A 288,358-nucleotide genomic window follows, 5' to 3' on the forward strand; every position below is an offset into this window, starting at 1 on the left:
GAAAATCTCGTTGTGGAGGCTGTAGTGTGACACAGTGAGTCACACAGTATATCCTTTTAGTCCATACATCTTTTTTTCTTTTCTTTTCTTTTCTTTTCTTTTCTTTTCTTTTCTTTTCTTTTCTGAGAATTAGATAGGAGCAACCAGGATGTTGTCAGGTCCTGGTTACACGGAAATGCTAATCAGCATATCATGCAAGCTCCGGATCATCATTTTCTATCTGCCATCTGAGAGGAGGAACAGGTAAGAATTAACCTCCTGATGATAGTTCATACATCTTTACTTGCAAGTGTTCATTGCAAAGAGTCTTTGGTCTGGTTCGAGGGTTCTGGTTTCTGCTTCACTATCAATACTGAGCCTTCATTGGGACTCCTCTTGGATATCCTGTTGTCCTGTGTCATGGAGATCCTGCAGCTTTGGATCTGCTGGACTGGCCCCTTCACATGCTCCAGCAGATCATAGATGGGGTGGATGTTGGGGTGGGTCAACTCATAGCCCTGGTTCTGTGCCTGGGTGGTTGTTGGGTTGGTCATCCCACCAGCTCTCCCTCATCCTCCTCACCAGGGTGGGCTCTCCAGCACTGCCCCTGCAGCTAGCTCACACTATGTAGCAAGTAACAAGGGGGCAGGGCTGGTTCTCCTGCTCCCATGCCCTCAGGGCTGGCTCACCCACACCCCAGCCAATAGGGTCAGCTCTACTGTGCTGCCTAGGTGGGGTACAGGGCCTCCTTTCCCTAAGTGCTGCAGTTAGTAAGGGGCAGGGTCAGTTCTCCAGCCTGCCACTGGTGATGAGGGGTGAGGAGGGCAGGGGTGAGGGGTGAGGTGAACACTACATGGTTGATGAGGGGGATAGGGCCAGCTCTCCCACTCTTACCCACACCCCTGCCAACAAGGTCAGCCCCATTGTGCTTAGCAGGTATTTTATCCCAGCAATACAAAGAGTACCTAAGATACTGGGAATTTATCAGATGGAACACTCAATATTGCTTTGTTATAGGAAGAATTTGTTGTGCTTTGGAATGCATCTGGAGTGTATCTTGGGTATTGGTTACTTTTTTGTTCCTGTGATTAAAAACTAAATGCATCCATACAGCTAAGGAAACCATAAATTAAATGAAGAAATCTACAGAGTGGGTAAGGATCTTATCCAGATATACATTTGACAGAGGATTAATATTCAGAATATATAAAGAACTCCTAAAACAAAAAGAAAAGAAAATGAACAAACGAACACCACCACCACCACCACCAACAAAACAAGCAACAAATGACCCAAATAAAAAAATGGGTCAGGGTCATAAAAACAGACATGTTGATCAACGGTATTGAACTGAAGACCAGTCATAAGTTCACATGCTTATAGACAACTGATTTTTGACAAAGAAGCCAAAAATACACACCAGAAAAAAGACAGCATCTTCAACAAACAGTGCTGCTCAAACTGGATGGCTGAAGAATCCAGGCAGATCCATACCTATCACCCTGTACAAAACTCAGTTCCAAATGGATCAAAAATTTAACGCAAAACCAGATACCCTGAATATGATGGGAGAAGAAGTGGGGAATAGTCTTGAATTCATTGGCAGAAGAAAAGATTTTCTGAACAGAAAACCCACAGCACAGGCACTAAGATCAACAACTAATAAATGGGACCTCATGAAACGAAAAAGCTGCCATATGGAAAAGGATACCATAATTTGCACCAAGTGGAAGGCTGCAGACTGGGAAAAGATTATTATTTTTTTTTTACTAACTACACATCCAATAGAGGACCACTATCTAAAAAGTAAGTGAAGAACTAAAAAAGCTGGATATCAAGAATATAAACATCACAATTAAAAAATGGGGTACAGAACTAAACAGAGAATTCTCAGAAGATGAAACACAAATGGTTGAGAAACACTTAAAGAAATGTCCAACAAACACTAAGGGCCATTTGAGGGGTCATATGGGAATGTACTAGAGTAGAAGCTTCTTAAAATATGTAAAAATGAAGGAAATCTAAATGGAGTCATCAAATAAGAGAGACAATGCTCCAACCAGACCAGCTACCTTATGCTCCTTCTACCAAGTGAAACCTCCAGTGCCAGAAATGGGTTATATTTCATTGAGTTATTGGCCAAAAGGAATCCTATGGAAACCCCCAAACCATCCAGGCTATTGCCAAGGCTACTGGTTGCTCTCTACAAACTAATGGTAAGCCCCTATTGCTGAAGGCAGCACTTAGACAACTCACGAACATAGAGAAGTTGAGCTGGTGCCTAACAAGAACGTTCCCCCCTACTGACAAGTGTTCATGGTACCGGGAGATGCTCTGCATTCTACCAGAGGAGAAAGGTAAGCACTAAGGTAGCTACAACTTTTCGGTCTATAATGGTGACCTGTTTGTGTGATATGCTGGTGCATAAAAGTTGTGGGAGTAACCAACCATCACCTGATAGGAATCAAGACCCACTGCACGAGAAGAAAATCCCATGCTTGATGCCGCTTAGGTGGCCAAGAACCTGTGTGACTATATAGACCACGGGCCTAGAGGAAAACCAAGTACTAATGTTCTACTAAAGGAACATAGCAATAAAATGACATCTAACGACATTCTGCTCTACCAGTGTCTTGCTCAGCCACTGCCAGGAGATGGGAACCAACACAGAGACCCACAACTGGACAATTTGCTGAGAGTGAGAGACCTTGGAACACTCAGTTCTAAGTGGGATGTCTTCATCAAGTCCCTGCCCTCAGGTCTCAGGAGTGTGAGGGCCAGTGGGGAGAGAAGACACTAAGGAAAAAGTGTCTTCCTGACACAACAGGACTGACATACACACGAACTCACAGAGACAGTGGCAGCGTGCACAGGGCCCGCACAGGTCCTCCCAGTGCTGGGAGGAGGAGGTAGACGCGAGCCCCCATCCCGAACCCAGGAGCTATCTGCAGCTGACAACTGCTTGCAAGTGAAAACTGAATTTTCTCCAATGCAGTAATCAATAGCAGTCTAACGGGACACGAGGCCCACTCACTAGGAGGGGATCATGCCTGGGACTAGAAGCCAACTCCCTTAGGTTAGTGAAGTCACAGGTCTTAGAAGAGAGTCTGTGATCACCATTCTACTAGACGGGAACACTTCCTAACTGCATTTTAAAACTTATCCTTACACCTGCAGATGCATGCAGCTCTCAGCCTTCCTCAAAGAAGCCTCTCTTTCCAGCAAATGGAGAGCACTACAGAAAACCACAATAGGTCACAATGCACAGTGGATTAGAGGGAGCTCATCCTCAATGGATATACCTACAAACAACTCCTGAACTTAAGGCTTAGAGAACACCATGAAATGGGTGTGTGTGTGTGTGTGTGTGTGTGTGTGTGTGTGTGTGTGTGTGTGTATGTGTGTGTAAAGATCGTAAAAGCCAAAGGACCGGGATGTCTGCTGTGAGAATTGTGTCACTTGGAAATGACAAGGGAGCTATACCCATGATACCTCAACAATATGGCTACACAAAACAAGACCTGAACAGTAGTAATACCAGTAGATAGGCTAATATGGAAGGGGGTTCCACTCTTAGACAAAGAACTACAGGCAACTAGTGATACTTAGTGAGGGAAACTTAGCCTCTCCCAGAGATGAGCCCTCTGATTAGTTATCTAATACAAAGTGGTCAGCTCTGAAATCATATATATATATATATATATATATATATATATATATATATGTCACACTGAATGAAGAAGACTCAGCAGATTGTATTTATGTATTTAGACATATACATGTATATATAATATATATTATATTACAATAATCAAAGAAAAAGAGTGTATAAATTTGACAGGGAGTGAGGTGGAGATATGGTAAGGGTTGGAGGGAGAACAGAGAAGGGAGGAAGTGATATAAAATTATATTCCAATTAAAGTGTAAAATATGGTACAGATACATGATGGAATATTGCTCAACTATAAAGAAAATAAAATAAGGAAATTTGCAGGTAAGTGAACCAGAAAGAAGACTTGTACTGAGTGGTGTAACTCAGGCACAGACAGACAAACTCTGTTTTCTTCCATTTATAAATCATAGCTTCAAATCTTTGCTTTTGTGGAGCACAACTGGAAGCCAGAACGGGGCATTTGGTGAAGAGAAGGGGCAAATAGATTGTGGGTAAAAGCAAACCAGAGAGGGGGTGGAACTCTGAGGACGGAAAGTCTTCGGTTATGAAAGGCGCTGGAGTATGGGCAAACCGAGGGGTTGTGGGGGGGGGGTTAACTCGAAGGAAGGGTTGAGAAAGCCCAGGTTAAGCCTACTGTCTCCCAACTCAACTGAACAACATAACTGGGGGGATAGGAGAATACATGGGCTGTGAAAGAAGAGATGGGCATACCACTGCTTAAAGGATTAAGCTGAGATCGGTGTGGGGCGTGGGGGAGAAAAGGGATCAGAGGTGAGTTAGTCAAGACAAAGGATGTATGAAAGATCCTTATGGAGGTCATTAGTAAGCTTATTTTAAAATATAGCTTTTTAAAAGAATTCCAACTGAATTATCCACATGAGTGGGCAATGTCACTCGTAGAAGACGAGGGTTATTAAGTAAAAATTGTACCATTAGGAATGGGATATGTTGGGGAATATTATTTTAAGGTGAATTACTTTAGTTTATGCTGCATTTGTTTAATACTGTGAAGCTGTGTTACTTGGCCTGTCTAAAACACCTGATGGTCTAATAAAGAACTGAATGGCCAATGGCAAGGCAGGAGAAAGGATAGGTGGGGTTGGCAGGCAAAGAGAATATATAGAAGGAGAAATCTGGGAGGAAGAGAGGGGGGAACGGCGAGCCAGAGAAGGAGGAGGACTCCAGGGGCCAGCCACCCAGCTACACAGCAAGCCATGGAGTAAGAGTAAGATTTACAGAAGTAAGAGAACGGGAAAAGCCCAGAGGCAAAAGGTAGATGGGATAACTTAAGTTAAGAAAAGCTGGCTAGAAACAAGTCAAGCTCAGGCAGGGCATTTATAATTAAGAATAAGTCTCTGTGTGTGATTTATTTGGGAGCTGGGTGGTGCTCCCCCCCCAAAAAAGAGCAAAACCAACCAACAGCAGGGATATCTTTCAGTGAGTGTGATCAGGGAGACCACAGAGGTCTCCAAAAAAACAAAAGCAATTGTTGTTGAAGATACCACACACTTTGGATATAGAACATAAGAGACATGAGAAGCCTTTCTTCTCAAACCCTTTCTTCTGGCTAGTTCTCACAGTTCCAGAAGGTCCTGTGTGGACTGTAGGGGGAAGAAAAAAGTTTTCAACAGTTTGGTACAGTGGAGGCTCCTGCATGCAACAATCCTTACCTTATAGGCAAAATGTGCCCATTGGTGCAATAGGGGCGTAACTTTTATGGGGGAGCTAACTACTTCCTGATTGGAATTAAGATCTGCTCCACAGGAGGAAATTATCTGCCTGGTACTTTAGTACTGGTCAAAAGCCCATGGCTGAAAATGTCATAGGGCCTCTGTTAGAACTTGCTAATTTCCTAAATGATCATGCTGTCACACTGCCTTTAAACATTTACATTTATATCCATAAACCTGGGCTATTTTCAAAAGCAACTGCATTAGAAGCCCACCTGAGATAAGGTAAGGGTTGCAGATGTAAACACTTGCAGGACGGGCAGAGACGGATACAACTAGACACTGTACAAGTGGCAAGAATAGATTTCAATCAGTAGTGTGGTAGGACTTAAAGGATGCCAGGACTATATAGGGAAGAGAGTCCAGCATGAACTGCTGGTGACATGGATTATACAGAAGTGACCAGGGATTTTATAGTAAGAGTTAGAAGGAATTAAAGTCAGTGGGTGTGGCCCGAGATGAGTTGGAAAAGTGAAGAATTTCAAGATGCATCTTTGGAAGTTGGTTCACATAAATCCACCTGGGATTACTGCCTGACTCCATGACACATACCCAGAGTGGGACTCCTTCTCCCAACAGAAGCTGGGAGGCAGAAAGGCTGGGACAAACAGTAATTCTTTGGACAACCTTGAGCTTTCTCAAACAGGCCCTTTAAAGGGGATTTGTGTCACCTTAGGAATGCGGCTACGTGACTTTCAGAGCTATAGAAGGATTTTGCACAAGTCATTGCCTGCCGAGGTTGAGGTCTAGGTGAGATGAGGGGGAGGGGGCTCTGAGAAGCTTAGTTACTCTGTGGATTCTTAGAGACTCTCATCAGAGGCTAAGACTATCCTAGGATGAAGCCTTGGCATGTGCAGGGGCACATGCATTTGTGGAGGGCAAGGGAGGGGAAGAGAGAGAACCCCTTCCATAGAAAGCAGCTGATTCTTCTGGACAGCCCTTTGTACTGTGAGGAAATGTGTTGCTGGGTCACCTCTGTCAACACAAACCTGAACTTTGACTTTATGTGATTCCTCCCAGTTTTTAATTTTGAGCAATTAAGTATTTGCATCCCCACAAAATATCCCTGCTGGCCACATTAGGCTGTGAGCATCAAAGGTACTGCTTGGGGAGAAGATTCTGGTTAACTTGTAAACCTTAGACATATCTTTTTTTTTCAGCTCCGTATGGCTTAGTATTATATAACAAATAAATGGAGATAGGAGCAAGGTCTTGGTGTCTAGTGTGAATGCTGTGTCCACCTAAGGATGAAGTGTAAGGAGCTACAGGGACTGAAAGCTGCTGTGTACCACAGACTGACAGGTGACTAAGCATGCTGCACTGACCTCTGGGAAGACAAGCCTTAAGTAAGAACTCAGTCTGGATTTGGGATGGCCACTGCTGGGTATTTTTTAAAAAATGGTTTTTAGAGACAGGGTTTCTCTGTGTAGCTTTGGAGCCTGTCCTAGAACTCACTCTGTAGACCAGGCTGGCCTTGAACTCACAGAGATCCGTCTGCCTCTGCCTCCCAAGTGCTGGGATCAAAGGTGTGCACCACCATGCTCGGCCTGCCACTGCTGGTTCTTAAATCCAGGGTCTCACACAAATTGTGAGCATGGTCTACCAACAGAGATCCGTCTGCCTCTGCCTCCCAAGTGCTGGGATCAAAGGCGTGCGCCACCATGCTCGGCCCGCCACTGCTGGGTCTTAAATCCAGGGTCTCACACAAATTGTGAGCATGGTCTACCATGGAGCCACATCTCAGTGCTGTGAAAAGTGGTTCTCTGAAACATCACATTATAATGGCATCAGGAGACTCAGAGTCAGTTTTCCTGCTGGAAAAGTAAGTGCATGGAAAGAAAGACAGCAGCGTTCTCGAGTATTGGAGACCTGAGCACAAACACAAACGGACAAGGAAAGCGGTGTTGTAGCTCACTCAGGGTACCTTAGGAAGTGGAGTGTGATTAGGGACTTCAAAGGAGGCATCATGTATGATTGGGAAACAAAAAATTCTTTTTTTAGCCTCAAAGCCAGGCTTTTCCTGTCACCTAGTGGCTGCTGCTTACAATGACAATAAATTTAATTAGGTGTAGTATAAAGAATACTACTACAAACATTGATTTCCATATGTTGCAGTCTTAAAAATATTTTTCTTTATTGGATGACTTCATACATGCATTTGATCAAATTCACCCCTTCCTCCCTCTAACTACTGGACTCTCCCCCAACAACCTTCACCTTAGCTACTATTGCTGTGAAGAGATACCACCCAAGGCAACTCTTATAAATGAAAACACTTAATTGTGGGTCTCCTTACAGTTTCAGAGGGCTAATCCATGGTCATCATGGCAGGAATTGGGCAGGCATGGTTCTGGAGTAGTACCTGAGAGCTTTGCATCCTGATCCACAGGTAGCAGACAGAGTGAGACGGCCTGCCACTGGCTTTGGAAACCTCCAAAGTCCACTCCCAGGGACACACTTCTTCCAACAAGGCCACGCCTCCTAATCTTTTCAAAACAGTTCCACTAACTGGGCACTGACTATTCATACGTATGAGCCTATGGGGCCACTGTCATTCAAACCATCACACTCCCCTCCCAACTTCGTGTTCTTTCCCCCTGTCTTGGGGTTTCTATTGCTTCGATGAAACACCATGACCAAAAAGCAAGTTGGGAAGGAAAGGGTTTATTTGGCTTACACTTCCACATTGCTGTTCATTACTGAAAAAAGTCAGGACAGAAACTCAAACAGGGTAGGATCCTGGAGCCAGGAGATGATACAGAGGCCATGGAGGAGTGTTGTTTACTAGCTTGTTCAACATGATGTGCTCAGCCTGCTTTCTTAAAGAACTCAGGAACTACCAGCCCAGGGATGGCCCCGTCCACAATGGGCTGGGCCTTCCCCCATCAGTCACTAATCAAGAAAATGTGCTACAGGCTTTTCTACAGCTGAGTGTTATGTAGTTATTTTCTTAATTGAGGTTCCCTCCTCTCAGATGACTTTAGCTGGGATCAAGTTGATATAAAACTGTCCAGCACAATATATCCCCACAAATTGACAAACACGCATAGCTGCTGAGCCATGACCTTCCCTTTCTCATTCATCTTAAGATTTCACATTTAAAAACATAAACATCTTTCAAAGTCCCACAGTCTTTGCAAATTCAAACACGTTAAAATTTCAGTCTCTTTAAAATATACAATCTCTTTAAAAATCTAAAATCTTTTAAAAGTTAAAAAAAATCTATCAGCTGTTGGATCAAATTGAAATTAAGTTAAATACTTTCTTCAAGAGGGAAGAATAAGAGCACAACCATAATCTGAAAAAAAAAAAAAGCAAAACCAAACTCTAACAGTGTAAATAACTCAGTGTCCAATCATCTGGGATTCACTCATGGTCTTCTGGGCTCCTCCAAGGGGCTTAGGTCACTTCTTCAGCTCTAGCCTCTGTGGCACACAGTTTGTCTTCTAGGCTCAGGTTAGCATTTCTCCACTGCTGCTACTGTTCTTGGTGGTCATCCCATGGTACTGGCACCTCCAAAACACTGGGGTCTTCCACTATAACTGGGCTGTACTTTCACCAATGGCCTCTCATTAGGCTCTCTTCACGGTGCCAAGCCTCAACTTCTCTGTGTGACAACCCCTTCAATCTTGGACCTTCAACTGTCACTGAGGCTGCACCTTCACCCATGGCCTCTCCTGACCTCTCACAGTGCCAAGCCTTAGCTGCTCTTCATGACCTCTTCATGCCTTCAAAACCAGTACCTCCTGGGTGACTCTTACACTACCAAGTTTAGCTTCCAGCACAAAGGTACAACTTTGACCACCTCTGGAACACAATTTCTGGGTGCTGACTCTGGAGAAATACTTCCCAAAAGATTTCACCTCAGTGATGCTGGTCTCTTCTTAATCATTGTTAATTTCTCATTTCCAGCCAGTCAGAACTGAACATCCCAGCAAAGCAAAGATTTCACTTTAGTAGTTGTGATATCTTGTTAATCACAGCTGATTCTGCAGCCCCAGCTAACTAGAACCACAGAATCTTAATTCAAAGTAACAAATGTCTTAAACCTATACACCCTTGCACCAATATCTCCCTCTGTTTCTGAGATACTTCAATAATTACAGTTACAAGCAATAATTCACAATTTTCTACATAGGTATAACTCTCTTAGCCATACTGGCATAGTTTTGCATGTTTTCAAATTCTGGTCTATTACAGTGTCTTGTGGGATACCTTTTGCCTCTGAGGTGCTCGAGAGGGAACACATGGCCTTGAGCACGCAATGCAAGTGCTCTGTCACTGAACTACATCTTCAGCTGTAGCTGGAGAATTTCTCTCCAGCTCCCGCCAAGTCCCACCAGTCCCGGAACTCATTTATAAAACACACAGATGCTTACAGTATTTAAACTGCTTGGCCATTAGCTCAGGCCTATCATTGTCTAGCTCTCACTCTTATATTTAGCCCATTTTTATTAATCTTTATTTTGTCACGTGGCTCATGGCTTACCGGTACTTTACATCTTCCTTGTCCTGGCGGTGGCTCCAGGCAGTCTCTCTCTCACCCAGCTTCCTGTTCTCTCCATTCTCCTCTCTCTTAGTCCCGCCTATACTTTCTGCCTGGCCACTGACCAATCAGTGATTTATTCATTGACCAATCAGCAACACATTTGACATACAGACCATCCCACAGCATTCAGCCCTTGTAGGTTTCCTGGAAAACAGTTTTATGTGACTCACCCACGTTAACCAGTACAACCACTTTCTCCATTGTTTAAAATTTCAATGACCGAAAACACCATAACTTACTTGTCCAGATTTCTTTTTGTGAGCATTCACACAGTTCCAACTTTGACTAATTAAAGCACTGCTTCCATGTATTCCAAAATGTGTCCATGTGTAACTGTGGAGTTTGCTAGTTGTTGGACAGCAACAACACATTTATATTGTGTCATAATGTTGACACATCTCCAGTCTTTGTTGTCATTGCCAAATGATGCATCCAATGTCATGATCTATGCTTTGCCAGCAATATGTATTTGTAAATAAGGTATCCTCAACTTTGTAGGGACAAGACTTCCTATGAGACTTGGCTATTTGAGGTCTTAGTCAAAGACCAAACACTGAGATGTAGAGGGAGACAGAAATAAGAATAAAGAGGGAGTTGAAGTTGAACCGTAACAAGTCCAAGACTGGTTCCTAGGTGACCAACCGCCCAAGTCTTAAGGGACTGTTCCTACAGAGCAGCAGAGCCTTGGATGCAGGCGCTCACACTGAGGACTATAATAGCTGCGCCTGAGAACTCCCAGACATGGCTCCAGGCAGTGATAGCCTGGAATGTCATAGCAGATGGCAGACAAAGGACTTACTTTGCATAGTTTGTCCCTGCAGCAGGGCCTGAGCTGGCCCATCTGGGTCTGACCAGGTGTGAGAGGCACAGCCATGATCTTGAGTGGCAGCATGTCCAAGGTGTCTTTCCTTCCTGTACAAACTCCAAGAGTCCTCTACACCTGGGTCCCATCTCACTCATCAGTTGGGTGAGTAGGTACCTGGCTCCATCTTGCACCATTGCCTCCTGCCATTAAGATGGAGGTTTTTATGGGCTCGGTTTGTTCTAAGTAACAAAATGATGCTCAAATCCCAGCTGGCTTTATCTCCCTCACATGTACAGTATAAAAAATAAGATCTAGCAGGATCTTAGTGGAATGGTTGTTGCCAGAGCCTGAAAGAGGTTTGCAGCCTCTTTAGATCTCTCAGCTCTTACCTATTCTAGAAGGAGAGGAATGATTAGTAATATACTATTTTCCCCATGTTCACAGAACTGGTATGCTACATATAGGACCTTTGCAGAAGCACTGTACAGTGTGCACTGTACATGAGACCTTTGCAGAAGTACTGTACAGTGCGCACTATACATAAGACATTTGATGTATACTGTGAGCTATTCACTTTTTATGAATTTTCAAAGTCAATCATTGTTTTCTTTTCTTTAAAGTGAGATCATAGTGTTTATGTGTCTTTATTTTTTAGACCTCTCAGGATCTTTCAGCATCTTTGGATGCTGAAAGTGGCCAGGTACTTTTTGTATTTTAGCATAAGCACCAAGTTTATCTAAGAATTCTGGGTAAATACTAGTCTCAGATACACAATGCCTTTTCAGCTCCATACCTAGATATGTGCCAAAACATGTGCTTTATAGCACAACTAATGTTCCCCAAACAGAGTAATAGTGAATGTGCCAACTGGTGAAGAGTCTAGTGTCTTAGGCTCATTGTGTTGCTCTGATACTATGCCCTGCAAAAGGCAACCAAGGAAGTGAGGAGTTATCTTGGCTCACAGTTTCAGGATGTAATCCATCACAATGTAGCTGGCCACTCACATCCAGAGTCAGGAAGTAGAGACCGTTAATGCTATTGCTCAGGTAGCTATACCCTTTTCTGTCTCCCAGGGCCCTATCCTAGGGAATAGTGCCATCCTCCTTTAGGGTAGGAATTCCCATCTCAGTGAACATCATCATGACTATGCCTGGGTGTGCCTGGAGGCTTTTCTTCTAGGTGGTTTTAGACCTGTCAAGTTGACAATATTTAACATCACAGCTACTTACTATGGTCTGGTTGAGACACACTGTATATCTGGTTAAAAAAATACCTCACCAGGTTTAAATATCACACATACACATGCACAGTTTTTACACATCAGGGTTTTAAAGCTCCACAAAGATGAAATAATAGGATGAAACTTTAAAGAAACCACACAATCATTGTTCTTCACATATTACAGTAGAGGAAAAGAAAAGAGTCGGAATTAATCTCAAGACTTCTTAAACACAACATCCAGAAAAGTGAGAAAACAAGCCCTTCAATGTGTTTTCTTTGATTAGCTTTTAGTCATCTAATATGATCTTAGCTTTAGTCTAGTAAATTTACTTTCTCCAAGTATTCATATTAAGTCCAGACTAAGGATTATGTACAATTTTAATTTCAGATCCAATATCATTTGATTAAATTTGCTACAAGCTCTCTCGATGCCTTGCAGAATGCAAATTGGGTTTCTGTAAGAGTTCTTGGGATGTGGCTCAGGGCTCCAGGAGATAAAACAGCCTGAACTTTCCATCCTTCCAATTTGTCTAGTGTTATATTAACATGACCTTAAGCTTCAAGGCCTTGATATAATTTGATTTCACAGTAGCTTGAAAGCGACCATTACCCTGCTTCTAGTTCCCTGGCATTTAAAACGCCTCTTCACACAGAAGATGTAGTCATGATAGGCTACCCACCAAAGTCAGGCAGTGTAAACACAGGCTTGGCTTGGTGGATTTCTTCACCTAGGATGCCAGATTTTGTCTAAATTATTCTAACTTTGTTTTGTCTTCACCTTTTCAGCCTCACTGTCTTAGAACCCATTGCTGTCTCCTTGATCTTAGGTAATAGATTAATCTCTCAAACACCTGTACCATTGCTAGAGAAATAAGTTTCAGAATGATGACCCAGTGCCTTTAAGATGTTTTCCTTTCATTTGAATCATGTCGGGCATGGAGTTTCCAAACCCTAGTTTCAAATTCTGAAGGTGAACTCAGTAGTCAGTTGGGTATCACTCTTGATGAAATATCTGAGGCACCCTAAATATATAAAAAGCAGATTTATTTTCTTTTTGTGTGGAGGACTCAATGGTAATGAATGACATTGTCTAAGCTCTGGCAAAGACTCTCAGAGGCATGGGGTCTCACATCTGTACTCATGCATGTGAGTAAGAAATCACATGGCCAAAAGGAAGACTGGAGAGACTGGGGGCCACCGTCCCTTCTGAAGACAGGTCCCCAGTAGCCTCAAGCTCTGTCTCCTCTGTGTGTGAGAGAGCAGGTTGGCACTATCTCACTGGGGTCAAGTACCTACAGGAGCCCTCCAGGGCAATGCCAGCCATCTTCGTTCCCTGCCTACTTCCTAAAGTACTGGTAAGCCACAAGCCACGTGGCAAGGTATAGATTAATAGAAATGGATTAATTTAAGCTGTAAGAACAGTTAGCAAAAAGCCTGCCACGGCCATACAATTTGTAACCAATATAAGTCTCTGTGTTTACTTGGTCGGGTCTCAGCGGCTGTGGGACTGTGGGTGACAAAGATTTGTCCTGACTGTGGGCCAGGCAGGAAAACTCAAGCTACAAATGGCGTCCAACGTGGTGGCAAGAGTTTCCACCTAAAACCTGAGAAAAAAGATTCTAAAATGGAGCTAAAAACAGTTCCTAGTTGTCTCTTTCAAGTTAGCGGCAGTCTGCCGGTTTGAGCTACTGGCGGGTTCCTAGCGTGCGTGCATGCTTGACCTGCAGTATGGTGGGAATGAGGCCTCTGCAAGTGGCACATTAAGCTGTGTGGTTGATTTAGCCTTTGCTAATACAAAACAGAAAAAAAAGAGGTTTCTGGGCTACACGCTGCTTTGATAGAAGCATAGACCCACTATTTCTGAGAGTTGATGGCTCCCAGAGCTGGCGGAAAATGTATCACCGCCATGTTGGGAAGCTGAAGTGGGCGGAGCCAGCAGCGCCAGCACCGTTTCAGGCTTAGAAGGCTGCAGTTCAAAGCAATAGGCTCAAGCTAATATAAAAAAATAAGCCACATAAAGATGGCTACCACACAAAGAATCTGGATTATGTTCTCTTTGATATTTGTAACTAAAGAAAAACATTTGATTACAAAAGCTGTTGAGTTATGCCAAAATGTATATTTTAAAGGTACCTTGACTTCAAAATTTGGATGTAAGGATATGTTGCTTTGGAAAGGAGGCTCTGCTTTTGTTTCCACAGAAAGCCAGAGGCTATGGATTTGTTCCAGATTAAGACACATCAGGTTTGACCAGCCAAGACCACCTGAAAGGTCTCCGATGACACCATGGCCCAGATGATCCAACATCCAGAACCGTTTCAAGGCAACTGGCTCAAACGATACACCCTCATGGACTACTCCATAACCCTAAAATATTCTTTGTGTCCCCATAAGATACAGCGCCCCCCTCCAGCAGGAAGTAGTAAGAGAAACTACGCCCAAATTCCCAAATATACCAAGCTGACTTTGGAGATGTGTAAAGGTTAAAACCTTCCTTTTTAAGAAAAGAAAAGGGAAGTGCTGTGGGATGGTCTGTATGTCAAATGTGTTGCTGATTGGTCAATGAATAAATCACTGATTGGTCAGTGGCCAGGCAAGAAGTATAGGCAGGACTAAGAGAGAGGAGAATTGAGAGAACAGGAAGCTGGGCAGAAAAGACACTGCCAGCCGCCATGAGGACAAGGAAGATGTAAAGTACTGGTAAGCCACAAGCCACGTGGCAAGGTATAGATTAATAGAAATGGATTAATTTAAGCTGTAAGAACAGTTAGCAAAAAGCCTGCCACGGCCATACAGTTTGTAACCAATATAAGTCTCTGTGTTTACTTGGTCAGGTCTCAGCGGCTGTGGGACTGTGGGTGACAAAGATTTGTCCTGACTGTGGGCCAGGCAGGAAAACTCAAGCTACAACTTCCTGCTCTTAGGGTGTGTGTTTGTAATGTTTTAATTTGCACTTTTTGCACCTGATGATTTTCTTCCTTGGGAAGGCCGTCAAGGCAAAAGAAAACTTTATTTGAGGCAGGGAATATTGCACTTTAATCGAGTTTTCAGGGTTCTGTCCTCAAAGCTTCCTGCGACTTCTACTATTTCAAATGGGAAACAACACAATGTGGCTTGCTTTATGCAGATTTTGTAAACTTACAGTCCCCCTGTGGAGAGCTACACTGTTATCTCCTGAGTGACCTTATTAAGAATAACAATTTGTCTCATTCCTCAGATCCAAGTACCTTCATCAACCACCTCCTAAGGACTTAACTCCCTGAAAGCCCAGCGCCTGTCCTGCACTTGCAGCAGAATGAGCAGCTCCATTGTCAAGTGCATAACTGACAAGCTGACTTCCTGCAGAGGAAGTGGTGCCTGAGACAGGAGTGCCAGTCTGGGATGTAAGAGGGTGTTTGCTATGCCCTCGATAGAGCTATGTGCCTTGAAGGTGGAGGCAGTGGACAGGCCTGGAATGTCCTCACGAGGCTGCATGTTAAAGGCATTAAGGTTTCACAGTGGAAAAACACACAGAACACAGAACAGCACAGTGATGGAGACACAGAGGAGCAAACAGGGTGAAGACATAGAGAAGACCCAAAGTGAAAAAGACCAACATGAATCCAAGTGTATCAATGGCCGCACTGAGTGTGGATGACACAAATAATCCAGCTGGAGGAAGATGTGGAGGAACTAGATTTAAAACCTGAATTCACCTATGTGCTCTCTACAGGAGATACATCTGTAGAGAGGATACCCCTGTAGATGTATGACAGGTTTGCTTTAGTAGAAAGCTTTTAGAAATACAAAGCATATTGGACTGTCTATAGTAATTTCAACATTAAAGTTAAAAGTGATGATAAACATAAGTAAACATTTAAAAGCTATGAAGCCGCTCGAGCACCAGGGACGTATCGCAGCTATAAGCATGTATGTACCAAATGCCAGAGCCTCACAAACTGAAAAGTGAACACAGTAAACAGAGTAGAAGCAACAGAAACAGCTTAAGAGGTCAATGCCTCATCTTCAGCAACATCTGGAACAACAGGGCAGAAAGGCAAAGATTCCCCCAGAACAGAACAATAAATCAGCCAGATTCTGCAGGTGTCCATAGGACATTTTAGGCCTAAGAAGTAGAACACACTTCTTCCAAGAGTGGCTGGAACACGCTCCAGGTTAGACCATGTCAGAGACTAGGAAAGGGATGGGATAGATTTGATGGGGTGGACGTTGTACTAATCTGTACTCTCTGACCACAATTGAAACAAAATTTGAAATCACTAACAGAAGATGGAAACTTCATACAAGTGTGGAAATTAAACACACATTCTTGTACAACTGATGAGGCAAAGAAAAAAATGACAGGGGAAATAAAAATACTTTGTAGTAAAACACAGTCGTGACTTATGAAGTCTTATGGATGCTGTGAAAGCCACTCAGAGGGAATGTGCAGCTGTAGCACACAGATTGGAAAACGGGTCTCAAACTAAGAACTTACTCCTCTACTTCAGAACATGGGAAACCCCAAACGGGCAGAGAAATGAAATGAAACAAGATTAGAGTAGAGATGGTTACAAAACAGAGCTAAAATCCAAAGGGGAAACTGTGAAGCCAAAAGCTGGTGTTTTGAAAACATCAAATCCAAACTGACAAACATTTAACTGGATTGACAATGAATAAAAGGAAAAAGTAAGAAAATAGAGAAAAGAATGAGACTATCTAAACCAGGAATGCAAGAGGACGGGAGTCTGTGCTGCTCTTACAGAAGTGAGAGCGATTGGGAAGGAATATTCAGACATATGCTTGTTAAAGTTAGATAAATCATATGAAGTGGAAATTTCCTAGACAGATTGAATCACCCCATAGGAAGTAAAGAGATGGGGTAGTGTGGCTTTTATTTACCTCTAGCTTCTCAGGAGGCTGAGGCAGGGGGAAGCTTGAGCCCAAGTGTCTGAGGTCATGCTGAGCAACATGCAAAACCCCATCTTTAGGACAGAATAAAACAGCAGCCATGGAGGGAGAGGATGAAGGAAGGTGGCAGAGAGACTGAAATTAAAATTTCTAATACATGAAAGAGCAGGATCAGATAGCTCGGCAATCACTTAAAAATTACAAACCAAATCATTTACAGATGAAAACCCTAAAAAAATTAGCAAGTAGAAGTACCAAAGTTTCCTGTTTATGTTATCATAAGATCTCAGTATGTAACTCAGTTTTATCCTAAATTTGAGAATGACCTGCCTCAGTTCCTGGGTACTACAAGTCGTGCCATGTTAGTTAGGGTTTCTTTGCCGTGACAAAACACAGTGACCAAAATGCAACTTAGGAGAAAATGTTTTATTTTATCTTACAGCTTGTAGTCCATCATCCAGGGAAGTCAGGGCAGAGACCCAAGGCAAGAACTGGAGCACAGGCCATGGAGGAGTGCTGCTTACTGGCTTGCTAGCCATGGCTTGCTCATGTTGCTTTCTTATACACCCCAGGACCAGGCACACAGTGGGCTGTGCTCTCCTTACCACATTAATAATTAATCAAGAAAATGGACTAAAATTATCGTCAGTTGTATCCACATTTATTCAGACATTTTCTCAATTAGAATTCATCTTTCCACATCACTCTACCTTCTGTCAAGTTCATGAAGAACCAACAATAGCAATAAGGACATACCTTTATGCATGGAGTACTCTGTGAGCATTTCCAAACTACTACATTCTATGAGAAAATAAGACTTCTCTCCCAAGCCTAGATTTAAAACTAGGCAATGTAGGGGAGAAAGGCAGACAGAAGACAGGCAGGCAGAGAGAGAGTGAGTGAGAGTGAGTGAGAGAGAGAGAGAGAGAGAGAGAGAGAGAGAGAGAGAGAGAGAGAGAATGCATGTATGTATGTGCACATCTCCAGGTTCCATCCATTTTGTTTTTGAGTGAGGGTCTTGCTGGCCTTGGCCTATACCTTGTTTACTGGTGAGGCTGATTGACTCTGTTCACCACTGGTTGTGGCACAGTTTTTCTGTAAATGATGGATTTCCTGCTTTCCCCTGTCTGGAAATGATTACTCTGCTTTTGCTCATGAAGGACAGTTTTGCTGGGAATAGAACTCTAGGTGGGTGGGCTCTCTTACTGCTTTTGTCCTTCCAAGGCACTGCATCATTTTCTCCCTTCTGTCCTCTACCTACATAGCCATCCTCATCTCATACCTAGTCCTCTCCAGCTGTCATGGGATCGAGGGTATAGCTTTGGCCTTAGGAAGGTAGCCATGCTTGTCAATGGGCAGAGAAGCCTGAGGCACTGAGAACAGACTCTTGGGAACAAGGCCACATTTTGCACTACTTTGGGATTAGACCTGGTGCAGTTAGGACCCTATGATTAAAATTCTCTTCAGTTGTACGCACACTCTAGTGAGACCTTAACATTGAATCCCTGTGCATTATTAGGTTTTTCTTCCTCCCCCTCAAAAAACAGAGGACCAGTGAGGCACTGTGATACCTCCAGGAAGGCAAGTTGGGAGAGTTCTGGACTTAAGCTTTGATTTGACTGTGGATAGATAGTGGATGCTTTTTGTCATATAGAGTCTTTATTGCTTGTTAAATTTTTTTTTTTTTTTGTCTTAGCAAAGCCTCAATTTTTGTGAATGTTCAGTGGGTGCTTGTTGTCACTTGTCACTACACCAAGAACACCATACAATTTAGCCCAGTGCTTCCTGGGCTGTTTCATAGGAAACACAGAACCCACACAGCAACTTCATCTCTCTCTCAGTTTTGTTTAGGATATACAAATTTGCAGAGACACATCTGTCCCAGAAATGTCCAAGTCTATAATATCACAAAGCCATGCTGGGAATGAGCCATGTGTAATCCTTCTTCCAGCTCTCTGGAAAAGGATTCTCCTCAGGTGGACAGAGCTGGCCCTGGGCATCAGGAACAGCCAAGGAGCTTTAAAAATGCAGTTGCCTGAGTCAGACCCCAGATCTGCAGGAGCAGCATGTCTGAGGACAGGACTCTAAACCCAATTGCCACCTTCCTTGGAGGAAACAGAGGAGAAAGGGGCAGGGGCACAGACAAAGTCCTGTATCTACAGATGCAGAGATCTGAATTAGGAAGCTGTAAGCCAAGGCAAGCCTGGGGTCATCAAGAGACTAGGGATAGTTCTCTGTAGGAGCCTACAGGAGAGCCTAGGTTTGCCAACACCTGCATTTTGTTTGTGCTTTTATCCTCAGAGCTGTGAAAGGATAACATTCAGTGCTATTAGCCCACTCAATTTGTGGTGATTTATTATAGTGCCCTAGGAAGTCTACAGGACTCATTTCCAATCACAAAGCTGGGGCTCCTGCCTTGGAATACATTTTATTTCACCAAGTTCTGGGTTCCAGGGCAATGGTTACCAGAGCTGAAATTGTTTCTGCATCAGGAGATTTTCAGTTGGAGCACATTCATTTCCCCCAGATAATTGTTCTATAAAGTACAAAGTCAAGAGACTGGAAGAGAGGTCTAGAATTCCCAGGATCATGTTTTGAGAATCATTTTTACCAGGGTATGTCCTTTACTGGATGTTGCTGAGTGGGGCCATGGCAGGGCTAACAAACATACCCAAAGCTGGGTGTGGCTCAGTGGGAGAGTGTTCCCTAGACTTCCATCCCCAGTCATGCAAGGAGAAAACCACAGACTCTGCTGTGCTTGTACCCACTGTTCTCTCAGAGTTAGGAGTCCACCTGTCTTGGACCAGACACACCTAAGTGGGGTTTCTTGCCTGGCATTGGGTGTAGGATCCAGCTCCATTTTCTCATCAGCTCTGATTTCCCCAGCTCTGTGCACAGGAGAGGATCCAAGGGGAAGGAAAATGGAAGTGGTGCTGACCATGACCCAGTTCAGAAAGGACTCTAAAGCGCATTCCATTCATTAAGTATTCATGGGTCTAAAAGCCTTTCCAGGGGCTTGCAAGTATTTGCCTAGATCCGGATGGATCCAGGTTGGAATTCTAGCTCAGCCACTTACCAGTTATGATGGAGTTTCGGGAAAGTTATTTGACTTCCTGGACTGTTACTGTCCTCACTTCCAAAATGCCATCTTGCCTTACAATGTGGCTGGGACATTAACAGGAAGAACTGAAAGGCCTACTCTAATGGCTGGTCCCCAGGAAGTGCTCAGTGGTAATGAAGATTATCATCATTTACCTTTCTCACTGCTCTGATGGCTCTTTGCTTTATCCCACCACGTTCCTGAGGCTCATCCCTTTTCCTAATGTTTAGAGGACGGTACATGGACGTGATAGGGAGAATTTGAGATCCTTCTAGGATTAGCAATTAGCAGTTTAATGTTTCTTCTGTGAATGCAAATACCACTATTTTCATTACTTGATCTATTGATGTATTTTCTTGCCTGCAAGGGAGCTGCCAAGATGGTGGAGGTGAACTATTGCAGAGGAACACTGAAGTCAAAGTAAGAAGATATTTAAAATCATATGATCTGTTATGCATTGTGTTCTCATGTAGCGGATTCACAGATTATACATATTTAAAGTCCCTTTTCATGTGCATTTCTTATAGATGGATTGTTTTCTTGTTCTGAATTTAAGTCGAATTGACAGTTGGAGAGAGGCCTGCAGAATGTTCATTCATGCATTTTCTGTGTCAAAAGAACCCCTCAAACTTCAAAAAAAGGCACACACCCAATCTTATATAACCATGTCAAAAGTGCTCCCTAATTTTTAGGGCAGATGGAGGTAATGCATTTTGCAAGCAAGAAAAGAGAATATTACAATAATTTTTATAAGAAAAGTTTCATCTTAACAAATATAACTTTCTAATCCAGATTGACATTCCCTATTTGTGTTCGTGTTTATAAATTTAAAAAAAGCAAAAAAATTCACAAGTTTTATTATAATCCAATTTCCTAACGTATTAGCTGTAAGAATGTGTTCTATTTTATGGCCCTTTCTCCTTCGTTGCCTCCCTGGGGATGGAACCTAGGGCCTTGCACTTACTAGCACTCATTTTAACATTGGCTACATCCTCAGTCCTTGTCCCAGACTCTTTGGGTATCCCTGGCTAGCTTCAAATTAAAGATGCTCCTTCCTCAGCCTCCTGAGCGCTGAGGTTGCAAGTGTGCATCACAATTCCCAGCTAAGTTGTTGTATCTATTTATTTTATGTGCTTTTTATTTAGGGAGGCAGGGCTTCATTTACCTTCATCCAAGGCTTGACTGAAGTTCGTTGTGCTGCTAAGGATGACCTTGAACTTTTGATTGTCCTGCTTCCACCACACGATTTCTGGGATTACCGGTCAGTTTATACAGCGCTGCAGATTGTACCCAGAAACTTTTGCAAGATGGGCAAGTGCTTTCCCAATGACACCCTTGGCATTTAGAGTTTCTTTTAAAAGGAATGATGGAAAGTGACCGAGGACAATGTCTTCAGAAGTGTATGAAACCAGCTCTGGCTACCCTGCCTCCAGACTTGGCATTTCATGTTCCTGTGGCTCCCAGGGAATTATGCACCTGATTCTGTTTTCTTTTCACCCGTGTAGGAAGAAGTCTAACCACAAACCCAAGTTCCTTGCTCCCACTTGAAAAGGTCAGTGACCCAAGGACAAACTGCTGAAGTGAAGAACAGCTTTTGGTAAGCCAGTCCAGCATGCATCGTTGTGAAAGTGTTAAGAAGGAACAGGGAAGGTGAAGAGAGGGAGGAGGTAGAGAAAGGAAGGGAAGCCTCCTTGTATCATTGTTAACCAGCCTTTCCTGTCCAGAGCTGCGCTTCTCTCCTGACTGTGTCAATCACATGATGAAGAAGAGCTGATTCCTAAAATATAAATATGAAGGAATAGTCTGCCATCATAGGGGAAATGTGCAATTCTTTTTAAGAATTATTCTATTAGTTTTGCTTCACCACTCCCCCCCCCCCAGTGTGTGTGTGTGTGTGTGTGTGTGTGTGTGTGTGTGTGTGTGTGTGAGAGAGAGAGAGAGAGAGAGAGAGAGAGAGAGAGAGAGAGAGGTATGTATAGATATTGGAGAGGCAAAGTGGTCATAAGCACCCATCTGTAACCCAGAAGCTATCTCCAATTGATAACTGCTTGCAAAGGCAAAAAAATTAGTTTTCTCCAGTGGATTCCCACTGGGTATACAAACCATACTCCAGGGCAGGCCCCATGCCCAGCAGAAGATGGGCAACACAAAAGGAACTCAGTGGCAGTTTTGGAGGTTCTTTGTCTCATAATACTCAGTCGGAGTTTCTTTTTCCTTGTAGGTCCTTGCTGTATATATTATGATGTCCAGTTTTGTGTTTCTATGGGTTTTCTCGGTGTGTGAATTTGCGTGTCTCTGCATCTGTATGTGTTTCCTGTGCTTTTTCTTTGGTTTGTTTGCTTTTGTCTTATTCTTGTTTGTTTTATTTTATTATTATTATTTTTGTTAGATGCCTGTTTGTATTCTAGTGAAAGAGAGACAGAAAGGGTGTGGATTTGGGTGGGTGAGGAAGTGGGAAGGATCTGGAAGAGTTGAGGGAAGGGAAACTGTCATCAGAATATGGTATCTGATTAAAAAAAACTATTTTCAATAAAAAATAAATGCACTTTTTGTTTCTCAAAAACCAACCCCCTCCCCAAATCATGGACCTTGTACCTACATCAGAGCGGAACCCAGAGAGCTTTCAAAGAGGAGAAGTGCATTTGAAGGACAAAGGAAGAAATGTAGCTAGGATACAGACTGCCTGTAAAATAGTTGAAGTCCCAGAAGAGAGAAAAAATGGTCACACCATCAGTACTGGAAGACGTAACTGAGAATCTTCAAAAAATGATGAGAACGACCAACCAACCAGCCAACCAACCAGCCAACCAACCAACCAACCAACCAACCAACCAACCAATCAGCCAACCAACCAACCAACCAACCAACCAACCAACCAACCAACCAACCAAACAAGCCTAGAGTCTCAGGGAGATTTCTGAATCCCAACACAAATAATGACTAGAAATTCAAGCCCACACACGACACAGGAAAATGTTAAATAATACACAAAGCAGGCATCCCTCTAAGAAGGCTGCTCTTTTAGGAAAAATAATTCAAAAGAAGTTTTAACAACAAGAAGAGAACCAGGAAGGAATGTAACCACACCTTCCTAATTTTGAAGGAATAGCTTCCAGCTTTCAACTCTTTCGATGAAACTATCTTCCAAGAATGAAGGAGTCTGGACTTCATTAAATTCCAGCTTGGTAGCTGGCAGGTGCACGTTAAAGGGAAACATATAGGTGCTGCTTTTTGGCAATAATGAGAATAGTGATGGGAAGCGAGAGCCGAGATCCAAGAGGAGACAGGTTGAAACAGGGTTCAATCAGCAGGCAAATTTAATGGAAATGGGCAAAACACCTTGACTTTATTTTCCAACAAAGCCAGCACAAAATGCTTCCCAGCTCTGCAGAGCAGGTGGATGCCAGTTGCCACCAGTGAATGCTGTATTACCCCAGCAGCTGTCACACAGAATTCCACTTAACTGATGTGACTTCCAACCTCAAGAAGAAGCCTGGTTGGGAGAGGGCCGGTGCACCTGGGATACAGTAGGTAGGGCAGAGAAGTGTGGGGAGTAACAGGTGTTTCCTGTCCCAGGTAACAGGGGTCCAGTGTCTGTTCTTCAGGACTGAATGGTAAATGTCAGTACTGTGAGCTCACACGATTCTCTGGCCGTGAACAGAGGTAGCACTGGGTAGCAGAGAGTTCTGGGATTTGGAGTAGCTCGTTTGTCCTTGGCCATCTCTGTGCTCTCCTTAGCGCAGGATGGCCACCGAATTTCAAAATGAAAGAAGTTGTTGAAAACATTTGGTTTCTGCTCCTGAATTACATCAAAATTGACAGGCCCTATGGGATGCTTAGTTAAGAGTCTTTATTGTAGGCCTTAAGGAAGTAGTTGTACTGAAGTGTGTGTGTGTGTGTGTGTGTGTGTGTGTGTGTGTGTGTGTGTGTGAGAGAGAGAGAGAGAGAGAGAGAGAGAGAGAGAGAGAGAGAGAGAGAGAGAGAGAGAGAACGCCCTGAAACGGGTCTAGAGATCATCCTGCTTTGAAAGCTAGCCTCTCTTGGAAGGTGTTCTCAACTTTGATATTCTTCTTCATATCTTTCATCCTTCCTATCCCTTGGCATGGGTCTGGGTGAGGAAACGCTTACCCTCTTCTTCCTTTCCTGGCCACAGGGGCTCCCTTGGCCCTGCACTGTGGTCCCTGGAGTTCCTGGAGGCTTGGGCCCTAGTGGGAATGAACACAATATGGGCAGAGATCAACTGAATAGGAGGCAGAGGCAGTCGGGACTCTTGGGGCGACCTGGAGAAGAAGGACTAGACAAGATAAGAGATAAAATAGATAAAATAATGGTGGAGTAAGGATGTACCTTCCAGGAGTTAAGTCTGAAGAGTTCAGGATGTGGAGTTGTTGCTAGTGGCTGCTTCCGGGAAGCCTAGCGACTGCTGGAGGAGGAGGGAGGTGAGCCAGGGAGGAGAATAGAGGAAGAGGGGAAGAGAAAGGAGGAAGACTATGGCTATGAAGACTCCAACAATGATGATGAGAAAGGGAGGGAGGGGGTGCAGGGTCGTGAGGCTCTGCCAGTGCCTGGGATGCTGGTACCTGGAGAGCCGCTAACGCCCCATTTTAATCCGTAACATGTAAGTTTTCAAAAGCAAGGGTTCTAAATCGCACCTTAGAATGCCAAATAATCCTTCATTTGTTGCAGATGTGTAGGGGAAATGCAAATCAAGAAAACATGAAGTAAGGAGGATCAGAGGGTGGAGACAGAAGGATGCATGGATGCATTTTCACTTCATTTGAACGGGGTCTACTGGTTTCCTCTCAAAAGTTTTCATTTGATGATGAACCATCTCTGAAATCATGAAGTCACCCTCATGTCCTAGTTAGCTTTCTGTCAACTTGACACAAACCTAGATGTCCCTGGGAAGAGGGAATCTCAGCTAAAGAACTTCCTCTGTCAGACTGGTCTGTGGGGGGCACTTAGCACTTCCTGGATAGCTGATTGATGTGGGAGGGTCCAGACCACTGTGGATGGTGTGTTCCCTAGGTAGGTGGGCCTAGGCAGTGTGAGAAAGGAAGCTGAGCAAGCTGGAGGAAGCAATCCAGTGGGCAGTATCCCACTGTGGTCTCTGACTCAGTTCTTGCCTTGGCTTCTCTCGATGATGAGCTATAACCCATAAGACAAATAAATCTTGTCTGTCCCATGTTCCTTTAGCCAGTGTTTTTAATCATAGCAGCAGAGGCAAGCTAAGACACTGCAACTGGCAGATTATAGAGGTTGGCAGAGTCCAGTTAAAAGATAAGGAGAGTTGATCAACTGAGGGATAAAGAGATGCAGATCATGTTTAGAGAAAAAAAAATATATATATACACACACATATATGTATATATATATATGTATATATACATATAGTGTGGCAACTATGTCTTCGCCATCCTTATGTTGCCCCCTGCTTTCAACCAAATATTTGCAAAGATTGCTTTCCTGCTGGTACAAGTCTGAAATGACGTGAACACTCATCCAACCTCTATTGACCTTTAGACAGTGGGTTTGCTTCCCGGCAGGGCCTTGCGCATGCCTACTCAGCACCTTTACCATTGGCTCAGAGATGCCACCCGTGTCAAGAGTTGCGCTCTTGCTCACTTGTACAAACTAGCACGTGCACATTGTGTTTAGACGTGTTGCTTGGCAACCGTGCTTCTGCCAACTGTACAGGGCCCTGGATGGCAGACGTTTAAGCCCCGCGTTCCTCTGTGCAAATGTCGCTGGAGAGTCTTGGATTTTACTAAGACCTAATATTGGGCTGGGGGACAGAAAAGATGAGAAGTTGGGAAGGAACCTGACGCCAATGGCTTCTGCCGTGAGGAAGATCTTTGGGGTTAAGGAAAAGACACCCTTCGGTTTCTGTGATGGCCCACAAATGACTGTCTCTGAGTTTTTCTTTGGTGAATATCCCAACTATCCAAAATACCATACGACATACCAACCGGTGGGGCAGATCCACCGGGTTGCAGCTGAGGGCGATGCAGGCCAGTTGGAAGTTCTCATCACGCTTGGAAAGTGCAGCGTGTACGACAGAGACTACAAGAACAGGTAATAGGGGGAGGGCGGGCGGGCGGGCAACTGTCTATCTCGTGGGCAGGTCAGCGTGGGAAAAGGGCTATTTTCCCTCCCTGGCTTCCCCAAGAGCTCGGGTGGGCAGTGAGGGAACGGGATCTGCCTGTGCTTCTTGGGGCTCTGCACCTGCATACCCAGGAGGAGTCTTGAGCTGCCAGACAGGAACTTTTAACTGCTTCCCAGTCTCCTTCCGATTAGTCCAACAGAGCTGGCAACCAGAGTTCTCTGCCCATGTGTCTGCTGTCATCAAACGCCAAAGTACCGAGGTCGCTGTGGCTGGAGAGTCGTGGTTTTCACAGAGACCTAGTATTGGATGGGGTCTGGGGGGTGAAGAGAAGCGCGTGTTCTAGTCACAGCATACACACAGATCTTTGGTGCTGTGTTAAGAAAAGGGCCACGTGTTGAAGTGGTGGCACACGTAGAGATCTTCCCACTTCTTTCTTCCCTCTTCTCTTCCTTCTCTGTCCTCCCCTTTTCCGTTCCCTCCTCCCCCTCCCCTTCCTGTCCCTCCTCTACCCTCTTGCCGGTTCCTCCTCCTTCCCATCTCCTCTCAGGGGACTTCTCACAACAGTGTCCTATGCCCTGTCATCTGTTTGTGAAGCAGAGCTGGAGTTCATTAGAAAGTTAAACAGATGTAATTAATAGGAATTAATAGAGGACACTACATACCCCAAATAGGGAGGGTCAGTCAAGGGCTGGGTGCAAGATTCCTAAGAGAGTTCCCTAGATACCCTTTGTGTTTCTAATGTTATGGAGCAGGAAACTGAGGAAGGCTGAGAGGTACCTAGTCAGTGACTTAGATCAGAGTAGGATCACACCCAAGGGGAATTTAGTTCACAGGCGATGCTTTTCTTTTTCTTTTTTGAAAAAAAAAAAAGTAAAAAAACCCCGAAAAAACAACCCACCCAAACCCCAAGAAACACACAAAAAGAGCCCCATTAAAAACACAAAAATGGAAACCAAAATATACAAGCAGAACACCAATAATACAACTATTTTTTTGTTGTTGTTTTTGGAAAGCAAAGGAAAATGAGACAAAAGTTTACAAAAAAAACCACCGAGTTCATTTTGTCTCCAGCCACGCTTTTTTTCTATTCAAATAAGCTGCTCTGGGCTGGTTCAAATGAGCCACTCAATGGCAGAATGCTTCTCTAGGGGTAAGGAGGTCACATGATCTATCCCTGGCTCACCTAGAGAAAGGACTTCAAATAGATTACCCTTTCTTTAAAAAGAGGGAATCTTATCCTTTTCTAAGAACAGTGAAGATTTGTTTATAAAAACGACAGGGTATTTAATGTTATAATTACACGAGTAATTGTGGATTTTCAGACAGGGCTCTATAACGCCGCAAAAACTCTTCTTACTTCCACAGGACAGCTTTGCATTTTGCCTGTGTCTATGGCCGGCTACCAGTGGTGAATGTTCTGGTGAATAATAATTGTGAGATTGATGCCTTCGACAAGAACCACATCACACCTCTGATGAAGGTAGGTAGCAGCCATGAATTTCAGCATGAGCTAGACGTGTGGGATGTTTATCTTGAATTCCTGGAGCTGACAATCTGCTTTTTGTTGTGAACTGCAGTCTGTCCAATGCTGGAAACAGAAATGTGCGGCTATCCTGCTGGAGCATGGTGCTGATCCGAACATCAGGGACAACAGTGGTAACAGCGCCTTGCACTATGCTGTGTACAACGGGCACGAAGAGATGGCAGCACTCCTGCTCGACTACCATGCTGATATCGAGCAAAAAACCAAAGTACAGTTCACCGCATTTCAATTTCAAAGTCTCTGAAATACATGTTTAAATAGTGACAAAGGTCAGCATTTCATGTTTAGAAACCTAAGCATTTCCTGAGTGAAAACAGTTGGACAGGACTTAACTGTAGAAGCTGTGAGTCCAACACACGTACTTCAAAAGAAACATTTGTTGGTCTTTTATAAAAAAAAAAAATTATTTATTATGTATATACAGTTCTGCCTGTATATATGCCTGTCTGCCAGAAGAGGGCGCCAGATCTCACTGCAGATGGTTGTGAGCCACCCTGTGGGTGCTGGGAATTGAACTCAGGAAGAGCAGCCAGTGCTCTTAACCACTGAGCCAACTCTCCAGCTCCCTGAAAGAAACCTGATGTGCAACTTTCTTTTACACATTTAGTGTGAAATATTTGAGGAGCCACTGAATTTGTTAAAGGTGAAACTTCCTCATCTGTGTCTTTCCTCACCATTTCCCCTGACCTGTGTAAAAAGCCACCTGAGTAGAGGGCAAAATTTACTTTGGAAATGGCTTCATCTTAAAACTCAAAGACAACCAGAGCACTTATGTCAATTGGAAATTGTGATGCTCTTGGCAAGTAATTATCAAGTGACTTAAGAACGAAGAAAAAGTGCAGAGGGAAGTGAATCAGACATGTACAACTGGAAACTAGGTACCTGAGGGAATAAAGCGAGAGGCATTAAAAAAGCCAGTTAATGTGTGCTGATACAGTCTTTCCATGTTGAAGGTAGTAATTCATAGTTTGAGCAAGAAAAGTATTTAATTACAAACATGTCTAGAGATCAGTCTAAGGAGGATTCTGGAGAAATGAGACTGGTAGTGACTAGGGGATAATTATGTAGAAAACTAGAGGGATGCTCAAACAGTTCACTAGTATATGTTCTGCAAGAGATACCCACTTAGGTAAAAACTAAGCCCTGTTCTCATGTCTACAGTCGCTTGCTGGGTGAGGGGATATTTAATTTGCTTTTTTGTATATTGAAATTTTGTTGCATTCTGAGTAGCACATTGCCTGTTTTTAGTGGTTGAGTCCTTATTAGTCAAATAACTGGATGATGAAGAGAATTATCCATGTCCGTACAGATGAGACTGAAGTTCTGTTTGTGTGACTCTAATTCTCCGCTGCAGATGTGTGGAGTTTGATTCAGTATGTCTAATAAGTAATGGGCATGCATCTCTGAAAATATTTCCTTGAGAATCAGAACAACTCCTAATTTGGAAAAGAAACCCTAAATAGATAACTGAAATATAGGTATTCCTGGGTTCTAAAATCCTGACATCTCTAGAGGAACTGGAATTTGATTAGATAATACTTCCTGCCAATGTGTCTTTTCCAGTAATTTTACCCTAGCTTTCCTTTTACTTTTGTGTTGAGAAGCTAAATGGAGTATTATCAAGTGATTTCATTTCCATGACTGTGATAAAATACCTGACAGAAAAGCAACTTAGGGGAGAAAGGATTTATTTTAGTTCACAATTCTAGGTCCATCATTTCTGGGAAGGTACCACATCAGAAACTTGAGTCAGCTGGTCTCATACCACCTATAATCAACAGCAGAGAGAAATGAATGCATGAATACTCGCTTGCTTGTGCAAAGCTTGAACTTTTTACTCTTATACAGTTCTGGAGCCTCTGTCTAGGGAATGGTGCCATCCACAGTAGGCCAGGTCTTTCCTCATTAATTAATACAATCTACTATAGATGTGCACACAGGCCAACTCAGTGTAGAACTCCCTCATTGAGAGCCTCTTCCTGGGTGATTCTAAGTTGTGTCAAGTTGACAATGAAAGCTAACCATCACAATCAGCAATGACTACTGGCTTACAGAATAAACCACTTTTCTTCTAGCCATCAATAATAATTCACTATTTTAGAAGGTCTTCAAAAATTTGGTAAGTAGAGACTGTCTATTTAAAGGTTTCATGCCACTACATTATCCAGTTATCCCCAAACGTGAATTAAATTATAAGCAGGGTTTCCTCTATTAGAAGATTGGAAAACATGAATCTTCTTGTCACTGGAAGAACAGTTGTCTGTTTGGCAGCCAATCTCAGTGAAGGTGTTCAGTTGATGGAGCCCTAACATCATCAGTCTGGCAGTTGTAAACACACACACACACACACACACACACACACACACACACACACACACACACACACATTACAAAGTCCACAGGAATTATTTGGTTTCAGCTTCCATGTGACTAGTAATTATTCTGTGAACACTGGGAGAATTGAATACAAGTGAAGTACAAATAGTCAAGGTCAGGAAGAACTAAGTATTATGAGTTTTTTTTTAAAAATTACATTTTGGGAGGCTGATCTTTCTAAAACAAACTTGCTTTGTATACACCCACTGGAAAACACACCCCCAGCAACATTGAAAGCACAGGGGATATGGGCTCAAAGTGGTTTTGGCTACACTGAGTTTTCTTCCATGACTTGAGCCCACTGTTAAGCTTCAGGAGATTTCTGCAAAAACCTGAACTTCACATTGCTCATAAGGAATTAAGCCTTCAATGCATTTATCTAATTATTCTTTATCAATAAAAAAATCAGGAGTCAGATATCAGGGTAAGAACCCGAATGATCAGAGAAGCAGTGGCGAAGCTACCAGAGACCTCCTATCTCTTCCATTCCTCCATCCAAAAGAGCTGAGATCCTCTCTAAGCCCTGCCCCACTACTTACAGTCTATCTGTCCTCAGTCCTCCAAAACCTCTATGATTAATTTTGGTTAGCTAGTAGTTAGCTCTGCTCTCTGATTCACAGCAAACTTTATTGTCAGAATGAGATCAAAATATCAGACAACAAGTCCTGTCTCCCCTGAACTTGGTACCGTTGGGTGGCCATGCAGAAGGTGATCTGAGACCCAAGTATACTTACTTTACAATCCTGATGTAGAAATGAAAATTTGGTCATTGATTCGCTAGCTTGTGAACATCCTTTGCCACTGTGTGATGGGGTTTGCTTTGTTGATGTAAAGTGTAGCAATAATGCCTGCGCTACCACTACCTGTTCACCATGTCCGAGCGAGGGGCTGTGGATCAAAAAAACAGAGACAAGAGACAGCGGGTCATTCATCTCAGCAGAATGCTGAATGCCGTTTATTGAAAGAGGGAGGAAACCTTAAATACAGGCTTATAGCACAATGGGAGAACCCCAGAGGGCAGAAGTTTGCTACTGCTATTTACAATCTTTCATCTAAGCTGTTAATGCCCAATACGAAGGATACACAAACAAGGAACTTCCCTTAAGCATTCAGGAAGGTGGAAACTGGCAGGGAATTAGCATAGGGAGGACATCAAGGTCAAGGTCAGCAAGCAAGGCAACAGCTACCCAAACTGGGGGCCAGGGCCCTACAGTAAAGAAGATGTAGCCCTTACCCCCAAGAAGCTTTTAGTATATATGAGAGCAAACACTTGGCTTCAAATAATGAATGCTGTAATAGAAACAAATACTTGAGGCGACAGTGTAGGTTTGAAATGGGCACTGGAGAGGCTTAGGTTCGTGTGACTACTCCTAGGCAGGAGAGGAACATTTCCAAGAAAGGGAGCAAAGCAAGCGGAAGGTAACATTGTTAAAACGAAGGATCGTTTACCCACTGGGATTTTATGCTTTTATCATGTATTTCTATTTGTACAGTCCTTTATAAGATTTTTAGGTAAGCTGAGAACATGCCACTTTTTAAATTACAAATTGGTTTTGCTGTTTTGCAGGATGGCTTCACACCACTTTTGCTGGCACTCAGGGAAAAGAGGGTAGAGGTGGCAGAATTTTTAGTAAAAAAAGGAGCAGATATACATGTTGTAGATGCCATGCAAAGGTAAAGTCATTTGAATTAAAAAGAAATAGAACATTAGTGGTATTCTGGACTGGTAACAACCACTCAACTTAGAAACATGGCTGGTTGGAGGACTAACTTACAAGGATACAGTGAAAACATACATAGATGTAAGCATCAGTTTAGTCTGTTAGAGAAAAAAAGCAATTGTTTGAAGTGAGCGGTGCAAACGATATATATATATATATATATGTATCCATCTATCTGTCTGTCTATCTATCTGTCTATCTATCTATCTATCTATCTATCTATCTATCACATTGCCTTATAGCACTGATTGAAGATTGTTATTTGTAATCTGACTTTGTTGGTCCTTTGATCTTAGGAGTTTATGAGCTAAACAAGTTTTTAAAATGTATGAACTTTTAGTCAAGAGTTTTGGATTCACAGTAAGATTGTTAATCATCTGATATTTCCTTTTTATTTTTAGATTTACTTTTTACTTATTTATTTTATTTAAAATATTTTAGTAAGTCTTTGAGAACTTAAAGTGATGTATTTTGATCATGTGCACTCCAGCAGTTCCCCTTAGCTCTTGTCTGTTATTCCCTCATCTTCCTACCACAACTTGGTATCCTTTTTGTTTAAAAAAAAAATAATGTATCCACTCCAGTTTGTGCTGTTTATATACTTCTGGATGTGGTGCCTCCCACCGGAGCTTGGTGGACATATCAGGAGCCATACCCTTAAAGATATCTGACTCTCCCTCCCATAGAAGCCATCAACAGTCAATAGTTTGTTAGCTAGGAGTAGGGGCTCTTGAGCCCCTCCCCAACCCATGCAAAAGGTTGACACTGATTGGATATTGTGTAGGCAACCACAGCTTCTGTGAGTCCATGTGCATGGCAGTCCTGCCATGTCCAAAAGACACTGTTTTGCTCCACTCCTCCCCAACCTCTGGCTCTCACACCCTTCCTACATCCTCTTCCCGATGGTCCCCGAGTCTTGAGGAAGGGATGTGATATAGATATCCCATTTGTGGCTGAGGCCTCCCCAGTCACTTCCTCTCTGCACTTTGACCAGTTGTGAGTTTCTGCATTAACCATCGTTCACTACACAAGAAAACTTCTCTAATGAGGTCTCAGAGATCTTATAGTATTTCGCATTTCCTTCTTGCAAACTTTTAAGATACTATATTCAGCCAAACAGGAGTTGAAAATTATAGTATTTGGAATGACTCTTTAAACTGTTATTTTTTTTTTTGTAAAATATTGATGTCAGGTTATCTTAAGTGACGATTCATTGTTATTACTAAATGTTCATTTTGTCCCCCTTTACTCTCCATGATTTGTTTTTATCCATTTATATTTACTTGGCATTGGAAGGAAGATGAAAGTGTTAACTGGATAAAATTTAATGAAGATGAGTCATAAGTAAATAATTAAAAAAGGAGGCTTTAGGTTCATTCAAGACTGGATTTAATTCTTTGTTTCGCTAGTTGCTAGGTATGTTATCTTAAGCATGATGCTCACAGCCAAATATATCCCCTGATATGAAACAGTCGATAACACCCTTGATAGGAGGTTATAGGATTATTTACATAGCCCTTAGTTTAGTGTACAGTACACGGTCATCAACATCATTAGCTGAAAGCACTATGAATTTTATTATTACTATTTTCATATTAATACTATTCAAATCATGCACATAGCTTTGAATTATTTCATCTTTAGTTGATTAAGAACTGTAATATATTCCATTAGGCTAGGGAAATGTGAACTCTTCCTTAACTATTTCCGATGCAAGACCTTAGCATAGCTATTTTTTTTAAAAGGTCATGAGGTCATGAATTCTATTCCAAAGTAGATCAATGGGGAAAGATACTTTCTTCATTATCCTGGGAGATAACCACACAAAGAGGAACAGTTGTAGGTTCATGATGCTATGTCTGCTAGAAAATTGTCAAGTCTACACAGACAGGCAAGATACTAAGTTGGTAAGACAGATCTACATAGATATAACTAATTTCATTCATTTCATAATCGTGAATCTATCCCTCTGCTACTTTAGAAATACCTTGATATATGCTATACGATGTGGATCAAAAGATATAGCTACATTACTCCTTCAGAAAGGCATTGATTTCTTCTGCAAGGATGTCTTTGGATGGACGGCATTACGCTACGCTATTGAAGGCCACTGTACTTTGTAAGTATTTCCACAACATGTTAATTAAAAATTATATTGATGTTCAAAAACAAATACAACTATTGCATCATCTACTTGAGGTGTCATTGAACTTGTGTGGGTAGTTTTAGAATTGTAGTGACTTAGTCCTGGATGGCTATCCAGGAATCAAGCAAAATAGGAGCAGCATTGGGAATGGAATATTTAAGCTCAGGACTCCTTTTGGTAAATGCTGAACATTGGACCCAGCACCTCATATGTGCTAGGTGAGTCTTCTCTCATTTTACTGTATCTCCAGCTAAGAGATTTAAAGACCTTTAACCTTAGGAAGCTCAACATTTTCCATGTTATCCCCAAATATAACCCCTACAAATGAGATACAGAGAGTATCTAGCATATTTTTGATCTTTTCAAGTAGCCACTTGGATCTTGAAATGCCCAGTTTAGTAGATAGTCATGTTGCTTTCTTGTGGGAGCTGTCTTCTGTACCCTACTCCTTGACTTTCCAGTAGCTGAAGGGATTTATTTTAGGTCCAAGGAAGCCAATTCTCTTAGAAAAATCAGATGGAGAAGAAGGAACAGGATAGCCTATCAGTCTTTATTTCTGTTTATTTCTTTATTCCATCACTATTAAAACATAACCTGAAATTTTATAGCAGTTAGTCTTAACTACCATGTTGTCTACACTGAGACAGACCTCTAAGTCTTTGTGATAACACATGTTCAGAACTGAAAGTTACAATATCTCAAGTTCACATGTACTTATGTTGTTAAACTCAGCTATTGCTCTCCAATCACACTCTTCTGGCAATGAGACTTTCTAGCTTCTGCTACATGCATTGTTAACAATCTAACCCTTCCCACCCGTTCAGAATCTCATATAGAACCCACATGTTAGCTTAGACCTCTGTGGTCAATTCACTTTGAGAAATTTGTGTGTCCCTTTTTTGCTGACAAATATGAACTGTATAAAAGTTCAAATCATGTTGCAGAAAAAAATAGAGGTCCTTCTATTGATTAATACCAGACCCCATCATATGCTGATCCAGAGGCACCATCATCTTGGGCAGGCACTGTTTCTCTCTCTCTTTGTCTATCATGATAACAATTTCCCAAGTTATTTCAGTCCTGGTCTCATCTTTACAGAGATTTTTTAATTCTTTCCCACAAAGAAGCAACTAAGCATGTTTCTGGATCCAAAGAACAGTTGGGCTTAAGAGAAGAAGATCACATCAAGTTTTATTAGTATCTCCATGTAAAAGAGGATTTTGTTTTGTGAGTCATTTGGAGGTGAATATGATGATTTAAAATAGGCAGGGGAGGATGAAGTGGAGAGCAAAGCCAGGTCTTGGAATGGATTCCCTTTCTGCCCTTAGAGTGACTGATTATCTTTTAGTAATAATGAGCAGTCATTTAATTAAGGAGGTAATATATCATAAAGTACTTAGCTCCAAATTGTTAAACAGCTCATTTTCTCCGAATTATAAGCCACAAAACAGAATAGCTAATAACCATAATGAGGGCTTGACATTCTCCAGACGGTTGTACTATTTGAATTTTTTAGACACTGCAAATTTAAAAAGAGCTCAGCATCAGGAAATCCTTTGTTGCTTTGTTATTTCCCTGCACATATTTTAATACTATCAAATAAAATCTTAAAAGAAACCTACTGAACTCAAAGAGTCCAATCCTTATTCTTTTTTAGAGTAACACTTAACATCTATGGGAAACAACTTGTGTGGCAGCTGACAGCTGTTAGTTGTGGAGCAGGAATATCTTCTGACATCAGGATGCGTCACTGCTTGTTGCGCTAATCCAGTCTATGCCCCAAGCTTTATTTCTCTCATGCCATGCCCTTTTTACTTCAGTTTTTCTTCTTTCATTATAGGCTTAATTATAAGATTTAGAGCCCATACATTTCAAATACACAGGAAAAACTTCTAGTAGTGCCTCTACTATTTTCAGTGATAGGCTCTATTTAGAGACAGGGTCTCATGTGCCCCATGTGGCTTTGGGTTTGCTGTGTGTCTGAGGATGACTTTGGACCTCTTGATCTTCCTGCCTCTGTCTCCCAAATACTGTGATTACAGGTATGTGCCCACTATGTCTGGTAGATGTGATGCTAGAGACGGAACCCAAGGCTTAGTACATGCTTGACAAACACTCTGTCAATGGAGCTACACCCCTAACCCCTGGAATGTTCTTAAGAATTAAGCATGCTAAAATATTTTTTAAAAAGTATTAAAATAGTAATTGTATTTATTATTTTTCACATGACAGTAGACAGGTGCTCATGGATTTTGAAGAAAACATGCATAATAACAAAAAAGATAATGAACCAGGTAAGACCTATAATGAGTTGCTCTTTGAAGACCTACCATACACAACAATGTCAAACTAAAAGTTTTCATTTCATTCAAAAAGAGTGGAAAATTGCATTTATATTTACTTAACTTCTTTCTGAATAGTCTACAGATCAGAATGATCTCAGATATTAATTACATGAAAGTTACAATTGGAAGTGTGACCTTGTCTCAAAAAATAAGGTGCAGAGTCATTGAGGAAGACACACACACACACACACACACACACACACACACACACACACACACACACAGACAGAGGCAGAAAGACAGAGAGAGAGAGAGAGAGAGAGAGAGAGAGCGAGAGCGTGAGAGAGAGAGCGAGAGCGTGAGAGAGAGAGAGAGAGAGAGAGCGAGAGAGCGAGCAAACACTCCATTTTAGGTAAGTGCTATATAGTTAGCTTTACCTCCAGCTTTTTTTCCCCTCAATCACCAGAAGTTATGATAACAAATAATTTACATATAATAAAGCCATATGTATTTATTAATCATGTTTGTTTTAATAAGATTCTTGTTGAAGAGGTCACACTGTTACATAAGTTACATTTTTTTCAGCTCCAGGACTAGGTAAGGACAGAGCAGTCTGGTATTCATAAACATGAAAGTTGATGGCTTTGGGTTTAGGACCATTTCTTCATGATGTTGATACAACCCAGCTGGTATGCAACGTATCTCTGCTTACTTGGAAGTGATGGCCACCTTGGTGGCCTCAAAAACCTGGACCCTGTGCCCTGAGGCGTGGCTGTACACCTGCTCCGTTGTCGCATAGGGCATGCTCAACCAGTAGTCGTTCTGGGCCTCCACCTCCAGGTGAAGGATCAGGGCTGCCCTTCCTTCCTGATCCACTACCTCCCAGGAATGTGGCCATGGATGAGGACAGCAGTGAGGAATGTGGTGCCTCTTAGGGCGCTCTCACCTCAGAGTCCCTCAGATACTTTATTTATATATTTTTTAAAAATTAAAACAGCATGACTTTTATGTTGTGAAAACATGCCATGGGCATGCACATGAACTGGATGGAGATGCATGATGTGAAAGACACAAAGAATAAATAAAAAAGGAAGTTAAATAAAAGGGGTTAGCTAGAGCAAGCAGCACACAGGCAACTCTTGAACTTTTCATTAGCATGTGGAAAGTCTTTGCTAAGGCCTTGCACCTGGTCCGCTTTTGTGTTTTTAACCCTTTCCTTGCAGGGTGCACTGTCCATAGGTAAGTGTCATTGGGATAGTATATTCATCCCAAACTGAAAAACTCAACTGGTTACTTGGAAAATCTCTATTCTGTTAGAACAAGCTAAACCTATTCTCTTATTAGATGAGATTGGGAGTGTTCAGGGTGGTACGATCATAGACTACATTTCCTTATTATTCTTCCTTATGGTGTGAGTCCAGATACATCAGGCAGTTTGCTTGACACTATCAATTTGTAATATGATGACAACATTTCAAGTTAGCCTCATAGTAGTTTATTGGGGTTATGGTCATTGTACACAACATTGTGCTTTTCATAAATTTCATACATATTTTTACTTCCTCTTTGTGTCCCCTAAATACAAACAACAGAAAGGGTCTTAATGCATTGATTGATCCATCAGCAATATAATTCATATCTACTGTAGAAGATTCCCATGGTATGTTTCCAAATGGATGTTTTCTAGCAAAGCTTCCGAGTCACAGATTTTTAATATTTGATACTTTTCTTCCATCTGTTTAAAATGAATTTTATATTTTTCTTGAATAGAACAAATGGATTCTGGAAATGACTCATTAGCCGGGTAAGTTTTACATGTTGATAAAATCTCCATGTTATCTAAGTACTGGAATGGACAGATGAGAAACAAATATTTGTTCAGAAGTCTACTCTGGGAGACACCGTGCTTTATATTTAAAATACTGTTGTTTATTATAATTCTCACAATAGACATTCAAAGTATGTGCTATTGTAACTTTTCTTCACTAAGTAGGCAGTTATAGCTGAGAGTCCCACATCCATGACGTGACTGCCATCTTGCTTGGCTTCTCCATTCATTCTCTAGCTTATCCACAGGTTGGCAAGGACCTGTGTAGCCCTGAGATATAAATAAGATCTACATCAATAAACAGCAAAAGTCAAATTTATATATATGAACTCCTTTAGGATTTTCTTGAGAAGTGCAGGTATACCACAACAATTTACCTAAAATTTTGATAATCGCAATGTCAGCCAGTAGTACCCTGTCTTGAGTAGCAACAGTTGTCTGGCATACCTTGCTTGCATGTACTTTGGGCCACAGGAACATGCCAGGAGAGGATTTGCTTTTCTGAAATGAAGAATATCTGTATTCAGAGCATGTGATACAAATTATATTTAATCCCCTTTTAGAGGATAATTGGAAATTAATTTTCCTACTTACTGATTTTTCATTTTTGTTTCTCCTTTAAGCTTCTATACATACTTAGTCCAATGACATTTTTATTTTACCTACTCTTGTTCTTTTTTTTTTTTTGGTGATACTAACTTTTCTCTGTAAATCAACTTTTCTGTTTTCCTTCTTGTTCCTTTGCTTCTGTTTATAAAATTTCTGTCAACTAAATATTCTGTTTTTCTGCAGAGAAGATTAAAGAATAAGAAATTTCAGGATTTTAAGGAATCAAAGAGCTAATCAAAATATACTCTTGTACTTCATCCAGATAGAGAACTTAAAACTCAAAAGATATTAATGTGACTTTTCTGGATGGAAAAAATGGTGCAGATGACATTTAGACTCATGTGCCTTAATATTAAGGCCAACAGTCATCCTTATGTTTGATTCAGTAGATGGGTATTTTAATAAAAGAACTGGAAACTGAGCCCGGTAATTCCACGGGCACAGGATAAGAATAAAAGAAAGTTGGTGGAGGACAAGAATAGTGTTAATGATAGACAACACATATAGAGAAAAGGACACTGGGTTCAGTAGGATTCAGGTTTTAGAGAAAAGACTAGAATACAGGCATTTTTGACAAATTTGATAATAAGACAGAGCTTAAGGAGACAGGATATTGAAAGTTTATATAGAGGCACATTGAAACTGGAATTTATGACAGTCTTGATAAAGAAGCTGCATGTTTCTTGAATTGTAGGAACTGAAAAACATCAACATTTCTGTTGAAAATCATTAAGATAATTTGAGCTGTTGGGGAGAGTCTCTACAGCAGCTAGGAATATGATGCTATTCACATCACCTCAATTTACAAGAGGTGCCTTAAAGCCTGTCAAGCACCAGGGGATAGAATTGAGGAACAAAGTGTCCCTGTGGCTGGGGCAGGTATCTACCTCCAACTTTGCTGAACAGACTGACATCCTTCCTACCTGCATGATGGGTAATGAAATTTTAGGATTCCCCTGGCACTGTAATCAGATAGTAAAATGGTTGTGTGAATAATTGAAGCTCTATTTAGCTTGGTATTTTGAACACATCTTTACTTAAGATTTTCCTGTGCTGGATATCTTAATTTTGGAGATCATCACTCTGCTCTGCAGAAGTGGAGATGGTGGTCACCAGAAGGAAATATTTCTAGATCACTTGGAGGGACAGGTGTACTTAACAGGAGACTAGTTTTACACAAGTCTTTATCCTTGAATGTCTGGGCACTTTTGAGAGTTTTTAAGTGCTCGATAGTTTGTGTAAACCTGAAAAAATGCAAGAGGAGAGGAAAGTATCTTGGGGGTATTTCTAACCAACAAAGCAGAAGAATTGTATGATAAAAACTTCAAGTCTTTGAAGAAAGAAATCAAAGAAGGTATCAGAGGGAAGGTCTCCCATGCTCATGGATCAGTAGGATCAACACAGTAAAAATGACCATCCTAACAAAAGCAATCTACAGATTCAATGCAAGCCTATCAAAATCCCAACACAATTCTTTACAGACTTTGAAAGAACAACCCTCAAGTTCATATGGAAAAAAAACCAAAACAGGATAACTAAACCAATCCTGAATAATAAAAGTACTTCTGGAGGTGTCACCATACCTAATTTCAAGCTGTACTACAGAGCTATAGTAATAAAAAACTGCATGGCATTAGAATGTAAACAAACAAAGGAATGGAATTGAAGACCAAGACATAAATCCACAGACCTATAGACACCTGATTTTCAATTAAGGAGCCAGAAATACACAATGGAAGAAAAAAGAAAGCATCTTCAACAAATGGTGCTGGTCTAACTGGATATCTACGTGTAGAAGAATGCAAATAGACCCCTATTTATTACCCTGCACAAAACTCAAGTTCAAGTATCAAAGACCTCAACAATAACTGAAATTTAAAATTTTAAAATCTTTAATGTTTTTGGGAAGGTCATTTCACTAACCACACACACTTAATTTTTTGTTTGACTCTTGTATATCTTTAAAAGACTTAAAATGTTTCAAGAGGCTCTCTTTGATGTTTTGAGCTGAAGAGGATGAATGGCTTCTTTGAAGTGGTTGTTTTCCAAGCTGAGAAACCATGCCTGCCACCTTTTACAGAGCTTGGTCTTAGTGTTCTTCAACCCAGGGGAAGACATGGAGAAGGGTGATGCCTCTTCTCTCCTATTAAGGCTAACAGGTTCATTTCAGCTATTCTAGCACCAAAGGATGATCCATTAGTTAATTTTTCAGTTCCACATTCATTAAAGGCAATTTGTGAAGATACCCTTTTCTCAGGCCATTACTATTTTATATGGAGTATAGGGTCAGTCTTCACTGGGTAATTCATAAGTTGGAAGAGACAAGTCAAGGTAAGTGAAAGCTTTGCTAAAGTAAGGTCAAATCATATTTACCCAAACTAAGAAGCCTCATTTCATATGCAAACAGCTGGATATGTACAAGATTTTTCCAGAATTGTGCTCACCCATCTTTACTGCATACTTTGCTCTGTAGAATTTCCAGCTGTCCTAGTCCTGGAAGCCCCTTGCCTGCCATGAAGGACGATGAATGCAACTGTGATACCAAGGTAGAATGTTCTTCTGTGGAGTTAACTTCCTTGCCCTAGGTTTGCTTTCGTTTTACTCTTAAGGTTTAGTAGTGTGGTCTGGATGCCATTTCAACACATGGAAAGTTAGTAAGCAGAAACAAGATTATGAGTAGCTGAAAACAATTGTCAATTGGTAAACAACAAAAGGACTAGTAACTATTTTGAGGTTGTGGGGAAGTGAGGTAATAATACAGAGCCCAAGAGAAATTGTACTAGCAGTAGGCTTTCAATAATAGAGGATATTTGAAATTTGGTCAATGATTATTTGGATAAATGTAACTTACTGTGACTTTTAAATTATACTTACATGATGTATAATACCCAAGTAAATCTTTAATAGACTCAACTTGTCATTATAGTAATCAATTTCCATGGTGCCTTTAGATTCAACAGCATAGGACATCTAGAAGTTTATTTTCTTGGATACTTTTTTCATTACATTTTAAATTTATCTTTTAAAATTTTTATGTTTCTTGTCTTTTTGTTTTTTTCTTTCTTTCTTCCTTTTTTTTGATACTTTGAATTTTGGTATCCTATAAGCTTTTAGGAGAGGCTATCCTCTATTTTATCTTTGATTCTGTATTTAAACTGAAATAGTATTAGAAATCTGGAAATATAGAATTTAAAAACCTGTTTCTCAAAATTTGTGTTAAGGGGAATATTGATTGTTTTCTAAGGTGTTTTATGAGGAGGGTAAGGAAAGCTGCTTATGTGGTCAAAGATGGCATGTGTTGCTTCAAACAAAATCCAGTTCTAAAAGCAGAAACTCATAATAACCACATAGCAATTGTTTAATTTCATATTTTAAAAAATACTTTTTTTAGGTTATAAATACATCATTTCCCCCTTCCCTTTCCTCCTTCCAAACCCTCCATGTCCTTCCTTCCTTCTCTTTTTCAAATTCATAGCCTCTTTAAAAAATTGTTACACAGTGTGTGTGTGTGTGTGTGTCTAAATATATAATATAATTTGCTCAGTCTGTATAGTGTTGCTTATATGTATATGTTTTCAAGGATGATCATTCAATATTGGATAACCAATTGGTCTGCTCTTCCTTGGGGAAGACTGTTTCCCCCACACAACATTCCTTGGTTGCCTGGAGTTCTTTGTGTTGGGTTGTGACCCTGTGAGCCTTCCTTTGTCTACATGACTATGTTTATAAGTATCACTATCGTTCAGCTCATGTAAGGCAGTCATATTGGTGAGACTTCATGGGTGTAGCTTCTGACATTCCTAGGAGACACTCTCGCACAGAAAACTCCCTGTTCCTTTGAATCTTACAATCTTTCTGCCCTCTTTTCTACAGTGATCCCTGAGCTAGGTTCAAAAGTTGTGATGTAGATGTATTAGTTGGGACCAGACTCCACAACTGTGTATTTTGGTTATGGTTTTTTGCAATGCTCTATGTCTGTTGCAAAAAAAAAAAGTTTCCTTGATTAGGGGTGAGAACTACACCTATCTTCTCTCTGGGTATAAGGACAAATATTTAGAGTGTAGTTAGGGATTATGTTGGTTTAGTAAAGTGGTGGCTGTAGAGTCTCCTCCAAGATCTATATCTATAATAGCCCTGTGTAGTTGGTTGGTTTTCCAGTACCAAGCATTAAAATGCTCTCCAATTTCAAGTTTTAGATACTTTGGACCTATTTACTTATTTGCTTAAAGCTCACAATGGAAGTTAGACAACCTGTTTGTGTATACCCTGGTACATCCTGAATCACATTTTACATATTAGATGATTTTGATTATATTTGAACATTAATAATTGAATAGATACATGGATTTCTATCATGCAATGTTGTCCGTAATGCTATATGTGTGATGCATCTAGAAATTAATTCTTGTTTTAGTCTTCAGGTTATGGGTGGTTAGGAGAGCTACCCAGAGGGACCGTGTCATTAGAGGGGAAATCAGAGATGGCATAAACAGGAAAGAAGGGCTACAAGTTTTCCAGTTATAGGCTTAGATAAGGTTTCTAGATGAGACTTAAAAAATCAGCCACTTAAAAATATCCTTCTAGGCCGGGCGGTGGTGGCGCACGCCTTTAATCCCAGCACTCGGGAGGCAGAGCCAGGCGGATCTCTGTGAGTTCAAGGCCAGCCTGGGCTACCAAGTGAGTTCCAGGAAAAAGGTGCAAAGCTACACAGAGAAACCCTGTCTCGAAAAACCAAAAAAAAAAAAATATCCTTCTAAAGCCATCTTAGAATTATGATCATCAATTATTTCTCCAAGTGGAAAATTGAGAGATAGTTTAATTTACTGTACTTCTTTTAGCTTGTTTTTCAGTTAGTGGTAAATAGTTGTATACCTATTAGATACTTTATTTTACAGTGATAAAATATTTATTATATGATACTCACAAAAGGCAACACCAGTGTTATAGACAACAGCATGCCTGGACACATACACCCCTTACAAAATCTTCTGTTGTATTTCTGCTTGGAATACTTTCTTTTCTTCAGTGTTGGAGCTCAAACGCAGCATCTTACACACAGTGGGCAGATGTTTTCCCACTGAGAAACACATCCAGACCTCAACAATATTCTTAATATGTGCATATTAATAAAATTAGATTATTAACTGTGGCATTCTTTTAAAAGTATAGAAATTGCTTGCTTCTGGAGTGTGATTGGCATGTCTTTTCCTAGTAATGTCTGCTTGTATTGAAAATAGAAGTATGGGCTGGAAAGATAGATCATTGTTCAGATCTGATGAGCTGAGTTTGATTCCTGGATGCCACAAGGTGACAGGAAAGGACTGACTCTATTGAACTTGACCCTATTTGAGTCTATGGAGAGGTGCTGCTTACTAGCTTGCTTCCCATGGCTGGCTCAGCTTTGCTTTCTTATAGAACCCAGGACTACTAGTCCAGGAATGGCCCCACCCACAATGGGATGGGTCCTCTTCCATAAATCACTAATTAAGAATATGCCCTACAGCTTGATCTTATGGAGACATTTTTTTTTTCTAAGATTTATTTAGTATACAATGTTCTGCCTGCATGTATGTCTGTCTGCAGGCCAGAAGAGGGCACCAGATCTCATTACAGATGGTTGTGAGCTACCATGTGGTTGCTGGGAATTGAACTCAGGACCTCCGGAAGAGTAGTCACTGCTCTTAACCTCTGAGCCATCTCTCCAGCCCTGGAGACATTTTCTTAATTGAGTTTCCCTCCTTTGATGACTCTAGCTGTGTCAGGTTGACATAAAACTAGCTTGTACAATTGTTGTTAGGGATTATGTGGGTTTAATAAATTAGTGAATGTAAACTCTCCTCCAATAACCATGACTTCACTAGCACTAGGTAGGTTTCCAGCACTAGGATTGGCATCCCTCTGGTTGAGTGTCCCTCTGGTCTCATGTCCATTTAAAGAGCTGTTGACTGTAACCAGGGTACGTGTGCCACTACTGCACACTTAAGGTTATCATGCCACGTTGGTTGTTGATGTGGTTTATAGGTATCATAACTGGATAGGATTCTTGGTTTCTTTCTTTCTTTGGAAACTTGCATGGCCACTTCTGGTACCTTGAAAGCTAGTCTTCAGAGAGGAGGCTTTCAGGTCAGTTCCAGCTCAGGGGTCTCTGGTCCCTGTTTCTGAAGTGCATGGTGTTTTTAGGATAGGGACTTACTTTCTATTTCTTGGGGTAAACAAGGGCAATAACAGTAGACTATATGTTTTGAGAGTCTTTTGGAAAGTCCTGGCCAACAACTCAAAAAAGGGCATCTTATGTCTGACATTGGGGTATTGTTAGTTGGTCTTTGGATCTTGGAGGGGACACTGTTAGCCCAGGTGAGACAGGTTTAAAAGTTTCATTGGTCCTATACTTTCTTGGTTAGGTTTTTTCCTAGACATTTTATTTTCTTTGAGGCTAATGCAACTGTGTCCATTTATCTCTTTCTCTGTATACTTGTTGTTGTTGTACAGAAAAGTTATTAATGTGTGCAAATTGCTTATGTATTCTGCCACATTGCTGAATTTGTTTATTGTTTCTGAATGTTTTCTGGTAGAAATTTTGGGATCTCTAAATGTGTAATATTGTGTTATCTACAACTAGACATAGTTTGACTTTTTTAAAAAAACCTATTTGTGTAGCAGGGTCCTGTGCTGTTGTTGTTCCCTTTGGGGGAGTGGGTCAAGTAGGTGCAGAGTCAATGACACAGGCTCTGGGAGAATGTCGGAACAACAAGCTCAGTTTATTCAGGAAGTGGCAAGCCTTATATACCTTCCACCCCCCCCCCCCGCCACCATGGGAGTGGGGAGGTCTGATGAATATGCATCTGCTCGTATGACATGGCTGCCTCTCATTGATCCAGGTCATCTCTAGATCATGTTTCAGCTGCTGTTGCTAAGGCTCTTAGGCAGACCCAGGTTGACTCTCAGAAAGTATCTTTTTTACTTGTTTGGACTAACTGGCCTTCAGGTCTGTTAGGGATGAGCCATTCCACATATTTGTATCCTTTTAATGTCCTTCTTTTGCCTTAATGCTCTCACTAGTGTTTTGAACACAATATTGGGAAAGAGTTGGGATAGTGGGCTGTCTTGTTCATGACTTTAGTGGGATTGTTTCAAGCTTTTCTCCATTTAATCTGGTGTTGACTGTGGGTTCCTTATATAGAGCTTTTATGATGTAAAGGTTTGGTCCCTATATTATCAAAGGGTTTTCCTGCATTTATTGAGATGATCTTGTAATGTTTGTCTTTAAGTCCTTTTTATGTGGTTTTTACACTTGTTGATTTGTTCATGTTGAACCATCCCCATATTTTAGGTATAAAGCCAACTTGGTCATGGTGGAAATGTTTTTGATGTATGTCTGTATTCTGTTTACAAGTATTTTATCGAAGATTTTGAGTCTATGTTCATTGGGGATATCGCTCTGTAATTTTCTTTTTTATTGTGTCTTTATCTGGATTCATAGAAGGAGTTGGGAGTACTTTTTCTCTATTTTTTGAATTGTTTAAAAAGGATTGGCTATAGATAGTCTAAAACTTCTCAGCTCTGGGATGCATTCAGATGAAGAATCAGGTCTACAAGTGAAAGGAGATGGGTTCAGAGGGCAGGTGGAGGGCAATGTTACCAGTGGGACTCAAACACCTGGCCAGGATAGGTCACTGGATAGCCTAATATTTTACACATTTCAGAATTATTTTTAGAAATGTATCTGCTTGTGATACTTAGAGTTCTTGTTTTAGAAGTACAATATTTTTAAAATTAAAACTGCATGTTTGTAATATATCTAAAGAAGAAGAAAAATGTAGTTTGTGAAATTATTATTACATCTGGATTGCCAGGTATATGCTTTCATAGATGGATCAGGGAAAGGAAAAGCATGAAATGTTATAAATTTGGAGACTAGAAATTCAGTTTTATTTTTGATGGTCAACTAAGGAGAAATCAACTGAAGAGTTTAATGTGTTGAGTACTTTTATGGTATACATTCTTGTAGTAATAAACACAAATAATGAAAACATAGCTGCCACTAAAGAAAGAGCTGAAAAAGACCTGACATTTTATGTTTTAAAATTTATATCTTTATTTATTTTTATTGTATGAATGTTTTCTGTTCACCACGTATGTGCGTGATCCCTGTGGAGGTCAGAAGAGGGCATCAGATCACCCAGAGTAGGAGTTACAGGTGACTGTGAGGCACTGTATGGATGCTGGGAATTCGAACCCAGGTCATCTGCAAGAGCAGCCAGGACTCTTAACCCCTGAGCCATCTCTCTAGTCCTGGGCCTGATGTTTTAAATGTAAGAAGAGTTGTTCAGTGATGTGGGTGCAGTAAGGTAAAGGTAGAGGGCCCATTAGAACCCTGGTCCTGTCATTTAGTATCTTGGGAAAACCTAATGCAGGAAAACATGCGGCATTATCAAGAACATTACCATGACTTTAAGACAGTAGAAAATACGCAACGTTTTCATGTATCTCATGAATACACATAGGAAATGGAGAAACCTTTTATAAACTATAAAGTATGCTACTACACAAGAAAACAACCCTGTTCTCATTCCAGACCTAAGTACTGAAGACATTTCCTTTTACCTGAGGACAAATAAATGGTGGTAGCATCAAGATTATACTAGATTTCAGTTACAAGAGGCACATGATTATAGCAAACCTCAGTAACTCATTTATGAATATATCCTATAGGAAGATGCCATCTTGGCACTTGGAGCCTTTCTGATGGATTTTTAAATATTCTGACCTTCAGTCATTTTTGTGGGTAGGTGTCCAGCACGTGCTGTTGCAGATGAGGGGTTATGCCATGGTTTTAGGATAGAAAAACAAGCAACAACACTTCTAAGTCACTGTGGGTGCTTTGTACTAATAAAATTGTTTAGGAAACCTTTGCTCAAATGACCCGGTTTCTAAATTCCTCTGTTTTTATACTAACTAATACACACAGAAATAGCTTTTCGAGCCAGATGCCTTCTAATTGTATTTATTTATTATTGTTTGTGACGTGTGTGTGTATGTGTGTGTGTGTGTGTGTGTGTGTGTGTGTGTGTGTGTGTATGCATGCAGATGTGCATGTATCCAGTGAGTATGTGGAGGTCGAAGGTCAACTTTGTGGAGTCATATCCCTCTTTCTACCATGTGTGGGTTCTTGGGCTCAAACTCAGGTGTCAGCCTTCCTAACAGATACCTCTGCCCGCCGAACCATCTCACAGGTCCCAAGCCAAGTACATTAACACCGAAATAATTTCAGTCATCTGAAATACTTCAATGTCGACTGCTTTAATATCTCGACCATATTTTTAAGAATGTGTTTACAAATGCACACCTTTAAAATGCCCCTTTGTTTCTGATGTGGACTCTAAGAGTTAGATGCTATAATTGTAGTTCTTCTTTGCAAATATGCACACCTGTAAGTATCTTACCCATGAATATTTTTCCTATAAATTGCCATGTTTGGTTTGCAGAGTTAATATCCCTATAAAGGCTGTCACAAAAAGCCACAAAGATGGGCTTGGTCTAGAGAGGCCTGTGTAAGGTTTGGTACTGAAACACTGAGATTTTAAACATATTTTTCTTTTTTCTTGTAAAATTGCTTAAAAAAACAATCAATTCACATATCTTAAAGTGACTAAGGACATTTTATGCGACTAATTTTAACAGAGTACCTCTGAGAGTCCTCCTCTGAACTGTGCTGACAATTCATCTGTGGCTACAGCCAAAATATTTGAACATATGGCCAAAAGAAAAGTGGAAGGTATGCTCTCTCCTTTGCCAAAGTGTCATCTTGGAGGATGTCGTTTCTAGCATGAACATTGGTAATCTAATAATCAAATACATTTTCCTCCTAATGGGCAGTAACAACAGAACTGCCAATAAGCTGTGCTTCATCCCAACTTTCTGAAGTACATTAAACTGAGAACACCACTTAAAGACACCACACTAAATTAGGATAACCATTTCCAGAAGGGAATGAATACAGGGAGCGAAGAATAAAAAGTCAGGAAGAGCAAATGTGCAATTGGACTGCAAGGAAAAGAAAGCGATTCTTTAGAAAAGAAGGACAGGGTATCAGAAATGTGAGAAAAGTTGATAAAATGGGTTTCTAGTAACAGAACTGGTTTGGGAAATACTCTGTCTCTATCCTTCCCTGTTGGAAAGACATCAATAATCTATGTACCCAACCATGAGGAGGTAGGCCTGATGCACATGGATGAATATAAGACTATGTGAGCAGTCATATGTATATAGAATACAATGTTATGGGAAACGTTACTGTTTTACTAGATAGTATTGCATAGGACAAAATTAAAGTTGGGAAGGGATGTGAGGGCCCAGTTACAAGAAGCTCGGCCAAGCCATTACCAGGCATGGTAGGGAGGAACTGCAGGCTGTGTTAAAATGTACCAGTTAATGTAAAGGGATGTGGAAACTGACTTCATGGAAGCGAGGGTTTCCTGCACTTTACGGAAACACATGGCAGCTGTTAAACATAAGTGATTCAGGGCATCAGGGACTGCAATTGCAGCTAGTTCTTAGTCACCATGGGTCAGTTACCCTCTCAATTGCAGTATCGTACCACTTTGTAGCAAAACACAGACAAAAGGCTATTTGGTAATGAACAGTGATGCAATGAAGTCAAGACAGAGAATGAATGTGCTTTCGTTTCTAGTTGTGTTTATAGAAAATGTAGAAGAAAGATAGGAAGAGACAGAAATCATAATCCTAAAATGACACTGTTAAATAGGAAATTCATGGTAAGAATAATCCACAGAAAGAATGAAAAATGGAAAATATGAAGACCGGAGATGTGGCTGTTCCTTTTTAAAGAAGAGGGAGGCACTTGGGCACTTGAAGTAATGATGTATGGACTAAAGGGTTTACTGTGTGACTCACTGTGTCACACTACAGTTTCCACAATGAGATTTCTCTTTTCTTTTTTTCCCCCTATTTCTTATAAATTTTTGTTTTATCCTGGTGGTGGGAGGTTGCAAGGGTAGAGGGCAGATGGGGAGGGATAGGGAGATGAGCAGGATCGAGATGCGTGGTGTGAAATCCACAAAGAATCAATAAAAAGTTAAAAAAAAGAAAAGAAGAGGGAGGACTGGGGATGTGGTTCAGTCAGCAGAGGGCTTGCCTGATATGCAGTATCCCCAGCACCTCCTAAACTGGGCACAGGCCTCTTATTAGAGCACATACATGGAGGCAGGAGGACCAGAAGTTTAAGGTTATTCTCTGCTACATAGTGAGGTCAAAGCCAGCTTGGGATACATGAAGCCCCTTCTCAGATACACACACACACACCAAAAAAAAAAAAAAAAAAAAAAAAGGAGCGAAAGAGCAAGAATTCCAGACATCAGATGACTTCAATACATGTGTATTCAAACCAAAGATGAGGTCATTGCTGCGCCTGAGAAAAGTGTTGGCTTGAAGGAATGCCAAAATGTAGTAAACCGCACTCACTCATTCACCTCTCAATAATAATACATAATTGAATATAGAAGAATATGTTAGTCAAAATTTAAAATTATTTTTATTCTTACTTATTTAATTTTTAAAGATTTAGTATACTATTTGTTTATGTGTATGTGTGCATATGTGTGAGTAAAAGTACCAGTGGGGGCCAGAAAAGGGCATTGAGTTCTCTGGAACTGGAGTTATAGATGGTTTTAAGATACCACGTGGGTGCTGGGAATTGAACTCAGGTCCCCTGCATGAGCAGCCAGTGCTCTCAACCACAGAACTATCTCTAGCCCCTATAATTATTTTAATTCAGAGGTAAAAGAATTTATTTAATCATGGCATTTTCATAATACATTTTTACTCTGTTCACATTTTTCTCCATTAAAGTCTCTTGTCCTGCCCCACCCCTTTTCTTGGTGTTCTTCTCTAAGAATAATACTTTTATGCCATATATATACATATATATATGTATATATATATGTAAGTCTAGATGCTACACAGGAGATAAAACATGTGACATTTGCCTTTCTGAATGTGTCTTATTTAATGTACATTAACTGTCCTTCAAAAAGTTAACACACACTATCACACCATTCTAATATGAGAAATGATAAACATTATAGGTTCATTTGTGTCATACCGAAATTGCTATTTTTATTACATTTTGCACAGATTATTCCTGAGTATATTTTACTTTTAAATTTTTGTTCACATCTGTATGTCTGTGTGAATGTCTGCCATGTGTGTAAGGGTGCCAGCAGGGGCCAGAAGACAGCATTTGATCCCCTGAAGCTGAAGACACAGGCAATTGTGAATTACCCAATGTGGGTGCTAGGATCTGCACATGGGTCCTCTGGAAGAGTAGGGAGTGCGTTTACCACTGAGCCGCCTCTTGACCCTCGTGGGTATATGCTTTGTTTAGCAGATTTCAGTGTTGCTGCTCAGATCTGTAAAAATCCTCCAAACATTCAAAATGTAGAGTAATACTTGGAAAACTAAGAATGAGAATTTAGTTCTGCCCTAATTCTTCATGATCATATGATTGGTGTTGTATCAGCATAGAAATGATCATATTTCCCTTTGCTTTTTAGCATGGGTTGAGAAAGATTTGTCCTTAAAGGTAATAAGCTTTTTATTCTTATCATGAATTATTAAATATATCTTACATGACATATCTAACATTTAAATATTCTGCTTTAAAACCTATTTAGTCTGCCGCTGAAGTGAGAGAAACTGTTCCAAATGAAGTGGTAGAAATAACAGAGCTGCTACCATCCACATCAGGTACAGCTTGTAAAGTGAATCATTTTGGATAGAAAGAGAGTGTATGAAATGCTTGCAGACTTCGCCATCCTAATTCTGTTTTCCCCCCAAGTTGATGGTATGATATGTTATAAATGCAAATGTTATATTAGCCCCCATGTTTTTAAAAGAGCATTTGTGAGTGCAAGATGAAATCTTTTAAATGTAAGTTCAGTGAGGTGCTTCCAATTTTGTATTTCAATGTCCCAAACTTCCAGTGTGGGATCTCTGTCATAAGGGGATTTCTCCACAGTTTAAAAAATGCTGCTTGGAAAACTGGGTTCTATGCTGCATGCCTGTAATCTCAGGTACTTGAGGATGTTTTGAACTAGGATGTGCACAAAGCAGCATATTGTCACCTAAAAATCAAGAAAAGCAAATTTATTTCTACTAGGGGGATGCAGTCCATTTGCTGTCTGGATCTAAAGTGTTTTTTCATATCTATGATATTAGTTCAGTTATTCAGTCACATATCCTATCTGTTACCACAAATCACTAATTACAATGTTACACAATTGACTTTAGGTTTCAAAGCCAAAGATACTTATAAAAGTGTCCAGGTTGCACTTACTTTTATTCCCCCCTCCCCGAAAAGTCCTATATCTGTCCCACTCCACCTCTTAATAGTCAAACCACCCATTAACTCTAAAAAAAATCCAGCCCTAACGTTTTATTTTCATTCTCCAAAACCTCATGCCATTTACTATCAGGATGCAAAAACAGTTGAGTCAAATCTAGAAAAACTGACTCTACACGGGTGTTGGAAAAGATTGACAGCTCTAGTGCAGGGGTGGGAGGGAGAGACACGGGAAGAATGATTGACAGTTGTGGTGAAAGTCACCGAAGTACTGAAGCAGGCAAAGGAAAGCTATAATCAGGGAAGACGCCATGCGTTAGTCTGAGCCTTGGAGAAGAAGCTTGTCTGATAGTTGGTGGAAACATTTTCACATGTTGGAAACCATGTGATCATAGACAAAAATGTATGACTTAGCTATTTTTTTGTGAGCAAAATGCTTAGCAGATGGTTTAAGATACAACATTATAAGATAAAAATTAATGCACATTATGAATTTATTCATTGCTAGGGTCTTTGGAAATTTGTTTCTGGAGGCTTTATTCATGGATGAATTTATGTGCAAATTTCTATGATGTACAACACCCTCGGATGCTTATGAGTAAATATCTTTTGTGCAGGATATCGGATATGTGACCCCCATGTTGAGAACCACTGCTTTAGACAACTAGAAATATCCAGCTCAATATATACTTAATTGAAATTCTTACTTGGGAAGTAACAATATAATGTTATTTTTAAGTCATTAAAACAGTCCTTTTATCATACAGACTATTGCTTTATTTGAATTCTATGCAATTTAATTAGATAAATGTATTTGCCAACAGAACCAGAGTTGGAATTGATGTCAGTGGAAGAAGATATGTCCAACGAAAGTGAAAATAATCAGCCACGGGTATGAAAATATTTCATTTAAAATATCACATAATATTGTTTTCTTTTGTTTAGTAGTATGGCATTAGCCCCATGAAGTCCTATGTTTAGATTACTTAATAGAATCAATAGATCATAACTAAATATTTAATGTTTAAAACATTTTCCCTTGTTATAAAATTTAACACAGCAAGTTCCAGGACAGCTAGGCCTATACAGAGAAACCCTCGAAACAAAAACAAAACAAAATTTTAAAATGTTTTAAAACTCCATACTAACTTATAGCTAAACTTGAAAAAAATTTATTTGTTGTTTGAGGATTTTGCACAATGTGCTTTGATTATATTCTTCCAACCCCTTCCAGATCCACCTCAATTCCCTACCCACCTAACTTTATGTGACCCTTCACCCCCCTTAACCATGGGTTAATTACATTCAGTAGAGAAGGAAGAAGAACTGAAAGCCAGATTCACAAATAGTTCGGAGCAGTTGCATAGGCACAAATAGGTGGGTATGTGTTACAAAGCATCTTATATTTACATCACTGTAGAAATGACATTTTTCAGTCACTAGTAAACCACTGTCCCATAGCAGCCATGTGTACATTGAGGTTTTCTGGAAACACACAAGAGTTTTAAGCTATGTTCAAGCTAGAAAACCATCTATTAATTTTTTTTTTTTTAACAAATTCAGATTATGTTGGCCATTTTTTTTGAAACTTTTTTTTTCCTGAAGAAAATACAGTTGCAGTTTCTTCATGCCAAGATAACTTGTAGGGAGCTAGAGAAAAGGACTGGAGACTCTCCTCCCCAGGCCAAACAAATAAGTCTGATTACCTCTCAGTTGTCAGTAACTGTAGAAAAGCAAGAAAAGTTTCGTTATTTTGACTCCTCTATTCTCAAATTCTCTTAATAACTGCGCAGTATAAAACTTACCTCCAGTACTTAGGAACTGATGCATCTTCATTTTAAATAGGAGCCTTTACCTTGAGAAGTACACAGCCATCTGTTACCCCCTCCCCCAGCCCAGTTTCTCTGCACACTTTCTAGACCTCCAAGAAATCATCTTTATCTGAGCTTTCACAACTATATTATATAGATATTCCTTAAAAAATACCCATCAAATACAGTGTGCTACCCAGATATTCTTGGATGTGTAGTCATCCTTTGGGTTGTGGTAGACTTTCCAGGAGCTACACTTGAAGAAAACAGACCTTTCCTCTCCCAGCATCTAACAACTGCTTTATAGCTCCATGGCTAGGGGTGGGGTTCTGTGCTCAATTTCTCTCTCCATGCTGGGATTATGTTTGGATTAGGCTTACACAGCCTTTTAGGGGCTAGAGTATATAAGTGCAGCTGCCCCACGGTGCCCAGAAGACATTCTTTCCTTCTAGTCAGCCACCACTTCTGTAGTGATCATTGAGCCTTGGAAGGAGTGGCATGGTATGCATACTCTATTTATGGATGAGCATTCTGCAGTGTCTGGAATTCGGTCCATTGTAAATCTCTGTGTTAATCATCATTTACCATAAATAGAAGCATCTTGAATGAGGGTTAAGAGATGCATTGCTCTATTAGTATGTCAACAAGTCATTAGAAGTCAGTTTAATTACTATGTCCATTTAGCAGCATAGTAATAGTAGACTCTTTCTAGGACCTGTAGTTTGTCTAGCCATGGGTTCTTCACCTGATAATAGTTCCAGGTATGGTTTCATTGTTGTGAGCAGGACTTAAATTCAAGCAGGAAGTGGTTGATTACTTTTATAATGTTTGTGCCATAATTATATTAGTGGGCATGCATTGGCAGGCCAGCCATTATTGTAGCTTGTAGGGTTCATAGTTGGGTAATTGATAATTTTTTTCTCCATTAGCATGCATAGCATCTTCCAGAGCAATGAAAACTAGCTAGTATGGATCAAGTTTCTGGTTCAGCACGAGCTTAATTTCTTTATATTTTATCACTCAAGTATATGGTGTCTTCAGTACTAGGGTCTTATTTCAAGTTTTGGAAGGTAATCAAGAGCATGCCTGTATTGTTCAGCATCTATGTGGCCTTACTGTCCAACAACTACAAAAGAAATAACCAATTTCTTTCATTGGGCTTTTTTTTTAGTTTATCTATGGAATGTAGTAGGGGTATTGTTGCCTTGTTACAGGCTTCTATCTATCTTTTATCTATCTGTGTTGTGGGATATTTGTATACTGTGTGAAGATGTACTGCTGTGATTGATGTAATAAAAAGCTGAACAGCCAATAGCTAGGCAGGAGATACAGGTGGGACTTCCAGGCAGAGAGAGAAAGGAGGAAGAGGAGGAAACCAGATGAGTGAGAGGGACACGAGACATGGAGGAAGCAGGATGGCAGTACGTGACAGAATGTAGATGAATAGAAATGAGTTAAGTTATAAGAGTTAGTTAAAAGTAAACCTAAGCTAAGGACAAGCTTTCATAATTAATATAAGTCTCCATGTCATTATTTGCGAGCTGGTGGCCCAAAGAAAAATCTGACTATCTATCTGTCTGTCTATCTATCTATCTATCTATCTATCTATCTATCTATCTATCTATCTATCTATCATCTATCTACCTACCTATCTTCTATCTATTATCTATCTATCAATATCTATATCTATCTATCTATCTATCATCTTTTTATAATCATTATCTATTTATCAATAATCAAATCTATCCATACATCTGGTAGCTTTTACACTACAAGGCTTCCATATGGCCTTTTTCAGGATATCAGGTCTTATTTTGAAGTTTGTGTTTGTGCAGGATGAGAGATAAAGGTTGAGTTTCATTCTTCTACATGTGTTCATTCAGTTTAACCAGCAGCATTTGCTGAGAATGTTGCCTTTTCTCCAATAGTATTGTTGAGCTCTTTGATAAAATCACGTGATTGTAGGAGTATGAGCTTGTGTGTTGGTCCTCAGTTCTAGTCCATTGGTGAATGAGTCAGTTTTTATTCCAGTATCATGTTGTTTTTATTATTATAGTTTTGAGATAGAGCTTATAATCTGGGACGATGCTACCTTCCACTATTTGTTGTTCAAGATGTTTCGTCTATCCTGACTCTTTTGTATTTCCATATGAAATTTAAGATTACTTTTTCAATCTTTCTGAATAATTGTATGGAATACACACAGGGCTGTGTTCAATCTGTAGATTGCTTTTGGTAAGACAGTCGTTTTCACAACGTTAATCCTACCAATCCATGAGCATGGAAGGTCTTTCCATCTTTTGATATTTTCCTCAATTTATTTTTCAGTAATTTGAAGTTTTCTTTGTTAAATCTTTTACTTCATCAGTTAAACTGATTCACACACACACACACACACACACACACACACACACACACACACACACACACACACACGCTGTTGTAAATGGCATAATTTTCCGGATTTTTGAAATTATTATTATACAACCCCCCTTCCCTTTCCTTCCTCCGAGCTCTTTTTCAAGTTTATATCATTTTCTTTATATCTTTCTCAGTTTGTCATGTACAGGAAGAGTGTTGGTTTTTATATACTTTAATTTTATATTCTGTGTCTTTGCAGAATGTATTTATCAGCTGTAGGAGTTTTCTTAAGGAGCCTTTGGGTTCTTTTAGGCACAAAATCACATCATCTGCAAGTAAAGAAATGTTCCTTTTTAAACTTAAATTTCAAATTGTTGTTAGAACGTCTTACATGAATTTATAACATTTATATCATTTCCACCTCTCCTTCTACCCCATTCTGTTCTTCTTGTGCCCCCTCATACTTCCTCTCATATTCCTGCCTCTTCTTTAAATTTTGTTGTCATATTTACACATATGTAATTACATGTATATGGACATACAAACACACACAGGCTTATGATCCTGTTCTTACTAAGGCTTGCTATGCTTTTTGGAATTTCTTCATTATGAAAGAGTTGCATATTATATCTAATATTTTCATACTATTATTTAAATACAGCATAAACAGAAATTTTCTAACTTACCATTCATTTAAGCATTTTTTTAATCAGCAAATGTTTTATATAAAAATCATGTATGATTTAAATGTTTACCCATACCAAGCAACTTCTTCAATGTTTTGTTGATACCCAACATGACAAGCTAGGAATTCTTTTTATGGAAAAGATCTTCTTCTGCCTCTAAGACAATTTCTATCATTGGAGAAGTATTCTAAATGTTAAATGTTGTACGACAGCAAGTGTTTTTATTTTTCATATTTGTCTAAATGTGTCTTTTTGAGAATTCTCCTTTTTGTGGGTATACAAACTAGAGCCAGGTATTTAGACGTTAATCCTTATTAAAATATGCAGACCAGCCATTATTGTGTACATGCATTTTTCTCTTCTGGCCTTCCCTGATCTGTTTACATAGTCAGCAAACCATATGACAGAAAAGTATTAAATTGATATAAACAACATATACAACATCCTCGTCAAGTGTTTTATTGCCTGTACAACTTACTCTTAATTTTCTAGTTTAATTGCTTTTGAAGATGGAAAATCAGATATCTTCTTAGAAGGTTGCTAGGAGATATTTATGTAACTTACTAACACTTATTTTAACAGAGTATCTTGGAGGATCTTCCACAGATGAATGCTGGCCATTTATCTGGTGCAGGATATCAAATGGGAAAAATTAATATGAATGGACAAATGAAAGGTAGGAATAGAATTTAATTTTAAAAACTACTCTATGTTTTTTATTATTTATTTGACTTATTTATTCAAAACAGGTGGCTGCCATGTAATACTAAAAATATTATAGGTATCCAGTAAGAAATAAGAATAACAAATAACAAGTTGAATAACTTCAAATTTTAGCAATATGCTAAACTGATGGCATCACTGAAAGATCTGGACTATGAATCATGTAACAGGGCATTCTAGCACCTGAGGAATTCTGATATTAAGGAAAGGATAGAAGGAGAATGTAGAACAAGAAAAGTAGTGATTATAGGGAGTGAATGATGGGAAAGAAGGTATTATACACAGGAGAGAGTGGGAGTTATGAGACTACTTTAGCTAAAGTATGGAATTATAAATGTTGTGAAATCATAAACTGAGCTTCCAGTATCTAAATATGTTGAAGAAGTGGAATGAAATGTCCCTATACTTGTTTTTATCACTGAAGTCATTAAGTACTCCATCAAGAAAAGGTACGCTCTGTGTACCGTAGATAAATAAAATTATGTATGGTCAGACATACATATAAAAGTTTAATGTCAGGTAATGTACTGCACCTTCGTGGGGCTAATTATGTATATATGTCACACACACACATGCACACACACACACACACACACACACACACACACACACACACACACACACATATATGACAAAATAATTGAATTGGAAAAAAAAAAGCACAGGATTACTCATTTCCTAATTAGTTCAGAGAACTTTTTTGGAGAAGTTACCACTTGTGTGTTATTCCTAATTTATGGCACAAATTGAAGAAGGCAACAATCTTATCCTTAATGATTTAATCTGTTGACAGTGTTTTAGTGAAATATATGATGCCTCACTCAACCAACATCTTTGACAGTTAAACATTCTCAGAGTCATGTTTTGCTCCTCTGGTTAGAGGTCATTTTTCTCTGCATCAGTCAACACACTCACTACATTGGCACATGTGCCTAGTCTGCTTCTGGTACAGTTATTAGAGTCACAGTCTCCTTTGAAAATATTTGTGAAAAGCTCCTTTCTTATTTTTATTCATGATATTTCTTTAACGTAGCTGCCTCAATCAGAAAATAAGAGAACAATCCAAAAGTTGCACAACCCCCAAAACTACAGTAATTGTTACTAAAGACAAATGTGAGGACTCAATTTGATCACAACTCTGTGTGACTATATGTGGATGACTTCATGATATTTACTTAGATTGACTGATGTCCATTTGCCATTTTAGAGTCTGACGAGGAACATGCTCAACTGATGGTAATCACTACTGTACTTTATCTTGCTGATGATCCTCACCACTGGGTGAAGTATGCAATATTTATTAAGTGTCCTGTTTCAAATACCCACCCAGACTCCTGTTGAAATGAATGACACTGTTTTCAGAGAAGCATGGACAGCGAAGAATGCATCAGCCTTCAAACCAGGTGAAGTATGCAATAACATTACCCTAGAAGGAAACATTTTTAAGATTTTCCAAGTGCTTACAGGTTTCTCATTCCCACTTTGAAAACATATCCAGATGGGTTTGCGCCTAGTCTGATTGTAACTTGTGAGGCCATATTTGGTTGACATCCCAGGGAGGCCTCCTCTTTTCTGAAGGGAAATGGAGGAGCAGTAGATCTGGCGGGGAGGGGAGGTAGGTGGAGGCCTGGGAGGAGGGAGGGGAAACTGCAGTCAGAATGTATTGTATGAGAGAACAACAAAAAAACCTGATTAATTTAACCATTGTGTTGAGCTAAATCCTTCAGAGGTCATTGGTGGTGTAGATAATTGAAAATAAAGGCGTTTTCAGGGCTAGAAAATTGTGTTGGAAGTGTGTGCTTTAAACCAGAGGTTTCTTCTTTCATGTGTTGTTCCATAAGCTTTGCCTGATTTAATACCATATAACAATTAGGGATTTCTAGAGAGCAGTTGTGAAAACCTAAGGTTTTTCTCCAAGTCTAAAATAGTAGTTGGATGGTTGAGTGAATTGTCATTTGCCTGCTGATTCACTTACTCTGAAAAATAAGAGCCTCCCTTTAATACACAATTTCAAGCAACACAATATTAAATTATACCTATAAATAAAATGTTCATTTTTATTATAATTGGGCAGTCTACTGATTATGTACATCTATATGTGTTTTAAGTTGCATATTTGTTATTTCCATGCCATTAATCTATCATGGAATCAGGTCTATCACAATAAATTATACATTGTGATTTGACATCACTTGTGCCTTCCTTTTGCTCCTAACCTCAAGACTGTATTTTATAGATTTCAGTTGCTCTGTAGTAGTACCAACCTCTACATGCAACATCACATACCTGTATACAATTGCTTCATAGATGCTATTCATGTAATTTACCCAGAAGCCAATACCTACTATGATGTTACGCTTGATGGGTTTAGCAGATTAAAGAATCAGTTCATTCAAAACAAAACATCAGCCTGGTCCCCTTATCCTCCTAGTAAGATGTACACCAGAAAAATGGCAAACACAAGCAACTTAAACATAACTCACTTTATAGTTTTCTCAAATGACGAGTCTATTTCTCCAAGGATACAAACGTACCTAAACGTTAATTCATTTAATACAATTTGGTTGCAGGAGACACTGATAAATTTATAACCTAAATATTCCTATATTTATCCTATCAGTTATGGTCTGTATAGTGTTTATTTTGCTCAAGTAACTTTTTATAGAACATCTACCTCCACTTATGCACACATTGTGCACATTCATTGTCCAACCAACTTGATGATTCATCTGCATTGAAAACGTTAGCATTTCATTTTGAAATGAAAATGTCTAACCTTCTTAAAATACCAGAGAAGGCTCTTATGACTTGTGTCCAACACTGTATCATTAGCACATCCTCCAGTCTTCCATTTCCTGTGAATTTACTAGACTGCTGGTGGTATCTTTTCTAACAATCTGCTTTTAGATAGATCCCTACTAAACATAGTACTCCCTCTTGTTACTTCCTTTCATGTCCTTGCACTTTCTTTTTTTTTTTTTAGGTTTTTCGAGACAGGGTTTCTCTGTGTAGCTTTGCGCCTTTCCTGGAACTCACTTTGTAGCCCAGGCTGTCCTCGAACTCACAGAGATCCGCCTGGCTCTGCCTCCCGAGTGCTGGGATTAAAGGCGTGCGCCACCACCGCCCGGCCGCACTTTCTTTATTGATGTCTGACTAACCTCATATTTTAAGTATCAAGCAGGCATTATGTTTAGAAAAGCCATCCACATACCCATTATTTGCATTCTTTTCTATACAGTGCCAGCACCTAATAAGAATACAATAAAGTTATTTTACTAAATGAAATAGAGCCTGCTTACACTGCAATGACTTAAAGGATTGTTTCCTCAAGGGTAGATGAAAAGGAATAAACATGTAAATAAATAATTTGCAGGTCTAATGGTAAAGATAACGTTGAAAAAGTCAATAAAATACTCAGACAGACCCAAGGAAAGAATTATCTATTTATGTAGGAAGAGTCAAAACTCAATACTTTATATGATGAACTAAGTATTAAAAGATGAAACAAAAGAGTTACAATAGTGGATAGAAATAAGTTGAACATAAGGTAGCAAAGAGAAAGGTGTGAAGGGCGATGGAAATTTTGTTTAGAAAATAATTAGTGGCTTATTTAAAAGTTAATAATAAGAAACAAAGAAGAGTGTACTCGCATGCATTTCTGTGATTTTTTTAAAGTTTCACTTCTGAGGGTTTGCTTAGTTATATTGAGTGGTTGAATGTGTAGATGAATCTCAAAAATGCTTTTTACATCTAGAATCTGTCACACTGATCCAAATCCTGGTGGTGACTGGAAGCAACACTTTAGGAACTGAATATTTGGCTAACTGTTAAGCTGGATACAAATTAATTGGGAAAATCCAAAATGCAATTTTTATGAACCAAATTTTAAGACATCTCCATCTATTTCTATAAAGACTATTGTTTTATGTATAATGTATTAATAGTTTGTTTAACTAAATATATTTATTAGTAGAGCCTGACTTAGAAGCGACACCAGGGGAAGATCACAATAGATTTGATGACAGGAGAAAAATCCAGTCATTGGTATGTAAATATCAATTAGAGTTTCTGGTATAAAAATCTTTGTTGTTCAAGGGTGTTGCATGAAGCCAGGCAGTGGTGGTACATGCCTTTAATCCTATTACTTGAGAGGTAGAGGCAGGTGGATCTCAGTAAGTTCTATAGAGTGAAGCCTGGTCTACAGAGTGAGTTCAAGGTCAGCCAGTCCCATTACACAGAGAAACCCTGTCATGGGAAAAAAAGAAGAATGTTGCATGGACCAAAGGAAATTGCAGTTTAGACAACCAAGAATTGATGGCTTACAATTTAATACTTAGTCTTAAAGTCTTAAAGAATATTTTATCATCTTATGGAACATATAGCTAACATTTATCCTTAGATAAACACTATTTTTCCTGTGTTTATTAACCTTAGGAGCAAGATATTTTAACAAATACTGTCTGTATATATTTTTTATCTGAGAAAATCCATGACCATTTTTAAGTCTTAAGTTTGTGCATGTGTACGTACTAACAAGGTAGTGGTGATGAGTCCAGCATGAAGGAAATCAAATCAGTGAATATCAAAAAGGTGATCTGTTCTCTCTAGTGGACTTTAGAACATATTTGAGCAACTTAATGCAGAATTTCTACAGATGAGATAATATTAAATATATTCTGAATTTTTTGAAGAACAACCTGTAACAGAAATATGAATAGCGCTTGAGGCATTACTGAAAACTTTTTAAGTATTGAGACCTGTGCTGCCTAGTTTTTATGTCAACTTGACATGAGCCAGAGTTATCTGAAAGGAAGGAACCTCAATTGAGAAAATACTTCCATAAGATCTGACTGCAAGGCATTTTCTTAATTAGTGATTGATGGAGAAGGGTCCAGGCCACTGTGGGTGGAGCCATCCCTGGGCTGATGGTCCTGGGTTCTATAAGAAAGCAGGCTGAGGAAGCCATCATGAGGAAGCCAGTAAGCAGCACTCCTCCATGGCCTCTGCATCAGCTCCTGCCTCCAGGTTCCTGCACTGTTCTGAATTCCTGTCCTGACTTCCTTTGATGATAAACAGTGGTGAAAGCCAAATAAACTCTTTCCTCCCCAGGTTGCTTTGGTCCTGGTGTTTCCTCACAGCAATAGAAACCCTAACTAAGACAATACCAAATAGTTTTTGTTATTGAGGGTCAATGAAGTACTAGCTAGATATTTAAACACCAAATGTCCCATTTTCTAGTGAGAATGGCTAAACAATACTCAGCAAGTACTTTTAAATCACTATATGTGGATTATGTGAAAAAAAAATATCAATTGACACAGCATTGAAGGAGTTTGTTGATAGGATGGGGCTGTGGGTGGTGGTGCAATTTTAAATTTAGAGAAGATTTTTTCGAGTGAGAAGTAACTTCTAATGAAAGGAGGGAGACATACCAACCAAGTGAAATCCACAAGATGAGCACCTGGGCAGGAGGAGCGTGTATCACACCTTCTCTTTAGCTGGCTCTTACCCTGCATGACCAGGAAGCAGGGCGTGAGATAATCTTCACAATAATCACTTTACTCTTATAACATGTATCTGCATATAATATAAATGTGCAACTAAGGGACTTGTGCAGTACAGTCACTTCAAAACTCAACATCATTGTGCCGGGAGTTCTCCTTCATTAAAAAAGGTTGTATGCTGATACGTAGTATTGGTGTAACATTATTCAGCCATACCACAGAAAGTTTTTTGTTAACTTGTTATTTAAATATTTTTAAATTAGCATGCAAAGTAAGAGGTTTCATTATGGTGTTTTCATACATAATTCAGGCTGATCTTCCTCCTCTCACCCACTCTCACCTCAGATCACGCCCTCCCATTCTCAGTGGTCCCCCTTTTTCATTTCTTATTATTCTATTACCTTTCCCACTTCCTTTCTTTAAAATCTTTCCCCCTTAATCTCATGGTCCTCTTCCTAGTTTTATTTTTTTTATTTTATTTTATTTTTTTTTTTGGTTTTTCGAGACAGGGTTTCTCTGTGTAGCTTTGCGCCTTTCCTGGAACTCACTTGGTAGTCCAGGCTGGCCTCGAACTCACAGAGATCCTCCTGCCTCTGCCTCCCGAGTGCTGGGATTAAAGGCGTGCGCCACCACCGCCCGGCTGTAGTTTTTTTTTTTTTTTTTTTTTTTTTTTTTTTTTTTTATAAACTTTGCCTCGACCCCCACAGAATACTCAGGTCTAAAAATTAGAAGCTAGGATTTACTTATGAAAGCATATCTGCCACTTGTCTTTTTGAGTATGGGTCCCCTCACTTAATATAATAACTTCCAAATAAATCTCTTTTCTCACCAACCTCTTGGCTTTCTTTTCTCTGTGGCTGAATTCAATTCCATTTTGTATCTGTACCTCATCTTCATTGATTGGTTTCATTCCACTCTCCCCTCTGTGAGGCTGAATTCCCACCTTCAGTTTAGGTTTCTAAGAATGTGAACTGTCTTGCTGCCTGAATTTTGTGGTGATGGATGATTGGAGTTTTGGGATATACTTCCTTTGGTGAGACCCACGTCAGCATGAGCATATTGGTGTAGTTGGTGTGCATTTGGGCTTCTTTGTAGAGAAAGTCTTAGCTAGTTTTATTTCTGTTTTCTAGACTTGGCTCATTCCTCTACTAGTAGCTTTTTGATTACTTCCTCCCTTCCTGTCTACCAGTTGTGGCTTCCAATGTGTTGTCTTGCCTCTGCTCCCCAATTTGTCATTGATTAAACCATTTTTCTACAATCAGTAACTGATTTTAACAACAACAGCAGCAGCAGCAGCAGCAGCAGCAGCAGCAGCAACAACAACAAGAAAATACAGACTTTTATCCCTAATTTAAGTGAAGAAACTTCAAATTCTGTCCAGTTCTGATTGTGCAAACAGTAGTTTGCAACACATCTTGCATCTGATTCTAAAACACCTGCTGCCATTTTTTTTTTTTTTTGGTTTTTTCGAGACAGGGTTTCTCTGTGTAGCCTTGCGCCTCTCCTGGAACTCACTTGGTAGCCCAGGCTGGCCTCGAACTCACAGAGATTCGCCTGGCTCTGTCTCCCGAGTGCTGGGATTAAAGGCGTGCGCCACCACCGCCCGGCCTGCTGCCATTTTTAATTACCCTGGATATTCAATGTTGTTTTACATCAAGTGCATTTATGAGAAGTTGTTTAAGTACCTATTTTTTTGTTGTTGTTGAAAAAAGTTCTCTAAGTTTTGTGGGGAATGCAAAGTAGATTTTGATATGCAAAAATAAATTCTGACTAAAATATATGAATCATCTGCTACTGTCTACTTGTATGATCTTTTGGTCTTCCCTGTAGCTTACATAGTCAATGATCACATGAAGATAAAAGTTAGGATGGATCTGAAGAGCACGTATGAGGTTTTTATTTCCAAATATTTTAGTTTTTAGTACATGCTTCTTTTATATTCAACCCTATGTAATTTTAAAATATGAAATTTAGCACCTTCATGAAATTGATTGGGAGGACTTTGCACAATTTATGATCACTACTTACTGTAACAGAGAATCTCCGGAGATCTTCCAAACGTATCTGGCAATATATCCGTGGCAGCAGTTTCAAGAAGAGAAAAGACAAACAGACAAGCAACAGGTAGGAAGTACATTTTGTGGAAAAGTCATTTGGTGTGATGCTAATTTATGATAGGAGGCCAAAGTAGGCTACTAACCAAAGAGAATCATCCATAAATGCGGAATAAGGAAAACTGATAATGCATTATCAAGTTTCACTGACAGTTTAAGAGTATCAGTAAGGAAGATGAATTGTGAGTTGTATTTCTAGGTATTCTAATACCAATGACATGCTAATAAGTTATAATGAGGTGAGGAAAAATGGGAATGAAGGATGAGAAAAACAGTGATAATAAGGAGTAAGGAAAGTATGTCAGGTATATGAAGTAAAGGGTTAGTGTCCTAGTTTTTCTCTGATTACTGTGATAAAGTACTCTGAACAAAACAAAATAAGGGAGGTGGAGTTTATTTTAACTCAAAGTGCCAGGTCTAGTTCATCCTAGAAGGGAAGTCAAGCTATGAGGAGCTAGGTGCTCCCATTAGGACCACAGTCAGAAATGTAAAAGGAATACATACATTCTAGTGCTCAATTCCCTTCTTCACCTAAACAGCTCAGTTTCCCCTGCATAGAGAATGGTGTTGCTCACAGTGGTGGTGCTTTACACCTTAATTAATATAATAAAGACAACCACCTACAGGCAAGTAGGCCAATATAATGTAGATAATTTCGACATTGAGAGTACCCTCCCAAGTAATTTAAGGTTGTGCTAAGTTAATAATAAAATTGAGAAAATTAAAAAAAAAATATGTGGCAAAGAAAAGTAATGTATTTGACTTGTGAGGAAAATGTGACTTGAGTGCCTAGATCCCAAGACTGTCTGAAACTAGAACAAAGTGTCCCACTCTTCCTGTGTTCTTCATTGGTGAGAACCCATTAAGGATTCAAATACTTGCTTTTTCAAATCTACATCTTATTACCAAAGAACATTATAACTGTAACAATTGATCCACTGTAAATGTATATGTTTTTGTCCATTTGTGAGCATCACCACTTCAGCAGGTAGTGCTCTATAAGTGGAAATTGAAGAACTGGAAGTAAGAAACTCATGGGGTTAGATTAAAAGTCCATTATAAAGTTTGTGACTGCTTATATAATCTCAGATTGGGTTCTGACAGCATAGATTCTTAGAGTAGATTCCAAATAGATGTGTATCAGCATTTGGAATGAAACTGTGTTGGCCACCGCATCTCAGACTTTGGTGAATCATCTGCTTTGGCCTTGTTAAGGATAAAATGGTGTTCTTTATTTGTGATGAATTCTCAGTTGGTGTAGATGCTCCCGGAAGTCATGGTGTATGATGAGGAGGGAGGATGGAGACTTTGATTAAATCTGTAGAGATAATTATTGTAGAAAACATAATGGGCCCAAAATAAGGTATACATTTTGCCCTTACTTTTGAGTTTGTTCCTATCCAGAAAGAAATAAACAAATATATATGGAAACTAAATAATTCTATGATTCCTAGGATACTAAGTCTGTGGGGTTCTCTATGGCTATAAAATACAATTCTTTAGTTATTAGATATTCTTGTTAAATAAAGATGAAAGAAGTGGTCATATAATCCATAAACTAGTACAAAATTGAAGTAGTAGTTTGTTACAAAGAAAGATTGTCTAGACAAGAGAGAAATTGCCTAGAAGGCATGAAAGTTCATGCTGAGGAGACTTGAAAGAACTCACTTTCGATGCTATCAGTGTATTCTCATTCAAACCATATTACACTGTTGTGTTCCTGCATACACTATTGGAATCAGGAGGTGGTATTAACCACCTGGAAGCAGGAATGGAAGCAGAAACCACGGAGAAACCATGCTGCTCAGTGGCTTGCTCCTCGTGATGTGTTCAGCTTGCTTTCTTATACAATCTGCCCAGGGGTAGCACTGTCCACAGTGGGCTGGGACCTCCTACACCAATCACCAATTAAGGAAATGCACAACAGATATGCTCATAGGCCATTCTTTTTTTAATTGAGAAATTTTTATTCACTTTACATACCAATTCCTTCTTCCCTCCTCCTGCCCCTCAAGCCTTCCTCCCCAACCTATTCCCTATTCTCTCCTACAAGAAGGTAAGGCCTCCCATTGGGAGTCAGTAAGCCTAGTACATTCAGTAGAGGCAGGTCCAAGTCCCTCCCCTTTCCTCAAGGCTATTCTTATGGAGGCAATTCAGCAATTTAGGTTCCCTCTTCTCAGGTGACTCTGGTTTGTGTTGACAAAACAAAACAAAACAGAACAAAACAAAAAACCAACAAGAATGCCTTAGAAGTCTTTTAAATTATAAACTGTTCCATTCTACAACAGCTTTAACAGTTGATATGAATTCAGGGTTATGATTTGCTTCTTCCATTAGGAATCCCTTTCCCCCTCATTTATTAGCATATTCATATTGTTATATGTGCCTTTTGTATTTCTGCTATGTTTATTACATAATAATCTTATTTTGAAAATCTGAGCAAGTTTAATTAAAACTAGATTTTAATTTTTCTTCAGTATATTTTTTTTCATGTTATGATCCCAACTAGACACACAAGCAAAATAAGCAAACGCCAAACCTGAAAAGCCCAAATGTAAAGTCATTCTTTACAAAGGTAGCCAGGGGGGGCTGAGTTCCAGTCTAATTCTGCATGAATTGAGGTTGATTGACTTATTATTCATAACGTTGATTATCTCTTTGGCTCTTTTAGAATCTGCGAAGGAGTATCCACCCTTGATGGTAATATAGCCTTTATGTTTTCACTTTGGTTAATTTACATCACCCTAAATGAAATATGATGCAATTATTGTTCAATTGTTCCTTCAAACCCCTTTCAGGCTCTCAATGAAATGAGTGATTCTGTTCTCAATGAGGCAGTAGAGATGAAGGAAACACAGATAACGCACGTGGGTAAGTACTGACTTCCAGCCAGCTACTCTGGAAAGACAGACTCTAAATATCTGAAATCCCCACGGACTTCTCACTCCTATCCCCATCCCCGAGATTAGATGAGACAGCAGGATTTGTTCTAAACTACACAATGTTATTGTGACATAGATTTTACAGACGCCATTAACAAGTTGAAGGGACTGGTTTGGAGAAGCACCTTGAGTTAGTTCTTTCTACTTTCATGTCTCAACCTGATCATGGGTTCCTTCAGTAGCAGAAGATGTGCTATGAAAAGGACAAAGTGAACAAAACCATCTTACACACAATGGGCTGATCATTTCATATCTCACTTCATACCCTTTGTCAATCATTGAGTAACATCTAACTCCCCATGGAACAACACTTGTAAATTTATGCACTTAATCAAATTTGTTCTTTACTGGGCACTGATAATTTATAACTCAAAATTGTCTGGAAACTTCCACTCCATTTGGGGCTGCTTCAATTTAAATTTGCACTGTTGCCTTCTACTAAATAATTTCCATCCACTTAGTCAAGGCTCCCTTATATTGGCATCTCTGCCACATTTATAATGTTCCATGACCACATCACATGATAACACAGACCAATTTAAAAAATGCCAATGATCAAGTTTTTGTAAAACGGCCCACAGGAGGCTTTGATAGGTTTGAGCCAAGGTGCCCCAAAGACGCCATGCAGATGTGGTGCACAGTGGCATGGTGTGGTGGAAAGTTACTCACACCATACACACACAGCATCCATATGGAAAGTTTTATTATTATTATTATTATTATTATTATTATTATTATTATTATTAATTTTGGTTTTTTGAGACAGGGTTTCTCTGTGTAGCTTTGCAACTTTCCTGGAACTCACTTGGTAGCCCAGGCTGGCCTCGAACTCACAGAGATCCACCTGGTTCTGCCTCCCGAGTGCTGGGATTAAAGGCGTGCGCCACCACCGCCTGGCGGAAAGTTTTATTATTAAAGGGGAAGGAGAGAGGGAATAGAGAGGAGAAGAGAGAGAGAGAGGGGGGTAGAAAGAGAGGGATATATATATAGAGAGAGAAGAGAGAGAGAGAGAAAGGAAGAAGGAAAAGGGGGAGGGGTTTTCTCTCAAAGAGGACTTCAGATAAGATGACATGAGGATGCTGGGCATGTCCCCAAGGGGTGGGCCAGAATGCTAACACAAGCCCCTTATAATTACACATGTTTTCATAATTAACTTCCATCCAAATCTCTACATTGAGCCATTTTTTGATGATGTTATTCCTGTCACCGTATTGCTACACCGGCACATCCTCCATTTGTTACTTCTTTGTTGTCCCAGTATACCATGCTCTTCCTGTTTGATGTCCCAGTGTCTGCATAAATCATTCTTTACCTGTGAGATCAGGCATTATGTAAAAAAAAAATCCACTCAGTTCTAATAATTTACAGTCCTCAGGATCACGATAATGAATTGTTCAGTATAGTGATTACTGGAATTTATGCAAAAATGATTTACAAGAGCACCAATGTAGTCCAGGAGCAAAATGAATAGACCTATAAAGAAACAATTTCCAATGGAAATGACAAATATACAAAGGGAAGATGAGCAAAAGCACCAAGGGGAGTGCCATGGAAAGCAAGTGTGGTCACTGAGGCAAAGAGAACCGTAATGAAGAAAGACAGCCCGTGACACTGAGCGTTTAGAGAAGGAAGCCAGCCTGTAAGAATAGTGGACGTAGTGTTTCAGCTCTAAGTTACATTAACTATACCTTAGAGTAACTGCACAATGATCTTGTCTATAACCAGTCAGTTTTACCAATGTAAATTTCAAGTTCTGTAATTACACAGAATGAGCAGTCAGAGAGGATAATGGACAATAGATTATGACATGTGACTCAATACAGAAAAATGTATTTACTGTAAATGCTGTAATACTGCAAACACTGTAAATCCATGTATCTTTTTCTATTTTGTTTCAAGTGTGTTCATTGATGTTTAATGGAGTGATTGTTACTGACTCTTTGAGATGTGTATGTTGTGTACATGATACACAACTTGACTGCTGTCTAAAGCACAGAAGCTTTTGATATTTAAATAAGTCAGTAGTTATCCTGTTGAGTAAACCTATTTGAAGAGTCTAACTGGAAAATCAAAAGCCCAGTTGGTGATATTACTAATGTTTAATTTTTTCTGTATATGGAATAATTGTTATCATGCTTTTTAAATGTTTTCCTGGTTTATTTTAATCACATATGTGGACTTGTCAGAAGGATCAGCTGTAAAATTGACATCAGAGGAAGAACCAAATAGTCATGATGGCTTTGAAAAGAATCTGCCACTGGTATTTGAATATTTAAATTTGAATTACATATTGATGTTTCTCATTGTAAAATAATGTAAAATGAGTCCCTCAGAATCAATAGATCACAACTTAATGTTTAATTTCAACACCATTTACTTAGTTATGGAATAAGAATGTTTTTACAATATAAGACTAACAGATAACCTTGATTCTTGGATGTATCTGAAAAATTTTATTTTTACTATTGTTTTCCATTTTTATAGCCTACTTACCTATTTAAAGAATAGATCAAATTTGAGACTTAAAACTAATCACTTTAAAGTTTGAATGATTTTAAGGGGACCATCCCACAATTTGATGTACTAGATGGGGCTATTAGTCAAAGTAACTCAAAAATTGAGGTTTCCTATGACCAGCCAGTACTATCAGTGCATAAGTTTCATTTACTCATTTTGGGTCCCAGCATCTCTGGTGTGGGAGATATCACAGGTATACACAATTAGTCCCACTACCTATAAAGACAAAGTACCATCAGGGCCAGTGGTGCTATGCGCTAAACAATAACCTTCAAACTCATCATATTTCAATAAAGGGAGTCAGAAACTATATTAAAATGTTACCTGGTGACTTTACTGAATACCAGAATGTATCAGGACTGAATTTAGTGCAAACTGTTATGAGTTCATGTCAGTATGAAGATGTCTAGTTTGGAGAAAACTATTGAAAAGCATATGCTATTTGAATATATTAGTGTTTCAGGCCTCACAGTAGTCATTTTACTTGCATGACTTTGAATAATGTAAATTACTAAGTATCAGCTAAGAACTAAGTAATTAGGCACTCAACATACAAAATTATGACAAAGTGAAAATAGAATCAGTAAACACTAACTTCTTCATATAATGAACATATTTGATGTCAAGATAGAGAATTTGATGTATTCAGATGTGATGGCACACTGTGGTAGGATACCCTGAAGAGGCAGAGGTGGGAAAAGATTGCTGTGCTTTACTTAAATTTATGATTGGAATGATAGTGTGAACAGAAATAAGAGCTCAGAGAGATATTTCTGAATGTAGAAGGACATGTGGAAGAGAAGAGGAGTTGTCATAGACTTATTACTTGAGTATCTATCTATCTATCTATCTATCTATCTATCTATCTATCTATCTATCTATCTATCTATCTATCTATCCGTCTGTCTATCTATCAATCATCTATCATCTATCTATCTATCTATCTATCTATCTATCATCTATCTATCTATCTATCTATCTATCTATCTATCTATCTATCTATCGTATATGAATATATATGTGAGCTCATAAAATAAGTTGTCTTATGCCCTTTTCAAACATCCTTAGTGTTATTTATCTCTCCATCTTCCCTCTCTCTTTGTAATACACTTCTTACTCCATCCCAAGTCAAAACACTGCCCTCTATTTTCCCCATTGTAGCTCCTGTCTCCTGCTATCCCAGTCTCTATACCTCCTTATCTATTCTGTCCCCCATGATCCTTTCCTATCATTGGAGTGTGTTCTACCTACCAGAGCCACACCCTTAAAGAAAACTGATTCTTCTTCCCCCTAAAGCCATTAGCTGTCCTTAACTCTTCAGTTAGGGGAGAAGATTCATGTACTCATTCCCAGTTCCTTCTAGAATACCGAATGGTTTGATCTTGTGATAATCTTGTGCAGGCAATTATAGATTCTTTAAGTTGTTAAGTACAGCTATTTTGTCACATCCTGAAGACACTATTTTGCTCTGTTCCTCCCCAACCCTTACAATCTTTCTGTCCTTTCTCCTATAATGATCTCTGAATTGCGGGGAAGAGGTGTGATATAGATATTGCATTTGTGACTGAGCTGTCCACAGTCACTTACTCTTTGTTTTTTGACCAGTTTTGAGTCTGTGCTAATTATAATCTTCTACATGAACACAAATATCTGTTGAGGTCTAAGATCTGCAGGTAGAGAAATGTAAACTGAGAGGACAATTTAATATTATGTCCCCTTAGTAAAATAATAGTTGCAGGTATACCCTTGGGGCCTGTGAGATCATCCACCAATTATGGATTTTTAGCCAGAGGCACAGTACCAGGCATATGTTTCTTCCTGTGGAGCAGGCTTTAAATCAAACGAGAAAGTGGTTGGTTACCTCTGTAACATTCATACCACTACTACAACCATAGGCCTTCTATGATGATCATTATTGCAGTTCACAGGGTTCACAATTGGGTAAGACTGTTCATAACATTACTCTTCAGCTATTTACACTGCCAACTTCCAGTACCATGAGAGCTAACCAGCACAGAGGAAGTTTCTTGGTGAGTCCCAACTTGATTTATCCACATTCTATAACCAATGTGTGCAGTGTCTTCAGCAATAGGGTCTTATCATCAAGTTATGATGGTCAACCAAAAACAATGGGAATAATCTCTATTGTTTTGGGGAGGGCTTCTCAGGGACATATCAGAGCAACAAGTTGAGATGAGGTATCCCACACTCAGGCCCTGGAAAATTGGACAATGTATGGCTTCTGGGATAAGCATAGTGCCCTGTGTAGGGTAGCTCCAATTGAACACCCCTCCACAAAAACACACACATTTGTGTATTTACATTAGAATATGAGATGTTCTAGGTTTTTTTTGTTGTTGTTACTTTGATAAAAACCATGACTGAAAGCAACCATGGAGGAACCAATTTATTATGTCTAACAGATTAGAGTTAATCATCAAGGGAAGCTGAGGCAGGAGTTAAAGTAGGAACCTAGAGGTAGGAAATGAAGCAGACACCATGGAGGAACTGGCTTGTTCTCCTTGACTTGTTCAGCTTGCTTTCTTATACAAGCCAGGGCCACCTGTCCATGTCACTGCCCATAGTGGTCTGGGCCCTCCCATATCAGTCATTATTCAAGAAAATACCCACAGACATGCCCTAAGGCCAATCTGATGGTGATAATTCTTCAGTTGAGGTTCCCTTTTCTCATGTGACTCTAATTTATGTCAAGTTGACAAGCAAAACAAAATAAAAAAGTAGCGCAAAAAGGTCTTTCCATCTTCTGGTATCTTCTTCAGTGTCTTAAAGTTTTCATTGTGCACTTGTACACTTCATTAGTTAGACTAATTCCAAGATTTTTTAAAAAGGCTGTTATGAATGGGACTGTTTCTCTGATTTCTTTCTTGATATCTTTGCCATTGGAAGGTTACTAATTTTTGCATGTTGGTTTTGTACCCCTGTACTTTTGTGAATGTGTTCATCAGGTTTAGGAGATTTATTTGATAGCTCTCTACATAAAATTTTTTGAAATATATTTTTGATTTAAATAGAATTGCATCATTTTCTATCCTCCTTTTCCCAGCCAGCTACCCTCCCTCAAACCCCTCCCATGCATGACTCTCCATTCTCAAATTGATAACCTCTTTTTATTTACTATTATCTACATACATACATGTGTATGTATATATGTATATACACAAATTTATATAAGTAAACATGATGAGTCTTTTTTTATTATAATATATTTTCAATACATACTTATTTTAAGTAGGATTTTTTTTTTTGTTTTTGTTTTTCGAGACAAGGTTTTTCTGTGTAGTTTTGGTGCCTGTCCTGGATTTCGCTCTGTAGACCAGGCTGGCCTCAAACTCACAGAGATACACCTGCCTCTACCTCCCAAGTTTTGGGATTAAAGGCATGCACTACCACCATCTGGCAAATCAGATTTTTAAAAAATTTTTAAATTAAAATTTAAAATTTGTACTTACATATAATGTGTTTGGATCTGATCCACATCTCATTTCCTTCCCTCCAATTTCTCCCTGCCTCTTAAATTAATTGATTAATTTAATTGATTTTTAAAATAGAAAACTGAGATTTTGCTGGAAAGTGATTTGAAAATGTTGTAACTGATTGCTGATGCTTATTGAACAGAATATCTTCAAGCAAATTCAAACACAGGATATTGGTTATTTATCAATGGCTGAAAATCAAAGAGGAGAAAAAATGGTGATGTGTCAGGAAAAAGGTGAGGAATCATACAATAAAAAGTCCTTTGATAGAATATTCGTTTGAAACACAAGAAGTTATGTATACGCTGAGCCAGAAAAGTTACCTCTTAAATACTAAGTTACAGAATATATTAGGTTGCAGTAATCTGCAGGTCAAGGACAAGTTTTAAGACAGGCTAAATGAAATGTATCACAAAGGGGGAAAGTTTGAGTTCCTTCTCAGGTGTTTAATGCCTAAGGGAGGTTAGGATGTAGGTGGGCGTGGTGAAGAATGGGGATACATTAAGAATGGTAGAAAAGATAGAGAGGAGATGAAGGGAATGAAGAAAGGGATCATGGGGGGCATGAAATTCATATAAAAATCATGGGTAGGGGATTGCTCATGTGAAAACACCATAAAGTGAGCTGCTAATGCAGAATTGTGTGTGAGAGACTGAACAATGTGTTCCCATAGTCTTGTTTCCTCACTTTGGGGAAGGTATAAAGATCTGACGTATTAGATCCTTCTTCAGTGCTATATCTTGTGTATAATCAACATCTGCTCTCAGCTATATATATTATTTAATGTCAGTTGAAAACGTTCTTAAATCCCAGTATAATACCACATGACCTAAAATAGCACCAGAGAAAGGAAAGACATGAGGTTTTAGTCATAGGTTGATTAAGAGTCTCCATCAAGAGGTCCAAAGAATGTTTCAAAGTTCACGGTTTAGGATGCTGATTCAAACTGGGAGATGTGGTGGGATAATCACACTAAATAGAGACTAGATTCTGTAGAGTTCAGTTATAGCAAAGGAATTTTGGAAGAGACTCACTGACCAGAGCTGCTCAAATTTTCATGATCAACCTGTTGTGGACAATGTTTGAAATAATTTTGGTTCAAATTTTCTGGGATTCCTCATTTCTAAGAAGGTGTCTAGTGGTGCAGTTGGTGTTCTAAGCACACCAATGTGTGTAGACTTTTCATTAAAGAAATTGAGAAAGATCCTTTGGGGATAGTTTAAGACAGTATCTAAGAAAACCTAAATATTATTATTATTTCTGAGGATATTTCTGAAGGGAAGAATAAACACAGAAATGCCATTGAGAAAATGTAATTCAATGAGATTTTTTGATCACCAATCCCATATCTATTCTATCTACATGTTTGAAGATTTAATTTCCACAGTTGTATCAACACCAAATGAAAAGGAAGGGAACTTAACTTATAAGATCAATTTACTAAGAGAATGTAAAAAGGAAATAATGTGCTGGAAAGATTTTGCAGTGGAACTGAAGATAGGAAGTGTCTTATTTTGCTTTCTGTTGTTGTGGTAAATGGCATGACCATAAGCAACTCAAGGAGGAAAGGGTTTATTTGGCTTATATATCCCTGCTCACTGTCCATTATGGGATGGGTGCCAAGGCCAGTCCCTGGAGGCAGAAACTGTAGTAGAAGCCATGAAAGAATGTTGATTATTGACGTGCTCTTCCTAGCTTACTCAGTTTTCTTTATTATATACCCGAGGAGTGGCTGTACTCACAGTGGGCTGGGATGTTCCATAGCAATCATTAGTCAAGAAACTGTTCCACAGACTTGCCTGCAGAAAAATCTCTCTCACCCGCCAGTCCTGCAGCCGCTCAGACCCAACCAAGTAAACACACAGAGACTTATATTGCTTATAAACTGTATGGCCGCAGCAGGCTTCTTGTTATCTAGTTCTTATATCTTAAATTAACCCATATCTATTAGTCTGTAAGTTGTCACGTGGCTCGTGGCTTACTGGTATCTTACATCTTGCTTTTCATGGCGGGGGCTGGCAGTGTCTCTCTGACTCAGCCTTCCATTTCCCAGAATTCTCTTCTCTCCTTGTCCCACCTATACTTCCTGCCTGGCTACTGGCCAGTCAGTGTTTTATTTATTAACCAATTGGAGCAACACATTTAGCATACAGAATACCCCACAGCACTCTATCTTGTGTCTTGTGTCATGTTGATTTAAAACAAACAAACATATGCAGGAATAAATAAGCAACATATGCAAATTTAGAGTTAATGATAAGGAACTGTAGAGAAACCATCTCAGAAATCTTTGATATATGTTGACTCAAATGAAAATGAGATTATTGCTATTATATGAGTGATTGGAACCAAGAGGGAGTGAGAGTCATGTGGTGAACTACAGCACTCAGTTATCTCTGTAAATGTAAGGTATCAAAGATGTAGATTATAATGATCTTAGGGATTCAGAAGAGATTTATTTAAATGCAGAATCATCATCTGGTTTTGAAATAATAGCTAACTTCCTTATAGGATTGTTAATTGATGAAATTCTATTTGACTGTTTCTATGCTTCACCAAATAATATAATTGTAAAAAAAGGACATACATGGTTATTTATTGAATACATAACATCTCTAATATTAAGCACTGCTCTGATTTGAGATGTAGCAAATTAGTACTTTGTAATTCTTTTGTGACAAGTTAGTTTGTTTTTTGTTTGACAATCATATCTCACAAAGTGATTTTTAATGAACTATTTTTGTAGTTGTTTGTACACACACAAACATATATATATATACATATATATATTAATTTTGAGATATATTCACACTCTTGTATCCTCCCTTTTCTTGTAGTTTGGGTTCACATATATTCTGAAAAGCATTTACCAAAAAGACACATACACTGCAAAAAGGAAATAAAGTCTAAATGTCTAAATAGTAATCCACATATGTGTCCGTTGAGGAGAATCTTTATACAATGTCATTCTGCACATGAATACCCGAACTGATAAAATTTGAAAACTATAATACGTAAATCACTTACCTCTTTGAAGTTTTAAAGTTGACTGGCAGTGCAGAAATTAGAATACGACATGGAGAACATGAATAGCTCTTATAGTATTGTTTCAATGTCTCTTAAATGTTTCATTAGAGATATGTGCTGACCCATTCAGCTATCAACTTCAATAAAGGAAACGCCTCCTCATGTCATGATTTCTTCCTGAAACCACAGATCAGATTTCTTTTAATCAGTTAACAATCTCACATAGGTATATATGCTTTTCCTACTGGATCATATTCTTTTGCATAATTTTAAGTACAATTTACAACTACAGTTTAATTTTGTTCATTGGATTTCTGCATGTTCCTTAGTTGTCTAAAATAAAACAAAGTAAAAGTTCATTAAAAGAAAATTAAATAGCCATTACCAAGTGATCCATGATGATTACTTTTCATAGTCTTTATAAATATATAGTCAATATTGTCATATTTGTGTTTAATTGATTATGTTTCTTGAACATTTCAGAATTTTCTAAGAAATGCCCTCAATCAAAGGTAGTTACTTTTAATTTTACTCTGAATCATTAATTTCATATTCTATTACTGGTACAAGAGTCATTAAATATCTTTTTTTAAAAAAAATTCATACAGCCTACCATCGTAAAGGAACAATCTCTTCCAAAGGAGGCCTGGGATTTGACTCCAGTGAAATCATTTTTAGCAGGTAAATTTTGTAATATTAAATTTCCATGGGACAAATACCTCAAAATATTTGAAATGCTCACAGTCTGCTCATTACTGTGCATATTCTCCAAATTTCATTGAAGAATATGAAGTAAATAAAGCAGTTATTAGTGTTAATCTGAATGTTTCAAGAAAATTATTTGCTACTTCAAGGTAATTTGTTTAAAGTTGATAACAAATCATGTATCTCCTCTTTTATATGTCTTTATTGTGATGATATATTTCTCTAAAAATATCTCATGCTTTCAAGGAGACTGAATTTTTGCCAGATCCTATAGTCAAATCAATAATATGCCTTGGTGGCACATACCTTTAATCCCAGCACTCAGGAGGCAGAGTCAGGCAGATCTCTATGAGTTCGAGGCCAGCCTGGTCTACAGAGTGAGATCCAGGACAGGCACCAAAACTACACAGAGAAATCCTGTCTCAAAAAAAACCCCCAAAAAGTATGCCTTGAGATCATCTAAGACTGTATATTCAACCTACTATCCTACCATGTACTAAGCCTGATAAACATGCCAAGAAATGCTGGAAGTAACACGTAGATGTAGATCAATGACATCTGCATATGGTTTCAAGTGCTTTTTGGGGTCAGTTGAAGCCAGCTTGAGCATATGAGACCTCAAAGCCTGCCCCCACAGTGACACACTTCCTCCAACAAGGCCACACCTCCTAATAGTGCCACTCCCTATGTGCTCTTTGAATGGGGGCCATTCCCATTCAAACCACCACAGGCAGGCAATAGGGACACATTAGTAACACACTGTAGAATCACAAATTACAGAGGGAAGACAGGGAGAGAAGCAGAAATTTCAAATTTGGGTTCACTCTTGGTTAAACTACTCCAAGAAGAAATTTCTGTTTTCATGCCTTAAAGTGACATGGGCATATTTTTCATGACCTACTCTGAGGTTTCTCTAGTCCATAACCAAGACAATTACATCGATGTTTCTATTATAAAGTCTTCTTAGATCCTAGGAAAACACCATGCAGGCCTAAAAGAGAGCTGAAAACAAAGGCCTGGTGTTTCAATCATAAGAGGGGTCAGGAAGGCAGCCAAAAAGTAAACAACTCTGAACTGTCATGGTTCCTATTCTGCTTCAAATTTAATACTGGAGGAAAAATATACCAATTATATGTTAAATTCAATAAAATTACAGTAAATAATTTGGACAGAGACTTCTTTAGCAGACTTGTTCTTTTTAATTTTTCTGTGGCAAGTCAATTTATTTTTAATTTTGACAGTCTATTTCATAGTGTTTTAAATTAACTTTTTATATACTTACATATTACATATTGAACACTTTCCACTCCTAAACTCATACCCTGGATATTCTTATAGTTTAGATTTACACACATCCCCAGAAATATTAACTAATAATTTAAAGAATTGTGTAGTATAAGAGAACCTAATGAAGTTCCAATAATAGCCAAAATGTGAGTGCATAGAGTAGTAGTTCTTAACGTTCCTAGTGCTGCCACCCTTTAATACAATTCCTTGTGTTGTGGTGACCCCCCAACCATAAAATTATGTTTGTTGCTATTTCATAACTGTAATTTTGCTATTGTTTTGAATCATAATGTAAATATCTGATATGTAGGATATCTGATATATGACTCCTGTGAAAGGGTCGTTTAACCCAGGGTTGAGAATCACTGCCCTAAACTCAAGTCTGCTCATATCACCTTCATACACCCTTGCCTACCTCTGGACATTCAGTTCTGGCTTTGTTTGTTGAGTTCCTTAAAATGCTGTCCTCTAGGACTACACTTCAAGATCTAGATCCAGATACCAACCCAGTATGAGACAGGCTAGAATCTCACATCAAATACACAGCAACAAAAGAAGCCAATATGCCAAGATCACAGTAAAAAACAAGCAATATGAAAGATCTTTCCACCTCTTCTGAAGTGTTCCCTTAGGTGAGAGAGATTTTTCTTTTTGTAGATGTATCCATTCAGACTGAGACCAAAAACTTTGCATTCTGATTGGTTATGGTTTTTATGTAGTGGTCTCCATCTGTTGCAAAGAGAAGTTTTGTTGATGAGGGGTGAAGACTGCACTTATCCTTTGGGAGTGATTGTCAATTGAGATAGTTTCTTGGTTAGGGATGGGGAGCCTGTGTTCCCTTCCCTGTCTCAGTGCTGGAACATCATTTGGCTGAGACCTGGGCAGGCCTTGTGCATGCTGGTGCAGGTCTTGTGCATGAGTTTATCTGTTGGTCCTGTTGTGTCTGGAAGACAGTGTCTCCTTGTTGCTATCCCATCCCCTCTTAATCTTACAGTCTTTCTGTCTCCTCTCCCACATAGCTCCCTGAACCTTGAGGGGAGGAGTCTGGTGAGGATAATCCATTTAGGATTGAGTGCTCTAAGATTTCTCCTCTACACATTGTTCAGCTATAGACCTCTGTATTATTGATTATCTACTGCAGGAGGAAGTTCCTCTGATGTTGGCTTAACAAGACACTGATCTGTGGGTGTAGCAAATGTTGTCAGGAATCATTTTATCGCTATGTTTCTTAGCGGAACAATAGTATTGGGTTTTCCCTTAGGTCCATGGCCTATTGAGTCTCAGATTCTTAGCCACCTGAGCAGTGTTGGGCATGGTTTCCATCTCATGCAGTGGGCCTTAAATCAAATCAGATAGTTTTTGGTTATCACCAAATGTTTGTGCCTCTATTGCCTCAGTGTTATATTTCTTTGGATTGTGCTCTTATTTTGGGGAAACTTTGAGTTTGTTTTCTGGTATTGTGTTATTTTTTTCCAGTTGATATTTTTGAATTGCTCTTTCTTGGCTTGGCCAAACACCATTAGCCATGCAAGAATCCACCAAACTTTAACATGAAAATACCCATTCTCATTCATGAGGATTATTTTCTATACTAATTCTACATGAATATATATGGTCAATATCAGGTTTCCATGGAATTCACTGTTCCTCTCTTTGACATTTTTAGACACCCTAAAAGAATATCCTCTATCAAAGGTAATAATCTTTTATTTTTTCTGTATATTTAACCTCATTTTTTATGAAGTGTTCAAGAGTTACTAAGCACCATATTTCTAAACCCATACAGCCTACTCTTGAGGAAAATGATTCTGTTCTAGACAAAGTCCCTGATATAAAGCGTGGGAAATGGTTCCAAGAAAGTGAGTTAATAATATTAATCTTTATGAAACAAGTAAATATAAATTTTTGAAATGTAATTTCATTACTTATCCTATTTAAAACAAGTAGTTCCTTTTTAAAAGTAGATTCAATAATCTACCTTTTATCTTATATCTATATTCTCTCTTTTTTTCTGAGTAGATTCACAATTCTACCTTTTATCTTATTTCTATATCTTCCGTTTTTTTTGAGTAGATTCAATAATCTATTCTTTTATCCTATTATTTCTATACCTTTTTTTTTCAGAGTAGATTCAATAATCTACCACTTATCTATATCCTCTTTTTTCTTTTTTCAAACATTAACAGTTTTTAACATTGATTCTGTCCTCATATTCACAATTATCTATGTTGTAAAAATGAATATGAAGGATATTTTTTCAAATATTAATGTGCAACAATCTTTAAGTTTTATATAAACCTTTGATAGTCTCTTCCCTAGCCCTTCAATATTAACTCTCCTGATGTGACAGAACAGCTGGTAACATCTAATTTCTTTTTTTCCCATTTTTACATTTGTCACTTAGCAGTCTCTTTTACTAATTATTTTCATGGTCTTATTCTTTTTATTCTCAGTTTTCCTAAGATCACTCTTTAGGAGTCAAATCAAGCTTTACTTCCTGAAGTTCACGATTTAAACTTTTGCCAATGACTTTTAAATTTCAAGGCTAGTTCTTGCTAGGAACTTCATAAATAATTATTGAGTAAAATGAATTAAAGACTGACTGTAGAAAGATGAAGCTAAAATTATTCTCTCTAGTCCAGGAGAAAATGGTTATATATGAAGAAATAACTTATAATTAATGTTATAAAAAATGTGTTGAAAAGTGTTATCAGCATACCACAGACAGAAAATTATATCTTACTACAAAAATATAACTACAATAATAATATTTTCAAATATTATATTAAGTCTTAGGTGACAAAAGAAGCTTGTCAAAGCACCAGATAAAATTAAAATTCTAATGTAAGGAGCAGAGTGTTCACAAAATTAGGTTTGGAAGGGAATAGTAATTATTTGAAGAAAATGGCTAATTGAACTCTCAAATTTACTCTTATAAAGTAGAGAATATATTTCAATATGATTTTGTTTGATCCCACATGCTTTTTAGTTTTGTTTCTCTAAATATGTTCAGGCATGTTTGGTAGAATAATTGGGAATGGGCTTTAGTATATAGTCATGCCTTTAAGATATCATTCTTTACTGACTATGTGTATATGAGATATTGAAGCTGTTTGTAATCATGTGGATTTCCCAAGTCAGTCAATATCCAAATAACCTTAATCTTCATCAAAGTTTTTAACTGGGAAACTAGAAATTCAGTTTTCATTATTTTGGATATTCTATAGGTATATAGACTATCATTCAAAAAAGTCTTCTGAGAGTATTTTAATTATCTATATGGATTTCTCAGCAGAATCAGCTGTAAAAGTGACATCAGAGGAAGAGCAGAAATGTCACAATGGTCCTGAAAAGAAACATGGAGTGGTACATAAGTATTTACATTGAAATTTTTGTTTAAGATAATTTTCTTTGGTAAATGATGTACCACAGTGCACACAAAATTTCTCTAGACTGCTCTTAAGAATCAATAGAGTTCCAGGAATGTCGCAAAGCTACACAGGGAAACCCTGTCTCGAAAAACCAAAAAAAAAAAAAAAAAAAAAACCTTTTATTTTGATTTAATACTTTCTTATCCCATAAGAATATATATTACCTTATAAGTTACACAGCTTAAGCAAAACCCGGTCCTTGGATTTAATCCCACATTTTCTTCATTATTTTTGCACTCCAATCCTAGAAATTCCTTACATGTTAAACATCAATCAAAATACTTTTGACTAAACAGGTAAAGTTATGAGCAATATAGCAGTGTTTGCTGCTGAATTTATTTTGTGCCTACGTATTGTCATTCCCAGTCACCCAAAGTTGAGTTTAACTCAAATTTGAAATACCAGTCATCATCTGAAGTTCAGTTCTTCCTTTGTTACCTAGTAATCTCCAGTAGTCTTGCGGCAGAAAAGAAGTGAGCAGCATCATTGCCTGTTTAATCACGCTCTACAATGGAACTTGTGCTGTTCTGCTACAATGTATTGAATCTTATATGCATTTCAACAATAAAACCATTAGTATACTAAACATGGTACCCACTGACTTTCTTGGAATTAGACTACATCAAGACTCAAAGAGCATACATGTGTGCTATTATATGGTTTTATAATTTATACTAAACCATTGAAAGACTCAAGCTGTTGTAATGTAGTTATTAGTACTTGAGGCCTCTTTGCATACCTTTCAATTGTTTGGACTTTAAATAATGTGAAATTATTCAGTATTAATCAAGTGCTAGGCTGTGAGATCCTGGGGGTTGTGGTAGAAGATGGTAGTATAAGAGCAAAACAACAAAATAATAGGAAAAATAGCATAAATGTTATATATGAAGAGACTATATAGTATTAAGTTGGAAGGGTTTGTGTTTAAGTTGAGTGTGGTAGTGAGAGAGAAAATTTTTATTGCAATAATTTATTTTGGGATGTGACTGTGAGGGTCTTAACCAAAGGACAAAGAAGGGGCAATGGGAAGTGATGTCAGAGATCATGAGAAATAAGGCAACAGTGGGTCATAAATATTACTCATTTGAGATGCAACATTTTGGACTGGCCAGAAAACTTGAAGAAATAGTGTTATCCTCATCATGGTCATCTTGCAGCTTATAGAATATGGGAAATAAAGTGTGTAAATAAGAACCTGGTAAATTTTGTACACTTAGAAGAAATGTTTTTATGTCTTTATTTTAATTAATCCTTGCTGTAATTTTTTGTATTTTCTTCAGTGTGAAAGGCCTGCCTATACAACCTCATATTTACATGTTATTCAAATATATCCTAAATTGTTTTTTTCACATTTCTTCACTATTTTATATAGCTGATTTTTTTTCCATAGGAAAAATTCCTCACAAAATATTTAGGCCATTAATCCCAAATGGAGCCTCTATGACAACATTTTGTTTGGAGTAAATGTCATGTACTTTGAAGCCTCTTAGACATCTTCTTTAAACACCTGAGGCACTTCTGCCATTGAAAATGTTTTAAACATTTTGCACAGTGCTATTGCAGATTCCCCTATGGGATTAAAAATCATTATTGTAAAAGTCTTCACAGTTTTCTGAGGAGTAAATAATATTTAGGTATTCTGAAACTAATTGTTCATCAAAGTATGCACCTTGGCTACCCTCTGTCCATGGATATATCATCTTTAGGCTTCCCTGGCTTGTTCACACAGAGAACCTAAGAAAATACAACATAGTCTATATTTAGAAGACACATATAAGGGATTTATTTATTTTTCTTAATTTTCAGTACTTGCCAGTTGTATTGTGAATAATTTCTTTAAAACAGTAAAGGAAAAGAAACAGAAAATCTCTAGGTAACCCATTACCAATGCTAATTTTAACAGAATATGTTCAAGCGACCTCAGCCAACGGACATTGCATATTTATCCAAGGCTAATGACGAAAGTACAGAAAATACCGCCGAAGGCCAAGAGGAAGGTAACAACTCCATTTTATAAAAATTTCATTTGAATTTGACATGGTGGTGCAAGCCCATAATCCCAGCACTCAGAGAGAAGAGGGGAGAGGACTATTGTAAGTTTGGGATGAACCTGGTTTTACATAAGGCTTCTTTTTAAGAACTCTGTCTGTCTGTCTGTCTGTCTGTCTGTCTGTCTATCTCTGTGTCTCTCTCCTTTCTTTTCTGACCTGGGCTGCAACCTTAAGCTTCCTCATGCTCTTTACCTTTCCAAAAGTGCATGTTTCCTAAGTTCTTTGTACCTCACCTGTTCCTGTCTTTCGTTAGGGACCTGTGTAAGAAGAACAGGCCATGGGCCTGTGTTGTACTGCCCTGAAGTTTCCTCTGCCTAAGAAATTAGTCATTACTTTTTGGTTTAGCCTCATACAAATTCTCAGGATACTGGCAGAATGCTGATAGGTTCTTTGCCAAGACAGCACGTGAATGGCCTCTATCCCATGTTCTGATAGAGTCTTTATCCTCTTCTAAAACCCCATGAGCCATGCCTCTACTGCTCATGTTCTTCTCAGTGCTACTGTCTTCTGAGCTTTCACTAGAATGGCGTATTAAGCTCCTTTTGCAACGTTCAATGGCTTTTCCTGCCCAAAGTTCCCAAACCATCCACATTATTCCCACAAAGCAAAAGTCAAACCTAGAAGCCACATAGGTCTACCACAGCAACGAGCTCACTCTTGGTATCAATTCCTGTACCAGTTTCGTGTCTGTTCCTATGATTAAAATACCCAGACAAAAAAACTTAGGGGAGAAAGGGTTTGTTTTGGCTCACAGTTCCAGAGGGATTGAGGAAATCACAGTGAGAACGAAATGGCCAGAGGTAAAGAAGGTACAGAAGCAGGAGCAGGAACCCGACTGACCACATTGCAGCATATACAAACAGGAAGTAGAGAGAACATCAAGCAAAACCTGGCAATCAAACCTCAAAACTTTCCTCCAGCAAGGCTCCAGTTGTTAAATGTTGTATAATTTTCCAAAACAGTGTCACTGGATGGAGAAATATGTGTTTAAACACACAAAGCTATGAAGAATATTTCATAATCAAACCCAATTGCATAGACTTCTCTTTTTAAACCATTTATTTATTTATTTATTTATTTATTTATTTATCTATTTCATATATTACATCCTGACCACTGTTTCCCCTCCCTCCTGTCCTGCCAGTCCATTCTCCCCATCTCCCTTCTCCCCCAGATCCATTCTTCCTCTGCTTCACTTCAAAAAAGACCAGGCCTCCCAGGGATAGCAACCAAGCATGGCATAACAAGTTACAATAGGACCAGGCACAAGCCCTCATATCAAGACTGGATGAGGCAACCCAGTAGGAGGAAAAGGAGGAATCTGGCAAAAGAGTCAGAGACAACCCCTATCCCACTGTTAGGAGTCCCACAAGAAGACCAAGCTACACAACCAAAACATACATGCAGAGGGCCTAGGACAGACCCATGCAGGTTCCCTGATTGTTGCTCCAGTCTCTGTGAGCTCCTATGAGCCCCAGTTAGTCAACTCTGTGGGCTGCGTTTTTTTTGTGGTGCATAGACTTCTCTTAAAGGAAATGTATAAAAGGTCCGTTCTCTAACAGTTTACAATATAACTGAAGGAAAGGAAAGCCTAGATGCTGCTCTTACTTCTGAGCAGAGCACTAGCCAGAGAGAAGGGAGCCCAGTGAGGGCAGACAACACATAGAATTCTGTGAGGTTTCTGGGATAAGGAGTTCATTGTGTCTGTATATTTTGAGAAGGGTTATTTCATGATTCTGCAAATGCAATCACTCATGGAGAGGATAGGAACTTTTATCCTTCAAAAGTTTAAAGGCTACTAATCTGGAATATACTTTGACAAAAAGTATGCATGCTGGCATGACATAGAAGGAAACAGAGTTAATGAGAAAGAATTGTCTTTGGACAATTCTATTTTAGTACTTCTTGTGAATTATTTGTAGCTGAGGTTCACATGCCTCCTGATAAGTGAACTGAAATAGTTAGATGTGTAAACTAGAGAGGAAAAAACACAGAAATGCAATCCACAAACAAAACAAAAACAAAATAAAAAACAAATGCATTCATGTATATACTGATATGGAATATTTTCCTGTACCATCACCTGTCATAAATGTCCAACCTTATAAATTCTTTAATAAGAAAATACTGGTTCATGCTATAGTAATTGGTTTCAAGGGAGATGTATATCTTTTTTTTTTTTCTTTTTCGAGACAGGGTTTCTCAGTGTAGCTTTGCGCCTCTCCTGGAACTCACTTGGTAGCCCAGGCTGGCCTCGAACTCACAGAGATCCGCCTGGCTCTGCCTCCCGAGTGCTGGAATTAAAGGCGTGCGCCACCACCGCCCGGCTGAGATGTATATCAATGTTCCTGATGAGATCCTGACAGAACAATCAAAGTAAAATCCTATCAAGATCAAAACTTAAAGTAACCATTTCAAAAGATAGATATAAAAAGCACCTTTTCACAGTAATCTTAATGAAAGTACAGTCCATTTTATCATATTTATGCATAATTGATTATATGACTCTTTGGCATTATAGATTCCCCAGAACAACATCTTCAATGGAAGGTAACTCCTTTTATATTTTGTCCTGAATCATTAACTTCTTTTCATGAAATATATGAGTTATTGTCTATTTGTTTCTAAGTCCATGAAGCCTACAACTGAAAGAAGAGATCCTGTTTCCAGTGAAGGATCAGTAGTGAAGTATGTGAAATCTTTCCTCACAGGTAAATATTGCCATAATTTATGAACTGAGTAGCTCAAAACATTTGAAATGCTTTCCTCCTTCTTGTTTCTATGCATTCATTCCTCTAATTTCATGGAAGGATTTGATGTAAATAATGAAAATATTGCTAAACATTGTTTCCTTAGCTTGAAAATATTCAGAAGTTACAAACTTCGGCTTAGAGATTTTGAATCTTAAGTCTTAGTAACAGAGTCATTTCTGCATCCCCGTGGTCCCCAGGGATTACTTGCAGTCAGTTATGAAAGACCATCATGTTTTCAAAATTTGCTAGTTGCTAGAGTGGGGTTACAGTGCTTCACACCTGTGTACTCAGCTGCCTGGGATGTTACAGCAGATACTTCCTATGAAACTATGAGTCTGGAGTGATCCAGAACTTACGTAACATATTCCTGCACAGTACATGTACCAATTACACTCATTAGTTGAACTTGGACATACAGTCAACTGATTGTATCTATGAATTGATGTATTGATTAATTTAGTGCCTTTAGTCTATCATGGTAGAGGGTCTGTAGTAAGGATTCATATACTATAATATGGTAAGCTATATTTTCCTAATATGTAAGTATCATTGAAAAGCAAAACTGGAATCAAAGAAATCATACTGAATACTACTTTCTACCTTGTCAGAATAACATGGTAAACATCAGCTAGGCATTTCCTTCAGTCCTTACTCTTACCTTTCAATACCATGTTCCATTGTGTGTTAGTGGAATATCTGCATAGTTCCATGAGATTTATGTGTGTTCCATATACCTGACAACTTCTACCCTCCATCTGTACCACGTATTGAGGCTTTTGGTAGTTACTCATATCTTCTTAATTTGTAAATATCTATTTTAAATTTTATTTTTGAGATTATAATATAATTACAATGTTTCTCCTTTCCCTTTCCTTCCTCCAAAATCTCCTATATACTCCTCCCCATTCTCCAATTTTATAGCCTCTTTTCTTACTAGTCAGTTTTGCATGGATTAATGTATATATGCATATATGTATAAATACGAATATAACGTGTTCAGTCCATATCATGATACTTGTATATGTGTTTTCAGGGCTGACCAGTTAGACTGGACAACAAATTGGTGTGTTCTTCCCTTAGGAAGACCATCTCCCCTGCTCCCAGCTTTCCTTAGTTGCCTGTAGTTCTTTGTGTAGGGTTGAGGCCCCGTGGTCTTTTCTCTGTGTAGTTTTGAGTGTTCATTGGTGTCACCCTTGTTCAGCTCATGTTTAGTCAACCATGTTGGTGAAACTCTATACTGTAGCTTCTGTTGTTACTATGAGACCCAATCTCACAGCAACGTCCCCGATCCTCTGGCTCTTACAATCTCTCCATCCCCTCCTGCAATGTTCCCTGAGCCTTGGGTATGGGACTGTTTTGTAGATGTTCCCATTGGGATGGGTTATAAAAACTATCATTTTTGTCAAACTTTCTTTAAAGTTTTTAAACTAATTATATTACAGCAGAGCCAACTATAAAAGCATCAGAAGGAGAATGGCGTAGTGGCAGAAACATCCAAAGACAGGTACATGAATATTTAAATGAAAACCTTTAAAGGCCACCGTTTACACTGGTAAACAGTGCACCAGGAGCCACATGAAAGTGCCATTGTCCTTGCCCTAGAGAACCAATGGATTATTTAATTTTCAGTTTTAACACCCTCCTAAGTACTTAAGCAGACTGGTGTAAGTTAAGTTAAAGAATGCTTCTAGATTTTTAAAATGTTTTCCATTATTTTTGATATTTAAAAAGTTATACCAGGTTTGAGACTTATTATTAAGTTGTAGATGTTATGAACAGTATCAGAGTGCTAACCCCAGGATTTGATTCATTCTAAAGCGCTATCTTTTCTAGTGATTCAAAATTTGATGTTGCCTATTACCACTCAGTACTGCCAAGGTTAAGCTTCAGTTATTTATTTTGGTCTTTAGTGTTCTTACTTGTTTCTGCCATGGAGGAGAATAGACTGTATAATTAATCCCAGTACCCATAAAGAGAGTGATTCCTTCCAGAATAGAGACTTTGGTGTTCTGTAGGCAAATTAAAAAAAGTTTTCAATAAAGAAATTCATTAAATATAGTACTGCAGTAGACTGACTTTACCTAGCATTACAACATATAGTGATTGCAGATAGCCCTGAAAATTTACACAAATGCATGCCACCACATGGATTTATAATTTATAGGAATTTTATCAGAATATGCTATTGAAATGTAGCAAATTGTGCTTTGCTCCCTGTAGGCATTTTATGTTGGATAATTTCTAGTTACTGAATATCAAGCACTAAACTGTTGAACACTGAACATAGTAAATTAGGTTATATGCTACAGTTTAGGAGCAAAATGTCTAAATAATTAGTGAATATTATATGTGAAATTCCCCACTGAGAAAATTGATATGAATAGATAGAATGATAGTGAGTGTTGTATTCGACATGTGTATCAGAGTGAGAGTTGAAATGCTTGCTCAGAAATGATCTTTGTGAGTGTGAAGATTAAGTTGCCTCCTGAAGAAGACAGAGAAAAGAACCATGACAAATTCTAGCAAGAAGACAAGGGAGCAAAGAAAGCAGTGGTCCACATCTATGTGTTACTTAAATTGGAACTTCCTGGTTTTCCCCGAAGCAAGGTGGAATATTACCTTCATGATTGTTTTTAATTCTCATATTGTACGGACAACACAGTGTAAAAAAGGAACTGGCACCTTATCCACGCTTAGTGAAAACATGTTTCTCTTTGCTATATTAAGAATTGTTATTGTTCTGTAGCTTTGATTTACTTGTAAAAACCTATAGGTGATAGCTAATGTTTATATATTTGTATTCAGTCATAACAAAACTTTTGTATCAATCTTTTTTTTACAACTAGCTTTTTCATCAGTTAAAAAAATGACCCAAATATTTACTACTTTAATCACAAATGGAGTAACTACTCCAAAGTTTTGTTTGAACCAGCCCCATATTTCTTCTTTAGATGTGAAAAATATTGAGGTCATTGGAACTGTTCATAAGTAATGGCATTGTATGACTGACTGGTACACAGGTCATAATTTGATGATATATGCATTTAAAACCCTTGTGTAATTTGTGAGGAATGGAAATAATTGATATTCTGAAATTAATTCCTTGTTTAATTATGAACATTGGCTTCTCTAATGTCTATGCACATGTCTCCTCTGAAGTTCCTTTGTCAATTTTTATAATCAGAGACCCAATGAGGTGAACAATGCTTAGAAAATACATACATACCAATTAAAATTTAGTTTTTCAATTTTGCTTCTTCTAATTTCAATCTAATTACTTTTAACATAGAAAACTGAGGTAATTTCTGAGAAAGTAATTAAATTTGTGCGATTCACTACCGATACTAATTTTAACATTATATCTTTAAACAACTTTGACCAAAGGGCATTGGCAATTTGTCTTTGGCTGAAGATCAAAGATACAGGAGCACAAGACATGAGGAGGAGAGAGGTAAGAACTCTATTTACAAACATTACTTGACCACATGCTTGTTTACAGGGAATATTGAGCTGTTTTCCCAGTGAAAGAAAATTGTTTCTTAAATAATTATTAAGGAATAGGATATTTTCAGTGGCAATAATTATATCTTATTTTTTCCAAGCAAGTTAACTTGAGAATATCACTGAGAAAGTGAAATGATGAGTTAAATTATGAAGTAAGGGTTCTGGGGAACAAGAAGGAATAGTGAAATTAAGAGAGAGAGAAGGCCTGGGAATAAGGCTCAGTGAGTTAAAGCATGGGCTATTAAGGCTGGAGTTAGACCCAGGAACCCAGGTAGTGGGAGGAAAACTGACTCTTGGCAATTGTCCTCTGACGTCCACACTCACTCAGTGGCACAAGACATTCACATGCTTCCACATTCAAAGTAGATCAAGTGTAATAAAAAATGGAAGAAGAAAGAGTATAGGAACCAAATTAAGTAAAATAAAGCAGGAGTATAGAGGAAAAAGCATGAAAAAAAACTTTAGATAATGAATGATGGTATCAGATCTGTGGGAAGACTCTAGTGTGAGCTGATTATACAAATGCTGTGTAAGTTTGTACAAGGTTCACTGGGGTAAAGCGCTCCCAGTGAACCTTGTCTTCTTGACCTCAGGGAAGCCATTAAGGATTAAAGCAATGAGACATAAAGGTCTGCATTTGATTTACAATAGATAAGTCTGAGCACTGTGCTAAGCCCTGTATTTGAATAATTTTCATCACATAGTGTTAATACTTTTCATAGTGTTACCACATAAGAAAAAGAAAAGTACATTAGGTATGAGAAAATATAGATTATTTATGCAGTGTTAAGAAATGACAGAATTGGCCCAAAGCCTGATTATTTATTTACTATTACATTAAAATCATTTAAAAATTTTTCATGCATTATATTTTTATTGTATTTTCCTTCTCCCAAGTCTTCCCAGATTCTCACCACCTCCATACCCATTCATGTTCTTTTCTTCTCTCAAAAAATAAAACCCTAAACACAAAACAAAACAAAAAACCCCAAAGATAAAAAAACACCAAACCATAACAAAAAAGGACACACACATACACACACACACACACACACACACACACACACACACACACACACACACATACACACACACATACACACACATTCCTCAACCAACCAAACAAGCAAACAAAACCATGGAATCTATTTTATGTTGGTCAACTATTTCTGGGATGGGACCTATCCTGGAATGAAATTGATGACATTGGAGAAAACTGATTTTTTCCCCCTATCACAGCAATACCAATTGCAAATCGCTTCTTGTTTAGGGGTGGGACTTTGTGTCCACTTCTCAGTGTTGGATTTTGTTTAATTCATGCTGTCGCAGTCTCTGTGCGGTGTTCACAAATGCCAAATCCTCTTTAAAGGGTTATGGTACCTTATGTCATTTCAATTTGGGAGACCTTATAGGGAAAAATAGCTTTAGGTTTTAGCTTCTAGAGTCTAAAAAATCAAGTTATGGTAATGGAATATGGACTACTTCATAATGATCAGAATTTTTACACCTTTCATGTGCAGTTTGTTGGGAGCTATGTTCAAAATGCTAATTGTGGTGAGAAGTTCTGGTCCTCATTTTGAAGTTGTCATGTGGTGTGGATGCTGCCAGAGTTCTGAACTGAATTTTAGTGACAATTACATAGACATCTTTCTAAAGATGTCCAAATAACCACTGGGTAATGATCCAGCACACAGAAAGGACAGAAGAAAGCAGAGACTTTGCTATTAGTCTTCATTCTTTTCCCAGCCAATGGAAAAGAATACAGACAGGCAAACATAAAATAATTTGTCTGTTTCTTGAATAATAATCTCATATGCCTCCAAGTGTTTTTTAGGATTTTAATTCCAAGTTTGAAGTTACTATTGTTAAGCTGAGAGGAATGGAAGTTGTCAGACACATTCATTTAAAATGTAGAAATGAAAAATAAAAAGGTGAATGATGTGGAGAATATTTTCATAGAAAGGTCAACCAGGTAGACAGAACAAGGAGGGGGAAATCCCCTGTACATTCAGTCACAGATGAGGAGCTTGAGAGAACTCAGCTCATTACACTTTCATATACTTCCCTCTAAATTAAAGTCTAGACTATTATTGGAAGGAGAGTGAATGGAAAACCATGGCGAGTGGCAGACACTCAATTCTCCACTCAATCACTTGGAGGCAGCAAAGGCCATGGTTACCTTAACCTCTCACTTTCAGTGGGATACATGCGAAAGAAGAAGCCAATTTGTAGAAACACAGGCTGTTTGATATAATCTAGTGATAAGTTACATGATACACCAATCGTTGGAATAGTAGGGCTGTCTTGTATAAACATGGCTTACATTTCACATGGAGCACTTTAGTAATCTCCCATTCTCCCATAAAAGTCAAGCTTCTTTAAACTTTGGCAATCATTCAGCACTAACAGCTTCTTATTCCTCATGTGGATTAGGTTTGCATACTATTTCCAAAGTGCTCACTAAGAACTTAATTAAGATGTGAAAACTAGAGGAAACCCAGAAATATGGTCCTAAAAATAGTTCACAAACATGCAAAAATGAACAATTCTATGTACTATGTTTTCATGAGTGCATTCAATGTGATTGACTCAGAAACTTCATTGAAATAATTCTCCTTTCTCTAAATATTGGTGCTGCTTTGAGCTTCTAAACTTTATCAAAAATGAGGACACAGAGAACTCACATTCAATATTGGCATGAATGATATGGAAATATCTTGCTAAAGAGCTATTCTGTTTCTTGCTACAGTCAGAGCGGAATTATTATTTTTGGGTCACGATATCATCCCATAATCACAGTTTCATTTAGTTTTCCAACACTTAGGAATGCCATACTGATGTAGGTTGTTTTTACTCAATTAGAAGAGAAAAACAAAAGAGGTGCCCCCAACACTAAAATTAATAATATTTTGAAAGTTAACCACCAGGAATATTTTTTTGCTAGTAATTCTGTATGGGAAGTATGTTTAACTTTATCATGTTTACATATAATTAATTATGTCTCTGACTTTTTAGACTCTCCTGAAGACTATGCTCAATTGAAGGTAATAAGTTTTAGGTTTTTATCTTACATCATTAAATTCATACTATTTGAAATAAGCAAGTGTTACTTTAAAAAAGATGTATGTATTTTTGTGTATCCACCTGAGGGTGTATGTATTTATTTTTGTGTATCCACCTGATTGTATGTGTGTATGTGTGTGATTATGTATATGCCTATGCCTGCATAGAGGCCATAAAAGGGCACTGGTCCCTTTGAGTTTACATGTGTTTGGTGGATGCTTGACTTGTTACATGGGTATCAGATTCCCAACTTTGGTCCTCATGGTTGAACAGCAAATGCTTTTAACCACTAAAGCCATTTAAGTGTCTTGTTTTAAAACCCATACAGAAGAAAACTCCTCTTCTGTGTGAAGCACCAGCAATGGAAGAAGTCAAAGCATTTGACCCAGGTACATTCTGCAGTTCTGGGAAGATGCTTCAGAACAGAAAGTGCGCATGGTCTTGTGATTTCCATCCTCTGCCCTTCAACTTTTATGTGAAAATTTGGTACAAATAAAGTATCACTGTTTGGATTATCTTTCCAAAAAGCTATTCAGTAACAACATAATCTCTTCAGATTTGTAACTATAACTCAAATATTTCATCTTATGTCTTAGTACCCCAACACTCTCATTTTCAAATCACTATGCTTTTTTTTGCTGTGACTCCTTTAAATTTTATTTTATTTAATTAACATTTTCATTCATTTTACCTACCACAGTTTCCCTTCTCTCTTCTCCTCCCTGTCCCCTGCCTGATTCCCTTCTACCTCCCCTCCCTTCTACTCCTCCTCTGTTTCCATTCAGAAAGGGGCAGACTTCCCATGGACTTGAATGAAGCATCACCATGCTTCTTATGGAATAGCTGCAGTTGTATGTAAAAGTCCAAGGATTTTACTATAGATAGAGTTTTTCTGTGTCCTGGCAGTCACTCCCAAATAACTGAAAAGAAGTTTAATATTCATTAAAATGCTTGCCCAATAGCTTAGGCTTGTTTTTAGCTAGCTCTTATAACTTAAATTAACCCATTTCTATTAATCTTTGTGCTGCCATGTGGCTCATGGTTTGTTACCTCGTTTTGTACATGTCCTGCTTCCTTTCCATCTGGCAATTCCTCTGACTCCACCCTTCTTCACTCCTAGCATTCTCTCTGCCCCCCAAATCCTGCCTAACCATCAGCCAACCAGCTTTTTTTATTAACAATGGGAGCAATATATATTTACAGTGTACAAAGATTGTTCCACAGCATTTTGCAAAATTTGAGAATATTGTTTCTAGTAGTACTTGCTTAATAATGGTGTAGAGACTAGAATTTTCTTGATATCCATATGTATGAGGTATTCCGAGCTATCTGATAAGTTCATGTGCATTAAGAATTCAAAGTGTGCTTATTAGTTGCACTCAGATACATAATCTTTTGGTTATCTTAATCTAATTTGATTTCTTTTTTAAGAAAAAGTTTATTTTATCAAAATGTGGAAAAGATGAGGCTACCACATATGGTACAGTTACAAGAATCTAAGTAAGAGTGGGTTCTATTCAGTTTCACAATTTGCTAGTTTCTCCTGGATAGTGCGGTGCTTAATAGACAGGAGTGAATGAGTGTGGGTTTAGATGATATAGAAGCAAGATTATTTTCAGTCAGGATTGTAAACTTGCATTGGCCTCTACACTTCTGGGGAAATATGGAATTGTTCAGTCTAAGATTTTAACTGAGAAATAAAAAGTACAACAAAGCCCAAAAATATGCAGCTCCTGGCTACAGGTACAGAAATCTGTATCTAGTTGGATCAGGGGTTTCCTATTCTTTTATTAGGATGATTCCAGAAGGATTTAAATTTTGGCTAAATAAAGCCTCCATTTTTTCTTCATTGAACAATGGAGAAAAAGTCAGGGCAATTTCTTTTTCTGTTCCTACTTTGCATCCAAAGAGACCTTTTGCTGCCCAGTATGTGTTACTAGAAAGAAGTATTTGCTCAATGTACTGGCTCGCAGTCTTTTATTTATTGTTTTTGAGACTGGGTTGTACTGTGTAGCCCTGGATGTCTTGGAATTTACTATGTAGACTTAAACCCTCAGAAACCCATTGCATCTGCCTCCCAAGGTCTAAGATAAAAGCAAGTGCCATCATGCCTGGCTTCACTAGGATGCTGGGTTCATAATTATTGTCTCTATGACACTCTTCTACATACATTTTCTTTTCATTACAAAATTGTTCTCTGAGAAGCAAGTGTTATCTTGCAAGACTTCTCTGTTGTGGTCTAAGGTCATACATTCAGTGGAAAATATGGTAGAGTTCAGCTTTATTCAGGCTTGTATGTCTTCATCTAATTTGTCTTTTAGTCAATAGACTCTTGAACTTATCGCCCCTGGTCAATTATGGTAGCAGGTCTATAACTGGAACTAATGTACAGGGTTTTGTTTTTTATTTTTGTGAAACTGGGTCTTACTGTGTTCACAGCTATCCTAAAACTAACTATATAGACCAGGTTGGCCTTGAACTCACAGAGGTCCATATGCATCTGCCTCTTGAGTGTTGGGAATAAAGGCAAGCACCATCTGGTCTTCCAATAATACAATTTTAAAAATAAAGCATACTCAACTGATTTACTATTGATTGTTATAATTTATTTTTATATTATCAGTTACTTAAGTAATGCCCTTAGTCAGATATGATACCAAATCTGTAACAGGGGCCTCACATTATATATATATATATATATATATATATAAATATTACACTATACTTTCTAGTTTTTACTTTAATCTGCAGTATTAATTTTATTCTTTAATTTAGAAAATATCCAGAGACCTCCAAGAATTGTTACTACCAGTTTTAATTCCAAATCCTTATACTTATAATGTTGATACATCTACCTATTGTCTTCATTTGTTTATTTTAATTGGTTTGGAGAATGAATCTAAATCCACAGATATGTTACTCACATATCATATTAGCAGGGTAAACTGTAATCCTTCATATTGTTTCTTGAACATGGTTGTGTTGGTTAGTTACTGTGTCAACTTGTTACAAGCTGGATTCATTGGGGAATAGGAAACCTCAGTTGAGAAAGTACCTCTATCAGATTGGCCTATAGGCAAGTTCTGTGGGGGCATTTTCTTGATCAATGATTGCATTGGTGCCACCCTTGGGAGGGTGGCCCTGTGTTGTGTAAGAAAGCAAGCTGAGTAAACCAGTAAGCTGTGTACCTCTACAGTCCCTTTGCTTCAGTTCCTGCTCCCAGGTTCTGCTGTGAGTTCCTGCCTTGGTGATAGAGTAGGAAGTATAAGCTGAAATAGATCCCTCCTCCACAGGTTGTGCAATCCTAGTTATGGAAGGAAAACCAGGATAAGTAGAGAGGCAATAGAGATAAGTGTCCGGTGTGATTTCATTTGATTTTCTTACATTTCAGTTTTGCTCTTATTGGTGTGTCCATTTTTTTAGTAGAATAATTTGTGAATGCATGTTTGAGCTGTATACAGGCCTTATTCATGGAATGACTCATTGTAGAAGTGACATATTGGAGCTTCTGGTAGTTGATGTATTTCCTAAGTCAGTGTAGGGCCAAGAACACTGCAAACAGCTGCAGCAGCAGCAGCAGCAGCAGCAGCAGCAGCAACAACAACAACAAATGACAGTAATCAATATACATCTTTCAAAATAATGTTAAATATTAATGAATTCAATTTCCCAATCAAGAGACACAGGTTAACTGAATGAATTAAGAAACAAACTCCATCTTTCTGCTGTCTACAAACTCAGTTTACCTTCAAATATACATGATGTCTTAAAGTAAACAGGTAAAGATTAGGGTATTCCCCCCCTCCCAACTCCTCAGATCCTCTTTACCTCTCTACCTACCCAATTTTATGTTCCCTCATTCTCAAATTAAAAAAAATCAAAATAAGCAAACAAAGAAAACCAGTAAGACAGAAAAATGGCCAAAATAAAACTAAACCAAATAAAAGCACACACCAGAAAAACACGGAGTTCATTTTGTGCTGACTCCTGGGCATGGGACTTTCCCTGAAGTGTGGTTGTCACTCCGGTGTCATGCCATTTGAGGGACTGATGTTCCCTTTGTCAGAAGGTATCGATTGCAAATAGCTTCTTGGTTAGGGGTGGGGATTTGAGTCCACTTGGTCTTTGTAGTTCTGGGATTTTGTCTGGTTTGAATCTTGCAGGTCCCGTGCATGCTGTCACAGTCTCTGTGAGCTCATCTGGGTTTCAGTCATGTTGTGTCTGGAAGATGCTTTTTCTCTGGAACCATCCACCACCTATGGCCCCTATAATTTTTCTATTTCCTCTTATGCCTAGATCCTTGAGTACTGAGGGGAGGGGTTTGACAAAGACATCCCTTTCAGGACTGAGTGCTCCAATGCCTCTCACACCTTGTGCACTGTCTAGCTGTGGTTCTCTGTGCCATTTCTCATCCTCTGCAAGAAGAAGCTTCTCTGATGAGGGTTGATCTATGGCTACTTCAATGTCCTTAGGAGTCATTTTATTGCACATTCCTTTAGCAGAGAAGTACTAGTAGCTTTTTCTCTTAGACCCATGACCTATGTAATCCCAGACTCTTGGACCCTTTAGCAATTCCATCTTATGGACTGGGCCTTAAACCCAGTGAAAAGTGGTTGGTTACTCTCATAACTTTGATGCCACGATTGCACCAGTATATCATGCAGGCAGGTCATTCATGTTGCCGGGTTTGTAACTGTGTGATATTGATGAAATAACTTCTCCTCCACTGCTGTGCCTCAATCAAAGTTCCTAAATTAGTAACTAAATATCCATTTTGTATTACCACTAATTATTAGCTTTCTTCTCTATATTATTATAAAGCCTACCTCTTTTATCAAACTGTCTTTGTAGTTTATTTTAACTAATATTTTATTTGAACTAATATGGATTTGTCAGAATCAGATGCACGCTTGTCCTCAGAGGAAGAGGAAGAATGGCCTGATGACAGTGAAGGGGAACACCTAAAGGTACATAAATATTTCAACAAATTCTCTTTTTTAAGATTTTCACTGGCAAATGTTGAACCTATGGGTCATATGAAGTTAGTGTTTTACTTCCATGAAGAATCAATAGATTGTGATTTAATATTTAATCTCAACTATGTAGCTAGGCAATATGCTAGTTTTAGAATCAACAGTGCCGTAAAATAAACCTTATCCTTGGATTTGTTCCAATTAAAAATCATTTTTGTGTGTTTTTCAGTTCTTTAATGTCTTCACATGTTAAAGACAGTCAAATTTGAATTCTATCAGTCAGAAATTAAGTTTTGAGCAGTATAACGGCAATTTCCCCTGAATTTAATTCATGCTAAGGAGTTACTATCTTAGTGACTCAAAATTTGTACTACCTGTTGCTAATCAGTATTTCACAGCTTCAAGTTTCCATCCATCGTTTGGTTCTTCAGTTGTTGTCAGTGTCTCTGTTATGTGAGAAACATGTAATCAGCCCTATTACCTATAAGGAGAATAATAAATCATAGAAAGTGGCTTTTGGTGTTATCCTCTAAAGAATAAATTTTAGGGGCTGGAGAGATGGCTCAGAGGTTAAGAGCACTGGCTGTTCTTCCAGAGGTCCTGAGTTCAATTCCCAGCAACCGCATGGTGGCTCACAACCATCCGTAATGAGATCTGGTGCCCTCTTCTGGCCTGCAAGCCTACATTGTAGGCAGAATACTGTATACATAATAAATAAATAAATCTTTAAAAAAAAAAAAAAAAAAAAAAAAAAAAAAAAAAAAAAAAAAAAAAGAATAAATTTTAAACTTGTCTGTTGCTAGAGTTTTCCTGCCTGGCCCACAGTCAGGACAAATCTCTCTCACCCGCCAGTCCCAAGCCGCTTAAACCCAATCAAATAAACACAGAGACTTATATTGGTTTCAAACTATATGGCCGTGGCAGGCTTCTTGCTAACTGTTCTTACAGCTTAAATTAATCCATTTCTATTAATCTATACCTTGCCACGTGGCTTGTGGCTTACCGGTACTTTACATCTTCCTTGTCCTGATGGCGGCTGGCAGTGTCTCCTCTCTCAGCCTTCCACTTCCCAGTTTTTTCTCCTCCTTGTCCCGCTTATACTTCCTGCCTGGCCACGGGCCAATCAGTGATTTATTCATTGACCAATCAGCAACACATTTGACATACAGACCATCCCACAGCACCTCCCCTTTTTCTTTTCTTAAAAAGGAAGGTTTTAACCTTTACACATCTCCAAAGTCAGCTTGGTATATTTGGGAATTTGGGCGTAGCTTCTCTTACTACTTCCTGCTGGAGGGGGGCGCTGTATCTTATGGGGACACAAAGAACATTTTAGGATTATGGAGTAGTCCGTGAGGCTGTATCATCTGAGCCAGTTGCCTTGAAACGGTTCTGGATGTTGGATCATCTGGGCCATGGTGTCATCGGAGACCTTTCAGGTGGTCTTGGCTGGTCAGACCTGATGTGTCTTAATCTGGAACAAATCCATAGCCTCTTGCTTTCTGTGGAAACAAAAGAGACTCTTTTCCAAAGCAACATATCCTTACATCCAAATTTTGAAGTCAAAGTATCTTTAAAATATACATACTGGTTTAACTCAGCTTCCTTTACAATCAAATATCTCTCTGTAGTTAAGAATCCCAAAGACAACACAATCCAGACTCTCTGTGTAATAGTCATCTCTACGTGGCTTATTTTTTATATTAATTTTACTGTTTCTTTAAAGACTTTATTTTTTAAAACCATGTATTTGTTTCTATACTGTACTTGTCTTTGTTTCAAGGACAAGAGTCAGCAAATATAATGAACGATGTTACTCCTTCACTTTACTTGGTGTTAGAACATGTCAGGACTGGACAGTGGAACAAGAATACATAAATGTATGCTACCTTGTGGATCTTGTATAAAACTGTTGAAGGAATATACTAATGGAATAGAGCATGTAGTATCCAAGGCTTCTTTATACACATTTTAATTTCTTTGACCTCAAATAATTTGTGGGTTTCCAATATCAATCATGTATGAGGGTGTTAAATGTAGAATGTGTCACATGAGTATGTAGACAGTATTTTAATAGTCAAACAAGTAATGAGAAAACAACATCTGTGTTCCAGCTGGAGAATACATGTAATGCTTGGTTGGAGAATGTTGCAGGGGTGAGTATGGTGATGAAAGCAGAACCTGTACTCAGAGAAAAGTCTTTCTGAAGGCGACTGTGAAGCTCCAACCAAAGGAGGGAGAGGGAGCCGTGAGAAAGTCCGTTTGGAAAAGAGAACAGTAGATCACATCAGTCCACTGGTTGAGACTTAGCATCCTGGATGGTACAGGACGCATTGAGTAATAGAACCATCATTACAGTCATTTCATTTATCATATTCTATGAAAAATAAATTTCACAAGTAAGAAACTATAATATGGTTTGCCATATTTTTGAAGTTCTCTCTTAATTGGGAAAGAACCCTATATGATATCTAATATTCCTTGTCTTTATTTAGATAATCTATGGAAAAATTCCCATATTAATTTATCACTTTGTTCCACTAGCTTTCTTCTTCATAACATTTTTTTCCCCAGGATACCTAAATGGGGAAGCTCCTATAAATCTTTGTTATACTCAGCATCACATACTTTGAAGCCTCTCTTTATAGTTCTTTAGACACAAAATGCTTCTGTCATTGGAAATGTTTTGCATCATTAATGATATCATAAAACAAAATTCTTCTAAATTATAAAAGCACTTTGTAATTTTCCAAGGGGATAATATTTTGGTATTCTGAAGTTCATTCTTCATTTAAGCGTGCACACTGGCTATGTTAACGACTATAAATCTATATCCTCTGGGTCTCCATGATTAGTCTACATGGTCAGCAACTCTCTGAAGATAAAACATAGACATTATTAAGAAAACATATTTGATGATTTTTAAATTTTTATTCATTTTAAAAATTTTTCAGCATAATTAATTTAAAAAATAGGAATTGAGATATTGTCTTGGAAAGTGTTTAGTGATCTCTATGTATAACTTATTTTTGATAGTAGCTTCAATAATATATGATTAAGTGGCACATTTGTTCACAGCCAAAGTGCAAAGAAGAGAAAAATATCATGAACCTCCAAGACATCCATACTTCTACCTCCTCAATGATATTATCAATATAAATGGTTTAAAACTTGATAAGATATGCAGTCATGGTCAAATAAAATCTTAGTGAATATTCAATAGATAACTGTGGGGATAAGGAATGACTCAAGTCTCCTGCTTTAAATATACATTTTCCAATGAAGTGCATTTCCTTCCTTCCTTTCTTTCTCCCTATCTTCCTCCCGTCCTCCTTCATTTCTTTGGTCTTTCCATCTTCATTAAATTGTGTTTCCATTCATGATTGTTTTATTTTCAATTAATTTTAAAATAGAAATTGAATTTTTTTTGAAAATTGATTAGGAAATCTCTATGCAACTTAATATTGACACTAATTTAAAAATATGTTTAAGCAACCTCAAGATGCACATTTACCCACGCAAGATGAAAAAGGAGTAAATGTCATGAGTGGCCAGAAGAAAGGTAAGAACTCTATGTTATTAACAATTCCATTCAAGAGGCTCAGGGAGATTTCTCATTGCTTAAAAGCATTTCCTACTCAAGTTGACAAACCAAGTTTGATCCCCAGAACCCATGTAAAAGTCCCAATGTGGTGGTGCACATCTGCAGCAAAATGGGAGAGAGAGATAGAAGAATCAACTAGTATTTTACAGGCCAGCTAACCTCTAGTACGTTGTGCTGAAAAAGAAGGGAGACTTTGGCTCAAGGAGGTGGAAGATGAGAAGAAACTGAGACCTCTGACTTCAACATGTGCTCATGCACACCACACCACACACACACACATGCACATGCACACGCGTGTGCGCGCGCGCACACACACACACACACACACACACACACACACACACCACATCTCCCATATGCACACGCACACATACACAAACACATACTGTAAAAAATTTAAAAATACACCTGATAATGCTATAGACAGAGGGAGTGAGATATTTTCCTACCCACCCCCAATGTAACCTATTACCTATTTAAGTTACAATTTTTAAATGGAGGGAATAGGAGAACCACTCAGTTGGTAATGTTCTTGCATTTTAAGTAAGGATATGAGTTTGAACCACTGAACCCACATAAAAATGATAGGTAGGCTTGGTGATATGTGCTTATAGGAAAGCAGGACTGGGAGAATACCTGAGGCTCACCCACCAGCCAGTCTAGGTTAATTGATGAGTTCCAGGACATGAGAGACTCTGCCTAAAAGAAGTGGATGATGTTCTTGAGGATGATGCCCAATGTTTTCTCCACATGCATACGCATTCAGTTGTTTGTACACCTACACACACATGTGCACCCATATAGATATGAATATGTGCACATACAAGAACACACAATAAGTATATTAAATGGAAACAATTTATATATCTCACAAAATCTGGAAAAAAAACAGGTTAAATTGAGAGTGGCACTGGAGATGAGTTACACTATTAGGTGTTTCCCAGTTGATGAATATTAGAAAATGAGAAGAAGTAGAGGGGTTGAAATGAAGGTGAAGACCTTCAACAGCATAGGAAGCACATGAAGAAAAATCGGGTAGCTTTATCTGAGTAGGGACTGTGAAAATAAAAGTTATTTTAGAGAATGGAAGGTTATTAGCCGTATAGGAAGATGCATCTTAGTGGCAAAGATGCATGTGAAGTTCAGCTTCAAACCTCAGTGTCCCTGTACCTTGGAAGTGCACTTCAGAACTCCCAGCTCCACATAAAGGTTCTACAATATCATTCCTGCCTAACACTGTGTTTTCAGCCTTTTCCAACTACTATCAAGTACTCCGATTCTACTAAACAGCAGCTCAATCCTCATTATTTTTAGACCAGTATTTTTACCATTTAATACTTCTTTGCCACAGTGTTTCATGCCCCGAATCTTCCCTCCATCTTTCTAAACTTAATCTACAGGAGTCAAATCCAGGCTTTCTTCTGATGGGCCATCCATCCCTGACACATTTGCCTACATGTTTTAAATTCTGGTGTCAGATACTAATAACTCAGAAAATAATTTTGAAACAAACTGGTTACTCACACAATACAACAAACCAATGCAGTTTTGGAAAAGAGCACACCAGGATTGTGCATTATATTGACTGTTGTACTGATTGCTATGATAGCTGGTTAGTAACTGCTAATTATTTTGTGAAAATTCCATTTATTTTTATATGACAATTCCATTTCACTACAGTAAACTTCTTATGGATTGTATTATGTTTTAGATTCTCAGACCTTATGAGAAGCATTTACTTAAAAATGTAGGGTATTTTAAAAAAGCCAGGCAGTGGTGTTGCACACCATTAATCCCAACACTTGGGAGGCCAAGGTAGGTGGATCTCTGTGAATTCGAGGCTGACCTCATCTACAAAATGAGTTCCAGGACAGCTATGGCTACACAGAGAAACCCTGTCTCAAAAAACCTAAAACAAACAAACAAAGAAAAAAGTTAAGAGTATTGTAACCAGAGTGGAAAAGGAAATGTAGTCTTCACAATAATCCATATGTATCAGCAAAGGAGGAATATTTTTACATCATTATTTTTAATGTTAGTATACAGGTTAATCAAATTGGAAAGGATTCTTTAACAAAAAAATTGACTTGTGTATTTCCCTGGATTTAATGACTGTGTTCTCTGTTCTGAATTAATAATATGGAGAAACAAATTCTTATTCTGAAAATTTGACTGGCAATATATGCAGTGTCATGCTACTGTTCATTTTGACATCTAGGTTAGATAATGTCATTTCATGAAAGAGGTTGCCTTTCCCTCCATCAATTAGAAGTGAAATACTGGCATTGATATGAGTCTTTTCTATTTAGCTGTGATTCCTGGAATCATAATCTCACATTAAATAGTTTCATTTAACTTTAAGTTAAAACCTCATTTTATCCTTGATTTTTACTTAATCTCCTAATAAGACTATAACAGAGCAAAGTGAAGATAAACCAAACTCTACTCTTAAGAGAAATATTCCCAATGATAACTATGCTGATTATTTTCAACACTGATTCTGCATGCAATTTTGATTGACTTTGTCATGTTAACATACAGTTAATTGCAAGTCTCTGGTTTTTCAGGTTTTCCTGCTGAATATTCTGAAATAAAGGTAAAAATGTTTACATTTTCTTCTGTATCCTTAATGTCCTACTATATGAAATATAGAAGCGTCATTAAACATCTTGTTTCAAACCCATGCAGGATGCCATTGAAAAACAAGATTTTGTGCTAACTGAAGATTCAACAGTGAAGCAGGAAAAATCATTCATGGCAGGTACATTTATCAAACACATGAATATTTGAAATGTCCAATTTTTTCTTCCCTACAATATAGTTCTCTAATTTAGTGGAAGGATTAAATGTAAGAAATGTAAATATCATTTAAGCATTATTAACTAAAAATGAGGTATTTACCAATTAAGATTCGGTTTTCAACATTATGAGTTACCACTCAGGCACTTTGGTGGTTATGTATCAGCTCATTTGAATTTCAATTTTGGAATCCATACATTTCCTAGTGATTAGTTGAGATTAGTTATTAAACATCAGGATGCACAAAATGTAACATATCTTCTTGAGTGTTTCCTCAAAGCTGTCTGTGCATTCACATCCAGTTAATTGGGAGGCTGAGGCATGACCAGGAGTGCTGAGTGATCCTTTGAACATCATATATTATTTCACAGTGGTTATGACAGAATGTACAAAACCTGTAAGAACTCAAGGCTAAATCTTAGAATGTGGAAGGGAGGTGGGCAGGAAGTCCTATCCACCCCTATGAGAGAGGCAGAGTCAGTTTTCTTTAAGAGTGCAGCCCTACGTATGCTGACCATGCTCCCGTGGAAGACCACATATCAAGAATAGATGGGCAGCACAAATTGGACTTGATTTCTTTTTTTCAAAAAGGACATAGCATGGGATGTATAGGGGCAGATCTGGGAGGAGTTGGGGGGCGAACATGATGAGAGCACATTGTATGGAAAAGACATAATACAATATAGAAATAACTGGTCTAGTGAAATTACACAGTATTTTGGAATCCATTGTGGAAACAGTCTATGAGCATGATATATCTGATTTGTGCCTCAATTAATGTACTACTTAAGTCAGTGGCCATGGTCAACCATGATATCTAGACTGCAGCTGGAATTTACATACCTCAATGTAATATAACAGGTTGTCTTACCTATCACTAACCAAAAGAATTAATTTTATAATTTTTTAGAACAGTGTCAATTACATGCAATGAGAGTGAACATAAACGTATCCATCATATAATTTATTAATGGGAATTTTTATGAGAAACATACATTCATGAGAAATATTAAATGAAAATCACCAACACAGCGAGAAAGGAGAAAAGGGTAAAAGCAAACAGAAATCACTCAGTCATTTCACTCAGTTCACCACGTGTTTCACAAGAAAGCAGTATCAATATCTAGTTGTTTAGGGGTCCAAGTTTACATTACATTCTTTTAATGATTTTTTTCTTACGTATTTTTTTTTTCTGAGCTAGTATTGTTAAATGTTCTGGAACCTTTCCCCGAGTTCAGAGTTTCATGAGTTTTCAGTTTCGTATCCTACTCAAAAATTTGTCTCCATTTTTTTTACATGCCATTCAAAAATATTGTCCTTCTCATATCTTGAGTCGACCTGCCTTGGTTGCAAAAGTGAGAGATGAACATTTCCTTCAAATTTTAGTGTTCAAGCATCTTAACATAATACAGTAAACCTTAATGACCTGATTCCTTCTCGGCCTTCCCTTTCCAGCCCTTGACCATCTCTACCAACTTCTCATGTACTACTAATGAGGTGATAACCTACCTATAATTTTAGATGTATCTGCAAGTTCAAACTCTGTGATTCCCTTAGTATGCTCACATACCACTTTACCATATCCATCACTATATACTTACCCTCTTGTCATTAAGAGACAGATCAAACAATTCTCTTGTAAGGGCACTGCTGCAATACTTGCTCACCCCTTTACATTCCAGGGCCAGAAACCAGTAAAATTCAATGAATAATTCCAGAGAAAAACAATTCAAACACTAATTTTACAAAATCTTAAAAAAATGTCACTTCTAGACTGGAAATAAAATATTTAGGTATGTGAATCAATAATTTACACTTCAAATGGGAAGGGAATCTTTGGGAAATGAATGCAGTGTTAAGGATGCTGTGAGAAAAGCATCATGTATATATGTGGGAAAAAAGAAATAGAATCAAGGGATATTTAACTTATGCTGAGGTCAGGAAAGATTTGTCAAAGTAGTAGACACAAGCGCTGCAGGAATGAGGGGTAACCAGGCTGAGGACATGCCTAGATGATCTTCGGTATGTTACTTTTAGCAAGTACAGAAGAATGAGCATTGTGAGTATATGATTCATATTGTCAGTTTCGTTACTGAAGACGTGTTCATTTCTGTTTATTGGAATAATAAGTGCATATATCTTTATCATGTATATAAAGGGATGAATATGGTGACTCCTACTGTCTATATATAAGATCTATGAAGCTTTTGATAATGACATTTATTTCTGGATCAGAAAACATCTGGTTGATATCAAGATTAATCGAACATTTTTATTGCAAAATTATATCGCAAAATAAAAATCTAACATTTTGTTCTTTTTTGAAATTTTTGTATCTAAGGTTTTGTAGCTGATAGCATTTATTTCACTGATTTCTTGGCTGACTTTACCCATATGTATTTGTCAGGAGCCAAGACTGTGCAACTGAGGTCGGAGGGAAAACAGATAGGATGGTGTGGTGGTGGCAAGAAGCAGTGGAAGGTATTCAGGAGTTTGCAATCTCACATCAAGATTCTTTTCATTGGTAAAGGGGGAGGGATGTCTTACATTGCACAGCCCTAAATAGAAATGAGGCCATCATCTAAAATTTAATTTCAGTATCCTTCTTGTTTTTATTTGTACAATCTATGCTGATTTCAGAATCTACAGTAACTAGCTCCTAACCTTATCCTTGGATTTCTTTTCATCATTGCTCAAATTCTAACTACTTGCAAAGTAAAATGTAAGTCAGTGGAATTCTATGCTCAGTCACTGTATGAAGAAATAGAGATGTGATTTAGGAAGTATATATAAGAACTCTCTCGCTCTCTCTCTCTCATCTATCTATCTATCTATCTATCTATCTATCTATCTATCTATCTATCTATCTATCAATCATCTACCTATCTACATATGTTTACTCTTCAGGACATGCTTCTTTTATTTATGTCTAGTTGTTTTTAAGAAAGGAAATTGTGATGTTTTTGGAGGGTAGTTAGGAAGTCTCTGTGCAAGTCCTTACTAGTCCTAATTTTAACAGCCTATTTTTGAGCGACTTCAACTGAGACGGAATGCTCGAGTATCTGTGAATCCTGAAAAACACGTGAAAAATACAGGAGCTGAAGAGAGAGGTAAGAACTCTACCAAAGGTCATTGCAAGCAATGCCTGTTAAAACATGAGGATGGAGCTGCTCTCTTCACCAAAGACAACTGCCTAGCCACTATTCATGAGCTAAAAACTAGTCTTACATGACAAAATGTGTATATTCTCAAGCCTCCAACAAAAGTTACATCATTGAAAGTGTCTCTGAGAGAGCTGATGTGTGATTGGAAGTATTAAAGTCTTTACTCAATATGAGAAGTATTAGGAAATGGAAGAGTGTTTAAAAGGAAGGAACACAGATTAAAGTAGTCAAAATTATAGGGATTAAATGAAGGGAGTCATGCAGGTGTGTATAGGGGAGAGTGTGCAGATAAATTCTTTACAAAATGAAGGGTGGCTGTATTAGATATGTAGAGAGACTTATTATAAGGTAGGGCACCAAAGAGTGTAGGAGCCTGAAATTAGAAGTCATCCTGCATCCTGCATGCCTCCTTACTGGGAGGACTTTGGGCTGCAATATTGGGTCTTATATATCTAGGTTTTCTGCACAGTAGATAAAAGGCTATGGCCAGTCAAACATGTAAATATGTTAATATGTAATGCTACTCCAATACATCCCTGCCTTTTTTCCTTGGCTTCCATGCTCTTGCTTTCCTCCTCTACCTCCATAAACTCACTCTTTATGAGTCACCTCAGGCAATACCTATGTAGAATCATCACTGACATATTTCTCTATATCCTCCAGATCCCAGAGCATACACAAGCCTAGAAAAACCCCAAGAAATGATTATTATTAAAATAAGTATGATACTAATTTTACAAAAGATGATTTAAACATTGTCATCAGTAGGCCAAGAGCCAAAGAGTTAAAACAATCCAAAGAAATAATTGACAACTCCAATGAAAATAAAATTTTTGAAAAATGTATAAACTTCTAAAGTAGTTAAAAGAAAAGCATGCATGCTGACCTGGAGAATGAGAACTATTATCCAGGAAGAATTCAGATATAGTGATGTTTTATAAGAAGGAAGAGGCTGGTCCAAAAATAGAGCAAAGCATTTCAGATAGGAAGGAGATACGAAGTGTAAGATGTAATTATTAAGAAAATGCCTAGACACATTCCTCTCTCCAGGTAGAGAATAGTGTGCAGTATGGCAGTATTTGGTTCCGTGTAACAACTCTCTTAGTTAGGGTTTTTATTACTGTGAAGAGACACCATGACCCCAGTAACCCTTATGAAGAAAACATTTAATTGAGGGTCTTGCTTACAGTTTCAGAGTTTTAGTCGATTATCATCATGGCAGGGAGCATGGCAACATGCAGGCAGATGTGATGCTGGAGCAGCGGAGAGTCCCACATCTTGTAGGCAACAGGAAATTGACTGACTGTCACACTGAGGGAAACTTGAGCAAAAGAGACCTCAAAGCCCACCTCCTATAGTGACACACTTAATAGTGCCACTCCCTTTGGGGGGCATTTTCTTTCAAATTACCATATCAACCAATTCTGTTTCTAAAGTAGGGCTAGTTTGTGTCTACTGGAATCACTTGTGCTTGCATCTTCAACGTGTGGTGACTAACTGTAACGTGGTTTCTCTGCCTATGTATCTATTTGGTATATGACTCTCTAAATAATTAAATACCAGTAAATACCTAGTTGAATATTACAGTGAATCTAACCATTTAATTGTTAAGTTGAAAACCCAACTCTTCATTTACTTTTTCAACATTTGTATCAGCGGGTAAATAGATGATCCTGGTTATTCCACTGTGTTAATGCATGATTTTAACATATATTGCCTCTCCCAGGAGCCACAACTGCACAACTGAGGCCAAAGAAAGAACAAACAGGGAGGTTTGGCGGTGACAAGAAGACGTGGAAGGTATTCAGGAATTTACATTTTCCTCTAAGATTCTCCTCATTGGTGAATGTTGAACATGGGCCAAGGCAGTTATGGTCACACTGTCCTAGAGAATAATGAGACCATGTCTAACATCTAATATCTAATTTTAGGACCTTTTGCCAACTGTGCCATGCATAACATTTTCAGAATGTACAGCAACTAACTCCTCCTCAGCCTTATCCTTGGATTTCTTTCACAACCTTTTCTTATTGCTGGAGTTCCATTCCTGTAACATCTTACCTAGTACAGAGATAGACCAGATTTGAACTGGTGACCAAGTGGTCTAAAGTATGAACAGTAGAAGAGTGATCCTTCCTGAGCCTGATTTGATGATCATTCCCAATGACTAAAAATTCACCTAAGATTTCCTACTAACTAGCAGCATAACAGAGGGTAAGGGTTTGTTTTCCTTTGGACTCTTGCTGCCTTCATTATCTCATGTGTGTCAGTCTACAGGGATGTACATTGGGCCCCACTAACAATAAATAGAATGCTGCCTTCTAGCATGGGCCCTCTTGGGTTGTGCTCCATGTAATTACATTTAATGTTATCATTATTTCAGTGATGGACATCAGCAAATATAATACAATATTACACATTGACTTTGCTTGGTGTTAGAATAAATTGAGATGGGCACTCAACTATAAGGCTGAGATTAAGGGCTCAGGGAAAGGCTGGTGCTCACCTATGACCTCAGTGCTTAGGAAACTGGAACTAGAGAATCATCTGAAAAATTAAAATTAAAATGGTGTGGAGAACGGAATTAGAGCTATAGTCACCCTGTCAAACACCTTCTGGTATTTAAAAATTATAAATGTATTATATACAACAAAAATATATAAGAAAAAAATAGTCCTAATACAGAAGAGCAAATGGGAGGTCATCAGCAATGTCACAGAAATGATTCTTAGGGACCTTGCCCATGTCCACAAGCAGAGGGATGGGGCCCCGGGGGTAGCAGAGTGTGCTATAACTGTGTGGAGGCAGATAATGTGTTCTATAAGCTATACCTCTTTGCTTTGCCATGACACTGGACACACACTGCTTTCTTTTATAGTGGTTTAGAGATGATTTGGGACATCTCAATATTGTGTTGTCACTACGAAAGCCAGTTATCTAAATGGTTACCCATGTCATGTTTTAAATAACTTCTCTAGGCATGAACATGTTCATATGATTTGGCTGCATTTGCTCATCATGTCTCCATTATGCAACTAGTGATATAGAGAGCATATGTAAGATATAGAGTGAAGATGTGATATAGAGAGCATATGTAAGGATCTCATCACATATGCTTTTCTGAAATGCATCTTTTATTTATATCGAGTTGCTTTTGAGATGAAGTCTAGCTATATCTTGGGAAGGTGTTAGGAAACGTCTGTGCAGTTCCTTACCGATGCTCATTTTATCAGCCCATCTTTGAGCGATTTCAACCCAAGTGGAGTGCTCAAGTGTGTATGGATCCTGAAGAAAGTGGAGAAAACACAGGTGTTGCTGAAGAGAAAGGTGAGAACCCTGTTAATTAAAAAGCCATTCGGAGAAATACCTATTAAAACAGGAAGACGGAGACATCTTTTGCTCAGCATGTATGCTAACTTGGAGCAAATAGTATAATAGTACATGATGTTAATCTTTATTTCTTCTTAAGCTTCTAAAGGAGGTTACGTTTCTAGAGTTGGTGAGGGAGCTAAAGTAGGATTAAAATCATCAGAGTTTCTGTGTAAAATGGGAAATTTGAGAAACTGGAACAGTATTTCGGAAGAGAGAACAGAGACTGGAATGGGAGGGATTACAGTCAGTATATAAAGGGAAAGGAGGCCGCTGTAGATAGTTGAAAGCACCTTTACAAAATGAAAGTCAGTTGTGTTAGAAATATAGGAAACATGTAAGACAGAAGCATCAAAGAGTCTAATCTAAGAGACTAAGAGTAGAATGAAGTCACCAGGCCTCCTCCTTTCCTTATTACTGGTGGAGCATTAAGGATAGAAATACCAGGTCTTACGGAGCTAGGTTTTCTTCACACTAGATAAACATAAGCAGTTGTGTCCAGTTGCGCATGCGCACATTGTTGTCATGGATAGTGTGGCTCCTTCCATTCAGTTCTTCCCTGCGTCTCTTACCCTGCCTTCCACATTCCTCTTGTGCTTCCTTCCTCTCTCCCTTCCTAAACTCAGAGTTTAGTAAGGCTCCTATGTATGACCATCACTGACATGTTTGTTTATATCCAATGCATCCCAGAACATGCACCTAGTAAAAACTCAAGAAACAATGTTTGGTATATTCTCTACCTTTGATGTTTAATTTTCTATTCTCTTATCTTAAGATTTGTTCTCTGTATTTAGACAACTTGTGGTTTTCTATGGTGATATTTTATTTGTGCTGAAATGTGATTTTATTTGTATGTTAATAAATAAAGTTGCCTGGGGGTCAGAGCTAATAGCAAGCCATTTAGCAGAAGTCTGGCAGTGGTAGCACACACCCTTAATCCCAATCACATGACAGGCAGATCTTTGTGTGTTCAAGGATACAGCCAACATGGAGACACACACCTTTAATCTCAATACCAACCATAGAGACCTGGAGGTCTGTATAGACAGGCAGTGACGAGGAGGTCATGTGGTTGGATTTACAACCAATGAAAAGGCTGAACAGAAAGCCAATAAAAAGACAGACACACAGGAAGTAGGTTTCTCAAGAGAAGGACGGCAGCAGTAGCGGGTGGTAAGAAGGCAGTCTTGGTCTCAGCTCTTAGCTACTGCTCTCAGACCTCTTGGGCTTTTAACTCTGCATTTGGCTCTGTGTTTCTTATTTAATAAAGCCATTCAGAATTACATCTACAGTTTTCAGGGCTAGTCTCCTGTTTATTACAAAGAGATGCTTCTTTGATGAGGGGTGAGTGCTATAGTTACCTGTGTGTATAAGGACAAACATTTAAAATTCAGGTAGATGTTATACTGGTCTAGTGATGTGGTGGCAGCAGGTTCTTCTCTAAGATCCATGGCTTCCTAGTCTCAGGTGGTTGGCATGATTTTCCTTCTGTTGAACCTGCTATTTCTGTCTGATATTTCCAGGCCCATTTTCCTCTAACGGAGATAAAATGTTCTTTCCCTGACTCAATACATTGTTTCACATGTGTCTGCTTTTGTTTTTGCCCAATCCAACAATATATTTACTAAAGCTCTCTATGTAGAGTTTCTCTTTCATAACGAGGCACCCTGGTGCAGCAAAGCCTACTTACTATAGCCGTGCCTCATTGGCAGCAGCTTCTGCAGCCCTCGGTGATTTATCCTTCGAGTCTCCGTTGGGAATCTGTGAATCTCAAGTTGGTAGTTCCACTTGTTAGTATGTCAGTGTTGGGAGCACATGGCTGGCCAGTAAATGCATCATGAAAAGACTGTCAAAACAAAACATTTAAATTAAAAAAAATCACCTTAGATGTTTGATGCTTTCTCTTTAGTCTAATAACATAAGGACTGTGACCCAGAGGGCTGAGTGGGGCCCTTAAGTTTTACAAGTGTCACCATTTTTGGCCTGTGCCGTGTGGTAACATTAACCAAGATTGTGGTGACGTCGTCTTTACAATGTCATTAGCAAGGTGGCCAAGTCATATGGTTGCTTCCATCCTGATGAGTTCTCCCAGCCAAGATGGAAGAAAATCTGTGGGAGACCCACTCCTACTTTTACCACAGGGTACTCTTGAGGAGGGAGAAGTGAGAAATATTTAGATAGAAGGATAAAGGGGAGAGAGACAGATAGAAACACAGGGTAACTCAGGAGGGCCTGGATCCTTATCCACTGGTCCCTTCTGTCTCTTCTAAAGGGCTTTTTAAAGAAATGCCAAGGGGCAGGGCAAAAGACCTCCCCTTGCTAGATCAAAGCACACCGCACATCCAAGTGCAGACCCTTCAAATCACCTGATAACAATGCATGTGGTCAAGCAATCCTCTAATGTAGCTTTGCTGGGTAAAGCAAGCTCAGGTCTCACTAGGAAAACTTTGTGGGCCTCCACACAAATCACATGGTTGCTTTCTGCTCAAGGTGAACTCGGGCCAATGCTAAAGTGAATCCATACCCCACCAAGGCATGAGTCCCTGGGGAAATAACCATTTTCTACAACTAATGTGAGTCATTATACCCTTTTATTTAAAAGGACACTTTAGGTAGGTATGTTAGTGTGGGATAGCAGGATATGGTACCTGTGGTCTAGGCAGGTAGACCCAAACATAAACATGGGAAGAGATTTCACGGTCCCAGCTCATAAAGCTGAATCCATAAGCAGCTGATACAGTAGTTAGTTAGATTCAGAGCACAGATTTCTCTTGGAAGAGAAAAAGAGAAAGAGACGAAGAGCCTTTGGGGAGTAACTCTCTAAGGCAGTGGTTCTCAACCTGTGGGGTGTGACCCCCTGGGGAGGGTCACATATCAGCTATCCTGCATATCAGATATTTATATTACCATTCACAACAGTAGCAAAGTTACTGTTATGAAGTAGTAATGAAGATAATTTTATGGTTGGTGGTCACTACAACACGAGGAACTGTATTAAAGAGTTGCAGCATTAGGAAGGTTGAGAAACATCCCATGGTGTTTTTAGCAGTAGATACCTTCCATCTGTGGAAGTAACCAAGGGCAATAGCAATAGCCTGCAATGTTCCCGTGATTCCACATAACTTTTACATTTTGTTTCTTAAGCTGCATTTGTTTCCTTTTCTGTAACCACTTGTGCATGCTTAACTTCAACATTGTGCCTCCTCTTGTGTACCTATTTGCTATTTGAATCTCTAGATAACTGCACACATTTCCCAAGCTAGTTGAATATTAAGCTTACATGAGTGTTTTATTGTTAAATTAAAAATCCGGTTCTTTATCACTTCATTTTTCAACATTTGTATCAGCAGGTAAGTAGATGATCATGGTTATTCCACCGTGTTAATGCATGACTTTAACACACATTGCATCTCCCAGGAGCCACAACTGCACAACTGAGGCCAAAGAAAGAACTAACAGGGAGGTTTGGCAGTGACAAGAAGACGTGGAAGGTACTCAGGAATTTACATTTTCCTCTAAGATTCTCCTCATTGGTGAATGTTGAACATGGGCTGAGGCAGTTATGGTCACACTGTCCTAGAGAATAATGAGACCATGTCTAACATCTGATATCTAATTTTAGGACCTTTTGCCAACTGTGCCGTGCATAACATTTTCAGAATGTACAGCAACTAACTCCTCCTCAGCCTTATCCTTGGATTTCTTTCACAACCTTTTCTTATTGCTGGAGTTCCATTCCTGTAACATCTTACCTAGTACAGAGATAGACCAGATTTGAACTGGTGACCAAGTGGTTTAAGGTATGAACAGTAGAAGAGTGATTCTTCCTGAGCCTGATTTGATGATCATTCCCAATGACTGAAAATTGTAACAGGAAGATATATGAATACAGGGATCTATGGTGACACATTGTTCTCAAAATGTCTCTTGACCCCAAAGAGACTCAACTTTTGCTGGACCTTGCAGACAAGTTAATAATATGCCTTGTGATCATTTATGACCATGTACTTAGCCTAGTATCCTACTATGTGCTCAGCTTATTTAAGCTTACTTGGTCTTTAAGAGAACAATTTAACCAACCTTACTGTGCTTTGGATTTCCCATCCAGTCGGCTTTATAACCTGAGCTAAATGCACAGCATCAATTTTAAACTATGTACTATTCCATTCCCTTGGACAGAATAATGGATGTATATATGTGTGTGTTGTGGTAATCATTTGCCGAGAGCATCGACATGTTTACAGTAACCTTAATACATATTCTATAAATTCTGGAAGCAATGTGTGGCTATAGTTGGTAAGAGCTGTTTGCAGTTTTGAGTGTGTTCAAGGTCAATAAGGTGATTCCTTCCCTTTAAAACTCTATGAAATACTTCTGTAAAAATGTCCTGTTCCTTTCCCAAGTTTTCTGTGCTGTTACGACAAATACAGAGCAAGGCTCCTTGTTAGAGATTGACACCGATATAGACACACACAGGCACACACATACATGTAGCTAGAGTTTTCCTGCCTGGCCCACAGTCAGGACAAATCTTTGTCACCCGCCAGTCCCGCAGCCTCTCAGACCCAACCAAGTAAACACAGAGACTTATATTGCTTACAAACTGTATGGCCGTGGCAGGTTTCTTGCTAACTGTTCTTACAGCTTAAATTAATCCATTTCCATTAATCTATACCTTGCCACATGGCTCGTGGCTTACCGGCATCTTCACATGCTGTTTCTCATCATGGCGGCTGGCAGTGTCTCTCTGACTCAGCCTTCCACTTCCCAGCTTTATTCTCCTCCTTGTCCCGCCTACACTTCCTGCCTAGCCAATGGCCAATCAGTGTTTTATTTATTGACTAATCAGCAACACATTTGCCATACAGAACATCCCACAGCACATACACATGCATAGACACACACAGAGGCACAGACACACACAGGCACAGACACACACAGGCACACACACACAGGCACACACACACACACAGGCACACACACACACACATGCATAGACACACACAGAGGTACAGACACAGGCACAGACACACACAGGCACAGACACACACAGGCACAGACTCACACAGGCACAGACACACACATGCATAGACACCCACATGCATAGACACACACATGCATAGACACACAAATGCACACACACACAGGCACAGACACACACATGCATAGACACACACATGCATAGACACACAGGCATAGACACACATGCATAGACACACACATGCATAGACACACAGGCACAGACAGACACATGCATAGACACACAGGCACAGACACACACATGCATAGACACACACATGCATACACACACACAGGCACAGACTCACATATGGATCAGAGAGACAACAGACAGACCAGTAACAAACTACACAGAGACAGAAGTCATGGGGAATGAAGTGGAAAATTTGAGTTTGGGCTCACACTTGATCAAATTAACCAGAAAGGAATTTGCCACCAATCATTTGAACTCCTATGGCCTACGGACACAGACATGCCCTCAGTGCTGGACACATTTCAGGAGCTCAGTTTCCAAAAGTTCGTATTCTCCATCCATTATTAATGCTTCATATAGTTTTCATTATTCTGTCTATTAATTTTTAAAACTTGCATGGGGTATGTAACTTTCTCATGCTTTTATCTAACTAAGGAAGGTTTCCATATGACTCGGTCTCTCTAGGCAATCAGAAATTTTCTTATTAAAGTCTTAGCTAACATCTTTGGAGCTTTAATTCTATAATAATGATCTCAAAAGGACACCTCAGAAAGGCTGTTTTCTTGTAAATTTCTTGCTTTGCAACAAAAAGCATTTCTGTCCATGCAAATCATCTCAGTGTCTCATCCTGTAATAGCAAGAGAAGAATAAGATTCGTTTTCACATACATTTTTAAAATTCTGGTGGTTTGTTGTGGTTAGTGGTTTTTGTTCTTTTGGGGGGCCTGCCACCCAGCTCCCAAATAAATCACACAAGAAGGCTTATTCTTAATTGTAAATACCTGGCCTTAGCTTGGCTTATTTCTGGCCAGCTTTTCTTAAATTATCCCATCTACTTTTTGCCTCTGGGTTTTTTCCTTTTTTTAACTTGTGTGTATCTTATTTTCACTCTTACTCTGTGGCTGGTTGTGTGGCTGTGTGGCTGGCCCCTGGCACCCTCTCTCCTTGTTCCCCTTTCTTTTCCTCCCAGATTTTTCCTTCTATTTATTCTCTCTGCCTGCCAGCCCTGCCTATCCTTTCTTCTTCCTTGCTATTGGCTGTTCAGTTTTTTATTAGACCACCAAACGTTTTAGACAGGCACAGTAACACAACTTCACAGAGTTAAACAAATGCAACATAAAAGAATGCAACACACCTTTGCATCATTAAACAAATATTCCACAGCACAAACAAATGTAACATATCTTAAAATAATATTCTACAATGGTTTGTGATTATTACAAATACTAGTTAGGCATTCTGAAGTTAACTTCTTGTTCAAGGATGCACAGTATAGATTCCTCTATTATCACGTCTCCTCTGGACGTCTATGGTCAATTATCAAGTGAAAGAAAACATAGATGTGTTTAGAGAGCATATGTAAAGATCTGTTTAAATTTTTTTTCAGTTTTCTGTACATACAACTTTTATTTATATATAATTGATTTTGAGAAATTGTGATGTTTTCCTGGAAAGTGCTTGGGAAATCTGGGCAGTTCCTTACTCATGCTAATTTTATCAGCCCATCTTTGAGCTATTTCAACCAAAGTGGAGTGCTCGAGTGTCTGTGGATCCTGAAGAAAGTGGAGAAAACACAGGAGCTGCTGAAGAGAAGGGTGAGAATTCTGTTAATAAAAACTCATTGCAGCAAATGCCCTGAGTAAAAAAGGAAGTTGGAGACATTATCTTTATCAAAGAAAGTTGCCCAATAAATGTAAGAATCAGAAAGTTCTATGTGACAATAGTGCATGTGTGTCCTCAAGCTTCTGAAAGAATTTACATCCAGATGTCAGTGGAGAAACTGTCATGCAATAAAGAGCGCCAGGCTTTTATTTAAAACGAGAACTTTAGGAAACAGTGTTTAAGAAGATTAAACAAAGGTTACAATGGGTGAAGTTACAAAGAATACATAACAGGGAAATCATACCAGTTATTTTAGTGGCAATTCTGGAAGAGAAATTCTGCTATAAATGTAGGAAGGATATAAGACAGAAGCCACGAAAGTCTCAGAGATGAACAGTAGAACCAGCAGGCACTTTGTTTCCCTCAGTGCGGGTAATGCATTAAGGAGAGAAATATGAAATCTTAAAGAGGTGGGTTTTCTTTACAGTAAATGATCAGAGACACCTATAGTTAAGTGATATATATATATACTCAAGTTATTATCAAGGACAGTGGCTCCTTCTATCCAACACTTCCCTGCCTCTCTTGTTCCCGCCTTACACATCTCTGCACTTTGCTGTTCTCACTCTTCAGGAATCAGCTCAGGCAGTACCAGTGTATGAACATCACTGAAACATTTGCTTGTGTCCAACACATTCCAGGGCATGAACCAGTAAGAATTTAGTGAATAATTATTGAGCAAAGTAAATAAAACACTACTTACACAAAAGATGACCTAGACAGGAGATGGAGAGATGGCTCAGTGGTAAATAGCACTGGATCCTCTTGTAGAGCATCCATACTCAATTGCCAGTACCCTCAAGATGGCTCACAGTCCTTTGTAATTCCAGTTCCAGGGGATTTGATACCTGATTCTGTGTTCCTTAGTCACAAGTCATGTATATGATGATATACACACAGACAAAACACCCGTACATATGAAGTAATAATAATAATAATAATAGTAATAATAAATTTAAAAATGGTCTAAACATTGTCACTTTTAGGCCACAAGCAAAAAGTTAGGTATCAAAAGAAATAATTGACATTTCAAATGGGAAGGAGACATTTGAAAAAGAAGGCAACTCTAAGGTAGTTCATAGAAAAGCACATGTTGACCTGGAGAGTGAGCATCCAGGAAGATTTCACATCCTTTGCTGAGTTTTATGAGAAGGAAGAGGTGTGTCAAAGTAGTAGAGATACACATTTGCAAGATGAATAAGAAGGTGTTTGCATAATGAGGTGTAAGAAACTATAAGTACAAAAGTAGGTCTTTGACATATTCCTCTCCCCAAGTAGAAACAGTGTGCAATGTGACTTTATGTGATTTTATATTATTATCAGTTCTGTGTCTATGTGTGTATTTATATAAACTTTTTTGGTTTAGTTTAAAGGTTTTTAAACAACTGTTTATATAGATGATCTTTTTTTTCTGACTGTTCACATTGTTAATTTTAACCACTTCTATGAATTTGTTAGTAGAATCCACTATACTCTTTACACCAGAAGAACAAACAGAATGCCATGGCAGCGAAAAGAAGCCGCAGTTGGTATGTGAATATGAAAAATTCTCTTATATTATTTTCTTTGGTTAAAAAAATGGCCACAATCCTCGTCCAGTTGCTTTGTGAACTGACCTAGAGACTCACTAGATGGTAATTTAATATTTAATTTGACACCTTGAAAACTATTTCCCAGTAAGTCATCTTTTAACCATCTGCGGTGACTAATGCCTGCCCCTTATTCTTAGTAGCTTTTCACAATGTTTTTGTCTAATCTCATGACCTCATTTCATATTTACAAGGTATATTAGATTTGATTTATCACTACAATTGTTTGACTTATTAACAAGTAAGTGTATTATCATCCCTGGGCACTATTAATGTGAAATCACTGTCATTTCCACTCAATCAAAAATTTGAGATTTCCTATTACCAGACATTGTTGTGCCCCCCCGCCCATAAACTTTCACTTCATTCCTTCAGTGTGGTTGTCTCTGCTACATCTAGTGTGTGAGACAACAGGATCACATACAGAACCCCACTCACTAGGATTAGAATGAAATTTTCATGAGTTTAGTCTTTGTCTCTTGTTCCAAATAATAGCATGCCATTGGAACACAGCATTTGCTGCTTGATCCCCTTATGGGAATCTTTGGTCGCCACGGTCTTGGTAAATTTCCATTTACTGAATAGAGGAGGTGAGGATATTGTGCTATATAATTCAAGAGCAACAAAACAGGCGTCACACGCTGTGATTGCTTCACATAAAAATCAGAGATGATGTCATCACAGAAAAAATTGCTATGGTTTCTCTTTAGCATGGGGATGAGAGGGAGACTTGAAATCTAAATTCAGTGAAGGTGAAGTCATTTGTCTGTGGCTCTCTTGTGTGTGTGTGTGTGTGTGTGTGTGTGTTTCACGCATATTCACACACAATGTGTTTGTGCGTGCATTCATGTATGTGAACATGAGCACACATGCAATATGTGTGTTAGTGAGTCAGGGTTTCTTTAGTGGTTTTCTATTGGGAATTCCAGGATACCCAGTTCTTGAGTTTCTGGGGACTCCCCTTTCTTAGCCTCCTGTATCCTTGCAGAAGCATTAGGACTATAAATAGTACTCCCATGCTTTTAAGTGGGTTCTGGGGATTTGAACTCTGCTCCTCATTCTTACATGACATGTACTTCTGCCCGCTTAGCCATCTTTGTTGACTGAAGGGCTTTCTTAACATCACTACCAAATAAAAAAGAGTTAATTGAGAATTATAGGGGAGGGTCACGTGGATAAAGAGAATACCGGATCTCATCTGTTCATTTGTGTCTTAGCTTCTTGTGTTTTTCTATATACTCATCATTTTTATTCTTATAACATATGGGACAAAATGTACCAATCAGTGACTGACGTGGTTCAGTGATTTAACTTTGGATCCATCCTTTTGAATTAAAAAAATTTGCTATTATTGTGTTTGTGCACGTGGTAGTGTTGGCATACACAGGGAGGTCATAAGACAATTATGTGGAATTCATTCTTTCCTTCTACTTTTGAATTTCAGAGATTGACCTCAGATCACCAGACTTGTGTGGCATGTACCTTTACTCACTGGGGCTTCATATTTTCTTTTCATTTTTTAAAATTAAACGATAACAGCATCATTTCCCCCACTCACTGTCCTTCTTTCAATCCCTCACATAACAGCCCACCCCAACTCTCTTTCCAACTCATGGCCTCTTTTTTTTTGTTACCGTTACACACAGACACACACGACACAGACACAGACACAGACACACACACACACACACACACACACACACACACACACACACACACACACCCCACTATTTTGCTACCAAGTAAACAAGAAATAAAAACACAAGAAAGGAGCCAGTAGTCCTACCCAGACATGAAGCCTATGATCCACAACAATGACCAACATAGCAAGATATCCCTAAGGGTGTAATAGTGACATATCTTGACAGCAACCAACAGCTAGCTGTATAATTGGATTGAAGGCCCATTCAACAGGAGAGAAATATGCTTGGTGCTGGAAATCTAGCTGACTTCCCAGGGCTACTGAGGTCATGGACCTTGGAGGAGACATATTATTACCATTTTAGTTTAACCCAGCATAACTTTTAAGTTTAATCTTTATGCTTGTTCTCATATGCACAGATAAATTTAGTTCTCGTTCCCCATCATATTCTTTTTGAAATGCTCAGTAGAGAAGACTCTCATATGATATCTAATATTTGCATGCTTTTATTTAACCATAACCTAAGGAAAAGTTTTCCTCATGGGTAGGTCATTCTTTCCAATCTATTTTCTTAGTAAAATAAATCACCTAAAATATTTCAGACTTTAATCCCTAAAGGAAAACACATACTCAGCATCACATAGTATAATCTCATTTCCTTCCATATTTCTTCTTTCAACACAAATAATGTTTCTGTCCCTGGAATTCTAAGTAAGTAATTCTGCCTTACAACAATTGGAGTATGAGAAGGTGCTTAAATACATATTTTCAAAAATAGGTTTTTTTGAGAACTGCAGATAAGAATTATAAAGTTAATTTATTATGTAAATATGCATATTGATTCTGTTCTGTTTATAAACATGCCTCCTCTTGTCTTCGGTGGTCATTTAAAAATACGAGTTTTTTTTAACTTCTTCTTTGTGAATTTCATAAATACATACAATGTATTTTAGAATTATTCACCCCAGCATCTCCTTCTGGCTCCACTGTATCACACACCTCTCTCAACTTCATGTGCTATTTTCTTTTGTTGTTGTTTTTTTTAGTAAAACCATGTGTTGAGTTATTGCTGCCCATATACATATGGGTGTGGGACCATTTGACTGTCGTGGTCAATTTATGTAGTCAGAAATATGAGGAAGGTAAAATTGATTTAGAGAGCATATATGAAGATTTCCTTTGAGTTTTGGTTATTTTTCAATACTTCTAAAACTATTATTGCTTTTAAAAGAGTAAATCAAGAATTTTTCGGGGGTGGTGGTGGAAATAACTAGGAAAAGTTTATTTAATTCATTATACTACCAAATTCAACAGCATATCCTGGAGCGATTTCAGCCAAAGCGGAGTGTTCGGGTATGTATGGAGACAGAACAAGGAGGAGCCAACCCAGACGCTGCTGCTCAGATGATATGTAAGAGCTCTATATTTATAAAACAGGAGGATGGAGACAGTCTCCTCCCTGCTGGAAACTCCCTGTGGAATGTTTGCACAATGCCTCTTTCCAATGTCGGTTAAGTTGAGAGACTCGCTGAGAGAGCCCGAGTATCATTTCCAGTACCTGGGTTCTAAGTGAGGCATATCAGGAAACGAGGGGCTAGTTAAGAGAAAAGAATGAGGGAGAGACTATGGAGAAATAAGAGCAGGAGAATGAGGTAGGCGTGTGTAGTGGAGCTTGTGAAAACGAGGTGTTAGGGAATGAAAGGCTGTCCCTTACAGGGGTGGGAAGAGGAAAATGGAAACTAGCTGCTGTGCATGATGTCTGAAGGGCAGAGCAAAATCTCCCCACACTTCTTGTCCTCCTCACTTGGAGGAAGGTATTAAAAGACTGTATCGCCAGGCCACACAGACTAGTTTTCATGTATAGAAGATAAACATAAACATCTATGCTCACCTGTACTTGCACATGAATTAATGTTATGTTAATATTAAAGTATCCCTGGAAGTGGGATACTTCCCAGGTTATTTTCACATAGGCCAAAATGGGAACATGGAATCAGCTATGACATCGTCAGGAATGCCACCAAGAGATCACAGTTGATAGGAATAATTGTGGCTCTTCTGTATGAGAGAGATTCTAGGAAAAAAAAACCTAGGTTTGATCTCAAAACATTCAAAGTTATGTTATATAAATATGGAGACTCCACATTGACCTGAGCCTTTCAAATGTGTGTGAATAGCCTGTTGCGATCCCTGTATAAAGTACACGTTCTGATTCAGCAGTTCTTAGATTATATGCTAGTAAATTATCAGGAGATGCAGATGTTGCCTATGAGCTTCTCTTAAAAGAACTTTGCAACACATGAAAGCCTCAATGGTCAACAGCTCAAGATGCACTATAATAACAGAAGAAAGTACAAATTTGCCATTGTTTCTGATAATGTTTCTATCCAGGTAGAAAGGAGCACAAAAAGGAAAAACCTTTCAGATTAAGTCTTCCAAAGGAAATAAAATGGAAATCATAAAGGACAACAGCCCACAGACCATTTTGAAAATGAAGCGTCACCCATGGGAGAGGAAGAAAGATAGAAATAGAGAATGAAAACTTGGGACCAATGATGAGGAAACTTTAGAGAGCATTTGAAGAAGGGGTTGCTACATTTTTTATTGAAATCAGACTCATCATTGGCAAAATAATATAGTAGGAAAAAGTGGTGAAGTTCAGCCACTCATTTCTCTTGTCCATCAAAGTGACACATGAAAAAATGGGACTCCCATTAAACTCAATGCCATGAACTGGAAAGCAACAACCTCTATTGTTTTGTCAGGATAGTTAGATTCTTAGTAATTTTGTTGTATGTTGAAAGACATTAGATAATTCCCATTCCATGGGGTCAATGCACTTATGGAAAAATTAACTGTACATCATTCATTTACTTACATGAAAGTTCTACTTTCTAGTAAATGTTATCCTGATTTCAAATACAGAAATTTAGTAATTTCAAAATGATTTTGGAAAATTGACTTATATTTTATTGTAACAATTGTACATTAGAGGCAAAAACGAAGGCTTTATGTTGTAGCTTAGGCTATATACCTTCTACAAAGTATTCACTAAAAAGTTTCTATAAACCAAAGGAAATGAAATACATTAATACATTAATATTCCTCAAATGCATACAAAAATGGAACATTGTATGCTTTAGTATTCCACAAGTAAACATCCAAGATGCTTACTTTGAAAAAAAATCTTGGAAGATAAATAATTTACTCATTCCAGTGAACACTTATGACTGATTTTGTTTCCTAAATAATAATAACACAGCAAAACCATAAAATTCCATAGTATAATGTCCAGTTTCTTCCAATTCATTTTGAACACCACATTGGTACCTGTCTTTTTGTTTTAGTAACATTCATTTTCCTTACTGGATTTCAGTTCTGTTTCTGTCCTCATTAGACAGAACAAGCAATGTGAAAATTAACTGAATTCCAGTCTTAAGGGAAATATCCCCAGTGATAACTATGATGATGGTTCTCTACACTAATTCAGTGTTAAATCCTGACTGACTTTGTCATGTTAATATATAATTAGTTACCTATCTCTCGCTTTTCAGACTCTTCTGATGAATATATTGAATTGAAGGTAATAATGTTTACATTTTATTGTATATCATTAACTTCCCAATATATGACATATGCAAATATCATTAAATATCTCCTTTCAACCCCATGCAGACTACCGTTGAAAAGCAAGATTCTGTACCAGCTGAAGAGCCAACAACAAAGCAAGAAATATCATTCATGGCGGGTAAATGTAGAAATAGGAATTTCTCTTTAACAAGTGCTTATGAGTATTTGAGATGATCAGTCTTTGACTTCAAATTCTTTAGCTCTTCAAATTTGATGGAAGCCTTTTGTAAGTAATTCAAACATAACTCTAACTTTCATTGTTTCATAGCAAGCTACTGGTGAGTTTAAGACAGAGTTTCTATAACTGTCAGCTGTAGTTCAGCTGTTTCAACTTTTATGCACGAATATGTCCACAGTCCCATATTGGAAGCACAGTGTTCCTTAGGTTTTACTGGAGTTTAATGTTTAAAATCCACATTTAAAACAGATTAATGATGTTTCCTCAAATATTAGTTACACGTGTATACAGTCAGCTGCTTGGTGGCCTGAGGCAAAGATTTCTCAAGCATAGGAGTTTTGAGTGATCCCAAATTACACATGAAGAAACTGTGTTTTAAAAATACAGGTGGATTTTTTAAATTCAGGCTGAATACACTGTGTACTGGGCAAATTTTATGTAATTTCTATACTACAAACTTCAATTCTCCTTGGCCATCATGGTGTCTTGTTTATAGAAGGGATACATATGATATGGTAATCTATGTCTTCTCTATGGTGTAACATTAACAGTTTATTTTACAGAAGGTTTTCAATTATGTTCTAGAATAGTTATAGCCAGTAGCAAATCTAAACTCAGATACTCATTCAGTGTACTTATCTTCTTTCCTTTTCCCCTGCTTGGCTCCTTTTCTTTTGTTTTCTTTGTAATTAGAGTTCTCTGTTGGCTTGCTTGTTTATTTACCTATTTTTTCCCCTAGGTCTCCCTCCCATCCTCTTCTTATTCTCTAACGGTGAACTAAACTCTGTTCCATGATATTAGTTTTTGGGAGCCTGTTATATACAAGAAGCAGACATCCCTAAGAAGTCTTCAAAGTATTCTGTCAACACATATACACACAGAGAAGAAAACATCAAAGTATACACAATCAACATCATCATTCATGCAGTTTCTTTACATCTTATACGTGATGCTAATACCAGCATCTAACCCTCTAGGGGTCACAATTTGTATTTCCATTCTTTAAATGGAATGTTTTTCTGGACTGATCTTTAGTAGTTTTATACTTGGGGAGACCAGGGAAACATTCTTTTCTTCTCTTAAACCATTTCTCACCATTTTTTTTTATCATGTCAGCCATTATTTTTCCTTTTGCATTTACAGTAATCTATCTCAGTTGAAAAACGAATGCTAACCACGATCATAATTTATTCCTAATCATTTTAAGGCTCTACATACAATTTGCATATCTGATTCCTCCTCATTTTAAAAGTTATTTATTCAATTTTACTAATTGTAATACAAAGTAGTGAATATCATTGCAGTAGTTTAACACATGGATACTTTATTTTCATTTCCCCCTTCACCACTGTCCTCTTTTTCCTCTTTCTTGCATATCTCCTTCTAACCACATATAGTAAATGCCTCTAAGTTTTTGTCATACACATCCCATTATCTCTCTCCTTCTATACTAATAATCCACTGATACAGAGTTCAAAACAGATAAGGCAAATACAGTTACTTAGGAACTCATGACTTCATGGCAGAGCCATACAGAAAACTTAAGCAAATAATGATCCCATATGTTAGAACTGTGGTTACAGCAGAAGCCGGGGAGGAAGTTGGGGAGGAACCCCACACAGACAGTGTTTACTGAGTGGGAGTATTCTGTTTCATAAGTGAGATAGTGGATCAGTTAAGTGCTAATTGTATTGTGATTTAAATTATACATGCATATAGTTTGGTATATGTCTCAATAAAATGGCAAACAGAAAACACAGACACAAAAGTTCCAACTGTGAGATGATATCAAAAGTACTTACCAACATCTTGGATACGATACAAGAACTATAAATTTAAATATTGAGATAGTAATTTGTAGTGAACGCCTTGAGAAAGACATGTATTTTATAAGACAGTGTGTGCCAAATTTAAAATTAAGCTTAATTGGTTATTTTAAACTGGAAAGTAAAATTTTTAATTTTTAGTATAATATTTATTCTTATATTAAATTAACATACAATTATATCACTTCATCCTGTTCTTTTCCTCCCTCCAACCCTTCCAATCTCTTCCATGTCCCCTTCTACTCTTTCTCAAATTGATGGTCTCTTGACTATTATTATTATTTTTACACACACACACACACACACACATATATATATATATATAGACAGATACATGCATAATTATATAGCACATAAATATAACCTGTGTAGTCTGTTTTTGTTGTATAACTCACTAAATGTTTTACCTTTTACTACAAAGACTCACACTATATAGATGCTTTGCTTTCTTTAAGTACATTCATTTATGCTTTGTCAGAGGCAGACTTACAAGTGAAACCAAAGGAAAAGCAAAGAAGTCATGACTATGAAAATATTCAGTCAGTTGTAAGTAAATATTCAATTTCACTTTTACATTAATATCATAGTAACTAATCCACCACAGGATACATGAACTTATATTTTAGAGTTTAAGAATTTTCTATATAATTAGTAGACATGAACGAGAATTTTAGTTTAAAAATATTTAACTAGAAAAAAATTAATTAGTTGTAAAATTTTGAACTTAGAATCTATAGTAGCTTGTGTGTAGTTGAACATTATTCTGGAAAGTTTTCAGTAGGTTTCATTACTATTATTTGAGTTTCCTTTGCTATATTATGTAGTCTTTTGTGATGTGTCTTTTTTGTTAATAAAACAATTGAGTTATTAGAATTTCTCTAGATAATGCTGCAGAAAAGCAAGTCAAATTAATATATTTAGGTATGTATTTTAAGTGTCCTCCAGTTATGGGATATAAGTAGTAATCATGTATTCTAAAGTTGCCAGCTACTACTGTTGCTAATTTCTGTTCCTTCATTCCACACACTTGATCCCATTGTCAGTTTACATGGTCACCCAATGGAATTAAAAATGCACTTGATCCCATTGTCAGTTTACATGGTCACCCAATGGAATTAAAAATGCACTTGATCCCATTGTCAGTTTACATGGTCACCCAATGGAATTAAAAATGCACTTGATCCCATTGTCAGTTTACATGGTCACCCAATGGAATTAAAAATGCACTTGATCCCATTGTCAGCACTGTGATTTTTCTCCCTATTCAAATAGTTTGTTTTTAAGTTTGCAGTATGTAAATCTCTTATTTTCAAGAATACATGCTTATAAAGTAGAACATTTAGATCTTAGCTACAAAGTAATTAGGAAATATTCATGCAAATCACTACCATCATTTATTTTCCAGAATATGTTTAAACATCTTCAACTAAAGGGTATTGACCATTTATCCGTGACTTCAGATCAAAGAAACAAAACTATTGTAAGTGGAGAAGAGGAAGGTAAGAAGTGTATGTCACATGTAAATCATTTGGAAGAATGTTTACTAAAGACAAGAGGAGTGATACATTCTGTCAGCTAAAGTGAGTTGCCTTTTGTATGCGTGTTAGAGGAGGTTGCTGGAGCACACGGTGAACATACTCCTCAAGAAGTTTCAGTGACTTTTTAAGTTTAGAGTGGCAGGACAGGCAGTGAATTACAGCTACATTTTAAGTATGTTCAAAGAAGAAGAGTCATGGAAAGTGGGAAAAGTAGAGTATACTGAGTCAATGGAAGGAAAGTTAGTGAATGTAGAGAGTGGAAAAGTGAAATAATCTTTTGATACAGAACTGCGGAATACTGGGTCAGTGTGAAGTATATATGGAGAGGATGTCTCCACCCTTCTTGTCTTACTCTCCATTGGGAGGGTATCATGGGTTGAAGTAAATAATATTGCAGAGTTGTATTTTTGTTTACTATAGGAGGCTATAAATATGTGTTCAGCTGTAGCTAGAGTTTTCCTGCCTGGCCCACAGTCAGGACAAATCTCTCTCACCTGCCAGTCCCACAGCCGCTCAAACCCGACCAAATAAACACAGAGACTTATATTGGTTACAAACTGTATGGCCGTGGCAGGCTTCTTGCTAACTGTTCTTACAGCTTAAATGAATCCATTTCCATTAATCTATACCTTGCCACATGGCTCGTGGCTTACCGGTATCTTCACATTCTGTTTCTCATAGTGGCGGCTGGCAGCGTCTCTCTGACTCAGCCTTCCACTTCCCAGCTTTATTCTCCTCCTTGTCCCGCCTACACTTCCTGCCTAGCCAATGGCCAATCAGTGTTTTATTTATTGACTAATTAGCAACACATTTGCCATACAGAACATTCCACAGCATTCAGCAAATGTATTAAATCGATGAATATATATATATGTATAATTTTAAACTACAAATATTTTTTTTTTCAGCAGAGCCAGACTTAAAAGTGTCATCAGGGGATGACCAAAACAGATGTTATGACAGTGAGAGCAATCAGTCATTGGTATGTAGATATTTAAATCTAAGTATCTCCGATATTTTTTCTCTTTTAAATATTGTATCATAGAACAAGAGGAATTACCTCATAAATTTCTCTGTATAACATATATAATAATTTGACATACAATTTTAAGTAATTTAGTCAGTTGTGAGTCTTAATATATTCTTTGAATCTACAATAACATCTGTAAACTTTATGCTCCATGAGTCCAAAAATTCAGAATCATGATTTTGCGTCCATTAATAGAACCTTCTTACGTGATAAGGAAGGTGAAGTCAAATTTGAACCTTATGATTAAAGAGTTTAAACAATGTTCAAACTGAAGTCAAGGGAGAAAACATGCAGAGCAATAAAAGCTTTAACTTGGAGAAGCAGAACCATACTCCAAGCAAGCATCATCATCACCCCCACCAGCACCACCAGGAGCAACAGCAGCCACCCCACAGATACCTGCAAAGGCCAGCAGGCCAGCAGTCAGAATGAAGGCTGGACTATGGACCTGAAGAATTTTGGAAACCAGGAGAGAAGACCTTCACCCAGTGTAGCTGTCTCTTTGACATCACTGAAGTCTCTGAGGAGGAAATGAGAAAACTCAGCCAAGGACTGTCTGCTTCCCAGTCCTCTCTAACCACAGCTCTTTGCTCAGAGTGACGATGACTCTACATGACCTCTACTGTCCTGAGCTCTAGTTATAGTTTTTTTTTAAAATCAGAGGTGTTGAATTTTATCAAATACTTTTTCCTGCATGTATTGGGATAATCACATGATTTGTTCCTAAACTTGTGATTGATTTCTAATTCTAAAGCTTAGCAGGAGCCATGTGATTTCTTCAGGGGACAAAGCCCCCAAAATAGCACAAGTGTCTCTCCTTGTGGCAAAGCCATGGAGACCCTGACCCACTTGGTAAAGACCTGTGGACAATTTGCTGCAAAATTCTGGGCATGACCCTGGGAGCATGGGTTACATGTTCTCCTTGCTTTCATCATACTAGCCATACTGCTAGCTTGAATGAGTCACAGTAGGTCATAAAGTTTAATATTACATATTTACATAACTGTTCTGGAAAGAGTGACTTTAACCACAAGAGTCTTTGAGAAATGTTATTAAATAGATGATATTTGGAGTTAATGGGAACAGTCTAGGAACAGGGAGTGAAGCAGAATCATAGAAACCCACAGTTCTTTCATTTCTAATTACTGTGCAAATACCATAAGAATTTAAGAGAGATGGATATAAGCATAAGGGATAAACAGTGCCAACTATTAAGAGTAAGTTTCCAAGTTATGTTGCCTATAGGATAAATGGGAAAACTTGCAATGTCCCCAGAGGAGACAGAGCAGTACAGAATGTAGAATGGATTCATCCAGCTTTGGCTGGTGAGTTGATTGTGAGAACCCAGACCATACCAGATGTAAATATTAACCACTAGAGACAAATTCATCCTGCATGACACTGTAACCGCATATACTGCCAACTGGGCACACTGTTCTCCCTGTAGGTGTGCCCAGGTAGAAAAGTTCCTTTGTAGTTTGCAAAACTGCTTATGCTTCTAACAGTCGAGATAGAGATCAAAAAGGTAATGGCCAGTGGTGGGAGAGCTGGAGGACAGAAGGGTAAAGAAGCAAGAGACAAACCGGTAATCATTGAAATCATTTTTAGAACCTTAGGAAGTAAAAACTGATTGTAAAACTGTTCATGCAAACCATTGAAACTGATGAATAAAAACAACTCGGGCTATCTGGGGGACACTTGTTTGAACAACAACAGGTGTTCACAATTTGTTCACGGCACCTACTCTACATGTCCGTCCCATGTCATTGGACCCACCAGAAACAAGGCTCCCAGCACATACTTGTGCCCTTAGAATAAAACTCAATTTGGTGGGGCCGGAGAGAGGGCTCTGCAGTTAAGAGTGCTTGTTGCTATTGCAGAGGACCCAAGTTCGAATCCTAGCACTCATGTTCAGTGGCTCATAAGTATTTGTAACTCAGCTCCAGAGATCTGATGCCATCTTCTGGTCTCTGTGTATACACACACACACACACACACACACACACACACACACACACACACACACACACGTAAAAATAAATCTTTAAGAAATGCCTCAATAATATATAATCATATACTTCTGGATTCAGTTTGTCCAGAATTTTCATATTTGTTTTTATAACATATTATTTTTCTCAGTTTATTATTATAGTAGTTAATTAATTTTAATAAAATAAATGTGACCAAAGTACTTACTTATGATCCAATCTGCTAACCCATTAAACGTTTGGTAAAATTCATCTGGTAAAGCATCTAGCCTGTTTATTTTTGTTTTAGGATAGAGGGTATTAAATACACTTTTTAAGGTTAAAAAAGAGTTTAAATTATGAACAATATCATTTTTATGACCATTGAATTGTGTTCATGTTAAAGGGTGGAGTGGTTTAATATCTTTATTCCATTTAATAATGATGATATTTCACACAAGAATTCTACTGTTGAAGATTTAATTGTACTTTGTGGACACTGATGTCAGTGTTTATGTAGAGGGAGAGTGTAGGGTCACAAAAAAATCAATCTGGCTGTCCATTATAATGGAATAGTATCTTCTGAAAGTTTTTTTTTAGTATTTACAAACAATAAACTTATTTCAACCCAGTATAAGAAATTAGTGATTATTATTAATCTTTTATCTACTCTTTACTAGACAGTGGAACATATTAGAATTGGACATAATGCAGATAGTTCATATAGATGTGCAACACTATCACCATATATACTGTCTTTGTTAGGGTTTCTATTGCTGTGAAGAGACAACATGACCACGGCAACTCTTAAAAAGGAAAAACATTTAATTGGGTTGGCTTACCTTTTCAGAGGTTTAGTCCATTATCATCATGGTGGAAAGCATGGCAGCATGCAGGCAGACATGGTGCTGGAGAAGGAGCTGAGAGTCCTACATCTTGACCACAGGCAGCAGGTCTGAGACACTTGAACATAGGAGAACTCAAAACCCACACCCACAGTGACACACTTCTTCCAATAAGGTCACACATCCTAATAATGCCACTCACTATGAGCTTATGGGGGTCAATTACATTCAAACCACCACAGATACTTTGAATTAAAATGTAATAATTTTTCTTTTGTATTGTTGTCAATAGATTTTTGTTGTTGTTGTTTTGAGATAGCCCTGGCTGTCCTAGAACTTGCTCTGTAGATCAGGCTGGTTTTGAACTCAAGACCTGTCTGCCTCTGCGTCCTGAGTGCATGGACTAAAGGCCAGCAGTGTTAATAGATTTTGTCTCTATACAACGTTTGCCAACTGTAGTTACTGTATTTTTTTTTTTTTTTTTTTGGTTTTTCGAGACAGGGTTTCTCTGTGTAGCTTTGCGCCTTTCCAGGAACTCACTTGGTAGTCCAGGCTGGCCTCGAACTCACAGAGATCCGCCTGGCTCTGCCTCCAGAGTGCTGGGATTAAAGGCGTGCGCCACCACCGCCCGGCTCTGTATTTTTTATATGACACTTGTGGGAAACTTGCTCATTTCTCTCTCTCTCTCTCTGGCCAAGTTTAACTTAAAAGACTGAGTCTAAAGTCTACAAATTCTGGAAAATCAACTCCTACAATTTTGTTAGTACCTTTATTTTATTTTTTGATATTTTAATTTCTAGATGAAAAAGGATCAAAAAATGAAATGGGGCAGGGAAGGATAATATCTTAGTAGAGAATGGGGAAATCTTCATTTGTTATGGATGCTCCAAAATGTGACATTTCTAAATATGGGTTTTAACAAAAATGCTAGCAACTAAGGAGGTAAGATGCACTTGTGTCTTTTTGTTGAAGGTTGAAAAAACAAAGACACATGCAAGGAATGGAAGAGACGAAGCAAAACACCCCTATGAAGCTGTTGTTTTTACTGCTACTGCTGCATCTACTGCTGCTGCTGCTGCTGCTGCTACTGCTGCTGCAGCTGCTGCATCTACTGCTGCTTCTGCAGCATCTACTGCTGCTGGCGCTGCTGTTGTTGCTGCTTCTGTTGTGGATGAACTGGTTCGACAGAGAAAATCTGGAGAAATCAATAACCAGAGATTTCTTATTATGGAGAATACAGAGCATGATGGGTAAGAGCATACTATTTAGTAGTAGATAACTGCTATTGTCTTATAAAACTTCTAATTTGGGATAATTTTCATATGACAAATTTTATGCTTTTACTAGTGCATAAAATTATATTGTTAAGGATTTTATTCAAAAGGTAATAATCAGGGTTGTGGTAATGGCTGGTTTTGTGTGTCAATTTGACACAAGCTAGAGTCATCAGAGAGGAAGGAACTTCAGTTGAGGAAATGACTCCATGAGATCCAACTGTAAGGCATTTTCTCAATTAGTGATCAATGGGGTAGAGCCCCACCCATGGTGGGTGGTGTCATCCCTGGGCTGGTGGTCCTAGGTTCTAGAAGAAAGCAGGCTGAGCCCTACAGAGTTGGGCACTTAATTGCTACACTGTGCTAAATGCAAAATGATGTTAATGAAATAAAGTGTAATTTTTAATAATGTCATCACCCATATACAAGATATTTTGTTATATATTACACTTAATGATTCTATTCAAATCTTTACATGGTAAGTGGATTTTTTTCATTCTGATTTCATTAAGAAATGTAATAAAGTTTTCAGGATATTGTGCATCACATGCTGTGCAGACAGAATTCTGAGATGTGAATTCTCTTCTCTAATTGACAAGCTGTTTGCATTTGGGCAAATTACTTGGTATTTCTTTGTCTAGATTGTTGCTTTAGAAAATGCCTAACACATCCTCTATCTAATAAATTTGAAATTAGTTCAACCCATTTACAGTAATTAGAATGTTGTACTGCAATTGCAAAGTCTATCCTGAACATATACTTCTTAACATTGTTATTAAATTGTTTCCTTCATGTAAGGAATTAATCCATTTTTCAAATAGATTTTAGTGTTTGTAAAAGTTTAATTTTTTTTAAAGCATTACTCTTGTTTATTGTTGTCTATCAAAATGCAGAGAACATTAGTATTTTTCCTATATATACTTAATAAGTAGCATAGCCTAAATGTGGATAGCTTTCTATAAATAATTAATAGCTTCCTGAAATTAATTTGTGCTTCTTGTAGGCCCCGAAAGAAAACATCTAAGAAAAAACATAAGGTATTGTGAAAAGAATCAAAAGTACTTCTTTACTCACCGTGTCATATAAAAGGCAGTAAAATCTTATAAGACTCTAAGTTAAAATACATTATAAAACATCAAGTGAAGAAGTATAAAGAGACCCAAACCCATACACATCAGGAATCTCAACACTTATATGTTGAAGGCAGTGGGATTCCATGAGTGAGGTTCCAGATGATAGTATATTGTGAGTTCTAGGCCAGTGTGGGGCACAGATAAAGACCCTGCCTCAAAAATAGAGACAAAATAAAAGGTAAAGAGAATATGGAATCTTTTTGTCTAAAACCACCGTTTTGAAATTATGTTTAAGAAAAAGTAGCTATTGAGAAAAGAATCCATTTTATTTTTAAATTCTAGAGGGTAACCAAGAGCAATGACAATAGGCTTTAATGTTTGGGGTTCTGTGGGACCTCACTGGCCAAAAACTCCAAAAAAATGAAACCCATTCCTGGCACTGGCTTTTGAGTTGTTAGCTTCTGGTGTCTAGAAGGGGTGTTGTTGTCATGTTATTGGGTAGCTTCATTTTAACTCTCTATGTGGAAGAGTCTACAGTAGTAGGTTTCCATATACCTTTTTTAAAAGGTCTTTAGTATTATTTATCCCTTTCCAAGTCCTTTCCTCTACCCTACCCTTTGCTCCTCAACCCCACTTTAACCCTTCCTGCTTAATTATTCCCTTGTGAACACTTTACACCTATGCTTTCTAGCTCTCTCCTTTAAAAGCACCTGGTCACTGCCCCTCAGTAAATCCCTGAGTTCTTTGGGTATTCCAAATTAAACATGCATACTTGAAATTCAAAGCTACCATTCACAGATTAGAGGGAACATCTGGCATCTCTTTTTGGGTCTGGGTTACCTCACTCAGAATTTAGAATGGTTATCTCCAGCTCCATCCATTTACCTACAAATTTCACAATGATATTTGTGTTAATAGCTGAATAAATTTCAATTGTGCAAATGCACCATATTTTCAATGTCCACTCATCAGCTGATGGCCATTTAGGCTGTTTCCACTTCCTACCTATTGTGAGTAAAGCAGCAATGAACACAAGTGAGCAAGTATCTTTAGAGTAGAATGTGGAGCCTTTGTGTGTATTCCAGAGAGTTGTATAGTTGGAACTTATGGTAAATCTATTTTTAGCTCTTTGAGAAACTTCCACACTAATTTACATAGTTGTTGCATCAGTTTGTATTCCCACCAGAAATGAACAGATGTTCCTGTTTCCCCATACCCATCTGTAGGCCTTTGCTTTGTTGACCTTAGACATTCTGACTTGGGTGAAATGAGTTCTCAAAAAAAAAATGTAAGTTGCATTTTCCTGAAGACACCACTCTCTTGAGTCATAGAACATGACACAATCAAGCTGGGACGGATGGAAGCTTTATCCCTAGTGGTTGACTTTCATAGTGCTGAAAAGTGTGGTTGATATATTGTGCACCCCAATAAACTTATCTGGGCATCAGAGAACAGAACAGCCATAATATTAAACATAGAGGTTAGGCAGTGGCACACACGCCTTTAGTCTTGGGAGGCAGAGATTCATCTGGATCTCTGTGAGTTTAAAGCCACACTGGAAACAGCCAGGCATGGTGACTCATGCCTTTAATCCCAGGAAGTGAGCCTTTAATCCCAGGAAATGATGGCAGAAAGCGGGAGGGTATATAGGGCGTGAGGACCAGGAACTAGCTTGGTTAAGCTTTTAGGCTTTTGAGCAACAGTTCAGCTGAGATTCATTCTGGATGAGGACTCAGAGGCTTCCAGTCTGAGGAAACAGGATCAGCTGAGGAATTGGTGAGGTGAGGCTGTGGCTTGTTCTGCTTCTCTGATCTTCCAGCATTCACGCCCATACCTGGCCCTGGATTTGTTTTTATTAAGACCATTTAAGATTTGTGCTACAGAAAGGTGCTATGCAATCTACTGCAGGAGAAATGGAATCATCAACCTGACTTAGCTGTGAACCCTGTGAGCTACTACAGTAATGACTGGCCTGGCAAGCTATGCCCACTGGTGCAGTAGTGGCTTTAACATCCTAGGAGCAAACAGCTACTTTCTCAAAGATTGTATTTAAAGTTTACTCCATGAGATGAAGCCCATACCAGCACAATTACTGGCCCAAGAACTTATGGCTAGCTGGGCCATTGGGTCATAGGCCCTAGGGAAGAACCTACTATTAGTATGCTGCTAAATGGATTATTAAACTGACTTCTCATAATTTGTAATGCTCACAGATCAATGTACCTCTCAACCTTCATCTAAGAAGCTTCTGTTTGCAATAGATGGTGTTTAACACAGTAACCCAAATCAGGCTATTGTGCAAAGAATAAGGGACTACAGAATGCTCAACCTTAAACCTCAATCCCACTCCCAATGTTCCACAATCATTGCAGAAGAGGGTCAGAAAAGGTATAAGAGCCAGAGGTAACTGATGACTACAAGCAAACATTATTTTCTAAACACAGAAGGGCAGCTTCACATATGAACTCACAGTAGTTGTAGCAGCATGCATAAGACCTGTGTAAGCTAAGCCAGCCCAAATCCCAAGATGAAGAGGAGCATTAGCTACACAATCCCACCACTAGCTGTGAAGCCACTGGTAGGCACTAGTTGCTGGGAGAGACAGGTAGCCCCTGGTTGTGGAAGGCAGCACATGTAAGCATATTTTGACAGTATGAATTGATTTTGAAGGGTTAAAAAACAAGGACACAAGTTGACTGTGTAGGGAAGGAGGTGAGTCTGGGAAGAATTGGGGGAGGAGGTGAATATGATCAAAAACGTTGTATAAAACGCTTAAGGAACTAATAAAATGTATCAATTTAAAGAAAGATTTCTCTTCAGGAGTTCCTTTGGCTTTGTATATATAAAGCAAGTAATTGCTACTTTTGTATATGATGTGGTATGAATATTGAAGGTATTTTATAGTAGTATTTATCTTTTAGGTAACAAAAGAAGTAAGAGCTATGGTTGATGTAACTCAGTCATCTGAACCAGTCCCAGAGGATGGTAAGTTATTTAAATGCAAAAATGCTTTAAAGTTAATTTTATTAGAATATGTATGCAAATCAGCTGTCTAGTCCCTCTTACTTTTCAGGGTTTTCACTATTCTAGATAGTCCACATCCCTATGTAATCTTTTTCTCTTCCTTCCTTCGTTCCTTCGTTCCTTCATTCCTTCTTCTTTCTTCCCTCCCTCCTTCCTTCCTTCCTTTCTATCTCTCTCCCTCCCTCCTTCCCTCTCTCCCTCCCTCCTCCCCTCTTTCTGTCCTTCCTTCCTTCCCCACTCCCTCCTCCCCTCCCTCCTTCCCTCTCTCCCTCCCTCCTCCCCTCTCTCTGTCTTTCCTTCCCTCCCCCCTTCCTCCCTCCCTCCCTCCTCCCCCTCCCTCCCTCCCTCCTTCCCTCCCTCCCTCCTTGCTTCCCTCTTTCCTAGCTTGCTATTTTGCTTGAATCAGTAGGCGTGAAATCCAGGTCCTGGGAATAGTAGGCAAATCTTCTATCATCTCTAACCTCCATATGAATTTTATAATCAACTGCCAATTAATCCTGTTGAGAACTTGGAGATTCAAGTTTTAATAATGGATCTTTGGACTCCTCAATGAAGTTTACCTCTTCATTTATATAAACTGGATTTAATTTTGTCAGAAATATTTTTTTGGTTTTTGTATATAAGTTTTCCATATTTTTTCAGATTTATCTGCATTTCAGGTATTTTAATAGCCTGATAGATAAATTTTTTTTTAGTGAACCCAGGGCCTTGGACAGTATAGGCGAGGGCTCTCCCTCCCACTGAACCACAACCTCAGTGCTAGAAGTTCTCTTTGGTTTCCGAGACAGCACTTTGCTGGCCTCAAACCGAGGATTCTTCTACTTTCAGTTCCCAAACACTAAGATTATGAAATGTTCTCATCTTGGCTGACTTCTTGAATTCATTCTTTTGTGTCTTGGCTTAAAATCCCTCTTGCAGCAGGGACCTGGGGCATTAGGAATTCATGGTTTTCACTACCTGAAGTCCATTGTCTTGAAAATTGCTTAAAGCATTTTATTTCTGGTTTATTTGTTTCATGTACTAATGTTAACCAGTATCCTTTCTCCACATTAGGTGGAAGCAGATCACAGTATTTTTGGTACCTTTGTAGACAGTCTAGAGTCCTTTTTTACCATCTGCCTAGCAGATTCATGCTCATGCATTATTTTCCAACGTTGCCACCTTTTCCTCTGAGATTTCTTCTTGTGCACACTGAAGATAACTTTATAGATCACAGAACTCTTTTGTGTGTTTTATTTAACCACAGGTATCTGAATGGTCGTTAATCTGTCTTTTCTACTGGACTTTACACTAGGAACATAGCTCTAATGTGTTCTTTTTACAGAATTTAGTTTAATGTAATTTGCATCAGAGACTTTCAGTCTGCACCTGTGCAGAATGTAAATGAAAGGCGGTCAAAATGTATAGTTTTTTTTTTTTACACAGACAAGGTACTAATGTATTTTATTTTATCTCTCTTTTCCTTCATGCAGATTCTGGAAGTTCATTAAAAATACAGGAACCACTTAATTCATACAATGCATTAGTAGATCTTCAAAAAATCAATGAACTACTTAGGAAAAAAAATGAAACAATGGAAAATGAGAATAATGCTCTACAGAAGGAGATATCAGAAACAAGAGAAGAGAAATCAAAGTTAGAGGATAAAATAGTGGAACGGGATGAAGAATTATGGAACCTGAGGTATGATACCCTGCTTTGAGAACTCTATGTTACAGATATGGAGTGGAAGGTCCTGAAAATTGCTGTTTTTCCCTCTAGAGTTTTGTAGGAGAAAAAAATCTGTGTCTTATGGGATCTAGAAATTGTTGGGAATAATAAAACAAATTGATAATCATGGATATCACTAATAAATATATACTCTTTAAAATACCAGTTTTAATGTATATATAATAGACATCCTCTATTTTGAAAGTTCACTATTTATCACACAGTATTATTGGGGTGATTATTAAGGCAACTCCACGTAGTTAAAAAGGAGGTTTATTTTGGGGTAACTTACAGCTAGTAAAGGGGTTGGTTACAGGATTGAGGAGAGGAGAGGAGAGGTGAGGAGAGGTCCAGCGGTGTTCTCTGGAGAACTCGGCTTGGTCTACCATCCAGTATCCAGGATCACCAGGAACCAAAGAGAGCAGGCACATCTGGATCTCGGGTCTTAAGCACTCCTGTCTTGGCCCCACCTCAGGGGCTTGTCATAGGTAGGTGCAGCAGTTACCGGAAGCCTCACTAGGTAGTACTTCCTGGTCAAAATTGGAACAACTACCCACTACATAGTATTGAGTGGAATTTTTATTGTATTGACTTAGAAATAATTCAGCAAGTATTGTCATTTAGTTAAACAATTTTCTCCATTCTTAATTATTTACTTTTAATTGAGTTCATCAATATAGAATCATGTATTTAAAATATACAAAATTTAAAAATGTTTTTGATCAATATTTCCAAACATTTTTTAAGTAAGTTAATATCCATTTGTAGTTCTACTAGCAGAGCATGAAATGGTCGTTTTAATAGCCTGAAAACTTTTCCTTTAAAAAATATACTTTGTTATTGATGTGCTGAAGATGAAACTCAGATCTTTGTGCATGCCAACCAGGACTGAAAGTTATACAAATAATGGGCTTATTCTAAATCACCACACATCAAATAACATGTAAAATGGGAAACAATTACTGATTATTCAGTATCACTTTCATCTATAGATAAGAAAAAGATATCTTTATTTTTCAAGACAGGGTCTCACTGTGTATCCCTGGTTGGCCCAGAACACAGAGATCCAATTGTCTCTGCCTCCAGAACACTGGGATTAAAAGTACATGCCATATAAAGTGGCATGACTGCTCCAAGGTATGGTTGAGGGGAAGGTTTCTGTTGTAGATATGAGAGAGAGTATAGCCAGAGACATGTGGAGGAATCCAGAGCATGGAGAGAAAGTAGTACACAGAGCATGACCAGTGCCCCAACGGGAGGAGTGAAGAGAAGAGTGGGAAAGGAAGACCAAGGGAGAGGGAGCCAAGAGAGAGGAGGAAAGGGGTGGAAGAGAAGGAGGCATGAGCGGTAGAGCGTGTGGCCAAAATGCCAGGGTTTGATGGGAATAAGAAGCTGGGGGACGAGAAGCCCATGAGCTGGAGGAGTTCAGGGTAGCAGGTGGGGTGAGAAGAGCCGAGAAGAGGAGCTGCAGGTACTGAGTGAGCCTGGAGACCATCACACACTTCGCTATGCTCATAGGCACCACGGTTAACCATGTGCCCCAGGTTTCTTTCAGATCTGAAATGGCAACATGCCTGTGTGGCTGCTCTCTGTTGTGAAAGAACATGATATGTAACTATTCGTGATTGTCTTATTCTAAGTGCAACTCTTAACTTTTTCATAAATTACATAGCAATCAACAAAGTAAGTTGAAATTGTTAAAAAAAAACCCAAACAAACATAAAAAGCATAACTGAGGTTAGACTCTATAATCTAGTCTTTTTTTTTTAATTTAAAATTTACTTGGGCTTATAATTACATTTCTCTATTTTCTTTCCTCCTTCCAAATCCTCCCTTATACCTTTGCTTGCTCTCTTTCAAACTCATGGCCTCTTTTTTAAATTATCTGTTATTATATGTATATATACACATAATTAATATATATAACAATACATTATATTTAATAATATGTATATTATTAAATATAACCCACTCTGCCTGTAGAATGGTTAACCTAGTCTTCAGTCATGAAATTTGAAATATAAGCCTAGAAAGTAAAAGTATCAAACTACATGAATTCATTGTTTTTGTTTTACATTTTTCCATATGATTTATTATGGTAATAACCTATCACGATCAGTGTTGAACACTGGATTTTCTGACAAATTTAATTTCACGATAAGCACATTTAACTTCATGTTTACTTTAAGGAAAGAACTGGAGGAGACAAGAAATATTCATTGCTTTTATAAGAATATTAAGAAACATTTACGTGAAAAAGAAAAACGACTCAATGAAAGAGCTGCAGTAACACAGCTTGAGTCACAGCTGAGAACACGAGATTTGGAACTGAAGAATGCAAGGGACACCGTGAAGGAGGTAAACCAATTTCAAGTAAAACATTCAGCTCTTGACTCAGTCTCTCCAATACTACTTATACCAGCCCTCTGGTGAGTTAATGTGTCTATTGTACTTAATGACAGGAATATGATCTGTTGAATATCTTTTGTCAATTTACATCACCAGCCAACCTCTCATAATCATATGCTCACAAAAACTTTAAACACACTGCACATATCAGTAGGCAAGATATTATTGCCTATCTAGCCTATTCATATATTTTTAATTTGTTATCATTTTGAGCTTTTCTTTTAATTTTTTTTATTTTCAAGATTATAATATAATCAGATCATTTTCCCCCTTCCCTTTCCTGTCTCCAAACTCTCCCATAAACCTCTCCCCACTCTCCTTAAAATTAATGGACTTTTTTTCATTAATTGCTGTTATATGCACACACACACACACACACACACACACACACACACACACACACAGGAGATGTATTTGGTTTTTCTTTGGGCCATTAACCAGCTCCCAAATAAAGACACGGAGACTTATTATTACTTATGAATGCTCTGCCTTAGCTTAGGCTTGTCCCATTAGCTCTTTTAACTTAATTTAACTTGTTTCTATTCATCTATGCTTTGCCTTGGGGCTTTTTACCTTTTTTCATTCTGTATGTCCTACTTTCCTGCTCCCTCTGTGTCTGTCTGTCTGGTCTCTGGTACCTCTCTGTCATCTCCTTCTCTTCCTCTCTTGAGCTTAAATTCCTCCTCCTACTTACTCTCCCTGCCTGGAGGTCCCACCTATACCTCCTCCCTTGCTATTGGCCATTCAGCTTTTTATTAGACCAATCAGGTACTTTAGGCAGGCAACGTGAAACAGCTACCTATCTTTACATAACTAAACAAATGCAACCCATCTTTACACAGTTAAACAAATATTCCACAACACACATATATACATACACACACACACACACATATATATATATATATATATATATATATATATATATATATATATATATATATATATATATATTCATATCTATCCCTAAATAGAACTGCTCAGTCTGTATAATGATACTTGTATGTACGTTTTCAGAGCTATTGGGTGTTGGGTAACCAATTTTGTGTTCTCTTCTCTGAGGAAGACTGTCTCTGCCATGTTCAGTATCCTTAGTCGCCTGTAGTTCTTTGTGTGGGATTGAGGCCTCCCAGGCTTTCCTCTGTCCATGTTAGCATGTCCGTTGTTGTTGTCACTGTTAAACTCATAGGCAGTCGTGTTGGTGAGACTTTCTGAGTGTGGCTCCTTGTAGTTGAAGTTCTCCTGTGTCCACCTGGCTCCTGCAGCCTCTCTGACCCAAGTAAACACACAGAGACTTATATTACTTATAAACTGTATGGCTGTGGCAGGCTTCTTGCAATGTAGTTCTTATATCTTAAATCAACCCATTTCTATTAACCAATAAGTTGCCACGTGACTTGTGGCTTACCGGTACTTTACATCTTGCTTTTCATGGTGGCGGCGGCTGGCAGCACCTCTTGACTCAGCCTTCCTCTTCTCAGAATTCTCCTCTCTGCTTGTCCCACCTGCCTGGCTACTGGCCAATCAGCATTTTATTTGTCAATCAATCAGAGCAACACATTCACAGCATACAGAAAGACATCCCCAGCAGCTCCTGACATTACTAGGAGACACAATCTAATAAACTCTCTGATCTTCAGGCTCTTACAATCTTTCTTCCCCCCTCCTGCAATGTTCCCTGAACCTTAGGTGAGGGAGTTTCTTTCTAGATGTATCTACTGGGACTGGCTTCACAACTATGCATTTTTAATGTTGTGGTTTTCTGTAAGGGAATATATGAAAACCACAGAGATACTTGCACATCCATGTTTATTATGACACTCATTCACAATAGCTCAGATATAGAGCCAGTCTAGATGTCAATAAAGAGTTGGATGGGTAAAGAAAATGAGGTACATATAAACTAATAGAGTTCTATTGGGATGTGAAGAGTGAAATTGTAGAGATGGAGAGATGGCTCAGTGGTTGAGAGCATTGACTGCTCTTCCAGAAGACCCTGGTTCAATGAGTGACTTGGTCAAGGCATGCTATTTACATTGTGCTATATCATTCTTGCTTAATGACAGCATTTAAGCCATAGATTATCAGAAATGGATAATATTATTGTTAATGAAATGAGTGAAAGTTTCACAAAATACTGGAATTATATTCTGGGGCTCTTGCCCCTATCCCATGGAAAATGCTGCTCCTTAAGAGATCAAATTTTATTACAGAACAAAATACTAACATAATATTAATGCTAACAGCAATTACGTATCACCACAGGTCACATAATCATAATCTGTGTGCATTCTATTTGAATCTTCCCAGTAACCCAGTGAGGTAGATACTGTCATTATGTCTATCTCATAGATAAAGAGACTGGAATACAGAATGTTAACGTGTTTATGAGGAAGAAACATGTAGTCATTGGTGGCACTTGATGTTGAGGCATCTGTGCAGATATTGCTGTCACCCCTACTTTTAAGAGAAACAACTAAAAACTGAGATGTCATGTCACTGTGGCACTTCACTGGCAGAGTTGTGGCCATTAACATGTCTAGGAACTCTTTGTACAGTACTGATGATGTAGCATTCAGAATCACACACACACACACACACACACACACACACACACACACACACACACATCATGAGGGCCTTACCTTTTCCCCTTTCCCAAGATATTCTATGTTTCTATGCAATAACATACAGTTTAAATTTAAGAATAATATATTTCAGTACTATAGAAATATCAAGACATGTTTTTATGACAAGAGATAGTATTACTTTGTGAGCTGCAATACTCAGCTATCTGGGCAGTTTCAAAACCAAGGTTACCACAAACAGCATGTTCAGGAAAGAATCTAGCTGGGTTCCCCAAGACTTCAGTGCATTAGCAATTAATGATTGATGACAGAATGTTAGTAAAATTATTTTCAACCATTTTTTTTAGTTGCAAGAAGCACAGGATCAATACATAAAAGCTCTAAAAACTGCCCAGGAGATGAAAGGTCACTTACAAAGGTATGGTTTAAAGTAGCATTTGATATGACTTGAGTGTTCATATAGCAAGTAAGAGATGTGGTGGGGAAGTACGCCAGTTATGAGTTAGTATATTGCTGTGAAGCCTGGACATGCGCTTCAAGTCACTTGAAACACAATTCAGGGTTTATGAAGTACCTCAGTGGTAGAACATATGCTCACATGGATGACAGTCTGGGTTATTACCCTAAACAATACAAAAAGATTTTTTTAAAAAAAAGAATCATGCCTAAATTTTGCACATTCTTACAAAGTAGGACTGGAAGATGACACAATTTCTAAATCACATACTTTTCAGATATGTCATAATTTCTATAGTTTCTGTTTCAGTTTTCTAAAACCATGTAGCATTGTGTACAAACAATGTGTAGGATAAAGAAAGAGGAGAAGTGGAAGGGGAGCAAGGGATGTAGGGCCAGGTCAGAAGGGGAGCAAGTGGCTGTGACAGGATACCTGTGACACAAAAGCATGGGGGTAGGGGGAGGAAGTCGGTCCAGCTGAGAGAAGGGATGGGGACAGTGGCTAGAGACAAGAAAGAGCAACGTTTAAGGATATGCATGTCTACAATGTAATAAAGCCCATTACCTTGTGAGCTAAATTACAAACCATTTAAAACTGGGTGGTACTAAAAAATGAGTCTCTGAGAATAACCATTTGAAAACATGCATTTTTAGGATTGAACAGGAACATTCTGAGTTAAAAGTTAAAGTAAAAGAGCAAGCTAGGCAAATCAAAGAGCATCATGGACGCCTGCAAAACTCATGTCTAAAACTGGAGCAAAATAAAATATCGGTAGGTCCATTGCATTAATTTTTGTCATACCAAAATGCCTTTTCTTCCCTAATAACATATGGTAATATTTTAGGGAATGTATTAAGTATCTCATTAAGAAAATATTTGTTGTATTCTTATTGACTCTGCTGGCTACTCCTGTGCTTTAGTCACCATGACTTTCCACGAGAAGCTGATGTAATAGAATTGATGACTTTGGTAGCAGTTGGTTATACTGCAGAAAGGATTTTTGGAACAAAGCTTTCCTAAGGTCATATATATGCATATAGGAAGTGTTCAGAAGAAAACAGTTGATAATCTGTTCTTCATAGACAATTCCACAATTACAAAAGAAAATAAGGTGAAGTGTACTGGTTAACATCAACCTGAACAGAGACAATTACACTCCCCCTTAATACAGGAATCATGATAGAACTGCTTCCAGCAAAGAATTTTCAGGAGTAAAGTGCTTAAAATCACACTGTGTCCTGGCAGCTTATTAAAGAAACATCTTACTCGAAGGAGTAATTGGGCTTTCTAAATCTTAAGGTGACCTGTATGGATGTAAACATGGAAAGGATGTAAACACGGGGATCTTCTCCATAGAAACAGGCCTAGGGGGCCAGAAAGAATTATGCCCCATTCATTTTATTCAAAGAGCAGTATATTTGTTTTATTAAGAACTGTTTTAAATGATTTTAAAATTCTTTATTTATTCTTGGAGGTAAGGAAAATGAAGATTTATTAGAATATTCAGAACAGGCTCAGGATGTGCCTCAGTCATCAAGTACTGGTTTAGTATAGATACCAGGCCCTGTGTTCAATCCTCCCACCCTCCCTACACTGAAAAAAAAAACCCAGTCAACTCAAAGTTGCCTTTTGCCTTTAAAATCAAATCATTGAAGTCAGATAAAAGCTCTGTTTTTTTTTTTTAAAGCCAAATATTTTCAGCTCTTATTCTTGAAAGCACAAATCCCCTCACTCACTGTTTTTAACCTGTCTAACTTGGGGAATCTTCTACCAGGTACGTTTCCCTGCTTGTAGAACATCGCAACCACAGGGAGCCTTGCAAACCTCCTTCAGTTGTTCTAGTGTCTTATTTCCTATTCCTCCACCTCTTACTAACAGTGCTCATCTTCAATCAGTTAATGTCTCTACTGGTTGCATTTGACCTGCATGATGTAACTTGTTTCTGGACCATTTTAAGGCACCCCTTTTCTCTGATAAATCATCCATAGAGTCATGACTTAAAATAGTGTTCTTTACCATTGTTCTCAGGTCTAGATGGGGGTGCAGTAACTAGACCGTAGGTTTAGACTATGACCCAGAAAATAGAACTCCTCTGAATAAGCCATTTACAGCCCATGTAACCAACACACTGCTGGACTCCTACCCTACCCCACCCCCAAGTCCACAGTAGGAAAGAGAATGCAAGGCACTGAGGGCGGCACTCATGCAGGCTTGAAACATCTCTGAGACTGTTCCCTGGCCTTGGCATCATGGTCCAGTTCTCTATTATGGGGGATCTTCCTCTACTAAGAAACAGACTGCACTTGCAGCTGGGCATTTCCCACCTTGAGCTTTCTCTCTGCAGGACTCCCAAGGCACAACCATAACCTTCACTCTGTTTTAGCCTTTCCTTAACATAAGCTAGCAAGTGATACTTTGGTTACATTTCTCTTCAGAATTTTGAGTCTACTGTAGATTTTTTTTTTGGTTTCAGTCATTCTAAGAGGCACCTTTATAAATTTTTTAAACATGATTTTATATCTTTTAAATTATGTGTATTTGTGCGTGTGTTTGTGCATTGTGTGGGTGTGTGCAAGTGAGTCTAGCACCTTTGGAGTCCAGAAGACAGAGCCCGTTCCCTCACAGCTCAAGTTACAGGTGATGGTGAGCCATCCAGGGCACTAGGAAGTAAACTCAGGTCAGCTGCAGGAGAAAAATGCACTCTCCATGACTGGGCTATTTCTCCAACCCTACAAATCATTTGGGATTAGCTCTTAATCGTTGGCTGCCAATGAAGCTGTATTCAAATAAAGCTTAAAAACTACTTAGGAAATGTGAAGCTTTATGAAGACACAGCAAAGTGCCTTGCATTTATGGTCTTGGCTTATGCTTCAGACCATGTGTTCTCAGTGGTACCCTTTAGTTTGTCTTTTCTTAGAAGGCATTTATTTTAGCTTTATTTGGTAACTGGGCATGTGGAAATTCTACACATTAGAAATACATATTTTTATACAGCACATCCTGGTTCTTTCCTATTTGACAGTCTGTAGCTCCCTTCTCACGCCACTTTTGCTTTTGGCTGGGATGCAACAATCTTTTTCTTTTTCTGCCAATCTCTTTGAAGGGCGTGAATCTTTCAGTAAACATTACCTCATAAGCCCAGGCACCTTTCATTTCTACTGTATGTTTCTCATGTTCTCAAATACTCCTTTAAATTAGACTCCCCCATTATCAGTTTTGAGCTGAGTTCACAAATATTTGAATTGTCTAGTTACATGAACAGTTATGTGAGAACAGTTCCAGGGGTATTCCTTAGCACACAGTTAAGTACTTTCCCAAGAAGATGGTTTCAATCCCCCGCCACATACATACAGTTGCACAAAAATGAATGGGAATAGTTAAAATTCAGATTTATTATGATGGATTTTGATATTTTTTAAACTTAAAATTTTATTTTTATTATTTTATTAGTGGTTTATTGCATGCATGTATTTATACCATATGCAAGCCTGGTGTCCACAGAAGCCATAAGAGTGTGTTGGATCTCATGGAACTGGAGTTAGGAATGGTTGTGAGTCACCATGTGAATCCTGGGGACCAAACCCAAGTTCCTTTGCAAGAGCAGCAAGTGATCTTAATCACTGAGCCATCTTTCCCATCCCTGATGATAAATATTTCAAACAAGAATTTAAAACTGCTATTTGAATCATTTGCTCAAAAGTGAAACTATCAAATGTATAGTAAATATTTGAGTATTTTCTCTAAATATATCGTTTTAATTTGCTTTCGACCCAGGCAGGTGCTCAAGAAACTTTGGGGGAATTATGTGAAAACAGCATTTCCCCAATGAATCAAACAGGAACCCGAATCCAAAGTGTGCAGTCTGAACGCTCCCAAATGAAAACTATACAAGACTCAAATATGAGAGCCCTGAAAAGTTATGAGCAACAGTGCATAGAAGAATTAAGGATTAGCAATGCATTGTTATATGAACAATACAAGTGAGTAACACCAAAGGATTGCAGAAAAGAGAGCAACCCTGTATTGGTGAAATTATTAAGACCACTCCACGTAGTTAAAAGGAAGATTTATTTAGTGGGTAACTTACAAATGAAGGGATAGGTAGGTCGCGGGGTCTGGGGAAAGTGTATCGCAGTCCAGTGGTGTTCTCTGGAGCTCTGCTCGGCCCGCCTCCACCGTCCAGGGTCCAGGAACAGAGAGAGTGTCAAAGCTGGAATGGCTACCCACTACAACCCTGGCTTTTCTATAAGACAAAACTTTCAGTGAAATAGTCATGGAGATCAGTAGGTGCAAAAGTGAGCTAGCAAAATAGTTTTGGAAAATCATCTTAGTACAATACTCACCTTCAAAATGTCATTCCAGGGCAGACTAGATCATATTGTCCCTTCTGATTAAACATGCAATTCTCTTCATTAATATTCTGACATAGTTGTTTGAGATAAGTTAGCTTGCACTTGCCAATAAACAGAAACAGTAAAAGTCCGGGTGCTGTTTGGAAGGATGTAATGAAACCCTAGGCTCACTACTCTTCTTGTCCACAGTCTGGGGCTTCCTAAACTAGCTTTCCTTGAGTATTCCCTTAGGCGTTACCACTAATTATGGCCCATTGTCCAGTGTTTAATTTCACCCATGTTCTATATAAATGTTGAAACCAAAAGCTTAGAAATGTCTTTGAGGAGATTTCCTTTTAACCTCCTAAACTGTTTACTAAATACAAGTATCCATAAAAACTGCTATCTTAATCATACATATTTAAGGAGTATAATATGATTTTTAATAAGCTTTATTAGTGAATTTGTCATTATAACCATATATGTTAACATATCCATAATCCCATGTTACTGCCCTTTGAATTAAAGTATCTCTGCTCCGACCTTAAGGTTTATAGATGTAGGGTCCTCCCAGAGGGCACCATTTTTACCTGTGAAGTCATATGTCTTTGATAGCCTTGTCTCTACTTCTGATATTGTTTGGTGTACTTAGAATTTCTCTAGAAATATAAGTAATCCTTTGGAATAACTTGAAACCTATAATTATATGCATGGCAGGCATGCTCCTACACACTTTTCAGTGTTAAGATTCTGTTTAATGAGGAAATTCTGTGCATTCTTATGGTGCCTTTAAAATACAAGGAGAAATTTGTGGATCGATGAGATACATGTTATGGTGTACACCCTTTCAGTCTTTACAGGAATAAGAGTCTAGATGAATCCTGCACACAAGTTCGCATCACGGTAGAGCAGGACACATCTCCTCTGAACACATCACAAGCCAGGTTTCCTCTTGAGAGCCCTTGTGTGGCAAGCACCTGCCCTTGCAGAAACGTCTTCCTGTGTGAAAACATTGTTCTCCCACAAAACTCAAGGTCTTCTAACGGCTGCCTGCGAAGCTACCCAATGATGGTATTGCCATTTCCTCTGTTTGCAGACTTGTGACAGAATCTTTGTTTTTAATTTCATTTATCACCAAATTGTTTAATGTGCATATTAAGTAAATGTAAAATATGTATTAATTATGATAGAAAGCAAAGCATGAGTTTTTCTAAAGTGCGAGGAGTCTGTCTTTTCCCATTAGATTAAATAACTGTTATGGAATAATGAGGTTTCAAATGTTGTTTAAAAGCTATACTTACATGGTTTCAAAGTGAATGTGACAGTGGGCAGACTTTGAGGCATCTGAGGACATTTCTGCGTGATTACAGCTTGACTAGTCTATACAGTGCTTGAGTGTTTCCCCACAGATTCCCAGATCTACAAACTTATCATGAGTGTATTACCAGCATCCAAACACTTCACCACATATGGATGTTTATAATATAAAGTAACTTGAAATAGCGCTTTTAATGTAGGAACTAGATGAAACGAAAACCAAAATCAACTCTTTTTTTTTTTCCGAGACAGGGTTTCTCTGTGTAGCTTTGAGCCTTTCCTGGATCTTTCTCTGTAGACCAGGCTGGCCTCGAACTCACAGAGATCCTCCTGCCTCTGCCTCCCAAGTGCTGGGATTAAAGGCATGTGCCACCACCGCTCAGCTCAAAATCAACTCTTAAGAACTAGTTTTTTCCATTTTTCTTAAGCAGGAAAATATCCTTAATTGTGATTTAACTTGAAGCATGTTTGCATCAATTTTTAAACATGTATTTATGGCTCCACAGTTCTTGTTAGTATTACAATATCTATAAATAGTATAACTAAGAAAATGCTTGCATTTCTTAAAGTAAAGATCGTTCATGCCTCTGTATTTCACCCTCGTTTGAATGATGGGTGACAAAGATGGCAGTGATACCAATAGCCTTTAAATAAAAGCAACTGTCATTCAAAACTATTTATAGTTTCTATGTCCAAGGTACTATGTAAGAGTGGACACTGCCTCACCACTACCCTACTTACCAGCTGTATGACTGTGTTCATAGTAAGTGTCCATGTCTGAGAATCTAAGAATGGCTTTCACATGACCGAACGGGCAAAAGAAAAGTTCAAGTATACTTGTCCCAGTATGAAATACATGCCTACGTTTGAGCATCTGACCCAAAAGAAATAACATAAATAGAATGCCCATTTCAATGAAATGTGAACAGACTGTGGGTAGTTTTTATTGGGCGTCACTGTTATTGGAACACCGTTTTGGCTGGTGAACACCAGCTTATAGCTCTGATGGTCTTTTCAGCATCTTAATGCACAGGAAAGGTATTTAAGCACATGTCTAATGACACCTAACACTTTTTTTATGTGCTTCAGACAACAAATTTCAGGGTTCTTAGACAGCATTACAGTTAAATACCTAAAAGGAAACAAATATAATAATTGGTTACATATACAAATTATAAGACCTTAGCTAGCTGATTTTGAAATTATTTTGTTAGTTAGGTATCATGTATTGAATACATCTGTAAATTAAAAATATTTTATTTTGTATATATGAGTGTGTTTACCTGCATGTATGCATGTGTACCACACCATGCATGCCTGGTGGCCCCAGACACCGGAAGAGGGTAAGTCCCTTGGAACTGGAGTTAGGAATGGTTGTGAGCTATCATGTGGATGCAGAGAACTGAAAGAGGGTCCTCTGCAAAAGCAACAGTGCTCTAAACTACTGAGCCATTTCTGTATCTGCATACTTTGTTAGTGGCCTAAATATAAAGTCCTTTGTATTTATTAGAAAATTTACAGAACGTTGTTTTTCAAGAGTGACAACTCGGTGTGTAAATGGTGATTTGGTACTAGAAAGATTTGGGGTGCTAACTTCCCCTAAAGCATTTTTTGGAATACAGGCTGATTATTGTTAAGTAGTTTATTTTTAGATAAACTGATGATTAGATAACTTTAAACTGAACCTAATAGTCATATATGATTTAAATGGCTTTCTTGTGGAGTATTAGTTAATCAAATCATACTATCCTTTGTGAGAGATTAAAAGCAATTATTTTTTCCACACAGGAAGTCATTTATAATAGTCACTGTGGAGCCCCTTTGAAGTGCTATTATGTAATTGTCATTTACCAATTCTTAGAGTTAGAGTGCCTTCTGTAACTGCTAAATTTCTATTAAGAAAATAATAGCTCAAAATATACCAACATGTTCCATAAAACAATAGGAAAGAGTGGGTTTTGAGGCAAAGAGTGTGAATCTTGGATAAAAGATAAATGTCATTGAGTGTGTATCAGAACACATCAACAGAACAAGACATCTACATGATCTTATGGGGAGAAGAAAATTATTCAAAAAGCAAACAACTGATAATCTGTTTACCGGAAAGAAAATAAGACTTAGCCTGTTGATCAATAACCCAATGCTGAGTTTCTATCCCCACCCCTAGAAAGTCGCTACATTGCGAGTTACACCAATGAGAATCAACACAAAATGGATAAATGTAACCAGCTTAATGAATTCTAAAGTCATTGCTTCTGAGGTCCCACCTGGGAGAAATAAACATATCAATGGCAGTAGTTAAGAGTACAGGTTGCAAATGTGGGTTAGGGAATCTGAGGCAAAGCTTTGAGAATTAAGGAACTCAGAGAATTTAACAAGAGAAATAGAGAGGAACCCAACTAGACATTAAGTGCTGCTTTATGTAGAAATGAAGGAAGGGGTGCTGGGGAGTGTTGGGGTCTATAGAGGTTTCCTAGTGAGATCTGAACTTGCTTTCCACAGCAAGGTTGCCTTAGGAGGTGACTTGACCACATGCATGGTTACCAGGTGTTTGGGATGGTCTACACTTGACTCTGCTGGGGGGGGGGGGATCTTTTGCTCCACCCCTCGGCATTTCTTTAAAAGCCCTTTAGCAGAGAAGGGGCAGGTGAGTTTTGATCCAGGCCCTCCCGTGGCTATCCTGTGTTTCTATCTGTCTCTCTCCTCTATATTTTCATCTAAATCTCTTATCCCTCATTCCTTAAGAGTCCCTGGGGAAAATAAATGTGGAAGCTGGTCTCCCATGGGGGAGATGACTCAGTAGGTAAAGTGCTCATCTCTGGTGTAGTAGTGTGTGTGCCTGGAGTTCCAGTGCTCAGGAGGCAGAGATAGGTGGATCCTTAGAGCTTGCTGGCCAGTCAGTCTGGCAATTACTGAGATCCAGGTTCAGTGAGAGACCGTGCCTCAAAAAATAAGGTGGAAAGGTGAATGAGGAAGATACTGGACACCAATCTCCAGCCTGCACACACACACACACACACACACACACACACACACACACACACACACACACACACACGAGTCAGGTTGATGTAGCAAAGCAGAAGTTATGGGGAAAAAAAGAAAGAAAAGAAAAAGAAAACAGAAAGACTTGAAATGCCCTTGCTGACTCTCAACATTTTTCATTGCCATTGTTCTGACTGAAGATCTGATGTTAATGTAAAAGCTGGTGTTAGGTAATGAAAAACAGGTTTGCTGTTGACACTGCACCCTACCAAACATACATTTCAGTGGGATGTAAGTAAGAGGGTGATGGCAAAACCGTGTGAATCAGGCACAGCTATGCTTGAATGCACTATGGAGAGGATGAGGCTTACAGCAAAGCTTACTAGCCACAGATGAAAACTAGGCACTCCCAGAGAATGCTTATAGAGAGTGAGTGTGCATATTTCATTCAAAAGTCACACGAGGATAAAAAAAATGCATTGAGAATAAGACAATGGTTTTCCAAAAAGATAAATTACCTAGTAAATTATGACTTAAATAAACCTGGACTACCTACAACTATTAAAATGCTTCTAGGGTATGTTTTTACTGTAAATGCAACCATACTTTAATAAAAAAATCCCTAATAGTGAAGTCTTGCATTTTATCAAATATATTTTAGTAATTTAAAGAACAGGAAAAATGGAAAATATAAATGAATTTGAATATATAAATTTTATTATAGAAAACCATTACACACTGAAATTAACCATGCCCAGTCTACACATCTCAATGAAGCAAATGTATTTTTATGCATGTAGCTACCACTCAAACCAAAAAATTTACGGTAAGAGTTAACTCTAAAGAAAAGCCATTGAAAAGGTTATAAAGCTAATTGTTTTTTTTCAAATATATCATGGATTTTTCATGTTTTATTTATATTTTAGTAGTGGATAAGTACATAAAAATCTACTTGATAGCAAAAGTGTAAACTCCAATATAAGGGTCCACAGTTGTAGAATGGCTAGTTTAACTGTATTTACTGAGATGTGTATACTTCGGGTCTGGCTAATTTCACTGTGTTTTTTACTTGCAAGTTTTTTTTTTATAATAATAAAGTTTTAATTAAAGTAAATCAGTAGGGGACAGGAGAGATGGCTCAGTGGTTAAGAGTACTGGCTGATCTTCCAAAGGATTTAGGTTTGATTATCAGTACCCACACAATGGCTCACAAGAATCTATAAATCCAGCTTCTGGGGATCTAAACCCTCCTCTGGCCTTCAGGGGACCTACGCACACATCACAGTGCACAGACAAAAATGCAGTTAAAATATCCATACCCATACAAATAAATACATTCAAAAAATAACTCAGTAGATAAATAAGAAGAATCACTTAGTTTGCATCTTTCCTTGGTTGTGTTAGGTTTATCACATTTATTAGACATTTCTAAGCACATTCAGCATAGCTTTAAGAAAGAAGAATGAGTCTGCAGAGTTTTAAAGCTATTTTGTATCTTTTCTTGAAGATGAAAGATGGGGAAAAATCAATCGAAGAACTTACTGAATTAAAGCAATCTTTAAAATATAATTTGTATCAGCAGAAGAAGAAAAATGATGAAATAGAAAAGGAAATTGTTAGGTAAGATTTTAGTATTTCAAACAGTGTCAACCATTCATATTAGCTATAATATTAGCTATATTTTAAATAAAACCTAAATATAAATTCATTTTTTAATGCTTTTCCTAAGAACTATTTTTAAGCTTGTAAAATGGCTCAACATATAGAGGGACTCACTGCCAGATACAACAAGCTGAGTCACATCTTGAGACCCACCTGGTAAAAGAGAATCAACTCCCAACACACACACACACACACACACACACACACACACACACACACACAAATATGAGGCTAAAACAACAACAAAATAACTATCTTAAGTTTTACTTTAGAAACTAACACAATCTGAATCTTCTTCACTTCCTTGCTGAAGCGGGGTCACAGTCTCAGTCCCAGGATTCTCCTGTCCCATTTCCCCAAATGTAAGAAGCTCACATTTGTGCCATCAAAGCCTGGCTGCTTTTAGAACATGAAAATATTATGAAACATGATATTCTCCAGCGTCTTGAAAACTAGCACAACACGATCTTTGGTATGTGATGCCTTCTCACTCTGCTTCACTGACCATGACGTTTTATTTCTCATGTTATTTTTTAAATCTTTCTTCTCATGTATGATTCCATCCAACATTAAACAAGTTTAGCATATAAAGCCTTCTCATCACATCTAATAACGTAAGTATCTGGCTTTAGTTTATATTTTCTTTTTTGTTATAAAATATAACATATTATAAACTCCTTTTCCATAGGTATCCCCCATGTGCTCCAGAGGTATATATGTTATTCAATTACACACACACACATACACACACACACACACACACACACACACACACACACACACAATAATAAATGAACAAAGAATTTTATAAAAGTATACTTTTTTATCTCTTTAGGTGAACTTTGGGTTAAAGCTAATAATAAGTTGATGTTTTGAATAAGTATATGGAAATGGATAATAGTATTCATAGAAATCCTGTAAATATATATGAAGTCAATTATTTGACTGCTGCGTATATTTTATTAATTTTTATACTCCGTACCTCAGATAATTAAATAAAATGCTCTCAAGAAAAGTTAGATTAAATTTAGGTCATAATTTATAGACACATTTATTTCATATGATTAGAACATGCTTAAGCAATTATGTGCTGATAAAATATATTATTTATTTGTTACATTCTTGTAGAATGAAGAAATTCTTGAAAATGGCAAAAATTGGGCATGAAATTGGAGAATGTAGTTCTCATGGAAACTCAAGAACTGGTCATTTTTGAGACATGAGGTGAGTTTAAAGATGAAAGTTCACTTATTTTTTTAAAATACAAATTGCTTTGAGCAACAAAATGACTATTTGTAAGACCATTGCAGACTGAGTGTATGGACAAAGCTTATCCTTTCTATTAAGAGTGTCTGCTGTTGACCCCCTGTGTTCTGAAACAATCCCAAGGGACAGGACCTCAAGACATGAGTATAAAGTCGGTATTGTGGGATATATTTATTGAGCTATACAGTTGACATTGAAATTCAACTTAGAACATTACTGTCACTCTAAAAAAAATTTATGCTTTGTAGCCATCTCATACTCACTTCCTTCCTCAGCCTAAGGAAACTGCTTATACATTTTTTTCCCTATAGACTTACCTATTTTGGACATGTCAAAGGAATGGCCTCTCACAATATGTGATCTGCCTTCTCTCAAGGTCCCTTCCTGTTGTAGTAGCAGTCAACACTTGATGGTTAATACTGCTGACTACCATTAGGTGTGGAGGTCCGCCCTGCCTTGTATTTACTCTGCGTAGCAACCATCCTGCTACGGAGTACATTTATGTGTTTGTAGGTACATCTGCTTGTTTTCCTTTCTCTTGGATGATTACTTGTGGGTGAAGTTGCTGAGTCATGTGGTTACCTGTTTTGACTTTGCAGCTCGGACAGTGGCATGATGCTTTCCATACTCATACTGCCTGCACCAACAAGACAGGAGGGATATCATTTCCCTGCATCATTGCCAACATTTGCTTTCCATCTTTTTGTATTGAAAAAGCTGCCACCACAGTGATGTAAAGTGATACCACTTGGCATTTCATTTGCATATTCATTGGAACTAATGAGATGATGTGGATTGCATGTTTTGTTCATGTGCTTATATTGCTAACTTGCATATCCTTTTTAGAGAAATGCCATTTAAACCATTTTCCATTTTAAAAAGGGTTATCTTACAAAGTTCTATTTATGTATGTTTTTATTTATCCTAGATCTCAGTCCGTTACTAGATATGTGATGTTCAAATATTTTCTGCCATTTTTTTTTTCTTTTTTTTTTTTTGGTTTTTCGAGACAGGGTTTCTCTGTGTAGCTTTGGAGCCTTTCCTGGAACTTGCTTTGGAGACCAGGCTGGCGTCAAACTCACAGAGATCCACCTGCCTCTGCCTCCCGAGTGCTGGGATTAAAGGCGTGTGCCACCACCGCCCGGCTTATTTTCTGCCATTTAACTACTTGCCTTTGCAGTTTGTTGCTGAGTTTATTTCAGTCACCACAGTGTTTAACTTTCCTGAAGTCTTGCTGATCTGTTTGTTCTTCCTGCGTGCTGTCAGAGTAGTTATTGCCAGCTCCAGTCAGGAAGCATTATTGCTGTATTTTGTTTTAAAATATTTATTTTTTTAAAATTCTTTCATTTAGCTATTATATATATGCATATATATGAGATGGAAAAATCGATCGATCGATCGATAGGTAGGTAGGTAGACAGATGATTGTGTGTGTGAGTGTGCATTTGTGTGTGTGTGTGTGTGTGTGTGTGTGTGTGTGTAGGTACATGCATGTATTTATGCATGCAAGACCAGAGGACCCAGGATGACAACTCTACTTTTTTGTTGTTTATTTTAGACAGTTTTATCTTACTGATTATGCTGGTTTGGAATTCCACAAGTAGAATAGGCTGGCTGGCCAGCAAGAACCAAGGGTCTGCCTTTGCTTCTCCTGCCCTGTGATTACAAGTGTGTGTCACTACACACAGCTTTTTTTTTTTTTTTAAATTTACATGGGTTTGGGGGTAAGACTTGGATCTTGTTTGCAAGGTGTATTTGTCCGGGTTCTCCGAAGGATCAGAACTGATAGAATGAATATCTGTATATTAAAAAGGAATCCATTGGAGTGGATAAGTGTCTGTGCTCTGGGTAGTCCTGTAATGGCTGTCTCCCATAGAATGACCAAAAATCCAGTAATTATTCAGTGCACAGGGCTGATGCTGCAACAGTACCAATCCAGTGCTGGAGTCCCAGAGGACTGCATAGAACTGCTGGTCTCCAGTCTACTCTTGAATCCTGAAGATGTAGGTTCTAATATCAGAAAAGAAATGCCCCAGCAACAGGGTGGATGAGCCTGCCAGTGAGAGTGAGGGCAAGTAAGCAAAACCAAATGCTTCCCTCTTCCATGTCCTTTTCTGTAGGTTTCTGCCAGAAGCTGTGGCCCAGATTAGGGTGGGTCTTCCCACCTCAGATGATCCAAGAAAATCCCTCACAGATGTGTCTAGCTGCTTGGATTTTATTTGATGCCAGATGTAGTCAATTTGACAACCAAGATTAGCCATCATACAAAGCAAATGCTTTTCTCTCTAACCTAAGGTTCCATATTTGTCTCATTTTCATACTATATTTGTAGAGAGGCCAATCTTACTTTATTTTTTGCATGCGACTTTTCAGTTCTCCCAGCACCATTTTTTTTTGTTAAAAGACTATTTTTAACTTTTCATTTTTTTAAAAACACAAGTTGAAAGCCAATTGACAGTAAATGCAGGAGGGTGCTGATTCTCAGTTATAATAGGATGGTCCATGTGTCTGTTTCTAAGCCAGAACAAAAATTAGAGATTTAACATTAGAATCCTTTCCCACTATGGTTGTGAATTGCTAGATACTTGCAATAATACAGTCTCTGGTGGAGAATGTGGTGTTTGACTTGACTCATGTTGAGGCCTTTTGCTTCTTGGTGGGGCCCATGTATAGCTCATGCTCTATTGATATCAGGGCATGATTTGAAGTCACACGTAAGAAGACAGTATCTAGTTCTCCTCTTGAATCTTTCGTCTGTCTTCTGTCACTCCCTTCTCCACTCTGATTTCCTTCAGTTCTTTGACACAGGATCTGACAAGTCTGTGATGTGTTTCATTATGATTTACTAACTCATCTACTAGCCAGTAGAATCACTGGTAGGTTTTTCCTGGCTGTGTCTTATAGGTTTTTCCATACATTTCTTTCACTGTTTAGCACTTATTGTACACTTGGCAAAACTCAGGTTTCCTTAAGAGAAGGACCTTTGGGCAGGCATGCCTGGGGGTGGGTGTATTGATTATATTGGTCAATGTGGAAAGGCCTGCCGTTGTGGGTATCACCATTCTCTAGGCTTAGAGATTCTGGATTGTATAAATGTAGAACAAGGCTGAGCACCAGCATGTGTACATTGGCTTGTTAGTCTCTGCTCTTGGCTGGTTGTAACATGACGGCTTCAAGTTTCTGCCATCTTGACCTTGTAGACAATAACTCGGTTTTTGTGATAACTCTTCCCTCTCTCCCACTCCCCAAGTGGCTTGTGTCAGCATGTTTTATCATAGCAACAGGAAAGAGAACCAAGGCATCCAACAAGTCTTCCCTGTATTCTGGTAGGACTTCAGGGTCAGACATATAGTATGTTTCAGAAGTGTTTATATCTCCCACTTCAATTCTTATGAGTTTAATTATATGACTCACAGCAAAGTGTTTTTGAATTATTTTTCACTTGTGAAGTAAGTGAGAACTAGACATTTAGAACCATCATAGTCATAGAACTAATGTACACATTCGTTGCCCATAAGCATGGAGAAGGGGAGCATTTTGAACTTCTGATAAAGGACTGTCTTGTATGATTTCTAATAAGTCTCTTTCATTCTTCCATAATGAAATATGCCACATAATCTGAAGGAAAAGTTTTTCTCTGGCTAGTTACTAAGGCATGGTCGTTTGTTGTTCCGGATAAATTCAGAAGTCTCTTGTTCAGTTGAAATAATTTGATGTAAGGCTTCATTTTCTTCCTAAAATGAAGACACAATTTCACGGCAGAATTCTTGGTCCTCTGGCTCTTTCAATCTTTCTGCCCTCTCTTATGCAGTGTTCCCTGAGCCTTGGGGGTAAGGAGTTGTGCCATAGATGTATCCATTGGGGCTGGGCTCCACATGATTCATTAATCTTTACAGTATGACCTATTATGTTTTTTTTATATATATATTTGGTGTCCATTTGCTGTAAAGAGAAGTTTCTTTGATTAGGGTTGAGAGATATACATATTTGTGGGTATAAGGATAAGTTTTAGAATTCAGTTAAGAATCATTTTGGTTAACAAAGAAACACAAATTAAAAAATAGGAACAAAAACATGATTTTGTTTTTTGTTTGTTTAAATTAATATTCTTATTTGTATTTTTTATTTTTTATTTTATTTTTATTATGTTTTAAGTTTTCTTTTGTGTGTGGTAGACACTACAAAGGTGAAGGGCAGATATGGAGGCACTGGGAAATAAGTGGGGTTTGGGGTGCATGATATGAAATTCCCAAAGAATCAACAAAAATTATGTCTAAAAAAGAAAAAACAAACAAACAAACAAACAAAAAGAGAAGTATTTCGGTCCAAAAACATGGCAGTAGTAATTCTCGCCTAAGATCCATGACCTCACCAGCCCTGGGTAATTGGCTAGGTTTCTAGTTCCAGGCATGATTTCCCTCCTGTTGAGGAGGCCTTAAGTTCAATTAGGCAATTGTTAGTTACTAACAATGTATGAGTGCCATTGTTGCCCCTTTAGGGATATCTTGCCATTCTCTCATTGTTGTGGTTCATTGGTGTCACCAATGGAAAGGACTATTGTTTCCCCTCTGTGGCAGTTTACATAGTAGTTTCTGGTCCTGTGAAAGTTGTATCAGCGGGTCACTTTTAAAATTTCTTCTGAGTTTACTTTTCCTTTATCTGTCCTTGTTGACATATCTTAGTCACTTCAAATTCCAATTTATCACCATCTGCCAGCTCTTGAATCAAGGCTGGAATTTGAACTGTTGTGTTGGGCTTTTCACAGGTTTTCAGTGTGTAAGTGAGCATGGACATGTTTCAAGAACAGTGGGTGTCTTTGTTGCATTTGGGCTACAAGCTTGGCATGTAGAAGGGTCTACTAGATCTTCCCCAATCCCTGGTTGTAATTCTTCTCTTCCACTTTATGTATTTATTGTTAAATTTATATCATTTGATATTTTATAGATCTTTCACCAGCCAGAATGAGCACTCACACCTCTGTGCATGAGGATTGCACTGAGCTCCTACACAGAGGGGGACTCACCTTTGTGCCCCATATCCAAACCTTTTAAGAAACATATGTAGGTAATTAGCTTCCTGTGTTCCAGTTTGCACAACACAAAAAGCACTAGCTGCAAGTTTGAAGTAGAAGTCTGAGAAGTTCACTCTTCCACAAGCAATGTTTGCTTTGACATGTCTCATAAATTATTGTCTCTTGCTAAATTTTCTTCCTTCATAAAGTCTGAGGTACAAGTGCTTGTATCTGAGAGTAAGTGGTTGTGCTTGGTAAAATCTGGGTTCTCTGTCACACTGACTGTAGACAGTTACTTAAACATTTACCCCATAGGATTGCTGATGCTCTGCATACCTAGACTCTCTTGTTTAGACCAACTGTCTTCTGAAAGAAACAAAATGATCTGTGTAAATATTTGACATTCTGCTGTTAACCAAATCCCAAAAGATAAGCGTATTGTTTATACTGTTTTATGCCAAAGACAACAAATACACCAAAGACAGCACATTCATGCACTATCTAAAGTTCATCATCTTCTTCTTGGACACATCTCTCATGTGCAGTCATTACCAATGCTTGAACATACACATAAAACTTTGCAAAGCTCCAAGTTTAGAAACCACACTTAGAGAAATATGGAGACCGAACAAATCCCAGGTGTTTTCAGGCTCATTTTGTGATTCCTTTTTTTACCCTTCCCTGAGTTGGCCTCATCAGTGCTGATGCTATGAAAATCTTTTCATATATTTCTCCTAAAAAACAATTACCTCACCAATCTTAAGAATACATAATTCCTTTGCAGTTTTTGTTACTGTTTAAAAATCTGCTTTTCAACAGTGTTTTCCTGTTTGCTCTTCCACAGGAATGTGTTTGTCACACGACTGGGTAGACAGATACTCCATTCCTTCACCATGGATACAGGACTCAATGTGGCAGTCTTGATGTGTTCTAGAGACATCTCCTGGGACCACACCATCTGCACTGAACATCTAGTTAACTTCTCTAACCACAGCCTTGGAAACTCGGCCCCTTATCCAGACACCATCTACCAGCAAAGATGACAAAGCACTGCCCTTAATTAGATTTTTAATTAAACAGTAAATTCTTACTTCAAAAAACACCATCTTGCTACTTGATTATTTGTTTTTTTCCTTTTTTGTTTTCTATTTGAGATCAAGTTTTTTTTTATCGTTTTGTTTGCTTTTTCTTTTATTTTCATGCTTTCTCTTTATTCTTTTTAAGTCACATAAGTGGTTATAATGCAATTTTTTCAGTTAATAAAGTTGCTATGAGTTGGTATTTTCACTGTTTTCTACCATGTCCTCAAGAAGAAAAGCAGCCATTGAATTATGTTCCCCCCACTACACCCCCTCCCCCACAGCACATGACTTTTTATAATGCTCAAGTGTGTTTCCCCTCCTATCCTCTTGTGACTGCCGAAAAGTCCTGAGCCATCAACCTTATCCCTCGTCCAGGACCACTTGCTAATTGCCCAGTGCCTTGAGGGAAAACCCACAGAGAATGGTGAGTTCACCTCCATGTCTGTCTTAATTTTAGATCTGAGTTTCTGTTACTCTATGATAATTCAATTTAAAACACCTTGATTCTGATTTTCGTTTCATAAAGATGACGAGGACCTGCATCCATGAATAAGGTCAGTATGGTGGCATTAGCTGCCTCTTTCCTTGCCCTGATGAAGTGTCTAACCAGAATCAACTGAAAGTTTGTTTTTGCTTTAGATGATCATTTTTTTAATTTCAAGTTTGTTTATATGGTGGATTACACTGATAGATTTTTGTATGTTGGGCCTTCTCTGCATCTCTGGGATGAAGCTTGCTTGGTTATATTGGATGATCATTTTGATGTGTTCTATGGATTTGGTTTGCCAATATTTTATTGAGTATGTTGCATCAATGTTCATGAGTGAAATTGCTCTGTAATTCTCTTTCTTTGTTGTGTCTTTGTGTGGTTTGGATATCAGGGTTACTGTGGTCGCATAAAAAGAATTTGGCAATGTTCCTTTTGTTTGTATTTTGTGGAATAATTTGAGGAGTATTGGTATTAGCTCTTCTTTGAAAGTCTGGTAGAATTCTGTGCTAAAACCATCTTTTTTTTTTTTTTTTTGGCAAGGGAGATTTTTAATGACTGCTTCTATTTCCTTAGGGGTTATAGGCCTATTTAAATTTTTTTTTAACCTGATCTTGATTTAAATTTGTTAGGTGTTATCTGTCAAGAAATTTATTCATTTCTTTTATATTTTCCAATTTTGTGGAGTATAAGTTTTTGAAGTGTGACCTAATGATCCATCCTTTTTGTTTTTTGTTTTAAATTAATCTTCTGGATCCCTTCAGATACTTCAATATTCTGCCCAATATAGATCTTCCCTTATACCTAGGGTAGAGGCCATCCTTGAGTTCGAATGTTCTGATGGTCATGTCTGATTATAGCAGGATGGATTGATTGTCTCCTGCAGGGCACTGTCCTGCAGACGACAACCCTGCCTGGAACAATGATGATCCACATCAGCTGCTCTCAGATGGTTGTTCAAACATAAGACCATAACTTTGAGCCTAAGTCATCCACTCTTATTTTCACTGTTATTTTACTGACATACTAAACAAAGTATACTGAAGAAGAAATGCATGCCAGGTTAAAGAGAAATAATCACCATCATAATTAAGCGAACTCATTTTAATAAATAATACTACTTGCTTCAGAGATTGAACTCTGAGTCATTCAAAAGGTCCATCTCAGTGTTGCATCGAAACATTACTACCTGGAAATTACAGTGGTCCAGGTGTCTAATTAAACACCATCTTTACAAGGACCAAGGTTGTGGGTAAAAGCATCGTAAGGTAACTGTGTACCATAGACACAGGATGTGTTACCTAACTTACTACTGAACACAGTCATGATATCAAACCATTATCTTCTGAATTAATCAACAATGATGATGTGATAGTTAGAGCATGAGTGCTAACAGGGTGCAAAGTAGGCTTCACATTACCATCTGTGATGCAGTCCTGCCAATGATGTGAAATCAGACGTAGTTAGGATTGCTGTTGTCATGTTAGACATGTTAGACTATAGGAAATTCGAGGAACAAAGGAGCAAGCCAGATGACATCTGAAGCAAGCAGACCAAGAAATGAAAACGTGAGACATTCTTGGTGATTGCAGAGTTAGTCCTCCCAAGAAACCATTGCCAAAGAAGAGTCTGAAGTAGACTTAAGGGGAACAATAACACAACCCTGCTCCAGGTCCTATTTTAGACAAGCTAACTACAATGTTAGAACATCTCTGAGTCAGTAGAACCTCAAACAATTTTTTTGGTTAAATATGATAATATTGTTTTATTAATGTTATTCCAAAATAAATAATTCCTTCAAAGTGCACATTGAAAAATGATGAACACAGACCTAGAAATTTTGGGACAGGCTACAAAAGAGTGTACTTTTTCACTATTGTAGGTAAACAATCCAATAAAAAACTTTGGGTATCTGGTTTAATTAATGAAAATAAGCCTTGTCTAAACACTCAGCCTTATTAGACATGTTGGGTACATAATGGAGGTACCACTGGCAGAGGTAAAGGACTTACTCTCACTAAAGAGAACAAACAAGAATAAGCGTGTTCTAAATCACATAGTGCAATGTGAAACACCAGAGACAGGGAGATCTGTGGGACTGTGTTCGGTGAAGACCACCTGAGGAGGTCAGGATGTAAGCTAAGATCCAAAGGGTGAGATCAATTCAAGAAGCTATCCTTTGTATCTCTGTTATGAGCCATTATGTGTAGTCTGATACACAGAGAAATAGAGAGGCCTTGCAATGTCCACTGATTGGAAGTAGGTGGCCAACTTGAACCACATATTTTTCTTGCTGTACATTTGAAATTAAAAAAATTTCCAGTTGTTTTATTTTGTATTAATTTACTGTGTCTAGTGTGTATGCTATGCTGTGCCTGTGTAGGTAGGACAGCATAGAAGAGTTACTTCTCCTGCCTCACCAGCCCTGAAATTTGCTTACTTTAAGATCTTTTGCAGTTACTCTCCCACGATCATTATATACATGTCCTTATCATAGAGTTTTATGTCAAATTGACACAAAGTAGGGTCATCCAGGAAAAGGAAACCTAAATTGAGACTACTAAGACTGACCTACAGGCAAGTCTGTGGGGGAATTTTTCTTGATCAATGATTGACTAGGAGGTCCTCACCAACTGTGGTCTTGGGGTGTATAAGAAAGCAGGCTTAGTGAGCTATGAGGAACAACCAAGTGAGCACCATTGCTCCATGGTCTCTGCTTCGGCTCCTGCCTCCAGGTTCCTGCCTTGATTTCCTAGCCTGCCTTCATTTCATGGTGGACTATAAGCTGTAAGGTGAAACCCTTTCCTCCCCAAGTTGGCTTTGGTCATGATATTTATCACAGAAATAGCAAGCTAAGATAATATGTAAATATTTATCCTTTTGAAAATTTGAAACGCTAATGTTAACTCCCACTTTAGCTGCTAGGAAGTATAAGTCACATGCACCCACTGAGGCTTAATCTTTTCTGCATTTGATTTGGTGGTAGAAAATAGTTCATGCTGGTATTTTTAAGAAATTTGAACTATATTCAGAACTATACACATTTTCTAATGTTAATACTTTGGTAGTCCCAGAAGAGGAAGCAGGCCAAATTATGGCAGAACCCTGATTGGTACACCAGAGTTGATCTTTGCTGGTTGCACAGGAAGGACAAGACATACACTGTGGTGCAGAAGGGTACCTCTTATGACCTCAGCATCTTGCTAGGACCATCCCAGGGAATCCATTTCTCCTTCCCAAGAGACCTGTGCATAGCAACAATAGCTATCTGGATGTGTATTTGTCAGATGTTGGCTGGGCCCTATAACCTGGATGTCTGTTGGGTGAACAGGGCTCACACTACATACAGCATATGGGCAGTAGCTCAGTAACCTGATTGGGGAGTCAGAGCCCGGCTTCTCAATTCAGTTCTCTGACAAGCTGTGGAATCATTTGCCACCCACTTGCCCTCTCAGAAACCTCTGCTGCCTCTGGAGATCAGCTGCCTCACACTCCTTCCCTAGAAATTAGAGGTAATAGCCACATTTGTGGATAGTATTCTAGCTAAGACTCAAAGCCCTTGGCAAACATCAGCTTTGTGCCACAGCAGTCCAAAGCCCGAGAGCTGCGCTTTTGAAGGAAGTAGGAGAATCAGGATATATCAGAGCCAAATATCAAAGATAATCTATGTCTAAGAAAAGTGCAATTTAAAATCTGTATCTGAATAAATATATGCACGTGTACATACCTGCTTTTAAATCTCTCTCTCTCTCTCTCTCTCTCTCTCTCTCTCTCTCTCTAATTCCAGTACTTTGGAGGCAGAGGTAGGCAGATCTCTTGAGTTTGAGGCTAGCCTGGTCTACAGAGTGAGTTCCAGGATAGCCAGGGCTACACAGAGAAACCCTCCCCAGTATAATATATATTATATATATAAATTACACACACACACACACACACACACACACACACACACACACACACACACACGGACTATCATTTGAAAATGCCTAGTGGCGATCACAATCTTAAGCTAGAATCATGAGATTTTTTTTTTCTCTTCTGCATTGAATCCAGGGCTTCTCACATACTAAGGAGGGGTCTACCACTGAGTTAGATCCTCAACATGAGACTATTAATTAGTCTATATAATTTCCTAAATTGTTCTTTCTTTAAACCAAAGATCAAAACATAATACAATTGTATTCCACATAGATTTTAGTCAATGGCCGAGCATGTGATGACAGTGGTCCTATGATTAAGAAGCTGAAAGGCTCAAGTGCTCTTTTATAGTGTAGCCATGATTACATGTGGCATAAAAGTGTTACTCACCAGTCTGTGGTGAAGTTGTAATGAGCCTACCCTGCTGGCAGTTGCATGAAAGCACAGCACACTGTTATGCTGCTATAAGCACTGGATAAGGATAGTAAGTGGCCTATGATGACCTGTACTGTACACTGAATCAACATGTTAGAGTGTAGTCCATATAGGCTTAGTACTCTTGCTCTCTTGTTGGCATTCACATTTAACCCTGCCCACCGCCACCCAAATGCCTGGCACAATGTGCAGCACACAGTAGGCTCTTGGTGAAAGCTTGTATAAAGTCAGTCTGGTATTCACTGCCCTGGTGATTGTTCACACAGTAATAGCCAGGCAAAAGTTCCTACTTTGTGTAAGTAAAGAAAAATGTGGGGAGGAGTAGGCTTCATTGTCTGTTTCTAACCATGAACATGACGGTGCAGAATCTGAGGAGTCACGCTAGTTAAGTCCTTTCCTGTGGTTTTTAGCAAGTCAGTTAATAAGATATTTATGGTCCCCACAGATTTGATTGTTCTCTGAAAGTTCAAAGACGAAAGTCAAGCGAGTCTGCAAAATAAAATCAATAGAATAAAAATAGGTCCAGCTAGAGGAAATACTCTGGATATGAGAGTTGTGCTTTGTAAAGGTCAGTGGTTTAGAGGAGATTAGTGGAATACCAGAGCATAAGACGCAAGCCATGGGCACAGAGGGTGTGACAGGAGACAGACAAGCTCTCCAAGCTTATCAGTCAGGCACACTACCAGGGAGCCTTTGTTCTGACGTGTGATGCTAGTCTTGATATGGATGAGAATTAGACAGCATTGTACAGTGTTGGGGACATAGAAACAAAAAAGGGGAAATGCGTTGTGCTAGGATTTGTTTGCTCAGGTTTGAGAGCTCTGTGAAGTCACAGGGATTATTGGACAGACTGTTCCTGTGGTTCACAAAATCCACTCCTGTAGACGAATTTCTAAACAGTCTTGTTGAATAAGAAACACAGAGCCAAATACAGGGGTGAAAGCTGTAGAGATCAGAGTGAGAGCCACCAACTAACCATAGCTCACCACGCTGCTGTAGCTTCCCAAGTGAACCAGCTTCTTCCTGCCTGACCTGTGCCTTTATTGCCTTCCTGTTCTGCCTTCTCATTGGCTCTTAGCCCAGTTACCTCACTTCCTCATCACTGACTGTCTGTACAGACCTCCAGGCATCTATGGTTCATACTGGGATTAAAGGTGTGTGTCACCATGCTTGGCTGTGTCCTTGAACACACAGATAGATACTCTGTCTGCAATGTGATTGGATTAAGGGCATGTGCTACCACCACCTGACTTTTGTTTATGGCTGGCTATGACCTCTGATCTCCAGGCAAACTTTATTTATTAACATACAAATAAAATATCACCACACACTCCTATCTGGTTTTCAGGTCTTCTGTTTGTATTTGACACCCATGTTAGACATCTGCTTTTCTTGGGAGTATTCCCTAACTTTCTCCCTGTTTAAATGGCACCTTTGTGTAACCACAGGACCTTCTATAACCTTACTAATGATGTTCATCATCTTACAGTAACTATTCCTTATTTAACTAGATCTCAGTTCACTCCTTAAAGACAGGGTTGTCTTTTTTTTCTATACTCTCGGGATCCAGCAAATTGCTTTTCCCTTAGCCAACTTAAAGCAAATAGTGTTGAATCACCTGCCCAGTGGTACCTCTGCCCCACTCAACCCCCATGGAGCGGTGCCACAGAAAGATGAATCACTACACATTGCCACAGCTGCCCTTCTGTTCTCACAGCAGAGACAGGGACAGACCCTTTCCCACCATCCCCAAATCTTTAGTGCCTGGGATAGCAGACACAGTTCTGGACTGATGCTCACCTGCCTCACACCACATGCCTGTTGTCATCACTGGATTCTTTACATCTCCAGAAAAGGACAGTTATAAAAGCTGATAGTTAAAATTGATGGAAGTGAGAGCTTTGATTTTTTTTTACTTTTGTTAGGAAGAAGTCTTTGATATTAAAAACAAAACAAAAATAAACAAATGTTTAGGTGTTCCAAATCCAAAATATGTAAAGATTCCAAACTTAAGAACAGCTCAATGGCTTGTGAACATAAGGCATTCTGCATATTTTGCCCAAATAAAAATGACAATTAAAACAAGTAGCAAATTATAGTGAAGATACTTTTATCAACTGAATAACCCAGAAGGTTTTGGAAGAACAAAGTAGAAGGAAGCTATAGCTGGATGAAGACAAGCTGTGCATGATTTTCTGGAAGGGCTTGAGTCGCCCACTAGAGTGCTCACATGGGAGAAGTATTCTAGGCTTTAGGGACCATAGGAGGACAAACCCACCACATTTGGGAAATTTAAGTTTACTAGTTTCTCCAAAAACATAAACATGAAAGAAGTACATGCTCAAGAGGAAAATGATCAGAGATGCAAGGGGGATGGTTGTTAGGTCCAACACCCACCCTTACCCCCGCACCAAAATGGCTGTGCTGGTGAAATGTTCTAAACAGAAAGACTTTGGCCATATAGATAGAAAGATTGTTATTAGGTAAGCAGAGGACTAAAGGTAGGTTTCTGTTTACCAAGAACCTCTTTTAATCCTCCCTTAAAGGTTAACTACCTCTACCAAGGGCCTTTACTTCCCCATCAATCAAAACAGCCTGTATCAGCTCAAAGCCCCCACCCTACTGATTACCATATACAGTCTGCTTGTTTTCTCACCACTTTGCTCTTCTTTCTCTCTCCCAAGAGATAGCCTGGGCAGTTTGATCTTCAACAAATCTTTCTACCCATGCAGTCATCCAGTTTGGTGGTTTCATTGCACCCTTGTTTATATTTGGTGTTGAAATCCAGGAAAAGAACAATGGACCTCTTCCAAAAAGCCCCGCACCTCCTAACAGAACCAACTTGTCAGTTTTGACCTTCCTTGGTGCAGATCATTTGCTTCTGCTGAATCTTGCCACCAAAATCTTGATTCCAAAATTCAGAGTCCTCCTCTCCAACTATTTCTCTCTTCCTACTACTCTGCCCTTTCATCGTTCCTCCCCTACTTGGTAAGTGCCTCCTTGTGGCTGCCTGCTCTGTCTCTGTCTCTCTCATTCACTTGCTGGAGTCTTTTGTCTCTGTCTCTCTTGGATCTTGGAGCTTACTCAACAAAAGTCCCACTGGTGCCTCAGGTAGGTTCTCTCACCTTACTGGGCATCCACCATGTGGGAAGGGATGCCTCTCCACTGTGTCTCCCTTTGGAGATAACCTCAGATTGAGAATCCATCACCATTGCACGTTGCCCCTTCCTTCCTGTGCTTCTGCGTGAACAATGTTTATAGAAAATCATATTTATGAGCAACACATGTTTGATGGTTACAGTTTATAAATTCCTAAGATTATAATGGTCTATTCAGGGTAACAAAAACTGACTTAAAGATATATATATATATATAATATAATATATATATATATATATATATATAAAACTACTATATGTTTTTCACTCTCTTTCTTAAACTTTAGTCATTTGTATAACTAAACGTGATTTCAGGCTAAGAATTTGTCAAGGCAAATGGCATGGTTTTACAAGTACAAGTAAGACCCCACTGGTATTTGAATCCAGGGTCTCCTGATTATGAGACAGGCACTTTAACCAACTAAGCCATGGAGCCACCCGGGCTTTAGTTATTTGAAGAAACTGAGTCATATAAAAAAACTATGTTATTTTGTAAAAGTATGCTGTATAAAGATCTAGAGAATGTGGTTTGATGCCTCTCCATGGACTGTACTTGTGGTTTAATGTTTACTTTGATAGTAAAAAGGCCTTCAACTGAAAAATTATAAATTTTTAGGCTCAAACTTTAATCTTATAAAAGCTACTAACTTATTGTAAACTGCTAAAGATAATGAAGACATGCAAGTCAATGGTCCGACACCTTATAAATGACCACATGTGCTCAGAACTACATTTGTAGTAATGCTAAGTATGAATGTAATTCATTTACAGTGACAAGCTTTAGCCTTCTGTATATGTTGTCAAGTTAAGTCTGAAGCAAGTACCTGAAAACCAGCTAAGTTTGTTCAATGTAAAATAATATTTTTAAAAACATGAATCTTAAAAGGTCTTATAAATAAAAAACTCAGTGCCAGCTATTGGGGTGAATTCTGAAAGACCAGAGAAGCAGAACAAGCCACAGCTAACCTCGCCTTGATAACTTCTCAGCTGATTCTGTTTCCTCAATCTGGAAGCCTCTGAGTCTTCATCCGAATGGATCTCAGCTGAACTGCTGCTGAAAGCCTCAAAGTTTAAAAAGCCTCTAGTTCCTGGTCCTCACGCCTTATATAATCTTTCTGCTTCCTGCCATCACTTCCTGGGATTAAAGGCATGTGTCTTTTCCAAGCAAGACATGAGACCTCAAGTCCTGGGATTAAAGGTGTGTACCATTATGCCTGGCTTCTATGTCTATCAAGTGGCTGTTCTGTTCTCTGACCACAGATATGTTTATTAGGGTACACAATATATTAGGGAACACAATATCATCACATTATATTAAGAAAGAACACAAGAGACTAGATGATGGCTCTCAAGCCCCCTCAAACATATCTGTTGAATATACCATTTAAGGTATATATTGAAAGGGAGGAGCAGGAAGAGGCATAAAGGGTGACAGAAATGCCAGCTTCTGGATACAGCCCTGAGCCCCTTCCAAAGAAGATGGAGCACCTGGAACTCCACCTGGAGCTTGCTTCAAGTGTGGCAACACTGCTCACTAGGCAAAGAACTACCCTACACATCGCTCATTACCAGGACCTTATAAAAGCTGTGGATGGATGGCTACCACACTCTGCCCAGCTAAGGTAGGTCTGCTGTGGGATAATGCCCTTGTACACTGGTTTAATAAAACACTGATTGGCCAGGCAGGAAGTGTAGGTGGGGCAAGCTGACTAGGAGAATGCTGGAAAGAAGAAGGGCAGAATTAGGAGTCACCAGCCAGACACAGAGGAAGCAAGATGACAAGGCAGCACTGAGAAAAGGTACCAAGCCATGTGGCTAAACATAGATAAGAATTAGGGGTTAATTTAAGTGTAAGAGCTAGTCAGTAACAAGCCTGAGCTAGTGGCTGAGCAGTTACAATTAATATAAGCCTGACTGATTATTTTATAAGTGGCTGTGGGACCGTGGGGCCAGGTGGGACCATCCTTCAAGTTCCCCCTACACAGGAAAATCTGAGGATCTGAGGAAAATCTCTCTCAGATCCTCTGGGCCTTGCAACCAAAGACTGATGCTGCCCTGGAACTTCTGCCATCAAGATTACTGTGGGGGAGCCCAGGTAGTGAGTAAGTCTCTGCAATTTTTAATAGATTCAGGGACTACTTGGTCTATACTTGCTTCTTACTCCAGTAAAACTTACCCTTTTTAGATCTCTGTGATGGGTGTTGATAGCTTGCCCCACCAGGCCAGGGTACAGGTCCTCTCCTCTGTCCCCTCTGGGGCCACTTGACCACTCACTCCTTTCACATTTTGCCTAGTTGCCCAACCTCATTATTGGGCAGTAACATCATGGCTAAGTTACACTTTTCCCTTTAATCAATTCCTGGAATTTTCCTTCTAGGCTCCAAAGAGCCTCCTTGTCTTTTGGCTGACATTGCTGCTTCACTTTTTCCTCCTCCAGACTGCCTTGTTGACTAATAAGTATAGGACACTTCCTCTCATCCCTGCATTAAGAATCTACTTTGAATCACTACCTTCTACCCCTGCCACTCTCAATACCACATATCTTTAAAACAATCACACAGTTCCTTCTTAATAAAGGTATTTCAAGCCCACTCACTTGCTCTTAAATACCCCTGTCTTGTCTCTCCTACCATTCCAGACATTAAGGATGCTTATTTCAGCATTCCTTTACACCTATATTCCCATGTCCTCTTTGCCTCTTGGATCAGTGTCTCAGCTTACTTGGACTATCCTATTCCAGGGGTTCCAAGAGAGCCCCCCATTTCTTTGGCCAAGCTCTGAGCACTGACCTCCTGTCTCCCAGACACTTAATCCAATGCGAATATGACCTTCTACTATGCAGCTCCATCCTCTCACTGTCACAGTAACATACTGTTCAACTTCTTAACTTTCCAGGAAAACAAAGGATGCAGAGTTTCCCCTTCAAAGTTCATCTTTCTGTCCTCAGGTTGAATATCTAGGCTTTCTGTTATCCCCTAACAGTTATGAACTCACTCTTGGCCTCCTAGAGCACCTGCGGTCCCTCACATCTTTTTTTTTTTTTTTTTCGAGACAAGGTTTCTCTGTGTAGCTTTGCACCTTTCCCGGATCTCGCTCTGTAGACCAGGCTGGCCTCAAACTCACAGAGATCCGCCTGACTCTGCCTCCCGAGTGCTGGGATTAAAGGCATGTGCCACCACCACCCGGCATCCCTCACACCTTTAACCACCAAGAAAGAGATTCTCCCCTTCCTTGGCCTGGAGAGGTACTTCAGAACCCGATTTCCCAACTTTGCTCTTCTTGCTTGCTCCCTCTATGAAGCAGCTAAGGGCCCCTACCCAAGCCTCACTTCTTCAAACCCAACCTCCATCTCTATCCCACTCTCATAGGCCACATTAGACTTCTTAAGCATGAGTCTCCATCTTCATGGCTCTGAATGCAATGACCTCATTCAGAGCTAAGTGGCTCACCGTAAGTTCCTTCACCAGGGTTGAGGCAGAACCCACCACTATTCCTTCCATTCTATGACCCAATTTTATATTCTCTACCTGATTGAGGGCTTCAAGGTTGACAGAACTGTTTTTTTCAACATATCCTCCACAAATCCTGATTACAGGGCTCTGTCATGCTTGCTTTGGCATCTAGTACATGCTGTGTTAGAATTTTGGTAGAGAGTACTGTAGAAGGTTGGGGTGAAGATCTGCATGAATACTCTTTCTTCACATTAAGATGACCTGGGAGACAAAGACCTGCCTTGACATGCATTGTATCTATAGAGTTAGTGAAATGCAATGGATATAACCAGATTCTCCCCACAAAGATCTCTGGAGTTCCTTTTGGGCATATGGGTAGTAATTCATCTCCATCCTACCTCAGTATCCCACAGTGCCCAAAGTGAGCAAAATCTTTTTCACTATTGCTTAATTTCAAATTATTGTGTCTGAAAATATCTTTGTCTGCACTATACTACACTGTTAGATTTGTTGAATGTCCCCTCAACAGTAATTTAATTCAAATGCAGAAAAGGAAAACATCACCCCAAGAAATCTATTTGAGATCTTCTAAAGTCACACCATCCCCCAGGCGCTCAGCAGATAAGCCAATAGTGTTTGTGTCATATGTAGACACATCATGGGGCTGATAGGAAACATGAATCAAGACTTGATGCTGCAAGAGACAAGAATGTAGCTTTAGGTTACTTAGCAAGGTCAAGGTTATTGGTCCCTGTAGAGGGATAGAGTAGATTCAGGCTTGCCCTGGCTCCCCCAGGGTTTGTTGGCTTTACTTTCTTGGGATGCTTTTGGACTTGCCCCAAGTGTTTGCAAGACACCTTAGAAACACATCCTGCCAAGCATTGGCATTCCAACACATGAGCGAGAGGACACCCTCCTCAGCTCCAAGGTCCAAGTCCTGGGAGGAAGAAAATACCATGACACACAAAAAAACTACTTATGCTGCTATTGTCCTAGGCTCCAGTATGGTTAGCAAGGATATTTTATTGATCTCACTTTCATTTAAAACTTTGGTATTTTCGTCTTATTATGCACTAATTTCAGTCTTTACCATTTTGGCACCTCTCTATTACCCATTTTAAATTGTGCTCAGGTACTTTTACCTATGAATGAATTAGGATTTGGAAATGGCCACCTGTGGCACAGTTAGCAGCAGTATACCAATATCAGTTGCTACTTTTGACATTGCAATACGGTGATGAGAGATGTCTCTGCTGCCATATGCCATGTGGAAGCTCCTTGTAAGTCTATAATTAGTTCAAAAACGAAAAAAATTCAGTATATTTTATTCGATAATTTACTGAACTAGTTGGCACCATGCTCAACTTGAGCACAAGGTGAGTGACCTGTTTCCATCAGAAGAACCATAAATTCTTTCTTTAACAGTAGTCTAGTGTTAATAAGATATCAAATGCATTTAGAACATGCATTGAAAAACCTTACAGCCTCAAAGAGAAGATTGTCTCTCACCTTTTTGGAGAAAAGACCAGGCAAACTAAATCTTTGTCACCCAAGCTGTGGGTGTTGACAATGTCATGGCTTCCTCTTTTTTTCACTAGGCTGCTGTAAAGGACTTTGGAATGGATTACTAAGACTTGGGAATTAGACACCTACTTGTAACCAAGATAGACTCAGTGGTAGACATGCTTCCTCATGCTTTGCACTATTTAGTTTTCTTGAAGTCCTGGAGCAAAACTACCTGACAAAAGAAACTCAAGGAAAGAAGGACGGACTTACTTTGGCTCACAGTTCGAGGGTACAGTCTATCACGTCAAGGGGTCATTGTGGTGGTTGCTGGACAAGACTGATCAGATTGCATCCACAGTCAGGACACAGAGAAATGTGAGTGCTGGTGCTCGGCTCATCTTTTTATGTGCTCTAGGACCCCAGTCCATATGATGATGCAATCCACTTTCAGAGTAGTTCTCTCCTTCATTAACTCTTTCAGGAACCACCTTCATAGACAAATCAGAAGTATGTTTCCGTGGTTATTTTAAGTTGCAACAAATTGACAAGAAGCTAATTATCACACATTCCTTGGTCTGAAAAGTATCTCAGACTCCTGTATCACCCTGGCATCTTGGATGCTTTAGTCAGAGCAGGCTGGGTGCTACGCGGTATGTGATTTAGAAAAATAAAATAACCTTTTCTATGTCCAGGTGTTATGAAGCAATTTGCACCTCTACTCCACTGTACCCACATGTATTCCCATTTCAACTATTAGTTCCTAACTCTATATTACAATTCTTTATACAGCATGGAGAGTAAACTCGAGCAGCAATCTCTTCTTGCCATAGCGCTTATTGCTGCATCTGTTGAAAGAATGTGGAAGCTCTTTGATTTAAAATGAACAGTTTGGTTTTTGTTTGTTTGTTTTTCCCTTTACAAGGTTTGGAATTATACAGTGCATGTGTTTTGTGTTGTGCTTCTTTTACTTGGCATAATTATTTTGAGATTCACCAACAGCCTGCATGTATCAGAACTCCATTCTTTCAAACTATTTTTTATGAGTTGTATTGCACTGTATAGATATGCCACAATTTTAATGCATTTGTTGGTGAACATTTAAAGTCATTAAACTTTTGTAAATTATGAATAAAGCAAAACATCTCTGTTCTTGCTTTTTACAATATGTATATTTAGACTTTGTATTATTTCAAAAGAAATAAATTATTTGTCTTCTCAAAAAGGTAAGGAGGAAGAAAGGGGTAAGAAATAAAGGTAAGCAGGAATAATACCATAGGTTTGAAATAGCAACATTTAGGGCCTTTGAGCTAGAGAGAAGTTTCAAGCTAGGCCTGAAGAGAGGCTCTGTTTCTAGTCATATCTGGATAAATGAGCACACCTTTCTTACACCAGCATTTTAAAAAGTTTCAGTTTCTTAATGAAGATTCCACCGTATAGTGCTGGTGATAGTATTAAAGTCTATGAAATGACCCACGTGAAGTGCAAAGTACTTGCTTAACAAGTGTCAACTCTTCCAGCTCCTCAGCACAGGGAAGAACAGGCCGGAGCAGCTTTCTGATTCTTTCTAAAAGAGCTCCCTTTTAGTGGGGCACACTTGGCTACTAACTGCTCTCCAGATTCAAGTTCACACACCACCTGCTCTCCACTTGCTGGACCTGTGAACATTTCACAGTGCTCTGCTGCCATCCTCTGGCATGTTTAAATTTCTAACAGCAGACTGCCACTTAAGACAGCCCACATCCCTTCTCTCAGGGACAGGTGTGATGGACACTCAGGGCTGGTATGTAACAAGAGAAAACGGTTCTGCTCTGTGAGAATTGAGAACTGTTGAGGAGTTTGACAGCACATTGAAGCTAAGGGATTAGATCATGTGTTGAACACTCTTCCAGTTTATTCCTTAGATTCTATAAAATACATCTTTGAAGTGGTTGAAGCTTGGCATATTTACAAATATGTCAGCAAAATCTATTTTTAGGCAAAAATCTTCTCTTCCAGTTACTAGTGCTACTTTCTACTTTGAAATATATATTTATAGCAGAGCCAGTTTTAAGTCATCTACAAAGGGAATGAGCATGACTGTTCATTTCATACTTCATTTATATTTTGCAAGATGACTGCTGGCTATGTGTGAATGAGTGAGTGAGAGAGTGAGTGAGTATGTACATGCATGTGTGTGTGTGTGTGTGTGTGTGTGTGTGTGTGTGTGTGTGTGTGTGCGATACCTGATGACAAAGTGAACTGAAAGGTCATTTCCCCTAATTCAGCAGAGGAAGGCTTGATAACCGTTACAAACTGTGAACGAATAGAAAGCACTGGAGGGTAGAGTTGAAATGAGTGACTTGTGTTTCAACATCCTGAGTTTGTAGCCTGGTGGTAGAGAGCACTGAACTGAATTAAAATGCCATATTGCATTAACACTTCACAGATGTGCAGGACACGCAAAGAGGTAACATCTTTTTAAGCTACAAACCATTTCTTCAGTTTTTTTTTTTTGTGATACAGGAATCAAACCATAATGCAAGTCTGTAAGTCACCAAAGGAAAATAAGATAATATTCCATATTCAGAAGAAGGAACAATGAAAGCCGGTGAGGAGAGGTGCCAGAAGCTATAAAAACAGCAGATTTGCTAAAGAATAAAAATAGTCCTCTAATTATATAACACAATAACAAGTTTAAAACTCATTAGGCTTATAAATAGTAGATTTAACATAGATTAAAAAATAGGAACAGTGATTTGGTATATAGGCCAGTATAAGCAATCATGAATGTAACACAGATAAAAACATAGAGGAATAAACTTGAAAAGGGACAGTAAGAAATATAGCTATAATATTAAGACAGGGAGAGTAGACCTATAGTTGGAATCCCAGAAGAAAAACTGTGATATCACTGATATTGGAAAAAATAATTGAGAATCTTCTAGAAATGGTAAAAGATACCAGTCTAAAGAGCGAGGAAAATTTCTAAGTCCTAAGTACAACAAATTGAGTTCAAACCCTTGCCTGACAGAGTAAAACTTGACATAGATTCATAGTAAATAAAATGTGTCCTTCTAAGACAAAAGCTCTTTAAAGAAAATAATTCAGCAGACTTCTTAATGAAAACATTAGAAAAGAATGGAGTAAGGCCTTCCTGAGTCTTGTGAAAACAACTGGTAGTTTTCTATAACCATGAAATTATTCTCCAGGAATGAAAACAATTAAATTACAACCATAGTTTGTTATTAGGAAGTCTACATTTAAGAAAAACAAAAAAGGTTTAAGTTTCTGGGGCGGGGGGGGGGGGGGAGAAAATTGTAATGGGAGGAAGTACCAGAGATAGAAGAAAAATACATTAAAAAGGTAGATAAACTGAAGAAAACACATACAACATTGAACTGAGTTTTGAATGTTAAACAAATTTATGTATATAACTGACAAGTTTTGAATCACATTGTCTTAGTTTGGGTTTTTATTTCATGCTGATAGTGATTTGAAATGTGGGGAGCACTATTGTCTAACTTGCTCCTACAAGTATTCCACATTAAACAATGCTGAAAGCATTCCACTGCTGTCCTAAGCCAAAGTAACAAAGCCCATATTACTCCAAACAAAATCATGGTCAGGCCTATCACAGCAATACCCTAGTCCCTGGTACCAACTTCTGTCTTATTTTGGGTTTTTATTTCTGTGAAGAGACACCATAGCCATGGCAACTCTTAGAAAGAAAACATTTAATTGGGGTGGCTCACTTACAGTTTCTGAGGTTCAGTCCATTATCATCATGACAGGGAACATGGCGGCGTGCAGGCAGATTTGGCGCTGGAGCTGAGAGTGTTATATCTTGCAGGCAACAGGAAGTCAGCTGATGGTCACACTGAGGGATGCTTGAGCAAAAGAGACCTCAAAGTTTGCTCCCACAGTGACACACTTTCTCTAAGCAGGCCACATCTCTTAATAGTGCCACTCCCTTTGGGGGCCATTCTCTTTCAAACCACCACATATTTTTAACCTTAAAAAAATAAAAAAGAAACTAATAAGTCAGGGGAAGAATAGGCAGGATAATTTGATAATCATTTATTATCAGAGAATAAGTGTGTTACCAATATGAAGACACTTAGCTTCAGCAGTAAAAAGAAAAATACATTAAAACCATAGTAACATACTACTACCTTATAAGAAATATGTCCTTGAGTCTAGCTAAAATTATAAAAGCTGCTACTTTGGAGTCACTTTCCAGTGTTAGAAAGATATGAGACAATAGCAACTTTTGTAAATGCTGGTGGAAATACAGATTGTTAGAACCATTTTGGACAGCTTGTAGCAGTGCCACAAAAAATATTTGATTCTTCATACTCAGCTTATTAGTTGCTGAGACAAAATGTTCTGCCAAAGTCTGGGGAGATGGTTCAGTGGTTAAGGGTACTTGGTGCTCTTATAGAGAAAGAACCTGGCTTCAGTTCCCACCCAGAACTCACATGACAGCTCACAATCATCTGTAACTCCAGATCCAGAGAGACTCAATGCTTCTTCTGGTCTTCACAGGTACCAAACACACATGTGATGCACATTTATCCACACAGACAAAATACACACATGAAAATAAATATTTTTTTAAAAAAATTTTATAGAACTGGAGTTTGTTATCTAAGCACCCATATAGGACAACTCACAATCACCCATGACTCCTAGCTCCAGGGGATCTGGCATCCTTTTCTGGTCTCTGCAGGTACCCCAGTACACACAGAAACACACATAAATAAGGAAAAAAAATAAAATGTATTCTGGTTTACAGTCCAAGGGTATAGTCCATCACATTGCAGAAATCAAGGAGGCAGGAACATGCAGCAGCTGGTTACAGGGCACCCACCGTCTGGAGCAGAGCAGTGAATGCTTGCTGCTCTGCAGACCCTTTCCTCTTAGACAGTCTGGCATTCCAGACAGGGAATGGCACCATTCTCAGTAGACAGGTCTTCCCACCTCAATTTGCACAATAAAGACATTGGCATACTTCTCAGGTGATTTTAGAGTCTATTGAGTTGACAATTAACTCTAGCCACCAGGCCACAATACATATACAAGAATTATACAGCACCATTTTACTTAATAGCCAAAATAATGGAATAAATGCCATCAATAGTAGAATGTATTAATATTGAGGTGTATTCATCTAATAGACTGCTATAGTTCAGAATAATGAAAAGAAGTAGGGCTACATCCATTTATTTCATTTTATTTATTTACCTGTTTGTTGTTCTGTGTATATTTGTGTTTGTATGTGTGTGATATTATGTGCCATGACATGTTTGAAAGTCAGATTTTATGGATTCTGTCCTCTCTATCAAACTCTTTAGATGTGTTGTGTGGATGGAACTCAGTACTCTAGGCTTGTGTGGCAATCTTCTTCCACCAATGAACCATTGTGCCAGTCCCAAATCTTACAAATCTAATATCAAGGTGAAATAATCCATGAGAGATAGTTATTGACAACCACACTGATTAAGCCAATTAAAGCTCTGAGTCTTTTTTTATTAATGCTCAGACTAAGAGTGGGCTTGTGCCTCTGAAAGGGCTCTTGGTTCCTAGGCTCAGGGGTACTGAGATTTTAAAGGCAAAAGTGACAGACAATAATTTTCAGAAGAGTTAGATAAGAGTCAGGGTAACCTTGAAACATTCATTCCTGGCAGAGCATAGTAATTATCTCAGACATAACATGATAATTATAGTCTACTTATATCTCCTTTAGTTATTTCAGTTTAATAATTTTTGTTAATACATCTGGACCATGGTGAAGGTCATGGAAATCTCAAATGTGGTGCCAAGGTAGATGTGACTGTTGGGGGGCAATGAGAGAGGGCTGAGGACTTCCTAAGCAAACACAAAATGGAGTCAGAATAAGAAAGCCTTATTAGTCCACTTCAGCGGCACCTAAGTTTATACAGTACTCATAAAGAGTCCTAAAGGAAGAAACGACAAATAACCTAAACAAATGTAGGAGACAAAACAATTGAAAATTAATATTGTTGAAGTTGCAGTTGCCTCTGGAGTCTGCAGACGGGCTGCCATTGAAGGGGTTCAGTGTCGCACTGGGGGAGTTCTTGATTTAAATGATGGTTCATCTATGTTTACACTATACTCTCTTTGAAAGTATGTTTTAATTTTATGTCATCCCCCCCCCACCTTGAGTTGCATTTTGGGATAAAAAAGGTTTTAATAATGGTGATTAATTATTTGTATAATTTAAAAATAAATTAAAGTTTTAGTGCATTCCTTGGATGTTTTCTCATGAAGCTCTAATGTGTCTTAATGTAGTCAGAAATCCACAAACAATGCCTAGGAAGTTTTCACTCAACTTGTTTTAAATTGGGTCATATAAGGTTGGAGAAACAAAAAATATGAGATGCAAAAAAAAATGAGATGCTATTTGTAGGATATATTTCTAGTCCATATGACATGTGCAATAGTCATATAATAAAACAAGTGAATCATTAAGCATTGACAATGATTTTGTGGAAATGTACATTGCAGTACACTGTCATAATAAATGATTCAAAATTTCAGAGACCTATGTATTAGTCATAATGATATGGACACTGACTGCTCCTTTACTTGAAATTCTTTAACTTGTATGGGAACAAGTGGACAGAGAGGGAGTGTGGAGTGTTGGATAATGCTCACCTGCACTGTCTTGTATTTAATAAATACTGTCTACAACTTCAAGTTCAAGATAATGGTAAAATGACAGCTTAAGAATTCAAAGAAGTATTAGATCTGATAGAAGCAAGGACAGTTGTGCCTGAGCGATGGGACTGAGGACAAAGAAAATGGAAACATGTTCTATGACAAGCACAGAATTCTCTTTGATGTACACACTGTGTGCATATATTATTTTCTGGAATGGTAACTTCTTTTTTGGCCTACATTTATCTGCCCCACTGCCTAGTGGTTTTCAGCTTAGGCATTCTACGTCATCACAACATTCACATGTATGTAAATGTGTTTTGTTTTTAAATTTCAGTTAAGTGTAGGTGTATGTGATTCTTATTTATCCTGATCAATATTGTGCTTTCCCAGTCTAAGAGATGATATTCTTTGTCAACTTTAGAAAGTTCTCATATTTTGAAAAAAAAATCACTATGAAAAATGACACATGTACAAAATTTATCAGATGTGCATTCAGCATGAAGCATGGTAATAAAGTCAACTTTCATATATGCCCACTCATGATCTGTGATAATTAAGGTTACTCAAACAAACAAGAGTCACGTTGTCATAGCCCTCTTTTGAGCAGTTTCTAAGTCCAAGTACTTGACTATTCTACAGGTCTTGGGAACCACATGGTTTCTATTTATATATTATATTCTGCTTATTTTAACCAGAGTTAATCTTGTGGCATCCAACTAGTTTTTGACTCATAAAAATAGATTTGTGATGTACCTTTATGCAGTTTTCCTCATTAGGTTTCTGTTGCTGTGATAAATACCATGACCAAAAGCATCTTGGGGAGGAAACAGTATAATTGGCTTACACATCTGAGTTACATTCCATCACTGAAGGAAGTCAAACAGGAACAGTAGGCAGAAACTGAAAAAAAAAAAGACAAGACCATAGAGGAACACTGATTACTGGCAAGCTACCATGGATTGCCTGCTTTTTTATACAACTCAGGATCACCTTCCCCGGGGTGGCGTTGTTCACGGTGGCTGCACCCTCCCAAATGAATCAGCAATCATGAAATGCTACCACACAGACATGCCCACAGACCAGTAGAGGCAATTCCACAATTGAGCTTCTCTTTTCCCAGATAATTCTAGTTTGTGTCAAACTGACAAAAAACTAACCAGCACAATGTTTCAACGCATGCTTTAAACTGCTGTGGATATCGCTCTATATAAATAAAACACTGATTGGCCAGTAGCCAGACAGGAAGTATAGGCAGGACTAACAGAGAGGAGAATTGAGGGAACAGGAAGGCAGAGGGAGAGAATGCCTGCAGCCGCCGCCAGGACAAGGAAGATGTAAGGTACCAATAAGCCACGAGCCATGTGGCAAAGTATAGATTAATAGAAATGGGCTGAATATAAGAGTAAGTGCTAGACAATTATAGGCCTGAGCTAATGGCCAAGCAGTTTAAATAATATAAGAGTCAGTGTGTTTATTTTGTAAGTGGGCTATGGGACTGCTGGGGCTTGGCGGAACCCAGAGAGAAAACTCTCCAGTTACAGTAAACATTTTTTTCTTCAAGTAATTAACAAATATCAAGAAAAAGAAATATGGTGAGTTTTGGTTCAATTATCCATTTCTCATAATTTTTTTTGCAAGATTTTTGTAACAAATAACAAGGCTTTATTGTTTACATTCTTTGGATTATTACTTTTTAGATTAGCCAACATTACTGTATATGGCTGAGTGCTTTACCTGGGTACTGCATATAAAATGGTATTCATTACATGTCTGTTCTCTCAATGGGGCTAGCCAAAAACAGCTGGCAGCTGGATGGGAATTTTTCTTCATTTGAATAATTGATTATCTTACAAAGTGCGAGGCTCCATGAGATTGAAACCAGAAGTTTTCAGGTTCTGGAGCACTTTCCACAGGGGTACACTGGTCACTCATATACCTCTTATATATTTAGATGACTCTAAAGGCTACCCAAGATTCAATAGAAAGGGGAGCAGATTGATTCTATGTTTGGTAGGAGGACAAGAAAATGTACAAACATTGGAGAGGAACTGTTAGTAACTTTCTTTCAAAGACTACAGTCTGCCCTTTGACCACAGGAATTCATGCCTTACCCATACAAAATACTCTTTCCACACTAAATTTCTATCTCTTTATAGTATTGGTTCACAGTCTTGGGTTTTGTTTTATAAGTCATGTCTAGCCCTGTATGGGGCTCTGCAACACAGCTCCTCACAACTGCCAGATCTGTGAACTGAAATGGACAATTTGTTTCGTCATTTCAGCTTCTATACAGTCATGAAGCTGGAAGAAGAGAATTGCCATGGACATTCCCAGACATGAATTAGCTTCAGTGATGGGGGCCCATGGAAACTGAAGTCTGTCTCTCTGCACTATTTGTGAGCACATATTATTAGGGCCTCTACTCCAGGGAGTGGGGAGAAAATGCTCTTTGATTATGAACCAGCTTTGTCCTCATAAGCTAACCCACTGTTCCTCTTGATTCTTGCCCCTACTATTTGGTCCTCTAAGCCACCATCCTTCCTATCCCCTGGTAAATAGTAGCTTTCTCTGTCTGATGACTGTCTATGCTAGATTGGGAGCTCAGAGACATTGATGTACTTAGCTTTTCTTTTCTTTTCTTTTTTTTAAATTATTGCCTCACATTTTACAGAGTTCTTTTTTAAAATTTTATTTATTATATATACAGTGTTCTGCCTTCATGTTTTTCTCCATTCTAGAAGAGGACATCAGATCTCATTATAAATGGTTGTGAGCCACCATGTATGTGGTTGCTGGGAATTGAACTCAGGACCTCTTGAAGGACAGTCAATGCTCTTAACCTCTGAGCCATCTCTCCAGCCCCCGTACTTAGCTTTTCACTTCCATCTTTCCCCATCCCTTTTATTCCAAGCTGGAAAGACTGCTGTTGGTAAAATTTTGTTTCAGATGCTTAGCATTTCTTTTAAGCCTTATTCAGATTTATGTCACACCTCAAAGTGACATCCTCGAATCCTTGGAGATGTGTTCCTATTTGCTTAAAGAATGCCAGACTTCTGTGAACAGTGTCTTTAACTTGAGCTCCTTGGCTTGGTTGAGAGCATCCAAAGGTCAGTACTGTAGATCTTCCTAAGATCTGGTCTGAGGAAATAATCTGAGGAAAATTTCTTACAATTGAAATAAACTCAAACTGGGAAGCCTCAGTCAGTCTGGGATTTAAGATAATATAGATGGTAGATACGTGCAATGTCCTGTAACTTTGGGGCTAAGTCTGAGGTAAAGTCACAGTGCCCTGAACACAGGGAGACCCCCTACACTAATCAGAATGTTAGAAGAAGCTCTTGGCAGAGCTGACTGAAGATAAGTGGGCTATGGAGTGAGAAGGGGAGAGAAGAGAGTTGAGCAAAGCTGTTCTTGGAGAGCAACATAAACTCTGACTCTCTGACCTTGAGTCAAATCACAAGTTGGAATCTTTGTGGGATCCCACAATTACCTACCCATCTGCATCGTAGGTATTTCCCAGTCTCTGTGCTCTTCTTATGGGCTGCTTTCTGGCCTTGAGGTAGGTGGTGATTGAGCATATGGAGGAACCTTCATGGAACATTGTCTTCTCCTCACCAACATCTATGAACAAAGTAAACCAGGGAGTGTACAAGATGACCAAGGACAATCATGCTCTGGTCCTCTGCTAGTAATATTGGAAACAGGGGGCTCCCAGAGGAACCTGTGGACCCATGCTTCTAGAAACAATATGCCTATGGCTTTGTAGAGGCAATCTTCCCAGGGACTGAGCTGCATGTTTTGCTCACTCATGTTTTCTTCCTTGAGTCTAGGTCTCTTCTTCTTGCTAAGAGGAAATGTGTTCATTTGGGGATTGCCTTAAGAAACATAAAGTCCATTTATCCCTTTTTCTTAGCTTGAGGGGTGAACCTTGGAGTAAGTGTGGTAGGAGATGAGGGAGAGAGGGGAAGAGACCCTTTTCAACCAAAGGTGGAGTAGAATATATTAAGCAATAAGGAAACCCTCAAAGTTGCTGTTATACTTTTTAATGTAAAATGTCCCTTACAGGCTCACATCTTAACACACTTGGTCCCCAGGTGACGGCACTGCTTCGGGAGGCTGCACATCCTTTGGTTTGTAGGGCCTTGTTGGATGACATTGGCTGTCAGGGCAGGTCTTTCATGGTTAATTCCTGGCCACTCTTGTGAACTACAATCTTTTTCCTCATCATCCACCATAGTGTAATCAACTCACATCACACTCCTGACATTATTGACCCAAACCATTTCCCCTGCCCTGCCTCTTCTATCTGTATTGTATGAACTATATTCACTGAATCATGGACCAAAACAAATTCTGTTTTCCTTAGGTTACTTCAGACAGGTGTTCAGTCTCAATAATGTAGTAGTAATAGTAGCATTACCTGTATTGGCTCCTTTGCTTTGGACAATGCCCTGTGCCCTTGAAAATCAAAACTTTCATTTAAAACTAAGTAATGATATTTGAATTTCCCAAACACCTAGATATGCAAGAGTGAGATTCTATTAATAGCTGCACCAGAAGAACCAGCAACACATTGGCTGTATGGCCACCCTACTTACAGCACATAATGAATGCCATGTCAGCCACTAGATATAGAAGCCAGAAAATGGCAGCACACATGCCTTTAATCCTAGCATTCCAGAGGCAGAGATCCCTCTGGATCTCTGTGAGTTCAAAGCCACACTGGAAACAGCTAGGCATGGTAATAAGAGCCTTTAATCCCAGGAAGTGATGGCAGGAAGCAGAAAGGTATTTAAGGCATGAGGATGAGGAACTAAATCCTGGTTAAGCTTTTAGGCTTTTGAGCAATAGTTCAGCTGAGATTCATTCTGGATGAGGACTCAGAGGCTTCCAGTCTGAGGAAACAGGATCAGCTGAGGAATTGGCGAGATGAGGTGGCTGTGGCTTGTTCTGCTTCTCTGATCTTCCAGTATTCACCCCAATACCTTGCTCTAGGTTTATTTTCATTAATAAGACCTCTTAAGATTTGTGCTACATCAGTTTGGTAATTGTGATGTAGCATTTTGAGCAGAAGGAGCCAAGTTGGGAAGTGAGGGACCAAGTATTTCTCAGTATGTTTTAAATTGTTTTCTCTTCCTAGAAGTTTGTATCTGGAAAACCAGAGAACAAAGTTTTGTTGATTCCAACTTCCCAGTGACTTTTTGGAACCGTTTTCCTCATTTCTCAAATGTACCATTTGCCGATTCTGTGTGCACTAAGGTTAGCAACTGGTGCAGTGGCTGTTGGTAAGGGCGTAGTCATCACCTGAGAGGATCATGCACTCACAGAAAAGATTCCATGTCTACAGATAGGAGTGAGGTAAAATAGAAACACATAAAAGCCCAGGTTACCAGAAAAGGCAGGAGCCAGAAAAATAGACAGAGGTAGAACTCCTGTTTGAAATTATGCTATTAGACACATTGGCTAAAATTTAGCTGTAATTTGTCTAAAAACTCTAGCTGCCAAGCAACCAGAAAACATAGTCATTTACAAAAATGACTACAGGCAACATGTAAACAAATCTCCAAAGGAAGAGAATCGCTGTTTAGAAGAGGACAGTATTTAGCATTACATCCCAATCAGAATTTCTTCCGTAGGTAATGGACATTAAAACAGATGCACGGTAATGCAGATCCTGTAGGTGCTGCAGACTGGCAGTGCCTCCTAACGCTCTGCTCTAAATGCATCTCTGGAAGGCACCCGAGATGGTCGATTGTGATTGTGAACTTGACACAGGGTAAAACCACCTGGGAACGAAGTCTCAATGAGTAATTGTCTAGATTAGGCTTGGCTGTGAGGGAGATTTCTAACTGTGTTAATTGAAGTGGGGGGACCCATTCTTAGTGTGGGAGGCCCCTGGAAATTACCACAGTCTGCAAGAGGAGGTGGAATATCAGTGAATTAGCGAGACTTCTGTTGCTGTGACGTGATCCCCGACACAAGCAAGTGAGGGAGGAGGAACTGATTTCAGTTCGTGGCCAGTTGGCTCCATTCCTTTGGGTCTAAAGGTAAGGATAAAATCATGGCAGCAGAGCTCTTGGAGGAAGATGTTCACAGACTTTGGAACAAGAAATAGTGCCTGGAAACACACCTCATGACCTCCTTCTAGGTAAGTCCCTTTTCCTGAAGTTTCCAGAACCTCCAGAATAGGACCAGCCACATCGACCAAGTCTTCAATATGAGAACCTCTATGACAGTCACATCATACACACACCATGACAAGGACACGTAATGATTGTACATATTGGACACCATTGTTCAGAAATTTAATCTAACTTCCTTATACAAATAGTTTTGATAATTTGTATTTTCATAAAAGTCCAGTTAGTAAGTTAAATTGCACATATATATTTCAATAAAAAATTTTATCTGTATTTATATTTTCATTTTAATATCTAGTTTTATATGTTTATAATATTTCCTAGCTTAGGTCAGGTATTATATATTTCAAATAATCAAGTGCTTAAAATTAGCTTATTTTTAATATATTTTTGGTATGTTCTGCTTAGTCTTAATCTGTCTCATAACTTTTCACCATAATATTTAATTCAGTTATTTCTACTACTTTGCACTCGAATAAATATTAAGCATTACCATTTGACTCAACCAACTTCTACATTATAACACAAGAACAAGATATGCAAAGTTTTCATTATGTTTATACTATAAATATACCTTCAGTTTCTCAAGGAAAGGTGCAGGGGGAGGAAGGAGGGAGAGAGAGGGAGATTTAAGACCTTTGAGCATCAGGTCCTTTTGTTTGTCTGAGTGTTTTTACTTTCCCATCCATTGCTTTGTACTCAGTGAATGCCGCCTGCCTGCACTTTGAAAATTTTAGTGTTTATTATGCATGTGAAATGTTTACAAATGAAGCATAAACTATTGTACGTTTAAATTATGTTTTCAAAGTGTGGAGTCTAATCATCTCAATCAGTTCCCTGTTATTATTTAGGCTACTTTATTCTTTCTAAGCTGATAATAACTATTATTTTGTCATAATGTGAAACAGGTGAACTAAAACTTTAATAAAACCAATGTTTGTATATATATATATATGTGTGTATCTATATACACACACATATATATATATTGCTGTTTCACTCTATCTTTTATTTTTATTTTCCTTTCCTTTTTTTTCTTTTCTTTTTTTATTTTTTTAAAGAGGCAGGTCTGACTGTAGTCCAGACTGGTGGCATAGAACTCTTGGCAAACTTTTTAGACTTAAATGTCTGGCTTACTAGTGTGTACCACTGTGCCAGTTTTCTTTCTTTTTTTGTGGTTTTTATTATTTTAAAGTTTTGCTTTTGGTGTGGTGACGTACTTTTGTCATCATATCTTGGTATTTTTTTATGTACATCCTTTCAAAGGTGGTATGTTGAATTGTGTCCCTCACCATCCTCTGAAACATGTGGGAGTTCTATGCTATAAGTCAATGTATTTGTGTTATTTAAACCATCCCCACAGTGATTTCACCAAAAGAGAATAATACTTTAAAAGAATATTTCTTTTATTTTGGGGGTATTATAATATAAATACATCATTTCCCCATTCTCTTCCCCATCCAAATCCTCTCCTATATCCTTCCTTGCTCTCTTTCAAATACATGGCCTCTTTTAAAATTGTTGTTACACACACACACACACACACACACACACACACACACACACACACACACACACATATACCCAAATACATAAATGCACCCTCTTCACTCTGTGTAATGTTACTTATATGTACGTTTTCAGGGCTGACCATTTGGTTTTAGATAACCAGCCACTGTGCTCTACCCTAGGGAAGACCATTTCTCCCACTCTCAGCATTACTTGGTTGCTTACAGTGCTTTGTGTGGGGGTGGAGCCTTTAGGGCTTTCTCCCACCCGTCTTAGCATGTCTATTGTTATCTTTATGTTTAGGCAGTCATGTTGGTGAGACTTTATGGGTGTGACTTCTAATAATCCTAGGAGATATAATCTCAAAGCAAACATCCCAATCCTCTGGCTCTTATATTCTTGCTGACCTCTCTTCTGCAATCATCACTATCCTTCGATGAATCCATTGGGACCGGACTCCATATCTGTACATTTTAATTGGTTGTGTTTTTCTGTAATGATCTCCATCTGTTGCAAAGAGAAGTTTGATGAGGGGTGAAGACCACACTTATCGGTGAGTATAAGGACAAATATTTAGAATCTAGTTAGGGATTCTACTAGTTTAATAAAGTGGAGATTGTAGGTTCTTCTCCGAGATCCATGGACTTCACTAGCTCTCGGTAGTTGACTAGGGTTCCAGGCATGATTTCCCTCTTGTTAAGTGGGTTTTTAAGTCTAATTAGAGAGCTATTGGTTGCTGTCAAGTTATGTGTACCACTATTGTGCCCTTGGAGTTGTCATGTTGTGCTAGACCAGCACTTTTCAAAACTGGAAAGGAAGAGGCACATCCCCAGATGACTTATTTGCTGCAGCTTTTATGAAAACAATCATATTCATACACTTCCAAGATAACTTTGGCTTTTAATTATGCCTAAATTAAACATTATTAAGAAAGAGCCACATTTGTGCTAACTATAAAGAACGTGGGATAATCTGCAGCTCACATAAGCCCACATCCACCACAATATCAGTTGATGCCAGTGTTCCCCAGGTTACAAATTCTACTTATTTCTTCAGGTTAAATTATCATGATATATGGTCAGTGCAGTATTTTGTAACCATTATTCCCAAGGAAAAAAAGCTTCCAAACATTTCTATGACAGTATGATTTCTCAAGTTGCTTACAGTGTACCAGAGGATATAGGCATGTGTATGTTAGTAGGAATCTCTTCTTATTCCTCATTTTTTAAATTAAATCCTTTGAAATTCGTCTATGTTCTATACCATGTGTTGTGGTTGTATCACCCCCCATCATCCTCTCATCACATTTCCATTGTTGCTGGCTCTCCTCTTCCTGACAGTTTCTCTCCCACTTTCATGTTTTTTTTTTTTTTCTCTCTGTGTCGTTCTTTTCGGCCTACTGAGTTTAATTAGAGCCGCTTGTATGAATGTGGTTAAAGGGCTATTTACTAGACACAGACAACTTACAAGTGGCTACACTACTGAAGAAAATGGCACCCCCTCCCATGGTAACCATTAAATGTTGAAAGGCATAATTTTACGCATCATGCTCATTATTTCAATGGCCATGTCTTAGACATGAGACAATGTTTTATAGCAATCTTCATTCTGTGGCTCATGTATTTTTTCCACCCCATTCTCTACAATATAATTTGGTCCTTGGGGGGAATGATACAAACATTTCATTTAGGGCTGAGCACTCAACATTTATTTACTCAGTCTCCAAATCAAAAAGGAGCTTTGCTTCTTTACTCAAGGTTGAAAGCCACACCAGGCTATGTGTATAAACATGGATATTCTGATGGGAGTTTAGCCATATGTCCATTAGCAAAACAAAAAGTAGTAAATTATCCTTAGGGTATGTGACCTCTTCAACCACAGTTTTTAAAAGCAGGTTTATAGTAATAGGCAAGAACACTAAAAACTGCAAGAGAGAAGGACTGAGTCACATACCCAGGGAGGGCCATCAGAATAACATATCTTAAAAACCAATATTGCACCAAATTGGAAAAATCTGAAAGAGACAAGTGAAATTCTAGAAGCATATGATTTACCAAAGTCAAACCAAGATGAGATAGATAATTTAAACAGATCTGTAACAAGCCATGAGAGGAAAGCAGTAATTAAACAACAATAACAACAAACAAACAACAACAACAAACAAACAAATGAGACCCAAATCAAGACAACAATAAACAACAACAAAATTCTCCTAACTAAAAAAAGGCCAGGCCCAAGGAAGAACTGAAACCAACACCTTTCAAATTATTTCATAAAGTAGAAAAGGAAAGGCCACTTACAGACCCGATTTAAAAGCTAACATTGTGTTAGTTACTAACAGTCTTCAGTCCATGTTCCAAGAAAGAGGAGGAGACTTGTAGACTAACATGGAGATACAATTCCCCGATGAGACAGTGCCTGAATTAAGTTTTAAAATGTTTGAATCACTGAGATTACAATAAACAGCCAATATCTTTGGAATTAAAGAAGGGGGATTCAACTAAGTGTTTCAGGCTGGATTAGTTCCTTAAACAAAATTTTTAAGTATTCAAATTCCAAGCATTCATTTACATATAAAAAGAACGAAATGTACCCAACCTTTGATCTAATAAAGCATTCAGTCTCGTGAAGAGGATTAAAAAAAAGAAATTTAAAATAACAAGAAATTAAAAAAAATTGAATTGTAATTATACTCCTTCCAGAGAAAAACAATGAAGAATGATGGGAAGTGAGCCACCACATGGGATGGTGTGATCTGAAATACCAAGGTCCCTCAGGGAACAGTGGGTGCTTACCTGAGTAATTAAATGATATTGAGGATTCATGGATATGCTCATTGCTGTTCATTAACATGTGAACAGTGAGAGCATACTTCCCAACACTTGTCCCTTGAAGACCTGCACAGAAAGCAACATTTTTTATGTGATTGTGAAATATCCCGTGACAATAATACCGTCCTAAACTGAGGTGACCAACGTTGCTTGATAAGAACAGTTCGGATATGCAAGTGAATAAATAATCTGCTTCATTTATTTTGGTGGAAGCTTTTTTGGCATTAGCCTGAAATTATTCTATTCTATCAATCCAAATAATAAGCTTACCCAATATATCTTAAAATGAATTTGACTGTGTTTTTCTGCGCAGTCTTTATTCTGAATTCTGTGGTTTTTATGATTTTCCTGCCTCTCTCAGTCCTAGGGCAATCAAAATGACATCAGTATCATGATCAAAATTGGAAAAGCATGCTTCTATCTGCTCCAGAATAAGTTTTCAATTTTGCAGTCAGACAATTATGGATAATCCAGTCATTACTTAAATACTCATTTTTTTTTAAATGAAAGGGGAGGGAGTATTTTTTATCAATTTTATGTTGATTTTTCTTCCTTGTATAATGTCATATTCTCCTGAATTTATGGTCTTTTCTTACATTTATAGGATGCCTGTGCATATTGTATTTGAAGTTTATATAAATCCTAAGTAGGTGTTACTAAGTCAATCATAACTAAAGCATTTCAAAATTAGATGACTTACCCATGAGGAATGAGCAATGAGGAATAACTGGAGTCTGAGCTAGCATCTGTGGCCCTTAATATAGCTCAGAACAACCAGGAGACCTGCTGACCAACAAGAGCTGGCCACACTGAGCTACCAAAGGTCTTGAACTTTCCAATGAGCTCATTTGCATTTCAAGATTGCTTTATTCTGCACTCATGTTTTCTAAACAATAAGAAAAGAAGTCTCACTAAAAGTCTCCTTATTATAGTGATTTTGGTTAGTGATTTGCCTGTAATACATATGACTCAGCTTGAGCATTCCAGAATGTTTGGAAATAAAATTTAAAAATTCAATACAATTTTAATACAGGATACCCATTTAAATTGCATTTTAAAAATTGGAAGTGACTTCTGTAGAGGAATAAGCCAGTCATTAGAAATAATAAAATTGTAATTAGGGAGGTCAAATGTGTGTATAGGGAAAAATAACTTTCCAAATGATTTTCTAAAACAATTTTTCACAGAACTTAGATTTGTGAAAATTTCACATTTGGCCAAGTTTTTCAAAAGCTTGCAGAGAAATGAGGAACTCTCTATTCAAGGTTAATATGACAAGTCATTGAGTTACCTCAAATTTCAAACCACCTTAAGATTCACAAATAGAGCAGCACAGTATGCTGTATGCTCAGATTTCACCACTCAACATTTTGTAGTATTTGCTTAATAGTGGAAACTCAACAATGCATCCACACGGAGGTGTTCACAGAATTACAGAAGATAAGAGATGAAAAAGACAGGAAATATTTATAGTCACCTATAAGATGGATAAAATGTGGAAGAAGAAACATTTCTTGAAACCACAGACTAAGGAGTTTAAAATTCTACAGATTCTTTTACACACACACACACACACACACACACACACACACACACACACACACACAGAAGTAGGTACAGATTTTCTGTTCATTAAATCCACTAACACATGAGGAAGAGTCTCAGAATTCTTTTTCTTATAATACTTATGGTGTATTTTAGCATGTAAAATAGAAATAATTTTGTATAAACTCAACCAAAAACTCTATGAATTTCCATGCTATATACTTTTAAAGTGCAGAAACCTAAATCCATAGTACCAATAACTTTAAAAGTTGACTATTATTACAAATTATGGCCGGGCAGTGGTGGTACATGGCTTTAATCCTAGCACTCGGGAGGCAGAGGCAGGTGGGTCTCTGTGAGTTAGAGGATAGCCTGGTCTACACAGTCAGTCCCAGGACAACCAAGGCTGTTACACAGAGAACCTTGTCTTGAAAAAACCAAACTAAACCAAAAAACAACAAATTATGTTATTTTATGTCATTTTAGTGTGAAATTTGAAAGCAAATTTTCCATATTAATTTATGATACAAATGTAAATGATTTCTTTTATGCAACTTACATGCTCTCTCCTAGGAAGTAATATCTAATATATCTACAGATCTAATGTACAACATGAAGACTATTTAAAAAAGTGATAATATATTCAGAACTTCTAGCTGTGAAATAGATTCTGATGACTCCAGAGACCCACAGAGACACACAAAAATACAAGTGTGAAAGGATGAGTGCGCTAATTTGTTTGAGTGTAGGTAATAATTTTATTATGTATGACTATTTCAAACATCGTATTTTCTTTAACACATAATAAAAGAAAAATCTTTTAAACTATTACATACTTTGTTTATTCTTTAAGTGAAAATATTGTATTATAGATATGGTCACTGCAGTCATTGACTGTTACTTGACCCAAACAGTTTGCTCCCCTTATCTCTTCCTTGGGGAGCCTCCCCTCTCTTGGTTTTAATCCTTGTCCTATCAATGATCTCTGGTTGCATGACATTTTCTGGGAGATATGAATTAATATCTATTTGTTGCGGAGAGTGCACCACTGACAGTCTAAAACAATTCCATTCAAGTCTAGTTTGGTGAACCAGTGGGTTTATTAGGTTATGTACAGGAACATGAGTGAAGGGCTTATGTATACGAGTATGTGTGACTTTGGAGCGTCTTTATTACTGGAAAGCCTCTGTAGTATGGGTGCAAACTCAAGAATCCTGCTTCCCATGCTGGGCTGTGGTGGTGCACGCCTTTAGTCCCAGCACTCGGAGGCAGAGGCAGGTGGATCTCTGTGAGTTCGAGGCCAGCCTGGGCTACAGAATGAGTTCCAAGAAAGGCTACAAAGCTACACAGAGAAACCCTGTGTCAAAAAACAAACAAATAAACAAACAAAAAAAGAATGCTGCTTCCTTGGAGTTTCCTACAGAACAACTTCCAGGCAACAAAATCTGGGTTCCTCCCCTCTTCACCAATTGTTTGATGTTTGAGTCTTGTAAGTTTCATGAACTTCTTGAACCATACCAACCTATTTCCTCCAAGAGGGCTTAGCTGCATAGCATGCCACTCTTCTCCTCTGGTACAGTTTTTCCATCTTTCCTGCATGGTGTTCTCTGACCTTTGGGGAAGGGGTGATGAAAATGTCTGGTTACTTTCAAATTCAGCCAAGACTGATAGTAATCTACAGATATAAACACAAATGTTTAGAAGACAATCTGACAATCATATAACCTCATTTAATAGAGCAACAGCAGAAGCCTCTCCACCAGGGCCTGTGACATTAACAAGTTGTTGCACTGACTTGTAGTACCAAACCTGTTCCCACATGTGGAGTGGCCTTAAATGTAGACGGGAAGTAGTTGGTTGTCTCCGTAGTAGCCATGTTACTATGACAATAGCAGGCGTGTCTGACCAAGCAATTTGGTTCGGTAGCACACAAACTCCATAACCAAGAAGGACTGTTACTGTCAATTCTTCCGCAGAAACCCGTTTTCACACTTTTGCCTACGCAGTAAAATCTTCCAGAGATCGACAAAAAGCAAAATGGGCTTTAGAATAAAATTTCCCACAGGACCTCTGGCTCCATAAAAATCTTGTCACACATGCTTTAGACTAACCCAGACAGGCCTCATTTAATTTTATTTTCTCATCATTTTATTAGTTCTTTGAGAATTTTGCACAATATGTTTGGTCATATTTTCCCTCTCCCTGTACCTCCGCCAAGATTCACCCTGCCTCACTACATACCCAAGTTTGCGTCCTCTTTTTCAAAAGTTTGTTTATGTTTTGAATTGATCTGGTCTGATTTGTGCTGCCCATGTACTCTTCAATGTGTGGCCTTCCATTGGAGTGAGATCAACCTATTAGGGGCTATTACAGACAAGTGACCCTCCTAGCCACTGTTCATCCTTAGCTAGCTGGTGGACTTGGTGCCCATCTTTTCTTTGTTGGGGGGTCCCTGAAGGAATCACTGCTGGCAGGGAAACAAACTATGAAGAGGTGAGAATAAAAACTTGGGACAGCCAGACTTGGTCAGTCAGACTGGATCAAAACTTGTAAAGAGTCTGATCCCATGGTGGTTTAATTTTCCTATACATTTAAGCACAGTAAAACTTTACGGAAAAAAATTCTCCACATGACAGTTCTTATAACAAAGCTTCATGGGTGGCTACATCAAAATCCCCTTGCAAAATACACCACTATAGCAAAGTACCCGAGACCTTGATCATAAGAATGAGTTCTATTGACTGGGAAGCAGTGTTCTGGACTAGGGCCTAGAGAGGAAGTGTTAGTAATAAGCATAAAGAGGGATTGTATTGTTGGAGGATGCAAGGTACATCGAACCGCCTTCATAAGGATGAGTTCTATTCACTGAGAGATAAAGCCCAGGATTAGAGTCTAAACATTTCTCAGGATTTTGGGGGAAATTCAGGTGGAAGCTGGCTCCCAATAGTATAGCAAAGCATTACCAGGCTATTTAACCACTTTGACTCCAGCATTCCAGGTGACCAGGCATCATCCTTACATTGAAGAAAGCAGGCCTGCATGATTAACAATTCTGGTTTCTCCAATGCTTGCTCTAAGTTGTGCTTCCTACATCTCTTCATGCTGAGATTTTGCCCAGTTTCAGCTTGTTCAGGTCTTGTGCATGCTGCCACATTGTTTTGAGTTCATGTGTGCAACTAATTACCATGTCATATCTAGAAAACACCATTTCCTTAGAGTCATTCACTGCCTCTGTCTGGCTCTTACACTATTTCTACCCTCTGTTCAACAGTGATCTTTGTGCCTATCGAAAAGAGGATGTGCTGTAGATGTCCAATTTAGGGCTCAGCGTTTCACAGTCTCTTATCTCTACAACTTGTCTACTTGTGGATCTCTGCGCTAATTGCTATCTATTTCAAATAGAAGCTTCTCAGATGAAGGTTAAGGGATTTGTTACATTAATCTATGGGCATAAAGATAGTAATTGAGAGTAGGTTTAATACTGTGTAAATTTTGTAGAATATTTATAGTAGTTTCTTCCATAAGGCTATGACCTGTACAGGTTCTTGGTCAAATAATGTTGCCAGGCATGGGTTTCTTCTAGAGTGGTACTTAAATTCAATCAAAAAGTGGTTGGTTCCTCCTAAAACATCCATGCCATTGTTGTGCTACTGGATGTGTCTTGCCAGGCTAGTAATTATTGTAGCTCACAGGATTCACAGGTGGATAACATTAATGATTGCTTTTCTTCTCTAGTAACATGCACTTCCAGCACTGTAAAAACTAGTTGGTAGGGATGAAGCTTCCAGTTCAGTACTAGCCTGATTTCTCCATATTATATCACTGAAGTATGTGGTTTCTTCAGTAAGAAGGTTTTACCATCAAGTTCTGGAGTGCATCCTAGATACCAAACTTCATCAGCTGTATAGTTGGTAAAGATTTTTTTATTCTGTAGGATGATACTTTATTTGAGTGATGGTTTCTTTTCCTGTACAGAAATATTTAGTTTCATGGTGTCCTATTTATTAATTGTTCTTAGCACCTGGACTACCAGGATCCTGTTCAGAAAGTCCTTTCCTGTGTCAAGGAGTTCAAACATGTTCTCTGCTTTCACTTCTAACAGATTGAGAGTATCAGGACTTATGTTGAGGTCCTAGATCCATTCGAAGTTGAGTTTTTTGTTGGGTAGAGATAGAGATCCAGTTTTATTTTTCTACATGTAGCTATCCAGTTGATCAGTATCTAGATAGATCAGATTCTATCTTTTTAAATTTGCATTGTTTCCTTCCCTCTTGGTAAAAAACCAAGTAGCTGTAAAACTGGGCTTATATGTGGGTCCACAATTCTATTCCATTAATCAATATGTCTTTTTTTAATGCTAGTGCCATACTGTTTTTTATTACTATATCTCCATAGTATAGCTTGAGCTCTTAGATTGTGATGCCTCCAGCAGACTTGCTTTTAATTGTTCAGAATTGTTTTGATTATCCTGGGTCTTTTGCATTTCCACATTATGTTTAAGATTTTTTTCAATTTTCTGAAAAATTACATTGGAATTTTGATAATGCTGAATCTTAGATTACTTTTGCTAGGATAGCCATTTCACAATACTAATCCTTCCAATTCATGAGCAGGAGGCATCTTCCATCTTCTGGCATCTTCTTCAGTTTCTTTCTTCAGTGCCTTAAAGTTCTCAGGGTGCAAGTCTTTCATTTCCTTGGTTAGGTTTATTCCAAGATATTTTGTTTTCCCTTGAGACTATTGTGCATAGAATCATCTCCCTGATTTCTTTCTTGGTGTGTCTATCATTTGTATGTAGGAAGACTACTAATTTTTCTATGTTAATTTTTGTATCTTACTTTGCTGACTTGTTTATCAGCTTTAGGAGATTTCTGGTGGAGTCTTTAGGGTCTTCTATGTATAGAATCACACTGTCTGCAAAAAAGAATATTTGACTTTATCCTTCTCTATTTATACCCTACTTATCTCATTCAATTGTCTTATTGTTCTATCTCGGACTTAAAATACTATATTGGACATGAGTACAGAGAATGGACATTTTTTCAATTATTCCTAATTTCAGAGGTAATGTTTAGAGTTTTTCTCATTTTTTCAAGGTATTGGCTACAGGCTTGTTATATGTTACCCATCTTGTGTTAAGCTTTGTCCTCTTTGTCCCAAATTCTGTGGGATTTTTATCATGAAGGGACATTGGATTTTGCATCTGATATGATGATCACATGGTTTCTGTCTTTGATTCTATTCATGTGGTGGGTGAAATAAACTGATTCATGTATGATAAATCATCCCTGTATCCTTGGAATGAAGCTGGCTTTATCATGGTGCATAATTTTTTATGTGCTTTTGGATTTGGTTTGTATTTTATTGAGACTGTTATATCCATGTTTATCAAAGATATTGTACTGCACTTATATTTTTTAATTGGGTCTTTGTCTGATTTTGTTCTCAGGGTCATACTGACTTCATAAAAATATTTTGAAAATGTTCTTTCATTTTCTGTTTTACCAAGTGATTTGAGGAGTATTGGTATTATTAGTTCTTCCTTAAAAGCCTAGTAAAATTCCATGCTGAATCTGCCTGGCCCTGGGTTATTTTAGTTGTGACATTAAAAAAAAGTTCTATTTACTCATTCATTTTGATGTGTATTTATTTATGCTTGAGTGAGCTCATATGTATCATGTACATGCAGCAGCCCCAGAGGTATTGGATCACCTATAACAGGAGTTGTATGTGGTTCTGAACCATCATGTGGGTGCTGGGAATTGAATCCCTGTCTTCTGTAAGATCAGCAAGTACTATTAACCTTCAGGCCATCTCTCTAGACCTAATTTGGGAGATTTTTTAAAATACTGCTTCTATCTCATTGGATGATATAGGTCTGTTAGAATTATCCATATTGTATTGATTTAGCTTTGATAAGCTACATATGTGTAGACACTCATTGATTTCTTTTAGATTTTCAAGTTTTGTGGAGTATAGATTTTTTAAAATCTCTTCGTTTTTACATTAAAGTACAGTTATATCATTTCCTCCCTTCCCCTTTCCTCCCTCTAATGTTTTCCTTGTACCCTCCCCACTCCATCTCAAAATAATGGTCTCTTTTTCTTTGATTGTTATTATTATATGCATGTATAAATGTACAAATATATAAATTCAACCTGCTGAGTCTCTTTAGTGTTGCTGATATGTACATGATTTCAGGGCTTACTGCTTGGAATTGGATAATCAATTAGGAAGCTCATCCTTGGGGGTGACTCCTTAGTTTCCTGTAGCTCTTTTTCTAAGGAATAAAGTCCCAGGATATTTTCCCATTCCATGTTAGCGTGTCTGTTGGTGTCGTAATTGTTAAGGCCATATTGTTGAAGTACCATGGGATATTGTTGTTGCTCTTGTTTTCCTCCCAGTAGTTGAAAGTAAGTCCCTGTTCCTGGATGGCATGCATTTTGGGTGTGGAACTTGGAGAATTTGAGCTGGACCTTTCCCAAAGCCTCTTCCCCAAGGACTAACTTTCATAGTACTGGAAGGTACAATAAAGCTACTAAGAAAGGGAAGAAGCTATTAGTCCTATCCAACTGTGATTCCTATGAACCACCACAGTGGCCAACATGACAAAATATCCCTAAAGGTACAAGAGTGGTAGTCATATCTTGATGGTAACCAGCAGCTCTCTATTTGATCTTCAGGCCCTCTCAACAGGAGGGAAATCATGCCTTCTGGAAACCTATTCAGCTAATCAAGACTAGTGAGTTCATGGATCTTAGAGAGCCTTCTATTGCCACTTTATTCAACTAACGTAATTCCTAACTGCATTTAAAATACTCATATCCACAAAAAGTGTAGCTTTTATTCCTCATCATCTTCCTTCCTTCTTTCCTTTCATTCATTCTTTCTTTTTTCTTTCTTTCTTTCTTTTGTGACTGAGTATTTTGCTATGTAGTCTTGGGTGGCTGATCTTACACAACTCAGATTGACCTTGTACTCCCAGCAATTCTCCTGCCTCAGCTTCCTGAGTGCTAGAATTACAGGCTTCCAACACCACATCTGGCTTATTTTGATGGCTTTTAAAGTCTATTTTAGCAGGTTTATTTTGTAACACTAAGTTTCTCATTACCGATTCCTTTAGATGTGTAATACTGATCTTTATTATTTTAGTAAATAGGAAAAGTTGGAATGTAAAGAATCATTTTAGGGTGCTAGAATTACAGGCTTCCAACACCACATCTGGCTTATTTTGATGGCTTTTAAAGTCTATTTTAGCAGGTTTATTTTGTAACACTAAGTTTCTCATTACCGATTCCTTTAGATGTGTAATACTGATCTTTATTATTTTAGTAAATAGGAAAAGTTGGAATGTAAAGAATCATTTTAGGATGTCTGTAAGTTCAACACTACATGTAGGGTTGTTTTGTCATCTTATTTCCAATTTAAATTAGCTGGCTGAACTGATATTCTCCAAGACATAACCACTCTTGTGTATATGAGGATAATGTGAATGTAACCTAATATCCTTTGGTCCTAACTAGTAGTTCAAGGACCTGATAGAGTTTATGTATTTTTCTCATCTTTCTAAATCTAGTTGTAAGCATAAGAAGTTTAAGTTGAGTATCATTTCATTTGGGTTTTCTAAAAAAAAAAATCAAACTCTATTTTCATTTCTTGGATTAGCTTCCTTATTGTATTTATTTTTATCTTTTTCTTTTTTCTGTTTTTGAGTTGTTTGGCATAGTTATTATCATCCATTGGAATTCTTTGTCTGGTAATTCTTCCTGTCATTTTCAATAGGGCCCATTGATATAAGATTTGGATTTGTGGTAGGAGGCATGCTATTTTATTGATATATTTATTTGTATTTTGGTATTTCTATGCTGGGATTTGAACATCTGGAGTTTGTTGGTTGAATGATTATTTCATTTTTGTGTAAGTTGGATCTCTTATTTTCTTGGGGATGTTTACCATGTTCAAGAGAAGGGCTCATTCATAGCAGTGTTGGGCTATTGGTTTCTCTATTTGTCTGAAACTTGGGGTTACAACATCTGTTCCAGGTCTTCTACTTGTTAGCTGTAGTCTGGTGCCTTCAGTGGTTTAGACAAGGAGCTGAGAAGTTTCCTCTGGTCATCACGCAGACTGGTTCTGGGTTTCCAGGCCAGATAGTACAACTATGTGATTTCAGTAATGAAAGCTGGCAGGGATCTGGTGAGTCCTGAGATGAAGGTATCCCAGAAACATGTGGTGGCTGAAGAGTCCATTTTGTGGGGCAAACTAAGAACTGGCAAGTTTGAAAGGGAGGCTGAAAGGCCAGGAAGAGGTGATCATCCTTGTTGAACAGCCATGATACTTCGGGGATACCGGAATGCAAGGGGACTGGGAACGGGAACATGGGTAGCCTACTTGGCTCTCCATGCCATATGGTCCAGCTAGAGATTATTTGATTGGAAGCAGCCTGAATTCTGATGAGTCTCCAAAAACGAGAAAGAAGCCAAGAGGAGGTGGTGGTCTCTGGTAAGCAGCTCAGAGCTTTGTAGTGATTCAGATGGAGGAAGGCTGAGAAGAAGAACACAGGTAGCCTATTTGGTTCTTCACACTACTTGAGATGGTTGGGGAGTTCATGGTGGGGAGATCTGATGAGGCTCCAACCTGTGGAGAGGGGCCTGGAAGAGGTGGTCCTGGCAAGCAGCCATAGGGCTTTGTAGTTGCCCAAACTGAACGAGGCTGGGAAGGTCGGGTCTTATGTTTTGATTTCTCTCTTTTCATTTCCTCTTGAATGTGTTAGCACTTTAGGGGTCCAATTTACACAACAGTATAAATAACTTAGATATGTCAACCTTTTCCTATTTATCAAGAATCATGTCTAACCCTTTGTTCAAAAGAACTACAAAATCCCTGTATCACTTCCAGGGTCCTGAGTGAATTAACCTTTTTTCTGTTTTGAATTTTTTTCAAAATAATTTAGTATTATTGTTGTTGTTGTTGTTCGTGGTGGTGGTGGTGGTGGTGGTGGTGTGTGTGTGTGTGTGTGTGTGTGTGTGTGTGTGTGCACATGTACATGCTATGTTATGGCATATGTGTGGACAACAGATTTTGGGGAATTGTTATTCTCCCTTATATCATGGGTTCTAGGGATCATACTCAGCTCATCAAACTTGTGTAGCAAGTGCTTTTACCTTCTGAGTCCTTTTGGTGGCCCCAAATTGACTTTCTCAACACTCCAATGAGCATAGCACTATTCAGCCCAGTGAACTGAGAAGCACTGCTTCCCAAAGTAATGCCAGCTCTTCCCCTATTATTTCCTAGACGACGCTGATGTTCAGCTGATATTAGCTGATGAACCTCAGCTAATAAATAACAAGTCTCCCTAATGACATGTGTGAGTCAGTTCCTCGGGACTGATTTTCACCAGGTTGCCTTAGATTAGACAACATTTGTCTCAAGGATAGCTGAGTAGTTCTATTCCACAGTTTCTGTACTTCCATGGCACTCAGACTCTCCTCACCTGACTCTTGTCCCACAGCCTCATGAGACAGGTTTAATGATGCAGAATATTCCTGGGTTATCACAGTTAGGAATTTTTGTTTGTTTTTTCTGATTCAGAGTCTATGTAGTCCTGGCCATCCTGGAACTCACTATGTAGACCAGACTGGCCTTGAATTCACAGAGGTTTATCTGCCCCTAAATCCCAAGCACTAATATTGAAGACATGTTTCACCACACTCAGCCAGTTGATGTAAGATTTTGAAAGGCTGGCAGGGTGGGAGGAGGGAAAAGGGGGAATCTGTGAATGGTATATAAAAATGAATAAAAGTTTTCTTAATAAAAAAAGATAAAGATTTTGTTATTTTTTATGGGCTCTTGGGTGAAGGGTAACACTAGAATAAGATGATTATCTGGCAGCTGCCTCACTACAAAACTTCACCCCAGTATGGGTGAAGACTCATGTAATCTGAATTCCTAGAGTTACCTGAGTAACTTAGAGGCAGTCTCCTCTTTGTTCACAATTTCTTACTGTTTACATGGTGTGGGAGAAGGTCATTTTATCTTTTAAATTTCATAGGTTTCCTGAGTCTAATAAGTTTTATGAACTTCCTGAGTCTTAAAAGTTTAGTGAACTTCTACAACTTAAAATGCCTCCTTCCAGGAAGTAATGTCTCATCTTGGAGGAAATAGCTACTTCTAAATTAGCAGAGATAAGATTCAGAATATGCGATATTTGTTTTCTCCATGGGAATGAACTAGGCCCTCTGTGTAAGCGAGACAGTTGTGTAACTTGATCTGCTTAGCATAAGATCAGGATCCATCCCTGGTGCATGAGCTGGCTTTTTGGAGCCTATTAACTATGGTGGGACACCTTGCACAGCCTTGGTGCAGGGGGAGTGGCTTGGACCTGCCTCTACTGAATGTACCAGGGTCTGCTGACCCCCAATGGGAGGCCTTACCTTATTGTAGAAGGGAATGGAGAGTGGCTGTGGGGGAAGGTTAGAGGGGCAGGAAGAGAGAAGAGGGGGTTCTGTGATTGGTATGTAAAATAAATAAAAAATTTCTTAATAAAAAGTAAAAATAATTACCCCTCCCCAAAGAAGTTAATATGCATAGAAGAAAAAGAAAACATCATGCCTTTTCAGTGTCTGTGAATGGCTGGTAAATGTCAGTACTCAATGGAGAGTCTAAAGCACTGTAGGTCTTATGAATATGACATGACATAAATAAGGGGATGATCCCTAGTGACATTATGTGTTCCTCAGGAGCCCTCTTTGACTGCGCCCTGTGTCACACTAGTCTCAGAGACCACTGAGGTATTTTATGGAACTGCTATCAGAGTTCTGCTTTCCTCATCAAAGCGTCCTTGTCATTTCTGCAATACTATTCCTACAGTGGTAGTAGTCTAATGAATTACGGCATTTGAGTCCACTTAACATCATCCTAGGTCCTTTGGTTGAGCTATCATGTGATGTCCATTGGAACTGGAGTTAGGGATGGTGTGAGCCACCATGTGAGTACTGGGTACTGAACTAACATCCTCTACAAGAGGAACAGGTGCTCTTAATTGCTGAGCCGTCTCTCCAGGACCCATAGATGTAACTTTTTAGAAATGTCACTCATAATGATTAAGGAAGCAATCCATCATGAGGATGGTACAATTCTAAATAAATGTATACTAAATACGAATATGCCCAATTTCATAAAACAAATAGTGCTAGATGCACAGTCATAGATTAAGCTGTACAAAATCATAGTGGGTAACTTCAATACCCAAATCTTACCAATAGACCAATTATCTTAACTAAAACTAGAGAAACATATAAGTTAAATGATATAGATATAATGAACCTAAGAGACATCTACAGTATATTCTGTATACATACACACACACACACGCCAAATTAATAACATGAGATCCCAATTCAATTCAGAAAATCATTAGAACATATTTTAGAGAGTTGCTTGTCACCAAACAGGAAAATCTAAAAGAAATTTACTTCTGGATGCATAGACCTACAAAAATTGAACCAAGATGAAATAAACAATTTAAACAGATCAAAAAAAAGTAATGGTATTAAATCAGTAATAGAAAAATCCCTAAGCCAGGAAAGTTCCAGTTCTAACTGGATGAACTGCTGAATCCTTCCCTAGCTTTAAAGAAGAACGAATGCTCATTCTTCTCAAACTGTTTCATAAACTAGAAAAAGAAAGAATGCTATCAGACTCCTTTTTAATAAATACATACATAAATACATAAATAAATAAAGCCACTATTACTTTAATGCCCAAACCAGACAGAGACAGAAGAGCAAAGAAAATTATAGGCCAGTTTCCCTGATGAATATAGATGCAGAATTCTCAATAAAGTATTTGCATACTGTATTCAAGAACACATTAAAAAGATTATTCATATTGATCAAGTTAACTTCACAGGGATAGATCAGCATAATCAAATCAATAAATGAAATACATACCATAAGTGGACTCAAGGACAGAAATTACACGTTCATTTCAATAGCTGCAGAAAAGGCTTTTGACCAATTCCAACAGTTTTTCCTGGCAAAAGCCATGCAGAGAATAATAGCAGGAACATATCTTGGCATAATAAAGGCCATATACAGGAACTCTGCAGCCAACATTATACTAAATGCTGAAAAACAACACAAAACAAAACTCTAAGCATTTCCACTTAAAGCGGGAACCAGACAAGACTGTCCACTCCTTTTATTCTTCTCTAGTACAGTTTTTGAAGTTTTAGCTAAAGCAACAGGAAAAGAGAAGGAAGCAAAAGGGATTCAATTAGGAAAGGAGTTAGCTAATGTGTCCTTGTTTACAGATAATGTGATTCTATTATACCTAAGGGACCTGAGAGACACTACCAGGAAACTCCTAGCACTGACAGACACTGTGCAATGGGGCGGGGCACAAAGTTAATTCATAAAAACCAGTAGTCTTCCTGTACCCTAATGGCAAACATGCTGAGAAAAAAGAATCAAGGAAGCAATCTCATTCATAATTGCTTCAGAAAATAATATGCCATAGAATAAACCTGACCAAGAAAACAAAAGATCTCTACAATGAAAACCTGAAGCTACTGAAGAAAGAAATAAAGATACTGGAAGATGGGAAGACATCCTAAGATCTTTGATTGGAAGAAATGGCTCAGTAATGGCTTTAAAGAAATTTGTGTTGTCTTTTGATAGTACAATATAATTACATCATTTCCTCATTTCTTTCCTCTTTCTAACTCCTCCCATGCATGTCTTTTTCTCTCTTTTAAAATCAGTATATTGTTTTCTTTGTATCTTCTCCAGGGAAGAGTATACCAAATGGTTGTCCAATACAAAATAGCTCTTCAAACATGTACGTATGAGTGAATTACATATACTGAGCAAGCTGTATTTAGGAATGCACACATACACATATATACCTAACAACAACAACAAAAGATGCCAGGAATGGCTATCTTATCGAAAATAATGTACAGATCCAATATGCCTCTTAAAAATCCCCATGATATTCTTCACAGTAACAAAGAAATCTTAAAATTAGCATGGAATCACGAAGACTCCAGGTAACCAAAGCAATTCTGAGCAAGAATAATAATGCTGAAGATATAATCACATCTAATTTAAATTTATAATACAGAGTCTTAGACAAAATAGCAGCATGGGCCAGGCACAAAAAAAAAATAGAAACATGTGTTAGTGGAATAGAATAAAAGATGAAAATATAAACTCACACAGCTACAGACACTGACTTTTTTTTTTTGAAAAATCAAGTATAAACACTAGAAAAAAGCACCTTCAACAACTGGTGCTGGAAAAACTGGATAGCTGCATGTAGAATAAAACCAATGCATGGTCTCTCACCCTGCACACAGGTCAACTCCCAAAGGATCAAAGACCTGAATGTAAAACCTTAAACTTCTACAGAGAAGAGTTGTGGAAATGCTTCAAGACATAGGCATATGTGAGGACTTTGTGCACAGGAATCTAGTTAAGAAATGGAGTTAACATGGCAAATGAGATCTTATGAAATAAAAAAAAATATTCTACAAAGCAAAGGAATTGTGACTTGAGTGAAGAACTGTCCTACAGAATGGTAAAACATTTAAACAGTTATACATCTGACAGATGGAGAATGGCTATCATATACAAAGAACTCAAAATGTGAACAAGAAGTAGAACATCCCAGTCCGCAATGGACCAATGAAATTAGACACGGTTCTCTAAAGATAAAATGGAAATGCTCAATAAACGTATGAAAAATGTTTGACCTCATTGTCTATTACGGGAATTAAAATCAGTACTTCATTGACACTCCACATCACCCCAGTCAGAACGGTAGTCATAGAGATAACACTAACAAAAGATGACAAAGGTGTGAGCAAGAGCTAACCATAACTGCAAGTGGGAGTGTAAACTGCCAGCTCCTCTGAAGTCCTACTGAGATTTCTCAAAAAATTGATAGATTCTTCTCTATGAAGCAGATATACCACTGTGGGGTATGATGTAGATATATAATTCTTTGGGTATTTATTCCAAATCAGCCTGTCACGGACATGATTGTATAGCATTTACTGCAATACTAGTCATGGTAGCTAAGCTATGGAAACATCTAGGATTTCAAAAACAGAATGGATAAAGGAAACCTGATTTATGTACACAATGGAATTTCCTCATTGTATAGAAGAAGGAAGTCATGTTCTTTGCGGGAAATTGGATGCAGCGGGAGACTGTAATGTTAAGAGAGGTAAGCCAATAGAAGGGCAGAATATGTTTTCTTTCTATTGTGATTCCTGGTTTTAATGTAGATACACAAAGTCATGTATGTATATATCATGTAAAAGTAGCAATTAAAGTGTTTAGGAGATAAATGAACTGACAGGAGGCAAGTGGTAGAAAAGGAAGAGTGGTAATGTTTGGGGAACTATACACTCAATTAACATATTCAAATGAAAGCTTTACAACTTTAGAAATCAAAGAAAGTTTAGATTAATTTCCCTTATGAACATAGATGTAAAAAAAACTCAATAAAATACTTGAAAATGAAACCCAAGAATACATCAAAAAGATTATCTACCATGACCAAGTAGACTTCATCTTAGAGATGCAGGGATGTTTCATCATATATAAATTTATAAACATAATCCATCACATAAACAGCCCAAAAGACAAAAACAACATGATCATCTCATTTGATGCAGAAAAAGCCTTGGCAAAATCCAACATCCATTCATGATAAAATTCCTGGAGAGACTATGGATACAAGGGACATGCCTCACCATAATAAAGGCGATATAGACTAAGTCCACAGCCAATATCAATGTGAACTGATAGAAACTCAAATATAGAGTTACTGAATAATGAGGGGAGACAATGCCCCAACCAGACAATTTTTGCCACCGAGTGAAACTTCCAGAGCTGGGTTTCGTCTAATTGAGTTGTTGGCCAAAGCTGTCCCATGGAAACCCCAAACAACTGAAGCTATTGCTAAGGTTATTGGTTGCTCTTCACAAACTAATGGCAACGTCATTTGCTGAAGAAAGCACATAACTCATGAACACAGTGTCATTCAGCTGGTGTCTAGCTAGAGCCTTCACTCCTTTGACTAGTGTTCATGGTACTGGAAAGTACTCTGAACTCTATTAGAGGAGAAAAGTAACCACCAGCCAAGCTATAAACCCTATACTCTGTGATGGTGACCTGCTTTCATGCTATGCTGGTACAATGGTGGCACAAACATTCTAGGAGTAACCAACTGCTATCTGATTGGATTTAATGCATACTACAAGAGATCGGACCTATGCCTGATACTGATCTGGTGACAAGAACCTGAGAGTAGATAGGCTATGGACCTAGGGGAAATACTACTGTTCTGCTGAAGGAACTTATCAATAAAATGACTCCTAATGATGTTCTACTACACCCTTAGATCAGTGTCTCACTTAGCCATTATCAGGGATTCTTCCTCTTACAGGAGATGGGAACTAACACAGAGACCCACACTTGGACAATGTATAGAATGAGAAACCTTGGACACTCACTCCTAAATGGGACATCTTCAAACCCTTCCTCTCAGGTTCAGAGAGCTATGCAGAAGAGGGTAAAGGTTGTAAGAGCCAGAGGGAATCAGAGGAAATGGGTGTTACTATGGAAACAGTGTCTTCCAGACACAACTGGACTGACACACCTATGAACTCACAGGGACTGTGGCAGCATGCACAGAGACAGCACAGGTCCAAGCTGGATGTGGTCCCAGCACTGAGAAGTGGAGGCTACATCCCTCCACTATATATATAAAACCAAGAAGCTATTTCCAGTTGACAACCACTCGCAAAGGAAAAATTAGTTTTCTTCAAGGGAATCTCCTGGATATATAAGTCCCACTTAAGGGTAGGCCATTTGCCCAGCAGTAGAGGGTCAACAGAAAGGAATTCAATGATATTTTTATAGATTTTTCATCTCATGTTGATTTGTTTGGGCATTTTTCTTTTCCCTTAATGGTATTTTGCTTGTATATTACGGTTTCCTATTTTGTGTTTTTGGGGGTTTTGTTCATATATTTTGGTTTCCTAGTTTGTGTTTTTTCCAGGGTTTTGTTTTTTTGTGTGTGTCTGTGTGTATGTATTTCTTGTGCTTCCTTCCTTTCTTTTTCTAAATTCTGTTTTCTCCCCTTTTTCACTAAAGAGAGAGAAGGGGGACATGGATTTGGGTGGGTGGGTATGTGGGAACAATCTGGGGAAGGGGAAACTGTGATCAGAATATAGTGCATGAAAAAAATTATTTTTCAATTAAAAAGGAAAACATCTATATTCACAAAAGGTTTCCTTTTATGTAATAATTGAGTTATCATGCTTGATTTAACTTTCTTATTTTTATAGGTTTTGCCATTTAGTATTTTAAACAGATGCTGTCTGAACATTTTTCTCAATTTCCAGAGATACTCTATGAAGACTCAAAATGTTCCATTCCACTAGATAGCAAGGTATTTTATACCTTTAATATTCTATCAAAGTAATATCATTAGTTCTGTGAATGAGTCAAATGTGCAGTTGGTTTTATATTTTGGGGTCTTCAAACTCACTGGCTTTAGGGGTGTCAATACTACTTGATTACCAAGACAGGTTCAAAACAGAGACCAGTGTTGCCCTGGGAAACTGCTCAGTCCTGGACAAATTGTCCTGGACAAAAAGAGATCACTGGTCACCCACATTACACCATTTGTGTGTTCCAGCCACATGACCTCCTTTTAGTGGGAACATACAAAGCCTTTCCTTCTGCAGTCCTTTGTGGCATGCTGTCTCTGCTCTCTCTACCCAGTGCCCTCATGGCTCTGGGACCTGCCATCCTTCTGGTCTCTACTCCTTAGGTCTCAGCACCTCCTCCTGACTGCCCTATGAAAGAAAAACCCCACTAGCTGCTCCGCTGGTCTCTCTTATGGTGTTCTGACACTTCCCGTGTTTGATTGAAAGGTGGCACTGGTTCTTCTTCAAGGCAGGAGCTCATGTAGCTCAGACTGGCCTCACATGTGTTATGTAGGCAAGGTTGGTCCTTACCTCCCAATTCTCCCAATGCTGCTGCTTCCTCTCTAGCTCTGGGTTTATTGGTGTGGGCCACCGCACCTGGCTCAGACCCTTTCTTTGTCCCACTCCATCGTACTCGTAATTATTTTACTGGCCTGTTTTCTCCTCTAAGACTGCACTCCACACACACACACACACACACACACACACACACACACACACACACACACACACAATTGTAAATTGTAAATCCTGCTTGTTTTACTCAGCACTAAGCACCCTGCCTCTAATATTGCACTTGGCACACACCTGGCAAACTGTAAAAACTTAATCATTATTTGGTGATTGAATGTGTACATGACAGATCCTTAAAACTATTTGTTAGGAGAATGAAATCTGAATCTACACGGACCTTAACCCAAGTTGCTAACACACTTCTCTATTCCACATTTCCCACTTCTCGTTGCAAACTGATGGGAAGGTAATAACACCTTCCATTCGTGACAATATCTTCCACTTATTGGATCTATGCCAGTTTATAGAGGTGTGTGTATGTGTGTTCTTCTGAGACTGGTGGGTGGGGAAGGACAGAAGTGGGCAGGTAGGAGCCCAGGTGGATTCTAGATAGCTGTGCTCTTTGCTGCCATGACCTTAGCATGATATCCGAATTGAATACTATGTTTATCTTTGTTTAGTTCAGGTGAATTTTTTAACATGCCAGTGATTTAATTAGAGAAATTACTTTCCTTGTAAAAATCTGTAACTTTTTACCTCTGGGCACACCAGATATTCTTGGAAAATTGTATTTTATAACAAGTTTGCATTAATGTGTAATTTAGAAATCTACTCTTCTCAGGAAACATCATATATGAGAGAGGAAAGTAATAATTTAATCTTTACATATATACAGCAGCACATGTTTGCAATGCTTTTGAAAGCAATAAATTATGTCATAATATCCCTTAGGAGCTCAATACTTTTCTACTGCTACAATCATAGGGTATTCATACAGTCCCAGTGACCATTGACACCCGTCATTCAAACACCAGTTAAATATACACAGAAGTAAAAATTTTAAAAAGACAGGTTCTGAGGTCAAGGCTGAAGATGGTTGTGACGTACAGGGAAAGTGCTTCACACATACTGGGATTTTGGGGTGTCTCCATGTTGATGGAATGCACCTATCAGTTAAAAAATGTCACTAAAAACACAATGCCAACTTCTGAGGATGTGTTTACCTTATGCCACCTTACATTTTTCTTTTTAGTGATGGGTATGCTAGTGTTTCATGTATGCTAAGCAAGTGTTCTATTAAGGAACCACATTCCCAGTCCCATTAGCTTTTGCTTTAAACTTCTTATTTAATTTTCAGGAAGCTGAGTGACAGTGTCATGACTACATGTAGAAGAAATATGATATAATTCATATTTATTTAAATCTGTGGTCTATTAGTACTCAGACCTTTTAAATATCCATCACAGCTTCAGAGATGACTCAGTGGATGAAGTCCTTATGATAACAGTGTGAGTACAAAATTTTGCATCTCCAGAATCTACATAAAAGCTATGCATGCCAGAGGGTAGCCTGTAACCAAACACAAGGGACTTCCAGGTCAAGGGGGCTGGCTGTACTGGCTAGAGCTATCAGTGAAAGACCCTTCCTCAATAAATAGAGTGGAGCAAAATCAAGAAAGACACCCCACATCAGGCCTCCAAACCCACATACACTCACTTGTATGAACATTCACATGCACCCACACACATGCAGACATCCACTGGTGCATTACACACATACATACACACATGTAAACAAAAACAAAAAATGTAGTATGAAAGGCTACCATTTTTTTTCCTCCCCTGAACTCTGTTCTAAGTGGACAGACCACAGAAAGACATTTCTTCTGTGTTAGGAATTTTAATCCTGGAGCTGAACTTCTACAAAATAATTCTTGACATGAACCTCTTGGTTTGATGGGCTGTCAAACTGTCAAAAAAAAAAAAAGCTAACTTCCCTGAAGAGGCTGGTATAATGATCAATATAATTGTGTTTAAAAGCTATATGAAAACCTTGGGAATTTTTTTCTACTCATTTTGTTGGCATTCTGAAATATAAACCTTTGGGCAAGTATCCTAGGCTTCTTCAATCCTTGTTTTCTTATCAGTGAATAGAAGATTAGGGATTGATATCTCTCACAACATCTACATACTATAAACATATGAGACTGTGAAGGTACTACCATGTTTCAGTGTCTGACCTTATTCCCCAAATAGATTTTCTTTAGAATAAAATGAACAAAAAAGGAAACTGCATAATTTCTGAGTGGTTTATGACAGAAAAACTATTATTATTATTCTTTTTTAAGTAAACCAACCTGGGACCTGGTTTGATTTCTGTTCAGATATCATGGAATAGCTTTTCTACAAGGAGACCAGATGGCCACTGTGATCATGTTCTCCATTGTGAAGAGTACAGAGCCTCCTTTCTTACGGGTTCTGATCAGACCGGAACTAGCCACTTGTCAGGGATGCCATGCCCTCACATCTCTCTTTCTTTTTTCTCCCTCTATCGCCCACACATGCGTTTTCTCACTGATTTGCAATCTGCAGCACCGCTGAATCATTCCTTCTGAGTGTTTGGAAACCGTCTGTGTCCACAACATATATGAAATACATGGAAGTCCTCATTGGATGAATCATGAAGTGTGAAGCAGAGGCTTTCCTCTGTCACCCCTGTATTTTGATTTGTGATTCCTAATTAAGTGACTGGAGTGTGTTTTCCACTCGTGGTGGTACAAATAAAGCAAAAGTTAGTGCCTGAAGGGCTGGAGAGATGGATCTGGGGTTAAAGGCATTAGCTGCTGTTCCAGAGGACCCGAGTTTGATAACAAACATCCACATAGCAGAAACAAAAAGGAAGGAAAAGAAAAAAGGATCTGTAACCCCAATCCCTGGAGATCTAACACCCTCTCTGGCCTCCATAGGAACCTCACACATGTTTAAAAAAATTAGTATTGAAAAAGATAATGCATGAGTTTTCTTCATTTGTCCAGTAGATGGAAGTATTTCATAGGGAATTAGTAAGAAGCCAGTGATTTGGTTTTGGTTCCGGTTTGGGTTTTATTGTTATTTTTGTTTATCTTTATAATAATAATGAAATAAGATGTGACAACCCACCTGGAAAGTGGAAGTGAGAAACAAAAAGTTATGAGATGAAGAAAGGTGGAGCCAACTTTACAGCATGCAGGGCTTCCAAGATTTTTCAACCTTACCCCAAATCTGTTCTGTTTTGGCTTTCTACTTTTATCTACACACACACACACACACACACACACACACACACACACACACACACACACACACAATCTCTATGTATCTTTGCTAGTCTCCAGAATCTTTTCATGAGAATGAATAATGCAATCAGTTTCTTCAGCAATCAGGCCAGCTTGACATCAAGCTGGTGTTGATAAGAATGCTTATTGCATACCAGTGAGAGTGGAGTGGGGGCGAGGGTATCAGGGGCATCCTGTAGGCAGCTCTCACTTGGCACATATTCTGGCTCCTCTGCTGTTGCGAGGTGGGGGTGGTGTCTACCCTATACACCCAGCACAGATTACTTCACTCTAACCCAGAGACTGGTGGTATTATTCTCATAGGTGCTGTGTGAGCCTGCTTCCAAAATCCCAATTTCAATGAGTTGTATTTGTTTGAATCTCAATAGGAAGTTTGGGTGAAAAAAAAAAAAAAGCAGTTGTGGTCATAGCATGAAAGTCATGTTTTCTCTATCATCCCAGTAAGTTGCAGGAGCACGGAAGCATTCCCCTTTAAGGCCTCATTTCTCCCACCCACCCCTTTCCCAGTCCCCTTTCTCTTGCAAGCTTTGGCAGGACATGAAGGGATCCATCTTTATTTCCATTTTTGGGTTGAGAAAGGCTGATCACTTTCTCAATTATTCCATGAGAAGAACTAAAAGCCCCAGAGTCTTGAAGATACAGAGTAACTCCCACAAATGAAAATTTGTTTTTATCTACACATCTTAAAACCCCAACAAATGATCTAAGGCGCCTGCATAAGATAAGTGAAATGCCATGAAATTGCTTAAGATCTTCTAAGACAGAACTCTGTTTACTCATCAGCTCTGCTTTTCTTCTCCACCAAAGGGCAACGCTGCTCTCTTTACTGTTATTTTCGACTTCCTTCATCAGTACTGTGATTTTAATTGTATTTGTGCAAAACTGCCTCTTTTGGTGGAATGCCCTTCATGTGGAGCCCTTTGTGTTGATATATTTAATTTATTTTTCCATCATGTCCTTGAAGCAAAGGTCTCTGGGATAGAACTTGCAAGTACTGTGGGGATAAGCAATGGTGCATAAAATCGCCAGTCATTAAACTGCTCAGCCCCTGGATCCTCTCGTTCCTCTGAAAAAGGGGGAAGCTGAGATCTAGGCAAAGAGATTTGTTCTTCCATCTCGAAAAGCTAATTGGAGTTTCACATCTCAGCCCATGCAAACACGTAACATTTTGGAGAGGGAGAAAAAGAAAAAAAGATACCTCTGATGTCAAACCATCATCAGGGACTAGTAGTAAGCGTGTTTGGCAAAACTCTTCCTCCCCTCAGTGCTTTTCAAACATCTTCCAATCTTCTAGCAAGCATTGAACGGACAGCAAGGGAGATAAAAATCAAATCCTACCTGGCTAGGAGAGATAATGAAAGGAGAACACAGAACAATTTGGTGACAAGATGTTATTTGCTTGACAAGAACACCGAAGTGTATGGAATGGCATCCTCTGGGCATCTAACCCCTCCTCTCTAACTGCTACTGTCTCTAATCTGTAGAGCCCAACATCCCTGACCAGCCAGTGACAGTGCAACTTCAGCACCAGATCAAAGCCAGCGCTTTGGATTTCGTGCCACTAGAGGTCAGTCTTGACTAACTTGAGAACACGCCAGCCCGCCATTCCTGCATCTTCATGCTCCACCCTAGTTTGTTTTAGAGAAAAAGTTGCCTTTCTTTGCCCTGAAGGTTGTTTGTTTGTTTGTTTTTGGTGTTTTTTCCCTCTAGAAACCACATATTTTTCAGTTCCTGAGAGAAAAACAGTCTTTCGAATAATGAGATAAAAAGAGAGCTATTTACTCTCAGCTCCTCCATCAAGGCCCTCCTGTCCTGAACGTCAGGAACTTACAGATTCCTGAAGGTGATCATTGCCCAAGATCACCATCTTTTCACTAGGAAATGTAACAAAAGAACCAAAACAGTAAAGAAAAAACAAAACAAGAAACCCGAAACAAATTTGTTCCTCCAAGTGTCTTCACTGGCCTCAGGTTTTCCTGCTGCAAAGGCCACCTGAAGAACAAGCTAGACCCAGACACAGAAGGACTGACAGAAAGCAAGACCAGGCAGGACATTCTCAATACCTTTTCTCTTTAAAGATATTAGTACAAGACAAACTGTAGAAAGTCCAAGACACATAATTACCTTCCCCGAGAAAGCCCATCGTGCTATTATCAAGGTGGTCCTAGGCTGTCTTTTATTGTGTGTCTACTCTTTTCCCCAGCCAGAGAACAAGTGTCTAGAAAATCTCTCTCTCTCCCTCTCTCACCTCTATCTATCTATCTATCTATCTATCTATCTATCTATCTATCTATCTATCTATCAGTCTGTCTTTCTGTCTATGTATCTATTTTCCTACCTATCCACCTACCTACTTACCTATCTATTTAACTCAAGGTCATCTGTAAACTAGTCAAGAACTCTAACCCCGAGACATATCCCCAAACCTTTAGATCTTCTTTGTAAACTTGGCACAGCTGGTTGTCATTTTCCTCAGTGTTGGAGTGAGGCAGCCTCTGGCAGTGGACACATTCAGAGTCTAGTTCTTTTACAACTCCCCCACCCCCAACCACCCAGTGACCACCCCGTTGACTTCCCTGCTGGGGTTGGGGTGGACATAGTGGTGTCTGGGGAGTCAAATGTGCCACTTCCGCTTTCCTGTTTACTGAGAGTTCATGGTTTGAAAGTCACGTGTTTCCAGCTAATGGGCCATCTATCCCTCGTACCCCAATAGAAATCACCTTCTCCTTAAAAGATCATTAAGCAAATTGATAGCCCAGGATGGCTTTAATGCTCTGGGGAAGAAACAACTCAAATAAACCATTGTAGGTCATTTAAAAACTCATTCTTCACGAGGAATCAGGACCTCTGCTTCACAGGATGGCTTGGCCACTCACCAAATCTGAAAACCAAACAACCAATAAAGGGAGCAAAAAATAAACCCAAAAAACAAAAGGGAAATAAGTCACCTCCCCTCTGTTTCTGATTCATAGTGAGTCAAATGCAGCACCACAGGAAAGCCCCTTGGTAAGTCAGCGCGAGTGAACCTTCAGCATAGCGGACAGAAATCGCTCTTTTGAGATTAAAACCGTGAGGCACAGAGAAATTCAGGAGATTCCCACACCTCTGGGCTGCTGAGAAGTGATTTTTGAGTCACAGCCCAGTCTCGCAGGTTCCAGTCTTAATACTAAGCAACACTTCACCAATGGGTCCTTTGCAAATTGCTGCCTCTTCCTTGGATGGGGAACCCAGCATCTGAGGCTGCCTCCCTGCAGAGAAGCTAAACCTCCTTCAGTCTTCCAGGCCACATGGTTCATTACCAAGGGGCACTCGATGCTAATGAAGGATCTTTAATGGCCTTCTATAACGATCGTGATTGCTTCTACTGCTCTGATTTGGAAATCGTGTTGTATCTAAGGGGACCTCTTCAGTTTAACAAGGCAAAGGGGATGGGATGGAGAAAAAGGAAGGCAGAGCACATGGAAAGGATAAGGTCAGCCACCACCCATAATTAGCAGCATTTTTCAGCCTGCACGAAGGGAAGCTCTCCTAAGGGGCAGCCTAACAGGAAGGAGGCAGCTGCTTCCAGGCGGCCTGCTCTCCCCTAGACGACAGACAGGTGTGAACTCTGTAAGGTAGAGCCAACTTCATCTCGAGCTACTTCAGTATGGTCTCTGAACTCCATAGCCATAGTTCTGAAATACATTAAGAACAGAATGAGACAGGAGAGTAGGGCAGAGATCTGAGTCCAAAATGACTTACAAAGGCTACACAATTAATGTATGAAAGAAACCTGCTGGCAAAGAGGAAGGCTAGGAAGCTCCTGGCCTTCCAACTTTAAGAGGAATCGCATGCGCTCTCTCTAGAAGGGCACCTCCAGAAACCCTTGGTAGGCAAATGACCCATACAGCGCCCAATGTTTGAGCTATTGTGCTTCTCCATGCCTCCCAACTCTGCCCCACATCCTTCCTTGGAAATATATTCTTTCGTGATAGACTGCCTCTGCTTCTACTGCTATCCACGTGCCTCTGTTGAATTCGCTGTTCCAGGATATACGAATCAAGAAATCCTGCAGGTGCCCACCAAACCGGAATGTCTGCTGGTATCAGTTGTTGAGCCGGCCACCCAGGAAGTAAGATTTATGTTTCTAATCTCTTAAACGTTCTGTTCCTTCTGGGGCTGCCTGAGAGGAGCCACTCCAAAATTGCAGGTATTGTCTGGTAAAAGCACACTGTAAAATCATGCACCATGGTGCCTGGAGAAGACTAACCTCAAAGGAGCCCAGACTATTTTTCCTTTTCTCTCTCCTCTAAGAGACCTGCTTTTTTGGCAGCCCATTCTTCCTCCTTCCCTCCCTCCTTTTCTTCTCTCTTTTACTTCCTTTTTATCTGGTCTCTCTTTATTCCTTCCTTTCTTTACCCCCTCCTTTCACTTGTCCTGAGTCCTGTGGGAATGCCAAGCTTGGACACATATGTAGTGGGACGGGGCTCTCTAGATGTTTACCCAGATTGGAGCCCTAGGTAGTGTGGCATTGGAACATAGGTGGGCAGACATATGTGAAGACAGCACCTGGTGATATAAATGGTGTGGTGGCTCCACGTCCAGAGTATATCTCACTACTAACTCTGCTGTGTAGCACTGCCTCCCTGGGCTCTCCTGATACTCTCCCGGGGCACTTTTCTCCCTCATTTTAATAAACTCCAACTCTGCTTTGAACTGGCTCATCCTGATATTCTTTTATGTGTCTAATCCAAGAATCTGGTTTTACCTCCATTGAAGTATCTAAAATAATAAGAAACTCTTGAAACAGCAGAGATCAACAGTATGGGGGGCCATACCTCCATTCCCAACACCGTGACACACATACCTAGTAACCAGACAATATGCTGGTGGAGGCCACTGCCGTCATATTGCAGCTGAGGAGGCTTTGAAAGGGTCCTGGTGAGAATGTTCCTCCCTTCTTTGTTCTTATGTGTCTGTTAAGTCCTTGGGCCTGATTTACCAGATATGCTTTTAATATGTCCATGTGCCCAGTTCAGTTTGGTAAACATACATAGTAGTATCCTATTTACTCTTAGGAATATGTTGTTTATTAGTCTGTATCTCATGGATAGTGCTGGACAATTGGGGCTGTTCGTATGCACAAGGTGCAGAGACAGGATGCCTCTGTGTTTGCGTTCAAAAGAAAACCAAAGGCTGCCTGAAAACTGGAGTTACTTGAAGCAAAGGACAGCCCAATAAACACTGTTTTATAGACTATGGAGTAACTTAGAGCAGAGGGTTTCAGCACATGCAAATGGATTATTCAGAATCCCATTGAACATCTGCCTGGAGCACAGAGGCGCTTAGCTCAGGGACCTGCTGCTTAGGATTATAACACTTCACCAAGGACTGATGAATATTGATTGATGGCAGAGAGCCTCCTCACAGGGACTAAAATGAGTAAAGAAACCTGTTGACTGTGGAAAGAGGTTATCAAGGAGAGAAGAAAATCCTGCCACATTTATAAACAGGTTCCTGCTGCTTGTCTCATCCGACGAGAAAAGATGTTATCCGAAGTTTATGTTACTCCTTCACTCCGTGTCCCTTTCCCCTTACATCTCAAAGATAAAGGATTAACCTTTCTACTTCTTTTGCACTGCATATCTTTTAAAATCTTATCTTATGCAATTATTTTATGTATGAGTACTGTGATAACCTATCTTGGTTGCCAAATTGAGCACATCTGGACCCCACGAAAACAGAAGCAGCTGGACATCCTCTGAGGGATTTGCTTGATTGGATCTTTTGAAGTCAGAAAAGACCTGCAGCTATATCCAGGCCACACCTTCTGATGGTAGCCTACATAAACGGACTTGGAAGAAGGAAACTTTGGCATTTTGCCTGCTTGCCCTCACTCTTCTTAGCAAGTTCATCTACCCTGCTGCTGAGGTATTCATTTGCTGGTATAAGAACCCATTTCTTCAGGATTCCAAGGTAGACCACACGCCAGCTGAGACACCCAGTCTTGAATGCTGAATAACTACCAAGTTCTTGGCCTTTCTGTTGGGAGACAGCCATTCTTGGACTGGCTGGATGACAGCCTGTAAACCACTCTAATAAATCATTCTATCAGTTCTGTTCCTCTAGAGAAACCTGGCTGATATAAGTACTGTATTTACCTCATTTACATCTCTTTCCATATTCCCCTACCTCCTCAAATGCATGGCTTCTTATTCTTAATTATGATTTTACATATACAACATGTATATTATGTAAGTAATAATTGTAATTTAGATAATTTATAAATATAACCTGCTGAATTTATTTAGTGTTGTTTAGGGCTGATTACTTGGGATTAGATAACCTATCAAACAGTTTATCCCTGGAGTAGACAAACTCATCCTCTCCCATTAATGAATGCTACCATTAATTTATGGTATCTCTTTGTCCAGGAGTGGGGCTTTGTGATATTTTTTCCCCCATCAACACTGGCATGTCGGTTGAATTCGTTGCTTAGGTCTTGTTTAGTCAACCATATTGTCAAGATTTCATAAGTGCAGCACCCCTGCCCTATATAGAAGAGAAGTCCCGTAGACAAAAGAAGTCCTGGCCCTCTGGTTCTTATATTCTTTTAAATCTTAAAGAAACTTAGGTATGTGGGTTGTTTTGTAGATGTATCAATTAAGACTGGGCACCCCATAGTCAGTTGTTGTCTGCACTGTGACCAGCTGTGGCTTTCTGTCATGGTTTCTATCTGCTGCAAAAGAAAACTTCTTTGATGTTGGGTGAGAGCTATGCTTTTCTATAGGTGTAAGGGTGAGTATCTATAATGCAGTTAGAAATTATGTTGGTTTATGGAAGAAGAAAGAGTACCTTCTCCTCTAGGCTCTATGGGATCATCATCCACTGGAAGTTTGTCTATGGTTACAGTACCAGGAATGGATTCTTTCCTTTTGAGTAAGCCTTAGGTCCAATTAGACAGTTGTTGGTTACCCCCAGGATCTAAGTACCACTCTTGCATCTTTTGGGATATCCTGGAATTCTAGTCATTGTTGTGGTTAGCCATTACAGTTGGATAGGAACATTGATTGTTCTTCTCCCTTCAAAGCTTGTATAGCGTCTTCCCTTACTATGCATCTAGTCCTCAGGGAGGAGGCTTCTGGATTGGTTCCAGTTCAATTCCTCCAAATCCTCTGTCCAAAGTGTGGTATCTTTAGCAATATGGTCTTACCTTCACTTTCTGGGAGGCAACCAATAGAAAGACAATAGCCTATATTGATTTTAGAGGCTTCTAGACTCCTCTGACCAACAATTTTAAAGGAGGTTTTCCACACCTGCTGTCTTAGGGATTTTTCTAATAGTGTGACATAAATACAACTGTGATAAATAATTTTATGTCAACTTGATACAAGCTAGAATCATTTTGGAAGATGGAACCTCAGTTGAGACAATGCCCCCACCAGATTGACCTGTGGTGCATTTATTATTATTATTATTATTATTATTATTATTATTATTATTATTATTTTGATGATTCATGTGGGAAGGTCCAACTTGATGTGGGCAGTGCCATCCTTAGACTGGTGGTCCTGGATGCTAAAAAAAGCAGACTGAGCAATCCATAGGGAGCAAGCCAGTAAGCAGCAACCTTCCATGACTTCTGCATCAGTTTCTGCTTACAGATTTCTGCCTGGAGTTCCTGCATTCGTTTGCTCAGTGATGGATTGTGGCCTGAGAGTTGTAAGATGAAATAAACACTGCTCCTACCCCTGAAGATCCTTTTGGTCATGGTGTTTTATCACAGCAATAGGAACCCTAACTAAGACAACAACTTACAGAAGAAAGCATTTAATTGGGCTTGTGGTTTAAGAGCATTAAGAGTCCCTATGGTTGAGTCAACCTACAGTAGCAAGAACAGCTGAGAACTCACATTATGCATCTTCCTCAATCTTTTTTTTTCTCAGAGATTTGAAGTTTAAATTTAGAGGTCTTTCATCTACTTAGTTAGGTTTACTCCCAGACAGTTTATTTATTTATTCGAGCCTTTTGTGAACAGGAGTGTTTCTATGATCTCTTTCTCAGTATGTTTGTTGTTGGTATGTAACAAATATACCATTTTTTTTCTAAGTTGATTTTGTATCTGTGCTGTATAGTCAAGTACGTCAACTTGACACAAACTAAAGTCACTGGAGAGGAGGGAGCCACAATTGACAAAATGCCTCAGTGAGTTCAAGCTATAGGCAAACCTGTAGTGCATTTTCTTAATTATTGATTAATGTGCGAGGGCCAAGGCCATTGTGGATGGGGCCATCCCTGGGCTGGTGGTCCTGGGTTCTATAAGAAAGCTGGCTGAACAAGCCATGAGCAGCAATCTGGTAAGCAGGACCCTACATGCCCTCTACATCAGCTCCTGCCTCTAGGTTCCTACCCTCACTGCTTTTGATGATGAACTGTTATATGGAACTGCAAATGAAATGAACTATTTCATCCCCAAGTTGCCTTTAGTCATGATGTTTTATCACAGCAGTAGTAATCCTAAGACAGGTTGGTACCAGCAAAGTAGGGTATTGCTGTGACAGATCTGACCATATTTCTGGGAGGATTGTGGAAGGACTTTGGAACTTTGGGCTAGAAAATTCATTGAGTGTGAGTTATGAGATCATTGGGGTGTTGTGTAGGAGCTTGGAAGATAAAAACGTTGAGAGCAGTACAAAAGATAGAGGCCTGGCTTGTAAAGTTTCAGAGGGAAACCAAGACTCTACTGAGCCTTTCAAGTTAAGAATTTTTGGTTCTGTTTAGCTGGGGCTAAAAACTCAGCTGTGATTAACAAGTGACCAGAACTAGTAAAGTAAAACCTTTGCTTTACTGGGACAATAGATGCTGGTCAGCTGGAGCTAGGAAATTAGTGGTGATTAAGAAACCAATATCATCCAGGTGAAATCCGGGAAATGATGGACGAACTTGGTAGTGTTAAGAGTCTCCCAGGTGGTACTGGTTTTGAAGGCATGAAAAGCTGCTGAGGCTTGGCACTGTGAGAGGCCAGGATAGGCCACTAGAGAAGGTGCAGCCCCAGTAGCAGTTGAAGACCCAGGATTAAAGAGGACATGGAAGGAAGTTGAGGCTTGGCACCAAGAAGACAGCCTATGAGAGGCTATTGGTCAAAGTACAGCCCACTTGCAGCAGAAGACCCCAGCATTTTGGAGATGCCGGTTCTGCGGGATGACCACCAAGAGTAGCAGTGGTGGTGGAGTAGAGCTGGCCCAAGCTTAGAAGACAAGCTGTGTGTGCTGCAGAGGGCAGTGCCAGAGAAGCAAGCCCTTTGGAGGAGTTCAAAAGATCGTGAGTGAATCCCAGGTAATTGGACATTGAGTTATTTACACTTTTGGAGTTTGATTTTTGCTTTGTTTAGATTGTGGCTGTGCCCTGGTTCTTCTCCCTTGAAGTAAGAAAATATTTAATTTATTTATGATTTGACAGGGGCCCACAGTTGACTTTGAATTGTAAAAGAGACTTGGGATTTTAAAAGAGACTGGCTATTTTAAAGAGACTGAATTTTTAAAGACTGTGAGAATTTAAAAAATCAGAATATTTTATATTGTGATGTTTACATTAATGTGTGTTCTTGGGGAAGAATAAGAAAGGAAAGGTTGTGGTTTAATATTGGTGTGCTTGTGTATCAAGTTGACAAGGGGTCAGCTGTGTTGATTAGTTTTATGTCAACTTGACACAAGCTAGAATTACTGGAGAGGAGGGAGTCTCAATTAAGAAAATATTTCAGGAAGGTCGAGCTATAGGCAAGTCTGTAGGGCATTTTCTTAATTAGTGATTGATGTGAGAGGGCCCAGCCCACTGTGGGTGGTTCTGGGTTCTATAAGAAAGCAGACAGAGCAAACTGGAGAGCTACTGTGGATATCTGTATGCTGTAAATGTGCTGCTCTGGTTGGATAATAAATAAAGTGCTGATTGGCCATTATCTAGGCAGGAAGTATAGGTGGGAAAAGGGAGAGAGAATTCTGGGAACAGGAGGGATGAGTCAGGAGATGCTGCCAGCCGCCGCCATGAGAAGCAAGATGTGAAGGCAGAACTGGTAAAAGGTACCAAGCCATGTGGCTAAACATGAATAAAAATTATGGGCTAATTCAATTGTAAGTGCTAGTCAATAGTTATTCTGAGCTAATGGCTGAATAGTTTTAATTAATATAAGCCTCTGTATGTTTACTTGGGTCCATGGGCCAGAGCAGGACTGGAGAAAACTCCAGCTACAGAGAGTAAGCCAGGAAGCAGCACCCCTCCATGGCCTCTGCACCAGCTCCTGCCTCCAGATTCCTGCTCTCATTGATTTTGATGATAAACTGCTACATGGAGCTGTGAGTGCAATAAATCCTTCTCTCACCAAATTTCCTTTGTTAATCATGTTTCATCCCAGCAATAGTAACCCCAACTAAGACAGTATCCTTCTACTTTGCTAATAATGTTGATCATTTCTAGTTTTTACTGTGTTAAAAAAACCAGTGGGGATTATGAACATCCCTGTCTGGTTCCTGATTTTAATGGCCTTTCTTCAAGGTTTTCTCTGGTTAGGTTAATGCTGGCTATGGGTGTGTGAAACTTGTTTATTTTGTTTTATTATGTTTCAGAATGTTCCCTCAAGTCCTGTTATTTCTAGGACTTTTATCATGAAAGCATATTGGATTTTGATGAAGGCTTTTTCTGCATCTATTGCAATGATCACGTGATTTTTGTCTTTAAGTCCATTTATATAATTTATTACATTTCTTGATTTATGTAGAACCATACCTGCATCTACAGGACACATTCACCTTGATTTCAGGGGATGATCTTTGTTATGTATGCCTGTATTTGGTTTGTAAGTGTTTCATTGAGGATTTTTGTGTTTATGTTCATATGGTTTATAAGGTTTAGTTTACATTAAAGTTATAGTCCATCATGAAGGCGAGTCATGACAGGAACTCGAGGCAGGAACTGGAACAGAGTCAATGGAAGAATGTTTCTTACCAGCTCACTCTTTCTGGCTTGCTCATGTTGTTTTTTATATACCCTGGGCCACCTGCCAGGCATGGCACCACCCCCAGTTAGTTGGGTCCTTCCATGTCAATACCACCATAGACTTGCCTGCAGGCAAATCAGATGAGAGCATTTAATTAATTGAAGTTCCTTCTTCTCAGATAATTCTAGCTTGTGTCAAGTTGACATAAAACTAGCCATTACAGGTAGGTTATGTGGAGTTATTTCCATTTCCTGATATTTTAAAGATTTGTTTTGTTGTGACCAGTATGTGGTCTAGCTTAGAGAAGTTCCAATGGGCTGCTGAATAGAATATATATTGGTGCTTGGATGGGGTATTCTATAGATATGTTAGGTCAATCTGATGTATGATGTCAGCTAGTTCTGATATTTCTGTGTTTAATTTAGCCAGATGGCCTATATAGTGGATAAGGAGGGTTATTGAGACAACCCCCTATTACTGAGTTGGAGTTAATCTGTTTCTTTAGGTATTACAATACACTTTTCATGAAACTGGTTGCATTCAGGTTTGGTTTGGTGCATATACGTTTAGAATTATTGTATCTTCTTTGTTAATTCTTCATTTAGTTAGAGGGAATTGGGAATTGTCCTTTATATCTTCTTATTTGCTTTAATTTACAGTATATTTAGTCCGCTATTGGGATGAAAACATCTGCTTGCTTTCTGATTCTATTTGCTTACACTACTTTTTTTCAATGCCTCCTTTATGATGCATCCCATCCTTGAAGGTAAGATGAGGTTTTTTTTTTTTTTTTTTGTAGGCAACAGACATAACTTTGGATTTTATTTCTTAATCTGTTCAATTAACCTATGTCCTTTGACTGAGGATTTGAGGGCATTAGTATTTAATGTTATTATTGACAGGGCTGTTGATTGCTGTCTTGTTTTATTTGTGTTTTCTTTCTGCAGTCTGTTAGCTGTGCTCACTCCTCTCCTCAGTCCAGAGTATTGCTTTCAGAAGTCTCTGGAGGGCTGGTTTGGTGGACATGAAATCCTTAGGATGTTTATGTCATGAAACAGCTTTCTTTCTCTTTCGCCTATGGCAGATGCTGGACACTGCCGTCTAGTCTGGCATCTGTGGTCCTTTAGAACTTGAAGTGCATTGCTCCAGGCTTCCCTGGCTTTTAAAGTTTCAATTGCTAAAAAAAAGCCATTATTCTCATGGGTTTTCATTTCATGTGACCTGTGGTTTTTCTCTTGCTTCTTTTAAAATCCTTTCTCTGGGCTATATATTTAATATTTTAACTACAGCATGCCATGGGAAATTTGTTTTCAGGTCCTGTGTATTTGATATTCTGTATGTTTCTTGTACCTGTATGAGTGTGTCTTTGATTTGGGGGAAGTTTTAGTTTTGATCTTGTTGAAGATCTGGTTTATTCCATTGACCTGCGATTCTTTTCCTTCATCTGGGCCTATAATAAAAATATTTGTGGTTCTGTGTGTGTGTGTGTATGTGTGTGTGTGTGTGTGTGTGTGTGTGTGTGTGTGTGTGTGTGTGAGAGAGAGAGAGAGAGAGAGAGAGAGAGAGAGAGAGATGCTTCACAGTTCTTGCATGTCATTTTTATACGTTTCAAAATCTTTTTCAAGTTCTTTGCTTGAGTCATCTGATCCCTCCACTTTCTCCTGTACAATCCTGACCCTCCTCTATGTTATCCGTTCAACTTACAAAGCCTTCCCCTGACTTTTTACAACTGGGCTATTGAGTTTTTCGATTTCATCTTAATTTCTTCTTGAGTTCTAGTCAATATTTCTATCTCTTTACTGAATTCAGTTTTCACATTCTGAACTGTCTTCATTTCATTCAGCTGTATATTTGGGTTTTCCTGGGCCTGACTCAGACATTTGTTGCTGGCCTCTTTAAGTTCAGTTAGCTGCTTGTTTATGTCTTCTTTAAACACCTTAAATTCTTTGATGAAGTTTATGATTGTTTTTTAAAGTTGTTTGTCCTGAGGTTCATCTATGTGATTTCCATCAGAGGACATTTCTATAAGACTGGTGGGTCTGAGGAGAGACACACTGTCTGGCTTTTCATATTGTTCTTGTTTTTGTGACATGACATGTGTGTCTGGTGTGATATTTTAGCTGGCCTTGGGTTGGGATGATGTAGGAGCCCTGTGATCAAGACTAGGTCTCTCCACTAGTTTTTAAAATTAGAGGTACACTCTAATTCACTGTAATTGTGTCATGTATATTTATGACCATTGCTTTTTACATCATTTTTTAAAATGCCATTTTTGTGTTTAAACAGCAGGGGAAAAATTCAGTCAATCCCTGGGATTCCTGAATAAAAATTAAGTAACAAAATCTTAGACCATTTATTTCACATGAAACTTACTATTCCTTGACATGCCTGAATTAAGGAGTGTGTATGTATGTGTATGTGATATCCATGTATATCAGTGGCTTACTTGTGGGTCATGACCCCTTTGGGGGTCACATATTAGATATCCTGAATATCAGATATTTACATTATGGTTTATTACAGTATCAAAATTACAGCTACAAAGTAGCAACAAAATAATTTTATAGTTGGGGTCTCCAAAACATGAGGAACTATATTAAAGGGCTGCAGCATTAGGAAGGTTGGGAACCACTGATTGTGTGTGTGTGTATACAATACATATATTATACATACATATATATAATGTATACACGCATACATACACACACACATTTGGGGACGAGTATTAACTTGTAATTTTTAGGTATGAGAGCTATTGTTTGGCTTTCTGTCCTTGCCTCTTTTGAAAAAAAAAAAAACAGGTTTTTTCAAAGTCCTTGTCTTGGTCAATTTGTGACGAAAGGGAATAAACGATCATTTAAATCAAGCTGTTGCTTCCTGTTCAGCCTGCTTTGAGTCCTGAAAAGGACAATGACTTATCTCTGCACTTTAACATGATTATACTCAGAGGAAATCAGGTAACCCTAAGGAAAGAAGATAGTAGAAAATCAAAGCAGAAAACGCCAGACTTTTATCTTGTCTTTGTTGACGAGAGAAAGTAGCCCGAGGACGGTTCACATATTGTGTCTGTGTTTCAGATGTAGCTTTTTGTGTTTTTATTGGAATGCACTTAATTTCTTAAGGAAGAAATAGCTTTTGGAGCACATTTTTGATAAAGCTAAATAGAAAGGAAAAATGTTCTAAAGGAGAAAGGGCAATTTTCTTGGAAAGTAAAGGGAAAAAAAATGAAGACAACCCAGAAATTCAAGTATGTTAAAGAAATCTGATTAAGTCACAAAAAGAATTTTTTGACAGTTAAAAGGTAAAAATGGCACATTTATTATTAAGTTTATGGTAGCAAGTATGTGATTAAGTTTATGATGGCATATACATATGACAAAGTTTATGACGGCATGTATATGGTTAAGTTTACTGTAATTCAAGGTTATTTTGTAATCCTGAAATCAGGCTTTGTAAAATATGCATTGCATCATTTGATTTGATTCAGACATTAGAAGAAATGTACAAATGAATACAACGAGACACCAGACACATCAAGTCATCTTTTAAATTGGGAACTTTTGGAGTTTTTAACATTAGGAATAAAACCTAGACATTCCGAAAGTCTTAGGAGGAAACCGTTATAGCAAAATACCAGCCCAGATGATATTCTTAACCATGGGAATATTTTCAAGGCTGAGGATAGCATGCCATCTGAAATAACATCAGCCTATATATTTAAAAAAAAAGAAGATTCTAAAGTGGTAATGCTTGTCATAGTCACAGGAAACAAGAGTCCTAGTGGAGAATTGCTCTCATCAAAGTTCTAATAAACAGGGCTTTGGGTCATCTTTAAAGAGGAAATAACTGCAAGGGATGATGGGCCCTCAGCTATAATGATGGCTACCCTTGAAGAGTGAAGCAGCCCAAGGTGTCTTCTTGAAAGCCCTACTTAAGTGATGGCAGACAACCACTGAGACACCTGCAGTAACTCTAGATGTAATAGGTTAAGTTGTTTCTAACACTGAAGTTTCATTCCCTGTTTTAAACAAATACTCAGGACATTTTTTTTAAATGAACTTGTATAGGGTTTATGGCAATGTCCAGAAGCCAAAGGAATAATTGTTGCCAACCCAAGCCTTAAAAATTGTCCTTCAAATGGACTATTGACTAGGCACAACAATGAGAGTGTTCCATTGAAAGTTATGGGAATTATTAGACTCATAGCTTACTTTACCAGCTAAATTCTATAACATGTAGATAATATCTAGGAGGCACAGAAATCGAAGAAGCTGAAGTGTTACAAATAGATGATCTTTTCCAGGATGTAAATGTCTTCTGATGTTTGCTGACACCTTCTTAGCATGAATATAGGTCTATCCCAAGAACTCAAAAATTTATTCTCAACATGTGGGTTGTGGTTCCTTTGGGAGTCATATATCAGTTATCTTGCATATCAGATATTTACATTGCAATTCATAACAGAAGCAAAACCATAGTTATGAAGTAGTAATGAAAATAATTTTATGGTTGTGTGTCACCACAGCAAGAGGAACTGTATTAAAGGGTCACAGCATTAGAAAGATTGGGAACCACTGCTCTAATATTTTTACCATCTAAGTCTCCACATTATAAGAACATCTTAAAACCAAATCCACTTATACCTGCAAACTGCTACAAGATGTAAACATTCTTTTCACATAAGAAAACTTCTTAAATGAAAAGATGAAGCTCATTTACAAAATTCTCAGAAACCATACGTTTATTTTTCACAGTCTATAAAAAATACATGCTACCTTACAGTGAATGTTTTCACTAGAATAACCATGTGGCTGTAGCTTCCTTCATTTATTGATTCACAGAGGAAATAATTACTGAAAAGCTACTGTGTGGTCACTAGGGAGAACATAGTCCTGGCTCCCAAGGAACTTTCAAATGAATGACCAACTACAAAATTACAAATCAAAACAAGTATTATGAATGAGGATAAAAAGTTTCTCTGGGAATTCAAAACATAGATTTCATATAAGTAGAGACTAGAGCTGTGGGTAGACTAGAGAAGGTGTGGGAAAAGGAAGCAGGGGAGAGACTGACTGAGGGATATACTGAGATAGTTTGACAGGAGGTATAAATTCTGCAAGATGTAAATAGTTAATGGCATCCATTGTATATTTCTAAATAGCTGGAGGAGAGCACATTGAATGTTCTCAACATAAATAATTCATAGATATTTAAGGTGATGGGTGTACTAATTGTTCTGATTTGATCATCTCAAAGTGTATATGTGTATTGAAACACCATATTATACTGCATAAATATATAATTATATTTGTATAGAATGAAAATAGAAATAAAAAGTACCCACAACAAACCTTATCTAAACTGCTCTGGAGGTGTGGTCCTCAACTCTGCCTGTAAGAATTCCCTAGAACACACACACACACACACACACACACACACACACACACACACACACACATGCACTCCATCCCTCTCTCCTTAGGCCTAGGTTCCATTCCCATGGGGATACAACATTCAGCCAGGTGGGTTTGAGAACAACTTGTTTCTGTGAGTATCAGAAGCAAGACTGAAAGATGTGACTAGATTCATGCCAGGAAGAACCAGGCCCAACCCTGGGGTGCAAGATTTTTATCCTGTGCATTTGATTAGCAGTACAGGGACACTCTTTGAAGCATTTTTAGTTGAGACTTGACATTAGATTTATTTTGTTCAAATCTTTCTCTCCAATGATCATATGAGGTGATGCAGCAGAAGTGGGAAGGGCCAGAATGGAAAATATTTAGCAAAGCCAAGTCAGGGAATATGGTGAGCGAAATTGAAAGGTAAGATGACTTGAGAGACACCCCCACACAGACATACACACAGGCACACCAGCAAAGCACATAAAATAAAAATAAATAAATCATTTAAAAAAAAGAAAGTGTATTCATAAGGACTTGTTCACAATTGCACAGGCTAATTCTGGTAAGGCATGACTGTATTTACTGTGTGAATTCTAATTGAGATTTATTTACTAGACTCAGGAGTTGTTAACAGTTGGTAAGCTTATATCATGGAGAAAAATCTTTAAAATGTTCCCTTCACCAAAGCAAATTTGTACTAGAAAGATTCAAGAGAACAAAGAAAAAGATTGACTTGTTCTGTTCAATGTGTTAACTATTTTGTAATACTGGACAGGGCGCACCTCTAGGTGACTAGCAGAAGTCCGGTCTTACAGCATCTAGGACTTCATCCTATGGTCTTCCACGGTCCTCAGCATGAAGGGACCAGACTGTCTCCACAGTCATACATGCCTAGGAATTTCCTTCAAGAAGGAAAGAATAGAACTCAGAATATCTATGTTTTATTCCATGTAAGAGAGAGTGGAATTTTATCTTTTAACTTTACAGTTTGATTTGCCTTCTTTTTTTTCTTTTATAATTTAATTTGATTTTACATATCAGCCACGGATTCCCTTGATCTCCCCGCTCCCAGGGCCCCCCCCCCCCCCCCCCCCCCCCCCGTCTTCCCCCAGCCCATTCCCCATTCCTATCTCCTCCAGGGCAAAGACTCCCCTGAGGATTGAGTTCAACCTGGTAGATTCAGTCCAGGCAGGTCCAGTGCCCTCCTTCCAGGCTGAGCCAAGTGTCCCTGTATAAGCCCCAGGTTCCAAACAGCCGACTCATGCACTGAGCACAGGTCCCAGTCCCACTGCCTGGATGCCTCCCAAACAGATCAAGCTAATCAACTGTCTCACTTATCCAGAGGGCCTGATTGATTTGCCTTCTTCTTCACTGTGTTGAGTGATGTAATTCTCATCCTAGGGCAAACAAATTTGTACTGAAACTCCATAGGAAAAGTCTCACACAACATGAATCATTCTAATATACTAAAATAATTAGTATTTCTAATGTGACACAGTGATGACCTCTGGTTTATCACAGGGAAATAAAAGGGTGCAAAGGTTAGGGTCCTTGACTTTTTAAAATCAAGCTCATATTTAAATTATGAATATTTAATACTTTGTTAACTTGAGACTATCTTAAGGAAAATGCTCTTTGGGGAGCACCCTTTTGTCTACTTTTAACTGCAGACTATTTAGTCTGTGTTTAGTGGTTTCTGACTCTTATAATAATCAGTGATGGTGAATGTGCTGCTCCTGTTGGGAAGAAGAAGCTGCTGAGGCTGGGAATGTGTTTCTGCCTGCATGTAGACCCCACCAATCTAAGAAATACTAGAATGAACTTTGAGTCTAGACAAAACAAAGCTCCAGATATGGCAGGTGACAGGAAAAGCCACAAATGACTTCTTGTTTGGCTGAATTAGACACAGTCCTCATAGATAAAGAACAAAGCAAAACAAAACCCATTTGAGATGGACACTTAACTCTTTGTGTTGTTGTTTTTTTTTAAGATGAGTGTCATAATGAAAGGGGGAAGGTTAAACCCATTGAAAGCATAGAACATTTTCTCCCAGTGAACTTTTAAAAGTAGGTAAGAACACATTGGGAGTGATTTATATTCTGTCAGCTTTCTGTGAAAAGCATGATAGTATTTCAACCCACTTTTACTAACATCTCTAACCATTTTTTACTTCTCTTGAACATAGAAAACTAATTTCTTTGTTTTAAAAAGTTTTTAAGAATGTCAAAGATGAAATCTTAGGCCAAGTTAGACAAAGGAAAAAAAATCATTCCAGCATTGTGTATGAATATACCACTTAACTGCTTTAAATTTTACCTCCTATCTCTGATATGTTACATAAGATCTTTACGATCTAGTCATGCTTGGATTGGAAGGTGAAATACAGAACTTCTAGAATCTAGACTGAAGTTACAACTGTATACATTCTTCTATCACACAAAAAAAGCCTTCTTTCAAGGCATTGTCATCCCCTATATCCTGGGAGGTCTCACTGAAACCAGCAGTATTGAAGGAAAAATACTATGACTACTTTCCATGCGTTTCCTTGAGTTTGTAAGGACAGCCACATGCTCCTGACTCCTCTCATTAGAGTGAACCAATCCCAGTGAATGATGTTAGATCTCAACATCTCTATTTAGCTTTTCTATAGCATATTACATAGCATTTTGAGCTTGGCATGGTCATTTGAATGAGATTGACCCCCATGGCTCATATATTTGAATACTTTGTCCCCACTTGGTGCACTGTTTGGTAAGGTTTAGGAGGTGTGACCTTATTAGATGAGGTGTCTCCCTCGGGGCGGGCTTTGCGGTTTTAAAAGACTAATGCCATTTTGAATTAGCTTTCTCTGTCTCCTGCTTGTAATGTGAGATGTGAGGTCCTAGCTGTTCATGATTCTTTGCTCCATTATCATGGTTCCTAACCACCTGAAACCATAATTCCAATTAAATGCTTTCATGTATGAGTTGCCTCTGACGTGGCATTTTATCACAGCAATAGAAATGAAAGTAATACATGTTGTTTTAGGAGTATAAAATTTTCCTTCATAGCCTCCTTTGTTAGTCTGAACATATCTAACACAAATAATATAGAAACCCACTACAACCTAGTCATTAATGAATTGTACAATTGTTTTCTTGGGAATTACAGAACTGAAATGAAGGACAAATTAGAGAAATGTATTTATGAATATTGGCACCATCTCTAAAAGCGTTGGTGCCCATTACCTGCCTACAGAGAACTTGGCTAAGCACATTGGGTGGACCAAGGAATGAAAGCCAGAAACTTGGCCAAGACCAACTAGATGGTTATTGCCAGGTCTATGCAGTTGCAGGCAGTCATGTTATGGATTAACTATTTGGGTACAGAGTGGATTTTCCTACCACTCCACACATTAGTGTGGGAATGCAAACCTAGGGAAGGAAAAAGCCTCTCACAACTTTATTTTCTTCTGAGGTTGGATGATGTATAATTTTTGCTTAATCCTGTACACACATTCCTCCTTTTTATTTTCACTCTTTTCTAATATTCGGATTGACCCCACAGACTCTTCAATGCTAGGCAGGTTTTTGCAGTGCTGAATTACCATCCTAGCCTGTACAAATGCTTCTTAATTCACCACTGTGGCCATTTTATTTGGCTTAAAGGTAGAAAGGAATTAAAGAACAAGAACTGTTACTGCGCATTTCCAAAACCTTGTGGGAACAGAAAGAATTGTGGCAGTCCGTAGCTTAAGTGTATGGTAGAGTGTAATGCCAAGTGCTGGGAACCCTGAGCCAAGGCCATTACCGTTCCTCAGCTGCCTTCTAGTGGTAGCCTGACTACTGCTTTTGGCCTCTATATTCTTTAGGACTACCACAGCCCCACAGCTGGCCAGCAGCATGCTTTCTGGTGGTTAAAAATGGCAGGTATGCTGAAGTCTGGATTTTTTTTTTTTTTTTGGTTTTTCAAGACAGGGTTTCTCTGTGTAGTTGTGGCACCTTTCCTGGAACTCAGGCTGGCCTTGAACTCACAGATCTGCCTGCCTCTGCCTCCCAGTGCTGGGATTAAAGGCGTGTGCCACCACCACCCAGCTGAAGTCTGTATTTTGATTCATTCCAGATGTGTAATTTTAGAAGAATGTTGCCATGTCTTTGAGAAGTAATGCTATATTCTTAGATCATGAGTTAGCTTGGCTAGAACCTATTTCAAAACCCAGACAGTGTTTTCCAATTGAGAAGGTTACTTTAATTAGAGATTTCTCCCTAGAAAAAAACATTTTCTGAATTTGTCTTGAACAAAGGTATATGTCAAAATAGACAAATTAAGTGAATCAAATATCTATAAATAGATTAAAACCTATGTAAATATGAAACATGAATATATACATTTCTAAAAATTATGTAAACCAATAATACCTGTGTGCTTCATATTTTTTCACGTGATTTTCATTTACTATTGGAGCTAGAGTTACAGATGTTTGTGAGCCATCTGATGTGGGTTCTGGGATCTGAACTCTGGTCCTCAAGAATGAATAATAATCATTTTTTAGCTCCTGAGTCATCTCTATAGCCTATTACTGCCTTTTCATGAAGACTTAAACAAATCTTGCCTTTCGGCTCATGGCTTGCCTCTCTACTCCTCTCATTGTGTTTCTTTGCGTGTTAGTCACACCCGACACAAAATAAGTACAAAAGCTATCACTCTTATAAAAAAATCCTACAATAAAGTACCACATGGCTCATCTTCAAATATTATGGTGCCCTGGTAAACTTAGCAACCTTAAAGAGCCCCTTAAAGATGTCAGTAGCAGTAAGAATAGAGGAAGGATAGTGCCGGAGTATGAATGTTATCCAGTCCATCCTAAAGACTGATCTGCTATCTTTAAAGGGCCAGAATAGTAGGACTAATATGGGAAATAAAGAGTATACATCATAGCAGCAAAGAGGACATTAAAACTCAAAATACACAACACTGTATCTGTATTAATATAGATATATATTATATGATATATATATAAACATATATAATATGGTATATATTATATCAAGGCAACCAAATAGCTGACAGAAGCAGATTAAGGCAGGAGAAACTTACTTCGGTATGCAGTTTCTACTCTTTGATGTGGGGAGGTCATGGTGGATGTTCAGCAGCAGGAGTGTGAGGTGAACTCTCCTCACAGCTTGATAAACAGAGAATTTGGGTCAGAACCAGAAGGTAGACATCGCCCTTCAAATTGCATTCTTTGAAACTTTCTGCTAGTAGGCCATAATCCCAAAGGCTCCCCCATCTCCCCAAATACCACCAACATGTGTGGACCAAGGGCTCAAACATGTGAGCTTGTGGGGGATATTAGACATCTCCACATTCACATCATAAAAATTTCTAAACTTCCTTTGCATGGGAATGATAAATAGGTAAATCTTTAACAGGAGGATACAGATGGAGCTGTGTGGTAATGTTGCTAGACAAGAACTGTCTCAGATGAGGGAAGACTTACCTGTGCTTCTTGGCCATGCTTCCTTATTCTGGTTTCAAGGAAACTTAACCCTTCCCAGATGACCTTGAAAAAAGTTATAGGCTGAAGCTGTTGGGACAGAGAAGGTCAAGCCAAATCAACCCAGGAATGCTAAGTCAGGATTTCTTTTATACAAGAAAGAAATCCATGTCTTTTTTATATACTATACACTCGTATATTTTAAAGTTGAAAAAAAAAATCATGTGTATGTGTCTGTGTGAGTGTCTGCCATGTGTGTTCAGGTGCCTGCAGTGACCAAAATAGGGTTTGAGTCTCCTGAAGCTGGCATTCCAGGTGGTTGGTTGTTGCCTGGTGTGGGTCCTGGGAAATGAAATCCCGTCCCTGGAAGAGCAATAAATGTTAACTCTAGGTCCCTGGTTTTGTTCTGTTTTTTTATAGGAGTGCAAATCCTTAATTTTAAATATAGACAAGAACAGTAAGAGTTGTGCAAGGCCACACTGCAATATTAGAAATCGAGGTATCCATCAATACTAATTCTATCTGTATTTAAACTTAAAATTCTGCTGTTCATCATGCATTGGTTTTGCAGTAACTTTTATTTTTAAGATGTTGCCTTGGGATTCTTGCTCATGGGCTTTTCCCATCCCTCGTTTCTGTAATGGTAGTTAGAAGGCAGACAGGCCAGTATTCTCAGGGCCAGAGGAATGGCACTGTGAGTTCTCAGATTTATAATTAGTACATGGAAATGAAGAAGCAGGAAAACGGCTGGGACCAGCGGAGGCAGAAAGGGAAGCCCATCCAGAAGGGCTGCTCTCTCAGGAAAGCAAGTCAGAACATTTCCCTAGAAAGTTACTACTGTGTTTCCAGCAATGACGGAAAAAAAAAAATCAGTAGCTGCGTATCATCCAAGCCAGCAAGATATGAAGTCAGATCTGAGTAGAGACTCCGCGGAAGCAGCAACAAGGGCCCTCCACAGGCTTTTTGTCCGAGAAAGCCGAATATAAAGCTTGGACCTTAGAAATAGATTTTTGAGTGTTTAAAAGAGTTTTAGATTTGCAGCAAAGGTTACTTTAGGGTGTGGATTCTCATTTGTCTTCTGTTCTCTACTCTACCCTGTATGGATGGATTCTCATTATAAGTATCGCCTACCAGAGCGGTACATTTGTTACAACTGCTGAAGCTATATTGGAGCATCATTAACAACCGACATCCATGGATTACAGCAGTGTCACTTGGTTGGGAACATTCAGCAAGGTTTGACAAATGTATACTGATATGGGTCCACCATCATTGTGATGGTACACAGCGGACTCACACTGTCCTAAAACTCAGTCCATCTTCCACTTACTCAGTCTCTCCACCACCCTGGATACACCTGATCCTTTTAATGGTCTTTGTAGTTCTGCCTTTTTTATAGTGTCATGCAACACACAGTGTGTATGCAACCTTCCCAAACTGGCTTCTTCATTTATTCTTGTGTGTGTGTGTGTGTGTGTGTGTGTGTGTTTTAATTAAGAAAAAATTTTTATTCCTTTTATATACCAAAGATGCCCCCTCTTCCCTTCTCCTGCCCCTCCAATCTCCCCCTCCCAATCCATCCCCCATTCCCTTCTACAAGAACGTAAGGCTCCCACGGGGAGGTACATTTAGTAGAGGCATGTCCAAGCCCCTCCCCCTGCCTCAAGGCTGTGCGAGGTGTCCCATCATTGAAGTGGGCTCCTAAAGGCCTGCTCATGCACCAGGGATGGATTCTGATCCTTCTGCTAGGGGTTCCCTTAAGCAGATCATGCTACATAACTGTCTCACTGTGCAGAGGGCCTAGTCCAGTCCCATGCAGGCTCCACAGCTGTTGATCTAAATTTCGTGAGTCCCCACTAGTTTGGTTTGGTTGTCTCTGTAGGTTTCCCCATCATGGTCTTGATGCCCCTGTGTGTTTTGTTTTTTGAGACAGCGTTTCTCTCTCTAGCTCTGGCTCTCCTGGACTTCCTCTGTAGACTATCCTGGCCTCAAACTCAAATAGATCTGTCTGCCTCTGCCTCTGGTATGCTGAGATTAAAGGTGTGTACCATCACTGCCCAGTTACTTTTGTTCATTTATGTTTCTGGTGTATCATTTCTTTTGGCTTTCAATATATCTTAATAATACCTTTCGTTCTGGGTATAATTTTTTTATCCATTTTTGGATATATTTAATATTTCAGTGAACTAACAGAGTCCTCTGAAGAGGGGGAACCAGTTTGCACTTCCATCAACACTGGAGGAGAGTTTCTATTGCTCCATATTCTCCCACATATTTGCATTTGGGTCATTTTGATAAGTATGCAGTTGTATCCCACTATTGCTTGCATTTGTAATTTTATAACATATCCTATGATACCAAGGAGCTTTAGAATGCTACCCTGAACTCTGCATATTTTATTTGGTGAGAGAGCTCTTCTGTTCGTTTGATCATTTTAAGGTTTTGTTGCATTTGAAGAATTCTTTATATATTTGGATTATAGTTTTTTTAATCATTAACCTTGCATAAACATTCTTGTCCAATCCATGGCTTGTCATCCTCTGGATAATATTTTGCATAAAAAGGAGACATTTTTAATTTTTATGTAGTCTGACTTAATAAATTTTTTCATGGATTATGCCTTTGGTGGTTTAGCTAAGGAAACCATCACTATGCGTATAGCCATCTAGGTTTTCTTTTTTGGTACCATCTAGGAAAGTTACAGTTTCCATTTAAACATAGATCAGTTTAGGTCTCCATCTACAGAGGTTGCAAGCACTGTGCTTGGGTTCTTCTTTCTTCTTTTCTTCCTCCTTCTTTCTATGTGAATGTTCCTGTGATGAAAAGACCATATTTCCTAAATTAGATGGCCCTTGCTCCTTTGGGAAGATTAGTTGACTGCATTAATGTGAGATTAGTTTTTGTTCTTTCCTGTTCCACTGAGAATTTTTCTTTCATTTTGCTGATGCCTTTTCTATTATTTTGCCTACTGTCTTAATTACAGTAGAATTATAGAGAATTTAAAATCCCTTGACTTTGTTTCTTCTTTCTACATAATGATACTATTTTATTGATATTAACAAAATAGAGTGCTGACGAACAACTGGGATTGTGCTGAATCTGTAGGACAAATTGAAATAAACACTTCACATTTATTTTTTACTTTAAAGTATTTTTTGAGATTGTGCTATAACTACAACATTTCTCCCTCCTTCCCTCTCCTTACTCCAAACACTCCTCTATCCCTCCCTGCTCTTTTTCAAACTCCTGGCCTCGTTTTCATTAATTGTCATCACGCACACACACACATGTATATATATATGCATGTGTATATACATATATAAGCCTAAATATAACCTATCCAAACTATATAATTTTACTTGTATGTATGTTTTCAGGGCTGACCATTTGGTACCGGACAAACAATTGATGTACTCTTCCCTGGAGAAGACTATTTCTCCCACTCTCAGCCTTCCATAGTTTCCTATAGCTTTTTGTGTAGGACTGATGTCTTATCATTATTTTCCCCATCCTTTTTAGCATGTCTTTAGGTATCTTCCCTGGTCACCTAGTGTTTAGGCAGTCATGTTGGTTAAACATTATAGGTGTAGCTCCTGACATCACCAGGAGACACATTCTCAGAGCAAACTCTTCTGGCTCTTAAAATCTTTCTACTCACTTTTCCTTAATGTTCCCTAAGTGTTAGGGGCAGGGGTGTTTAATAGATGCAGCCATTGGGACTGGGCTCCTCAACTTTGCAATTTGATTGGTTGTAGTTTTCTGTAGTTGTCTCCATCTTTTGCAAAGATGTTTTCCTGGGGGAGGGGTGAGGACTGTATGTGTTTATGGGTATAAGGACAAATATTTATGTTGTTGTTAGGGATTATGCACATACACCCTGACTGTAACCAACAACCAATAGCTCTTTAATTGAACTTAAACACTTCTCAACAAGAGGGAAATCATGCCAGGTACAAGAAACCTAGTGTTAGTGAAGTAATGGCTATTGGGGGAGAATCTATAACCACTACTTTATTAAACCAGAATAATCCTATTTTTTGAGTGGGTTATCTATTTTCTTCCCTCTGTTTTTTGAGCTATTTGTATATTCTGGATATTAATCCTCTGTCAGATGTATAGCTGGCAAAGACTTTCTATTTTCTGTATTTATTGAGATGAACATGTGATTTTGTATTTAAGTCCATTTATGCGACTCATTACATTTATTGACCTGCATATGCTGAACCATCTCTGCACTTCAGGGATAAAGTCAACTTGGTGATAATGTAAATCCTATTGATGTATTTCTGTATTCTGTTTGCAGATGTGTTATTGAGTATTTTTGAGTCTATGTCCATCAGGGATATTGGCCTGCATCTTCTGTTTTCATTGTTGTATCTACCCAGTTTGGCTGTTGGAGTGATACAGGGCTCCCAGAAGGACTTTGAGACTGCTCCTTCTGGTTTTGTTTGTTTGCTGATATATATATATATATATATATATATATATATATATATATATATATATTTGTATATTTGTATTTTTGACTAGCTTAAGAATGATTGGCTATATGTTTTCTTTGAATGTTTGGGAGAATTCTGCTGTGAATCCATCTGACCCTGGAGACTCTGTCTTGGAAGGCTTTTTATTATTATTTCAGTCTCTTCCTTGCTATGGGTCTGTTTAGTTTGTTAAATTCTTCTTGTTTTAATTTTGGTGGTTTGGTTGAATCTGATAATTCATCCATTTAGTTTAGGTTTTTCAGCTTAATTGAATAGAGCTATTTAAAATATTCCTTTATAGTATTCTAGATTTCTTTGGTATCTGTTGTAATGTTTCTCTGTTTATGTCTGATTCTGTTAGTTTGGGTCCTTTCTTTTTTTCTTCTAGTTAGTTGGGCCACAGGTATATCAATCTTATTTATCTTTTCTAAGAACCAGAGTTTAGATTCATTAATTCTTTGTATTCTTTTCTTTTTCTATTTCACTGATTTCTGGTTTGATTTTTATTATTTCTTGCTGTTGACTAGATATGGATTTGGTTTGTTCTTGTTTTTCCAACTTTTTGAGTTCATCATTATACCATTTATTTGTTCTGTTTCTGATTTTCTTAGTGTAGGCAGTTAAAGCTATAAATTTCCCACATAAGACTAATTTCAATATGTCCCAGAGGGTTTGTTGTGTTAGTTTTCATTTCCATTTAGTTCAAGATTTTTTCATTTCTTTCTTGATTTCTTCCTTGACCTGTTTTTTCTAATTTTTAATTTTTTTATTTTTTTAATCATTCAGTAAAGAGTTGTTTAATCTTCATGAGTTTGTATATTTACTAGAGTTTTTTTTTATTGGTCACTTTTAAGTTTTATTACAATGTGGTCAGATAGGATACAAGAAGTGATTTCAATATTTTTGAATCTGTAAGATTTGTTTTGTGTCCCAGGATGTGGTCTATTTTAGAAAAGCTTCCATGTATTGCTGAGTAGAACATGTATTCTTTGGTGTTTGGTTGAATATTCTGTAGATATCAAATTAGTTTTAATTTGAAGTCTATTTTGTCAGTTATTTTGATAGTGACACCTACTTGCTTCCCATTTGATTAGAATACTTTTGTCCATCCTTTTACTCTAAGGCAGTGAGTGCCTGCTTTTAAAGCTAAGATGTGTTTCTTGTAGACAATAGATAGATGGATTTTGTTTCTTGATCCATTTAGTCAACCCATGTCTTTTGGTTGGATAACAGACCATTGATATTTAAAGTTATTATTGAAATGTCTATTTAATTGTGGTCATCATGTTGTTTTTTGGTGTTGTTGTTTGTGTTCTGAGTGGTATTTTGTGTGTTAATAATTATGGTTTTTTGTTTCTTTACACAGTGTCACTATGCTCAATCCTCTCTTCAACCCAAAATAATGCTTCCTGCTTGTTGCACACAGGGCACTCTAAAGGGAGGTGAAATATCCACCCTGAAGGGAAGTGCCTTAAGCTCAAGAAGTATACAACTCAAACTTCAGGAAGTTCCTGATACTGACCAGATATACTGGACCCCTCCCTCATCAAAAATATATCAGCAGTAAGGATTGCCGCCAAGAGACACACTTGTAAACAAGTCTAGTTGTCTAGATGACTCTCAGACAAGTTGATTTCCTTAGAAGAGGCCCAGCTGAGCCACCTGGAAAATCAGAGGCCAGCCAAGCTGCCAGGAAGAAGTGATGAAGCTCCCTGGAAAAGATGTTTTCAACCATTTGAGTTTCCTGCAAATGGTGTGGTATGCTCCAGGTTTGCAGCTTTTGAGAACTTTGAGTTTTTTTCTGCTCCTGTAAGTAACCCCTCCCATACTTCTTTAAGTAATTCCAGTAAAACTCAGTGGTTCTTCAAATTGGATTTGGCTGGTATCTTTACTTTCATCTGTCATCAGTTTCCCATTTGGAGTGAGGATTTGTTCATGTATCTCTAGGAATAGTGACACAATTAGTAGGACCTAATTGAAAATAGTGTCTTAATGTGTCATTGATAGGGCTTATTTAGAATATTCATCTAGACACACAGCTTCGATCTTTTCTGTCCTCAGTGCTAATCCTCAATGCTTAAATAGCATAACCACCATTGATGCTTCTTTCCCAAACTTAGAGTCTCCTGGTTTTTTTTCTACCTGGTATATAATTCAGTGAATTTCTTCACTGATTTATTCTCTTATTCGAAATTTAATAGACTCAGAGTTTCAGTTGTTTAAAGAGCTACTGGGTGATCTGTGTTCTGTAATATCTGATTGGTGAGCCCTGAGACTCTCACTTTGGTGATTACAGTCTTGAAAAGGTCTATTGGATTCTAGACCCAAATCACTTTCAATTACCCTCAATTCCAGATGCTATGAATGAAACATTCATTTATGAAACACAACCTCTTTCCCTCAGGACCTTATACAGAGTTTAATGTGGGTGAAAATAATAACATGAAGGATAATTAGAGAAAAATAATCACCAAAGAATAACAGATGCCAGGCATAGTGGGGCCATTTTGGTGAAAAACACAGAGTGAAGAGAGACATTCCAGGTGGATATGCAGAAGATGCATCAGTAACAGAGAGACTAATGAAGCTAAGAACATGCCACATCAGGAGGGGTTACAGTCAGTGTACACAATTAATGTTTTATTCTCTATTTTAATGCATAGAGGAAGTGTATCCTATCTCAGTAACACAACAGTGCATCATACAAAGGATGTGATAGGAAAGGCTTAAGCACGAGAACAGATTCAGGAAGAGGCACTGGGGGAAGTTTTACAGAAGTGGCATAGTCATAGCAATAATTTTTCGAGATTAATATGAATGAAAGAGAATCCTCACTAGGACCTAGAGGAAATCTACTTTCTCTGTGACATCTCCTCTCTTCTCACAGCCAACTTTTACAGAATCTATTCCTCTGCATTTGATGCTTATCTGGCCAAAGTTCACTGTTCTTATTTCCCAGTAGACTATGAGTTTGCTGAGAGTAAGAAACAGCTTATTTCTTTTTGCATAGTGATTACTTGGTAGGTAGTAAGCAATTAGTAAATAAGTGTTTAATTGGAACAGAAAATTTCAAGAAAAATTGTAGTCTTATCTAAGCTACGTGTTGCATTATAATTAAAAATCAATAGAAAAGAACAAATGAAAATCCCATTATTCATGTGATTACATCTATATGGATATACGTAACTCTATCATCTATATATACTTTATATCTGTGTGTCGTCTATATCTATCAAGACACAGAACTGAACGGAGAAATTCATATTTTTTGTAGGAGAAGTTTCTTGATTTTTTTCTGGCCTTCAATGTTGTTGTCTTTGAACTAATGGGATTGCTGCAACAGTGTGTAATCCTCATTGATTTTGAAAGCAATTTATAACTCATATGATGTAGGACTTTTGAATATCTTAGTCAAGTACGAAGAAGACATATAACCTCATGTTCACAAACTGTTTACATGCTAAATGCATGTTAATCTCCTCAGTGAATCTGTTCACAGGTTGAAACCTTCTCTGAAACACAGAAAATCAAGCAAGGGCTGATTCCTCATGAAGTATTAATCTTTCAATAACCACAAATCACTGAATGAGTGTGTACCCAGTATCAGGAAGTTCACAGTAGGGATGGTGTCATAGGTATCTGTCTACCTCACTATTGATCACTCATCATTCAGGTCAACAGTATTAACATAGGCTGTGTTCATGCTAATTGTGGGAGTTTTGACAGGCGGCATTGATTTATCCTTCACTACACTAAGAAGATGAGTGTGAGGTGAAGTGAAACTGATTGCAGAGTGCCACATTATTTATTCTAGGTGAAGAGACAATCTGCTCCTGGGAACAGAAAATTCCCACTTTGGGGAATTACATAACTCCTGAAAACCTTCCAACACCAGGTACTCTTTCATTTATGTTAGCTCATCTTCCTTTGTACTGATTCTGGAAAATGGAAAAGTTCATTTCAATTTACATTTGATTAAGGAAAAATTTCAATGCCTAGAAAAATAGACAGAATAGTGTAATGAACATGGCAAATACATGTAGTCTTGGTTTAATAATTTGTTAATATTTTACCATTTATTTTGTCTTAACCTAGATTTTTCAAAGAAAATTATAGCTAACATGACATTTAACCCTCAATTTCCTCAGGAAATATTTCTAAGAAGTAAAGTTTCCAAAGTAACTTCACAATACTATTATTGCACAATTACTAGTTTAATGTAAATCAATACCAAGGTCACACTAAAATGGTCTCAGTGGAACCCCAAACACACACATACACAAATACACACACACACACACACACACACACACACACACACACACACACACACCACTATTGATACCTAATGTTGTATGGTAGCTGAAAGAGCTGCAAAACAAAGATTTATAATAAATTATAGATGGTATAATAGAAAAAAAGTAATTGGAAGCCTCTATAAGATTTGGAAAATTCCCAATCACAGTAAGCACTAATTGCAGCCCAATTAAGTCAGGTTAATTTTTCATTTTAAACAAATACACACACACACCTACACACACAAATATGTGAAAACATAATCTGAAGGGGAAAATTAAGTATCAGAACCTTATTCAGGTGAGATATATGATACGAAATTGTCAAGCAAGGTCTTTAAAAGCTTATGGGAATGTAAGTGAAGAAATTCACATGCTAAGAAAAAGTTAAATGCTAGAAATCAAACATCAAACACTCCTATGATAGAAATGAATGTTTTAATTCAAGGAAAAAGAGTCCCTAAGCTTGGTTCTGTCAACAGAAACTCATCAAACAAAAACAGAAAGGGAAGAGAAATGAGAAAGTCAACTACAGAATGTCCCAGCGGTACAGGACAAATGAAAGGTGTAACCACCATGTAAGTGTACAATGCAGCAGAAGGACATAAATGAAGGAAGGAAACATTGTTCAGACCCTGTGACAGACAACATCACACATCTAGGAAGCTCAGAGAAGATCAAAGGCAGGCGGATCTCCGTGAGTTCGAGGCCAGCATGGTCTACAGAGCAAGATCCAGGAAAGGCGCAAAGCTACACAGAGAAACCCTGTCTCAAAAAACAAAACAAAACAAAACAAAAAAATTTCTGGATCTGTTTGATTCTTTCTTTATATTGTTGGATGTATTCTCGACTTCTTGAGTTCTTAAGAGGAAGTTCTAAAAGCTTTCTTAGGCTTAATTTAAATATGTAGAAGGCAAAATTTTCTGTAGGTAGTATTTCAGGTAGTGAAAGATGTCAGGAGGCAGACCAATGGCCTCTACCTAGCTACTGATGATGTTAAAAATGCCAGGAGGCAGACCATGGCTTGCTACTTAGCTACTGATGATTTTAAAATTGATATTGTCAGGAAATGAAAAGAAACAGAAAAAGAAGCTACTCAACCAAGAAGTCGTCTTGAATTAACAACCACTTGCAAAGGAAGTAAGGGCTCAGCTGATCCTGCAGAGAATTCTGGAATTTGGCTCTTCAAATACATAGATGGTCAGGGAAAAAGGATCTTCTTGTCTCAAGGCAAGGCCAGGGACAAGGCTATTTCCCTAAAATCCAATGTTGCTTGAGCACTACTCCCTTGAGAATGGCCACAGTCTGGAACAAAGAAGATCCATAAGTAGGTGCCTCTTCTCCCATAGATGAATACAACTGCATTAGTTGTATCAGAATGCTATTATTCTTTGCAGATGGCCACTGGTCCCATAATGGAAAGAAGCAAAGTTTTAGGTGCAGCTCTTCTCTAAGGTCAACTCCAATTTCTCTAAAGAGACAGATCTGAGCAGTCAGATGTCTTTGGATGGGAAATGGTGCTAACAAGGAGAACTGAATGAACACAACACTTATCACAATACCAAATTCTCCTGGTCTAGTACAGAGATAACTTATGCAAGACAAATGACAAACAGAAGGCATTGTTAGGATTTTAGCAGCATTGTATTTAGTTCCTGGGGTGAACACTAGAGGCATTACTATGATCTTAGTGTCAATGCATTCAGCTACTGGGGTAGAAAGGGAATGAAAAGTATATATCTGTTTAGATTCAGCAATACATATTTTTAAATGAAGTAAATGAGGAATTTAGAGGATTTAGCAGGATCTCCATCATCTGTTCCAGTTACTGTGTTCCTAATGTGTGTTACAAGTTAATTGGACCTTGTCACTTTAAGAGGTTTCTCACTTGGGTCTTGGAATCGATTTATAGATGTGCTAGACGTTGGCAGCCTTGTCCATACACAGAATACTGATACTGTCCACCAAGAGAAAGACTGTCACAAATAAGAACTTAACACAAGGGACTCTCAGACTTTCACAGCTACAAAGAGTAGAAACCAGAATTAGGGCTTGTCTGTGATCATGTTCCAGCCAGGATGAATGAGGGAACATGTATTGATTGACCTCTTCCTTAGCTTTGCAGAATGTGTGCTGTAGGTTAGAGGTGGTCCGATTTGTCTCTGCTCTCTGTAATCCAGGCACAGTCCCCCAACCCTTGCACAGCATGCTGAGGGAAGCAGGATGCATCATAAACAGTCTGGCACAGGCACAGCCTTGATGAAAGGCTGCGATCTTACTCTGTCTTGCATGACACATGTGTGGGGCTAAATGTGAGAGAGGCAGCTCAGAGCCTCTCAGGGTCTACTGCTTTAACATGAGGAATGGGAATCAGTGAAGATGGGGACATTTCCGACTCTGCAGTCACCTGGCTATGCTAGGATCATCTAAAAATTAACATTCAGTAGCATTGGCCAATGCAATCTACGTTTATCCATGTAAGCCGGGCGGTGGTGGCGCACGCCTTTAATCCCAGCACTTGGGAGGCAGAGGCAGGCGGATCTCTGTGAGTTCGAGGCCAGCCCGGTCTCCAAAGCGAGTTCCAGGAAAGGCGCAAAACTACACAGAGAAACCCTGTCTCGAAAAACAAAAAAAAAAAAAACAAAAAACAAAAAAACAAAATGAAATTGTATTGCTAGATTTATTCCTTTTAAATTTGTAGTAATGTATAACTTGTAGCAAATAGTTTCTGTTTGGGTTAAAACACATAGAAACAAGACAAAGGACAAAATTGAAGACTGAAGTTAAGGAGTGGTGGAGTGACAGAGACTGGGGTGGCATGATGGCTAATTTTGATTGTCAACTTGAAACCTCCACAATCAATTAAGCTCAAGCAGCTGGGCACACCCTTGAGGGATTACTTGATTGGATCATCTGGGGTCAGAAGACCCACCCTATATCTCGGCCTCACCTTCTAGTGGCAGCCCAGATAGAAGGCCATGGAAGAAGGAAGCTTTTACCTGCTTGCCTTTATTCTTGCTGGCAAGTTCATCTATATTGTTTCTAAAGCATTCATTTGCTGGCATTAGAACATACTTCTGGGAATTTGGGATTCCAGCATAGCCTGAAGACCAGCAGCTCTTTAGGAATCCTTCAGGACTTCAGCATCAGGTTGGTACTACAGAGAAATCCATTCTCTTGGACTGAAAAAACTACTAGTTTGGCCCTTCCAGAGGACAATTGCCATTGTTCGACTGCCTAGACCATAGCCTGTAAGCCACTCTATTCCTTTAGAGAACCCTCACTAATACATGTGGCATCTCTTTAACCTGAAACCTATGTTTAAAGAAACTGAAGAATGCTATGCTGGACACTGCAGGGATCTACAGCTGTCCTGAAGCTGTACCTTTGGGGACGAAAAGAGAATAGAGGCCCTGTGGGAGATCTGAGTAACACTGCCCAAGGCCAGTTATCCTCAGGTTGCTACTAGAAAATGCAGACATTTCTATCTCCAGATGTGACTTCAAACCAGAAATATAAACCACAAGTAGAAAACTCATACTAAGAAAGGCCCCCCAAATGGGAGTGTGGTTATGGCTCTGTGGTAGAGTATTTGCCTGGCAGGTACGAAATCCTAGGTTTGTTGCATAGAGCAAAAGTAAAAACAAACAGATGGACAAGAGAGAGAGGGGGAGAGAGAGGGAGAGGAGAGGAGAGAGAGAGAGAGAGAGAGAGAGAGAGAGAGAGAGAGAGAGAGAGGGGAGAGAGAGAGGGAGGGGCAGAGAGAGAGAGAGAGAGAGAGAGAGAGAGAGAGAGAGAGAGAGAGAGAGAGAGAGAACATTTCTAGATAACTGACTTTCCTAATGTGTTTTTTCTTATACTTTTTGTAACTTTCCTAGTCCTCATTTCCTTCCTTCCTTCCTTTCTTTTTTTTTTGAATTTGGTATGTTAGGGAAAGCATTGTTTGATAATATATATATTTTTTGCTTTTGGCCATATGATATTGAATACATGTCAATCTTTATCTCTCACCAGTAAAAACATCTTTCTACAAATTCTTAGGGCATACTTCCTCTGTTATATCCTTATAAAATGCAGAATATTCATGCTATGATCCAGTACCCTCTATTGTGCATATTGAATGCTTTGCTCCTTCAAATAAGGGACCTTAATCATCTAGTCTATCACTGAGGATGTACACATCTCTATGTCTGAAAAGCAGTTCACCCTGTGATGAACTGGAGAGGCTCTCTAGAAGTCTGTATACAAGGAGTTAAAGATAATTAACAAAGCTTGTGTGTTCACTTGGAAAGCCAGCTCTCGCCTCAAGGAGGACTTTGGTTAACATCCCATAATTATTTGAAGTTCCAGGTTCATTTTGTCATGGCACACCTTCTGTATTACCTGGACCTGCACATCTCACTAAGTCTGCAAGAAATATGAGTCTTGTCTTTTAGTGAGTTAATATAAAGGATAAATCTGAAGTTGATTCACCCAGAACATCACTGCTAGTATGTCTGCTCCTAGAAAAAAAACCTACCATATAATATAGTTTTTATGAGCCTGGTGACCAAAATTCCATTTTATGTTTTAGCCACAAGTGATGACAAACAATCTTGTCAACAAGTTCATACAAACCAGATCAGGAACTTTATGTAAACTCCGATTGTGCTGCACAGCTTGAAAAAATTTCCATTCCAAGACGCATTTGCCTTATTATTAATAAACAGATTGGCTTTCCAATATGGGTTATAAATAATAAAGTTGATAAATTGCCCTCTTTTTTGTTTACTCCTAAACTTCCCCCTATCACACAGTCTAGTTACCATGCAGCTTATAATACAATTTGTGTGTGCTACTCATTCACATTTCTATATTATTTTGTTTCTGTTCAAGTCAGTGAATAGAAGACAAATTTACGTCATGATAAGAGCCCAGGCGGGTACTATCCATAATGCTAAGTACTTGTCATATGTGGAGATGTATTTTTGTCTTTGGGGAATAAGATTTGTCCTGTCTTTACTTCAGAGTGGTAATGCTTATTGTTTCTCTGCAAAAGACTCAGAGGCCTTCACTGGCTGATGTGCTTTCTCAGAAGTGTTTTCACACTTTCTGATGGTTTTCAGTGGCATCGTCTCTGCCTTTAGTCTGTGTGGCAGAGAAGTTCAAATTGGGCAGCTGTGGCCTCCTCATTTTTGCCACATTCATTAGGGTCTCCCCATATCAAAAGACTTGGTTATCCTTAAAAGAATGCCCCAGGGAACAGGTTGGGTAGACTAAAATGCCAGAGGCTGATAGATAAAAAGAGGCAAGTGTTGTTTCATAGTCAACCCTTCCTTACCTTATGGTCCCTAACTCAAGTTTGAGCCCAGGTGACATTTTTAGCATTTCCAGGAAATGTTCTTACACTTGGGAGCTGTCTTCATCTATGCTACATCTGGATTCCTCTCTGAGATCACCAGAGCAGAACAGAAAACTGTTTTGATGTAGTAACTTGAGCTCACGAAGGACTTTTGGGAGCTAATGAGGATGAGTGTCAGTATTTTGTGCTCCTTTGATACTGACAAGTAATCTTTTCTGAAGTTTCATGGCCAGGTGTACATGTTGTATATTTACACAACATTAATTTGTGGCACTGTGGCCTGTCCCTGATTGGGACTTTCAAAGTCAGGGTTATCATTGAGCTAGAAATGAGGACACTATTGGCTCAAACCTTTATATTTAAATAAGCTTTCATGGAATCTGTTATCTGTGAAATACAAGAACACAGAGCACATGGTTCACTTTGGCTATAATTCTGTGACTTGAAGGCATTAGTTATATGTGTGGCAGGAGAGCATTCATGAAAACACCAATGAAGTTTAGGCTGGAGAACTTTATCTACAAATTCTGGTTCCATATCTACTAGTAAAATGGGCACAACCAAGATCTCTATGTTCATTTATAAAGAAAGGGTGAAAAGACATCACTCCCTAGCTGTTGCATTAACATAAAAATGTTAAGAAAAGAAAAAAAAATGACACATTTACTGGTAGAGTAGGCAGACTAAAAATGGTAATATTATTCCCTTTGGTCTAAGTATTTTCATATAAATGACTGATAAGCTGTTATTCAGAAGAACTATAAATTGGTATTCGTGGTTCTGGCTTTAAATCTTGACAGTGAAAGTATAATCTGCCCAAATTAATGAAATGAAACTAAAGGTGTACTTAGCAAAACAAAGAAAGCCTAGAGCTGACAAGATGGCTCAGTGGATAAAGGAGCTTGCTGAGCATGCCTGGTGACCCAAGTTTGATCCCCAGGACTCAGATAAAGGTGGAAGGAGAGAATGGACTTAAAGTTGTCCATGACTTTCACACAATACCGTGGCATATGTTCCCACATACACATCATGCATGCACACATGAACGATTAAAATTTATTTTAAAATTAAAAAATACAACAAAGACAAAACTAATTATTTTGGAATCAAAATGAAGGTTTTGGGAAAAAGGGCAATGCAGTAATGCCAAAGACAAACAAAAAGAATCAGGGAGAGGGAACTTAATTGAACTGAAAACAATTATACAACAGAAAAACAACATGTTCATTCTTCAGATGCATTAAGAGAAAAGAAAATACTACTTATAGTAGAAGTGGAAAGATGATATTATTGTAAAAGTTACAACTGGTTTTTTTTTTTTTTTTTTTTTGAGACAGGGTTTCTCTGTGTAATGTAGATGTAACCAACGGTCTTATTAAATAAGAAACACAGAGCTGATTCAGAGAAGAAAGCCAAGAGGTCAGAGCTAAGAGCCTCACCCTTCCTGATTCAGGGATCCTTTTTAGCCAAGAGAGCTCTCCGAAAAAGGGACCTACTTCCTGTGTGTGTCTTTATATAGTCTAGCTGTTCTGCCTTCTCATTGGTTGTAAACCCAAACATGTGACTACCTCATCACTGCCTGAATGTACCGCCCTCCAGGTCCTTAAAGGCGTGCGCCACCGCCGCCATGCACTTGCTATGGCTCTAATAGCTCTGACCCCCAGACAACTTTATTAACATACAATTAAAATCACATTTCAGTACAAGTAAAATACCACCACAGTGTAGTTTTGGTGCCTGTCCTGGATCTCACTCTGTAGACCAGGCTGGCCTCGAACTCACAGAGATCTGCCTGGCTGTACCTCCCGAGTGCTGGGATTAAAGGTGTGCGCCACCACCACCTGGCTTGCTACAACCATTTTAAAATCAGATATTTTTAAGACTATGATGCAACAAAGTAAAATTTTAGAATTTATGGTCAAATAGTTTAAAGAAATGGGAACATACCAGCTTCATCAGAAAATAAGAAAAATGAATAATGTGTATTATAGAATGCTTTATTCATGTGATATTCCAATACTTCTAACATAAATTTCTGATGATCACATGGAAGATTATAGATTAATAAATATAAACATAAACATTATTTTTTCAATGAGATATTAACCAACTTTAAACAACCATATTAACTATTTTATAACAATTTAACCTTAGTTAAGATTATACACTTGGCTTAACATTGAAAAGTTAATCAATAGAACTCACTATACAAACAGGACAGAAATAAAATCAATAAACTTACTTACAAAAAGGGAGGAAAATCCTAACTATCATATTTAATAAGCACTAGTTAGTACTAGGAAGTAATATTTTAACATGAGAGTAATGTAGGAATAATGTACCTAGTGGCGTCCTACAGTTGGAAGAGCTGTTTCTATATGTAATCAATAGTAACCAACTCTTAGATAGCAATGCAGCTCAGGAAATGAAAGATTTAAGAACTGGAAAGATGAACTGAAATATATTTATTTACATGAAACCTTATTGATTATATAATAAGTATGAGAAAAATCAATCAACCAATCAATCGATAAGTAAATCCCCCACAAAATCTAAAGGAATAAGTTAATGATGTCACTCAATTCAAGATAACATGCAGCAATAAATCATGTTTCTGTGTATCACTTTACATAAGGTTGATTTGAATGTTACAAAAATGCTATAAGTCTCAGCATAAAGAACACAGTGATTTAAGACTAACTCTAGCAAATGTATATGGGATTCCTACACTGGAACCTGTTTCCTGAGATAAAGTTTAGAAGACTGAAATAAGGAAATGAAGTGACTGTGTCCCAGACTAAGGGTTCCATGTTTTCAGACCTCATTCCACACAAGTTAGTCCTTTCAATACACAGCTGTTTTGAATTTGCAGATGATTTTTATTTTTATTTATTGGAAACAACATTTGACTTTAAAATTAATAAAAAAATTATAAGGCCAAGAAAAATTTACAACAAATTTAATGAGAAAACAAACAAACAAACAAACAAACACCACTTGACATCAACAGAGGCCAGGATGGTGTAAGGCTTCAAGAGAGTGTTATGAAGACAGGAGACATACTTTCTCACTGGACAAAGAAAAAAATGATTACTGTAAAGAAATGGTGTTCAGAAAAACATTTAAGGTTAATTAGAAATTGACCTGGGGAAAATGTTTCTTGTGTTTTACCACACACTTCATGTCAAGCTCAGTTCTAATTGGCCTGTAGGTCTGAATGTGAACAATAACATTTCTGACTATTTGGTAAAACAAGAGACTATGATTTCATAATCTCAGAATAGACAAGGCTTCTTTTGCAATCCCTAACCATAAAAGAAATGATTTAAAGAGAAACACTTACTAGATTATACACTTTAACTCTATTGCTAACTCTACACTTGAAAACCAAATGTCCAGCTGTAGAATAAAGGAAGATACTTGCAACAGAGTTTTCTTAAGAGATTCATACTTAAAATCAATTTGAAAATATTTAATGGGGAAAAAGGCAACAGTCTTAGAAAGGGCAATTCACTAAAAGCTATCAATATGGCTAGTAAATATATCTAAAGTTGCCCAATATTTCAGTTCTCCATGGGTGTGGAATCAATCTTCAATAACATCCTACCAAGTAAGGGTCACTTTTGATTGTCAAGTTAACTGGATTAATAGACACCTACGGCATTTATGAAGCATCTTCAAGTGGCTTGTGAAGGCATTTATAGAGGGGTTTAACTTAAGAAGACCAGCCCTGAATGAGGGTGACATCATCTCCCAGGTTGGGGTCCCAATCTGAATAAACCTGGAAAAAGGAGAAACTGAAATGAACATTTTCTTTCTTTGCTTCCAGGTTGGTGCCAACGCCAAGTTGCTGTGCCCTCCATGCCTTTAATGACATGATGGGCTACATCTCCCTCATTGTAAGTCATAATTAACCCATTTTCCCCTTCAGGTGCTTTATGTGAGGTATTTGGTGAAAATAATGAAAAAAGGAACTAATGTACACCACAAAGTTTAAAATGAAAAGTTTGAAAATTTCAAATGTTGGTGTGGCTACGGAGCAAATGCAATACTCATTCACTGCTGGTGGGACTATGAAAGGCAAGAAAGAGACTATCCAAATTAACAAAATTAGAGATGAAAAGGGGGAACATAACAACATATACCTAGGAAACCCAGAGAATCATAAGAACATATTTTAAAAACTTGTATTTCCCCCAAATTGGAAAATACCACTTACCAAAGTTAAATCAAGATCAGATAAGCAATTCAGACAGACCTATATCTCCTAGTTAAGTAGAAGTACTCATTAGAAATCTCTCAACCAAAAAAAACCCAGGACCAGATAGTTTTAGAATAGAATTCTATCAGACTTTCAGAAAAGAGTTAATGCCAATACTCTGCAAATTATTCCCCAAAAATAGAAACAGAAGGAACATTGCCCAGTTTGTTTTATGAGGCCACATAAAGAGTCACCCAATGAAGAAAGAGAAGTACAGACCAATTTCCCTTATATTTTCATTTAGATGCAAAAATTATCTATAAAATACTTGCAAACCAAGTCCAAGAACACATCTAGAAGATCATCCAGCATGATCAAGTAGGCTTCATCCCAGAGATGCAGGGATGGTTCAACATATGTAAATTGGTTGATTAATTCTGTGATTTAACTAGGTTTTTCTTTCTTCCTAAAAGCAACATATTTTTAAAATATAGGTGAATGAAGAATTGGCTCATAAAGTAAAACTAAAGACTTTGTTTTGGGCTTCTTTTCCAATCAGCATAGTTCCGTGGTCAAGCATGTTCTAGCTGCATGGTAAAAAAGACAGTTTTCATGATCTAAACAAGAATGGATTTTGCTTGGATGTTTGTTGATATGAAGAAAAGATAAAAATCTCATCTATTCCAACATAAGAAAATTTCTCTTTGAATCTTCATCCAGGAAGTTGCTAAAAGGCAGTCAACAACAGTGTCATCCATAATCGGTGATGGGGATAAAGGAGGTGTTAGTCTCCCTCCCACATCTTCTCTACTAGTGATCAGTAGAGTGGACAGTAGGTATATCAAGTAGCTGGGACACAGTTGAGAGCAGTGAATGGATTTTCCTATCAAATAACAAAGATACAACTTACCAGGACTACACTTTTATGGCAAAGCTTAGAAATGTCAATGGTCTTCAAGTCCAGTACAGAGTGTTAATGTCTCCCTCACTGTTTGAATTATCTATGAACACAAGACCCAACCTTTTCAATGTAGTCCCTTCCACATTCCCACCTTACCCATAATGTATAGCCACCCTGCTGCTAACTAGTAGCCAGCACTCTTGGTGGCCATCTTTTCCTGCCTGGAGTTCTCACCTGAAGAGAATCTCCCACACTGACAATTCCAAAGCTCCTTCCTTTAGGGTCTTCAGCTCTTGACTGGATTCTATACACCACAAGGGGAAACTACCCAGCCATGGTATTGGGACACAATGCTGCCAGAAGAGGGTGCAGAGAATTTGAACTTTTATGCCCATAAGGCTGATGCAACTCTCAAAGCAACTAGATTCTGAGAACTAATCATACTGCTTCATATCAGTCCCCCAAGAAAGAGGGAACTCTTGAGAAACTTTTGAGTTACATTCAGTATTCAAGGTGGATGAAAGAAAATGGTTGAGGCTAAAACTCAAGCTCAGTAAATCACCATGTCTTTTAAAGAGTTTCAGAAGCCAATCCCAGTAAAGGCAAATGACTTTACTATCTTAATGTATCTTCCTGATTGCAAAATGAAGACATGAGAAAATGTACATTGGTCAGTTAGTCTTATGTCTTTGCTCCAGATCTTGTCAATTCTGCCATGATAGAGTGGTGGCATAGGGATGCACTTACCTCAGAGAGTAGAAAGTAGATCTTTGCAGATTATGTCTGACGCCATCAATGACTCAGTGACATCTATTTCAGTAATAACACTGGAAAGACCCTAGCAGGTACTCAGGGCTCACCTTATGCCAGACACTGTGTTGTTCTCATGTTTGAAATATTTTGTTTGCAATCTTCCAAATGATGTACTTAAAAATGGTGTATATGGTATAATTTAAATGACCCTAAACTGCTTCTACTATAAGGGTTTAATGAGTTTAATGAGTTCTGATATAGGTATACACCCATGAAGCCAAAACTACCATCAAGATAAGAAACATTTCTCACCTCTCAGAGTGTTCATGTTCTCTCTGATTCTTCCTCATTACCATCTGTGTTGGATCATTGATCTTTTTCTCACAATGGATAAGTCTGAATTATCTAGAATTTTATATCAATTCAATTGCCACAGCTAATCACAGATTTATGAGTAAAAAATAGGTATTTTATTTTATAAACTATTAAAATTTCAACTTTCTTTCTGCAACAGTAAAAAATAACATATACTTACACATATGTCATAAACACCTACATTTACACACACTGCACACACACACATACACACACACACACACACAGAGCTATATATTCATGCTCATCTGTGGCTTTCTCCTTTATTTCGAACACAGTTGTTCAATATGCTAGAAAGGAACCACTCTCCCATAATTTCAGAATTACCATTCATTTATCCCTTTCTTTATATCCTGGATCTTAAGCCAAACTTAATAAGAATACAGTGTAATTTTTTTCCTGTAGATTCAGGCTCTTTCAAATCCACAAAGGCCTAGAAATTAAAAGAATAAATAAGTAGCTGATCTGTGAGTCAAAATCCATGGTGGTCTTTTCAAAATCCATTACATCTGATAATTATGCTCCTTGAGTACCCAGTCCAACTACCACTGGCTTCATCATCACTAGCTCCTAGAATATTATGTTCAGACCTTTTAAAAATATGCAGCCAACCTGAAATTCAAGCATGCTCAGTCTGAGGCCAGGTTCTCTGTGGAAGATAACCCACAGAAGGTAGACTTATTTGGACTAAGAATGGACTGTTAAAGATGGTAGCTCCAAAAAGGAATGGAGATAAAATAAATACAGAAAAAAATGTATATGGGAAAGATGCAAAGTGACAGGAAAGAAAACAAAAATAATGAAAATCCTAAAACCTCACCAAAAATTATCCATAGAGATTTCACTACCTGGAGAGATCCATGTTGGTGTCCATGTTGTGCAGTGAAGCTCTTCAAAGCTGAGAAAGCCCATGCTGGAACAGACTAAGCCTGAAGATAGTCAGGTGTGTGTGTGTGTGTGTGTGTGTGTGTGTGTGTGTGTGTGTGTGTGTGTGTGTGTGTGTGTTAAAGTCTTATGAGCCCTGTGTTGAGAGCAGATGCTAGCCTGGGTCAAGAGCAGAGGGAAAGGACCTAGAGATGTCTTTAGTTATTTCCTTACCAGTTTGACAGAGTACCTGACAGGAACAATTTCAGGGAAGAAAGGTTTGTTTGTTTTGCTTATAGTTTCACTGATTTTAGTTGTCATAGTAGGCAAGGCAAGGCTGTGGGAATGTGAATGTAGACATGCAGCAGATAAGAAGCAGGGACCACAAACTGAAACCAGGGCCTTGTGTGACATTCAGAGGCCCATCCTGAGTAGAGATCTCCTGCCTGGCGGTGTAACCCTTAGATGGTTCACATCCTTCAGAGTACCCAAGTCTGAGGAGAACGCGTTCAAGCAAGAGCCTGTGAAGGACATTTCAGACTCAAACCCGAACAAGCTGACTCCAATGTCTCTGGTGTTTCCTGTTTGGGGTGCCAAATTCAAGGTTTTCCCCAGCTATTGTGCAAATCCAACTCATTCCTGAACGTAAATTTGGCTAGCAAGTTGATAGGACAATTAGCATAGTAAAGTTTCACCCCTTAATCCATACTCTTTGCCACAGATCTTTCTTTTCCTCCTGCAGTCCTAAGAATTAACAAATGATCCCTAATATTAGAGACTTGAAACAAATGTTACTTCTAATTCACCCTAATTGTGCTCTTTGTTGAGTTGTTTGTGTGTAGCCGGGCCCAGACCTGGGGCCTATGGAAGAGGTGCTTGAATTCAAAGGAAAACGCAAAGCTATTGGCAAACTCCGGGGGGTTAAGTCTATAAATATCCCAATTTCAATAAACCCAGCTTAATAGTTTTCTCTTTGAACCCCATTATATCCTTTAACGCAGCTCAACATTTAGCTGTTTTTATTTTTAGTAATCTCTCTGTGTGTTGGTAAATTAAATTTTTAGCCAGTTTCAACCTGAGCCTCCACATTAGGTTTTTACGGTTGTTTTCTATTTTGGAGTTGGAGTCGCTCTCATAATTGCTGGAGCTTACTAAGTTGAGGTGGAATCTTTCCGTGAATTATCCTCGACTGCAAAGTAAATGATGACAATTTTGTTTGCCTTTCTGAGTAGATTCTGATTTAAACAAATGCCTTAGGAAAACAAACTGTGTTTATCACTGGCATGCCATCTATGCGTAGAGAAAAGTCTTTAATCGCTGGAGACAAGCAAGAGGCGCTTTGTTCCTCAAGGTGGAGATGTTCCATACAGGAGAGTTATAATAACAACAGCAGGCTCCCGTCTGTCCTTTTCATCTTTTCATTCCAGCAACTTCCTGAAGAAAATAGTAGCATTCAATAGAAACAAGGCACATGTGAATTTGAGCCCCGTTTATAACAACACACTCTTCTTCAAAGACAGCCACTGTGTGGCCACCTGGGGTCAGCAATTTGTAATGGACACACACAAACAGGTATGCATGCCATACATATAATACACCACAGACACATGCACATACACACACACACACACACACACACACACACACACACACACACACACACACACACATACCTCTTTGAGGGTAATTTCCATGACTTTTCTGAATTGAATTTTCCTAGCAGTAAGTTTGGGGACATGTAGGTTGGTCTATTGAGGAGTAGAATATATTAGAGATTTCAGATCCTCTGACATCTGAGGGAGGACTGTGAAAAAGCCCTGCCTATCATGGGACCACACAGCCCAGAGAAGCCAAATGTAAAGAAAAAGAAAGCTTCCCTAGATGAAACCAACACTCAGCTTCCAGCTTCCTCCTCTGGCGGGAAACACAGATCATTAACATTGGTAATGTCCTTTCTAAATCGGCTTGGAGAAAGTGGCAAGTCTAATTTGTTACTGACAGACCAGGCTGAGACTGTGTTTACAATGCATTCCTTTGGTTCCTTTTGGATTGCCATGTGGCTTCTGCGGGGCAGGCTAGGGGTTTGCTTAAACACTGCCTGCAATTTCATCTATGTGCTCCGAGTCTCCCAGAGGAAGAGCTTTGGCTGCCTCAGGTCTCTGCCTCCTTCTCCAGGCCAGGTAACAGCCCCAGGATGACAAGCCTGCTGGTGGCTGCTGTGATTTGAATTCCGGACCCTGAAGAAGGACTCCTGAATCGAGTAATTGTCATTAACGATCAATAGGTTTCAGCCTAACAAACAATTGTGAGTGATTTGGGCGAGACTGAATTTGTTCTTTGACATATATGAATGTGAGGACTGTTTTCCTTAACTAGAAAATGTCTTTGAGGCACTCTTTGGATATTCTTTAGAGCGACTTTAAACTGAACAAGGTAGAATTTAGAAACAGGATGAGATGGGGTCTGAGAAATGGGATAAAGTTCCTTCATGAAGAAAAAGCTTAAATCAAAACTTGTGGGCTGAATTGATAATACAATTAATATTATGTGGGAGGGGCCATAGGGAGCCTAATGCCAAGCAAACTCCCAGCAATGGAAACAGGTTTTCAGTTCCATTGAAAATATTTAGACCCTTCTCAGGACAGACTTTCTCCATAGTGCAGACACTTAAAGTCACAGGGCATGAAGAGAAGAGACAACACTGTCTGGATCCACTGTGTGTCTCATTTCCAGCTGGAATCAAGTGTGGAGTCCTAGAAAACCACTCTGGAATTACTGGCAATGTCAGAACTGGAAGTTAATTTCTAAAAATACCAAAATTTAAGTACTTTTTGAGATGTTCATGGGTCGTAATTTAGAGTAAAATTCCTATTTTTCTCTTATTTCGCATTTATTTTCCATTTAGTCTAACCCCGTTGACATCTCAATTATCATGTAGAAACTTATGTGCATACTCCCTGATTTACAAGGTCCAAAAGTTTATGCACCATGGAAATGGAATATAAACCATAAATAAGCCCTGTGTCTCAGTTAGAGTTTCTATTGCTGTGAAGAGACACTGACTTCGGTAACTCTTATAAAGAATACATTTAATTGGGGTGGTGGCTTACCGTTTAAAGGTTTAGTCCATTATCATCATGGCTGGGAGCATGGTGGCATGCAGGCAGATGTAGTGCTGGAGCGTAGCTGGGAGTCCTACATCTTGTAGGCAACAGGAAGTCACTGAGACACTGGGTGGTATCCTGAGCATAGGAAACCTGAAAGCCCTCTCCCACCGTGACACACTTTCTCCAACAAGACCATACCCATTCCAACAAAGCCACACCTCCTAATAGTACTACTCCTATGAGATTATGGAGGTCAATTATGTTCAAATTACTGCACCTTGCTTCCATATACTAGAATGCATGCATTGTCTTATTCAACCCATCAAATTGCTGAAGACTTTATTATGTCCCACAGGGTTCCCAGCTAGGTAAGACTTTTGGTGACTTTTCTCCCTCAGTGGTATGATTAGAACCTTTCAGCACTGTGCCAGCTAGCCAGTGTAAGTGAAGCTTCAGATGAGAACTAGCTTGATTTCTCCACATCTTCTAGCTTAGGCAAGTGATTGATGTCTTCAGCAATAGTTTCTTACCATCAAGTTTGGGAGGGTAACCAAAAGCAGTGACAATAGTCTGCAATGTTTGTGGAATGTCTACAGGAAACCACTGACCAGCCACTTGAAAAGAGGTAGCCCCTACCAAGCACTTAGCTTTTATTTGATAGTCATTAATGCCTGGGAAGCTATTGTCCTCTCAGTACAAGGTGTCTTAGGGTTTCTGCTGCTGTGAAGAAACACCATGACCATGGCAACTCTTATAAAGGAAAAACATTTAACTGGGGGGGCTTGCGTTTTCAGAAGTTTAGTCTATTATTATTATGGTGTGACATGGTGGCATGCATGCAGACATGGTTCTGGAGAAGGAGCTGAGAGTCCTAGATCTTGACCTGCAGGCAACAGGAAGTAAATTGAAATATTGGCATGACTTGAGCACATATGAGACCTCAAAGTCCTTCCTCCAACAAGGTGATACCTACTCCAACAAAGCCATACCTCCTAATGGTGCCACTCTCCATGAGTTTATGGGGGGCAATTACATCCAAACTACCACAGGCTGGGAATGTCCTTCTGTATACTGTGAATGTATTGCTCTGATTAGTTGATAAATAAAACACCCATTGGCCAGTAGCCAGGCAGGAAGTATAGTATAGGCAGGATAAACAGAGAGGAGAATTCTGGGAAGAGGAAGGCTGAGTCAGGAGTTGCAAGCCAGACACAGAGGAAGCAAGATGTGAAGGCAGAACTGAGAAAAGGTACCAAGCCATGTGGCTAAACATAAATAAGAATTATGGTTAATTTAAGTGTAAGAGCTAGTCAATAGTTAGCCTGAGCTAATGGCTGAGTAGTTTTAATTAATATAAGCCTCTGTGTGTTTACTTGGGTCCAAGCAGCTGTAGGGCAGCGGGAGCCAGGCAGGACCAGGAAAACTTCAGCTATAATCACACAGGGTAATTCCATTTAAAGTAGTTTTATATGTGTGCGTGTGTATATATATATATATATATATATATATATATATATATATATATATATATATATATATATATATTTTATGAAGCTTCTACATTAGTGGATTTGCATATGGTATTTTCAAAGGTCTTTTGTGTTAGTTATCTTTGTTCTCTTCAGTGCCTTCTCATCCTTCACTCCATTTAAGCTATCCCGTTACATCATGCTTTTCCTCCTGCCACACCTTTGTATTCTATCTTCATTTCATTAAAATTCCCTAATGGTCCCTTACTAGTTTTCTGCCTTCTATGGGTATTCCAATTTAAATGCAAGTATCTAGATACTCAAAGCCAACATTCACATATGAAGGAGCATTCTGCGTTCATCTTTCTGGGTTTGAGCTACTTCATTCAGAATGACTTTTTCCAGCTCCATCAATTTACATACAGGTTTCATAATTTCATTTTTCTTTATGGTTGAATAAGACAAGAGAAGAAGATAAAGGAGAAGTAAATGGGAAAGGGAGACATAAAAGTATCCTTATTTGCAAATGATATGATTCTTCACATAAAAGACTCTAAAGATTCCACCAGACATTTTCCAAAGCTGCTAAACACATCCAGCAGAGTATCAGGATACAAAATTAACATAAAAAATCAATAGTCTGACTTCAAATGAATTATAAACTTACCAAGAAAGAAATATGGGAAACAATCTCACAATAGCTTCAAAAATATTTTAAAGTAAATATTATAGAGGAAGTGAAAGACTAATACAATGAAAACTTTAAGACTCTGAAGAAAGAAATTGAACAAGACACCAGAAGATGGAGAGACCTCCAAAGCTCATTCAAATAAGGATACTTTTATGTCTTCCTTTCCCATTTATTTTTCCTTTATCTCCTCTTCTCTTATTTCTTTAGCTAACACTTGAAGCACTATGTTAAACCAGAAGTATGGACATCTTTGTGTCTTGATTTTAGTAGACATGCTTTGAGATTTTCTTCTCTTAGCATGATATTGGCTGTAGACTTGTTGTTGATTGCCCTTATTATGTTGAGATATACCCTTTGTATACTTATAGTCTTAGGGACCTTTTATTGTGGAGGGATGTTGGATTTTTTCAAAGTCCTCTCCTGCATCTAAAGACATGACCATATGGTTTCTGTCCTTGAATCTATTCATGCTTTGGATTAAATATTTATAACTAGAATAAGACCTATTAGTGTGGAGAGTTCTATATCTTGTAGATATATGATTTATTAGGTTGGCTTATAGGATATGATCCAATTAGTCCAACAATGGATATCTCCTGATGGAAAGTCCAAGAATCCAGTTGTCCATGAATCTAAATGTCTCAGTTGGTGTTCAGTATATGCCAGAATTGCAAAGAAGTTGGCTTAAATACCAGTGAATAATGAACTTCGCAGTGAGACTGAGGGCAAGAAGGCAAAGATTAAGTGCTTCTTCCTTCCATGTTTTTTATATAGGTGTCTTAGTTAGGGTTTCTATTGCTGTGAAGAGACAACATGACCATGGCAGCTCTTATAAAGGAAAACATTTCATTGGGGCTGGCTTACAGTTTCAGAGGTTTAGTCCATTATCATCATGGCCATCATTCAGACAAACATGGTGCTCTAGAGAAGGAGCTGAGAGTTCTGCATCTTGATCCGCAGGCAGCAGAAGCAACTGTGTCCCACACTGAGTGAAACTTGAGCAAAGGAGCAAAGGTCCTCAAAGACCACCTCCACACCAACACACTTCCTCCAACAAGGCCATACCTATTCCAACAAGGACACACCTCCTAATAGTGCCACTACCTATGGGCCAAGCATTCAAACATGTGATTCTATGGGGGTCATTCCTATTCAAACCACCATGATAAGTTACCACCAGAAGGTATGGTGCAGAATTAAGGTAGATTTTTCGACCTTAAAAGACTCAATTAAAGAAAAATATCTCACAGGTATACCAGACACTTGGGTTTTAGTTAATTCCAAATGTAGTGAATTTTACAATCAAGAATAGCCATCACATGCATATATGTTTACAACTATATTATTCTCTTGGTGGATTGTTCCTTTAATGAATGTGAAGTGACTCTCCTTATTTCTTCTGACTAGTTTTTGTATGAAGTCTATTTTATCAGAGATTAGAATAGCTAGACCAGCTTCTTTCTTGGTTCCATTTCCTTGGAATACATTTTTTTCATCCTTTTACCCTAAGGTTGTGTCTAACATTGATCGTGAGGTCTGTTTCTTAGAGGTAGTAAAGAGATGGATCCTGGTTTCAAATCTAATATGCTATTCTGTGTCTTTTTTTATGGGGGAATTGAGACCACTAATATTAAGAGTTATTACAAACAATGTTTAATTCCTGTCATTTTGTTTTATGAGGCATTTCCTTAGCCTTCTTTTCATTCAGAAATTGTCTATTTCTCATGACTTCTAAGGTGTCTTTATCCATATCCTCAGACTGAAATATTTCTCCTAATATCTTCCTTAGAGCTGGTAGTCAGTAGAAAGTTTTCCTCCATTTCAATAGAGTAGGCTAACAACTGTGTTCTTTCTGAACTTGGGATATGTCTTTGTAACTTCAATATATTCTATAGCATAATTAAGTGTTGTTCTGATAGACCTGTATTTACAACTGACTTGATATTTCTCTCTTGTAGCCTTTACTTCCTTGTCTTTATTCTGTGTTTTAATATTTTAACTATATTAGATTATGGGGAGTTTCTCTCTTGGCCCTATCTATTTGGAGTTTTGTAGGCCACTTGTATTTGAATGGGCATCTATTTCTCTAGATTTGGGATTTTTTTTCTATAATTTTTACTGAATATAATCTTTATCCTGATACTGTGGTGTTATTCTCCTTCTATGCCCATATCTAAATATTAAATCTCTTCTTGCTTTTCCAGAACTCTACCACTTTCTGTTCATATGTATTTTAAAATTCATTGTTCGTATGTATTTTAAAATTAATTCTACATTGTCCTGCATTTTTTTCATAATCCATTCTATTGGTGAGACTTTCTACTTAGGGCTTTATTTGGTTTGTTGAGGTTTTCACTTCCAACATCATTTTGATAATTCTATCCTTATTTTCCTATCTTGAATTGATTTCATTATTTCATTCATTTCCTCTTTTTTCTTCTCTTGGAATATGTTCATAGTTTCTTTGAATTATTTGAACATAGTAATCACTCTTTTGAACTCTATATCTGGAATTTCTTCCAGGTCACTTTCATTAGATGCCATTATTATGGGGTTAGTGATTAGCAAAGGAACCATGATATCTTAGTTTTTCATATTGTTTCTATCTCTGTGCTGGGACTTGAGCTTCTGGATTCAGCTGGTTGAAATTTTCTTTCTTTTGAATACATGTGAGTGTGTGTGTGTGTGTGTGTGTGTGTGTGTGTGTGTGTGTGTGTATGTGTGTGATATTTGCAAGATCAATGGAAGACCAATTATTAATAGGGTTGAGTTGTTATTTCCCTCTATGGAACTGTAACTAGGACTAAAGTCTCTTTCCCAAGTCTTCCTCAGGACTTAGCTATTGTCCTGTATTAACTAGAGTCTACTGTCTGGATCTTCAGTTTCCACTGTGAGTTATAGAACTATTTATACACTTGTGAGCCTTATCCAGAGTAAGATCTGGTCCCCACCATGGTTTTTAGTGTCTCCCCAACTAGAGAGAATATGCAAAACTTCCCATATGTCTGCACTGGAGACATATGGAGTTGAAATATGCAGCTCCTGCTGTATGTCTGCAGCTCCTGCTGTATGTCTGCAGCTCCTGCTGTATGTCTACAGCTTCTGCTGAGGCTGCTGCAAAATGTGGAACTTTCCAAGCACTAATAGGCCTTCCTCTGGTTCAAGACTGCTCCTCCTCTGAGTTTCCAGGTTCTGCTTAAACTGCTAGTAGATCAAGAGCTTGGTTTATGCAATAGTGAAAGGTGCACAGAGCATTGATGATATTGGTTTAGTGAAGAGAGGGAGGTGTTTGAATGAGGCTGTGGTGTCAGATTGGAGTTAAAGCTCAAAAGATCTGGTATATTACATTGTTAGGAGACTGTATGGAATCCTGGGCCATATTCTTTATTTGCATCTTTGGTGTGTCCAAATATCCTGGTTGTTTTTTCATTTACCTTTATTTAAAAAGATGTAGCAACTTTGGCTTTAGTGGAATGCAGAAATTTACTGGTGGCATAGGCCCAATGGATGGGTTCATATAATTGCTATTCTGGAGAAATCTCTCTGGGTTTGAGTGTTCATGTCAGGACACGTGTAGCCCTTTCATCTCAGGACTTGATATCTAGAAGATTTATGCATATCTCTATATTTATGGATGGCCTATACCATATCTATGTAAATCAGAGAAGTCTGGATGTCCTTTCCTTCCCACCAAAATTGATAACAGGATATCTGCTGTTATCTGGATTAGGAGACAGAGGCCATTTTAAAGGAGACAAAGTCCTTTGTCTAGATAGATAGTCAGTAGCAGGACACCTATGCTACAGGATTTTAGTTTTTTTTTTCTTCAAGGCTAAAAATATTCATATAGTTCTCAACATGTTTATTAAACCAAAATTTTAAGCCTGATCACTCACCCATTTCTAGATTAATAGCTCTGTATAACTGATCTCATTATCTTAGAACACAGTGAACCTTTTGACAATGGAAATGCTTTGCAAATGCTGAATTGCCTGTCACCTATGGCAATATTATAAGGAAAAGTTCTATGATGGGCATTGCAATGAATAGGTTTTGGACTACTTCAGACTCAACAATTCTCTTCTGCTTCATGGCCTCCCAGAGCACTTTTGTTAATAAGTATCAATTTACCATTATTTTAAAGGATTGTGGCTATATTTACATATACATATACAATATCCAAGTTCATATATTTAATACATTATAATATATAGACAAAGAAACTTGGGTATAGTAAGATATTGGAGAAAACACACATTTTTTTCAGTACCAGATTCTATCCAAGTACTAAAAGTACTAACCAACATCACCTCTGCATAGTTTATATGGTGCATAACACAGTGCTTATTGAAGTGGTATGGACTAGACCAGATTTTTCATGCTAATCAACATTGCCAATGTCAGTGCTTGCTCTCACTAGCTGCCTTATTCTTGGGGGGTGTAGCCTGTTGATTTAAGAGAGGATTTTGTAAGTACAGTTTACTTTGAAGTCTCTTCAGTTTTCACCTTATCTCCAAATACTGAACAGGTCAATACTGATCATGGGCCCCAAAGTCAGGCATATGACTTCTACAGATCATTACACTTTTAAAATGAAGTTATTTGAGGGAAATGGGCCCAATTTTATGGTGATATTTTATTTGTACTAAAATGTTATTTGTATGTTAATAAATAAAGTTGCCTGGGATCAGAGCTATTAGCAAGCCATAGGAAAGCAGGGCAGTGGTGGTGTACTCTTATAATCCCAGCACTTGGTAGGCAGAGCTAGGTAAGTCTCTGTGTGTTCAGGGATACAGCCAGTATTGGATACACATGCCTTTAATCTCAATACCAATCATAGAAAACAAGGCAGTCATGTGGTTGGGTTTACAACCAATGAGAAGGCAGAACAGAAACTATATATAAAGACTTTAACACAGAAAGTAGCTCTGGTTCAGAGAGGTAGGACCACCGCAAGAGGAAGGGTAAGGTTTTAGCTCTTAGCTCTGACTTCTTGGCTTTCTTCTTTGCATTGGTTCTGTGTTTCTTATTTAAAAAGATGGTTGGTTGCATCTACACAATTTACTGTTTCTATTTCCTCTTAGATGAATGCCTGAAACTTATTTGCTAAAGTCATCTTCCCAGAGAGAGCTGTACTCCAAGACCACTCATTAATACTGTTCTTTCCTCTCAGACATTCTTCTAGGAAAGTGGGGTTCTGGGGCTCTTCCTTTTAAGGTGCTATTTTTTTTTCAGAAATAGATATATAGAATTACAAAACGTTATTGTTTTAAAAACTTATTTAAATTGTTGATGCTTTTCTTTGAGGTGAAACAAAACTACAACTAAAGAGCAGTTATACCCTCTGGAGGTTTGATGAATCTTCATTCCAGGCGTTTGCTTCTTTATCTGTCATTTATCAACACTGAAACATCACCTTGTGTATCGAAGGAAGATGTTCCCACTAGGTGGACTTAAGTACAAGGACTGCTATCAGTCATGCTGATTCTTGTTTACTATTGACCCTGCCCCCCCAGCTCTAGCTAAGTGGAGAGATGTTTATTCTAGACAATAAGTATAAATGTAGGTACACTGTGTGAGAGTCTATTTATATTCATGGCACAAATTGGTGTGGCTGTGCATATTAATAACAGCATTATTCAAGTGATTTCTCTAGGAATGAGGACGTACACCGTGTACCAGTCATTTAAGGTTCAGTTGTGTGGAAAATATTTAGATAAACCCAAAGCAGAATTCTCATAAATGCAACATTGATTCTTAAATTATTCTAGTATTTACTTTAAATTCTGAGCTCTGAAGCTTTCAACAAACAAACAAAAAATGTACTGTGACTTGCTAAGCAAAGTATTTGAAGAAAAGGTAGCTTTAAGTGTATGGGTCGGAGTCAGCAGTAGACTTGCCAACCTTGGGCTCTAGAAACCCTGCAACAAAGTCAAACGCAGTACAAGAGGTCAAGGGCAGGCCTCCCCTGACTTTCTCTAATGCAGAAGCATGTCGGACAAGCACAGTGTCTGTGCTGATACTAGGAGAATGAACCATTCCAAGGTCTTACTCTTGGATCATTAGTCTAATTTTTCATATCTTTAATTATATCTGCTGTTGAAATGTACCTTTTGTAGAGGATCGTATAGATGGCCTAATACTGATGACCATCTGAATATCGTTTTAGAGTGGTAGTCTGTCTGAGGTGTGGTCTAAGATATAGCCTGATTTTTTTTTTCTGCCAAGACCGCGCAGTACATATGCAGGCTCTGGAACCCACATGGCCCTGGACTACCAACTAAATTCCACCAATGCAATGCACAGAATAGCCTTACACGAGACATACATGAATTGCTATGGCTGTGTTCCAGAAAAACCCAGTTTTCAAAAGGAGGTGGCAGATAGTATTTGGCTTGAGAGCAGTAGTTGGTTAGTCCTGTTGTAGATCAATTAGCATCTCTCAAGCTTTAGTGCTTTAGAATCACCAAGAAACCTTGATAAAACATAGGAAGATGGTCTCATCCCTAGAATATCTAATTCAAGAAGTCTGGGGAGGGGCTGGAGAATTTTCAATGAGACAAACCTCCATGTACTCACTTAGAAAGACTATCCTTTGAGCATCAATGAGCAGATCACTTCCCCTCAAACTAAAGTTTATTAGCATTATTTTTAATTAATGTTACTCAGTATTAACATTAATTAACAGGAACATGCCAAGAGCCAAGAGCTGCCATGCTCCCTGTCATGATGATAATGGACTAACTGAAACTGTAAGCAAGCCACCAATTAAATGATTTTCTTTATAAGAGTTGCCTTGGTCATGGTGTCTCTTTACAGCAATAAGAGAGTGACTAAGCCAGATTTATTTATTTTATTTTTATGTGTATGAGTGCTTCGCCTGCATGTACATATATGTTCTATGTGTATGCCTGGTGCCTGTGGAAGTCAAAAGAGAGCATTATGTTCCCTGGATTGGAGTTAAAGATAGTTGTGCACTACCACATGGGAGCTGGGAATGGAACCCAGGTAATCTACAAGAGTAGCAGGTACTGGTGAAATTATTAAGGCCACTCCACGTAGTTAAAAGGAAGATTTATTTAGTGGGTAACTTACAAATGAAGGGATAGGTAGGTTGCAGGGTCTGGGGAAGGTGTATCGCAGTCCAGGAGGGGAAGGAAGAGGAGGAGGGAGAGAGGAGGAGGAGGAAAAGGAGGAGGGGGAGGAAGAGGAGGAGGAAGAAAAGGAGTTGGAGGAAGAGGAGGAAGAGGAGCAAGAAGAAGAGGAGGAGGAAGAGGAGGACAAGGACAAAGATGAAGATTAAGACAAAGAAAAGGATGAAGAAAAAGGAACCGCAGGAGAATCCAAGATGAACATGCAAATAAGAATGAGGGATGAGCAAGGGATGGCTGAACTATGTTCTCCAAAATTTGTAATTTCAGAATGTGAAAATATTTGGAAATGGAAAATTTAAAGTGGTAATTGGGGTAAACTGAACTAATGAAGGTTCCTAATATAATGTGATCCATGTCTTTATAAGAAAGGGGGCATCTCGCAGAAGAAAAGCCAAACTTTGAAAGTACAGGGAGAAGATGGCCATCTACAAGACAAAGATTTTCAAACAAATGTGCTCTGCTTATGTCTTGAACAACTACCCCTCTATCCTGCTCCCTAAAAAAAAAAAAAATAAGTCTGGTGCTCAGGCCATCCAATCTGATATTTTGTAAATTCTTTTTGGATGATTACAGAATCGTAAACTAATCAACATATTCTAAGCATAAAAATTAACAAGGGAGAATAGTGTCAGAGAAAGAGTCCCACATAAAAACCAGACGCAAATGAATAAGCAATAGAATGAAAGTAAGAAAGGCTGGGAACTGGGAAGAGTGGAATTAAAGGAAGCTGCAGTTATGATAATTTTGAATTCCTGAGAGGAGGAGGAAATGAACTTAGTAGGCTGGCTAACAGGCATTGTGTCAGTTATTTTTTCCTGTTGCTGTGACAAAATTCTTGACAGAAGCCACTTTGGAGAGATTTATGTGGCACACAGTTTTGTACATACTGCATCACGGTGGAGAAGATACAATGATGGATTATGCTAGCTTGTTAATATTTGATGGATCAGGAGAGCACGGACGTATAACTGGGCTGATCCATAATCTTCAACAGCTAACTCCAAGACCTGCCTCTGTCCACCAGGAGCCACCTCCCAAAGGCTTTACAACTTCTTACTTTAGCACCTCCAGCTGGGAACCCGGGTGTTTCCACTCCTGGACCAGTTCAGATTTAAGCAGTAGAGGTCATAGAATGAAAGGATACAATAAAAGGAAGTAACGCTAGGTTTTATGCATATGTAATTAAAGTGGAATTTGATGAGTTGAATATCCTTCCTTGGAACTTCTACTTTTTCAGACCTCAAATTCAGGGATATCCCTATGGTAGTTTCTAGCAAACTCAAATACTTTGGAAAAATAAATATACGGATGAAATATCCTCAGTTGTTTAGAAGAAACAGTTTCAAACAATGAATAATGGGAAAATGACTTGAGATCTTTATTGCTAAAAGAACATGTTTACCCATACATTGAACAGGTTATTAATAATTTTCTTAGGCTGGTTCTAACCGGGATCATTTTCTGTTCACATTGACACTTTGCAAAACAGAAGCAGAGCTGACTGCTGAAGATATGTCAATGAAAATGTGGAAGAATATCTGGAAAGAGAGGCTGGAAGTCAAGTGCTGAGAAGGGGAAAAACATGTATTCGAGTTTTTGCAGATGTTCTCAGAGCAAATTATGGTGTTGAAAAATTGTATAGTATGTTCAATGACGCATGTGAGATGAAAAGACAGATCAGTGGCTTTGTAATCTAGATAAAGAAAAGCCTTAGAGCTGTGCTTACGTAGGGTGTAATTCACAGGTTCAGAACTGCCAGTGCTGGAGATAATGACAAGGAAGGCAAAGCACTTGGCTATTTAAATAATTCTCACATAAATTTACATACAAAATAGTAGACCTTCCTGCTAAAATTCTTACATTTTTACCTCTACAGAGTTAATGCTAAACCTCAGACCTCCCAGTATCTTTTCAATCAACCACTACATGTAGATGCACATGGAATGTTTCAAATACTTGATGGGCTTGAGTAAAGAACCTGCTGCACAGCAAGAATGGCTACAGTAAAGAGTAATGTATTATATGTCTCAGAACTGCTAACAGAGTAGATTTTAAACAGTCTCACAACAATGAAATAATGAATATGTTAATTAGCCTGGATTGCTTACTCCATGATGCTGAAGTGTATCAAACAACACATTTTACTCTACAAATGAATGCAATTATCATTTGTCAAATAAAATAAAACAAAACAAAGGAAAATTTCTTGGATGAAAGGAAGAAGATGAGTAGCAATTCAAAGAATTTCAGCATATGAATGATTCTAACATCACATAGTTTTTGTTCTTTTAAATTTTTTTTTTATATTGCCAGAAGAGTAAGGTTGCAAACCCCTCATTGTGAGTGCTCTGTTGGAAATAGTAGTATGATAACTTCATGATACAAGACTTGCAACTCTGTGTTTCCTAGGTTTGTAACATCTCAGGATAAAGACTTTGGATACTTAAACCAGCATTGCTATTATTAGGAAAGGGTTGCTTTGAGTTGGCTGTTTGTTTGTTTATTGGTATGTGTGTCTACACACACTGTAGGGGGGTGTTTGTCTATAAAGCTGGAGCATTATAGGATATTCTCAAATTGTTACAAGCCTGTATTTAGGAGAGAATATTATTCTTTCAGTCATTAAACTCATATTTATAATGACTTACTCTGGTGCCTAGGTTCTGGAAATATAGTAGTAAACAAAGTAGTGGAAGTTTCTTTCTTTATAGAATTCTTATTCTCATAGAGGTGGGCAGCTAAGGAAATAAAGAATCAGAAGTACTAATACTGAGAAAAGTAAATGAAGAAAAACAAGGAGTAAAGTGATTTTGTGAAGTTAGCTGATCAGTGTGTACCTTGCACAATGTCATTGTGATGGTGTGTGTTAATATTCAACTTGACAAAATCTAGAGAGATGACCTCAAAGTATGCCTGATGTATTAATGGATACCTGCCCACTGTGGGTGGCACCATTCTTCAGGCAGGGGATCCTGGGCAATATAAAAGTGGAGAAAGTGAGCTAAGTAATAGTAAAACAAGTATTTATTGTGGTCTTCATTTGAATGCAGATGTAATGTGATTAGATATTTCAGTCCCTGATATCCTGACTTCCCCATCATGATAGACCTTAACCTGGACCTGTCAGTTGAAATAAAACCTTTCTCCCTTATCTTGTTTTGTCAGAACATTTTATCACAGAAACAGGAGCTGAAACTGAGACAGTGATGCTTGTCCAGGAGTATGAAGCAGGAATGGGAGCCAGCTGTGTAGACACTCTGTGTAGACAACTGTAGCTAGAACATTCCAGACTGAAAGAAGAGCCTGTTTTACAAACTGTTGAAATGTTCCTGGATTTTTTTTTATGACTTCAAAGTCCACATCATCAAGATTGGCTTTGAATGGTTTCCATATTAAGGGAGTAATGAGAGTGAATGACATTTATTGTCTTTACTGTGAAAGGCTAGAATATTCTTTGAGGTCAAAGGCAAATCTTGCAAACTAAGTTTAGGTGTACAAATGGCTTGCGAAAGTGTATAAATTTAATAAATTGGCTGTTTGAAGACGGTGAAGGGAAACCTTTGCTGGATTCATGTAAATTTTAGATTTTTTTTTAATGTCAGCTTCAATCTGTGGACATATTTGGTGTATAAGTTGGGACATTGCTTTCTGACAAAAATATGATATACCTGTTTGATGTGTCATAGCCAGAAGCAGATCCCTTTTGAAGAAATTAATAATTTTTTTTATTTCTAGTTCATGGTAGACTGGAAATTATATTGATCAAAGATACTGTAAGCATTTTAAGCATTTTTAGTATACATGTAAATACTAGCCCAAGTGGATTTTCAGCTTGGTTTTTCCAATACCAAATGGCTAGCCCTGAAAATGTGCATTCAAGTAATAACATTATACAAACTGAGAATGTTATGTTTATGAATATACAAATATAAGAAGCTCAGAGTAGCAAGTCTTGTGTCATGAAGTTGTATACTAGCATTCTCCAATAGTACACTCAGAATGAGGGGCTTTCAACCTTACTTTTCTTGTGTCATAAGCAAAAACTTAAAAGACCAAAAACTATGTGATATTAGAATCATTCATATGCTGAAATCCTTTGAATTGCTAGTCATCTTCCCTTTATCCAAGAAATTTTCTTTTGTCTTATTTCTTTTAAATTGACAAATGATAATTGCATTTATACATATACATACATGCATACAACAACAAAATAAAAAAACAAGCATGAGTTTGAAAGAGAGTGAGAAAGGAGACATGGGGGAGTCTATGGGGAGGGAAGGGAGGGCGGAAATTATGTAACTGTATCATAATCTCAATAAAAGAAAGAATAAGAAATCAGCTTAAAAGTAAGTCATTTAAAATTTCTTCTATGCGAAGTATCTTTTATGGTAAGGTAAGAAAGGAGATAGAAGATCCAAATGGGGATGGCAAAGGGCAAAAAAAGCCCCTGCTTTATACAAATGATGATACAAAAACCTTTGAGATGTCTTAAATTTAATTGCAGAAGCAGAGAAGAGATGAAGAGACAAGGGATGGTAACTAGTAGATAACTGACTGGGTTTGGGCAGTACCAAAGGCTCCTGTGTTTAAACCTTGCCCTGAATTCTGTCACTGCTGACCATATGGGTCAGCATTATACCCTGTTCACATAAGCTTTTGGGTTGTTGATTCTAGCAATCAAGAAATACAAACACTCTGGTCTATGAGTATAGCAGAATATCATTAGGAATCATTTCATTGACTTTTTTTTTTTTTTTTTTTTGCCAGTCTTGTTTGGTAATCATCATCAGAGAGGCTCCATCTAGCAACTGATAGGAGTAGATGCAGAGACCCGCAGGCAAACATTAGGCAGAGCTTGGGGAATGCCGAGGAAGAGGGGAAGGAAGGATTTTAGGAGCCAGAGAGATGAAGGACAACCCAAGAACACAGACCACAGAATCGACTAACTAGGCCATATAGGGTTTCACAGAGACTGAAGAGAAAATCGGGGAGCGTGTATGGGTCTGACTTAGGTCCTCTGCATGTATGCCATGATTATGTAGCTTGCCACTCTTGTGGGACTCCTAACAGTGGGAGCAGGGGCTGTCTCTGACTCTTCTGCCTGCTTTTGGGACCCTTTTCCTCCTACTGGGTTACCTCATCCAGCCTTGAGATGAGAGTATGTGCCCGGTTTTATTGTATTATTATTATGCCATGCTTGGTTGATATCCCTGGGAGGGCTGTTGTTTTCTGAAGGGGAATGGAGGAGGAGTGGATCTGGAGGAAAGAAGAAGTGGGAGGAGGACTGGGAGAAGAGGAGGGAGGGGAAACTGTGGTTGGGGGGGATGTAATATATGAGAAAAGAATAAATACACACACACACACACACACACACACACACACACACACACACACACTTCCTATTATAGATGGTCATCTTATCCCAAAGGTTTCCCTATATCCTACAGTTTGCCTGCTTGTACATAGCCAATATAGGTTACAATGCTTTTCTTTCTAGAAGTTGATGGAAAATGTTCTCAGCTCTGACACTGTAGACACAATACAACAGCTACATCACTCTGGGCCCTGGAAGTTTCTCAACCTGCCTCTTCCCTACTCTGACTAGTATTTGCTGTGATTCAATAAATACTTTACTTCAATAATTCCTTGGTCTCCAAGGTTTTGATTTAATACATGTGCAGTTGTCGAGTGGTTCCTGCACATTAAAATACATTAAAGTGTGATTTAATTTGCAATTTCCAATTTACATTTCACTTATGAAATACTGTTGCATATGGGGAAACACACCTTCAGTACTATAATGATGCACATAAGTTTACTGAGGCAATCAGGTTCCTTTCATAGGATGGAAATCTGATTAGTCTTGCGGCTGCATGGTGGTAGCAGGACAGAAGCCATAGCAACTAACTGATGCCTCCAGGAAAGGTTTTGAGCACCCTGGAATAATAAAGCAGTGATTTGATCACTCTGCCTTTTGAAATGCTTAAAAGTTAGGACCAATGATGAGACCTGCTATTGAAATGTTCATCAGGTAACTATACAGTAACCCACCTTTGTTAGTATTTTCTCCATTTTTGAGAAAAGTTCTTTGTTCTTATAGCTTAAATTAATCCATTTCCATTAATCTATACCTTGCCACATGGCTCGTGGCTTACTGGCATCTTCACATGCTGTTTCTTATCATGGTGGCTGGCAGTGGAATGGCTGGCAATTTGGAAATTGCAAATTACTCATGGATATTTAATATCATATCAGATTTTTATGGGATGCATTTAGGATACCAAGCAACAAATTATATACTGTAGAACATTATTAAGATATGGAAAGTACACTTTTGTGGTATAAACATTTTAATGAACTGTATTTTTAGAAGTAAAACCCTAGAAATCACGTAGTTCAAAGTTGTTATTTATTTTGTTGGGAAATAAGATGAAAACAGAAAAAGGAATATATGCTTCCAAAAATTATTTGGTTATGCGTGACACATCCAAGATCAGTTTTCTGACAAACAGACATGAGCTCTTAGAATGTTCTCTTGGGACTCAACAAGATGGCTCACCGGGTAAAGGCACTTACTATGCAAGCTTGACAACTTGGATTCAATTCCCAGACAAAGGTAGAAAGAGAATACTAACAGACAAAAGTTGTTTTGTAACCTCCATCATGTACACGACTTTCTTTCATGTTATTCCCGAATGCATCATTTAATGCAACTAAGGCATACATATCTACCATGTAATCAACACATTGCAGATATTTGTTTCAATTGTACAAGTTTTCACACATTATTTATTCACTTCCCATGTCTTTAGCTTAAGAATGTAAGATTTCCTTCATGACAAGTGTTTTTGTTTTCAGAAAAATGTCATTTGGTACATCTTTATGTGTCCCCCTACCTTTCTGGGGCCAGGGTAGAGGAGAATTTGAGGAGGATGTGATAGGTCAGGAAAATGTTGGGAAAAGAGATACCACCCCAAGTCCATTTTTCCTATTGTAGGAGACTTCATTTATCAATATTTCATTTATTGTTTTGCAAATATTATGAATTATTGTTTCAAACCTTTGAGTTGAGAGAAATTATTAGTATTTCTGGAATTAAGTAAGAGAATTATTTATAAACTGCTATTTGACTCATTTGTATTTAATGCATATGCCCTGGTCCTGAAATAAGTGGTAAATGTGGACTTGAAAACACAACTCAAACCCCAAAGGGGATAAGAGGTTATTATGCACAAAATATGAATGACCATGGCCTGAGACACAGATTCAGTTTACCCAAAATACCATGTCCTAAAGTAGCAACTGTTTCATGAAGTTTTGTGTTGATAAAACAAAGAAAGTCATAAATCGAGGCATTATAATATATTGGTAGATGCATGGGGAGGTGGATTAGAGTAAAGCAAGGAGATTGCGCTATATGCTTCAGATTTTGTTGGTGACATCCTTAGGTTTTGTGCTGGTGGAGGCTAAGGTGTATTTGTACATTTGAAAATAATTTCTCTAATCATTTTAAGATTAGGTGGTAGGTCAAACACAGAGGTGGGCAATAAATGGCTTTTAAGAGTGTTAACGATGGACCAAAATAGTTTGCCTCTGGACCTATAATGTTCTAGCTCTCTACACTTAGAGAAATTCTTATTAATTCATCAGCTTTGTAGAGGCATTAACACTTGTGTGCCTTTTATTCCTGGGAACTTCATTTTACATGAGATATGATGATACACTCAGCTCATTGAATGGCTGCGTGTTTTCCACAGTACCTGTCCATTTATTTACATAATATTTGTGTCTACAGCCAATAACTATGCAGTTCAATTTGATGAAAAGAGAAAAAGAGAACATCAACTCTTTTGATCATTCCTACCACTCTTCTCTGGGAAGCTAAGTCTAGCTTATTTTGAAACTTCTTACTCAGTAGACGACATTATACTTTAATAGAAATTAGTTTTCTAGGGTAATCAAAATTCTGAGATGAATGTCAGTTAATTTACATTCTCTGCTTTGCAAATCTAATTATTTTACAGGACTGTTGAACAGAGTACATTTGAATTATGAATTCTATATTATAGTGACTATTCAAATTTCTGGTATTCTTTCAGTATAACAATACAAAGGTGAGTGTAGTACATCATGAGCACATGCTGTCAAAAAGCTCATGATGTACTACACTCACCTTGGTATATATCAGATATAGCATCATACATATGTAATCCCAGTATTTGAGAGGCTGAGGCATGGGGATGATCAAGTATGATACTCTACCAATTAAAGATAGAAAAGAGCCGGGCGGTGGTGGCACACGCCTTTAATACCAGCACTCGGGAGGCAGAGGCAGGTGGATCTCTGTGAGTTCGAGGCCAGCCTGGTCTCCAAAGTTCCAGGAAAGGCACAAAGCTACACAGAGAAACCCTGTCTCGAAAAAACCAAAAAAAAAAAAAAAGATAGAAAAGAAAATCAAATGAATTCTGAATGTGTTGTCAATGTTCATCTATTAGGCATTTATTTTGCTCTTGATTCTTTAGCTAGAGTAAAGTAAATTAATCTTTTTTTTTTCAACTGAATGTATAGGTTAGATACCAGAAAATATTTTCCTTACAAAAATTATCAACCCATGTAATATTTGTTTGTGGAAAACATATATTTCATTTTTGCAATCTTTTAAAGAGGAAAAATGGACAGGATGATGGTGAGTTATTGTAAATAACTTGCAGCAAAACTAAACCTGGATCTCTGTTCTGTAACAAGCCAGTCCATTCCAAAAGCCTAATAAATGTTGAATTATAAAGTAACATTCTTCCATAGCCCCTGGGGGAGGACTCTCAGTTCTAATAAGACTTTTCTAACTCTAATTCACTTGATTTGCTATGGTGTAGGTAATAGTCATGAATTCAACACGATGTATAAATGTGAAGTGTTTTGTGGTCTCGATATGTCAAAGATGAGATTTCATTGTTAGAAGAATTATAATAAAGACTGATTAGTGCTCCTGAAATGGGTATCTGAAGACGATCTATAGAATATCATAGAGAGCGAACATTGTGTTACTATTAATTGAGTTACTTTTAAGGTTAGATAGATTGGGAAGTGTGGTGCAATAGAAATAAGAAAGATCATTATCCTCAAAAAATGAGGGCTTCTGGAGAATTTATGGTGGAACAAAAGCAGAAAGGGACAGAACTAGTGAATTAGGTAAAAGTTCAGTCTGTACCAAATTGGTCATTTGGCACTAGTAGATGTCTGCTTTAGACAATATACAGAAGAGCATAATGTGTATAGATGGTGGCGTGGTGTGGGGGTGGGGGGAAGGGCTTCAGAAAAATTGAAGCAAAGGTGAGGTTAATGCGTCTTCTGGATTAATGTGGTCACAACATAAGTGATGCAAAGAAAGAGTAGGTCATAAATTGCTTCAAGGGAATCAGAGGGCAATAGGGGGCCCAGGCAGACTCTCTGAATAATAGTTTCAGAGCATCTGCTATGCAATATGGTTTGAACTTTTCAAAGCCCCTCTGTATAACTCACTTGTCACTTGGCTTGAGGAAGAGATGACAGATCTGCCAGGAACATTCAGGAATGCCTTTCCTCCCCAGGAAAGGAGATAAGCCAGCTGTTCTTGTATTGATATTTTAACAAAGGCGTCGATCTAAACATTCTGAATTGACTAAGTTTTTAATGTTTCATAAACAAGAGAAGAAATAGTCTCTGCACCTAGGCGAGGGCCCTGTAGGCACAGGATGAAACCTGCCAGAAGGATTTCCTTAGATAGCACAAAGTCATTTTAACGATTAGCGAGCACCTTGTTTTATTCCCCATGTTATGCTTCATTATCTTGCTTCTGAATTGCCCTTCACCTCGTGAAAGGAATTCAGAAGCTTGACCTTTGCAGACTGTATGGAAGGATAATTTTGCTAGGGCACCAGATGGGAAAAAAATTCAGCATCTGTGGGGTTGGAGGTGGTACCTTGACTCTCTAATTTTAAACCCGAGATCACCCCCAAGCCACCCACTACCACCAAAGTGAGAGGAGGTAGGGAGTTGTCATCTGTATAAAGGATCCATTTATGCTTAAAGTTAGTTAAAGCTCCTCTTCTAATCTCTCCACTTTGCAACACGTTGAGTAAATTTTTTCAATATAATATCTAGTTATATCAATAATTTATTTTGTTTTTAAGATGTATTTACATTTTATTTATTTATTTTTTAATTTAATTTAATTTATTTTTTAAAGAAATTTTTATTCATTTTTCATATCAATCACAGATTCCCCTCTTCCTTTCTCCCACCCCTCTATCCTCCCCCAAGCCATCCACCCCCGATTCTCTCCTATAAGAAGGTAAGGCCTCCCATGGGGAGTCAGCAGAGCCTGGTCCATTGACTAGAGGCAGGTAAAAGCCCCTCCCCACTGCCTCAAGGCTGTGCGAGGTGTCCCACCATAGGCAGTGGGCTCCAAAAAGTCAGCTCATGCACCAGAAAATTTTATTTTATTTTTTATATGTGATGTTTGTCCTACATGTATTTATGTTCACCGTACGTGTACAGAGCCCACAGAAGTCAGAGGCATTGGATTTCCTGAAACTGCAGCAGCCAGTGCATTTAACTGCTGAGCCATCTCTCCAGGCCTACTGATCTCTTATAAAGAGCTGGTGACCTCTTATTGCCTTTAGTCTCCTGTGCGTGATTGCTCACGCCTGAGCTTGAGTCTTGTTGCTGTTCCTCCAAGAACTAGGCTCTGGCTGAACGTCTGCTCCTAATTACTCTTGTAATTTTTGGCTGCATCCTCTGCCCTGCACCCCCAAAGTTCTTTCTTTTCAGTCAGATTAAGTCCTGCTTAGCTTCTCCTTCACCCCTTTGACTCAGCTCTGCCTTCACTTCTTCCGGGACAGCGTTCTGGAAATCCGTGTCAGTGGTGCTAGTCTATATGTAATTCTAGTGCTTCCTTCCTTCCTGGCGTTTGTGCAAACCATCAGTGCAGTGATTTCTCGCTATTATTGTTAGCGATCACTTTTCTTTCAATATGATAAGCCAATTATATAAAAAATCATAGTTTATTGATGTCTGAATCCTTAAGACCTAGCTCAGCCCTTGCCCATGGAACATATTAATATTTCTTGAATACTTATTGATCAAGCAATCTCCCAACTAAAGGCTTAGGGCTTACATTTGGAAATCTTGGGTACTTTTTAGCATTTCCTTTCTACCATAAAGTCTCTCCTACAGAATCCAGATGTCCAGTGTCAGTATCATTTGTTTATGTATCTATGTGCTGATTTGAGAAATACTTAAATCTTATTTCGTTTTATATAACTTCTGTGACAAGTGCTTCAAGTGACTGCAAATAATCCCTTTAATTTTGGGAACCAAATTCCCTACTATTTTCCTGTTCCCATTTCTTTTTATACATTTCAAATGCCACCCATCATGAGTCTCTACCTGAAGACATGTACTCTCCTTTGTTATTTGGAGATGATCCATTTGCTCATTCGTTGGGGATTTGTGACTGAATGCTAAGCACATTGTTAAGGGATATAACAGAGGTCTGTCATCTTAAAGATTAACATCTGTATGGGAGATAGAAAGAGTAAACTGACAGTAATGATAAAGTGTGATGACTGCTCACGTAAAGAGAGCATCAGTGCTGAGAGCACACAGGTGCTAAGTTTGCCAGGTCTTGGGGAATGAGCAGACACTTTCCCCAGGAGGTAACCTATGCAGGATTCTGAAGATCATTCAAGTCAAAGATAAGAGAAGCACATGGCAAGGCCATAGACACAAAGAACGTTTAACGCAGACTTTGGTAGAATATACTAAGACAGGTCTCAGAATTCAGAAGGAGTTTGACTGACGTGTCTTGGAAGCCAGTAAGGCCCTTGAATTTACCAAAGTGTCAAATAGCTACAGGATGGTAAAAAGTGGAATGAGTAATTTATATTTCAGAATGACTGATTGGTCTGAAGCTTGTTTAAATGAGTCGGGAGAAGGGATGCTAGAGAAACAGGAGGTCCGAGGTGGCATTAAGAGTGCAGATGGAGGTGGGGAAAGTAGGAAGCTATGAGAAATACTTAGGAGTCAATATGTTTCCCTTATAACTGGTTAAATATGAGGGGGAGAAGGAGGAGAAGAGAGGAGTTGAGTGTTTTGGAGTCCACAAAGATGCCTAGGTTTCAATATTGGGTAAATAAATATGCAGAGTAACACTATTAACTATTGTAACTGAGAATGTAGGGCGAGACTTTATGGAAGATGATGAAATAACATTTGGATACTTTTAAGGAGATGTCTGTGATCAATACCAGTGAGAATTAGTGAATCTACAATCCAGGGGTTGAAGCAGTTAAGTGGCATTAGTACTTTGATAGAATTAAAGTCAGAGGAGTGAGTTAGCTCTCCAAAGAAGACAAGCAGTCTTAGAACAGAACTAATGAGCCTGGGACAAGAAGGCACAAGGAAGACAAATGAGATGCAGAGGCACAGCCACACACATCCAAGTTCCAGAGTCTTAAAGGTCAACATGTTTGGAAAAAAGAAAGTGGCCACTACTGCGCACTGCAGCAGACGCTAAGTGAGACTGTTGGAGAGGTGGATATTTAATGCCGTCTTAAGGTGGATTTGGTACTAGTGGGTGATGCAGACATGAATCAGATAAGAATGGGCTGAATTATGGATGCAAAGTGAGGGACTGGAGGTGGGAGGGGGAGAGTTTTGAGAAACTGAGTAAGGAATTAAAATATAGGAGCCAAATTCTTTTTTTTTTTTTTTTTTTTTTTTTACAAGTTTTTTGACTGTGAGACTCTCCTGGTCCTAACTACTTTGATTCTTTCTCCTGAATATCCTTTAAAGTTTTGTGGCTCTTTAAACCCATGAGTTTCAAAAACTCCAAGTTCACCCAGTCTAGGATAGGATTAGAAGCTCTATACAAGGCCCCACAGGCACCATTTCAGATGTGTTCAAATGTCTTTTCAGTAACACAACTGTTTTTTTTTTTATTCTCATGAATAGTTATAATATATTAAAAGTAGTTTGGCCCTGAGCTGCTCTGATTTAAATAAATATGGAGGTCCTGGGGCCCAAAACTCAAATCTCCTAACTGAATTTCTGAGGTATCCCTACCCAAGAGCCCCATGGATTCAGAGAATTACATTCAAAATAACCTCCAACTCATAGATTGTTTGGACAGAAATAAACCGACTGTTGGTTTTGAGGTTTTATCTCACAGTCTTCTGGAAAGTTTCTGAGAAATGTCACTTGTTGTCAGCAAATGTCTTGAGATGGAGTAAAATATTGAAATTTTGAGATAGCGGGGATGTTAGCATAAGCTGACTTCAGCCAAAAACTATTTCAATAGTGCACGGGGGTCAGATGTATCATCTTGGTGTGCAGCTCATTTGTACAGTATGGTTTTGGGCTGTACTGTTAGGGCTGTTACTCTGCAGACCCTGGAAGGCCAGGACAGGAAATGGTAGAATGGTGAGGTGAAGTCACCATGATGCTCCTTGGGGACTATGTAGTACTGCCTCCCAGCTTCCTCTCATATGCTGGAGCATGCCAGCAGATGGAATTTGAATAGAATCCGTCTATTGACAATATAAGCTATTGTGGGATCTTACAGGAATGGCAGCAACATCAATAATAGAAAACAGTGGCACAGAGTAGATAAAAGACCTGTTCAAAGTGAATGGAGCTGAACTTTCAGGATTTCTTCGTGGTGGTAACTGCTGGCTGGCAAGAGAGGAAGTCAATGTGCCAGTGAATGAACACAGCCATGCATAAACAGAGGCCAGAAATCACTGCACACTGGAGTGATAGCATATGCAATGTCCTCAAGGAGTTTATACTCTTCTTGGCAAGCACAGGAAAGCCCTGGAGGGAAAAGCATCCTCTCAGAAGATTTACTATGTAGGCCACATTCTTCTTATAGTACAGATAGAAAGTAGGGTGCAAGAGTAGTTGAATGGCATGTTTAATGTTACAGAACTGATTCAGGCAGAAGCTGGGAAATTCCCTCCAAACAATGGAGTGTTTCCAAATTACTCTCATTACAGCGGTCAGGTTACAGACCAGCACTCATCAAAAATGTGTGTAACCACTTCTTGTGAGGACACAGGTTATAGACTTACTCTTCTGTGAGCTGTGAGTTACGTTTTCTTTGTGTTGGTTAATGGAAATTTGGATTAGCTTGAGTTGTGTTTTATTTGTATTTTCTTTTTCAATAAAAAGAATGATTCACACATTTAAATGTCATCGTTAGATAGGAGCTGTGCTAATTTCTGCATTCAAGTTTTTGTACATGTGTCACAATAATTACAATTTAATGACATTTAAACTCTTAGCAGTATAATGAGATTGATGGTCACATGGTAACGCTTGTGTACAACCAGAATGATGCTTTTGACACTCTTAGGCCCAAGATAAGAATTTCAATTGTGTTGTCCATGTTTTTGAGATGAAGGCTTGACTTTTAGCTTACTGTCTTTAAAAATACTCTGAAGGTATCTAGCAGATTATGCTGATTAATATTTTGCTCAGAGTTTAGTTGTACACATCTTTTTAAAAATCCTGGCGCCGGGCGGTGGTGGCGCACGCCTTTAATCCCAGCACTCGGGAGGCAGAGCCAGGCGGATCTCTGTGAGTTCGAGGCCAGCCTGGACTACCAAGTGAGTTCCAGGAAAGGCGCAAAGCTACACAGAGAAACCCTGTCTCGAAAAACCAAAAAAAAAAAAAAAAAAAAAAAAAAAAAAAAAAAAAAAAAATCCTGGCTTGGCAAAACCAAAACCAAGATTAAACTTCATATGACAGAAAATGAGGGGTTTAGATGTAACTCTACTATTATCAAAGTTTGAAGTTTCAAAACTTGTATGTGAATAATTCACTGAAATAACTGGTCCTGTGATTGTGGCAAATTTAGGTGACTCTTCTTTTCACATATTTCCTTGCAAAAATTTTAAAAATGGTTATCCCCTAAAAAGTCACTCCCTATGACTATTTTAACTGGAACTTGTCAAGGTGAAAATATTGGAGGCCCAAAGAAACTATCTGGAATGCCTATCTAGACACTTTTTAGTTACAGGTAAGGGGAGTTCAGCATCTCTCTCAGCTGCCATTGCCACTGTCCAAGGTGCTGATACATTTCACTTGGACAGTTGTGAATAGCAGAGCAAAACCTGTGGTGATAAATTGTGTACCCTAATAAAGCTTGCCTGAGGATCAGAGAAGCAAAGCAAGCCACAGCCAGCCTCACCCCACCAACTCCTTAGCCGATCCTGTTTCCATGAATCCTCAGACTGAAAGCCTCTGAATCCTCACCCATAAAGCCTCAGCCAAAAAGAACCTTTTGCTCTGGTCATCTCATGCTTTATATACCGTTCTCCTCTCTGCTCTATTACTTCCCGGGATTAAAGGTGTGTGTGCTTCCCAGTACTGGGATTAAGGTGTGTGCTACAACTGCCTGGCTCTGTTTTTTCTCCTAGACTGAGTCAATTGCATGTAGTCCAGGGTGACCTTGAACTCACAGTGATGCAGATGGATGTCTGCCTCCCAAGTGCTAGGATTAAAGGTGTGTGCCACCACTGCCTGACCTCTGTGTTTAATCTAGTGGCATGTTCTGTCCTCTGATCCTCAGGTGAGTTTATTAGGGTATACAATATATCACCACAGAAAACCCAGGGGACAATCTCACCACTCAGCTGAAATCATCTGCTCTAGTCCAAGCTGCAACATCATTCTTCCCACATTCTGGTTAGCATGCTACTTAAGTTAGAACTGTGAATGCTATTCACCCAAGATGGTGCTCTTTTCCCTTAAGTGGTTCTCAGTTGTCCTCTGCAATGTCTTTAGTATTTTCTGATTGCCATAGTCAGGGTATTGAGGAGGGTGAGACTACTATAGCATCTAGTGAGTAGAGACCAGAACACTGCTAAATGTCATGAACAGTGAAAGCAAGGCCCCACCACAATGAATCATCTAATCTAGAATGTCAGAAGTGCTATGTTGATGAAGCTTTTTCATAAATCAAAAAAAGAAAAAAAAAGAAAAAAAGAAAAGAGCATTACTGTTTTCTCTTTTTATACCACAAGAAGTCAGAAAACTTTTAAAGAACTTTGGTAAAGAGTTTGAACAATGAGTTAGAGCGACTGAAGTTATTCCTTCTTTTGTCCCAGGGGTAAATAGACTCATTTTTTTTTTTTGTAAAATACTCTCAAAACACAGATTAATTCTGTGTCTCTAAAGTGAGTATGTTCCCCCAACAGCAAGATGTTAACTCTACAATTAATACCACCTGGGGTTCCTCCAAACCATTTCAGTACTGACACTACCTGGAGATAGAGGCACATCCTGCATGGTGAGACTTAGACCCTAGGATAACTTCTTGCCTTGTCTACTTCAGGTACCAATTATGGGCTCAGTTTGCTTTACCTATTATTCTGACAAGTCAGTTATAAATCAAGGCTTCCCTATCTCCTTCTAAGGTTTAATTAATCTGCTAAGGAAGCTCATTGACTTTGTGGAAATACTTTGCTCAATGATTTATTATAGAAGTTATTATTAAGTATACCGATGAACAGCTAATAAGGCAAAGTATGGGGAGAGGTACATGGAGTATTTACTTCCTTTCATCATGTGAAGGGCCGATACTGTTTAGCTGTCCTGAAGTTGTTTAATGCTGTCCTTTAGGGTTTGGGGAATGCTTCATCTTTATAGAGGCGTATTTGATCAAATCACGGAACAGTTTTATTTTCGACCCGTATCCCTCTGTGGGTTTTGGATAATGGGCCATCAAGTTTAATCTTCAACTCCTGCCTTAGTATTTCTGGTGACCAATCTTCATCCTAAAGCTACCTAAGGGCTACCAGGCACAAGTCAACTCATTAGCATAAAAAGTCAATTTGAATATTCTAAGGATCTTAGAAATTACAAGCAAGAAGTGGGGACAATATATAGTTCAAATATCATGTTCCCAAATTTGTCATATGTGACCTCTAGGATCTCCATAGTTATAACACAAGTTATAACTATAGTTTTCTTGGTTAAAAGGGGGCTTTGGTATAAAGAATTATAAAATGTATGAAAATACTTGGTAGAGATGCTAACGAATATGACATGCAAGATACGGTGATGGCTAGACTTCAGTGAGTGTTCCAACAACTTCCTGTTTCATGTACTTAAACAACAAAGTTAAGTCTTGATGCATATAAGATCCATCAACAAGAAAACACTTTTTAGAACATAGTCTAGAATGAATCCATGTTTCCATGAGCCTTTTCTGTTGTAAATGGGAAATACAAGGAGAGAACCAGGTAAGAGCAATGCAGTTGGTCCCAACATTCCTTCATTTAACCAACACACATAGTTTGTTGTAGTGGGTAGCTTTCCCTGCTCTGACATGGAAGGACTACCCCTAGTGGGGCTTCTGGCAACTGCCACGCCTACCTATGACCTGCCCTTGGTGTGGGGCTGAGATAGGAGCCCTTAAGACCCAAGATCCAGATGTACTGGCTTTCTTGGTTCCTTGTGATCCTGGATGCTGGATGGTAGACTGAGCAGAGTTCTCCAGAGAATCCAGCTGGACTGCATCTCACCTCTCCTGGACCCTGTAACCAACCCCTTTACTGTGTTTTGCCAAGAGAGAGAAAAAAAAAAGAATGAGTACATTGACTGTGAAGTTTGAGTGAAGATGATTAAGAGTTGCCTTTTGGCTAAATAGCCAAATGAATGGAAACACATGAACCAATGGCTGAGGGGCCCCCAACTGGACCAGGCCCTCTGAATGGGTGAGACAGTTG

The 288,358-nt window shown here is 38.5% G+C and overlaps 1 protein-coding gene and 2 non-coding genes across 3 annotated transcripts; 1 reads left to right on the forward strand and 2 right to left on the reverse strand.

The window, feature by feature from the left end:
- Positions 1-128: 128 nt before the first annotated feature.
- On the reverse strand, positions 129-265 carry LOC128119524 (U8 small nucleolar RNA). Its single transcript, XR_008221554.1, has one exon. It is a non-coding gene; the product is annotated as a U8 small nucleolar RNA (small nucleolar RNA).
- A 23,683-nt stretch (positions 266-23,948) lies between these two features.
- Positions 23,949-163,519, forward strand: LOC128119464 (ankyrin repeat domain-containing protein 26-like). Its single transcript, XM_052752847.1, has 63 exons — positions 23,949-26,022; positions 27,419-27,533; positions 27,631-27,804; positions 31,540-31,646; positions 33,675-33,812; positions 36,072-36,133; positions 37,895-37,928; positions 41,035-41,107; positions 48,243-48,336; positions 51,134-51,162; positions 51,254-51,326; positions 52,746-52,813; positions 57,362-57,455; positions 58,710-58,738; positions 58,833-58,968; positions 61,476-61,546; positions 65,043-65,130; positions 67,792-67,820; positions 67,919-67,991; positions 70,252-70,322; positions 74,216-74,309; positions 77,584-77,612; positions 77,709-77,781; positions 80,759-80,787; positions 80,879-80,951; positions 82,388-82,458; positions 84,427-84,520; positions 87,096-87,124; positions 87,204-87,285; positions 88,770-88,831; positions 90,712-90,778; positions 93,847-93,875; positions 94,223-94,380; positions 97,286-97,299; positions 98,791-98,861; positions 102,354-102,429; positions 105,039-105,067; positions 105,160-105,232; positions 107,678-107,751; positions 108,290-108,380; positions 110,161-110,234; positions 111,668-111,761; positions 115,221-115,342; positions 118,516-118,609; positions 120,138-120,205; positions 123,222-123,318; positions 125,462-125,490; positions 125,583-125,655; positions 128,020-128,087; positions 128,947-129,040; positions 129,991-130,061; positions 133,894-134,171; positions 135,199-135,232; positions 138,190-138,253; positions 139,765-139,987; positions 142,192-142,360; positions 145,347-145,417; positions 146,110-146,231; positions 149,235-149,436; positions 150,639-150,858; positions 155,597-155,709; positions 156,880-156,975; positions 162,873-163,519. The coding sequence occupies exons 1-62, from the start codon at positions 25,778-25,780 to the stop codon at positions 156,965-156,967; spliced, it is 5,589 nt and encodes a 1,862-aa protein (XP_052608807.1). The 5' UTR covers positions 23,949-25,777; the 3' UTR covers positions 156,968-156,975; positions 162,873-163,519.
- Positions 163,520-171,470: 7,951 nt separating this feature from the next.
- Trnam-cau (transfer RNA methionine (anticodon CAU)) lies at positions 171,471-171,544 on the reverse strand. The gene has a single exon. It is a non-coding gene; the product is annotated as a tRNA-Met (tRNA).
- Between the last annotated feature and the right edge of the window lie 116,814 nt (positions 171,545-288,358).

This window comes from Peromyscus californicus, unplaced genomic scaffold, assembly GCF_007827085.1.
Source record: "Peromyscus californicus insignis strain IS unplaced genomic scaffold, ASM782708v3 Scaffold_23__1_contigs__length_62951481, whole genome shotgun sequence".
In the NCBI taxonomy this organism is placed as follows: Eukaryota; Metazoa; Chordata; class Mammalia; order Rodentia; family Cricetidae; genus Peromyscus; species Peromyscus californicus.

Coding starts and splice junctions, on each gene's coding strand:
- LOC128119464 (XM_052752847.1), top strand. CDS start 25,778: ATGGCTTCTGCCGTGAGGAAGATCTTTGGGGTTAAGGAAAAGACACCC. Junction 58,969..61,475: donor GATTTTCCAAGTGCTTACAG/GTTTCTCATTCC, acceptor ATTTATTAGTAG/AGCCTGACTTAGAAGCGACA. Junction 61,547..65,042: donor GGAGAAAAATCCAGTCATTG/GTATGTAAATAT, acceptor TTACTGTAACAG/AGAATCTCCGGAGATCTTCC.